The following is a 286152-nucleotide window of genomic DNA, read 5'->3' on the forward strand; positions in this document are numbered from 1 at the left end:
AATGAAAGAGTTAAAATCTTGCCCAGGCTTTTGTAGATGGTTCGGAGATCTCTGCCGAACAGGAGCTGGAGCCGTCTGTGATGAAAAGTTCCTCATGGCTGCTCTGGAGCGTGTAGTCGCTGTTCTAACTCGCTGCAAGTCCAGAGCCTTTCTCTTTCTTCACTGGACAGTTTTTAGTGAATTAGTTACAGCAAAACCTGCAGCCGAGCCAGAGATCGGCTCGGCCCAGCCCGGGCCCGAGGAAAACCTTCCCCAGGCCCCCCCATCTCCCGGCCGGGAGACGGGGAAATGCCCGGCCCCATCCCCGCCCGGCCGCATGGCCTGGGCAGGGACGGGAGGCCTGAAGCTCTGCCACTCTTCACAGCCAAAAAACAAAGAGAACCCAGAGAGCTCTGCTTTTACATTTTAAGGTAGGGTTCACAAGTTGATCTCACTTCTCAATGGCCTAAACTGCTGTCAATTCCCAGCAATGACCGATAATTAGTCAGGAGAAAAGACTCCAAACACTTCCCAGCAACTCCAACTCCCTTAAAGGTAAAGTAACTCTATGACAGTACCACAACTGAAGAAGGCCCATTAGAGCATGACTGTGTAGAAGTAATATAGGACACCTATTTGGCAAGAGAAGACCTGAAAGACATCCCACTGGAGCACCCAGAGTGAGAGCTATTCACAGATGGAAGCAGCTTGGTGGAGAACGGGACCAGATACGCTGGATATGCGGTAACAACAGTCAGTACAATAGTGGAGGCAAAAGCATTATCAGCAAATGCATCTGCCCAGAGGGCAGAACTGGTTGCCTTAAGCAGAGCACTAGAATTGAGTAAAGGGAAAAGGGGAAACATCTGGACTGGCTCAGAGTGTGCTTTGGAGTAGTGCATGTCCACAGAGTGCTGTGGAAAGAAAGAAGACTGCTGTCTGCTCAAGACACACACATTAAACATCAAGATGCAGTCCTGCAATTGATAAAAGCAATACAAAACCTGAACAAGTAGCAGTTATGCACTGCAAAGGACACCAATCAGGAAACTCCAAAATTTGTGAAGAAAATCGAAAAGCAGACTGGACAGCTCGACAGATTGCTTGAAAAGGGCAAAGAACAATGGCATTGATATCTTTAAAAGTTAATGTATCTCAATTTAATTTGCCTCCAAAACCAAAATATTCCATAGAAGATGAGAAATTGGGACATTTTCTAAATGCACAAAAGAATTCAGAAGAGAGGTATGTAACTGCACAAAGACAAATAGTGTTTACCCCCTTGATAATGAGAGAAATTCTATAAATGAAACATAACAAATGTCATTGGGGTGCAGAGGCATTGGTGAAATGGATGAAACAAAAATTAATCTCGGTACAGATGCTAACTATGGTAAAATCAGTAATGTCAAAATGTGAAACGTGCTTAAAAACAACTCAGTGGCTAGACACAGGCATAGCTAGGGAAGATTAGGATAGGAACAGAATCAGGATGACACTTGGCAAGAACCCTCTTGTAGAGTGAAATTTGGCTGGGCCCTAGAGTCTTTGCTCGGTCCTAGAGCAAACTATCAGAATAAAGAAATGTTTTACAACCCTACAGGTCAGGTAGAGAAATTGGCAAGAGTGAGCTGGGAAAGATTTAAAGAACTAAATGTACAATTACAATTTATTACTCCTGAAAGAGCATGGAGTGTGTGGGTTTTTTAAGGGATGGATTGATCATTGCTGTGTCCACATCCCAAATGTGACTGCAGATGTAGAACATGACGTCAATCAGTTGCAACAAATAGAGCACAAAGCACAGGAAGAGCAAAAGGATTTGACTACAAGTTGGTTAGGCAAAATCTTCAAAGGGTTAGGGTGGAATGTGAGTTCATGGATTAAATCTATCATTGAGAGTGTGATAATCTTACTAATTGTATTCTTAGCAATTTGGTTAATTTACAGCATCTTCAAGGGAGAAATACAGAAGAAAACATCCTGGAACCAGAAAATAATAAAGGCACTGACACGAGATCCACCCCCACCATCTTCTGGTTCTCCAGTTCCTGACAGCATCCAGGACAACGTTTATATCAATCAAGGATTCGAAGAACATCGAGTGTAAACTCAGAAACAAAGGACTGTGTCAAGTGAAAACATTTGCACTTATAGTGAAGTGAAAATGCTTTCAAAGGGGGGAATGATAGTAAAAGGTTCTAAAATCATAGAAAATTTGGGGACTCAGAAAGAAAATTAGGCTTGGAAAGCTCAAGATGAGTAGGCCCTGGGAAATGTTAGGCCTTGTGCTTGCTAAAGATCATGTGAAACTGCACCTGTGGAATCAATATATGATAAATGATAGAATTGTTAGATGTGATTAGATATAATTATTGTTTAAAGAACATGAGGAACAATGTTAGGGGGTTGAGAGGGGAACACGAGAAATCCATGCTTGGGTAAAAACAATGCATACAATAGATCAATGTAAGTTTAATAATTAATATGTAAGTTATATAACGATAGAGTATAAAACATGTTCAGCTCAAAAGCAAGATGGGTCAGATTTGGGTCTGTGTACCCCTGACACCCAGAGCTCTTCAATAAAGCACCTTCATATAATCATTCTGTGATGATGTGTGTTCCTGAACACTAATTTCATCAGATTTTACTGGAATTTTGTGGGATTTTGTGAAATTTTGTGGACATTTTTGGATATGTTGTGGATGTTGCTGGAATTTGGTAGAATTTTGAGAAGTTATAGGGAATGTTGTGGAATTTTTCTGGAATTTTTTGAGGCTTTTCCAGAATTTTGTGGGATATTGAGGAGATTTTGTGGGATGTTTCTGGAATTTTGTGGGATTTTTGTGGGATTTGGAGGAGACTTGAAGCATTTTGAGGGATTTTTCTTGGATTTAGTGGGAAATGGTGGAGATTTAGTAAGCTTTTGCAGGGAGTTATTTTTCTTAGTGACCCAATGACCCAACACCTGTGTGCTGCACTACGGTATTTTCTCTCCAATCACCTCCTACTACCCAAAAACCCCTAGGAGAAGAACATGAAGAAAAAAGAAGGAGGACAAGAGAAAAACCCTAAATCCTCCATCTTGTCTCTTGTTCTCTAAACTACTTTTTTGCCCAGTGATTTAGAAAACTTTCTAATCTACACACTCACACTTTTCCTATCTAACTTTAACATTTGTTTTCATGTATCACCATGAAAACATGCTCATGAATTTCGTATTATATGAAATTCAGTGTTTCTTTGAATCCTAGAACTAAGTATTAAAAACAAGGGGACACACTCAGACTCCAACATGTTATCTACCTTTGACTGATCCAAGGAGCTATTAATCATAATGCTGCCTTAATTAATAGGATTAGTCACCCATGTCTCAGGCTAGATAGTGAAGACACAGGCAAGCAGCTTAGCAGAAGGTTTTCTAGGAACATAAAGAAGGAATCCAGGACATTGTCCTGTATTTTCCTTTAAAACAGCTCTGAGAAATCCCCAGGATACTCATGTTAGGAGAAAAGTCCTACATGATTTACATGACCCTGCTGAGCTTCCGAGATCCGGCAGGATCGGGCGCTCTCAGGGCGCTCTGGCCGTAGGCGCTGCTTCCCCTCTCAGGAGCGCTCACCTTCCTGCCGTGCCCCGCAGCCTCACCAACACAGCCCAGACACGCAGAGCACACAGCCCGGCCACCAGGGCTGCCTATGGCCACAGCGGACTCGGAGCCACAGCCAGCAGCACACAGGCCACACAAAGCACAAAACCCACACCAGGCCAGGCACACAAGGCACACAAAGCACACCAGCCACCTGTGCCCACAAGCTCCTGCCCCTCGCCAAGGCTGCCCAAGGAAAACAAGGCACCTGCCGGGACCTGTGCTACTGTTCAAAGTTATTAGTCTCTGCCATATAACAGGAAGAGATGGTCCAAAATTAAATGGCCTCAATGTCACCAGGAGTTCTTCACACAGTGCAGGTGTGACATTTGAAAGCAGACAGACTACAGTCCTTTTTTTCTGTGTAACTTCTGGCTGCTAGTCTGTGGCCATAGGGAGATGCCACAATGTGTCATTTAAAAATCATCATTTTTAAAAGCCCAAACAACCAACCACAGCTTCATCTTTCTTGGAGGACTTCATCAGTTTATTCCATAACAGGAGCACAATCTAACCAAGAGAACACAGAACTGTCATTCCAAATACATGGGCTATGCCCCTTCCACTTGGGCTAAGGGGCTGGATTTCCATCAGTGACCACAAGCCAGGACTTTCAACAGTGTTTGCTGCCTTTTTCTCTAAGGCATCATTTGGGATATTTTATGGCCTTTAATTAAATGCAAAAAAATGCTACCTTTTCAAATACTTTGTAAGGAACTGAAAAGACAAACTTTCCACAGCCAAACAAAAATAGTGTGTATGTCTCTAGATGCATATATGGAGGTGGAAAAAGACAAGAGGATAGAAGGTAAGAAAAAATAGGATTTTTTCTTAATAGGATTTTTCTTAAAATAGGATTTTTTCGTCTGGGATTGCGGGGAGGAGAGGAGGGAGGGGCAGGAATGGGACAGTGCTCCAGGGTCTGTGGCAAACGGTAAAGAAAAATATGGAGAGGTGTCAGAGAAGTAGAGGTGTCAGAAAATTAAAGGTGTCTCCAATAACATAACTATTTGAATTTTAAGATGGAGTGTCTGTAGGCAGCTAAGTAGGGAGATGACAAGGATGGGAGTGTGAAAGTGTTAAGGATCAAAGGAATTGCTCGGGATGGATCTATCTGTGAATAGCACTAACACAAGTTTGCTGCCATTTTAAGCACCAAGTGCTCCACTCAGCCATACTTTGAGATCAAGTTCCTGTAAAAGTATATATTTAAGTTACGTATGAGGGCATTTCTTCACACAGGAACAATTTGAGCTATTCCTGCAAAGGCAGGCAGCTCAATATTTGAGATATAGAGTGGTTCTGCAAGGAGATCTGTTTTCTTAGACTGATGGACTTGGAATACAAATATGAGTCCGATGTTTCTTGTGACACCCATGTCTGGAAGTTTACAGTAACCCTGAGGTGATGGCCCTGCTTCAAATTCATGCATTATATCAATGAAGAACTGTGCACGGACTGGAAAAGCTGCTTAGCCGTATTTTCCCAGGAGACTGAGCTGTGTGAAATCATCTAAGATGAGTGTTTCATGGGGCTTTCCATTTCTGTTCCTGTTGGGAAGGCAGATTGCCTCAGTGAGCTGAGCAGTGAGTCATGAAGGTCACACAACAAAAAAAAGTGGAAAAAACTATTTCAGTTGGAAGAGTCCTACACCAGTCATAGAATGACAGAATCATAGAATGGCTTGGGTTGGAAGGGACTTTGAAGATCATCTAGTTCCAATCACGCTGCCACGGGCAGGGACACCTTCCTCTAGAGCAGGTTACTCCAAGCCTTGTCCAGCCTGCTCTTGAACACTTTCAGGCACGGAGCACCCACGGCTTCTCTGGGCAACCTGTTCCAGTGCCTCACCAGCCTCACCCTAAAGAATTTCTAACATTTCATCTAAATGTACTTTCTTTTGGTTTCAAGCCATTTCCCCTTATCCTATCACTACATGTCCTTTAAAAGTCTCTCCAGCTTTCTTGGAGCCCCCCTTTAAGGTGCTTTAAGGTTGCCCCAGAGCCTTCTGTTCTCCAGGCTGAACAAACCAAACTCTCTCAGCTTGTCATCGTAGGAGAGGTATTCCAGCCCTCTGATCCTATCCATGGTCTCCAGCAGTCCCATGGCCTCCTTCAGCTGCTTGAATCAATTCAGGGCTGAGCAAAATGTTAAGAATGTTATTCAGCTCATTGTCCAAGTACCTCTCAAACAGACAGGCTTGGAACCATCAATCATCTCTTTAGGAAGCCTGTTAGGAAGTGTTTGACCCATGTCTATTGATAAAAATGCTTGCTAAACCTCATCTAGCTCAGTTTGGAACCATTCCCATCTGTCTTATCACTGGATACCGGGGAGAAGAGATCAGCACCTTGCCTTCCTCAGGTGTTTGGAGAGAGCAAAGAGTTTGCTGCTCAGCCTCATTTCCCCCAGCTGCCAGCACTGCTGGGTAATTCCCCCTTTTGACCAATTAATGATGCTGTGTTTCATTTGCCCCAGCATGACGTTCCCTGGGGGCACACTGCTGACTCCTCTTTAGCCAACACCCCCAGATCCTTTTCTGTAGGGCTGCTCTCCCCCCACTTCTGTCCAAACCTATACTTGTGTCCAGCTTGACTTTTTTTCTTAGTGTTGACCTCTACAATTCTGCATCACCAGCAGACTCTGCTGATCATGTCCTCACATGCTTCTGCTAAATTTATTTGGCCTATCTCAGCTTTTATCCGTGTATCTACTTGTCCAAATTAGAGGATACATATGAAAATATTTCCCAGCCTTGTTTGTGCATTTCTCACGGTCAAGTACATCCATTGCTTTGAATTGAAGAAGTATTTCAATAGGTGAATGAAAACTATCAGCAATATACAAGGCAAGGTAGAAATGCAAATTAGAGGGAGAAGTTGGTTTTAAAGACACAAGCGATTAGGGCCAGTCACATCGGTTAGTTTTGATTGCAAGGCCACAACTTAGACCTAGTGCTTGGGATTTTCCACAGAAGCATTCAGTCTGGCTTTGATGACATTGAGTTATGAGGCATCTACTCTTTTCTTCATGTTTTGATTTACTGGCCATTCACTCCACATTAAAAAAAAAAAAAAAAAAAAAAAAAGTTTGATAAGTATTTTCTCCTGAATTTTTGTATCTTTTGTACCCATAGTATTGTTTGCTGCTAGATGAAACAGTTATTTCATATCCTGTACTTTTACCCTGAGAAGGCAGTTAGAAACTATGATCAAATAACCCCTCAGTCCTCTTTTTGGTAAGTACATTGATCTCTAAAAGATCTATTTAAAGAGTAAAACTGGGGGGGAGAGGGCAATGATCATTTTACTTGCATGCTCCTGTAATTACTGATGCCATGGGAAAGATATTTATTACAACAATATGTCTGGAACTGTACAACATACAGAGAAATGTGTGCTCTCCAAATTTACTTGGATTATCTCAAGGTTTTTCCTAAGACTGCATTTATCTTGCATTGCCTTGACTGTCAATGCATCATTGCTTTTATGTTCTTAGAGGAGCAAGAATGAAGACACTCTGAAATGGTATTAGAATTCCAACCAGGATTTCTTCCAGTGCTGTTCAGCATAAGTAATTGAAACCCAATATTGTATTTTTATATACTCTGGAGCATTTCTTCCAAGGAGCAAATTTCTACTCACTTACTGTTGTGTAGGTCATAAATGACATTGTGCATTTCTCCGGATCCATTCTTTTAGCCTGGGATTGAGATTTTCTGAGGTGGAACAAGCCCTTTGGAGTTGGGATTGAGCCCTTTTGGGGTCAAATGGAGCTGTTTTGCGTGGGATTGAGTTGTTTTGAGGTGACAGATGGATCCCTGCTGGCTTTTGGAGTGCAAAGAGATGGAGATGAGAAGCAAACTGTGGCCAAAGGAGAAGGATTAGCAGCCAGGTGTATTGCCAAGGTGGATCCCAGGAATGTGCCCAAGGTGGCTCCTCCAGTGGGGGATGGAGCTGCAGCAGCGCACGAAGCTCTTCCCGCACTCGGGGCACTCGCAGGGCTTCCCTTCCGTTGGTGTCGGGTCAAGTGAGAGCTCTGTGAGAAGCTCTTCCCACACTGGGAACACTCGTGGGGCCTCTCCCCGCTGTGGATGCGCCGCTGCTTGACCAGGTTGCTGTTGTGCTTGAAGCCCTTCCCGCAGTCGGGGCAGCGGAAAGGCCTCTCATCCCTGTGAATCCGATAGTGCCGGAAGAGAATGGATCTGTTGGGAAACCTCTTCCCACACTGAGAACACTCGGAGATCCCTGTTCTGCTCTGGGAGCGCTCCTGGTGTTGATCCCAGTCCCTGTGCTGGCCTCGCTCTCAGTCTCGGAGCAGTCCCGGGGCACTCCCGGAGCCGATTCCGGTCCCGGTGTCGATCTCAATGGCGCAGCGGTGCCGGTCCCGGTCTCAGTCCCGGTCCCGGAGCGGTGCCGCTCTCGGTGCCGGTGCCGGATTCAGTCCCAGTCTCAGGCCCGCTCTAGGCCTCAGTCTCGGTCTCGGTCTCCATCTGGGTCTCGCTCCCAGTCCCGGTGCCGCTCGAACCGAGCCCTTTTCGGGTGATTTCAGGTCCCTTTTGGGCGTTTCAGGCCACTTTGGCTGATGTTGGGGCCCTTTGGGTGATTTGAGGCAAAACCAGCGACTTTCAGGGTGGACCTTGCACCCATTTGGGAGATCCCAGGGTGATTTTAGGCCATTTGGAGTGGGTTTGACACCGCTTTGGGCATTTTTATGCCCTGGTGGTTGCACTTTGGACTCCTTGGGATGATTTTAACCCCATTTGGCTGATGTTAGGCCAAACTATGTGGATTTAGCGCGCAGTTTAGGTCCCTTTATATGATTTTGCTTTTCTCCTTTGTTTATTGAAATTTCAGCAGTTTTAACACTTTTTTCCCAGCTTTTTTATCAAAATCTTCATAAAAATTGCCCCAAATGTTCTCAAAATCCCACAAAATTCCAGAAAAACTCCACAAAATTCCACAAAAATCCCACAAAACCTCCTGAAATTCCCACAAAATTCCAGAAAAATTCCACCAAATTCACCACACAGACTCAAAATCCTGAAAATTCCAGAAATATCTCACAAAATTATAGAAATATCCCACAAAAATCACTAAAGCATTTAAATATCCCACAAAATTCTTTAAAAAATTTTCAAAATTCCACAAAACCCCCAGAAATTACAGAAAAATCTGATGCAATTACACAAAATTCCACTAAATTCCAAAAACATCCCAAAAATCTACTCTAATTCAAAAAAAGTCCAGAAATATTTCAGAAAAAAATCAAGTGAAACACCACAAAATTCTTCAGGTTTTCTCAACGTCCACAAAATTAAAGAAAAATCCCAGGAAATTTCAGAAAAATACCAAAAAATTCCCTGAAACTTCTCAAAACCCAACCAAATTCCAGAAACATTTGATAAAATCTCCACAAATTCCCACAAAATTTAAGAAAAATCCCACAGAATCCCCAAAATTTTTTCAAAACCCAACCAAATTCCTGCAACATCTCACAAAATATCCACACATTTCCACATTTCCAGGAAAAATCCCTCAGAATCATCCAACTCTCCTCCAAATCCCAGAAAAATCCCACAAGATTCCAGAAACATCCCACAAAATCTCCTCAATATCACTGAAAATTCTAGAGAAATTCCACAAAATTGCAGAAAAATGCCACAAAATTCCCCAAATCTTCTCCAAACATTACAAAATTCCAGAGACATCTCACAAAACCTCCACAAATTTCCAGAAAAATCTAAGAAAATTCCCTCAAAGTTCTTCAAGTCTCCTCCAAATCCCACAAAATTCTGGAAAAGCCCCACACAATTCCCTAAATCTTCTCAAATTTCTACCAAATTCCTGCAACATCTCACAATATCTCCACAAAAGTCCACAAAATTCAAGACAAAACCCACTAGAATCACTAAATTTCCTCAATATCCCACAAAATGCCTGAACCATCTCACAAAATCTCAACAAATTTCCACAAAATTCAAGAAAACTGCCACAAAATTCTTGAAAAGCTCCTCAAAATTCCAGAAAAATCCCACAAAATTCCTTAAATCTTATCAAAACCCAACCAAATTCCAGACACATCTCACAAAATCTCCAACAATTTCCACAAAATCTACTAAAAATCCCTCACAATCCTTCAACTCTCCTCGAAATCCCACAAAAATCCCACAAAATTCCAGGAAAATCTCACAAAATTCTTTAATTTTTCTCAAAACCCAACCAAATTCCTGCAATATCCCACAAAATCTCCACAAATGTCCACAAAATTCAAGAAAAATCCCACAAAATTCACTAAATTTCCTCAATATCCCACCAAATTCCAGAACCATCTCACAAAATCTCCACCAATTTCCACAAAATCTACGAAAATTCCCTCAAAATTCTTCAGGTCTCCTCCAAATCCCACAAAATTCTGGAAAAGCCCCACACAATTCCCTAAATCTTCTCAAAACCCAACCAAATTCCTGCAACATCTCACAAAAACTCCACCAATTTCCACAAAATCTAGGAAAAATCCCTCAAAATTCTTCAAGTCTCCTCCAAATCCCACAAAAATCCCAGAAAATTCCAGCAACAACCCACAAAATCTCCTCAATATCACAAAAAATCCTTGAAAAGCCCCACAAAATTCCAGGAAAATCCCACAAAATTCCCTAAATCTTTTCAAAACATTACAAAATTCCGGACACATCTCACAAAACCTCCACAAATTTCCACATTATCTAAGAAAAATCCCTCAAAATTCTTCAAGTCTCCTCCAAATTCCAAGAAATTCAAGAGAAATCCTCAAAATTTCAGGAAAATGTTACAAAATTCCTTCAATCTTCACAAAATCCTACCAAACTCCAGCAACATCCCAAAAAATGTCCACAAAATTCAAGACAAATCCCACAAAATTCATTAAATTTCCTCAATATCCCACAAAATTTTAGAACCATCTCACAAAATCTCCACCAATTTCCACAAAATTCAAGAAAACTCCCACAAAATTCTTGAAAAGCCCCTGAAAATTCAAGAAAAATGCCACAAAATTCCCTAAATCTTCTCAAAACATTTCAAAATTTCACAGACATCTCACAAAATCTCCACAAATGCCCACAAAAGACAAGAAAAATCCCTCAAAATTCTTCAAGTCTCCACCAAATCCCAAAAAATTCTAGAGAAATTCCACAAAATTGCAGAAAAATGCCACAAAATTCCCTAAATCTTCTCAAAACCCTACGAAAATCTGGAAACATCCCACAAAATGTCCAGAAATTTCCACAAAATACAAGAAAAATCCTTCAAAATTCTTCAAGTCTCCTCCAAATACCACAAAAATCCCATAAATTTCCAGCAACATCCCACAAAATCTCCTCAATATCAGAAAAAAATTCTGGAAAAGCCCCTCAAAATTCCAGGAAAATCCAACAAAATTCCCTAAATCTTCTCAAAACATTACAAAATTCCAGAGACATCTCAAAAAAACTCCACAAATTTCCACCAATTTTTACCAAACTTCAGCAACATCCCAAAAAAGGTCCACCAATTTCCACAAAATTCAAGAAAAATCCCTCAAAGTTCTTCAAGTCTCCTCCAAATTCTAAGAAATTCAAGAGAAATCCTCAAAATTTCAGAAAAATAGAACAAAATTCCCTAAATCTTCTCAAAACCCTACCAAACTCGAGCAACATCCCACAAAATCTCCAAAAATGGCCACAAAATTCAAGAAAAATCCCACAAAAATCACATAATTTCCTCAATATCCCACAAAATTCCAGAACCATCTCACAAAATCTCTACAAATTTCCACAGAATTCAAGAAAACGCCTACAAAATTCTTGAAAAGCCCCTCAAAATTCCAGAAAAATGCCAAAAAATTCCCTAAATCTCCTCAAAACATTACAAAATTCCACAGACATCTCACAAAATCTCCACAAATTTCCACAAAATTCAAGAAGAATCCCTCAAAATTCTTCAAGTCTCCTCGAAATTACAAGAAATTAAAGAGAAATCTTCAAAATTCCAGGAAAATGTTACAAAATTCCCTAAATTTTCTCAAAACCCTACCAAACTCCAGACACATCCCACAAAATGTCCAGAAATGTCCACAAAATACTAGAAAAATCCCATAAAATTCCCTAAATCTCCTCAATATCACACAGAATTCCAGAAACATCTGACAAAATCTCCATAAATTTCCACAAAATTTTAAAAAAATCCATCAAAATTCTTAAAAAGCCCCACAAAATTCCAGAAAAAATCTCACAAAATTCCCTAAATTTTCTCAAAACTCTACCAAATTCCAGAAACATCCCACAAATTCTGGACAAATGTCTACAAAATTCAAGAAAATCCCTCAAAATTATCCAAGTCTCTTCATAATCCCACAAAATTCCAGAAACATCCCACAAAATCTCCTCAAACATTTTTAAAGTATCCATCAAAATTTTTAAAAAGCCCCACAGAATTCCAGAAAAATCCAAGAAAATTCCCTAAATCTTCTCAAAAACCTACCAAATTCCTGCAACGTCTCACAAAATGTCCACAAATGTCCACAGAATTCCAGACAAATATCACAAAGTTCCCTCAATCTCCTCAATATCCCCAAAAATGCTACAAAAAATCCATATAATTCCACAAATATCCCACAAAAGTCCAGTAAAATCTGATGAAATTGTTAGCGTTCAGGAACACACATCATCACAGAATGATTATATGCAGGTGCTTTATTGAAGAGCTCTGGGTGTCAGGGGTACACAGACCCAAATCTGACCCATCTTGCTTTTGAGCTGAACATGTTTTATACTCTATTGTTATACAACTTACATATTAATTATTAAACTTACATTGTTCTATTGTATGCATTGTTTTTACCCAAACATGGATTTCTCGTGATCCCCCCTCAACCCCCTAACTTTGTTCCTCATGTTCTTTAAACAATAATTATATCTAATCACATCTAACAATTGTGTCATTTATCATATATTGATTCCACAGGTGCAGTTTCACATGATCTTTAGCAAGCACAAGGCCTAACATTTCCCAGGGCTTTCCAAACCCAACTTTCTTTCTAAGTCCCCAAATTTTCTATTATTTTAAAACCTTTTACTATCATTTCCCCCTTTGAAAGCATTTTCACTTCACTGTAAGTGCAAATGTTTTCACTTGATACAGTCCTTTGTTTCTGAGTTTACACTCGATGTTCTTCGAATCCTTGATTGATGTAAACGTTGTCCTGGATGCTGTCAGGAACTGGAGAACCAGAAGATGGTGGGGGTGGATCTCGTGTCAGTGCCTTTATTATTTTCTGGTTCCAGGATGTTTTCTTCTGTATTTCTCCCTTGAAGATGCTGTAAACTAACCAAATTGCTAAGAATACAATTAGTAAGATTATCACACTCTCAATGATAGATTTAATCCATGAACTCACATTCCACCCTAACCCTTGGAAGATTTTTTTGCCTAACCAACTTGTAGTCAAATCCTTTTGCTCTTCCTGTGCTTTGTGCTCTATTTGTTGCAACTGATTGACGTCATGTTCTACATCTGCAGTCACATTTGGGATGTGGACACAGCAATGATCAATCCATCCCTTAAAAAACCCACACACTCCATGCTCTTTCAGGAGTAATAAATTGTAATTGTACATTTAGTTCTTTAAATCTTTCCCAGCTCACTCTTGCCAATTTCTCTACCTGACCTGTAGGGTTGTAAAACATTTCTTTATTCTGATAGTTTGCTCTAGGACCGAGCAAAGACTCTAGGGCCCAGCCAAATTTCACTCTACAAGAGGGTTCTTGCCAAGTGTCATCCTGATTCTGTTCCTATCCTAATCTTCCCTAGCTATGCCTGTGTCTAGCCACTGAGTTGTTTTTAAGCACATTTCACATTTTGACATTACTGATTTCGCCACTGTTAGCATCTGTACAGAGATTAATTTTTGTTTCATCCTTTTTACCAATGCCTCTGCACCCCAATGACATTTGTTATGTTTCATTTATAGAACTTCTCTCATTATCAAGGGGGTAAACACTATTTGTCTTTGTGCAGTTACATACCACTCTTCTGAATTCTTTTGTGCATTTAGAAAATGTCCCAATTTCTCATCTCCTATTGAATATTTCGGTTTTTGAGGCAAATTAAATTGAGATACATTAATTTTAAAGATATCAATGCCATTGTTCTTTGCCCTTTTCAAGCAATCTGTCGAGCTGTCCAGTCTGCTTTTCCATTTTCTTCACAAATTTTGGAGTTTCCTGATTGGTGTCCTTTGCAGTGCATAATTGCTACTTGTTCAGGTTTTGTATTGCTTTTATCAATTGCAGGACTGCATCTTGATGTTTAATGTGTGTACCTTGAGAAGACAGCAGTCTTCTTTCTTTCCACAGCACTCATCCCACACATCCAGGGCTTTTGCAATTAGTCCATAGTCCATGATCCACAGGCAGCACCACCCTGTCATCCCAAGGAAGACTCGCAGCTCATGCACGTTCTGGGGTTCTGGAATAGCACAAATAGCTTGAATACAATTAGTACCCAGCTTACATTGCCCTGGTGAGATTTCACATCCCAGGGAAATCACACTCTGCCAGGCAATTTGTGCCTTTTCTTTAGACTCCTTATATCCTCCCATTCCCAGCTGATTTCAAATTTCAATTGGTACCTTTATGCAGGTTGTTCTCTCTTCTGTAGCTATCAGTATATCCTCAACATACTGTAACAGCAGGTATTGTTTTCTCAGTACTTGCCTGTTCTCAGTCCAAATCTCCAGCTCCTTCCCCAGCTGCCTTCCAAATAGGGGTGGACTGTTCTTGTATCCTTGTCAGAGTCATGTTCAGGTGAGCTGAGTTTTCCTTCCTATTTCTGGATTTTCCCATTCAAAGACAAACAGTTACCTACTTTTTTTGTCAAGGGGTATGCAGAAAAAGGCATCTTTTAAATCAAGTACAGTAAACCATTTCTATTTCTCTTTTATAGATGTTAACAATGTGCAAGGATTAGCTACCACTGGGTAAATATCTTTAGTTATTCCATTTATTACTCTCAAATCCTGCACTAGTCTTTATTGGTCAACACAGAAATTTGGGCTCCAGTGTTAACTACAAAAGTAAAAAGTGGATGTATAGGACCCACTATTATGGAGAAACAGCTCAGTCTATTCAGCCTAGTCTTCACAGAAGTATGGAGAACACCATTTATTTCTATCTTTAGCACACTTTTATAGGGTTTTACAGGGTCCCCGGGCTAAGCAAGTTACTCTTGGTTAATTCACACAGGTTTACATTTTTTCTCTTATACACAAGGATGTTGTTTTGCTTCATTCTCTCTGCTTCAGGAAACTTTCAAGGACATGAGCCTTCAATATCACAACTTATAGCAAAGGCTGGTTTGTGCAGACAGGCCTTTACTAAAATATCATGACCACCTTCTCTTCAAATATTCTCTACACACTATTGCTGTAATCAGTATGTGTCCAGTTTTGTTATCTCTAGTGAGCACTTGAAATAAAAGCAACCTCTGCCTCTCTGCTCACCCAGGAGAGGCAGAGTTCCCAGTTTCCCTGATTCTGAGGCTCTTTGGGCTCCACTCCCAGAAGCTGAGAAGGAGACGGCTTTGGCTCACAGCCCAGAGCCTGTGGAGCTGTGCTGGGTTATCCAATGGGGCATTCCATACAATGAACTTGGGACAGTGCCAATTAGAAACAACTTCACTCAACTTGGAAGTGAGAAGCCATCTATTACCTTGCTGGGGACCCCCTTCTTTATCTCCAGTGACCACCAATACTGGCAGTGAGAGATTTCTTTTCTCTTGTCTGGGTTTTCCTTAAGAGAACCAATGCATCTAACACCTTTGCTTTCTCTGATTTTTCTTCTGCCATTTTTACAGGTCCATCATTTCTACTGGAATGAATTAGCTCTTTTGGAGGGTAAATTTGATTCAGGACAGGGGTTTCCCCCTCTTCTGTTTCTTTTAGCGAGTCAGCATTTTTGAATTTTCATCATGGAGGGCTGCTCACAACAGATGGATCTTACTCTTTTCTTCATTGAATTGTTTTTGCAAAATTTCAACTAGGTTTTAGAAGGAGTCTATTCTAGTTCTTTCCTCACTTCTTTGCTTAAAGCCAGTTTTTGGAGCTGCTATAAAACAAGCTCCCAAAACTGAGCAGAGTATAGTTTGATTTTTGCCCAGTTTAAATTTTTTTTCATCTTGTAAAGAACACACTCTATCAATCACATTTTCCAAATTAAACCAGTAACTAAGCGCCCACTTTTCCCCTCTTGGAGAAGGTCTGGCATTGTGTTTTGCTAACAGAGCATAAAATGCAGCTTTAACTTCTGCACTGCCCTTTTCAGTCATTTTTACAAAGGGAAAACCACTACAGGGAGGTATAAACTTCAATTATACACACACACGCACACACACACCCATACCCACTGCTTTTTGCTTCCCTGTGTGGGTAAAAAGACCAAATCTGCTTGGGAGGCACTCTTTCAGTTTAAAATTCTGATTGTCTCTTTGCTACACCAAGCACTCAAAATTCATACACACAACAACAACAAAAACATTCCCACCCTTTTGCACTAAGAGATCTTTTGTGAAATTCTGCAGACAGAGCCCTCAAGTGAGTGTGGGGTGCTTTTCACCTCGGCGTGTGCAGTTTGTGGGAAATTCGAGTTGCCCCCCTTGCTTTCTAGACACCGCTCACTCTCTTGGGAGTGTCGGGCTGGGTGCGGCTGGAGCAAAACATCTTTCCCCTAATACAGACTGCACAACAAACCTGCAGCCCCTTCTGTCTGTCACAAATCCTGTCCGTGACTCCAGTTTAAATGTCACGATTCGCTAACGCCAGTGGGAGTCGCGAGAAGTTTCTTTGATCTCAGAGGGCACAAAGGACACAAGGGATTTCAGTTGAAATCACAACAGCAATAATGTACATTTATTTTAGTGATAACAAGGGTTATGTGATAGAGGAGAGGGAGTGAGAGAGAGGAGAAAGAAAACAAAGTAAAGAAAGAGAGAGGTTATAGCTACCAACAGATGAGACAGTGTCACAGGGGTCTTTTTCCGTGGGGAGATCTCACCAAAATTAATTTAGCCTTATGTAATTCTTCCCCAAAGTGACCTTGTTTCCAGTGTGCTAAGAAGCACCCCAAAGGAGAAGTACCTGCTATGAGAGCATTGCTGCCCAAAACCCCTTTAAGCTTCTCCATGTCACAACTATAATACACCACAAATGCCGAACCTGCGACGCTTTCGCAGTCGTCTGACGGACGGCGCCCAGGCAATCCCAACAGGAATTCCTTTAGCCCAACCAAGCGCAGCTTTTGCTGCGTCTTATTGGCAGGCACCCAAACCAAAGTGAAAGCACCTTACCTCTTCTCCTGGGGACGCTGTGAGCAGCGCAGACGGTCGCGGCCGATGGGCTCCCCGAGAATCCCTCGGTGCCGGCTGGAGCAGGATCGGGTCGCGAGCTCGCTCAGCAGCACTCACAAGGTCCCATCTGGGTCACCAAAATGTTAGAGTTCAGGAACACACATCATCACACAATGATTATATGCAGGTGCTTTATTGAAGAGCTCTGGGTGTCAGGGGTACACAGACCCAAATCTGACCCATCTTGCTTTTGAGCTGAACATATTTTATACTCTATCGTTATACAGCTTAGATATTAATTATTAAACTTACATTGTTCTATTGTATGCATTGTTTTTACCCAAGCATGGATTTCTCGTGATCCCACCCCAGCCCCCTAACATTGTTCCTCATGTTCTTTAAACAATAATTATATCTAATCACATCTAACAATTCTATCATTTATCATATATTGATTACACAGGTGCAGTTTCACATGATCTTTAGCAAGCACAAGGCCTAACATTTCCCCGGGCCTACTTTTCCCAGGGCTTGCCAAGCCTAACTTTCTTTCTGAGTTCCCGAATTTCCTAAGATTTTAAAATATTTTACGATCACCTCCAGACACAAGGAGTCCTGTCTGAACAGTCTCAGTGCTACATCTATTTTTAATTTTAACTTTTATAAATTTTTCCAGAGCCTGCTTGCTGTGTTCAAGGTTTTCTCCCTATTTCCTCCCTAGTGCACATTCTCCAGGAATGGTGCTTTTGCATCCTTTGGCATTGATTAAAGTTACCTGCAATGACGAGTCAATCCAAACCCTGGTCCTGATGATTCCTTTAGGCAGGAGCAGCAAAGGCAAGAATGAGCCAAACAAGCTGTTCCTGTGTTCTCATGTCCAGCACAGCAGTAACTGGGAATTCAAGAATGGATTCAGGAGACAGTGGGTGCACAGGGAGCCACCAAGACTTTGGGATGCTGAAATGGACCAGCCTGGTGCCTGTGCCCGGGCTGCACCGTGCTGAGCTCCAACTGGACAATCTAACAATGGTTGAATGGACACACCATGGGCCATTGGAGACTCCTACTCCTAGTTCTGTGAGCTACACTATTCACCTGTCATTCACCAGATGATTTTTTCATCTTTGCTTGAAATCCAGGAGAGGAAAAGGTCAACATGGAAAAGTGTTCTCCCAATTCTAGTGACACCTGTGCCTGCACACCACCTGTGCCCATGGCAGGGTGGTTGGAGAGTGGATGATGTTGATGATACTTTGCAACACCAAGTGCTCCGCGATTCTGGGATTGCCCAAGTGGAGAGCAAAACTGAGCTGTGTAAGTCCCTGGTTTTTTTCAGCACATGCTGCTTCTTCCTTTGTTCCAAGCAAGTCCAGGATTTGGTTTCATGTGTCTTTAAGGTGCCTGGACAGATGAGAGGGAGGGCAGCTGCCCCATCAGACTCTCTCTCTCTCTCTCTCTCTCTTTCTCAGGATGGTGCCAATGCCGCTGCCTTGGGACACCTGAGTGTGGAAGGCGAGCTCGCCCTCAAGCACGGCCATCCAAGTCAGTCACAGGCACAGGCTGCAGCTGAAGCTGGCAAGCGTTGCTGTGAGGCTGCAAGTGAAGAGAAAGCCATTGTGGCCAACTCTGCTGAAGCCTTTTGCCAAAGCAAAGGCAATTGTGCCCAAAGCCTCCCCCTGTTTGGCACCCGGCTGCTGCGGAGGCCTCAGTGCGCAGGTGCCGACGTTGGGGCTGCTGCTGTTCCTGGGCACACTCTGCTGCTGTTTCTGTGGGCTCCAGAGCCGCTTGGGCAGCAGCCACTGGGCAGCCCTGCCGGAGGAGACATCGCCACCCTCCTCATGGTGGCAGCAGCTCTGTGGGCCCCGAGCTCTGTGTCAGGGGGGCCTCGGTCACAGCAGCGTGGCCTGGGCAGCCGCGAGGGCCCGGGCTGGCCGCCAGCCCTGCCTCTGCCCACTGCCCCTTCCTGGAGGCACCCAGTGGCCGTGGCCTGGCAGCACCCCCTGCCCTCCATGTCCCCAGCCAGCCCAGCCTGGGCACCTCGGGCTGTCCCCACCCTCCCGCTGGGGTGGTGTCCCAGCCTCCAGGCCTTCTGCTGCAGGCCTGGGGGACATTTTGGGGCAGCACCGGAGCAGCCGGGTGTCAGGGACCAGGCGGCTGCCCGGGGGCTGCTTATGGCCTCTGACACCCAATTCCTCAGGGCTTCCCACCACCCCGGCTCCTCCAGGGCCTTCTGTCCCCTTGGAACCTCCTGCCACCCACTCCCTCACACATGCCCCTCGTGCCTTCCCACTGCCTTGTCCCGTCTGGGCCTCCACAGCCCCTCATCCCTTCACGGCCTCCCAGCACCCCGTGCCCTCAGGGGCTCCCCCAGCCTGGCCCGGCAGCAGCGTCACAGCCCCACAGGAGCTCCAGCAGCCCCTCAGCCATCACGGCAGCAACACACGGGCAGCAGGACACAGATGGCGCTTCCTGCCTGCCACAGGGCTTGTGGCTTCAGCACAACCACCAAAGGCCAAGGGGCTTCTGGCCATTTCCCCTGCACCACTGCATGCCCCGGCAGGTTGCTGAACACAAGAACCCTTTTCCCTCTCTTCCCCTATGCCCCGCACACCCTGGGCAGCAAAAGAAAGGTCTTGGGACTCTTGTGGTTTATAACATATCCTATATTATTTACATACTAGATGGAAACGAAACGAAGAAAAGAACAATCTCTATGAAAAAAAAAATAACAGATGGCCCATGTGGCCCCAGAAGATAGAGCCTCTCAGCCCTAACATATCCTATATTATTTACATAGTAAAAAGAAGAGAAAAAAGGAAAATAACAACCCTTATGAAATAAAAAATCCTGGCTGGCCCATGTGGACCCAGAAGACAGAGCCTCTCAGGTCAGCGCTGAGCACACCTCCAGCAGCGCAGCCAGCCCAGGCCCGACAGACGAGGCCGTGTCCTCCATGCCCTGAGGATTTGGTCTTGCATCCTCTGCAGGATGGAATATCGGGCACTCTGGATGGCCCGGAGGACATACAGCGTTTCAAGTGCCAGGTCTGACACGGCACTGCTTCTGTCCTCTGTCAGGCGTTCGAGGGCTGCAAGAGAGACGAACAGAGCCACGGTCAGATCCCAGAGCTGTGGGGGCCCAGCGAGAGCCCCCTGCCAGGGCCATGCCAGCCGGCTCTTGCCTTGGCCAGGAGGGAACAGGGACCAAGGGGGTCAGCCCGAAGCTGCTGGCCACAAATGCCCCACGTGGCCCTGAAATCTCACTGTGCTCTGCCCACGCCGCCCCTCATCGGCACAGGGAGCAGAGCCCTCCACAGCCTGGCCAGGGCTTGCAGCTGCCCCTGACAGCCACCACTGTCAGCCTGCTGCCGTGGCTCACCTCTGCACAAAACCTGGAGCTCTGCCTGCTGCCCCCTCAGCTGCTCCCCGGCCATCCCTGAGAACACAGAGCCCGTCAGGGTCCCAGCAGCACAGCTCCCTGCCAGCGGTGCTGCCAGCCCTGTGGCCACACGGCCTCCTGCCCCGGCAGGGCTCAGCCCGGGCCCTTGCCGCACCCTGACCCAGCCCAAGGGCACGGCTGCCAGAGGCCGGCAGCAGCAGCCCCGAGGACAGCCGGGGATCCAGGGCGCCGGGCCCGGGTGCCGCTGCCGGGGCAGCAGCCGGGGCTGGGGCCGAGCTGCGGCGGGGCGGGGAGGGAGCCCGGGCTCGGGACTCACCGATGACCCTGATGGCCGCCGCTCGCAGGGTCTCCTGTGGGTCCTGCAGGTACTGCAGGGCCCGGCGCAGGTGCTCGGCCAAGGGGATCCTGTGGTCGGCCAGCTGGAGAGAGCGGCAGGAGGGAAGGGTTGGCGCGGGCTCTGTCCCTCGGCCGGGCGCTGCAGCCTGCGGCCAGCCCCGGCCTCCCGTGCCCGGCCAGCCCTGAGGCCCGGCCAGCAGCCGCTGGCGCCGGGCTCTGGAGGGGGCAGAGGGCCGGCTGCTGCCCGGGGAGCCGCGGTGCCGGCCCGGCCCGCAGCCCCGCTGGGCCGGGGCTCCATCGGCACCCGGCTCGGGGCCACAAGGGGCTGGAGAAGAAGCCGTGCGGCCCCCGGGAGCAGCAGGGGACACGGGCACAGCTGCCAGCCCCACACACTGAGCACCGGGGCCAGGGGGCTTCTCTAGCCTGAGGCTGGGACTTCCAGCCGTCCTTACCACGAGCCTGGCAAACTTCCACAGCTTCTCCTTCCTGACAGCTTTTTCTAGGTCTGGCCTCTTCAGGAAGTCAGCCGCGCGAAGGAGCGTTGTCCGAGAGGCCTGGGGAGCAGCAGAGAGCTGCAAATGGCCCCACAAGGCAGGGCACAGGAGTGTCCCAGTGCCAAGGGCTGGAGGAGGCTGCAGCCTGCAAGCCTGCGTCAGGGCAGGAGGCAGCTGAGCCCCCTGCCAAGGCGCAGCAGCAGCCCAGGAGTCCTCACCTCTGCCACATGCCGATTCTCATCTTGGCAGTGGAAAAAGAGTGGGAGCAGGCTCTGGTACACTCGTTCCTTCAGGGGCTTTCTTCCTTCTTCTTCTGCCGAAGACATCACTCTTCGAAGGAGAGACATGGAGAGCAGCTGCACCTGGCTATGGGGCTGTATGAAAGGAAGGAAGGAAAACTGACCTCATCATTGGCTTCTTGTGGCCCACATTGGCGCAGGCCTGCAAATGCACAGGGCACAAAGTGTCCGGGCAGCAGGCAGTGGCCGTGGCCGGGGCACAGAGCCTTACATTGTCCAGGAGTTTCAGGAGCGGCTCAGCCAGCTGCAGGGCCCTGCGCCAGGATATTGGGGTGTCTTCATCCGTGAAAATATAGCTCAGGAGAGCAATGCTCATCCTGGCCACGTCACTGTCCAAGTCCCACAGGAGGTGCACTAGTCTTCCTGTCAGGCTCTGAATTCTTTCGGCCTGTGCAGAACACAAGGGTGTGAAAGCCCAGGCAGCTGCCGCAGGGCCCAGAGGCCAAAGGGCTGTCCCAAAGCACTCGGGCAGCTGAAGCAGGAGGCAGTAGAGCTGCGAGGAGCTGCCTCAGCGCCCAAGGCAAAGGCCAGCCAAGGCCAAGTGACAGCATTGCCCAGCCTCATGCTGCCCACACGGCTTCAGCTGCTGCCCCCTTCTCACCATGGAGGGATGGTCCTTTAGCAGGAGGAGAGCCCTGAGAACCTGGTGATGCATCTCTGTGGAATTGTACCACAGGTACTTATACAAGATATCCATTAGGCTGCCACCACAGTCACTCAAGTCCAGGCAATCTAGGAGCTGAAAGGCACAGGGCAGTGAGAGGGGAGCCGGCCGGCAGGAGCCTGGAAGTGCGCAGGGCTGGGCCCAGGCAGCAGCACAGGGTGCGAGTGCCGTCCCAGGCAGCTGTGGCTTTGCCAGGGGACAGGGCTGGCAGGGAGCTGAGCGAGGTAGTGCTGGCCATCAGGCTCACCTCCACAAGGAATGCCATGGCAGAGACATCCCAGTGTGGCAACGGTTTGCTGAGCACCTCAAGCAGGTAGCTTAAGATGCCTTTACACAAGTGGACGGATGCACGGCGCATTACCATGGAAGGCAGAAAATGGCAGAAAGAGTCTCAGCAAGGGTGTGAAAAACCTTTCCCAGAACTGATGGACACAGTTGTCATATTGCCCCAGCACCCTGTGAGGGGATGTGGGCCCGTGAGATGTGGCTGCTCCTGGGCACCCTCCTCTCACAGCCTTTTGCAGTCTCCTTGGCCATCCCTCGGTGACGAGGCCCTCAGGCCCATGGCCACGGGGACTGTGGGGGGCATCCCGGGCAGGGGGCACAAATGTCAGAGGCAGTGGGGAGAAGGGGGGCTCACCTGGCCAGCAGACCCACGGCATAGTGGTGGGTGTCAGCACAGAGCAGCGTGTCCCAGCCACGCTTGCGTTCCATTGCCACCACCACATGCTCCAAGTGGAGACTGGAGAGCAGGGCCTTCAGGGTCTGCACTGCAAACCTGTGTGCACAGCAAAGCCCAGGTGACGCTGGGAGCGCTGGCTCTGAGGCTGGGGAAGTGGCAGGGACAGGAGGAGTGGCATGGAGCACCTGTTGGGGCTGGTGGAGAGGCCGTGTTGCTCCTGGCATTCCTTCCAGAAGGTATGGACGTCCTCTGTCATATACAAAGTACTGAAGTACGTTTGGAAGAGCAGATGCACAAAGAGGCGGGGGAAATAGACTGTGAGGATCTGTGGGCAACAGGGCCCCTGGAGGATCTTCCACATCACCAGAGTTGCCTGCAGAGGACAAAGCAGCCCGAGACAGCGCTCAGTGCCGGGGCGTCCGTGTGGCAGGGCCTGAGCGTGGCAGGGAGAGGCCGGGGCAGACACAGGGGGAGCAGCGGGCCTGGTGGCCCTCAAGCTGCCCCTAGGCCAGGTTTGTGGCCAGTGCCTGAAGCAGGGAGATGCAGTGGGGGAAGGAGGCAACAGAGCTGCTGGAGAGGCGGCCGGCCTTGCGGTGAGCAAAGGCCAGCTCCAGAAACTCACAGTCAGGGAAAAGACAGCCGTCTTGTCCCCATCAGAGGTGCCCAGGTTTTTCTGCGGCCAGCTCCCCACCACATTGATGAGGAGCGGTGTCACTTCCTCTGAAATCCAGGGCGAGAGCAAGATGGTCGTCCACATGGCCATAGCAGCTCTGCGGGGTCAGACACAGCACCGTGGGCTGGGCAGCAGCGGGGAGCTGAGCTGGCCGCCAGCTCTGCCTGTGCCCACTGGCCCTTAGCGGCAGCAGCATCCAGGCAGCCCAGCCCTGTGGGGACAGGCCCCTGAGGGGCAGGCTGGCAGCACGGCAGCGGGCTCGGGGGCCGACTTTGTAGCAGGGCTGGCAAAGGGAGCAGCCAGAGGGCCCTGGAAGTCTGTGTTGCTCACAGCCCTGGGCCGGGCTGTACAGGGTGATGGGCTGGGGAGCCCTGAGGGCTCGGGGCAGCTGGGCCCCATACCTGTCACACGCTGGGGCCACCCGCAGGAGAGTGATGGCCACATCATCGGGCTCTGCCTCGGCCACTTGCATCAGGGCCCAGTCCATCCTGTGCTCAGCAGCCTCATTGGCCATGAGCCACTGGTGGATGTACCTCACCACGCCGGGCACCTGGAGAAGCCACAAAGAGACTTGGAATGCTAGCAGAGGGAGTCAGCAATGTGCCCAGCTTCTTCCCCAGACAAGTGCTTCTCTTCCAGCACGCTGCCATGGCCTCAAAAGCTTCAAGTGAGCAGCAGGCGTGGCTTGGGAAAGCCAAGCAATTGCTGGAGGATCAAAGGCTGGCCACAGGCTGCTTACTTGCTCTGGATTGAAAAGAGCCGTCTCTACAAGCAGATCCAGCTGGGCAGCGCTGCTCTGTTCTACCAAGACCTCTGAGGATGCCTTGACCTCAGTGTCCATAGGTCTGGTGTCTTCCTTGCCAATTCTCTTGATGTATTGGTAAAGAAACTGTAGGAGAAGGGCAGGAAGGCAGGGAAGTTGCATGGAGTGCTCCAAGTGCGGTGCTGGGCTGAGCAGTGCCAGCAGACCCAGCGCAGGTGGGGATGGCTGCAGGTACCTGCGCTGCTCTGCGGAAGCGGCCACGGGCGGTGTCCTGCTCTTGTGTGCCGTCCATGGCTGCATCTGGCAAAGAGCAGCCAGAGCTGAGGGGCTGCGGGAGAGGCCGGAGAGCACAGCCCAGCCCTGCGTTCCCCAGGCAGGGACAGTCCCGGGATGCCCCAGGGGATGCAGCACGGCCACTGCTGCGGGGGCAGCCCCAGCCCCTTTTTTGTGCTGTCCATGGGTGTGTCTCCACAGGACAGTGTGGGATGGGATGAGATGGGATGCAATGGGATGGGATGGGGCCAAGATGGCCACAGGCACCAGCCCTGTGGCCCAGCTCTGCCACTCACCCTCCTCCAGCGGCTGCAACTGCTGCACCTCTTCGGTCTCTGGTGCTGGGGCAGCTCCAGGGCCTTCTTCCTCTTCCTCCTCCTCCTCATCCACCCAGGTCAACTTGGGCACTCTTGGGGGTCACTGCTCCATATCTTCTTCCAGACTCTCCCATCCTTTCCATAGGAACAGCACCAGGGGATGGCATGACATGGAATGGGATGGGGCCAAGCTGGCAACAGGCACTAGCCCTAAGGCCGAGCTCTGCAACTCACTCTCCTGTGGTGCCTGGAACTCCTGCACCTCTCCAGACTCCTGTGCCAGGACAGCTCCACGGCCGCCTTCTTCCTCCTCTGCAAGCCAGGCCAACTTGGGCACTCTTGGGGGTCGCTGCTCCATGGCAGTGACTGGATTTATGGCTACTTTCAGGAGAGATGGCTCCGAAAAGCTCGGAGTCAGCAAGTCCTGCAGTCGTGCCTGGAAGGCACCTGCAAGACTCAAGTCCTGGCAAGACTGTAAGACAGCAAGTCCTGCACTTGGGTCTTGAGGGCTCCTTCCACAAGGACAGGAGGCTCCTGGTCACGGATTGTGATCTGGCCTCAGGGGCAGAGACTGCAGGGATTTTATATGCCTCAGACAGGAACCTCCGTGAATGAATGAAATGTTGCAGGTCCTGACACCGCTCCGGGCGCTCCAGCACCATCACGATGGCGTTGGGGAGCTCAAACCACTCCAGCAGCTGCACCACATTGGGGAAGCCTTTGGACACCTTGTCCAGCAGCACGATCTCCAGAGGTGTGCTGGTGCCGTCGGGCTGCGGGAGGAGCACGGTGCCGTCAGTGGGGCTGAGGCCGTGCCAGGGCTTGGGAAGCTCTCAGCCAGCCCGGGATGCTCTGCACCCTCCACTGGCCCCATTCCCGCTCTCCCTCCATGTGTCCTAGCGGCTCCCACCCTTCCAGGCCCCAGCTCATCCCCGCCTGGCACTCCCCAGCTTCTGCCGCTGGCCCCGCTCACTCACCAGCTCGCCCCAGTGCCGGACGCGGTTCCGTGGCACCTTTTTGATGGCCACCTGCAAGCCAAAAGGAACAGCGGATTCAGCTCGCCGCCCACCACATCCAGCTCCATCCTACTCCTCTGCTCCCTCCTCCTCGTCTGCCCTCTCCTCCTCCTCGGCCCACCACCGGCCCCACTGCTCACCGGGAGTTCGTCCGAGAGCCTCGTGGCCGTGAAAACTCTGCCGAAGCCACCGCGGCCCAGCAGCGAGTCGATCCTGTAGCGCTGCTGCAGGGCCAGCTGCGCCTTCCCTGGAGAAGAGACGCTGCCGTCAGCGCTCGGCCCGGGGCCAGGAACGGCCCCCGAGCGCTCCCCGACCTCCCCGGGCCGGGCATCCGCAGGCGTTCCCTCATTGGAACGCGACAGCGGCGGCTCGGGACCGGCGGCTGCACCGCTGAGCGGCGGAGCTCGGGCCAGGGAAGCCGCAGCGGAGGCGGCGACAGCGGCCGCGCCGTCTGTGTCCTCCGCGGGCCCCGGGAGGAGCCGGGGCTGGGGCCCGAACCAGAACCGGAACCGGAGCCTGCATCGGGGCTGGGGCCGAGGGCAGGGCAGGCGGAGCCAAAGGGTGGCAATGCCGCCTCAGCCCCAGGCACTGATGCCCGCCCAGCACAGCCAGAGCCAGGCAAAGAGGAGACCTCCGCGGGACGGGCGGGGATGGGGACGGGGACGGGGCAGCCCCACCTGGGGCCAGGGGCGGGCTGGGGGCATGGCCCAGCCGGGCACGGGGAGAGGGAGGCTTGGAGAGGAGGGGGCACCGGGAAAGGGAGACCGGGAGAGGATGCGGGACTGCGGGAGAGGGAGAGGAGAGACAGAAAATTGCTAAATTCTCTTCTTGCCGCTGCTGCCGCTGCTGCCGCTGCTGCCGCTGCTGCCGCTGCAACTGAAGCACCGGGGCCGTTTGTCCCCGTGTCCGTTTGTCCGTTGCCCGCTCGGCCCCGCACAGAGCCCCGCGCTCCCCGGGCAGCCCCTGAGCCTGGCCAAACACGGGAACTTTGCCCTGGTGAGCCAAGAGCCAGAGTCTGGACTCCTGCACAGGGACACAGCAATGCCCTTGGCTGCTGCTGTGCCTTGTCCCTGCTGAGCGTCAAACACTGTCTGAGCACATTCCCTGAATGCAGAATTTGTACCTGAGCCAAGCACTGCACTTGTGTCTCCAGCATTGCTTTCCAAGGAAAACAGGGCAAGGCAAACTGGGTATAGCTCATGGTATTTTACAGTGTCTAAAACTTGCCAAGTCTCAAATCTTAGAGGTGAGATCCATTTGGAATGAATGGGATGGAGAAACAGTGCAAGATGGAAAAGGGGAACATAAAAATAAATAGAGAAAAATAGAGAAAAACATATTGGTTGTTTCTTTTGATTTTATTTTCATTTCTTTAAAAAGCTGTTTCAATTTTCCCAGAATTTTCTCCACAGTCCTGTCTGTTCTTTCCAAAAACCTGTCCTGGAGAACGAGGCGCAGCTCCTGTCACAAGATGTGCCCCCTGCTGCAGCTTCTCTTGGCTCCCCACACTGTGAGTGCAGCACAACTCTTGCAGCAAAGCAGGACAAATGGTTGAAGAACCTGACAACTTGTTCTTTCTTTTCCTTGTGCACTGGGGAGTTGTGCCATTGCTAAGGTTTTCATCGTTACTCTTCTAGCCAAAGAAAACATGATGAGGTACCAGGAATTGTGAGGGAATACAGGCCTGGCTGAATGTGGAGAAAGAATCTCCAGAGCCTGCAGCCAGCAGTGGAGAGCTCATCATTCCAACAGCCCCATGGACATGTTGAAAGTGATCTGGAACATGAAAATGGGCTGACAGAGAGAGTTTGTTTCTGTGTTCAGTTGAGATGATTCTATATCTTTTGCACTGGTAGAAATCAAGAGCACAATCAGTGGATGATAAGCACCAGAACATGATAAGCTGGACCTCTCAGTGGATGACAGAAAGACTGTGAAAAGGAGAAATGCAGGGAATGACTTGGTGAACTTTGTGTGTAAGAGGGGTCATTTTTTCCTAATAATTCCCAATTCATTCCCTTTGCTTTTATCCTTTTAACAAGACCAATTGCATCTCCGATTCCCCAGGAAATGAGAACCCTGAGCTTGTGGAACTGCCTGAAAGGTGCCCTGTTCCTTTTTCTTCTGCTGCTCAGAAGAAACAATGAAGTGAATTGGGAAGTTCTGGTTTTTCTTTCTCCTGGTGGATTTTTTCATTTTATTTGCCACTGCAGAGGCAATTTCAGTGATGGCCTCTGTCAGTTGATTCTATTTCAGCAGCAGCAGCAGCAACAGGGCTGTGTTTGAGCACTGCAAATGTGACCTGTGTGGCTTTAATTCCCCTCGACTTAGTGCTCAGGGACTTGGGAGCATTTTAATGTCTGCTACTCATGATGCCTGAAACAAAAATCCTGAGTTCCCCATCACAAAAGCACAGTGGGTAGCATTGATTGGAAGAGGCAATTGCAGCTGTACTGCTAAAATTCAGGTGGCAAGCAGAAGAGGGGCAAGAGCAGCCAGGATCTAAAACTGCCAAGGCAAATGTAGGTTAAATAATTTTGTGGGACTTTTCTCAAATTTTGTGGGATTTTTCTGAAATTTTGTGGGATTTTGAGCAGATTTAAATAATTTTGTGGGATCTTTCTTTCTAAATATATTTTGTGGGAATTCTGAGGTATTTTTCTTGAATTTTGTGAGATTTTTGTGGAATTTAGTGGAAATTTGAGGAGATTTTGTGGGATGTTTCTGGAATTTGGTGGGGTTTTGAGAACTTTTAGGGAATTATGTGGGATTTTTTCATAATTTTGTGGGATATTAAGGAGACTTGAATTTTGAGGGATTTTTTTAGAATTTTTTTAGATTTTGAGGAGACAGGAAGAATTTTGAGGAATTTTTCTGGAATTTTGTGGAAATATGTGGAGATTTTGTGGGATGTTTCTAGAATTTAGTGGGGTTCTGAGAAGATTTCTGCAATTCTGTGGAATTATTCTTGAATTTTGTGGGATTTTTCTTGAATTTTTTTGGATATTCAAGTGATTTTGTGAGATGTTTCTGTAATTTTCTGGGATTTTGCGAAGACATGAAGAATTTTAAGGTATTTTCTTAGATTTTGTGGAAATTTATGGAGATTTGGTGGGATGTTTCTGGAATTTAGTACAGTTTGGGGAAATTTTAGGAATTTTTTTTAGTTTTTGCAATTTCGTTGAGATTTTTTTGAGTTTTATGGGATTTTGCAAAAGTTTAAATAATTTTATGCGATTTTTCTGGAATCTTGAGGGATTTTGAAGAGACTTGAAGAATTTTGTGGGATTTTTCTTAGATTTTGTGGAATTTTGTGGAGATCTGGTGGGATGTCTCTGGAATTGGAGGGGTTTTGAGAAGATTTAGGGAATTTTGTGGGATTTTTCTGTATTTTTGTGGAATTTCTCTTGAATTCTGTAGAATTTGGAGGAGATGTGAAGAATTTTGATGCATTTTCCTTGAATTTTCTGGAGATTTGTGGAGATTTTTTGGGATGCTTCTGGAATTTTGTAAGATATTGAAAAGATTTAGGGAATTTTGGGGGATTTTTCGTGAATTTTGTGGAAATATGTGGAGATTTTTGAGATGGTTCATGAATTTGGTAGGGCTTTTTCATGGAGTGACTTTACCTTTAAGATAGCTTTGGGAGCTGGGAGGAAGTTGAAGCTGCGAGAGGCTGATGGGAGTCTTTTCTTGTGACCAGTTATTGGTCATTTCTAAGAACTGACAGCAGTTTTGACCATTGAAAAGTGAGATCAACTTGTGAACACCACCTTGAGATGTAAAGCCAGGGCTCTCTTGTTCTCTTTGGTTTCTGGCTTCTGACGAGGTAACAGGCTCTGTCTCGGCCTCCTCCCCCCTCCAGGCCGGACAAGGCCGCAGAGGGCGGGGGGGGGAGAAACGGAGCCGGCCGGCCTGGCTTGGTTTGCAGTTTCTGCTGCTGGACTGAAACCTGACACCATCAACATCTGCAGCTCTCCAAGACTTTAACTCTTTTACTACCTGGATAAAACATACAGATTACTCCTTTTTCCCAGAGAGACAGAGAGAGACAGACAATCAACATGAAGAAGACATCATAAAACTACCAAAGACAGAGAGGAAAAGAGTTAAGTTTTAGATGGGGAAGAGAGAATAAGGAGATGCTTTATAAGCTGAAATATTTGTCTGTTAAAGCTATGGAGATGGACAATAGTGTCCTGAAAAAACTCCTTTAATTCATGACAGAGTATATTGGGAGGAATGGAGTGTTCAAAGTGTGGATTTTGAGCAAGAGGTGGAGTAATTGTGATACAGTGAGGTGCTGGAACAGAGTGGGGAGAAGTAATAGTTGAAGATTTGATGCATTTTGAGAGGCAAAGAGAAAACTTCTGTTTCCAGGGAAGCTCACAGAGACAGATGAAGAGAACTTTTGCCTTTGAATAACTCATCCTTAAAAATGACACCCCTAGACTCATTGACCCATACACACCTCAGAGTGATGTGAAATGGGAGGAGTGAACTGGTGACAGATTTCTGGGCAGCTGGCATCAGGAAAATAGAAAACTATAACAGAAATGGTTTTCGTGTGAAAAACTCCATAGATTAGCAGAAGACTTCTTTTACTATACAAAGTCTGATGAAAAGACTCTAACAGGAATTGGGACTTTTTAAACACCAAAGTTCCAAAGTTTTTTGTCTCTATGTTATCATGTGAACAAGAGAATGGTGGGTAGTGGGGGTTAAAAGTGTTTTCTGGAAGTTTTTTCTGGTGTTCTTATTCTTGTAGTTTTATTAATAAACTTTATTTATTCCTTTGAAGTTTTAAGCCTGTTTTGCTCTTGTTCTAATCCATATCTCATAGGAAGAAATAAGTGAGTTTTCTAGTAATTTTTTTTAGTTACTGCTTTAAAACCACGACACTTACTCTATTCCTTTTAAGTTTTAAGCATCTTTTGCCCTTCTCATAATCCACATCTCACAGCAAGAAATGAATAATTTTTCCAGTGATTTTTGAACTAATGCTTTAAAACCACGACAGGTGTAACAGGGAGGAGGAAATTGGGGCTGTCACTGCTGTGGTGTCAGAGAGAGTGGAACACTGGGGCTGTTACTGCTGTGGTGTTTGATATATTGACATTTAAAAAAAAAGAGAAACAGCTATGGAAGTTAAGGTTGCTGGAGGCTGATGGGAGTTTTTCCTCCTGGCCAGTAACTGGCCATTTCTGAGAACTGACGGTAGTCTTAACCATTGAAGAGTGACATCAACCTGTGAACACCACCCTTTAAACCTTAATCCCAGGAATTTCTCTTTCTCCTTGGTTTCTGGCTTTTGAAGAGGTCACAGGGCTCCGGTTCAGCCTCCTCCCCCCCAGGTCTGACAAGGGCACGGGGGGAGCAGGGCTGGCCGGAGTTCTGCGGTTCCCGGCGGGGGATGGAGACTGTGAAGTGACAGGAGCCCCTTCCCAGAGGGAAGTACTCCCATCTGTACTACTGGAGTGCCCTGACTGTCAATCTTTGACTTCTTCAAAGGGTCATTGCTAAACAAAACCTTGGTTTTGCCTGCTGACATTGCTGGTCAGGCAGTGTCCCGGGAGATGCTCTTGATGGTTTCCTCTTTTCCTGGTCATGGCACTGGAGGAGGTCCAGGCCCAGGTGATGCCACTGAAGGAAATGTGCCCTCATCCCAGGGACGCTCAACACGGACTCCCCCAGTCCCTCAGTGCCCCGCTGCTGGTCACAGCAGCCCCTGCCTGGCTCCTGCCACCCACACTCTGGTCAGCCCTGCCTGCTCCTGGACATGGGGCTCAGCCAGGGCTGGTGCTGTGTGGGCTTTGCTGGTGGTACCAGCTGGACACTGGGGTGAGAGCTCCATCTGTTTATTGGAACAGAAGAGCTGTGCTGGGCCCTGCCCTGGCAGGAGGGACCCACCTTCAGTCCAGGCCACAGAGCAGGGCGGGTCCCTTCAGGGACACAGGGCCTTGCTGTGGGTGGTGGCAGCATCTGCACAGCAGCAAGCTGGTAATGCAGCTGTGCCAGGGACATTGGGCATGGGCATGGAGATGTGAAATGTGTGGTGCAGGTGTCCCTGAGGGAGGTGTTTGGTCGTTCTTGTGAAGCTGCAGAGGGGCACCTATTGAGAGAGGAGATGGCTGAGGTCCCAGCTGCAGCTGGCACACAGGGACCCTCCTGCACAGCGGGGGATTCTCACTGTGCTCAAAGATTCCCTCTGAAGCCTAAGAGGGGAGCTTGTCAGAAGTCCCAAAAAATATCTGGGGAAAGGTCTTAGGTTAGTTGTTGAGACTAGGTACAAATCTCCAGCAGGAAAAGAGCCTCTCCAGTAGGCTGGGTGTTTTGGGGTGTCTTAGTTCTTCCTAGAATAAAGATCACCAATTGAATGCAATTTCAGTTTTTATTCTAGAAGTGTAAAATGTTCCAAGATTATCTGAATTCTAAAACTACCTTGAAAAATCCTGAACTACTATGGAAATAAGCAAAAAAATATTTGTAGATTTCTTTCTACAAAAAATATTTCTAAATATTTCTAAAAGTTTCAAATTTCTAAGAATGAAAAGCAGAGACAAAATGTGGTTGCCTTTTCAGAATTCTAAAACTAATTTGAAAAATACTAAACAACTATGGAAATTGGGAAGAAATATTTAGGGTTTACTTTCTATCAATAATAATTCTAAAGAGTTCTAAAAATTTCTAATCTCTACAAATGAAAAACATAGACAACATGGTGCCCCATGCCCGGCTGCTGCCTGCCCAGCCAAGGCTGTGGCCAGCCAAGCAGCTGTGCCAGTGCTGGTGGTACCAGCCAGAGCCCAGAGCAGAAGCCCAAAGGTGTTGCTCAAGCCCTTCCCTGGCAGGAGGGGCCCACATTCAGGCCTGGCCAGGCACCAGGGCCAGCACCTGCAGGGACAGAGGGTCCTGTTCTGGGTGGTGGCGGCACAGCAATAAGCTGAAAATGGAGCTGTGGCAGGGACAATGGACACTGGCTTGGAGATGGAGGATGACAGGTGCAGGTCTCCCAGACTAACGTGTTTGGCAGGACATCTGGAGGTGCAGAGGTGCTCCTGTGGAGAGAGGAGGTGGCTGAGGCCCCCAGCTGCCGCTGGCACGCAGGGACCCTCCTGCACAGCAGGGCCCAGAGCGGCCAAGGCTCCCCAGCACGGCTGGAGCTGCTGGCACAGCTTGGCCCAGCTGGACAGCTGCCCCTCAAGGCCCCGGCGAGCAGGGGATGGCTCTGGGCAGGGTCCCTGGCCAGGAGCGGGCCCCAGAGCGCCTCTGCCTTTCAAGGGCAATCTCGTCCCCGCTCTTTCTCCTGCCCACCTTGCTTTGCCTCTGCCCGCTGCTCCTGGGGCTGCTCTTGGCCAGGCAGCCTCAGTGGGAGCCAGCACTGGCTGCAGCCCCAGCGGGGCTCCCCAGGACAAGGCCCCGCAATTAAGAGACCAATTAAAAGCCTGGGCAGCAGCAGAACTCTTGGCAGAGTTATTTGGACAACCACTGACTATCTACAGGTCCACAGCAGACTCACTGGGAATGTTTCTATTCTACAATAGACTTTCAAAAGAAGCTGTTTGAGGGAAAGATGAACAAAACACTCACCGTTTTGTCTTCCAGCAATACCAGATTCCAACACCACATAAAACGAGTAAATGCACCAAACAAATCAGGCCTGCCATTAATTCTGGCCAACAGCGTGTTCCCTGACAGAAACCTCTTCCAATGTCCTTCTGGGAGTTGGGAACACGTGTTGTGGTGCTGGCTGCATCTGTGGGAGCAATGGGCAGTGAGAGCCCGTGCTGTGCTGCGCTGCTGAGCTGGCAGCATGGTGGGTATGTCCAGGATGTTCTCTGTTTCCCCCAGAGCTGGGACCTGCAGGCATCTTGTTGGCCCTTGGCACAGGCTGTGCCACCCAACAAAGCCCAGAAGGCCGGGAGCAGAGCCCGGGGGACAGCACAGCTGCTTGGGCAGTGGCTCCTTCCAGGGACACGGGCCAAACCCATTCCTGAGCAGCCACTGCCACCCCTGAGCCTCCCTTCTCCATGACATCTCTCCCAGCCCAAGGGGACAGAGCCAGGCCCTGTCAGGGTCCAGTGCAGCCCCTGCCCAGTTGGGAGCCAGGGCTGGCTGTGGCCCTGGGCTCGTGGCAGGGCTCCCGCTCGGGGCTGCTCCTGTGCCTTGGGCCTCTGGGCGCTCACGGCTACCTCTGGGAGCAGCTGCAGTGGGATAGATGTTGGTGCATGAGTCCCATTTCCCAGGAGCTGGAAACGAGCTCCAGAGGCCTGGAAGCCGAGGTGCCTCCAGCTTTGGCTGCTGCTGGGTCATGCAAGGGCCAGCCCTAGGGGAAGAGCTGCTGGCACACAGCCCCGCCAAGGGCTGAGCCCAGCACAGCAATTACCTCCTGTGTCTGGGCCTGTGCCTGGCATTGCCTTCTTTCCTGCCAATGAGCCACTGCTTCCTCTGGGAAACGTCTCCACCTGCATGGTCTTTTGGTCCATCCCTTGAGAAAGGAAGAGGCACAGCTGAACCAGATGGAGAAGTTCTTGATTTGGGTGCTGGCATTTTCAGGACCTCATGCTTGCCAAATATGGGGATAAGGTTCAAAAAATGCCTTGGCTTTTGGGCCAGGGCCAGGGCCCTCCCTCCTCCAAAAAGCTGCCAATTCTGAGCAGTAGTGAGGGGATCGTGCAGGACGAGGGCACACACGTGCACGGCTCTGTCCTGACACCTGCAGCGATGCTGCCCTGGCTGAGCTTTGGGCTCTGAGCTGGCAGCTCTCCCAGGAGGAAAGGCCTTCACCTACCCTCGCCATCTCCCAGAGCCTCAGTCCTGGACGTGGGTTGGGAAGCCAGATCACCTTCAGCAAGAGGCTTGGCTGCAAGGAAAGGCAGGACAGAAGAGCTCCCGTGGATCTGTAGGAGATCCTCAGGCTCCCTGGGGCTGGCAAAGGAGCTGCGCAAGGCACAGCCCTGGGCCCAGCCCCTTCCCTCTCTGCTCCTCTCCGTGGCTGCACAGAGCACATGGAAGGAGACACTGGCATTGCACATGGGAAGAAGATTGACAGCTAAATGCTCCTTCCTCCCACTGACAGCGATGCTGGGGGATCACTCAGGGCTCCAGAAGGGAGCAGGGCAAGGCTTCCAGAATCCTTCAGCCCTGAGATTATGTTAAGGGATATGGCACATGAGTGAGCTCTTGCCTCCTTGACATTATTCCATCAGGAAAAGCACATTGAGAACTTGCCTCCAGCATTCTCCAAGTCTTGCCAGCTGTCATCTAGCCGGGCTTCCAGATAATCCATGTCCTGATCCCAGTCTAGAAGCCAGTACAGATCAGAACCACGTCCATGGTGCGCTGGGATCCACTTCTGCCTTGGGGTAGTGGGCACTGCAAGGGGTTTGGGTTAGATCGTGAGTACCAGATGTCAGTGGACATGGCCAAAGCTGCAGAGGGGCCTGGGGAGCTCTGGGCTGGCTCTGGTCACTCTCCACCCTCTTTGCAGTCCCTGTGCAACATCCCTGGTGGGGAGTGACAGGGCCAGAGCAGAGGTCCTGGCTGCTGAGACAAAGGAGAAGGCAGAGGGACATGGACCCACCTTGTCCTCCCTGCAGCATTTCCTTCAGCATTTGTTTCATGGGTTTTGATGGCACATGGAGTTTCTGGTGTCCTGCAGCTTTGTTCTTTCCACTTGGAGGACCTTAAGAGAAAACAGTTCCCCTTTGCAGGAATGGATCCCAGAAAACCAGTGCTCAGCCTGTGGGGTCAGGAGGGACACACCACTCACCCCTGCGATGGGAGCCGGGCTTGCGTACAGTTACCAACCCAGGAGCTGGGAAAGTCCTGCCTGCAGACACACCTGTAACTCAACAGCCACAGAAGCTTCTGTCACCTCTGCTCATCTGCACAGGCAGCACTGAGCCACGGGAGAGGTGAGGGGAACGCGATGGGCGAGGGCACACACGTGTATGTCTCTGTTCTGACACCTGCAGTGGTGCCAGGACATTGAAACTGCTTATTCTGCCAGGAAAGGACCATTGAGAACTTACCTCCAGCATTTCTCAAGTGTTTCAAGCTGTCATCCAGCAGGGCCTCTGGATAATGTAAGTTGTGATTCCAATCTAGAAGGGAGCCCAGATCAGAACCCTGCCATGGTGTGCTGAGATCCCCTTCTACTTTTGACAACTGGGCACTGCAAGGGTGTCGGGTAAGACCCTGGGTGCCAAGTGTCAAAGGAAAATGGCCAAAGCTGCACAGGGGCCAGAGGACCTCTGGGTTGGTGTCTTGTCACTCTCCAAGCTCTTTGCAGTCCCTGTGCAACATCCCTGGTTGAGGTGGCTGGAGCAGCCCAAGGCCCATTGGGGCTCTCTCACGGCTACAGCTGAAAGTCTTGCTAAAGCAATGGGGAAAAACTGCAGCAGGCAGTTGCACAACTATCCCTCCCTCACTCCTGCCCTCTCTCCCTCCCTTCCTGCCTTCCTCTCTGTCTCCATCCCTCTTTTCCCTGGGACAGCTCTCCCAGCCCAAGGGGGCAGAGCCAGGCCCTCTCAGGACACACTGGAGCCTTGGCCTCCCCCTCTGCCCATTCCCCACCCTGGGCACCCCTTTGCAGTTGCTGCCAGGTTTTGGGATGTGTCTCCCATGGATGGACCCCAGCAGGACTGCTCAGTAGCCGAGTGCCCTGAGCCTGCTGGGGATAATTCCTCTGGGCTGTGCCGGTCTTGGCTGGGCTGTGCCTGCACTGCCAAGCAGCAGAGATGGCAGCTCAAGCCTCAGCAGGGCTCAGGCCCAGAGGCACAGCAATTACCTCCTGTGACTGTGCCTGGCATGGCCTCCCTTCCTGCAGCAGAGGCTGCCCATGGGCCACTGCTTCCTCCGGGAAACGCCGCCTTCAGCACAGCCGCTCTGTCCACTTCTGCAGAAAGGGGCAGCTGGATCAGATGGAACCATTCCCCACTGGGGAAACTTCAGGAGGCAATGCTTGTCAAAGGCATGGTTAAGGATCAAGAATCCCTGAAAATTTTTTGGCATTGGCCAGGGCCTAACCTCATCCAAATAGCTGCCCTTTCTGATCTACCTGGGGACCAAGAAATTGAAGGGGATCTCAGTGTGAGCATGACCCTTGCTGCACTTTGGGCTCCCTGCCTGCTGATGCCAAATGCCTTCCTGCAGAGGCTGGGGAGAAGCTGCAGCCAGGCCAGGCTGGGAAACAGCCTTGCAGGCCATGAAAGCAACAGTGGGGCAGCGAGGCTGCCATGGATCCGCTTCCTGCTGTGCAAAGAAAGCCCCTGGCTGCTGAGTCTCAGGAGAAGGCAGAGGGACATGGACCCACCTTGTCCTCCCTGCAGCATTTCCTTCAGCATTTGCGGAGTGATTTTGGATGGCACATGGAGTTTCTGGTGTCCTGCAGCTTTGTTCTTTCCACTTGGAGGACCTTAAGTGAAAATAGTTCCCCTTTGAAGGAATGGATCCCAGAAAACCAGTGCTCATCCTGTGGGGTCAAGAGGGACACACCACTCACCCCTGCGATGGGAGCCGGGCTTGCGTACAGTTACCAACCCAGGAGCTGGGAAAGTCCTGCCTGCAGACACACCTGTAACTCAACAGCCACAGAAGCTTCTGTCACCTCTGCTCATCTGCACAGGCAGCACTGAGCCATGGGAGAGGTGAGGGGATCGCACAGGACAGGGGCACAAACGTGCACGGCTCTGTCCTGACACCTGCAGTGATGCTGCCCTGGCTGAGCTTTGGGCTCTGAGCTGGCAGCTCTCCCAGGGGGAAAGGCCTTCACCCACCCTCGCCATCTCCCAGAGCCTCAGTCCTGGATGTGGGTTGGGAAGCCAGATCTCCTTCAGCAAGAGGCTTGGCTGCAAGGAAAGGTAGGACAGAAGAGCTCCCATGGCTGTAGGAGATCCTCAGGCTCCCTGGGGCTGGCAAAGGAGCCACGAAATGCAAAGCCCTGGGCCCAGCCCCTTCCCTCTCTGCTCCTCTCCATGGCTGCACAGAGCACATGGAAGGAGACACTGGCATTGCACACAGTTAGAAGATTGACAGCTAAATGCTCCTTCCTCCCACTGACAGCGATGCTGGGGGATCACTCAAGGCTCCAGAAGGGAGCAGAGAAAAATTTCCCAGAATCCTTTAACCCTCACGCGACCTTAACAGAAACAGCACATAAGTGAGCACTTTCCACCTTGACAGATTATTCTGTCAGTACAAGTAGCAATTCAGAACTTACCTCCAGCATTCTCCGAGATTTTCAAAGTCTCATTCACCACCGATCCCAAATAATTCAAGTCATGATCCCAATCTAGAAAGAAGCACAGATCAGAACCACGGCCATGGTGCGCTGGGATCCCCTTCTGCCTTAGAGAACTGGGCACTGCAAGGGGTTTGGGTAAGGCTGTGGGAGCCAGATGTCAATGGACATGGCCAGAGCTGCAGAGGGGCCTGGGGAGCTCTGGGCTGGCTCTGGTCACTCTCCACCCTCTTTGCAGGCCCTGTGCAACATCCCTGGGGAGGCAGCAGGACCAGCCCAGGGCCCCTGGGGACTCTCTCCCTCCCACAGAGGAAACCCTCCCTAAAGGCCTGTGGAAAACCATCCCCAACTCTTCCCAGGAGAAGGAAGTGCTGTCCCAGGAAAGGGAAGCCAGGCTGCGGGCTCACCTGCTCCCTGTGCTCGCTGTGGAGCAGCCTGGGCAGCCCTGTCAGGCAGGGCCACTGCCAGGAGGAGCAGGAGGAGGAGGCGCAGAGCAAAGGCCATGGTGCCTTGCCCTCTGCCAGTCCTGCAGCTCTTGCTGCCACCACTGTCCTGACACCGCTGTCCCAATGTCAGCACCGCTGCTGCCGCCGCCGCTGCTGCCGCAACAGTCGTGGTCAAGGACTGACTGCTCGGTCCTCGTGGTGCTGTGCAACCACGGGGCTCTGGGACCTCTGTGACCTCAGAGCCTGCTGTCACCTCAGCCTGCTGTCACCCCACAGGCTGCTGTGACCTCATGGCCAGCGTGGAATTGTGTGGGGAGTGGGATCTGCCTTCTTCACCAGGGAGCTCATCCTGCCCAGCAGCTCTGTCCAAGGGCTATGACAGGGTCCCAGCCCAGCTGATCTCACAGGCTGGGGGATGAAGGGATGGAGAGCAGCCCTGCTGAGAAGGACTTGTGGCTGCTGCAAGGAGAGAGGCTGGACATGAGCCAGCCATGTGCCTCCAAAGGAGGCTGCCCAGCAGCTTGAAGGAGGTGATTCCACCACCCCTCTGCTCTGGTGTGAGCCCACCTGGAGTACTGCATCCACCTCTGGGTGCCCAGCACAGAAAGGACATGGTCCTGTTGGAGCTAGTCCAGAGGAGGGACAGAATGCTCTGAGGGCTGGAGCCCCTCTGCTTTGGAGACAGGCTGGGATAGCTGGGGGTGTTCAGCCTGGAAGAGGGAAGGCTCCACGCAGACCTGATTGCTACCTTTCAGTACTTTAAGGGAGCTTTTAGAAAAGACAGGACAGAATTTTTAGTAGGGCCTGTTGTGACAAGACTGAGGGGGAATGTTTTCAATCTAAAAGACAGTAGATTCAGACTAGACCTAATGAAGATGTTTTTTACACTGTGGGTTTTGAAACCCTGGCACAGGTTGCCCAGAGAGGTGGGCATCCATCCCTGCTGACATTCAAGCTCATGGTCTAAGCAACCTGATCCAAAGGTGTCCCTGCTCACTGCAGGGCACTGCACTAGATGGCCTTTAAATGTCCCTTCCAAGCCAAGCCATTCTGTGCTGCTGTGCACCAGTAGAGCAGTGCTGGAATAATGCTGGGGTGATGATGCTGGCACCTGTGTTTTGGTAGTTGTGCCATTTAGCTGTTGGCCAAGAGAGGATTGATGGGCTGCACAGTGAAGTCTGCAGAGAACAGTGTGCTCAAGGAGAAACAGGAGAGGAACAGGGCTTCCAGCTCAGATAAATGCCAGCATTTTGCTGCCCATTTCTTGTTAAGAAATAAAGCAATGTTCTGAAGATCCCTTCAGTGTGGGCGCACTATTGGCTGTATCAGTGCTTGTGTTCTGTAAAACAGGTGAGCTGTTACAGCTTCTTGCCCCATTTACCACTGGATAAAACCCAAATACTGCATTGCTCCATGTCTCCTTTCTTCCAAGTAAAGGCAGATTTTCTTCATTCTTCAGTGGGACATATTCATCTGTTGACAAGCAAATTCTTCTTGCCACTCACACAATGTTGATTTGCTCTAATCCGATTATAATTAAGACCGTAATTTATCAGAGTATAATTAAGACCATATAATTAATTGTAATTAAGGCTGATGGATTGTGAGGCAAAGTGTTGCATCATTTTCCCTGGAGAGAGTTTTTCTCTAATTCAATGACATTTGAAGACAGCTGTAGCCTACCATACTTCTGGCATACTAGAAATGAAAAAACAGCCATGGAAACAGGCTGTTCTATCCTTTCCTCCTCCTCCCTGAAGTCTGAGCTCTTCAGCTGCCTCACAAACATTGTTTTATTTCACACAGGCATCCATCAGGACAGTGGCTGTGAAGCTTGGAACAATGTAGGTTTAGAGCAGCAAAAATAATAATCCATTTCCCAGGTTAAGCCAAGCATTTCCCAAATAACTCTAGCTATCGTCAGGGATGTTTCCAAAAGTATCATTGTAAATGTTGGGAGCGGGGAGAGAGAATGTGAACAAAATTAAAAATACAGCTTTCTGAGATCTTTTTATTCCTATAAAAACAGAGTCAAAATTGTTTATAGATAGAACATTAACCAAGAAGTGAATAAGAGATTGTCAAAATAATAGCTTAGGAAACAAAAATATCTAAATAAAAATAAGTTAACATGTGGATTTATAAGAAAACAATCATACTAAGGAAAAAAACCCCCTACCAAATCTAAAAACAATGTCTGCCTCATCTGTCTCAATATCAAAAAAAAAAATTAAAAAAAAAAAAAATTGAAAATAATCAGATCCTCATGACCATTACTATATACAGGACCCTCCAGGTAATGGGAATAAAGAAAGGAACTTTTGGACATTTTTTTTCTCCTTGGGCTGGGGGAGCTGTCACAGGGAAGGGAGGGTCAGGGGTGGCAGTGGCTGCTCAGAGATGGGTTTGGCCCGTGTCCCTGGAAGGAGCCACTGCCCAAGCAGCTCTGCTGTCCCCCGGGCTCTGCTCTCAGCTTTCTGGGCTCTGTTGGGGGGCACAGCCTGTGCCAAGGGGTGGCAAGGTGCCTGCAGGCCCCAGCTCTGGGGGAAACAGAGAACGTCCTGGCTGTATCCAGCCTGCTGCCAGCTCAGCAGTGGAGCACAGCACAGGCTCACGCTGCCCATTGCTCCCACAGATGCAGCCGGCACCACAAGACATGCTCAGAAGATCTGGGAGAGCATGAGAAGAGTTTTCTACCAGGGAACACATGGTTTGACTAAGTTAATGGCCATTGTGGCTGGTGGAGCACTTTTCCTGCTGATGTGCTGTGCTGGAATCTGGTATTGCTGGAAGAGAAAAGGGTGAGTGTTTTGCTGATCTCGGCCTCAAACAGCTTCTTGAAAGGCTGCTCATAGTCGGGAAACATTCCCAGTGAGGCTGCTGTGGAGCTGTAGATAGTCAGTGGTTGTCCAAATAACTCTGCCAGGAGTTCTGCTGCTGCCCAGGCCTTTAATTGGCCTCTTAAATGCTGGGCCTTGTCCTGGGGAGCCCGCTGGGGCTGCAGCCAGTGCTGGCTCCCACTGAGGCTGCCTGGCCAAGAGCAGCCCCAGGAGCAGCGGGCAGAGGCAAAGCAAGGTGGGCAGGAGAAAGAGCGGGGACGAGATTGCCCTTGAAAGGCAGAGGCGCTCTGGGGCCCGCTCCTGGCCAGGGACCCTGCCCAGAGCCATCCCCTGCTCACCGGGGCCTTGAGGGGCAGCTGTCCAGCTGGGCCAAGCTGTGCCAGCAGCTCCAGCCGTGCTGGGGAGCCTTGGCCGGTCTGGGCCCTGCTGTGCAGGAGGGTCCCTGCGTGCCAGCGGCAGCTGGGGGCCTCAGCCACCTCCTCTCTCCACAGGAGCACCTCTGCACCTTCAGAACAGCAGCCAAAGACTTTAATCACCGAGAAGCTGACCTGTCATCCCCGCTCTTCACCTCTGTCTCCCTCTGCTCTGCTGCGGCTCCATCCCCATCTTGAGTGCGTCCCAAGACCCACACGTGCAAAGTGAGACCCTCTGCCCCTGAGCCCCCTGGCCCTGGTACCTGCCCAGGACTGAAATTGGGCAGCCCCTGTCCACCAGAGCAGGGCTTGGCCTATGGGTTTTGTTCAAATAAAGAGATGGAGATTTCACCTCAGTGTCTGGATGGTACCACCAGCAAAGCCCTCATGGCACCAGCCCTGGCTGAGCTCCATGTCCAGGAGCAGCCGGGTGTGCCCACAGTGTGGGCAGGCAGGAGCCAGGCAGGGGCTGCCATGACCAGTGGTGGGGCCACGAGGGGCTGGGGGAGCCCATGCTGAGCGTCCCTGGGTTGTGAGAGCACATTTCCTTCAGTGGCATCACCTGGGCCTGCACCTCATGAGGCACCCAGGGCTAATTTGGGCTCTCTGCTAAGGTGTGCAGGGATCCCCCATGAGGTGTGCAGTGGGGTTAAATTGAGAGGGTTTTTTCCTCTTCTCAGCACAGCAAAGGGGACACTCTTGGCTGAGGTTTTGCAGAGCTGGGAGAAAGCCTCTTGCGAGCCCTTGGGCCTGGCCTGTGGGCACAGCGGGCAGGCAGAGCCCATCCCTTGAGGCCAGTCCGGGCTGCTCGGGCCAGGCCGGGCCGGGCCAGGTGAGGGCCCCGGCAGGGAAGGGCCGTGGCCGTGGGCTCTGATGAGGCTGCTGAGCTTCACCCTGGCCCTGTGCTGCAGCCAAACACACATTTACAGCCACAGCCATTCTCTGGGGCACAGGAGGCACCCGGGGCTGGAACTGAGGCCATGGCTTCTCACCCTGAAGGGAGGATGGCTCTCTTGGTTTGGAGGGCACAGCTTAGATCCCAGTTCCCTTTGTAAACCTGCTGGGGAAGTGTGGAGGGGCAGAGAGTTCCAACCCTTCTCATTGGGAAGTGTGGCTGATGCTGTGGGGTTTTTCAATTTTTTGCCCTCTGAATTTGTGTCCTGGCAGAGGGTTAAGTTTGCTTGCTCTCACAAAGGCCCTTTTCTTCTTGGTGCTCAGTGGGACTGCAATGCAGCCGGGGTTGAAGGAGGATCTGCAGCCGCTCGGGCCATGATTGTGGGACACCGTGTGGGACCTGCTACTTTCGGCTGTGCTTTGTGGTGCTGCTGGTTCAGGCCTTTTACAGTAACTGGCTTCAGTTCGTTCATCTTGTCACCATGGCTGGGAATAAATCTCTTGAACACCCCTGTAATATTAAGAGGCAGGCATTACTTTCTTGAAGTGCTGCATACACAGACCATGGGGATCACAGGGCCTTCTTGGTGGGGTCTTCAGGGAGCCTGGTGGTCATTGAGGGAGGAAGCTGATTCTACTGGAAAAAAGAGGGTTTTCCATGTGTGGAAAAGAATAACCTCTCACTTCTCCATCCCTTTCTGTACAAAGTTATACAGGCAAGTGCATTCAAATATCTCTATCTGCCATGTCAAACTATGTTTCTTTCTATAACTATCTATCTATCTATCTATCTATCTATCTATCTATCTACCTACCTACCTACCTACCTACCTTACTAATCTATTTCTATGCATGAGGTTTTGTTTATTTATAAATTATGACACTTCTATTGAGAGCTGGAAAATGATACCATCCATGCTTGATATAGCAAAGCTTAGATTTAGGAACACACATGAACTGTGATTTCTTTCTTGCTAGACATATGCTGGCTTGTTTAGATTGACTTTGAACTGATATCCTGCAAAGCTGGAAAATGCCTGGTGGCCATTGCTGTGATATCCTTAAAAATCCTTTCTTCATTTTTATTTTTTTCTTTTGTGCTGGTTGGTAAATACCTTTCTTCCTTAAGCTGTGTGCTGGCAATACTGGAGGTAGAAAATAACATAATACTGCATTTTTTGGATACTTGATAGCTGTCCTGTGAAATTTTATTGTAGTATCTTCTGTCTAATACCCACTCAGAATTAAATCAGCTGGTCAGCTACTGAGCACAACTTACTGCACAGCTGCAGCTCATGTTTCCACAGTGCAAGTGGCTTTTTCTTCTTTCGTACGTGTATCAAACACAACCAAGTGCAAGGCTGCTGACAGAGGAAAGAGCCTTGTTTAGTGGAGCCTGGACTTTGGGAAGGTGGTAGCTGTTAGATCAACACCCAGCAAAGTGCCTAAATTCCTTTTTGTGACTGCTGTCTGGTGACTTTGGCCTGGCTTCTTGAGGAGGTTCAATTTTCATTTAGAAATGGCACCAGAACACTCCATGTGCTCCCGTGGAGCCAGGGCTGTCCCAGGACACATGGAGCTGGGACAAACGGCACATTGATTCTCATCTCAAGAAGCCACCTGAGCTCCTCATGGCAGCAACCCCACGCACTGCTAATGGATCCATTACAATTAACTCAGCACACAGCTTGGAACTTGAAGCTTTGACATACGGAGCTTGTTCAGTTCTGCCATGGAGGAATGGAGTTTGGAAACAAAGAGGTTTAGCAAGGAGATCCACACACAGCTAAACTCTTTGTACTCTAGCGAAGGAAGTCTTAGGATGTAAACCCTCACCCATCCTCTGGTTTTACCCCTCCAATGAGCCAAATTCTTGGTCTTCATTCCTGTGTCAGTAGGAAAATATGACAGGGAAGTGGAGATCCTCCTTGGCTTCTTCAGCTGGCCAGCTTGTAACTTCATCCTCTGCCACAAACAGGAACAGACAAACTGGGATTTTGTTATGAAACCTACTTGGTGTTTGATTTTACCCAGAAGTAACTGAGATTCACTGAAATATTTACAAGCCATAAATGATGGATTTTTTGTGGTTGCTAGAATCTTTCAGATTTTACAACTTTTCTGCTGCACGAGAACCTGGCACTTGCAGAACTCTTGCCCCATGCACTTCTCTAGTGCTTCTTGCAGAGAAGTGCTTTGGGATTAATCAGGATGAGTGCCACGTTCACGTGTGGTTTATGGAGCCCACAGGACAGGGAATTGTCTTTGCTGAGGGCACTGGCTGTCATTCCAACACCTGCATCACTTTTTCTACAGTAATCCTTGTGAGAAAGGTTGTTCTTTGCCATAGAGATTTTTAGTCCACATTTTTTATCTCAAACAGCCAAAACTTTTCCATCTCACACGTTTCTGATGCTGATTTTTCCATTCCAGTCTGTTGTTGGCCTTGTCAGGAAAATTCATCTACAAACACCAGAGGTTTATGTCTAAAAAGGAGACAGAGGAGTCCTTTTACTTGATTTGAATAAAGGGAGAGGCCATGGGCCATTCTCCTGGGGTCTCTCAAATTTTTGGAGGACACAGCCTCCTTTTCATCCGAATTTCCCAGCCACGTCCCTGTCTCTTTCCCCATTAGCTGAGGTACTTGAGAGGTCCAGACTCCCTGGACTGCCTGATACCTAAGATTCCCCTCTAATGTATAACCCTCCTTCTTCATTTTTAATTCTTATGGAATTTATGGTTTTCCCCCATTGTTTCTTTCATCTTTCAATATCAAATTTCATTTATCAGCAAACTTACAGTTTGTTTGTAAAGGCAAATATCTTTTTTCCATTCATCAATCAGAGGAATCCTTCCCATTGTTTCTTTTATCTCTCAGTGCTAGTTTTATTTACCAGCAGACCCACAGCTTGTTTCTAAAGACAAATCTCTCATTCCTCTCAACCTCTCTTTTTTAAAAAAATTTCTTACTAATTGTCTTTACAAACTTTAGTTATCATTGACTTTATTTCCTTTTCCTCGATTTTTTTTTTTTTTGTTTTGCAATTATTTGCAGTGACATCAATTTCTGTCCTTTTGTAGCTATTCCTGGATTAGTAGCTATGGCTACTACCTGCATCCTCTTTATCAAATGTTGCAGAAATTGTATTAAGCAAGGGATCATGCATGCTAAAAGATAAGAGTTGCTACAGCACAAGAAAAGCATTTGTTAAACCCACAGTTTACTAGATAACCACGAAAACACGTCTTATTCTCATTCTTTCCATGTTTGGACTGATACATGAGTTAACTTTCCTATTGCTTTTGTAATTTGTTTCACCACCTTTTAGCTATCAGTTAATTTGCCACACTCTCCCTTCTTCTGCTGACAGCGTTTGCATTTCTAAGCTCTCACACGAGGCTTCTACCTGCAGTTCCATTTAAATCTGTTTTGTTGGATCTGGACCAGAACCTATTACAAAGGATTTGAGTTTTGTTTCAGTGTTGCTACTTCTACTGATCATCACGGACAACACGTGTCCTGCTTGTGGAATTGTTTTGGGGGCAGCTTAAAAATAAGGGCTCCAAAAAACCTTCTCTTTCCCCTCTGCTTTATAGCCTTCAAAATCTTTTTGGTAATTATGGAAGGAACACCTTGCTTAGCTGCTGGTAGTGAACTTAACAAACATTTGATTCTATTTGCCTTGATATCTGAAACAATTATAAGGAGGGAAGCTGGGGGTCTAACACTCTGAACCTAAAGTCTAGTCAGAAATGCTTTTTCCCACGTATGTGCTTCTTGTTCTATTTAGACAATAAATGCTTTTTTTCAGAAGAATGAAGCCACCATAGACTTCCTTCTTCATCTCAAAATCTTGTTTATTATGGACTTAACTCACTGGTTAGGTTTGACTGGGCTGGCCACCCACAGCCAGTCTTCAGATCTTCCTGGCCTTCCACAGACTTCACAATTTTTCAGGTAAAAGGATTTGCTACTTCTTCTCTTATGGTTAAAAATTACTTTTCTACTTTTGGCTTCAACTTCAACTGGCTGACAATATCAAGGTAAGATTATTAAGGCAGATATTTTAATGGTGTAATTTAATTTCCTAACTTAACTTTTACTTTCATGTTGTCTTTACACGACCTGTAAAGGTGAGTGAAGGCACAGAAAGAGCTTTAACATAAAGAAAACAATGACAGTGAGGATTGGCCTCTAATGACTGGAGATTTGAGAGAAGGGATGCCCACACAAACTATTTCAGCAGCCAGGCTGTGGGAGGCACACGGGGCTTCCCCTGATGTTGATGGCCTGGCTACTGCTCCAGTCCCCTCTTGTGGAGCATCAGTGGCAGCCTGCCGAGCTTCTCCTCTAGCTGAGATGTCTGAATTTCTGGGGCCTTAGAGACCTTGACTCGAGAGGGATGGCTCTACCCGTGTTCAGCTCTCCTGACGGCTGTTTCTGTGCTCAGCAACACTTGCACAGGTCTACACTACTTTACTGCTGCTGCTGCTGCTTCTCTCTACTCCTTCACTAGGACTCAATCTCCTGGCTGGATGTTGTGAACAGCAAAGTCTAAAGGCAGGCTCTGTGCTAGCTGAGCTTCTTGTCAAAGAGCTTTTACAAGAGACACTATCCAGGCTACATATTGTTTCCAATAGATATCCTTTATCCCTACCCCCAGGTAATTCTCAAGGCCGAGGATTACCAGGATAAGGAATTCTAAACAGCAGTTCAAAGGGAGATAATTGAGTATCCCCACTGGGTCTGGCCCTTCTTCTTGCCCAAGCCAGTGGCAAGAGCTGGCATCTTAGTTTCTATCACCAGCTTCAGAAGGTGTTTCTTTATTTCCCCATTCATCTTTTCATCTCAGACAGAACTCTGGGGGTGCCAGGGGCTATGGAGGTTCCATTGGATCCGTAAAGCAGTCAAAACTCTGAGACATAAACTTTGAAGAATTTAAGATTTTAGAGAAGCTGAGGCCTTCATTAGAAAGAAGCCTTGCTAAATCTAAATAAAATAAATAGATGGGCCTTGCTAAAATTAAAGGGAGCTAGAGAAGCTTTGCTAAAATTAGAGGTTAATCATTGGCTAATAACTAATTGTCTGTCAACTCTATGCTTGTTCAGCTGGGCTTATAATGAGAAGCAATGAATCTGGTAAGGAACTTGAAGAACAGAAGAGAATTGCAAATCAGAAACTCCTGGAAGACATGAAACTAGGAGCCCAGCCAAGGGTCCATTTGTCACTTTGCATTGAAAAGGTAGAAAGGTCAGAAGGAGGAAGAGCCATATCGCTTCCCTCCCTTCTCTCACCCCTCCTCATAAAAGGACCACCAACCCATTTCAAGGAACAAACTACGCATGCTTAATTGCTTTTTTCCTAATTAGCATAGGAAGCAGAGTGTGGGTGGCAACGGGGTTATGAATATGCATTTGTGTTCCATATTTCTGGAAATAAAAAGCCTGTATTCACCAGTATTCGGGGCCATGTGTATTAAGGGGTGATCTGACATCGGCCCAGCGCTGCTAATAATCATACACTTTTTAACCCTAAACCAGTTCAAGAGTCTTTGTCTGTCTCAGTTGGATAGTAATACTAGATCATATCCATATTTTAGTAAATCAGTCTTAGAATGCAGCCAAAAATTGCATGTGGAAAAAGGAAAAGAACTTGTGGGTTTGGGAAGATGAGGATGGATTTTGTTAACAGCACACTGGAAACAGCACCAAGAGAAGGAACAATTGTTTTTGGAATGCTCCCATGTGAAGGTACAGCAGGTTTTAGTCTTGAGCTCAGGTTTGTTGGTGCAAGTGAAACAACAAAAACAACAATGATGATGATGATGGTAATAATAATGATAATAAGAGTAATAATTATAAAAATGATAATAATAATCAATAATATATATTTATATCCAAAATTAAAAATTGATAATGTGAAATAATGTTGACAATACTAATTTGTGAGCTTTGGTTGCTCACTGTAACACTAAATACCCTACAAAAAAGGACTAGCAAAGGCCCAAATGTCAATGGTAAACTTTGTGAATTGTATACACAGAATAAAGGAGGAAGGGGTGAAGTTGGCTGTTTTTATATGGTTTGCTGATGCTGTGATGTGGAATGCTTTGTCTGTTCCTGGGAAAAATACAGAGATTAAAACTGCTGGGTTTTTCATGTACCACACTATCCACAAGCTGCAGGATTGGTTCCATGGCTGGAGAGGCTCTTAAAAGAGCAGTTGATAAAACGAGGAGATGGGAACCTGTCCCGGTGGAGAACCCATCTCCCAGATGGGCTCCATGCCCTTAACAATGGGCCCACTGGGAAATGGAAACCCCTGGGTGTGCAAGGCTGCACCCAATTTGCAAACACAGCCATGGACAGTGAGACTTGGACTGCCTGGGAAATTGTTCTGGCTGTGATGGCCCCTGCCAGGGCCACCCCAGAGGCTGCAGGGCTGGACCTTCATGCACTGGAATTCATTAGGAGAAATCAGAAGCAAATGACAATTTACAATACAGGAATAAGAATTCAGATTCCTCCAGGACACTTTGGTTTGATAACTTCTCACTGGAGCTTGGCCTTGCAAAGTGTTCATGTCATGGGAGGAGGAATTGATGCAGATTATCAAGGAGAAATTGAAGTAAGTCTGTTAAACAATAGTGAACAAGATTTGGTTTTCCACCACAATGCAGGGTAATACAGTTACCAATATTGCAGTTTTAAAAACAATTGTAAAAAAAGGACATCCACCTCAAATCACCTCCATTTGTGGAGATAAAAGGTATGGACCCAGCAGTCCTAATAAAGGAGCCAGAGTGTGGGTCCAGAGGCCAAATGGCCCTCCCAAGCCAGCTGAAGGAACAGCTCTGGGCAAAGACAACACTGTTGGAATCCTGAGACCTGGGCAGGAACAATGGGAATATGTCCCTGCAGCCAAGTGTTCTCTGCCAGAACAAGTCGATGGGATGGGATATTGTTTTACAGACCCTGCCAGACCAAATCTCCCTGTTTGCCCCAACGGACCCTTTGGAAAATGCTCAGATCCACGGGGCTCCATGTGAAGGCTGATGTGACCCTGAGGGACTTCCACACCAATTCCAGACAGGAGCCTGGCTGTCCCTCAGGGACTGGGACCCGGCACCTCTCCAGCCGAAGGGAAATGGACCCCAGCAAGCCTTGTTAGCCACAGACAGCGCGGTAAAGCTGAACAGCAAAGGACCTTGGGGACATTATTCTGGAATTCAAAAGGTGCCAGCTCCATGGACAACAGAATTATTGTTCCTAACGTGAATGAGAGTGAGGAAAAAGAATGAGTAAGCTTGTGATGGTAAAGCACAGAAATCCTTTCACATTGTGGCCTCCAACTAGAACATGGCTTGGTTTCTCTGGAAGGGAAATCTCAGTCAATCCTGTAAAACTGATAATTGCATTCCTGTGTTCCACAGCACAGTTTTCTGTCAGTGTCCCTGCACTGGATCCGTTACAAGTCAGAGCCCATTGACAGAGTTTTGGCCACCCCACAGGGTGAGCCCTCCGAGGGAACCCCATTCCTCCCAACCGGAGCTGAGAACATACCCAGCAATTAGTTACATTGAGTATTTTGGCTACTTTGATCTTTAAATTTTCAAAATAATTTTGATGACTAATGCCTTGATTAAACTTCAGAGGTGGTTCTGGCAAACAAAGATCCTGTCTGACTCTCAAGATACAACTTACAGGTGTTGGGGGTTAGGTGTCCTTTATTTTCTATTTAGTTCTGGCTTGCCTGTGGAATTTTTACTCATGACTTGCAGGGAAAACTTAACTGCGGGTACCTGGTGGCTGCTTGAGGAAAAACAAAGAGTTTGGCTGGGCCCAGGGAGGGAAGGGGGCAGGAAAAGGGGAGGGTGGGGACAGTTTGGTGGCTTCTTCAGCTTCGGAGAAGAACACTTTGGGTACAGAGCTGTTGTGGTGGGGAGAAGGGAATTTCGCCATCACCCAGATGGAGCTGCTGCTTCTTCTCCTTCTTCCCTCTTCATTGGTGGCCTCGCACCCCCTGTCCTGCCGGGACGTGTGGCAGTGCCAGCCACCGCCACGGAGCTGCTGATCCACCTCAGCCACTGGCCCGGGATCTCAGCTCATCCCTGCTGTTCCAGCTGAGTGTTCCTCAGAGCCCTGCAGGAGCACCAGCACTGACTGCCAACCTGAGGGGGTTTGTGAAACAAAGCCTCTCCTCCATCCTTTCCCGTCTCAGCCCAGAAAGCTGTCACGGGGTCCCTGGTTCTGTTTTCTTGCTAACGCTGTAGTTATTGTTGTTTGTTTGCCTGGTTATAAATACTAGTAAAGAACTGTTATTCCTATCCCAGATCTCTGCCTGAGAGCCCCTTGATTTCAGGATTATCATAATTCGGAGGGAGGGGGTCTACATTTTTCATTCCAAGGGAGGCTCCTGCCCTCCCTAGCAGACACCTGTCTCTCAACACTGAGACATTTCCATGAGTAAATTTTACAAAGTTTTCAATAAAATTCTTATTGATAAATTTGACTCCATTTCATTTCTAACAAGCTGTTCCTAAAGATCCCGTCAGGCTGTCTTAGACACTTTGGGCAAGGGATTCCTTCCAAGCTGGGCCACTTGGTGGGGGGATGGGGGCGGCCCCAGGGCGGAGGGCAGGGTGTGCAAGGGCCCTTTGTGACACGCTGCAGCACGGTCACCGTGGGATGGTGGCAACGGGAGCAGATGTCAAAGGGCCCTTTGTGACACGTGCTGACATAGGAGCTGGCGGTGACAGGGCCACGCCACAGTGCTCGGTGCACGCGACGGGTCAGGACGCGCCAGAGCGGTGCTGTGAGGAGCCCCCGCACAGCGCACTCCTTTGTGTCGGACCTGGAGCTTTTCTGAAGCACTATTACTGCAGGTGACCTCGAGGCCAGACCACAGGTCTTGCTGACTTGTGGCCTTCCCGAGGCTTCCTTCTTAAGGTTCTCTTGAGGGCAGACCGTGGGACTTGGTGACCCGGAGCTTTTCCGACGTGTCGCACATCCCTGCAGTCTCTGCCCTTGAGACCAGACCACAGTCCCTGTCGAGGAGCCTCCTGTCCTTGTGGCAGGAGCCCTCAAGACCCAAGTGCAGGACTCGCTGTCTTGCAATCTTGCCAGGACTTGAGTCTTGCAGGTGCCTTCCAGGCACGACTGCAGGACTTGCTGACTCTGAGCTTTTCCGAGCCATCTCTCCTGCAAGCAGCCATAAATCCAGTCACTGCCATGGAGCAGCGACCCCCAAGAGTGCCCAAGTTGGCCTGGCTTGAGGAGGAGGAAGAAGAAGGCTCTGGAGCTGTCCTGGCACAGGAGTCTGAAGAGGTGCAGGAGTTCCAGGCACCACAGGAGGGTGAGTTGCAGAGCTCGGCCTTAGGGCTAGTGCCTGTTGCCAGCTTGGCCCCATCCCATTGCATGCCATGCCATCCCCTGGTGCTGTTCCTATGGAAAGGATGGGAGAGTCCGAAAGAAGACAGGGAGCAGCGACCCCCAAGAGTGCCCAAACTGGCCTGGGTGGAGGAGGAGGAAGAGGAGGTCGAGGAAGAAGGTCCTGGAGCTGCCCCAGCACCAGAGACCGAAGAGGTGCAGCAGTTGCAGCCGCTGGAGGAGGGTGAGTGGCAGAGCTGGGCCACAGGGCTGGTGCCTGCGGCCATCTTGGCCCCATCCCATCCCATTGCATCCCATCTCATCCCATCCCACACTGTCCTGTGGACACACACCCATGGGCAGCACAAAAAAGGGGCTGGGGCTGCCCCCGCAGCAGTGGCCGTGCTGCATCCCCTGGGGCATCCCGGGACTGTCCCTGCCTGGGGAACGCAGGGCTGGGCTGTGCTCTCCGGCCTCTCCCGCAGCCCCTCAGCTCTGGCTGCTCTTTGCCAGATGCAGCCATGGACGGCACACAAGAGCAGGACACCGCCCGTGGCCGCTTCCGCAGAGCAGCGCAGGTACCTGCAGCCATCCCCACCTGGGCTGGGCCTGCTGGCACTGCTCAGCCCAGCACCGCACTTGGAGCACTCCATGCAACTTCCCTGCCTTCCTGCCCTTCTCCTACAGTTTCTTTACCAATACATCAAGAGAATTGGCAAGGAAGAGACCAGACCTATGGACACTGAGGTCAAAGCATCCTCAGAGGTCTTGGTAGAACAGAGCAGCGCTGCCCAGCTGGATCTGCTTGTAGAGACGGCTCTTTTCAATCCAGAGCAAGTAAGCAGCCTGTGGCCAGCCTTTGATCCTCCAGCAATTGCTTGGCTTTCCCAAGCCACGCCTGCTGCTCACTTGGAGCTTTTGAGGCCATGGCAGTGGGCTGGAAGAGAAGCACTTGTCTGGGGAAGAAGCTGGGCACATTGCTGACTCCCTCTGCTAGCATTCCAAGTCTCCCTGTGCCTTCTCCAGGTGCCCGCCGTGGTGAGGTACATCCACCAGTGGCTCATGGCCAATGAGGCTGCTGAGCACAGGATGGACTGGGCCCTGATGCAAGTGGCCGAGGCAGAGCCCGATGATGTGGCCATCACTCTCCTGCGGGTGGCCCCAACGTGTGACAGGTATGGGGCCCAGCTGCCCCGAGGCCTCAGGGCTCCCCAGCCCATCACCCTGTACAGCCCGGCCCAGGGCTGTGAGCAACACAGACTTGCAGGGCCCTCTGGCTGCTCCCTTTGCTACAAAGTCGGCCCCCGAGCCCACTGCCATGCTGCCAGCCTGCCCCTCAGGGGCCTGTCCCCACAGGGCTGGGCTGCCTGGCTGCTGCTGCTGCTCAGGGGCAGTGGGCACAGGCAGAGCTGGTGGCCAGCTCAGCTCCCCGCTGCTGCCCAGCCCACGGTGCTGTGTCTGACCCCGCAGAGCTGCTATGGCCATGTGGACGACCATCTTGCTCTCGCCCTGGATTTCAGAGGAAGTGACACCGCTCCTCGTCAATGTGGTGGGGAGCTGGCCGCAGAAAAACCTGGGCACCTCTGATGGGGACAAGACGGCTGTCTTTTCCCTGACTGTGAGTTTCTGGAGCTGGCCTTTGCTCACCGCAAGGCCGGCCGCCTCTCCAGCAGCTCTGTTGCCTCCTTCCCCCACTGCATCTCCCTGCTTCAGGCACTGGCCACAAACCTGGCCTAGGGGCAGCTTCAGGGCCACCAGGCCCGCTGCTCCCCCTGCGTCTGCCCCGGCCTCTCCCTGCCACGCTCAGGCCCTGCCACACGGACGCCCCGGCACTGAGCGCTGTCTCGGGCTGCTTTGTCCTCTGCAGGCAACTCTGGTGATGTGGAAGATCCTCCAGGGGCCCTGTTGCCCACAGATCCTCACAGTCTATTTCCCCCGCCTCTTTGTGCATCTCCTCTTCCAAACGTACTTCAGTACTTTGTATATGACAGAGGACGTCCATACCTTCTGGAAGGAATGCCAGGAGCAACACGGCCTCTCCACCAGCCCCAACAGGTGCTCCATGCCACTCCTCTTTCCCTGCCACTTCCCCAGCCTCAGAGCCAGCGCTCCCAGCGTCACCTGGGCTTTGCTGTGCACACAGGTTTGCAGTGCAGACCCTGAAGGCCCTGCTCTGCAGTCTCCACTTGGAGCATGTGGTGGTGGCAATGGAACGCAAGCGTGGCTGGGACACGCTGCTCTGTGCTGACACCCACCACTATGCCATGGGTCTGCTGGCCAGGTGAGCCCCCCTTCTCCCCACTGCCTCTGACATTTGTGCCCCCTGCCCGGGATGCCCCCCACAGTCCCCGTGGCCATGGGCCCGAGGGCCTCGTCACCGAGGGATGGCCAAGGAGACTGCAAAAGGCTGTGAGAGGAGGGTGCCCAGGAGCAGCCACATCTCACGGGCCCAAATACCCTCACAGGGTGCTGGGGCAATAGGACAACTGTGTCCATCAGTCCTGGGAGAGGTTTTTCGCACCCTTGCTGAGACTCTTTCTGCCATTTTCTGCCTTCCAGGGTAATGCGCCGTGCATCCGCCCACTTGTGCAAAAGCATCTTAAGCTACCTGCTTGAGGTGCTCAGCAAACCGTTGCCACACTGGGATGTCTCTGCCATGGCATTCCTTGTGGAGGTGAGCCTGATGGCCAGCACTACCTCGCTCAGCTCCCTGCCAGCCCTGTCCCCTGGCATAGCCACAGCTGCCTGGGATGGCACCTGCGCCCTGTGCTGCTGCCTGGGCCCAGCCCTGCGCACTTCCAGGCTCCTGCCGGCCAGCTCCCCTCTCACTGCCCTGTGCCTTTCAGCTCCTAGATTGCCTGGACTTGAGTGACTGTGGTGACAGCCTAATGGAGATCTTGTATAAGTACCTGTGGTACAACTCCACAGAGATGCATCACCAGGTTCTCAGGGCTCTCCTCCTGCTAAAGGACCGTCCCTCCATGGTGAGAAGGGGGCAGCAGCTGAAGCCGTGTGGGCAGCATGAGGCTGGGCAATGCTGTCACTTGGCCTTGGCTGGCCTTTGCCTTGGGCACTGAGGCAGCTCCTCGCAGCTCTCCTGCCTCCTGCTTCAGCTGCCCGAGTGCTTTGGGACAGCCCTTTGGCCTCTGGGCCCTGCGGCAGCTGCCCGGGCTTTCACACCCTTGTGTTCTGCACAGGCCGAAAGAATTCAGAGCCTGACAGGAAGACTAGTGCACCTCCTGTGGGACTTGGACAGTGACGTGGCCAGGATGAGCATTGCTCTCCTGAGCTATATTTTCATGGATGAAGACACCCCAATATCCTGGCGCAGGGCCCTGCAGCTGGCTGAGCCGCTCCTGAAACTCCTGGACAATGTAAGGCTCTGTGCCCCAGCCACGGCCACTGCCTGCTGCCCGGACACTTTGTGCCCTGTGCATTTGCAGGCCTGCGCCAATGTGGGCCACAAGAAGCCAATGATGAGGTCATTTTTCCTTCCTTTCATACAGCCCGATAGCCAGGTGCAGCTGCTCTCCATGTCTCTCCTTCGAAGAATGATGTCGTCGGCAGAAGAAGAAGGAAGAAAGCCCCTGAAGGAACGAGTGTACCAGAGCCTGCTCCCACTCTTTTTCCACTGCCAAGATGAGAATCGGCATGTGGCAGAGGTGAGGACTCCTGGGCTGCTGCTGCGCCTTGGCAGGGGGCTCAGCTGCCTCCTGCCCTGACGCAGGCTTGCAGGCTGCAGCCTCCTCCAGCCCTTGGCACTGGGACACTCCTGTGCCCTGCCTTGTGGGGCCATTTGCGGCTCTGCTGCTCCCCAGGCCTCTCGGACAACGCTCCTTCGCGCGGCTGGCTTTCTGAAGAGGACAGACCTGGAAAAAGCTGTCAGGAAGGAGAAACTGTGGAAGTTTGCCAGGCTCGTGGTAAGGGCAGCCTGGAAGTGCCAGCCTCAGGCTACAGAAGCCCCCTGGCCCCGGTGCTCAGTGTGTGGGGCTGGCAGCTGTGCCTCTGCCCACTGCTGCAGCCGGGGGCCGCACGGCTTCTTCTGCAGCCCCCTGTGGCCCCGAGCCGGGTGCCGATGGAGCCCCGGCCCAGCGGGGCTGCGGGCCGGGCCGGCACCGCGGCTCCCCGGGCAGCAGCCGGTCCTCTGCCCCCTCCAGAGCCCGGCGCCAGCGGCTGCTGGCCGGGCCTCAGGGCTGGCCGGGCACGGGAGGCCGGGGCTGGCCGCAGGCAGCAGCGCCCGGCCGAGCGGCAGAGCCCGCGCCAACCCTTCCCTCCTGCCGCTCTCTCCAGCTGGCCGACCACAGGATCCCCTTGGCCGAGCACCTGCGCCGGGCCCTGCAGTACCTGCAGGACCCACAGGAGACCCTGCGAGCGGCGGCCATCAGGGTCATCGGTGAGTCCCGAGCCCGGGCTCCCTCCCCGCCCCGCCGCAGCTCGGCCCCAGCCCCGGCTGCTGTCCCGGCAGCGGCACCCGGGCCCGGCGCCCTGGAGCCCCGGCTGCCCTCGGGGCTGCTGCTGCCGGCCTCTGGCAGCCGTGCCCTTGGGCTGGGTCAGGATGCGGCAAGGGCCCGGGCTGAGCCCTGCCGGGGCAGGAGGCCGTGTGGCCACAGGGCTGGTAGGGAGCTGTGCTGCTGGGAACCTGACAAGCTCTGTGTTCTCAGGGATGGCCGGGGAGCAGCTGAGGGGGCAGCAGGCAGAGCTCCAGGTGTTGTGCAGAGGTGAGCCACGGCAGCAGGCTGACAGTGGTGGCTGTCGGGGGCAGCTGCAGGCCCTGGCCAGGCTGTGGAGGGCTCTGCTCCCTGTGCCGATGAGGGACGGTGTGGGCAGAGCACAGTGAGATTTCAGGGCCACGTGGGGCATTTGTGGCCAGCAGCTTCGGGCTGACCCCCTTGGTCCCTGCTCCCTCCTGGCCAAGGCAAGAGCCGGCTGGCATGGCCCTGGCTGGGGGCTCTCGCTGGGCCCCCACAGCTCTGGGATCTGACCGTGGCTCTGTTTGTCTCGCTTGCAGCCCTCGAACGCCTGACAGAGGACAGAAGCAGTGCCGTGTCAGACCTGGCACTTGAAACGCTGTATGTCCTCCGGGCCATCCAGAGTGCCCGTTACTCCATTCTCCAGAGGATGCAAGACCAAATCCTCAGGGCATGGAGGACACGGCCTCGTCTGTCGGGCCTGGGCTGGCTGCACTGCTGGAGATGTACTCAGAGCTGACCTGAGAGGCTCTGTCTTCTGGGGCCACATGGGCCAGCCAGGATTTTTTATTTCATAAGGGTTGTTCTTTTCCATTTTTCTCTTCTTTTTACTATGTAAATAATATAGGATATGTTAGGGCTGAGAGGCTCTATCTTCTGGGGCCACATGGGCCATCTGTTATTTTTTTTTTCATAGAGATTGTTCTTTTCTTCGTTTCGTTTCCATCTAGTATGTAAATAATATAGGATATGTTATAAACCACAAGAGTCCCAAGACCTTTCTTTTGCTGCCCAGGGTGTGTGGGGCATAGGGGAAGAGAGGGAAAAGGGTTCTTGTGTTCAGCAACCTGCCGGGGCGTTCAGTGGTGCAGGGCAAATGGCCAGAAGCCCCTTGGCCTTTGGTGGTTGTGCTGAAGCCACAAGCCCTGTGGCAGGCAGGAAGCGCCGTCTGTGTCCTGCTGCCCGTGTGTTGCTGCCGTGATGGCTGAGGAGCTGCTGGAGCTCCTGTGGGGCTGCGGCGCTGCTGCCGGGCCAGGCTGGGGGAGCCCCTGAGGGCACGGGGTGCTGGGAGGCCGTGAAGGGATGAGGGGCTGTGGAGGCCCAGACGGGACAAGGCAGTGGGAAGGCACAAGGGGGATAATTGAGGGAGTGGGTGGCAGGAGGTTCCAAGGGGACAGAAGGCCCTGGAGGAGCCGGGGTGGTGGGAAGCCCTGAGGAATTGGGTGTCAGAGGCCATAAGCAGCCCCCGGGCAGCCGCCTGGTCCCTTACACCTGGCTGCTCCGGTGCTGCCCCAAAATATCCCCCAGGTCTGCAACAGAAGGCCTGGAGGCTGGGACACCACCCCAGCGGGAGGGTGGGGACAGCCCGAGGTGCCCAGGCTGGGCTGGCTGGGGACATGGAGGGCAGGGGGTGCTGCCAGGCCACGGCCACTGGGTGCTTCCAGGAAGGGGCAGTGGGTAGAGGCTGGGCTGGCGGCCAGCCCGGGCCCTCGCGGCTGCCCAGGCCACGCTGCTGTGACCGAGGCCCCCCTGACACAGATCTCGGGGCCCACAGAGCTGCTGCCACCATGGGGAGGGTGGCGATGTCTCCTCCGGCAGGGCTGCCCAGTGGCTGCTGCCCAAGCGGCTCTGGAGCCCACAGAAACAGCAGCAGAGTGTGCCCAGGAACAGCAGCAGCCCCAACGTCGGCACCTGCGCACTGAGGCGTCCGCAGCAGCCAGGTGCCAAACAGGGGGAGGCTGTGGGCACAATTGCCTTTGCTTTGGCAAAAGGCTTCAGCAGAGTTGGCCACAATGGCTTTCTCTTCACTTGCAGCCTTACAACAACGCTTGCCAGCTTCAACTGCAGCCTGTGCCCGTGACTGACTTGGATGGCTGTGCTTGAGGGCGAGCTCGCCTTCCACACTCAGGTGTCCCAAGGCAGCGGCACTGGCACCATCCTGAGTGAGAGAGAGAGAGAGAGAGAGAGAGAGAGAGAGAGAGAGTCTGATGGGGCAGCTGCCCTCCCTCTCATCTGTCCAGGCACCTTGAAGTCACATGAAACCAAATCCTGCACTTGCTTGGAACAAAGGAAGAAGCAGCATGTGCTGAAAAAAAGCAGGGACTTACACGGCTCAGTTTTGCTCTCCACTTGGGCAATCCCAGAATCCCTGAGCACTTGGTGTTGCAAAGTAGCATCAACATCATCCAGTCTCCAAGCACCCTGCCATGGGCACAGGTGGTGTGCAGGCACAGGTGTCACTAGAATTGGGAGAACACTTTTCCATGTTGACCTTTTCCTCTCCTGGATTTCAAGCAAAGATGAAAACATCATCTGGTGAATGACTGAATAATGTAGCTCACAGAACTAGGAGTAGGAGTCTCCAGTGGCCCATGCTGTGGTCATTCAACCATTGTTAGATTGTCCAGTTGGAGCTCAGCGCGGTGCAGCCCGGGCACAGACACCAGGCTGGTCCATTTCAGCATCCCAAAGTCTTGGTGGCTCCCTGTGCACCCATTGTCTCCTGAATCCATTCTTGAACTCCCAGTTACTGCTGTGCAGGACATGAGAACACAGGAACAGCTTGTTTGGCTCATTCTTGCCTTTGCTGCTCCTGCCTAAAGGACTCATCAGGACTATATGCTGATGGAATGGGATCGCCGAACAGCAGGGACTTTGTCTGTAGTGTCTGAAACTAAAACCTTGTCTGACTGTTCAGACACTCAAAAATCCAGGGTGAGAATGACAGCTTTGGTATGGAAGAATCCTAGAAATCTTGACTTGTGATTTTTCTAGTCAAGGATTTTAATGCCAATGTGGAAACTACCAAAATATTCAAACTTGTTTTCATTGGCAACCCCTTTGAAATGGCATCAGCAGACCTCCAGGCGACAGGGTATGACAGTGGGGACAGTACTTGGCAGCTCATGGCTTCAGATGTGGGAGGTAAATATTTTGCCTAGGTACACATTTAAGTTCAAGTTTTTCCAGGATTTGGATTGACTCGTCATTGCAGGTAACTTTAATCAATGCAAAAGGATTAAAAGCAGAGTTTCTGGAGAATGTGCACTAGGGAGGAAATAGGGAGAAAACCTTGAACACAGCCAGCAGGCTCTGGAAAAATTTATAAAAGTTAAAATTAAAAATAGATGTAGTCACTATTCATACTACTTTGTGACTGTTCAGACAGGACTCTTTGTGTCTGGAGGTGATCGTAAAACATTTTAAAATCTTAGGAAATTCGGGAACTCAGAAAGAAAGTTAGGCTTGGCAAGCCCTGGGAAAAGTAGGCCCGGGGAAATGTTAGGCCTTGTGCTCGCTAAAGATCATGTGAAACTGCACCTGTGTAATCAATATATGATAAATGATAGAATTGTTAGATGTGATTAGATATAATTATTGTTTAAAGAACATGAGGAACAATGTTAGGGGGCTGGGGTGGGATCACGAGAAATCCATGCTTGGGTAAAAACAATGCATACAATAGAACAATGTAAGTTAAATAATTAATATCTAAGTTGTATAACCATAGAGTATAAAACATGTTCAACTCAAAACCAAGATGGGTCAGATTTGGGTCTGTGTACCCCTGACACCCAGAGCTCTTCAATAAAGCACCTGCATATAATCATTGTGTGATGATGTGTGTTCCTGAACTCTAACATTTTGGTGCCCCAGATGGGACCTTGTGAGTGCTGCTGAGCGAGCTGGCGACCCGATCCTGCTCCAGCCGGCACCGAGGGATTCTCGGGGAGCCCATCGGCCGCGACCGTCTGCGCTGCTCACAGCGTCCCCAGGAGAAGTGGTAAGGTGCTTTCACTTTGGTTTGGGTGCCTGCCAATAAGACGCAGCAAAAGCTGCGCTTGGTTGGGCTAAAGGAATTCCTGTTGGGATTGCCCGGGCGCCGTCCGTCAGACGACTGCGAAAGCGTTGCAGGTTCGGCATTTGTGGTGTATTGTAGTTGTGACATGGAGAAGCTTAAAGGGGTTTTGGGCAGCAATGCTCTCATAGCAGGAACTTCTCCTTTGGGGTGCTTATTAGCACATTGGAAACAAGGTCACTTTGGGGAAGAATTACATAAGGCTGAATTGATTTTGGTGAGATCTCCCCATGGAAAAAGACCCCTGTGACACTGTCTCATCTGTTGGTAGCTATAACCTCTCTCTTTCTTTACTTTGTTTTCTTTCTCCTCTCTCTCTCTCTCACTCCCTCTCCTCTATCACATAACCCTTGTTATCACTAAAATAAATGTACATTATTGCTGTTGTGATTTCAACTGAAATCCCTTGTGTCCTTTGTGCCCTCTGAGATCAAAGAAACTTCTTGCGACTCCACTGGCGTTAGCGAATCGTGACATTTAAACTGGAGTCACGGACAGGATTTGTGACAGACAGAAGGGGCTGCAGGTTTGTTGTGCAGTCTGTATTAGGGGAAAGATGTTTTGCTCCAGCCGCACCCAGCCCGACACTCCCAAGAGAGTGAGCGGTGTCTAGAAAGCAAGGGGGGCAACTCGAATTTCCCACAAACTGCACACGCCGAGGTGAAAAGCACCCCACACTCACTTGAGGGCTCTGTCTGCAGAATTTCACAAAAGATCTCTTAGTGCAAAAGGGTGGGAATGTTTTTGTTGTTGTTGTGTGTGTGAATTTTGAGTGCTTGATGTAGCAAAGAGACAATCAGAATTTTAAACTGAAAGAGTGCCTCCCGAGCAGATTTGGTCTTTTTACCCACACAGGGAAGCAAAAAGCAGTGTGGGTGTGGGTGTGGGTGTGTGTGGGTGTATAATTGAAGTTTATACCTCCCTGTAGTGGTTTTCCCTTTGTAAAAATGACTGAAAAGGGCAGTGCAGAAGTTAAAGCTGCATTTTATGCTCTGTTAGCAAAACACAATGCCAGACCTTCTGTGGGAGGGGAAAAGCAGGCGCTTAGTTAGTGGTTTAATTTGGAAAATGTGATTGATAGAGTGTGTTCTTTACAAGATTAAAGAAAATTTAAACTGGTCAAAAATCAAACTCTACTCTGCTCAGTTTTGGGAGCTTGTTTTACAGCAGCTCTAGAAACTGGCTTTAAGCAAAGAAGTTAGGATAGAACTAGAATAGACTCCTTCTAAAACCTAGTTGAAATTTTGCAAAAACAATTGAATGAAGAAAAGAGTAAGATCAATCTGTTGCGAGCAGCCCTCCATGATGAAAATTCAAAAATGCTGACTCGCTAAAAGAAACAGAAGAGGGGGAAACCCCTCTCCTGAATCAAATTTACCCTCCAAAAGAGCTAATTCATTCCAGTAGAAATGATGGACCTGTAAAAATGGCAGAAGAAAAATCAGAGAAAGCAAAGGTGTTAGATGCATTGGTTCTCTTAAGGAAAACCCAGACAAGAGAAAAGAAATCTCTCACTGCCAGTATTGGTGGTCACTGGAGATAAAGAAGGGGGTCCCCAGCAAGGTAATAGATGGCTTCTCACTTCCAAGTTGAGTGAAGTTGTTTCTAATTGGCACTGTCCCAAGTTCATTGTATGGAATGCCCCATTGGATAACCCAGCACAGCTCCACAGGCTCTGGGCTGTGAGCCAAAGCCGTCTCCTTCTCAGCTTCTGGGAGTGGAGCCCAAAGAGCCTCAGAATCAGGGAAACTGGGAACTCTGCTTCTCCTGGGTGAGCAGAGAGGCAGAGGTTGCTTTTATTTCAAATGCTCACGAGAAATAACAAAACTGGAGACATATTGATTACAGCAATAGTGTGTAGAGAATATTTGAACAGAAGGTGGGCATGATATTTTAGTAAAGGCCTGTCTGCACAAACCAGCTTTTGGTATAAGTTGTGATATTAAAGGCTCATGTCCTTGAAACTTTCCTGAAGCAGAGAGAATGAAGCAAAACAATATCCTTGTGTATAAGAGAAAAAATGTAAACCTGTGTGGATTAACCAAGAGTAACTTGCTTAGCCCGGGGACCCTGTAAAACCCTATAAAAGTGTGCTAAAGATAGAAATAAACTATGTTCTCCATACTTCTGTGAAGACTAGGCTGAATAGTCTGAGCGGTTTCTCCATAATAGTGGGTCCTATACATCCACTTTTTACTTTTGTAGTTAACACTGGAGCCCAAGTTTCTGTGTTGACCAATAAAGACTAGTGTAGGATTTGAGAGCAATATATGGAATAACTAAAGATATTTACCCAGTGGTAGCTAATCCTTGCACATTGTTAACATCTATAAAAGAGAAATAGAAATGGTTTACTGTACTTGATTTAAAAGATGCCTTTTTCTGCATACCCCTTGAGAAAGAAAGCAGGAAACTGTTTGTCTTTGAGTGGGAAAATCCAGAAAATGGAAGGAAAACTCAGCTCACTTGGACACGACTTCCACAAGGATACAAGAACATTCCAACCCTATTTGGAAGGCAGCTGGGGAAGGAGCTGGAGATTTGGACCAAGAACAGGCAAGTAGTGAGAAAACAATACCTGCTGTTACGGTATGTTGATGATATACTGATAGCTACAGAAGAGAAAACAACCTGTATAAAGGTACCAATTGAAATTTGAAATCTGCTGGGAATGGGAGGATATAAGGAGTCTAAAGAAAAGGCACAAATTGCCTGGCAGACTGTGATTTCCCTGGGATGTGAAATCTCACCAGGGCAATGTAAGCTGGGTACTAATTGTATTCAAGCTATTTGTGCTATTCCAGAACCCCAGAACGTGCATGAGCTGCGAGTCTTCCTTGGGATGACAGGGTGGTGCTGCCTGTGGATCATGGACTATGGACTAATTGCAAAAGCCCTGGATGAGGCCCAGAAGACACAGCCGTTTACCTGGGGCAGAGCACAGAAGGAGGCCTTCCTCAAACTGAAGGAGGCATTGACAACTGCTCCGGCGTTTGGATTGCCAGACTTGTCCAAAGATTTCCAGCTGTTTGTGCATGAAAGGCTACACCTAGCACTGGGAGTGCTGAGCCAAGGTTTGGGAAGCTGGGAAAGGCCAGTCGGCTGCTTTTCCAAACAGCTTGACAAGGGGAGTGCTGGATGGCCTTCATGCCTGCGGGCAGTTGCAGCCAGCGTGATGCTGCCACAAGAAGCCAGGAAACTCACCATGGGTAGACACATAGATGTCTATGTGCCACACATGGTGAGCACTGTTTTAGAACAAAAGAGGGGCCATTGGCTATCTCCAAGCAGGATGATGAAATTCCAGGTAATCCTGACTGAGCAGGATGATGTCACACTAAAGACAACTGACCTCTTGAATGCAGCTCTGTTCCTGGGTACCACAACTGAAGAAGGCCCATTAGAGCATGACTGTGTAGAAGTAATAGAGGACACCTATTTGGCAAGAGAAGACCTGAAAGACATCCCACTGGAGCAAGCAGAGTGAGAGCTATTCACAGATGGAAGCAGCTTGGTGGAGAACGGGACCAGATACGCTGGATATGCGGTAACAACAGTCAGTGCAATAGTGGAGGCAAAAGCATTATCAGCAAATGCATCTGCCCAGAGGGCAGAACTGGTTGCCTTAAGCAGAGCACTAGAATTGAGTAAAGGGAAAAGGGGAAACATCTGGACTGGCTCAGAGTATGCTTTGGAGTAGTGCATGTCCACAGAGTGCTGTGGAAAGAAAGAAGACTGCTGTCTGCTCAAGGCACACACATTAAACATCAAGATGCAGTCCTGCAATTGATAAAAGCAATACAAAACCTGAACAAGTAGCAATTATGCACTGCAAAGGACACCAATCAGGAAACTCCAAAATTTGTGAAGAAAATGGAAAAGCAGACTGGACAGCTTGACAGATTGCTCGAAAAGGGCAAAGAACAATGGCATTGATATCTTTAAAAGTTAATGTATCTCAATTTAATTTGCTTCCAAAACAAATATATTCAATAGGAGATGAGAAATTGGTAAATTTTCTAAATGCACAAAAGAATTCAGAAGAGTGGTATGTAACTGCACAAAGACAAATAGTGTTAACCCTCTTGATAATGAGAGAAGTTCTATAAATGAAACATAACAAATGTCATTGGGGTGCAGAGGCATTGGTAAAATGGATGAAACAAAAATTAATCTGTGTACGGATGCTAACAGTGGCAAACTCAGTAATGTCAAAATGTGAAATGTGCTTAAAAACAACTCAGTGGCTAGACACAGGCATAGCAAGGGAAGATTAGGATAGGAACAGAATCAGGATGACACTTGGCAAGAACCCTCTTGTAGAGTGAAATTTGGCTGGGCCCTAGAGTCTTTGCTCGGTCCTAGAGCAAACTATCAGAATAAAGAAATGTTGTACAAACCTACAGGTCAGGTAGAGAAATTGGCAAGAGTGATCTGGGAAAGATTTAAAGAACTAAATGTACAATTACAATTTATTACTCCTGAAAGAGCATGGAATGTGTGGGTTTTTAAATGGATGGATTGATCATTGCTGTGTCCACATCCCAAATGTGACTGCAGATGTAGAATATGACATCAATCAGTTGCAACAAATAGAGCACAAAACACAGGAAGAGCAAAAGGATTTGACTACAAGTTGGTTAGGCAAAATCTTCCAAGGGTTAGGGTGGAATGTGAGTTCACGGATTAAGTCTATCATTAAGAGTGTGATAATCTTACTAATTGTATTCTTAGCAATTTGGTTAATTTACAGCATCTTCAAGGGAGAAATACAGAAGAAAACATCCTGGAACCAGAAAATAATAAAGGCACTGAGACGAGATCCACCCCCACCATCTTCTGGTTCTCCAGTTCCTGACAGCATCCAGGACAACGTTTACATCAATCAAGGATTCGAAGAACATCTAGTGTAAACTCAGAAACAAAGGACTGTATCAAGTGAAAACATTTGCACTTAGAGTGAAGTGAAAATGCTTTCAAAGGGAGGAATGATAGTAAAAGGTTCTAAAATCATAGAAAATTTGGGGACTTAGAAAGAAAGTTAGGCTTGGCAAGCCCTGGGAAAAGTAGGTCCTGGGAAATGTTAGGCCTTGTGCTTGCTAAAGATCATGTGAAACTGCACCTGTGGAATCAATATATGATAAATGACACAATTGTTAGATGTGATTAGATATAATTATTGTTTAAAGAACATGAGGAACAATGTTAGGGGTCTGAGGAGGGAACACGAGAAATCCATGCTTTGGTAAAAACAATGCATACAATAGAACAATGTAAGTTAAATAATTTATATCTAAGTTGTATAACCATAGAGTATAAAGCATGTTCAGCTCAAAACCAAGATGGGTCAGATTTGGGTCTGTGTACCCCTGACACCCAGAGCTCTTCAATAAAGCACCTTCATATAATCATTGTGTGATGATGTGTGTTCCTGAACTCTAACAATTTCATCAGATTTTACTGGAATTTTGTGGGATTTTGTGAAATTTTGTGGACATTTTTGGATATGTTGTGGATGTTGCTGGAATTTGGTAGAATTTTGAGAAGTTATAGGGAATGCTGTGGCATTTTTCTGGAATTTTTTGAGGCTTTTCCAGAATTTTGTGGGATATTGAGGAGATTTTGTGGAATGTTTCTGGAATTTTGTGGGATTTTTGTGGGATTTGGAGGAGACTTGAAGAATTTTGAGGGATTTTTCTTGGATTTAGTGGGAAATGGTGGAGATTTAGTAAGCTTTTGCAGGGAGTTATTTTTCTTAGTGACCCAATGACCCAACACCTGTGTGCTGCACTACGGTATTTTCTATCCAATCACCTCCTACTACCCCAAAACCCCTAGGAGAAGAACATGAAGAAGAAAGAAGAAGGACAAGAGAAAAACCCTAAATCCTCCATCTTGTCTCTTGTTCTCTAAACTACTTTTTTGCCCAGTGATTTAGAAAACTTTCTAATCTACACACTCACACTTTTCCTATCTAACTTTAACATTTGTTTTCATGTATCACCATGAAAACATGCTCATGAATTTCGTATTATATGAAATTCAGTGTTTCTTTGAATCCTAAAAGTAAGTATTAAAAACAAGGGGACACACTCAGACTCCAACATGTTATCTACCTTTGACTGATCCAAGGAGCTATTAATCATAATGCTGCCTTAATTAATAGGATTAGTCACCCAAGTCTCAGGCTAGATAGTGAAGACACAGGCAAGCAGCTTAGCAGAAGGTTTTCTAGGAACATAAAGAAGGAATCCAGGACATTGTCCTGTATTTTCCTTTAAAACAGCTCTGAGAAATCCCCAGGATACTCATGTTAGGAGAAAAGTCCTACATGATTTACATGACCCTGCTGAGCTTCCGAGATCAGGCGGGATCGGGCGCTCTCAGGGCGCTCTGGCCGTAGGCACTGCTTCCCCTCTCAGGAGCGCTCACCTTCCTGCCGTGCCCCGCAGCCTCACCAACACAGCCCAGACACGCAGAGCACACAGCCCGGCCACCAGGGCTGCCTATGGCCACAGCGGACTCGGAGCCACAGCCAGCAGCACACAGGCCACACAAAGCACAAAACCCACACCAGGCCAGGCACACAAGGCACACAGAGCACACCAGCCACCTGTGCCCACAAGCTCCTGCCCCTCGCCAGGGCTGCCCAAGGAAAACAAGGCACCTGCCGGGACCTGTGCTACTGTTCAAAGTTATTAGTCTCTGCCATATAACAGGAAGAGATGGTCCAAAATTAAATGGCCTCAATGTCACCAGGAGTTCTTCACACAGTGCAGGTGTGACATTTGAAAGCAGACAGACTACAGTCCTTTTTTTCTGTGTAACTTCTGGCTGCAAGTCTGTGGCCATAGGGAGATGCCACAATGTGTCATTTAAAAATCATCATTTTTAAAAGCCCAAACAACAAACCACAGCTTCATCTTTCTTGGAGGACTTCATCAGTTTATTCCATAACAGGAGCACAATCTAACCAAGAGAACACAGAACTGTCATTCCAAATACATGGGCTATGCCCCTTCCACTTGGGCTAAGGGGCTGGATTTCCATCAGTGACCACAAGCCAGGACTTTCAACAGTGTTTGCTGCCTTTTTCTCTAAGGCATCATTTGGGATATTTTATGGCCTTTAATTAAATGTAAAAAAATGCTACCTTTTCAAATACTTTGTAAGGAACTGAAAAGACAAACTTTCCACAGCCAAACAAAAATAGTGTGTATGTCTCTAGATGCATATATGGAGGTGGAAAAAGACAAGAGGATAGAAGGTAAGAAAAAATAGGATTTTTTCTTAATAGGATTTTTCTTAAAATAGGATTTTTCGTCTGGGATTGGGGGGAGGAGAGGATGGAGGGGCAGGAATGGGACAGTGCTCCAGGGTCTGTGGCAAACAGTAAAGAAAAATATTGAGAGGTGTCAGAGAAGTAGAGGTGTTAGAAAATTAAAGGTGTCTCCAATAACATAACTATTTGAATTTTAAGATGGAGTGTCTGTAGGCAGCTAAGTAGGGAGATGACAAGGATGGGAGTGTGAAAGAGTTAAGGATCAAAGGAATTGCTCGGGATGGATCTATCTGTGAATAGCACTAACACAAGTTTGCTGCCATTTTAAGCACCAAGTGCTCCACTCAGCCATACTTTGAGATCAAGTTCCTGTAAAAGTATATATTTAAGTTACGTATGAGGGCATTTCTTCCCACAGGAACAATTTGAGCTATTCCTGCAAAGGCAGGCAGCTCAATATTTGAGATATAGAGTGGTTCTGCAAGGAGATCTGTTTTCTTAGACTGATGGACTTGGAATACAAATATGAGTCTGATGTTTCTTGTGACACCCATGTCTGGAAGTTTACAGTAACCCTGAGGTGATGGCCCTGCTTCAAATTCATGCATTATGTCAATGAAGAACTGTGCATGGACTGGAAAAGCTGCTTAGCCGTATTTTCCCAGGAGACTGAGCTGTGTGAAATCATCTAAGATGAGTGTTTCATGGGGCTTTCCATTTCTGTTCCTGTTGGGAAGGCAGATTGCCTCAGTGAGCTGAGCAGTGAGTCATGAAGGTCACACAACAAAAAAAAGTGGAAAAAACTATTTCAGTTGGAAGAGTCCTACACCAGTCATAGAATGACAGAATCATAGAATGGCTTGGGTTGGAAGGGACTTTGAAGATCATCTAGTTCCAATCACGCTGCCACGGGCAGGGACACCTTCCTCTAGAGCAGGTTACTCCAAGCCTTGTCCAGCCTGCTCTTGAACACTTTCAGGCACGGAGCACCCACGGCTTCTCTGGGCAGCCTGTTCCAGTGCCTCACCAGCCTGACCCTAAAGAATTTCTAACATTTCATCTAAATGTACTTTCTTTTGGTTTCAAGCCATTTCCCCTTATCCTATCACTACATGTCCTTTAAAAGTCTCTCCAGCTTTCTTGGAGCCCCCCTTTAAGGTGCTTTAAGGTTGCCCCAGAGCCTTCTGTTCTCCAGGCTGAACAAACCAAACTCTCTCAGCTTGTCATCGTAGGAGAGGTATTCCAGCCCTCTGATCCTATCCATGGTCTCCAGCAGTCCCATGGCCTCCTTCAGCTGCTTGAATCAATTCAGGGCTGAGCAAAATGTTAAGAATGTTATTCAGCTCATTGTCCAAGTACCTCTCAAACAGACAGGCTTGGAACCATCAATCATCTCTTTAGGAAGCCTGTTAGGAAGTGTTTGACCCATGTCTATTGATAAAAATGCTTGCTAAACCTCATCTAGCTCAGTTTGGAACCATTCCCATCTGTCTTATCACTGGATACCGGGGAGAAGAGATCAGCACCTTGCCTTCCTCAGGTGTTTGGAGAGAGCAAAGAGTTTGCTGCTCAGCCTCATTTCCCCCAGCTGCCAGCACTGCTGGGTAATTCCCCCTTTTGACCAATTAATGATGCTGTGTTTCATTTGCCCCAGCATGACGTTCCCTGGGGGCACACTGCTGACTCCTCTTTAGCCAACACCCCCAGATCCTTTTCTGTAGGGCTGCTCTCCCCCCACTTCTGTCCAAACCTATACTTGTGTCCAGCTTGCCTTTTTTCTTAGTGTTGACCTTAACAATTCTGCATCACCAGCAGACTCTGCTGATTATGTCCTCACATGCTTCTGCTAAATTTATTTGGCCCATCTCAGCTTTTATCCGTGTATCTACTTGTCCAAATCAGAGGATACATATGAAAATATTTCCCAGCCTTGTTTGTGCATTTCTCACGGTCAAATACATACATTGCTTTGAATTGAAGAAGTATTTCAATAGGTGAATGAAAACTATCAGCATTATACAAGGCAAGGTAGAAATGCAAATTAGAGGGAGAAGTTGGTTTTAAAGACACAAGCGATTAGGGCCAGTCACATCGGTTAGTTTTGATTGCAAGGCCACAACTTAGACCTAGTGCTTGGGATTTTCCACAGAAGCATTCAGTCTGGCTTTGATGACATTGAGTTATGAGGCATCTACTCTTTTCTTCATGTTTTGATTTACTGGCCATTCACTCCACATTACAAAAAAAAAAAAAAAAAAAAAAAGTTTGATAAGTATTTTCTCCTGAATTTTTGTATCTTTTGTACCCATAGTATTGTTTGCTGCTAGATGAAAGAGTTATTTCATATCCTGTACTTTTACCCTGAGAAGGCAGTTAGAAACTATGATCAAATAACCCCTCAGTCCTCTTTTTGGTAAGTACATTGATCTCTAAAAGATCTATTTAAAGAGTAAAACTGGGGGGGGAGAGGGCAATGATCATTTTACTTGCATGCTCCTGTAATTACTGATGCCATGGGAAAGATATTTATTACAACAATATGTCTGGAACTGTACAACATACAGAGAAATGTGTGCTCTCCAAATTTACTTGGATTATCTCAAGGTTTTTCCTAAGACTGCATTTATCTTGCATTGCCTTGACTGTCAATGCATCATTGCTTTTATGTTCTTAGAGGAGCAAGAATGAAGACACTCTGAAATGGTATTAGAATTCCAACCTGGATTTCTTCCAGTGCTGTTCCGCATAAGTAATTGAAACCCAATATTGTATTTTTATATACTCTGGAGCATTTCTTCCAAGGGGCAAATTTCTACTCACTTACTGTTGTGTAGGTTATAAATGACATTGTGCATTTCTTCAGATCCATTATTTTAGCCTGGGATTAAGATTTTCTGAGGTGGAACAAGCCCTTTGGAGTTGGGATCGAGCCCTTTTGGGGTCAAATGGAGCTGTTTTGCGTGGGATTGAGTTGTTCTGAGGTGACAGATGGATCCCTCCTGGCTTTTGGAGTGCAAAGAGATGGAGATGAGAAGCAAACTGTGGCCAAAGGAGAAGGATAAGCAGCCAGGTGTATTGCCAAGGTGGATTCCAGGAATGTGCCCAAGGTGGCTCCTCCAGTGGGGGATGGAGCTGCAGCAGCGCACGAAGCTCTTCCCGCACTCCGGGCACTCGCAGGGCTTCCCTTCCGTTGGTGTCGGGTCAAGTGAGAGCTCTGTGAGAAGCTCTTCCCACACTGGGAACACTCGTGGGGCCTCTCCCCGCTGTGGATGCGCCGCTGTTTGACCAGGTTGCTGTTGTGCTTGAAGCCCTTCCCGCAGTCGGGGCAGCGGAAAGGCCTCTCATCCCTGTGAATCCGATAGTGCCGGAAGAGAATGGATCTGTTGGGAAACCTCTTCCCACACTGAGAACACTCGGAGATCCCTGTTCTGCTCTGGGAGCGCTCCTGGTGTTGATCCCAGTCCCTGTGCTGGCCTCGCTCTCAGTCTCGGAGCAGTCCCGGGGCACTCCCGGAGCCGATTCCGGTCCCGGTGTCGATCTCAATGGCGCAGCGGTGCCGGTCCCGGTCTCAGTCCCGGTCCCGGAGCGGTGCCGCTCTCGGTGCCGGTGCCGGATTCAGTCCCAGTCTCAGGCCCGCTCTAGGCCTCAGTCTCGGTCTCGGTCTCCATCTGGGTCTCGCTCCCAGTCCCGGTGCCGCTGGAACCGAGCCCTTTTCGGGTGATTTCAGGTCCCTTTTGGGCGTTTCAGGCCACTTTGGCTGATGTTGGGGCCCTTTGGGTGATTTGAGGCAAAACCAGCGACTTTCAGGGTGGACCTTGCACCCATTTGGGAGATCCCAGGGTGATTTTAGGCCATTTGGAGTGGGTTTGACACTGCTTTGGGCATTTTTATGCCCTGGTGGTTGCCGTTTGGACTCCTTGGGATGATTTTAACCCCATTTGGCTGATGTTAGGCCAAACTATGCGGATTTAGCGCGCAGTTTAGGTCCCTTGGGATGATTTTGCTTTTCTCCTTTGTTTATTGAAATTTCAGCAGTTTTAACACGTTTTTTTCCCAGCTTTTTAACAAAATCTTCATAAAAATTGCCCCAATTGTTCTCAAAATCCTCCAAGATTCCAGAAAAACTCCACAAAATTCCACAAAAATCCCCCAAAACTTCCTGAAATTCCCACAAAATTCCAGAAAAATACCACCAAATTCACCAAACAGATTCAAAATCCTGAAAATTCCAGAAATATCTCACAAAATTATAGAAATATCCCACAAAAATCCCTAAAGCTTTTAAATATCCCACAAAATTCTTTAAAAAATTCACAAAAATCCACAAAAACCCCAGAAATTACAGAAAAATCTGATGCAATTACACAAAATTCCACTAAATTCCAAAAATATCCCAAAAATCAAATTTGAAAAAACTCCAGAAATATTCCAGAAAAAAATCCAGTGAAACACCACAAAATTCTTCACGTTTTCTCAACATCCACAAAATTCAGGAAAAATCCCAGGAAATTGCACAAAAATACAAAAAATTCCCTGAAACTCCTCAAACCCCAACCAAATTCCAGAAACATTTGATAAAATCTCCACAAATTCCCAAAAAATTTAAGAAAAAGCCCACAAAATCCCCTAAATTTTTTCAAACCCCAACCAAATTCCTGCAACATCTCTCAAAATCTCCACCAATTTCCACAAAATCCAGGGAAAAGTCCCTCACAGTTTTCCTACTCTCCTCCAAATCCCGGAAAAATCCCACAAAATTGCAGAAACATCCCACAAAATCTCCTCAATATCACAGAAAATTCTAGAGAAAGTCCACAAAATTGCAGAAAAATGCCACAAAATTCCCTAAACCTTCTGCAAACATTACAAAATTCCAGAGACGCCTCACAAAATCTCCACCAATTTCCTCAAAATCTAAGAAAAATCCCTCAAAATTCGTCAAGTCTCCTCCAAATCCCAAAAAATTCAAGAGAAATCGTCAAAATTCCAGGAATTGCCACAAAATTCCCTAAATCATCTCAAAACACAACCAAATTCCTGCTTCATCCTACAAAATCTCCACAAATGTCCACAAAATTCAAGACAAATCCCACAAAAATCACTAAATTTCCTCAATATCCCACAAAATTCCACGGACATCTCACAAAATATCCACAAATGTCCCACAAAATCTAAGAAAATTCCCTCAAAGTTCTTCAAGTCTCCTCCAAATCTCACAGAATTCGAGAGAAATCCTCAAAATTCCAGGAAAATGCTACAAAATTCCTTGAATCTTCTCAAAACCTGACCAAACTCCAGCCACATCCCACAAAATGTCCACAAATTGCCACAAAATTCAAGAAAAATACCACAAAATTCTTCAAGTCTCCTCAAAATCCCACAAACATCTCACAAAATCTCCTCAATATCCGACAAAATTCTAGAGAAATTCCACAAAATTCCAGGAAAAATCCCACAAAATTCCCTCAATCTTCTCAAAACACAACCAAATTCCTGCACCATCTCACAAAATCTCCAACAATTTCCAGAAAAATCTAAGAAAAATCCCTCAAAATTCTTCAAGTCTCCTCCAAATCGCACAAAATTCTGGAAAAGCCCCACACAATTCTCTAAATCTTCTCAAATTTCTACCAAATTCCTGCAACATCTCACAAAATCTCCACGAATGTCCACAAAATTCAAGAAAAATCCCACTAAAATCACTAAATTTCCTCAATATCCCACAAAATTCCAGAACCATCTCACAAAAATCTCAACAAATTGCCACAAAATTCAAGAAAACTCTCACAAAATTCTTGAAAGCCTCTCAAAATTCCAGAAAAATCCCACACAATTCCCACAATCTTCTCAAAACATTACAAAATACCAGACATCTCAAAAAATCTCCACACATTTCCACAAAATCTATGAAAATTCCCTCAAAATTCTTCAGGTCTCCACCAATTTCCACAAAATTCAAGAAAACTGCCGCAAAATTCTTGAAAAGCTCCTCAAAATTCTAAAAAAATCCCACAAATTTCCCTAAACCTTCTCCAAACATTACAAAATTCCACAGACATCTCACAAAATGTCGACAAATTTCCACCAAATCTAAGAAAATTCCCACAAAATTCTTCAAGTCTCCTCGAAATCCCACAAAATTCAAGAGAAATCCTCAAATTTCCAGGAAAATGTTACAAAATTCCTTCAATCTTCTCAAAACCCTACCAAACTCCAGCCACATCCCACAAAATGTCCACAAATGTCCACAAAATTCAAGAAAAATCCCTCAAAATTCTTCAAGTCTCCTCAAAATCCCACAAACATCCCACAAAATCCCACAAAATTGCAGAAAAATCTCAAAAATTCCCCAAATTTACTCAAAACACAACCATATTCCTGCAATATCCCACAAAATCTCCACAAATGTCTAGAAAATCTAAAAAAAATCCCCCATAATTCTTCAAGTCTCCTCAAAATCACACAAACATCCCACAAAATCCCACAAAATCTCCTCAATATCCCACAAAATTCTAGAGAAATTCCACAAAATTCCAGCAACATCCCACAAAATTCTCTAAATCTTCTCAAAACCCAACCAAATTCCTGCAACATCTCACAAAATCTCCACCAATTTCCACAAAATCTAGGAAAAATCCTGCAAAATTCTTCAAGTCTCCTCCAAATCCCACAAAAATCCCACAAAATTCCAGAAACATCCCACAAAATCTCCTCAATATCACAGAAAATTCTAGAGAAATTCCACAAAATTGCAGAAAAATGCCACAAAACTCCCTAAATCTTATCCAAACATTTCAAAATTCCACAGATGTCTCACAAAATCTCCACCAATTTTCACATTATCAAAGAAAAATCCCACAAAATTCTGGAAAAGCCCCACACAATTCCCTCAATCTTCTGAAAACCTTACCAAATTCCTGTAACATCCCACAAAATGTCCACGAATGTCCACATAATTCAAGAAAAATCCCACAAAATTAACTAAATTTCCTCAATATCCCACAAAATTCCAGAACCATCTCACAAAATCTCAACAAATTTCCACAAAATTCAAGAAAACTCCCACAAAATTCTTGAAAGCCCCTCAAAATTCTGGAAAATCCTCACAAAATTCCCACAATCTTCTCAAAACATTACAAAATTCCAAAGACATCCCACAAAATCCCCACAAATTTCCACCAAATCTAAGAAAATTCCCTCAAAATTCTTCAAGTCTGCTCCAGATTCCAAGAAATTCAAGAGAAATCCTCAAAATTCCAGGAAAATGTTACAGAATTCCTTCAATCTTCTCAAAATCCTACCAAATTCCAGCAACATCCCACAAAATCTCCAACAATTTCCACAAAATCTAGGAAAAATCCCACACAATTCTTCAAGTCTCCTCAAAACTCCACAAACATCCCACAAACATCCCACAAAATCTCCTCAATATCCCACAAAATTCTAGAGAATTTCCACAAAATTCCAGAAAAATCCCACAAAATTCCCTGAATCTTCTCAAAACACAACCAAATTCCTGCATCATCCTACAAAATCTCCACAAATGTCCACAAAATTCAAGAAAAATACCACAAAAATCACTAAATTTCCTCAATATCCCACAAAATTCCACAGACATCTCACAAAATCTCCACAAATGTCCCACAAAATTCAAGAAAATTCCCTCAAAATTCTTCAAGTCTCCTCCAAATCTCACAGAATTCGAGAGAAATCCTCAAAATTCCAGGAACATGTTACAAAATTCCTTCAATCTTCTCAAAATCCTACCAAACTCCAGCAACATCCCACAAAATCTCCAACAATTTACACAAAATCTAAGAAAAATCCCACAAAATTCTTCAAGTCTCCTCAAAATTCCACAAACATCCCACAAACATCCCAGAAAATCTCCTCAATATCCCACAAAATTCTAGAGAAATTCCACAAAATTGCAGAAAAATGCCACAAAATTCCCTGAAACTTCTCCAAACATTACAAAATTCCAGAGACGTCTCACAAAATCTCCACCAATTTTCACATTATCAAAGAAAAATCCCACAAAATTCTGGAAAAGCCCCACACAATTCCCTCAATCTTCTGAAAACCTTACCAAATTCCTGTAACATCCCACAAAATGTCCACGAATGTCCACATAATTCAAGAAAACTCCCACAAAATTATTGAAAGCCCCTCAAAATTCTGGAAAATCCTCACAAAATTCCCACAATCTTCTCAAAACATTACAAAATTCCAAAGACATCTCACAAAATCCCCACAAATTTCCACAAAATCTAAGAAAATTCCCTCAAAATTCTTCAAGTCTCCTCCAGATTCCAAGAAATTCAAGAGAAATCCTCAAAATTCCAGGAAAATGTTACCAAATTCCTTCAATCTTCTCAAAATCCTACCAAACTCCAGCAACATCCCACAAAATCTCCAACAATTTCCACAAAATTATGAAAAATCCCTCAAAATTCTTCAAGTCTCCTCAAAACTCCACAAACATCCAACAAACATCCCACAAAATCTCCTCAATATCCCACAAAATTCTAGAGAATTTCCACAAAATTCCAGAAAAATCCCACAAAATTCCCTGAATCTTCTCAAAACACAACCAAATTCCTGCATCATCCTACAAAATCTCCACAAATGTCCACAAAATTCAAGAAAAATCCCACAAAAATCACTAAATTTCCTCAATATCCCACAAAATTCCACGGACATCTCACAAAATCTCCACAAATGTCCCACAAAATCTAAGAAAATTCCCTCAAAGTTCTTCAAGTCTCCTCCAAATCTCACAGAATTCGAGAGAAATCCTCAAAATTCCAGGAAAATGCTACAAAATTCCTTGAATCTTCTCAAAACCTGACCAAACTCCAGCCACATCCCACAAAATGTCCACAAATTGCCACAAAATTCAAGAAAAATACCACAAAATTCTTCAAGTCTCCTCAAAATCCCACAAACATCTCACAAAATCTCCTCAATATCCCACAAAATTCTAGAGAAATTCCACAAAATTCCAGGAAAAATCCCACAAAATTCCCTCAATCTTCTCAAAATACAACCAAATTCCTGCACCATCTCACAAAATCTCCAACAATTTCCAGAAAAATCTAAGAAAAATCCCTCAAAATTCTTCAAGTCTCCTCAAAATCCCACAAAATTCTGGAAAAGCCCCACACAATTCTCTAAATCTTCTCAAATTTCTACCAAATTCCTGCAACATCTCACAAAATCTCCACGAATGTCCACAAAATTCAAGAAAAATCCCACTAAAATCACTAAATTTCCTCAATATCCCACAAAATTCCAGAACCATCTCACAAAAATCTCAACAAATTGCCACAAAATTCAAGAAAACTCTCACAAAATTCTTGAAAGCCTCTCAAAATTCCAGAAAAATCCCACACAATTCCCACAATCTTCTCAAAACATTACAAAATACCAGACATCTCAAAAAATCTCCACACATTTCCACAAAATCTATGAAAATTCCCTCAAAATTCTTCAGGTCTCCACCAATTTCCACAAAATTCAAGAAAACTGCCACAAAATTCTTGAAAAGCTCCTCAAAATTCTAAAAAAATCCCACAAAATTCCCTAAACATTCTCCAAACATTACAAAATTCCACAGACATCTCACAAAATGTCGACAAATTTCCACCAAATCTAAGAAAATTCCCACAAAATTCTTCAAGTCTCCTCGAAATCCCACAAAATTCAAGAGAAATCCTCAAATTTCCAGGAAAATGTTACAAAATTCCTTCAATCTTCTCAAAACCCTACCAAACTCCAGCCACATCCCACAAAATGTCCACAAATGTCCACAAAATTCAAGAAAAATCCCTCAAAATTCTTCAAGTCTCCTCAAAATCCCACAAACATCCCACAAAATCCCACAAAATTGCAGAAAAATCTCAAAAATTCCCCAAATTTACTCAAAACACAACCATATTCCTGCAATATCCCACAAAATCTCCACAAATGTCTAGAAAATCTAAAAAAAATCCCCCATAATTCTTCAAGTCTCCTCAAAATCACACAAACATCCCACAAAATCCCACAAAATCTCCTCAATATCCCACAAAATTCTAGAGAAATTCCACAAAATTCCAGCAACATCCCACAAAATTCTCTAAATCTTCTCAAAACCCAACCAAATTCCTGCAACATCTCACAAAATCTCCACCAATTTCCACAAAATCTAGGAAAAATCCTGCAAAATTCTTCAAGTCTCCTCCAAATCCCACAAAAATCCCACAAAATTCCAGAAACATCCCACAAAATCTCCTCAATATCACAGAAAATTCTAGAGAAATTCCACAAAATTGCAGAAAAATGCCACAAAACTCCCTAAATCTTATCCAAACATTTCAAAATTCCACAGATGTCTCACAAAATCTCCACCAATTTTCACATTATCAAAGAAAAATCCCACAAAATTCTGGAAAAGCCCCACACAATTCCCTCAATCTTCTGAAAACCTTACCAAATTCCTGTAACATCCCACAAAATGTCCACGAATGTCCACATAATTCAAGAAAAATCCCACAAAATTAACTAAATTTCCTCAATATCCCACAAAATTCCAGAACCATCTCACAAAATCTCAACAAATTTCCACAAAATTCAAGAAAACTCCCACAAAATTCTTGAAAGCCCCTCAAAATTCTGGAAAATCCTCACAAAATTCCCACAATCTTCTCAAAACATTACAAAATTCCAAAGACATCCCACAAAATCCCCACAAATTTCCACCAAATCTAAGAAAATTCCCTCAAAATTCTTCAAGTCTGCTCGAGATTCCAAGAAATTCAAGAGAAATCCTCAAAATTCCAGGAAAATGTTACAGAATTCCTTCAATCTTCTCAAAATCCTACCAAATTCCAGCAACATCCCACAAAATCTCCAACAATTTCCACAAAATCTAGGAAAAATCCCACACAATTCTTCAAGTCTCCTCAAAACTCCACAAACATCCCACAAACATCCCACAAAATCTCCTCAATATCCCACAAAATTCTAGAGAATTTCCACAAAATTCCAGAAAAATCCCACAAAATTCCCTGAATCTTCTCAAAACACAACCAAATTCCTGCATCATCCTACAAAATCTCCACAAATGTCCACAAAATTCAAGAAAAATACCACAAAAATCACTAAATTTCCTCAATATCCCACAAAATTCCACAGACATCTCACAAAATCTCCACAAATGTCCCACAAAATTCAAGAAAATTCCCTCAAAATTCTTCAAGTCTCCTCCAAATCTCACAGAATTCGAGAGAAATCCTCAAAATTCCAGGAACATGTTACAAAATTCCTTCAATCTTCTCAAAATCCTACCAAACTCCAGCAACATCCCACAAAATCTCCAACAATTTACACAAAATCTAAGAAAAATCCCACAAAATTCTTCAAGTCTCCTCAAAATTCCACAAACATCCCACAAACATCCCAGAAAATCTCCTCAATATCCCACAAAATTCTAGAGAAATTCCACAAAATTGCAGAAAAATGCCACAAAATTCCCTGAAACTTCTCCAAACATTACAAAATTCCAGAGACGTCTCACAAAATCTCCACCAATTTTCACATTATCAAAGAAAAATCCCACAAAATTCTGGAAAAGCCCCACACAATTCCCTCAATCTTCTGAAAACCTTACCAAATTCCTGTAACATCCCACAAAATGTCCACGAATGTCCACATAATTCAAGAAAACTCCCACAAAATTATTGAAAGCCCCTCAAAATTCTGGAAAATCCTCACAAAATTCCCACAATCTTCTCAAAACATTACAAAATTCCAAAGACATCTCACAAAATCCCCACAAATTTCCACAAAATCTAAGAAAATTCCCTCAAAATTCTTCAAGTCTCCTCCAGATTCCAAGAAATTCAAGAGAAATCCTCAAAATTCCAGGAAAATGTTACCAAATTCCTTCAATCTTCTCAAAATCCTACCAAACTCCAGCAACATCCCACAAAATCTCCAACAATTTCCACAAAATTATGAAAAATCCCTCAAAATTCTTCAAGTCTCCTCAAAACTCCACAAACATCCAACAAACATCCCACAAAATCTCCTCAATATCCCACAAAATTCTAGAGAATTTCCACAAAATTCCAGAAAAATCCCACAAAATTCCCTGAATCTTCTCAAAACACAACCAAATTCCTGCATCATCCTACAAAATCTCCACAAATGTCCACAAAATTCAAGAAAAATCCCACAAAAATCACTAAATTTCCTCAATATCCCACAAAATTCCACGGACATCTCACAAAATCTCCACAAATGTCCCACAAAATCTAAGAAAATTCCCTCAAAGTTCTTCAAGTCTCCTCCAAATCTCACAGAATTCGAGAGAAATCCTCAAAATTCCAGGAAAATGCTACAAAATTCCTTGAATCTTCTCAAAACCTGACCAAACTCCAGCCACATCCCACAAAATGTCCACAAATTGCCACAAAATTCAAGAAAAATACCACAAAATTCTTCAAGTCTCCTCAAAATCCCACAAACATCTCACAAAATCTCCTCAATATCCCACAAAATTCTAGAGAAATTCCACAAAATTCCAGGAAAAATCCCACAAAATTCCCTCAATCTTCTCAAAATACAACCAAATTCCTGCACAATCTCACAAAATCTCCAACAATTTCCAGAAAAATCTAAGAAAAATCCCTCAAAATTCTTCAAGTCTCCTCAAAATCCCACAAAATTCTGGAAAAGCCCCACACAATTCTCTAAATCTTCTCAAATTTCTACCAAATTCCTGCAACATCTCACAAAATCTCCACGAATGTCCACAAAATTCAAGAAAAATCCCACTAAAATCACTAAATTTCCTCAATATCCCACAAAATTCCAGAACCATCTCACAAAAATCTCAACAAATTGCCACAAAATTCAAGAAAACTCTCACAAAATTCTTGAAAGCCTCTCAAAATTCCAGAAAAATCCCACACAATTCCCACAATCTTCTCAAAACATTACAAAATACCAGACATCTCAAAAAATCTCCACACATTTCCACAAAATCTATGAAAATTCCCTCAAAATTCTTCAGGTCTCCACCAATTTCCACAAAATTCAAGAAAACTGCCACAAAATTCTTGAAAAGCTCCTCAAAATTCTAAAAAAATCCCACAAAATTCCCTAAACATTCTCCAAACATTACAAAATTCCACAGACATCTCACAAAATGTCGACAAATTTCCACCAAATCTAAGAAAATTCCCACAAAATTCTTCAAGTCTCCTCGAAATCCCACAAAATTCAAGAGAAATCCTCAAATTTCCAGGAAAATGTTACAAAATTCCTTCAATCTTCTCAAAACCCTACCAAACTCCAGCCACATCCCACAAAATGTCCACAAATGTCCACAAAATTCAAGAAAAATCCCACAAAATTCTTCAAGTCTCCTCAAAATCCCACAAACATCCCACAAAATCCCACAAAATTGCAGAAAAATCTCAAAAATTCCCCAAATTTACTCAAAACACAACCATATTCCTGCAATATCCCACAAAATCTCCACAAATGTCTAGAAAATCTAAAAAAAATCCCCCATAATTCTTCAAGTCTCCTCAAAATCACACAAACATCCCACAAAATCCCACAAAATCTCCTCAATATCCCACAAAATTCTAGAGAAATTCCACAAAATTCCAGCAACATCCCACAAAATTCTCTAAATCTTCTCAAAACCCAACCAAATTCCTGCAACATCTCACAAAATCTCCACCAATTTCCACAAAATCTAGGAAAAATCCTGCAAAATTCTTCAAGTCTCCTCCAAATCCCACAAAAATCCCACAAAATTCCAGAAACATCCCACAAAATCTCCTCAATATCACAGAAAATTCTAGAGAAATTCCACAAAATTGCAGAAAAATGCCACAAAACTCCCTAAATCTTATCCAAACATTTCAAAATTCCACAGATGTCTCACAAAATCTCCACCAATTTTCACATTATCAAAGAAAAATCCCACAAAATTCTGGAAAAGCCCCACACAATTCCCTCAATCTTCTGAAAACCTTACCAAATTCCTGTAACATCCCACAAAATGTCCACGAATGTCCACATAATTCAAGAAAAATCCCACAAAATTAACTAAATTTCCTCAATATCCCACAAAATTCCAGAACCATCTCACAAAATCTCAACAAATTTCCACAAAATTCAAGAAAACTCCCACAAAATTCTTGAAAGCCCCTCAAAATTCTGGAAAATCCTCACAAAATTCCCACAATCTTCTCAAAACATTACAAAATTCCAAAGACATCCCACAAAATCCCCACAAATTTCCACCAAATCTAAGAAAATTCCCTCAAAATTCTTCAAGTCTGCTCGAGATTCCAAGAAATTCAAGAGAAATCCTCAAAATTCCAGGAAAATGTTACAGAATTCCTTCAATCTTCTCAAAATCCTACCAAATTCCAGCAACATCCCACAAAATCTCCAACAATTTCCACAAAATCTAGGAAAAATCCCACACAATTCTTCAAGTCTCCTCAAAACTCCACAAACATCCCACAAACATCCCACAAAATCTCCTCAATATCCCACAAAATTCTAGAGAATTTCCACAAAATTCCAGAAAAATCCCACAAAATTCCCTGAATCTTCTCAAAACACAACCAAATTCCTGCATCATCCTACAAAATCTCCACAAATGTCCACAAAATTCAAGAAAAATACCACAAAAATCACTAAATTTCCTCAATATCCCACAAAATTCCACAGACATCTCACAAAATCTCCACAAATGTCCCACAAAATTCAAGAAAATTCCCTCAAAATTCTTCAAGTCTCCTCCAAATCTCACAGAATTCGAGAGAAATCCTCAAAATTCCAGGAACATGTTACAAAATTCCTTCAATCTTCTCAAAATCCTACCAAACTCCAGCAACATCCCACAAAATCTCCAACAATTTACACAAAATCTAAGAAAAATCCCACAAAATTCTTCAAGTCTCCTCAAAATTCCACAAACATCCCACAAACATCCCAGAAAATCTCCTCAATATCCCACAAAATTCTAGAGAAATTCCACAAAATTGCAGAAAAATGCCACAAAATTCCCTGAAACTTCTCCAAACATTACAAAATTCCAGAGATGTCTCACAAAATCTCCACCAATTTTCACATTATCAAAGAAAAATCCCACAAAATTCTGGAAAAGCCCCACACAATTCCCTCAATCTTCTGAAAACCTTACCAAATTCCTGTAACATCCCACAAAATGTCCACGAATGTCCACATAATTCAAGAAAACTCCCACAAAATTATTGAAAGCCCCTCAAAATTCTGGAAAATCCTCACAAAATTCCCACAATCTTCTCAAAACATTACAAAATTCCAAAGACATCTCACAAAATCCCCACAAATTTCCACAAAATCTAAGAAAATTCCCTCAAAATTCTTCAAGTCTCCTCCAGATTCCAAGAAATTCAAGAGAAATCCTCAAAATTCCAGGAAAATGTTACCAAATTCCTTCAATCTTCTCAAAATCCTACCAAACTCCAGCAACATCCCACAAAATCTCCAACAATTTCCACAAAATTATGAAAAATCCCTCAAAATTCTTCAAGTCTCCTCAAAACTCCACAAACATCCAACAAACATCCCACAAAATCTCCTCAATATCCCACAAAATTCTAGAGAATTTCCACAAAATTCCAGAAAAATCCCACAAAATTCCCTGAATCTTCTCAAAACACAACCAAATTCCTGCATCATCCTACAAAATCTCCACAAATGTCCACAAAATTCAAGAAAAATCCCACAAAAATCACTAAATTTCCTCAATATCCCACAAAATTCCACGGACATCTCACAAAATCTCCACAAATGTCCCACAAAATCTAAGAAAATTCCCTCAAAGTTCTTCAAGTCTCCTCCAAATCTCACAGAATTCGAGAGAAATCCTCAAAATTCCAGGAAAATGCTACAAAATTCCTTGAATCTTCTCAAAACCTGACCAAACTCCAGCCACATCCCACAAAATGTCCACAAATTGCCACAAAATTCAAGAAAAATACCACAAAATTCTTCAAGTCTCCTCAAAATCCCACAAACATCTCACAAAATCTCCTCAATATCCCACAAAATTCTAGAGAAATTCCACAAAATTCCAGGAAAAATCCCACAAAATTCCCTCAATCTTCTCAAAATACAACCAAATTCCTGCACAATCTCACAAAATCTCCAACAATTTCCAGAAAAATCTAAGAAAAATCCCTCAAAATTCTTCAAGTCTCCTCAAAATCCCACAAAATTCTGGAAAAGCCCCACACAATTCTCTAAATCTTCTCAAATTTCTACCAAATTCCTGCAACATCTCACAAAATCTCCACGAATGTCCACAAAATTCAAGAAAAATCCCACTAAAATCACTAAATTTCCTCAATATCCCACAAAATTCCAGAACCATCTCACAAAAATCTCAACAAATTGCCACAAAATTCAAGAAAACTCTCACAAAATTCTTGAAAGCCTCTCAAAATTCCAGAAAAATCCCACACAATTCCCACAATCTTCTCAAAACATTACAAAATACCAGACATCTCAAAAAATCTCCACACATTTCCACAAAATCTATGAAAATTCCCTCAAAATTCTTCAGGTCTCCACCAATTTCCACAAAATTCAAGAAAACTGCCACAAAATTCTTGAAAAGCTCCTCAAAATTCTAAAAAAATCCCACAAAATTCCCTAAACATTCTCCAAACATTACAAAATTCCACAGACATCTCACAAAATGTCGACAAATTTCCACCAAATCTAAGAAAATTCCCACAAAATTCTTCAAGTCTCCTCGAAATCCCACAAAATTCAAGAGAAATCCTCAAATTTCCAGGAAAATGTTACAAAATTCCTTCAATCTTCTCAAAACCCTACCAAACTCCAGCCACATCCCACAAAATGTCCACAAATGTCCACAAAATTCAAGAAAAATCCCTCAAAATTCTTCAAGTCTCCTCAAAATCCCACAAACATCCCACAAAATCCCACAAAATTGCAGAAAAATCTCAAAAATTCCCCAAATTTACTCAAAACACAACCATATTCCTGCAATATCCCACAAAATCTCCACAAATGTCTAGAAAATCTAAAAAAAATCCCCCATAATTCTTCAAGTCTCCTCAAAATCACACAAACATCCCACAAAATCCCACAAAATCTCCTCAATATCCCACAAAATTCTAGAGAAATTCCACAAAATTCCAGCAACATCCCACAAAATTCTCTAAATCTTCTCAAAACCCAACCAAATTCCTGCAACATCTCACAAAATCTCCACCAATTTCCACAAAATCTAGGAAAAATCCTGCAAAATTCTTCAAGTCTCCTCCAAATCCCACAAAAATCCCACAAAATTCCAGAAACATCCCACAAAATCTCCTCAATATCACAGAAAATTCTAGAGAAATTCCACAAAATTGCAGAAAAATGCCACAAAACTCCCTAAATCTTATCCAAACATTTCAAAATTCCACAGATGTCTCACAAAATCTCCACCAATTTTCACATTATCAAAGAAAAATCCCACAAAATTCTGGAAAAGCCCCACACAATTCCCTCAATCTTCTGAAAACCTTACCAAATTCCTGTAACATCCCAACAAAATGTCCACAAATGTCCACAAAATTCAAGAAAAATCCCACAAAATTAACTAAATTTCCTCAATATCCCACAAAATTCCAGAACCATCTCACAAAAATCTCAACAAATTTCCACAAAATTCAAGAAAACTCCCACCAAATTCTTGAAAGCCCCTCAAAATTCTGGAAAATCCTCACAAAATTCCCTAAATCTTCTCAAAACATTACAAAATTCCAAAGACATCTCACAAAATCCCCACAAATTTCCACCAAATCTAGGAAAAATCCCTCAAAATTCTTCAAGTCTGCTCCAGATTCCAAGAAATTCAAGAGAAATCCTCAAAATTCCAGGAAAATGTTACAAAATTCCTTCAATCTTCTCAAAATCCTACCAAACTCCAGCAACATCCCACAAAATCTCCAACAATTTCCACAAAATCTAGGAAAAATCCCTCAAAATTCTTCAAGTCTCCTCAAAATTCCACAAACATCCCACAAACATCCCAGAAAATCTCCTCAATATCCCACAAAATTCTAGAGAAATTCCACAAAATTCCAGGAAAAATCCCACAAAATTCCCTGAATCTTCTCAAAACACAACCAAATTCCTGCATCATCCTACAAAATCTCCACAAATGTCCACAAAATTCAAGAAAAATCCCACTAAAATCACTAAATTTCCTCAATATCCCACAAAATTCCACAGGCATCTCACAAAATCTCCACAAATGTCCCACAAAATCTAAGAAAATTCCCTCAAAATTCTTCAAGTCTCCTCCAAATCTCACAGAATTCGAGAGAAATCCTCAAAATTCCAGGAAAATGCTACAAAATTCCTTGAATCTTCTCAAAACCTGACCAAACTCCAGCCACATCCCACAAAATGTCCACAAATTGCCACAAAATTCCAGAAAAATCCCACAAAATTCTTCAAGTCTTCTCAAAATCCCAGAAACATCTCACAAAATCTCCTCAATATCCCACAAAATTCTAGAGAAATTCCACAAAATTCCAGGAAAAATCCCACAAAATTCCCTCAATCTTCTCAAAACACAACCAAATTCCTGCACCATCTCACAAAATCTCCAACAATTTCCAGAAAAATCTAAGAAAAATCCCTCAAAATTCTTCAAGTCCCCTCCAAATCGCACAAAATTCTGGAAAAGCCCCACACAATTCTCTAAATCTTCTCAAATTTCTACCAAATTCCTGCAACATCTCACAAAATCTCCACGAATGTCCACAAAATTCAAGAAAAATCCCACTAAAATCACTAAATTTCCTCAATATCCCACAAAATTCCAGAACCATCTCACAAAAATCTCAACAAATTGCCACAAAATTCAAGAAAACTCCCACAAAATTCTTGAAAGCCTCTCAAAATTCCAGAAAAATCCCACACAATTCCCACAATCTTCCCAAAACATTACAAAATACCAGACATCTCAAAAAATCTCCACACATTTCCACAAAATCTACGAAAATTCCCTCAAAATTCTTCAGGTCTCCACCAATTTCCACAAAATTCAAGAAAACTGCCACAAAATTCTTGAAAAGCTCCTCAAAATTCTAAAAAAATCCCACAAATTTCCCTAAACCTTCTCCAAACATTACAAAATTCCACAGACATCTCACAAAATCCCCACAAATTTCCACCAAATCTAAGAAAATTCCCTCAAAATTCTTCAAGTCTCCTCGAAATCCCACAAAATTCAAGAGAAATCCTCAAAATTCCAGGAAAATGTTACAAAATTCCTTCAATCTTCTCAAAACCCTACCAAACTCCAGCCACATCCCGCAAAATGTCCACAAATGTCCACAAAATTCAAGAAAAATCCCACAAAATTAACTAAATTTCCTCAATATCCCACAAAATTCCAGAACCATCTCACAAAAATCTCCACCAATTTCCACAAAATTCAAGAAAACTCCCACAAAATTCTTGAAAGCCCCTCAAAATTCTGGAAAATCCTCACAAAATTCCCTAAATCTTCTCAAAACATTACAAAATTCCAAAGACATCTCACAAAATCCCCACAAATTTCCACCAAATCTAAGAAAATTCCCTCAAAATTCTTCAAGTCTCCTCCAGATTCCAAGAAATTCAAGAGAAATCCTCAAAATTCCCGGAAAATGTTACAAAATTCCTTCAATCTTCTCAAAATCCTACCAAACTCCAGCAACATCCCACAAAATCTCCAACAATTTCCACAAAATCTAGGAAAAATCCCTCAAAATTCTTCAAGTCTCCTCAAAATTCCACAAACATCCCACAAACATCCCACAAAATCTCCTCAATATCCCACAAAATTCTAGAGAAATTCCACAAAATTCCAGGAAAAATCCCACAAAATTCCCTGAATCTTCTCAAAACACAACCAAATTCCTGCATCATCCTACAAAATCTCCACAAATGTCCACAAAATTCAAGAAAAATCCCACAAAAATCACTAAATTTCCTCAATGTCCCACAAAATTCCACAGGCATCTCAGAAAATCTCCACAAATGTCCCACAAAATCTGAGAAAATTCCCTCAAAATTCTTCAAGTCTCCTCCAAATCTCACAGAATTCGAGAGAAATCCTCAAAATTCCAGGAAAATGCTACAAAATTCCTTCAATCTTCTCAAAACCTGACCAAACTCCAGCCACATCCCACAAAATGTCCACAAATTGCCACAAAATTCAAGAAAAATCCCACAAAATTCTTCAAGTCTCCTCAAAATCCCACAAACATCCCACAAAATCCCACAAAATTGCAGAAAAATCTCAAAAATTCCCCAAATTTACTCAAAACCCAACCATATTCCTGCAATATCCCACAAAATCTCCACAAATGTCTAGAAAATCTAAAAAAATTCCCCCATAATTCTTCAAGTCTCCTCAAAATCCCACAAACATCCCACAAAATCCCACAAAATCTCCTCAATATCCCACAAAATTCTAGAGAAATTCCACAAAATTCCAGGAAAAATCCCACAAAATTCCCTGAATCTTCTCAAAACACAACCAAATTCCTCCAACGTCTCACAAAATCTCCACCACTTTCCACAAAATCTAGGAAAATTCCCACAAAATTCTTCAAGTCTCCTCCAAACCCTAGAAAAATCACACAAAATTCCAGAAACATCCCACAAAATCTCCTCAATATCACAGAAAATTCTAGAGAAATTCCACAAAATTGCAGAAAAATCCCACAAAATTCCCTAAATCTTCTCCAAACATTACAAAATTCCAGAGACGTCTCACAAAACCTCCACCAATTTTCACATTATCAAAGAAAAATCCCACAAAATTCTGGAAAAGCCCCTCACAATTCCCTAGATCTCCTGAAAACCTTACCAAATTCCTGTAACATCCCACAAAATGTCCACAAATGTCCACATCATTCAAGAAAAATCCCACAAAATTAACTAAATTTCCTCAATATCCCACAAAATTCCAGAACCATCTCACAAAAATCTCAACAAATTTCCACAAAATTCAAGAAAACTCCCACCAAATTCTTGAAAGCCCCTCAAAATTCTGGAAAATCTTCACAAAATTCCCTAAATCTTCTCAAAACATTACAAAATTCCAAAGACATCTCACAAAATCCCCACAAATTTCCACCAAATCTAAGAAAATTCCCTCAAAATTCTTCAAGTCTGCTCCAGATTCCAAGAAATTCAAGAGAAATCCTCAAAATTCCAGGAAAATGTTACAAAATTCCTTCAATCTTCTCAAAATCCTACCAACATCCCAAAAAATCTCCAACAATTTCCACAAAATCTAGGAAAAATCCCTCAAAATTCTTCAAGTCTCCTCAAAATTCCACAAACATCCCACAAACATCCCACAAAATCTCCTCAATATCCCACAAAATTCTAGAGAATTTCCACAAAATTCCAGGAAAAATCCCACAAAATTCCCTCAATCTTCTCAAAACACAACCAAATTCCTGCACCATCTCACAAAATCTCCAACAATTTCCAGAAAAATCTAAGAAAAATCCCTCAAAATTCTTCAAGTCTCCTCCAAATCGCACAAAATTCTGGAAAAGCCCCACACAATTCTCTAAATCTTCTCAAATTTCTACCAAATTCCTGCAACATCTCACAAAATCTCCACGAATGTCCACAAAATTCAAGAAAAATCCCACTAAAATCACTAAATTTCCTCAATATCCCACAAAATTCCAGAACCATCTCACAAAAATCTCAACAAATTGCCACAAAATTCAAGAAAACTCCCACAAAATTCTTGAAAGCCTCTCAAAATTCCAGAAAAATCCCACACAATTCCCACAAACTTCTCAAAACATTACAAAATACCAGACATCTCAAAAAATCTCCACACATTTCCACAAAATCTACGAAAATTCCCTCAAAATTCTTCAGGTCTCCACCAATTTCCACAAAATTCAAGAAAACTGCCACAAAATTCTTGAAAAGCTCCTCAAAATTCTAAAAAAATCCCACAAATTTCCCTAAACCTTCTCCAAACATTACAAAATTCCACAGACATCTCACAAAATCCCCACAAATTTCCACCAAATCTAAGAAAATTCCCTCAAAATTCTTCAAGTCTCCTCCAAATCTCAGAGAATTCGAGAGAAATCCTCAAAATTCCAGGAAAATGCTACAAAATTCCTTGAATCTTCTCAAAACCTGACCAAACTCCAGCCACATCCCACAAAATGTCCACAAATTGCCACAAAATTCAAGAAAAATACCACAAAATTCTTCAAGTCTCCTCAAAATCCCACAAACATCCCACAAAATCCCACAAAATTGCAGAAAAATCTCAAAAATTCCCCAAATTTACTCAAAACACAACCATATTCCTGCAATATCCCACAAAATCTCCACAAATGTCTAGAAAATCTAAAAAAATTCCCCCATAATTCTTCAAGTCTCCTCAAAATCCCACAAACATCCCACAAAATCCCACAAAATCTCCTCAATATCCCACAAAATTCTAGAGAAATTCCACAAAATTCCAGCAACATCCCACAAAATTCCCTGAATCTTCTCAAAACCCAACCAAATTCCTGCACCATCTCACAAAATCTCCACCAATTTTCACAAAATCTAGGAAAAATCCCACAAAATTCTTCAAGTCTCCTCCAAACCCTAGAAAAATCCCACAAAATTCCAGAAACATCCCACAAAATCTCCTCAATATCACAGAAAATTCTAGAGAAAGTCCACAAAATTGCAGAAAAATGCCACAAAATTCCCTAAATCTTCTCCAAACATTACAAAATTCCAGAGACGTCTCACAAAACCTCCACCAATTTTCACATTATCAAAGAAAAATCCCACAAAATTCTGGAAAAGCCCCACACAATTCCCTCAATCTTCTGAAAACCTTACCAAATTCCTGTAACATCCCACAAAATGTCCACGAATGTCCAAATCATTCAAGAAAAATCCCACAAAATTAACTAAATGTCCCCAATATCCCACCAAATTCCAGAACCATCTCACAAAAATCTCCACCAATTTCCACAAAATTCAAGAAAACTCCCACAAAATTCTTGAAAGCCCCTCAAAATTCTGGAAAATCCTCACAAAATTCCCTAAATCTTCTCAAAACATTACAAAATTCCAAAGACATCTCACAAAATCCCCACAAATTTCCACCAAATCTAAGAAAATTCCCTCAAAATTCTTCAAGTCTCCTCCAGATTCCAAGAAATTCAAGAGAAATCCTCAAAATTCCCGGAAAATGTTACAAAATTCCTTCAATCTTCTCAAAATCCTACCAAACTCCAGCAACATCCCACAAAATCTCCAACAATTTCCACAAAATCTAGGAAAAATCCCACACAATTCTTCAAGTCTCCTCAAAATTCCACAAACATCCCACAAACATCCCACAAAATCTCCTCAATATCCCACAATATTCTAGAGAAATTCCACAAAATTCCAGGAAAAATCCCACAAAATTCCCTGAATCTTCTCAAAACACAACCAAATTCCTGCATCATCCTACAAAATCTCCACAAATGTCCACAAAATTCAAGAAAAATCCCACTAAAATCACTAAATTTCCTCAATATCCCACAAAATTCCACAGGCATCTCACAAAATCTCCACAAATGTCCCACAAAATCTAAGAAAATTCCCTCAAAATTCTTCAAGTCTCCTCCAAATCTCACAGAATTCGAGAGAAATCCTCAAAATTCCAGGAAAATGCTACAAAATTCCTTGAATCTTCTCAAAACCTGACCAAACTCCAGCCACATCCCACAAAATGTCCACAAATTGCCACAAAATTCCAGAAAAATCCCACAAAATTCTTCAAGTCTTCTCAAAATCCCAGAAACATCTCACAAAATCTCCTCAATATCCCACAAAATTCTAGAGAAATTCCACAAAATTCCAGGAAAAATCCCACAAAATTCCCTCAATCTTCTCAAAACACAACCAAATTCCTGCACCATCTCACAAAATCTCCAACAATTTCCAGAAAAATCTAAGAAAAATCCCTCAAAATTCTTCAAGTCCCCTCCAAATCGCACAAAATTCTGGAAAAGCCCCACACAATTCTCTAAATCTTCTCAAATTTCTACCAAATTCCTGCAACATCTCACAAAATCTCCACGAATGTCCACAAAATTCAAGAAAAATCCCACTAAAATCACTAAATTTCCTCAATATCCCACAAAAATCCAGAACCATCTCACAAAAATCTCAACAAATTGCCACAAAATTCAAGAAAACTCCCACAAAATTCTTGAAAGCCTCTCAAAATTCCAGAAAAATCCCACACAATTCCCACAATCTTCCCAAAACATTACAAAATACCAGACATCTCAAAAAATCTCCACACATTTCCACAAAATCTACGAAAATTCCCTCAAAATTCTTCAGGTCTCCACCAATTTCCACAAAATTCAAGAAAACTGCCACAAAATTCTTGAAAAGCTCCTCAAAATTCTAAAAAAATCCCACAAATTTCCCTAAACCTTCTCCAAACATTACAAAATTCCACAGACATCTCACAAAATCCCCACAAATTTCCACCAAATCTAAGAAAATTCCCTCAAAATTCTTCAAGTCTCCTCGAAATCCCACAAAATTCAAGAGAAATCCTCAAAATTCCAGGAAAATGTTACAAAATTCCTTCAAACTTCTCAAAACCCTACCAAACTCCAGCCACATCCCGCAAAATGTCCACAAATGTCCACAAAATTCAAGAAAAATCCCACAAAATTAACTAAATTTCCTCAATATCCCACAAAATTCCAGAACCATCTCACAAACTCTAAACAAATTTCCACAAAATTCAAGAAAACTCCCACAAAATTCTTGAAAGCCCCTCAAAATTCTGGAAAATCCTCACAAAATTCCCTAAATCTTCTCAAAACATTACAAAATTCCAAAGACATCTCACAAAATCCCCACAAATTTCCACCAAATCTAAGAAAATTCCCTCAAAATTCTTCAAGTCTCCTCCAGATTCCAAGAAATTCAAGAGAAATCCTCAAAATTCCCGGAAAATGTTACAAAATTCCTTCAATCTTCTCAAAATCCTACCAAACTCCAGCAACATCCCACAAAATCTCCAACAATTTCCACAAAATCTAGGAAAAATCCCACACAATTCTTCAAGTCTCCTCAAAATTCCACAAACATCCCACAAACATCCCACAAAATCTCCTCAATATCCCACAAAATTCTAGAGAAATTCCACAAAATTCCAGGAAAAATCCCACAAAATTCCCTGAATCTTCTCAAAACACAACCAAATTCCTGCATCATCCTACAAAATCTCCACAAATGTCCACAAAATTCAAGAAAAATCCCACTAAAATCACTAAATTTCCTCAATATCCCACAAAATTCCACAGGCATCTCACAAAATCTCCACAAATGTCCCACAAAATCTAAGAAAATTCCCTCAAAATTCTTCAAGTCTCCTCCAAATCTCACAGAATTCGAGAGAAATCCTCAAAATTCCAGGAAAATGCTACAAAATTCCTTGAATCTTCTCAAAACCTGACCAAACTCCAGCCACATCCCACAAAATGTCCACAAATTGCCACAAAATTCCAGAAAAATCCCACAAAATTCTTCAAGTCTTCTCAAAATCCCAGAAACATCTCACAAAATCTCCTCAATATCCCACAAAATTCTAGAGAAATTCCACAAAATTCCAGGAAAAATCCCACAAAATTCCCTCAATCTTCTCAAAACACAACCAAATTCCTGCACCATCTCACAAAATCTCCAACAATTTCCAGAAAAATCTAAGAAAAATCCCTCAAAATTCTTCAAGTCCCCTCCAAATCGCACAAAATTCTGGAAAAGCCCCACACAATTCTCTAAATCTTCTCAAATTTCTACCAAATTCCTGCAACATCTCACAAAATCTCCACGAATGTCCACAAAATTCAAGAAAAATCCCACTAAAATCACTAAATTTCCTCAATATCCCACAAAAATCCAGAACCATCTCACAAAAATCTCAACAAATTGCCACAAAATTCAAGAAAACTCCCACAAAATTCTTGAAAGCCTCTCAAAATTCCAGAAAAATCCCACACAATTCCCACAATCTTCCCAAAACATTACAAAATACCAGACATCTCAAAAAATCTCCACACATTTCCACAAAATCTACGAAAATTCCCTCAAAATTCTTCAGGTCTCCACCAATTTCCACAAAATTCAAGAAAACTGCCACAAAATTCTTGAAAAGCTCCTCAAAATTCTAAAAAAATCCCACAAATTTCCCTAAACCTTCTCCAAACATTACAAAATTCCACAGACATCTCACAAAATCCCCACAAATTTCCACCAAATCTAAGAAAATTCCCTCAAAATTCTTCAAGTCTCCTCGAAATCCCACAAAATTCAAGAGAAATCCTCAAAATTCCAGGAAGATGTTACAAAATTCCTTCAATCTTCTCAAAACCCTACCAAACTCCAGCCACATCCCGCAAAATGTCCACAAATGTCCACAAAATTCAAGAAAAATCCCACAAAATTAACTAAATTTCCTCAATATCCCACAAAATTCCAGAACCATCTCACAAAATCTAAACAAATTTCCACAAAATTCAAGAAAACTCCCACAAAATTCTTGAAAGCCCCTCAAAATTCTGGAAAATCCTCACAAAATTCCCTAAATCTTCTCAAAACATTACAAAATTCCAAAGACATCTCACAAAATCCCCACAAATTTCCACCAAATCTAAGAAAATTCCCTCAAAATTCTTCAAGTCTCCTCCAGATTCCAAGAAATTCAAGAGAAATCCTCAAAATTCCCGGAAAATGTTACAAAATTCCTTCAATCTTCTCAAAATCCTACCAAACTCCAGCAACATCCCACAAAATCTCCAACAATTTCCACAAAATCTAGGAAAAATCCCACACAATTCTTCAAGTCTCCTCAAAATTCCACAAACATCCCACAAACATCCCACAAAATCTCCTCAATATCCCACAAAATTCTAGAGAAATTCCACAAAATTCCAGGAAAAATCCCACAAAATTCCCTGAATCTTCTCAAAACACAACCAAATTCCTGCATCATCCTACAAAATCTCCACAAATGTCCACAAAATTCAAGAAAAATCCCACAAAAATCACTAAATTTCCTCAATGTCCCACAAAATTCCACAGGCATCTCAGAAAATCTCCACAAATGTCCCACAAAATCTGAGAAAATTCCCTCAAAATTCTTCAAGTCTCCTCCAAATCTCACAGAATTCGAGAGAAATCCTCAAAATTCCAGGAAAATGCTACAAAATTCCTTCAATCTTCTCAAAACCTGACCAAACTCCAGCCACATCCCACAAAATGTCCACAAATTGCCACAAAATTCAAGAAAAATCCCACAAAATTCTTCAAGTCTCCTCAAAATCCCACAAACATCTCACAAAATCTCCTCAATATCCCACAAAATTCTAGAGAAATTCCACAAAATTCCAGGAAAAATCCCACAAAATTCCCTCAATCTTCTCAAAACACAACCAAATTCCTGCACCATCTCACAAAATCTCCAACAATTTCCAGAAAAATCTAAGAAAAATCCCTCAAAATTCTTCAAGTCCCCTCCAAATCGCACAAAATTCTGGAAAAGCCCCACACAATTCTCTAAATCTTCTCAAATTTCTACCAAATTCCTGCAACATCTCACAAAATCTCCACGAATGTCCACAAAATTCAAGAAAAATCCCACTAAAATCACTAAATTTCCTCAATATCCCACAAAATTCCAGAACCATCTCACAAAAATCTCAACAAATTGCCACAAAATTCAAGAAAACTCCCACAAAATTCTTGAAAGCCTCTCAAAATTCCAGAAAAATCCCACACAATTCCCACAATCTTCCCAAAACATTACAAAATACCAGACATCTCAAAAAATCTCCACACATTTCCACAAAATCTACGAAAATTCCCTCAAAATTCTTCAGGTCTCCACCAATTTCCACAAAATTCAAGAAAACTGCCACAAAATTCTTGAAAAGCTCCTCAAAATTCTAAAAAAATCCCACAAATTTCCCTAAACCTTCTCCAAACATTACAAAATTCCACAGACATCTCACAAAATCCCCACAAATTTCCACCAAATCTAAGAAAATTCCCTCAAAATTCTTCAAGTCTCCTCGAAATCCCACAAAATTCAAGAGAAATCCTCAAAATTCCAGGAAAATGTTACAAAATTCCTTCAATCTTCTCAAAACCCTACCAAACTCCAGCCACATCCCGCAAAATGTCCACAAATGTCCACAAAATTCAAGAAAAATCCCACAAAATTAACTAAATTTCCTCAATATCCCACAAAATTCCAGAACCATCTCACAAACTCTAAACAAATTTCCACAAAATTCAAGAAAACTCCCACAAAATTCTTGAAAGCCCCTCAAAATTCTGGAAAATCCTCACAAAATTCCCTAAATCTTCTCAAAACATTACAAAATTCCAAAGACATCTCACAAAATCCCCACAAATTTCCACCAAATCTAAGAAAATTCCCTCAAAATTCTTCAAGTCTCCTCCAGATTCCAAGAAATTCAAGAGAAATCCTCAAAATTCCCGGAAAATGTTACAAAATTCCTTCAATCTTCTCAAAATCCTACCAAACTCCAGCAACATCCCACAAAATCTCCAACAATTTCCACAAAATCTAGGAAAAATCCCACACAATTCTTCAAGTCTCCTCAAAATTCCACAAACATCCCACAAACATCCCACAAAATCTCCTCAATATCCCACAAAATTCTAGAGAAATTCCACAAAATTCCAGGAAAAATCCCACAAAATTCCCTGAATCTTCTCAAAACACAACCAAATTCCTGCATCATCCTACAAAATCTCCACAAATGTCCACAAAATTCAAGAAAAATCCCACTAAAATCACTAAATTTCCTCAATATCCCACAAAATTCCACAGGCATCTCACAAAATCTCCACAAATGTCCCACAAAATCTAAGAAAATTCCCTCAAAATTCTTCAAGTCTCCTCCAAATCTCACAGAATTCGAGAGAAATCCTCAAAATTCCAGGAAAATGCTACAAAATTCCTTGAATCTTCTCAAAACCTGACCAAACTCCAGCCACATCCCACAAAATGTCCACAAATTGCCACAAAATTCCAGAAAAATCCCACAAAATTCTTCAAGTCTTCTCAAAATCCCAGAAACATCTCACAAAATCTCCTCAATATCCCACAAAATTCTAGAGAAATTCCACAAAATTCCAGGAAAAATCCCACAAAATTCCCTCAATCTTCTCAAAACACAACCAAATTCCTGCACCATCTCACAAAATCTCCAACAATTTCCAGAAAAATCTAAGAAAAATCCCTCAAAATTCTTCAAGTCCCCTCCAAATCGCACAAAATTCTGGAAAAGCCCCACACAATTCTCTAAATCTTCTCAAATTTCTACCAAATTCCTGCAACATCTCACAAAATCTCCACGAATGTCCACAAAATTCAAGAAAAATCCCACTAAAATCACTAAATTTCCTCAATATCCCACAAAAATCCAGAACCATCTCACAAAAATCTCAACAAATTGCCACAAAATTCAAGAAAACTCCCACAAAATTCTTGAAAGCCTCTCAAAATTCCAGAAAAATCCCACACAATTCCCACAATCTTCCCAAAACATTACAAAATACCAGACATCTCAAAAAATCTCCACACATTTCCACAAAATCTACGAAAATTCCCTCAAAATTCTTCAGGTCTCCACCAATTTCCACAAAATTCAAGAAAACTCCCACAAAATTCTTGAAAAGCTCCTCAAAATTCTAAAAAAATCCCACAAATTTCCCTAAACCTTCTCCAAACATTACAAAATTCCACAGACATCTCACAAAATCCCCACAAATTTCCACCAAATCTAAGAAAATTCCCTCAAAATTCTTCAAGTCTCCTCGAAATCCCACAAAATTCAAGAGAAATCCTCAAAATTCCAGGAAGATGTTACAAAATTCCTTCAATCTTCTCAAAACCCTACCAAACTCCAGCCACATCCCGCAAAATGTCCACAAATGTCCACAAAATTCAAGAAAAATCCCACAAAATTAACTAAATTTCCTCAATATCCCACAAAATTCCAGAACCATCTCACAAACTCTAAACAAATTTCCACAAAATTCAAGAAAACTCCCACAAAATTCTTGAAAGCCCCTCAAAATTCTGGAAAATCCTCACAAAATTCCCTAAATCTTCTCAAAACATTACAAAATTCCAAAGACATCTCACAAAATCCCCACAAATTTCCACCAAATCTAAGAAAATTCCCTCAAAATTCTTCAAGTCTCCTCCAGATTCCAAGAAATTCAAGAGAAATCCTCAAAATTCCCGGAAAATGTTACAAAATTCCTTCAATCTTCTCAAAATCCTACCAAACTCCAGCAACATCCCACAAAATCTCCAACAATTTCCACAAAATCTAGGAAAAATCCCACACAATTCTTCAAGTCTCCTCAAAATTCCACAAACATCCCACAAACATCCCACAAAATCTCCTCAATATCCCACAAAATTCTAGAGAAATTCCACAAAATTCCAGGAAAAATCCCACAAAATTCCCTGAATCTTCTCAAAACACAACCAAATTCCTGCATCATCCTACAAAATCTCCACAAATGTCCACAAAATTCAAGAAAAATCCCACAAAAATCACTAAATTTCCTCAATGTCCCACAAAATTCCACAGGCATCTCAGAAAATCTCCACAAATGTCCCACAAAATCTGAGAAAATTCCCTCAAAATTCTTCAAGTCTCCTCCAAATCTCACAGAATTCGAGAGAAATCCTCAAAATTCCAGGAAAATGCTACAAAATTCCTTCAATCTTCTCAAAACCTGACCAAACTCCAGCCACATCCCACAAAATGTCCACAAATTGCCACAAAATTCAAGAAAAATCCCACAAAATTCTTCAAGTCTCCTCAAAATCCCACAAACATCTCACAAAATCTCCTCAATATCCCACAAAATTCTAGAGAAATTCCACAAAATTCCAGGAAAAATCCCACAAAATTCCCTCAATCTTCTCAAAACACAACCAAATTCCTGCACCATCTCACAAAATCTCCAACAATTTCCAGAAAAATCTAAGAAAAATCCCTCAAAATTCTTCAAGTCCCCTCCAAATCGCACAAAATTCTGGAAAAGCCCCACACAATTCTCTAAATCTTCTCAAATTTCTACCAAATTCCTGCAACATCTCACAAAATCTCCACGAATGTCCACAAAATTCAAGAAAAATCCCACTAAAATCACTAAATTTCCTCAATATCCCACAAAATTCCAGAACCATCTCACAAAAATCTCAACAAATTGCCACAAAATTCAAGAAAACTCCCACAAAATTCTTGAAAGCCTCTCAAAATTCCAGAAAAATCCCACACAATTCCCACAATCTTCCCAAAACATTACAAAATACCAGACATCTCAAAAAATCTCCACACATTTCCACAAAATCTACGAAAATTCCCTCAAAATTCTTCAGGTCTCCACCAATTTCCACAAAATTCAAGAAAACTCCCACAAAATTCTTGAAAAGCTCCTCAAAATTCTAAAAAAATCCCACAAATTTCCCTAAACCTTCTCCAAACATTACAAAATTCCACAGACATCTCACAAAATCCCCACAAATTTCCACCAAATCTAAGAAAATTCCCTCAAAATTCTTCAAGTCTCCTCGAAATCCCACAAAATTCAAGAGAAATCCTCAAAATTCCAGGAAGATGTTACAAAATTCCTTCAATCTTCTCAAAACCCTACCAAACTCCAGCCACATCCCGCAAAATGTCCACAAATGTCCACAAAATTCAAGAAAAATCCCACAAAATTAACTAAATTTCCTCAATATCCCACAAAATTCCAGAACCATCTCACAAAATCTAAACAAATTTCCACAAAATTCAAGAAAACTCCCACAAAATTCTTGAAAGCCCCTCAAAATTCTGGAAAATCCTCACAAAATTCCCTAAATCTTCTCAAAACATTACAAAATTCCAAAGACATCTCACAAAATCCCCACAAATTTCCACCAAATCTAAGAAAATTCCCTCAAAATTCTTCAAGTCTCCTCCAGATTCCAAGAAATTCAAGAGAAATCCTCAAAATTCCCGGAAAATGTTACAAAATTCCTTCAATCTTCTCAAAATCCTACCAAACTCCAGCAACATCCCACAAAATCTCCAACAATTTCCACAAAATCTAGGAAAAATCCCACACAATTCTTCAAGTCTCCTCAAAATCCCACAAACATCTCACAAAATCTCCTCAATATCCCACAAAATTCTAGAGAAATTCCACAAAATTCCAGGAAAAATCCCACAAAATTCCCTCAATCTTCTCAAAACACAACCAAATTCCTGCACCATCTCACAAAATCTCCAACAATTTCCAGAAAAATCTAAGAAAAATCCCTCAAAATTCTTCAAGTCCCCTCCAAATCGCACAAAATTCTGGAAAAGCCCCACACAATTCTCTAAATCTTCTCAAATTTCTACCAAATTCCTGCAACATCTCACAAAATCTCCACGAATGTCCACAAAATTCAAGAAAAATCCCACTAAAATCACTAAATTTCCTCAATATCCCACAAAATTCCAGAACCATCTCACAAAAATCTCAACAAATTGCCACAAAATTCAAGAAAACTCCCACAAAATTCTTGAAAGCCTCTCAAAATTCCAGAAAAATCCCACACAATTCCCACAATCTTCCCAAAACATTACAAAATACCAGACATCTCAAAAAATCTCCACACATTTCCACAAAATCTACGAAAATTCCCTCAAAATTCTTCAGGTCTCCACCAATTTCCACAAAATTCAAGAAAACTGCCACAAAATTCTTGAAAAGCTCCTCAAAATTCTAAAAAAATCCCACAAATTTCCCTAAACCTTCTCCAAACATTACAAAATTCCACAGACATCTCACAAAATCCCCACAAATTTCCACCAAATCTAAGAAAATTCCCTCAAAATTCTTCAAGTCTCCTCGAAATCCCACAAAATTCAAGAGAAATCCTCAAAATTCCAGGAAAATGTTACAAAATTCCTTCAATCTTCTCAAAACCCTACCAAACTCCAGCCACATCCCGCAAAATGTCCACAAATGTCCACAAAATTCAAGAAAAATCCCACAAAATTCTTCAAGTCTCCTCAAAATCCCACAAACATCCCACAAAATCCCACAAAATTGCAGAAAAATCTCAAAAATTCCCCAAATTTACTCAAAACCCAACCATATTCCTGCAATATCCCACAAAATCTCCACAAATGTCTAGAAAATCTAAAAAAATTCCCCCATAATTCTTCAAGTCTCCTCAAAATCCCACAAACATCCCACAAAATCCCACAAAATCTCCTCAATATCCCACAAAATTCTAGAGAAATTCCACAAAATTCCAGCAACATCCCACAAAATTCCCTGAATCTTCTCAAAACCCAACCAAATTCCTGCAACATCTCACAAAATCTCCACCAATTTCCACAAAATCTAGGAAAAATCCCACAAAATTCTTCAAGTCTCCTCCAAACCCTAGAAAAATCCTCAAAATTCCAGAAACATCCCACAAAATCTCCTCAATATCACAGAAAATTCTAGAGAAATTCCACAAAATTGCAGAAAAATCCCACAAAATTCCCTAAATCTTCTCAAAACCCAACCAAATTCCTGCACCATCTCACAAAATATCCACCAATTTTCACAAAATCTAGGAAAAATCCCACAAAATTCTTCAAGTCTCCTCCAAACCCTAGAAAAATCCTCAAAATTCCAGAAACATCCCACAAAATCTCCTCAATATCACAGAAAATTCTAGAGAAATTCCACAAAATTGCAGAAAAATGCCACAAAATTCCCTAAATCTTCTCCAAACATTACAAAATTCCAGAGACGTCTCACAAAACCTCCACCAATTTTCACATTATCAAAGAAAAATCCCACAAAATTCTGGAAAAGCCCCACACAATTCCCTAAATCTTCTGAAAACCTTACCAAATTCCTGTAACATCCCAACAAAATGTCCACGAATGTCCACATCATTCAAGAAAAATCCCACAAAATTAACTAAATTTCCTCAATATCCCACAAAATTCCAGAACCATCTCACAAAAATCTCAACAAATTTCCACAAAATTCAAGAAAACTCCCACAAAATTCTTGAAAGCCCCTCAAAATTCTGGAAAATCCTCACAAAATTCCCTAAATCTTCTCAAAAGATTACAAAATTCCAAAGACATCTCACAAAATCCCCACAAATTTCCACCAAATCTAAGAAAATTCCCTCAAAATTCTTCAAGTCTGCTCCAGATTCCAAGAAATTCAAGAGAAATCCTCAAAATTCCCGGAAAATGTTACAAAATTCCTTCAATCTTCTCAAAATCCTACCAAACTCCAGCAACATCCCACAAAATCTCCAACAATTTCCACAAAATCTAGGAAAAATCCCACACAATTCTTCAAGTCTCCTCAAAATTCCACAAACATCCCACAAACATCCCACAAAATCTCCTAAATATCCCACAAAATTCTAGAGAAATTCCACAAAATTCCAGGAAAAATCCCACAAAATTCCCTGAATCTTCTCAAAACACAACCAAATTCCTGCATCATCCTACAAAATCTCCACAAATGTCCACAAAATTCAAGAAAAATCCCACTAAAATCACTAAATTTCCTCAATATCCCACAAAATTCCACAGGCATCTCACAAAATCTCCAAAAATGTCCCACAAAATCTAAGAAAATTCCCTCAAAATTCTTCAAGTCTCCTCCAAATCTCACAGAATTCAAGAGAAATCCTCAAAATTCCAGGAAAATGCTACAAAATTCCTTGAATCTTCTCAAAACCTGACCAAACTCCAGCCACATCCCACAAAATGTCCACAAATTGCCACAAAATTCCAGAAAAATCCCACAAAATTCTTCAAGTCTTCTCAAAATCCCAGAAACATCTCACAAAATCTCCTCAATATCCCACAAAATTCTAGAGAAATTCCACAAAATTCCAGGAAAAATCCCACAAAATTCCCTCAATCTTCTCAAAACACAACCAAATTCCTGCACCATCTCACAAAATCTCCAACAATTTCCAGAAAAATCTAAGAAAAATCCCTCAAAATTCTTCAAGTCCCCTCCAAATCGCACAAAATTCTGGAAAAGCCCCACACAATTCTCTAAATCTTCTCAAATTTCTACCAAATTCCTGCAACATCTCACAAAATCTCCACGAATGTCCACAAAATTCAAGAAAAATCCCACTAAAATCACTAAATTTCCTCAATATCCCACAAAATTCCAGAACCATCTCACAAAAATCTCAACAAATTGCCACAAAATTCAAGAAAACTCCCACAAAATTCTTGAAAGCCTCTCAAAATTCCAGAAAAATCCCACACAATTCCCACAATCTTCCCAAAACATTACAAAATACCAGACATCTCAAAAAATCTCCACACATTTCCACAAAATCTACAAAAATTCCCTCAAAATTCTTCAGGTCTCCACCAATTTCCACAAAATTCAAGAAAACTGCCACAAAATTCTTGAAAAGCTCCTCAAAATTCTAAAAAAATCCCACAAATTTCCCTAAACCTTCTCCAAACATTACAAAATTCCACAGACATCTCACAAAATCCCCACAAATTTCCACCAAATCTAAGAAAATTCCCTCAAAATTCTTCAAGTCTCCTCGAAATCCCACAAAATTCAAGAGAAATCCTCAAAATTCCAGGAAAATGTTACAAAATTCCTTCAATCTTCTCAAAACCCTACCAAACTCCAGCCACATCCCGCAAAATGTCCACAAATGTCCACAAAATTCAAGAAAAATCCCACAAAATTCTTCAAGTCTCCTCAAAATCCCACAAACATCCCACAAAATCCCACAAAATTGCAGAAAAATCTCAAAAATTCCCCAAATTTACTCAAAACCCAACCATATTCCTGCAATATCCCACAAAATCTCCACAAATGTCTAGAAAATCTAAAAAAATTCCCCCATAATTCTTCAAGTCTCCTCAAAATCCCACAAACATCCCACAAAATCCCACAAAATCTCCTCAATATCCCACAAAATTCTAGAGAAATTCCACAAAATTCCAGCAACATCCCACAAAATTCCCTGAATCTTCTCAAAACCCAACCAAATTCCTGCAACATCTCACAAAAGCTCCACCAATTTCCACAAAATCTAGGAAAAATCCCACAAAATTCTTCAAGTCTCCTCCAAACCCTAGAAAAATCACACAAAATTCCAGAAACATCCCACAAAATCTCCTCAATATCACAGAAAATTCTAGAGAAATTCCACAAAATTGCAGAAAAATCCCACAAAATTCCCTAAATCTTCTCCAAACATTACAAAATTCCAGAGACGTCTCACAAAACCTCCACCAATTTTCACATTATCAAAGAAAAATCCCACAAAATTCTGGAAAAGCCCCACACAGTTCCCTAAATCTTCTGAAAACCTTACCAAATTCCTGTAACATCCCACAAAATGTCCACGAATGTCCAAATCATTCAAGAAAAATCCCACAAAATTAACTAAATTTCCTCAATATCCCACAAAATTCCAGAACCATCTCACAAAAATCTCAACAAATTTCCACAAAATTCAAGAAAACTCCCACAAAATTCTTGAAAGCCCCTCAAAATTCTGGAAAATCCTCACAAAATTCCCTAAATCTTCTCAAAACATTACAAAATTCCAAAGACATCTCACAAAATCCCCACAAATTTCCACCAAATCTAAGAAAATTCCCTCAAAATTCTTCAAGTCTCCTCCAGATTCCAAGAAATTCAAGAGAAATCCTCAAAATTCCCGGAAAATGTTACAAAATTCCTTCAATCTTCTCAAAATCCTACCAAACTCCAGCAACATCCCACAAAATCTCCAACAATTTCCACAAAATCTAGGAAAAATCCCACACAATTCTTCAAGTCTCCTCAAAATTCCACAAACATCCCACAAACATCCCACAAAATCTCCTCAATATCCCACAAAATTCTAGAGAAATTCCACAAAATTCCAGGAAAAATCCCACAAAATTCCCTGAATCTTCTCAAAACACAACCAAATTCCTGCATCTTCCTACAAAATCTCCACAAATGTCCACAAAATTCAAGAAAAATCCCACAAAAATCACTAAATTTCCTCAATATCCCACAAAATTCCACAGGCATCTCAGAAAATCTCCACAAATGTCCCACAAAATCTGAGAAAATTCCCTCAAAATTCTTCAAGTCTCCTCCAAATCTCACAGAATTCGAGAGAAATCCTCAAAATTCCAGGAAAATGCTACAAAATTCCTTGAATCTTCTCAAAACCTGACCAAACTCCAGCCACATCCCACAAAATGTCCACAAATTGCCACAAAATTCAAGAAAAATACGACAAAATTCTTCAAGTCTCCTCATAATCCCACAAACATCCCACAAAATCCCACAAAATTGCAGAAAAATCTCAAAAATTCCCCAAATTTACTCAAAACCCAACCATATTCCTGCAATATCCCACAAAATCTCCACAAATGTCTAGAAAATCTAAAAAAATTCCCCCATAATTCTTCAAGTCTCCTCAAAATCCCACAAACATCCCACAAAATCCCACAAAATCTCCTCAATATCCCACAAAATTCTAGAGAAATTCCACAAAATTCCAGCAACATCCCACAAAATTCCCTGAATCTTCTCAAAACACAACCAAATTCCTCCAACGTCTCACAAAATCTCCACCACTTTCCACAAAATCTAGGAAAATTCCCACAAAATTCTTCAAGTCTCCTCCAAACCCTAGAAAAATCACACAAAATTCCAGAAACATCCCACAAAATCTCCTCAATATCACAGAAAATTCTAGAGAAATTCCACAAAATTGCAGAAAAATCCCACAAAATTCCCTAAATCTTCTCCAAACATTACAAAATTCCAGAGACGTCTCACAAAACCTCCACCAATTTTCACATTATCAAAGAAAAATCCCACAAAATTCTGGAAAAGCCCCTCACAATTCCCTAGATCTCCTGAAAACCTTACCAAATTCCTGTAACATCCCACAAAATGTCCACAAACGTCCACATCATTCAAGAAAAATCCCACAAAATTAACTAAATTTCCTCAATATCCCACAAAATTCCAGAACCATCTCACAAAAATCTCAACAAATTTCCACAAAATTCAAGAAAACTCCCACAAAATTCTTGAAAGCCCCTCAAAATTCTGGAAAATCCTCACAAAATTCCCTAAATCTTCTCAAAACATTACAAAATTCCAAAGACATCTCACAAAATCCCCACAAATTTCCACCAAATCTAAGAAAATTCCCTCAAAATTCTTCAAGTCTCCTCCAGATTCCAAGAAATTCAAGAGAAATCCTCAAAATTCCCGGAAAATGTTACAAAATTCCTTCAATCTTCTCAAAATCCTACCAAACTCCAGCAACATCCCACAAAATCTCCAACAATTTCCACAAAATCTAGGAAAAATCCCTCAAAATTCTTCAAGTCTCCTTAAAATTCCACAAACATCCCACAAACATCCCACAAAATCTCCTCAATATCCCACAAAATTCTAGAGAAATTCCACAAAATTCCAGGAAAAACCCCACAAAATTCCCTGAATCTTCTCAAAACACAACCAAATTCCTGCATCATCCTACAAAATCTCCACAAATGTCCACAAAATTCAAGAAAAATCCCACAAAAATCACTAAATTTCCTAAATATCCCACAAAATTCCACAGGCATCTCACAAAATCTCCACAAATGTCCCACAAAATCTGAGAAAATTCCCTCAAAATTCTTCCAGTCTCCTCCAAATCTCACAGAATTCGAGAGAAATCCTCAAAATTCCAGGAAAATGCTACAAAATTCCTTGAATCTTCTCAAAACCTGACCAAACTCCAGCCACATCCCACAAAATGTCCACAAATTGCCACAAAATTCAAGAAAAATACCACAAAATTCTTCAAGTCTCCTCAAAATCCCACAAACATCCCACAAAATCCCACAAAATTGCAGAAAAATCTCAAAAATTCCCCAAATTTACTCAAAACCCAGCCATATTCCTGCAATATCCCACAAAATCTCCACAAATGTCTAGAAAATCTAAAAAAATTCCCCCATAATTCTTCAAGTCTCCTCAAAATCCCACAAACATCCCACAAAATCCCACAAAATCTCCTCAATATCCCACAAAATTCTAGAGAAATTCCACAAAATTCCAGCAACATCCCACAAAATTCCCTGAATCTTCTCAAAACCCAACCAAATTCCTGCAACATCTCACAAAATCTCCACCAATTTCCACAAAATCTAGGAAAAATCCCACAAAATTCTTCAAGTCTCCTCCAAACCCTAGAAAAATCACACAAAATTCCAGAAACATCCCACAAAATCTCCTCAATATCACAGAAAATTCTAGAGAAATTCCACAAAATTGCAGAAAAATCCCACAAAATTCCCTAAATCTTCTCCAAACATTACAAAATTCCAGAGACGTCTCACAAAATCTCCACCAATTTTCACATTATCAAAGAAAAATCCCACAAAATTCTGGAAAAGCCCCTCACAATTCCCTAGATCTTCTGAAAACCTTACCAAATTCCTGTAACATCCCACAAAATGTCCACAAATGTCCACATCATGCAAGAAAAATCCCACAAAATCAACTAAATTTCCTCAATATCCCACAAAATTCCAGAACCATCTCACAAAAATCTCAACAAATTTCCACAAAATTCAAGAAAACTCCCACAAAAGTCTTGAAAGCCCCTCAAAATTCTGGAAAATCCTCACAAAATTCCCTAAATCTTCTCAAAACATTACAAAATTCCAAAGACATCTCACAAAATCCCCACAAATTTCCACCAAATCTAAGAAAATTCCCTCAAAATTCTTCAAGTCTCCTCCAGATTCCAAGAAATTCAAGAGAAATCCTCAAAATTCCAGGAAAATGTTACAAAATTCCTTCAATCTTCTCAAAATCCTACCAAACTCCAGCAACATCCCACAAAATCTCCAACAATTTCCACAAAATCTAGGAAAAATCCCACACAATTCTTCAAGTCTCCTCAAAATTCCACAAACATCCCACAAACATCCCACAAAATCTCCTAAATATCCCACAAAATTCTAGAGAAATTCCACAAAATTCCAGGAAAAATCCCACAAAATTCCCTGAATCTTCTCAAAACACAACCAAATTCCTGCATCATCCTACAAAATCTCCACAAATGTCCACAAAATTCAAGAAAAATCCCACAAAAATCACTAAATTTCCTCAATATCCCACAAAATTCCACAGGCATCTCACAAAATCTCCACAAATGTCCCACAAAATCTGAGAAAATTCCCTCAAAATTCTTCCAGTCTCCTCCAAATCTCACAGAATTCAAGAGAAATCCTCAAAATTCCAGGAAAATGCTACAAAATTCCTTGAATCTTCTCAAAACCTGACCAAACTCCAGCCACATCCCACAAAATGTCCACAAATTGCCACAAAATTCAAGAAAAATACCACAAAATTCTTCAAGTCTCCTCAAAATCCCACAAACATCCCACAAAATCCCACAAAATTGCAGAAAAATCTCAAAAATTCCCCAAATTTACTCAAAACCCAACCATATTCCTGCAATATCCCACAAAATCTCCACAAATGTCTAGAAAATCTAAAAAAATTCCCCCATAATTCTTCAAGTCTCCTCAAAATCCCACAAACATCCCACAAAATCCCACAAAATCTCCTCAATATCCCACAAAATTCTAGAGAAATTCCACAAAATTCCAGCAACATCCCACAAAATTCCCTGAATCTTCTCAAAACACAACCAAATTCCTCCAACGTCTCACAAAATCTCCACCACTTTCCACAAAATCTAGGAAAATTCCCACAAAATTCTTCAAGTCTCCTCCAAACCCTAGAAAAATCACACAAAATTCCAGAAACATCCCACAAAATCTCCTCAATATCACAGAAAATTCTAGAGAAATTCCACAAAATTGCAGAAAAATCCCACAAAATTCCCTAAATCTTCTCCAAACATTACAAAATTCCAGAGACGTCTCACAAAACCTCCACCAATTTTCACATTATCAAAGAAAAATCCCACAAAATTCTGGAAAAGCCCCTCACAATTCCCTAGATCTCCTGAAAACCTTACCAAATTCCTGTAACATCCCACAAAATGTCCACAAACGTCCACATCATTCAAGAAAAATCCCACAAAATTAACTAAATTTCCTCAATATCCCACAAAATTCCAGAACCATCTCACAAAAATCTCAACAAATTTCCACAAAATTCAAGAAAACTCCCACAAAATTCTTGAAAGCCCCTCAAAATTCTGGAAAATCCTCACAAAATTCCCTAAATCTTCTCAAAACATTACAAAATTCCAAAGACATCTCACAAAATCCCCACAAATTTCCACCAAATCTAAGAAAATTCCCTCAAAATTCTTCAAGTCTCCTCCAGATTCCAAGAAATTCAAGAGAAATCCTCAAAATTCCAGGAAAATGTTACAAAATTCCTTCAATCTTCTCAAAATCCTACCAAACTCCAGCAACATCCCACAAAATCTCCAACAATTTCCACAAAATCTAGGAAAAATCCCACACAATTCTTCAAGTCTCCTCAAAATTCCACAAACATCCCACAAACATCCCACAAAATCTCCTAAATATCCCACAAAATTCTAGAGAAATTCCACAAAATTCCAGGAAAAATCCCACAAAATTCCCTGAATCTTCTCAAAACACAACCAAATTCCTGCATCATCCTACAAAATCTCCACAAATGTCCACAAAATTCAAGAAAAATCCCACAAAAATCACTAAATTTCCTCAATATCCCACAAAATTCCACAGGCATCTCACAAAATCTCCACAAATGTCCCACAAAATCTGAGAAAATTCCCTCAAAATTCTTCCAGTCTCCTCCAAATCTCACAGAATTCAAGAGAAATCCTCAAAATTCCAGGAAAATGCTACAAAATTCCTTGAATCTTCTCAAAACCTGACCAAACTCCAGCCACATCCCACAAAATGTCCACAAATTGCCACAAAATTCAAGAAAAATACCACAAAATTCTTCAAGTCTCCTCAAAATCCCACAAACATCCCACAAAATCCCACAAAATTGCAGAAAAATCTCAAAAATTCCCCAAATTTACTCAAAACCCAACCATATTCCTGCAATATCCCACAAAATCTCCACAAATGTCTAGAAAATCTAAAAAAATTCCCCCATAATTCTTCAAGTCTCCTCAAAATCCCACAAACATCCCACAAAATCCCACAAAATCTCCTCAATATCCCACAAAATTCTAGAGAAATTCCACAAAATTCCAGCAACATCCCACAAAATTCCCTGAATCTTCTCAAAACACAACCAAATTCCTCCAACGTCTCACAAAATCTCCACCACTTTCCACAAAATCTAGGAAAATTCCCACAAAATTCTTCAAGTCTCCTCCAAACCCTAGAAAAATCACACAAAATTCCAGAAACATCCCACAAAATCTCCTCAATATCACAGAAAATTCTAGAGAAATTCCACAAAATTGCAGAAAAATCCCACAAAATTCCCTAAATCTTCTCCAAACATTACAAAATTCCAGAGACGTCTCACAAAACCTCCACCAATTTTCACATTATCAAAGAAAAATCCCACAAAATTCTGGAAAAGCCCCTCACAATTCCCTAGATCTCCTGAAAACCTTACCAAATTCCTGTAACATCCCACAAAATGTCCACAAACGTCCACATCATTCAAGAAAAATCCCACAAAATTAACTAAATTTCCTCAATATCCCACAAAATTCCAGAACCATCTCACAAAAATCTCAACAAATTTCCACAAAATTCAAGAAAACTCCCACAAAATTCTTGAAAGCCCCTCAAAATTCTGGAAAATCCTCACAAAATTCCCTAAATCTTCTCAAAACATTACAAAATTCCAAAGACATCTCACAAAATCCCCACAAATTTCCACCAAATCTAAGAAAATTCCCTCAAAATTCTTCAAGTCTCCTCCAGATTCCAAGAAATTCAAGAGAAATCCTCAAAATTCCCGGAAAATGTTACAAAATTCCTTCAATCTTCTCAAAATCCTACCAAACTCCAGCAACATCCCACAAAATCTCCAACAATTTCCACAAAATCTAGGAAAAATCCCTCAAAATTCTTCAAGTCTCCTTAAAATTCCACAAACATCCCACAAACATCCCACAAAATCTCCTCAATATCCCTCAAAATTCTAGAGAAATTCCACAAAATTCCAGGAAAAACCCCACAAAATTCCCTGAATCTTCTCAAAACACAACCAAATTCCTGCATCATCCTACAAAATCTCCACAAATGTCCACAAAATTCAAGAAAAATCCCACAAAAATCACTAAATTTCCTCAATATCCCACAAAATTCCACAGGCATCTCACAAAATCTCCACAAATGTCCCACAAAATCTGAGAAAATTCCCTCAAAATTCTTCCAGTCTCCTCCAAATCTCACAGAATTCGAGAGAAATCCTCAAAATTCCAGGAAAATGCTACAAAATTCCTTGAATCTTCTCAAAACCTGACCAAACTCCAGCCACATCCCACAAAATGTCCACAAATTGCCACAAAATTCAAGAAAAATACCACAAAATTCTTCAAGTCTCCTCAAAATCCCACAAACATCCCACAAAATCCCACAAAATTGCAGAAAAATCTCAAAAATTCCCCAAATTTACTCAAAACCCAGCCATATTCCTGCAATATCCCACAAAATCTCCACAAATGTCTAGAAAATCTAAAAAAATTCACCCATAATTCTTCAAGTCTCCTCAAAATCCCACAAACATCCCACAAAATCCCACAAAATCTCCTCAATATCCCACAAAATTCTAGAGAAATTCCACAAAATTCCAGCAACATCCCACAAAATTCCCTGAATCTTCTCAAAACACAACCAAATTCCTCCAACGTCTCACAAAATCTCCACCAATTTCCACAAAATCTAGGAAAAATCCCACAAAATTCTTCAAGTCTCCTCCAAACCCTAGAAAAATCACACAAAATTCCAGAAACATCCCACAAAATCTCCTCAATATCACAGAAAATTCTAGAGAAATTCCACAAAATTGCAGAAAAATCCCACAAAATTCCCTAAATCTTCTCCAAACATTACAAAATTCCAGAGACGTCTCACAAAATCTCCACCAATTTTCACATTATCAAAGAAAAATCCCACAAAATTCTGGAAAAGCCCCTCACAATTCCCTAGATCTCCTGAAAACCTTACCAAATTCCTGTAACATCCCACAAAATGTCCACAAATGTCCACATCATGCAAGAAAAATCCCACAAAATCAACTAAATTTCCTCAATATCCCACAAAATTCCAGAACCATCTCACAAAAATCTCAACAAATTTCCACAAAATTCAAGAAAACTCCCACAAAAGTCTTGAAAGCCCCTCAAAATTCTGGAAAATCCTCACAAAATTCCCTAAATCTTCTCAAAACATTACAAAATTCCAAAGACATCTCACAAAATCCCCACAAATTTCCACCAAATCTAAGAAAATTCCCTCAAAATTCTTCAAGTCTCCTCCAGATTCCAAGAAATTCAAGAGAAATCCTCAAAATTCCAGGAAAATGTTACAAAATTCCTTCAATCTTCTCAAAATCCTACCAAACTCCAGCAACATCCCACAAAATCTCCAACAATTTCCACAAAATCTAGGAAAAATCCCACACAATTCTTCAAGTCTCCTCAAAATTCCACAAACATCCCACAAACATCCCACAAAATCTCCTAAATATCCCACAAAATTCTAGAGAAATTCCACAAAATTCCAGGAAAAATCCCACAAAATTCCCTGAATCTTCTCAAAACACAACCAAATTCCTGCATCATCCTACAAAATCTCCACAAATGTCCACAAAATTCAAGAAAAATCCCACAAAAATCACTAAATTTCCTCAATATCCCACAAAATTCCACAGGCATCTCACAAAATCTCCACAAATGTCCCACAAAATCTGAGAAAATTCCCTCAAAATTCTTCCAGTCTCCTCCAAATCTCACAGAATTCAAGAGAAATCCTCAAAATTCCAGGAAAATGCTACAAAATTCCTTGAATCTTCTCAAAACCTGACCAAACTCCAGCCACATCCCACAAAATGTCCACAAATTGCCACAAAATTCAAGAAAAATACCACAAAATTCTTCAAGTCTCCTCAAAATCCCACAAACATCCCACAAAATCTCCTCAATATCCCACAAAATTCTAGAGAAATTCCACAAAATTCCAGGAAAAATCCCACAAAATTCCCTGAATCTTCTCAAAACACAACCAAATTCCTCCAACGTCTCACAAAATCTCCACCACTTTCCACAAAATCTAGGAAAAATCCCACAAAATTCTTCAAGTCTCCTCCAAACCCTAGAAAAATCACACAAAATTCCAGAAACATCCCACAAAATCTCCTCAATATCACAGAAAATTCTAGAGAAATTCCACAAAATTGCAGAAAAATCCCACAAAATTCCCTAAATCTTCTCCAAACATTACAAAATTCCAGAGACGTCTCACAAAACCTCCACCAATTTTCACATTATCAAAGAAAAATCCCACAAAATTCTGGAAAAGCCCCTCACAATTCCCTAGATCTCCTGAAAACCTTACCAAATTCCTGTAACATCCCACAAAATGTCCACAAATGTCCACGTAATTCAAGAAAAATCCCACAAAATTAACTAAATTTCCTCAATATCCCACAAAATTCCAGAACCATCTCACAAAAATCTCAACAAATTTCCACAAAATTCAAGAAAACTACCACAAAATTCTTGAAAGCCCCTCAAAATTCTGGAAAATCCTCACAAAATTCCCTAAATCTTCTCAAAACATTACAAAATTCCAAAGACATCTCACAAAATCCCCACAAATTTCCACAAAATCTAAGAAAATTCCCTCAAAATTCTTCAAGTCTCCTCCAGATTCCAAGAAATTCAAGAGAAATCCTCAAAATTCCCGGAAAATGTTACAAAATTCCTTCAATCTTCTCAAAATTCTACCAAACTCCAGCAACATCCCACAAAATCTCCAACAATTTCCACAAAATCTAGGAAAAATCCCTCAAAATTCTTCAAGTCTCCTCAAAATTCCACAAACATCTCACAAAATCTCCTCAATATCCCACAAAATTCTAGAGAATTTCCACAAAATTCCAGAAAAATCCCACAAAATTCCCACAATCTTCTCAAAACACAACCAAATTCCTGCATCATCCTACAAAATCTCCACAAATGTCCACAAAATTCAAGAAAAATCCCACAAAAATCACTAAATTTCCTCAATATCCCACAAAATTCCACAGACATCTCACAAAATCTCCACAAATGTCCCACAAAATCTAAGAAAATTCCCTCAAAGTTCTTCAAGTCTCCTCCAAATCTCACAGAATTCGAGAGAAATCCTCAAAATTCCAGGAAAATGTTACAAAATTCCTTCAATCTTCTCAAAACCTGACCAAACTCCAGAAACATCCCAGAAAATGTCCACAAATGTCCGCAAAATTCAAGAAAAATCCCTCAAAAATTCTTCAAGTCTCCTCAAAATCCCACAAACATCTCACAAAATCTCCTCAATATCCCACCAAATTCTAGAGAAATTCCACAAAATTCCAGGAAAATCCCACAAAATTCCCTCAATCTTCTCAAAACACAACCAAATTCCTGCAACATCTCACAAAATCTCCAACAATTTCAAAAAAAATCTAAGAAAAATCCCCCAAGATTATTCATGTCTCGTACAAATCCCACAAAAATCCCACAAAATTCCAGAAACATCCCACAAAATCTCCTCAATATCGCAAAAAATTCTGGGAGAGCCCCACAAAATTGCATAAAATGCAACAAACTTCCCTAAATCTTCTCAAAACATTACAAAATTCCAAAGACGTCGCAAAAAAATCTCCACAAACTTCCACATTATCTAGCAAAAATCCCTCAAAATTCTTCAAGTCTCCTCCAAATCGCACAAAATTCTGGAAAAGCCCCACACAATTCCCTAAATCTTCTCCAATTTCTACCAAATTCCTGCAACATCCCACAAAATCTACACGAATGTCCACAAAATTCAAGAAAAATCCCACTAAAATCACTAAATTTCCTCAATATCCCACAAAATTCCAGGACCATTTCACAAAATCTCCACAAATGTCCACACAATTTGAGAAAAATCCCACAAAATTTATAAGCCCCACAAATTTCCAGAGAAATCTCACAAATCCCCTAAATCTTCTCAAAACCCAACCAAATTCCTGAAACATCCCACAAAATCTCCATCAATTCACAGAAAATCTAAGAAAAATCCCTCAAAATTCTTCAAGTTACCTCAAAATCCCAGAAAATCTCACAAAAATCACTAACTTTTTTCAAAACCCTACCAAATTCCAGCAACATCCTACAAAATGTCCTCAAATATAAAAAAAATTCATGAAAAATCCCACAAAATTCCCTAAATCTCCTCAAAACCTTAACAAATTCCAGAAACATCCAACAAAATCTACACAAAGGTCCACAAAATTCCAGAAAAATCACACGAAATTCCCTAAATCTCCTCAATTTCCCACAAAATTCCATGAAAATCCCACGAAATTCCCTAAATTGTTTCAAAACTCAAAACATTTAGCAAATGCCCCAATTTCTCATCTCCTATTGAATATTTCGGTTTTGGAGGCAAATTAAATTGAGATACATTAACTTTTAAAGATATCAATGCCATTGTTCTTTGCCCTTTTCGAGCAATCTGTCGAGCTGTCCAGTCTGCTTTTCGATTTTCTTCACAAATTTTGGAGTTTCCTGATTGGTGTCCTTTGCAGTGCATAATTGCTACTTGTTCAGGTTTTGTATTGCTTTTATCAATTGCAGGACTGCATCTTGATGTTTAATGTGTGTGCCTTGAGCAGACAGCAGTCTTCTTTCTTTCCACAGCACTCTGTGGACATGCACTACTCCAAAGCACACTCTGAGCCAGTCCAGATGTTTCCCCTTTTCCCTTTACTCAATTCTAGTGCTCTGCTTAAGGCAACCAGTTCTGCCCTCTGGGCAGATGCATTTGCTGATAATGCTTTTGCCTCCACTATTGCACTGACTGTTGTTACCGCATATCCAGCGTATCTGGTCCCGTTCTCCACCAAGCTGCTTCCATCTGTGAATAGCTCTCACTCTGCTTGCTCCAGTGGGATGTCTTTCAGGTCTTCTCTTGCCAAATAGGTGTCCTCTATTACTTCTACACAGTCATGCTCTAATGGGCCTTCTTCAGTTGTGGTACCCAGGAACAGAGCTGCATTCAAGAGGTCAGTTGTCTTTAGTGTGACATCATCCTGCTCAGTCAGGATTACCTGGAATTTCATCATCCTGCTTGGAGATAGCCAATGGCCCCTCTTTTGTTCTAAAACAGTGCTCACCATGTGTGGCACACAGACATCTATGTGTCTACCCATGGTGAGTTTCCTGGCTTCTTGTGGCAGCATCACGTTGGCTGCAACTGCCCGCAGGCATGAAGGCCATCCAGCACTCCCCTTGTCAAGCTGTTTGGAAAAGCAGCCGACTGGCCTTTCCCAGCTTCCCAAACCTTGGCTCAGCACTCCCAGTGCTAGGTGTAGCCTTTCATGCACAAAGAGCTGGAAATCTTTGGACAAATCTGGCAATCCGAACGCCGGAGCAGTTGTCAATGCCTCCTTCAGTTTGAGGAAGGCCTCCTTCTGTGCTCTGCCCCAGGTAAACGGCTGCGTCTTCTAGGCCTCATCCAGGGCTTTTGCAATTAGTCCATAGTCCATGATCCACAGGCAGCACCACCCTGTCATCCCAAGGAAGACTCGCAGCTCATGCACATTCTGGGGTTCTGGAATAGCACAAATAGCTTGAATACAATTAGTACCCAGCTTACATTGCCCTGGTGAGATTTCACATCCCAGGGAAATCACACTCTGCCAGGCAATTTGTGCCTTTTCTTTAGACTCCTTATATCCTCCCATTCCCAGCTGATTTCAAATTTCAATTGGTACCTTTATGCAGGTTGTTTTCTCTTCTGTAGCTATCAGTATATCCTCAACATACTGTAACAGCAGGTATTGTTTTCTCACTACTTGCCCGTTCTCGGTCCAAATCTCCAGCTCCTTCCCCAGCTGGCTTCCAAATAGGGTTGGACTGTTCTTGTGTCCTTGTGGGAGTCGTGTCCAAGTGAGCTGAGTTTTCCTTCTATTTTCTGGATTTTCCCACTCAAAGACAAACAGTTTCCTGCTTTTTTTTGTCAAGGGGTGTGCAGAAAAAGGCATCTTTTAAATCAAGTACAGTAAACCATTTATATTTCATTTTTATAGATGTTAACAATGTGCAAGGATTAGCTACCACTGGGTAAATATCTTTAGTTATTCCATATATTGCTCTCAAATCCTGCACTAGTCTTTATTGGTCAACACAGAAATTTGGGCTCCAGTGTTAACTGCAAAAGTAAAAAGTGGATGTATAGGACCCACTATTATTGAGAAACAGCTCAGACTATTCAGCCTAGTCTTCACAGAAGTATGGAGAACACCATTTATTTCTATTTTTAGCACACTTTTATAGGGTTTTACAGGGTCCCCGGGCTAAGCAAGTTACTCTTGGTTAATCCACACAGGTGTACATTTTTTTCTCTTATACACAAGGATATTGTTTTGCTTCATTCTCTCTGCTTCAGAAAAGTTTCAAGGACATGAGCCTTTAATATCACAACTTATACCAAAAGCTGGTTTATGCAGACAGGCCTTTACTAAAATATCATGCTTACCTTCTGTTCAAATATTCTCTACACACTATTGCTGTAATCAGTATGTGTCCAGTTTTGTTATCTCTAGTGAGCACTTGAAATAAAAGCAACCTCTGCCTCTCTGCTCACCCATGAGAGGCAGAGTTCCCAGTTTCCCTGATTCTGAGGCTCTTTGGGCTCCACTCCCAGAAGCTGAGAAGGAGACGGCTTTGGCTCACAGCCCAGAGCCTGTGGAGCTGTGCTGGGTTATCCAATGGGGCATTCCATACAATGAACTTGGGACAGTGCCAATTAGAAACAACTTCACTCAACTTGGAAGTGAGAAGCCCTCTATTACCTTGTTGGGGACCCCCTTCTTTATCTCCAGTGACCACCAATACTGGCAGTGAGAGATTTCTTTTCTCTTGTCTGGGTTTTCCTTAAGAGAACCAATGCATCTAACACCTTTGCTTTCTCTGATTTTTCTTCTGCCATTTTTACAGGTCCATCATTTCTACTGGAATGAATTAGCTCTTTTGGAGGGTAAATTTGATTCAGGAGAGGGGTTTCCCCCTCTTCTGTTTCTTTTAGCGAGTCAGCATTTTTGAATTTTCATCATGGAGGGCTGCTCGCAACAGATTGATCTTACTCTTTTCTTCATTTAATTGTTTTTGCAAAATTTCAACTAAGTTTTAGAAGGAGTCTATTCTAGTTCTTTCCTCACTTCTTTGCTTAAAGCCAGTTTTTAGAGCTGCTGTAAAACAAGCTCCCAAAACTGAGCAGAGTAGAGTTTGATTTTTGACCAATTTAAATTTTCTTTCATCTTGTAAAGAACACACTCTATCAATCACATTTTCCAAATTAAACCAGTAACTTTTCCTGCTTTTCCCCTCCCGGAGAAGGTCTGGCATTGTGTTTTGCTAACAGAGCATAAAATGCAGCTTTAACTTCTGCACTGCCCTTTTCAGTCATTTTTACAAAGGGAAAACCACTACAGGGAGGTATAAACTTCAATTATACACACACCCACACCCACACCCACAGACACACACACACTGCTTTTTGCTTCCCTGTGTGGGTAAAAAGACCAAATCTGCTCGGGAGGCACTCTTTCAGTTTAAAATTCTGATTGTCTCTTTGCTACACCAAGCACTCAAAATTCATACACACAACAACAACAAAAACATTCCCACCCTTTCGCACTAAGAGATCTTTTGTGAAATTCTGCAGACAGAGCCCTCAAGTGAGTGTGGGGTGCTTTTCACCTCGGCGTGTGCAGTTTGTGGGAAATTCGAGTTGCCCCCCTTGCTTTCTAGACACCGCTCACTCTCTTGGGAGTGTCGGGCTGGGTGCGGCTGGAGCAAAACATCTTTCCCCTAATACAGACTGCACAACAAACCTGCAGTCCCTTCTGTCTGTCAGAAATCCTGCCCGTGACTCCAGTTTAAATGTCACGATTCGCTAACGCCAGTGGGAGTCGCGAGAAGTTTCTTTGATCTCAGAGGGCACAAAGGACACAAGGGATTTCAGTTGAAATCACAACAACAATAATGTACATTTATTTTAGTGATAACAAGGGTTATGTGATAGAGGAGAGGGAGTGAGAGAGAGAGAGAGAGGAGAAAGAAAACAAAGTAAAGAAAGAGAGAGGTTATAGCTACCAACAGATGAGACAGTGTCACAGGGGTCTTTTTCCATGGGGAGATCTCACCAAAATCAATTCAGCCTTATGTAATTCTTCCCCAAAGTGACCTTGTTTCCAATGTGCTAAGAAGCACCCCAAAGGAGAAGTACCTGCTATGAGAGCATTGCTGCCCAAAACCCCTTTAAGCTTCTCCATGTCACAACTACAATACACCACAAATGCCGATCCTGCAACGCTTTCGCAGTCGTCTGACGGACGGCGCCCAGGCAATCCCAACAGGAATTCCTTTAGCCCAACCAAGTGCAGCTTTTGCTGCGTCTTATTGGCAGGCACCCAAACCAAAGTGAAAGCACCTTACCTCTTCTCCTGGGGACGCTGTGAGCAGCGCAGACGGTCGCGGCCGATGGGCTCCCCGAGAATCCCTCGGTGCCGGCTGGAGCAGGATCGGGTCGCGAGCTCGCTCAGCAGCACTCACAAGGTCCTATCTGGGTCACCAAAATGTTAGAGTTCAGGAACATACATCATCACACAATGATTATATGCAGGTGCTTTATTGAAGAGCTCTGGGTGTCAGGGGTACACAGACCCAAATCTGACCCATCTTGCTTTTGAGCTGAACATGTTTTATACTCTATCGTTATACAACTTACATATTAATTATTAAACTTACATTGTTCTATTGTATGCATTGTTTTTACCCAAGCATGGATTTCTCGTGATCCCACCCCAGCCCCCTAACATTGTTCCTCATGTTCTTTAAACAATAATTATATCTAATCACATCTAACAATTCTATCATTTATCATATATTGATTACACAGGTGCAGTTTCACATGATCTTTAGCAAGCACAAGGCCTAACATTTCCAGGGCCTACTTTTCCCAGGGCTTGCCAAGCCTAACTTTCTTTCTGAGTTCCCAAATTTCCTAAGATTTTAAAATGTTTTACGATCACCTCCAGACACAAAGAGTCCTGTCTGAACAGTCACAAAGCTACACCTATTTTTAATTTTAACTTTTATAAATTTTTCCAGAGCCTGCTGGCTGTGTTCAAGGTTTTCTCCCTATTTCCTCCCTAGTGCACATTCTCCAGAAACTCTGCTTTTACATCCTTTTGCATTGATTAAAGTTACCTGCAATGACCAGTCAATCCAAACCCTGGGAAAACTTGAACTTAAATGTGTACCTAGGCAAAATATTTACCTCCCACATCTGAAGCCATGAGCTGCCAAGTACTGTCCCCACTGTCATACCCTGTCCCCTGGAGGTGTGCTGATGCCATTTCAAAGGGGTTGCCAATGAAAACAAGTTTGAATATTTTTGTAGGTTCCACATTGGCATTAAAATCCTTGACTAGAAAAATCACAAGTCAAGATTTCTAGGATTCTTCCATACCAAAGCTGTCATTCTCACCCTGGATTTTAGAGTGTCTGAACAGTCAGACAAGGTTTTAGTTTTAGACTCTACAGACAAAGTCCCTGCTGTTCGTCGATCCCATTCCATCAGCATATAGTCCTGATGATTCCTTTAGGCAGGAGCAGCAAAGGCAAGAATGAGCCAAACAAGCTGTCCCTGTGTTCTCATGTCCGGCACAGCAGTAACTGGGAGTTCAAGAATGGATTCAGGAGACAATGGCTGCACAGGGAGCCACCAAGACTTTGGGATGCTGAAATGGACCAGCCTGGTGCCTGTGCCTGGGCTGCACCGCGCTGAGCTCCAACTGGACAATCTAACAATGGTTGAATGGACACACCATGGGCCACTGGAGACTCCTACTCCTAGTTCTGTGAGCCACACTATTCACCTGTCATTCACCAGATGATGTTTTCATCTTTGCTTGAAATCCAGGAGAGGAAAAGGTCAACATGGAAAAGTGTTCTCCCAATTCTAGTGACACCTGTGCCTGCACACCACCTGTGCCCATGGCAGGGTGCTTGGAGACTGGATGATGTTGATGCTACTTTGCAACACCAAGTGCTCAGGGATTCTGGGATTGCCCAAGTGGAGAGCAAAACTGAGCCGTGTAAGTCCCTGCTTTTTTTCAGTGCATGCTGCTTCTTCCTTTGTTCCAAGCAAGTGCAGGATTTGGTTTCATGTGACTTCAAGGTGCCTGGACAGATGAGAGGGAGAGCAGCTGCCCCACCAGACTCTCTCTCTCTCTCTCTCCCTCTCTCTCTCTCTCTCTCTCTCTCTCTCACTCAGGATGGTGCCAATGCCGCTGCCTTGGGACACCTGAGTGTGGAAGGCGAGCTCACCCTCAAGCACGGCCACCCAAGTCAGTCACGGGCACAGGCTGCAGCTGAAGCTGGGAAGCGTTGCTGTGAGGCTGCAAGTGAAGAGAAAGCCATTGTGGCCAACTCTGCTGAAGCCTTTTGCCAAAGCAAAGGCAATTGTGCCCACAGCCTCCCCCTGTTTGGCACCTGGCTGCTGCGGACGCCTCAGTGCGCAGGTGCCGACGTTGGGGCTGCTGCTGTTCCTGGGCACACTCTGCTGCTGTTTCTGTGGGCTCCAGAGCCGCTTGGGCAGCAGCCACTGGGCAGCCCTGCCGGAGGAGACATCGCCACCCTCCCCATGGTGGCAGCAGCTCTGTGGGCCCCGAGCTCTGTGTCAGGGGGGCCTCGCTCACAGCAGCGTGGCCTGGGCAGCCGCGAGGGCCCGGGCTGGCCGCCAGCCCTGCCTCTGCCCACTGCCCCTTCCTGGAAGCACCCAGTGGCCGTGGCCTGGCAGCACCCCCTGCCCTCCATGTCCCCAGCCAGCCCAGCCTGGGCACCTCGGGCTGTCCCCACCCTCCCGCTGGGGTGGTGTCTCAGCCTCCAGGCCTTCTGCTGCAGGCCTGGGGGATATTTTGGGGCAGCACCGGAGCAGCCAGGTGTAAGGGACCAGGCGGCTGCCCGGGGGCTGCTTATGGCCTCTGACACCCAATTCCTCAGGGCTTCCCACCACCCCGGCTCCTCCAGGGCCTTCTGTCCCCTTGGAACCTCCTGCCACCCACTCCCTCACACATCCCCCTCGTGCCTTCCCACTGCCTTGTCCTGTCTGGGCCTCCGCAGCCCCTCATCCCTTCACGGCCTCCCAGCACCCCGTGCCCTCAGGGGCTCCCCCAGCCTGGCCCGGCAGCAGCGCCGCAGCCCTACAGGAGCTCCAGCAGCTCCTCAGCCATCACGGCACCAACACACGGGCAGCAGGACACAGATGGCGCTTCCTGCCTGCCACAGGGCTTGTGGCTTCAGCACAACCACCAAAGGCCAAGGGGCTTCTGGCCATTTGCCCTGCACCACTGAACGCCCCGGCAGGTTGCTGAACACAAGAACCCTTTTCCCTCTCTTCCCCTATGCCCCGCACACCCTGGGCAGCAAAAGAAAGGTCTTGGGACTCTTGTGGTTTATAACATATCCTATATTATTTACATACTAGATGGAAACGAAACAAAGAAAAGAACAATCTCTATGAAAAAAAAAATAACAGATGGCCCATGTGGCCCCAGAAGATAGAGCCTCTCAGCCCTAACATATCCTATATTATTTACATAGTAAAAAGAAGAGAAAAATGGAAAAGAACAACCCTTATGAAATAAAAAATCCTGGCTGGCCCATGTGGCCCCAGAAGACAGAGCCTCTCAGGTCAGCTCTGAGTACATCTCCGGCAGTGCAGCCAGCCCAGGCCCGACAGACGAGGCCGTGTCCTCCATGCCCTGAGGATTTGGTCTTGCATCCTCTGGAGAATGGAGTATCGGGCACTCTGGATGGCCCGGAGGACATACAGCGTTTCAAGTGCCAGGTCTGACACGGCACTGCTTCTGTCCTCTGTCAGGCATTCGAGGGCTGCAAGAGAGACAAACAGAGCCACGGTCAGATCCCAGAGCTGTGGGGCCCAGCGAGAGCCCCCAGCCAGGGCCATGCCAGCCGGCTCTTGCCTTGGCCAGGAGGGAGCAGGGACCAAGGGGGTCAGCCCGAAGCTGCTGGCCACAAATGCCCCACGTGGCCCTGAAATCTCACTGTGCTCTGCCCACGCCGTCCCTCATCGGCACAGGGAGCAGAGCCCTCCACAGCCTGGCCAGGGCCTGCAGCTGCCCCCGACAGCCACCACTGTCAGCCTGCTGCCGTGGCTCACCTCTGCACAAGACCTGGAGCTCTGCCTGCTGCCCCCTCAGCTGCTCCCCGGCCATCCCTGAGAACACAGAGCTTGTCAGGGTCCCAGCAGCACAGCTCCCTGACAGCGGCGCTGCCAGCCCTGTGGCCACACGGCCTCCTGCCCCGGCAGGGCTCAGCCCGGGCCCTTGCCGCATCCTGACCCAGCCCAAGGGCACGGCTGCCAGAGGCCGGCAGCAGCAGCCCCGAGGGCAGCCGGGGCTCCAGGGCGCCGGGCCCGGGTGCCGCTGCCGGGGCAGCAGCCGGGGCTGGGGCCGAGCTGCGGCGGGGCGGGGAGGGAGCCCGGGCTCGGGACTCACCGATGACCCTGATGGCCGCCGCTCGCAGGGTCTCCTGTGGGTCCTGCAGGTACTGCAGGGCCCGGCGCAGGTGCTCGGCCAAGGGGATCCTGTGGTCGGCCAGCTGGAGAGAGCGGCAGGAGGGAAGGGTTGGCGCAGGCTCTGCCCCTCGGCCGGGCGCTGCTGCCTGCGGCCAGCCCCGGCCTCCCGTGCCCGGCCAGCCCTGAGGCCCGGCCAGCAGCCGCTGGCGCCGGGCTCTGGAGGGGGCAGAGGGCCGGCTGCTGCCCGGGGAGCCGCGGTGCCGGCCCGGCCCGCAGCCCCGCTGGGCCGGGGCTCCATCGGCACCCGACTCGGGGCCACAGGGGGCTGCAGAAGAAGCCGTGCGGCCCCTGGCTGCAGCAGTGGGCAGGGGCACAGCTGCCAGCCCCACACACTGAGCACCGGGGCCAGGGGGCTTCTGTAGCCTGAGGCTGGCACTTCCAGGCTGCCCTTACCACGAGCCTGGCAAACTTCCACAGTTTCTCCTTCCTGACAGCTTTTTCCAGGTCTGTCCTCTTCAGAAAGCCAGCCGCGCGAAGGAGCGTTGTCCGAGAGGCCTGGGGAGCAGCAGAGAGCCGCAAATGGCCCCACAAGGCAGGGCACAGGAGTGTCCCAGTGCCAAGGGCTGGAGGAGGCTGCAGCCTGCAAGCCTGCGTCAGGGCAGGAGGCAGCTGAGCCCCCTGCCAAGGCGCAGCAGCAGCCCAGGAGTCCTCACCTCTGCCACATGCCGATTCTCATCTTGGCAGTGGAAAAAGAGTGGGAGCAGGCTCTGGTACACTCGTTCCTTCAGGGGCTTTCTTCCTTCTTCTTCTGCTGACGACATCATTCTTCGAAGGAGAGACATGGAGAGCAGCTGCACCTGGCTATCGGGCTGTATGAAAGGAAGGAAAAATGACCTCATCATTGGCTTCTTGTGGCCCACATTGGCGCAGGCCTGCAAATGCACAGGGCACAAAGTGTCCGGGCAGCAGGCAGTGGCCGTGGCTGGAGCACAGAGCCTTACATTGTCCAGGAGTTTCAGGAGCGGCTCAGCCAGCTGCAGGGCCCTGCGCCAGGATATTGGGGTGTCTTCTTTCAGGAAAATATAGCTCAGGAGAGCAATGCTCATCCTGGCCACGTCACTGTCCAAGTCCCACAGGAGGTGCACTAGTCTTCCTGTCAGGCTCTGAATTCTTTCGGCCTGTGCAGAACACAAGGGTGTGAAAGCCCGGGCAGCTGCCGCAGGGCCCAGAGGCCAAAGGGCTGTCCCAAAGCACTCGGGCAGCTGAAGCAGGAGGCAGGAGAGCTGCGAGGAGCTGCCTCAGCGCCCAAGGCAAAGGCCAGCCAAGGCCAAGTGACAGCATTGCCCAGCCTCATGCTGCCCACACAGCTTCAGCTGCTGCCCCCTTCTCACCATGGAGGGACGGTCCTTTAGCAGGAGGAGAGCCCTGAGAACCTGGTGATGCATCTCTGTGGAGTTGTACCACAGGTACTTATACAAGATCTCCATTAGGCTGTCACCACAGTCACTCAAGTCCAGGCAATCTAGGAGCTGAAAGGCACAGGGCAGTGAGAGGGGAGCCGGCCGGCAGGAGCCTGGAAGTGCGCAGGGCTGGGCCCAGGCAGTAGCACAGGGCGCAGGTGCCATCCCAGGCAGCTGTGGCTATGCCAGGGGACAGGGCTGGCAGGGAGCTGAGCGAGGTAGTGCTGGCCATCAGGCTCACCTCCACAAGGAATGCCATGGCAGAGACATCCCAGTGTGGCAACGGTTTGCTGAGCACCTCAAGCAGGTAGCTTAAGATGCTTTTGCACAAGTGGGCGGATGCACGGCGCATTACCCTGGAAGGCAGAAAATGGCAGAAAGAGTCTAAGCAAGGGTGCGAAAAACCTCTCCCAGGACTGATGGACACAGTTGTCCTATTGCCCCAGCACCCTGTGAGGGTATTTGGGCCCGTGAGATGTGGCTGCTCCTGGGCACCCTCCTCTCACAGCCTTTTGCAGTCTCCTTGGCCATCCCTCGGTGACGAGGCCCTCAGGCCCATGGCCACGGGGACTGTGGGGGGCATCCCGGGCAGGGGGCACAAATGTCAGAGGCAGTGGGGAGAAGGGGGGCTCACCTGGCCAGCAGACCCACGGCATAGTGGTGGGTGTCAGCACAGAGCAGCGTGTCCCAGCCACGCTTGCGTTCCATTGCCACCACCACATGCTCCAAGTGGAGACTGCAGAGCAGGGCCTTCAGGGTCTGCACTGCAAACCTGTGTGCACAGCAAAGCCCAGGTGACGCTGGGAGTGCTGGCTCTGAGGCTGGGGAAGTGGCAGGGACAGGAGGAGTGGCATGGAGCACCTGTTGGGGCTGGTGGAGAGGCCGTGTTGCTCCTGGCATTCCTTCCAGAAGGTATGGACGTCCTCTGTCATATACAAAGTACTGAAGTACGTTTGGAAGAGGAGATGCACAAAGAGGCGGGGGAAATAGACTGTGAGGATCTGTGGGCAACAGGGCCCCTGGAGGATCTTCCACATCACCAGAGTTGCCTGCAGAGGACAAAGCAGCCCGAGACAGCGCTCAGTGCCGGGGCGTCCGTGTGGCAGGGCCTGAGCGTGGCAGGGAGAGGCCGGGGCAGACGCAGGGGGAGCAGCGGGCCTGGTGGCCCTGAAGCTGCCCCTAGGCCAGGTTTGTGGCCAGTGCCTGAAGCAGGGAGATGCAGTGGGGGAAGGAGGCAACAGAGCTGCTGGAGAGGCGGCCGGCCTTGCGGTGAGCAAAGGCCAGCTCCAGAAACTCACAGTCAGGGAAAAGACAGCCGTCTTGTCCCCATCAGAGGTGCCCAGGTTTTTCTGCGGCCAGCTCCCCACCACATTGATGAGGAGCGGTGTCACTTCCTCTGAAATCCAGGGCGAGAGCAAGATGGTCGTCCACATGGCCATAGCAGCTCTGCGGGGTCAGACACAGCACCGTGGGCTGGGCAGCAGCGGGGAGCTGAGCTGGCCGCCAGCTCTGCCTGTGCCCACTGGCCCTGAGCGGCAGCAGCAGCCAGGCAGCCCAGCCCTGTGGGGACAGGCCCCTGAGGGGCAGGGTGGCAGCACGGCAGCGGGCTCAGGGGCCGACTTTGTAGCAGGGCTGGCAAAGGGAGCAGCCAGAGGGCCCTGCAAGTCTGTGTTGCTCACAGCCCTGGGCCGGGCTGTACAGGGTGATGGGCTGGGGAGCCCTGAGGCCTCGGGGCAGCTGGGCCCCATACCTGTCACACGTTGGGGCCACCCGCAGGAGAGTGATGGCCACATCATCGGGCTCTGCCTCGGCCACTTGCATCAGGGCCCAGTCCATCCTGTGCTCAGCAGCCTCATTGGCCATGAGCCACTGGTGGATGTACCTCACCACGCCGGGCACCTGGAGAAGGCACAGGGAGACTTGGAATGCTAGCAGAGGGAGTCAGCAATGTGCCCAGCTTCTTCCCCAGACAAGTGCTTCTCTTCCAGCCCACTGCCATGGCCTCAAAAGCTTCAAGTGAGCAGCAGGCGTGGCTTGGGAAAGCCAAGCAATTGCTGGAGGATCAAAGGCTGGCCACAGGCTGCTTACTTGCTCTGGATTGAAAAGAGCCGTCTCTACAAGCAGATCCAGCTGGGCAGCGCTGCTCTGTTCTACCAAGACCTCTGAGGATGCTTTGACCTCAGTGTCCATAGGTCTGGACTCTTCCTTGCCAATTCTCGTGATGTATTGGTAAAGAAACTGTAGGAGAAGGGCAGGAAGGCAGGGAAGTTGCATGGAGTGCTCCAAGTGCAGTGCTGGGCTGAGCAGTGCCAGCAGGCCCAGCGCAGGTGGGGATGGCTGCAGGTACCTGCGCTGCTCTGCGGAAGCGGCCACGGGCGGTGTCCTGCTCTTGTGTGCCGTCCATGGCTGCATCTGGCAAAGAGCAGCCAGAGCTGAGGGGCTGCGGGAGAGGCCGGAGAGCACAGCCCAGCCCTGCGTTCCCCAGGCAGGGACAGTCCCGGGATGCCCCAGGGGATGCAGCACGGCCACTGCTGCGGGGGCAGCCCCAGCCCCTTTTTTGTGCTGTCCATGGGTGTGTGTCCACAGGACAGTGTGGGATGGGATGAGATGGGATGCAATGGGATGGGATGGGGCCAAGATGGCCGCAGGCACCAGCCCTGGGGCCCAGCTCTGCCACTCACCCTCCTCCAGCGGCTGCAACTGCTGCACCTCTTCGGTCTCTGGTGCTGGGGCAGCTCCAGGGCCTTCTTCCTCGACCTCCTCCTCCTCCTCCTCCACCCAGGCCAGCTTGGGCACTCTTGGGGGTCGCTGCTCCCTGTCTTCTTTCGGACTCTCCCATCCTTTCCATAGGAACAGCACCAGGGGATGGCATGGCATGCAATGGGATGGGGCCAAGCTGGCAACAGGCACTAGCCCTAAGGCCGAGCTCTGCAACTCACCCTCCTGTGGTGCCTGGAACTCCTGCACCTCTTCAGACTCCTGTGCCAGGACAGCTCCAGAGCCTTCTTCTTCCTGCTCCTCAAGCCAGGCCAACTTGGGCACTCTTGGGGGTCGCTGCTCCATGGCAGTGACTGGATTTATGGCTGCTTGCAGGAGAGATGGCTCGGAAAAGCTCAGAGTCAGCAAGTCCTGCAGTCGTGCCTGGAAGGCACCTGCAAGACTCAAGTCCTGGCAAGATTGCAAGAGAGCGAGTCCTGCACTTGGGTCTTGAGGGCTCCTTCCACAAGGACAGGAGGCTCCTCGACAGGGACTGTGGTCTGGTCTCAAGGGCAGAGACTGCAGGGATGGGCGACACGTCGGAAAAGCTCCGGGTCACCAAGTCCCACGGTCTGCCCTCAAGAGAACCTTAAGAAGGAAGCCTCGGGAAGGCCACAAGTCAGCAAGACCTGTGGTCTGGCCTCGAGGTCACCTGTAGGAATAGTGCTTCAGAAAAGCTCCAGGTCCGACACAAAGGAGTGCACTGTGCGGGGGCTCCTCACAGCACCGCTCTGGCGCGTCCTGACCCGTCGCGTGCACCGAGCACTGTGGCGTGGCCCTGTCACCGCCAGCTCCTATGGCAGCACGTGTCACAAAGGGCCCTTTGACATCTGCTCCCGTTGCCACCATCCCACGGTGACCGTGCTGCAGCGTGTCACAAAGGGCCCTTGCACACCCTGCCCTCCGCCCTGGGGCCGCCCCCATCCCCCCCCAAGTGGCCCAGCTTGGAAGGAATCCCTTGCCCAAAGTGTCTAAGACAGCCTGACGGGATCTTTAGGAACAGCTTGTTAGAAATGAAATGGAGTCAAATTTATCAATAAGAATTTTATTGAAAACTTTGTAAAATTTACTCATGGAAATGTCTCAGTGTTGAGAGACAGGTGTCTGCTAGGGAGGGCAGGAGCCTCCCTTGGAATGAAAAATGTAGACCCCCTCCCTCCAAATTATGATAATCCTGAAATCAAGGGGCTCTCAGGCAGAGATCTGGGATAGGAATAACAGTTCTTTACTAGTATTTATAACCAGGCAAACAAACAACAATAACTACAGCGTTAGCAAGAAAACAGAACCAGGGACCCCGTGACAGCTTTCTGGGCTGAGACGGGAAAGGATGGAGGAGAGGCTTTGTTTCACAAACCCCCTCGGGTTGGCAGTCAGTGCTGGTGCTCCTGCAGGGCTCTGAGGAACACTCAGCTGGAACAGCAGGGATGAGCTGAGATCCCGGGCCAGTGGCTGAGGTGGATCAGCAGCTCCGTGGCGGTGGCTGGCACTGCCACACGTCCCGGCAGGACAGGGGGTGCGAGGCCACCAACGAAGAGGGAAGAAGGAGAAGAAGCAGCAGCTCCATCTGGGTGATGGCGAAATTCCCTTCTCCCCACCACAACAGCTCTGCACCAAAAGTGTTCTTCTCCGAAGCTGAAGAAGCCACCAAACTGTCCCCACCCTCCCCTTTTCCTGCCCCCTTCCCTCCCTGGGCCCAGCCAAACTCTTTGTTTTTCCTCAAGCAGCCACCAAGTACCCGCAGTTAAGTTTTCCCTGCAAGTCATGAGTAAAAATTCCACAGGCAAGCCAGAACTAAATCGAAAATAAAGGACACCTAACCCCCAACACCTGTAAGTTGTATCTTGAGAGTCAGCCAGGATCTTTGTTTGCCAGAACCACCTCTGAAGTTTAATCAAGGCATTAGTCATCAAAATTATTTTGAAAATTTAAAGATCAAAGTAGCCAAAATACTCAATGTAACTAATTGCTGGGTATGTTCTCAGCTCAGGTTGGGAGGAATGGGGTTCCCTCGGAGGGCTCACCCTGTGGGGTGGCCAAAACTCTGTCAATGGGCTCTGACTTGTAACGGATCCAGTGCAGGGACACTGACAGAAAACTGTGCTGTGGAACACAGGAATGCAATTGTCAGTTTTACAGGATTGACTGAGATTTCCCTTCAGGAGAAACCAAGCCATGTTCTAGTTGGAGGCCACAATGTGAAAGGATTTCTGTGCTTTACCATCACAAGCTTACTCATTCTTTTTCCTCACTCTCATTCACGTTAGGAACAATAATTCTGTTGTCCATGGAGCTGGCACCTTTTGAATTCCAGAATAATGTCCCCAAGGCCCTTTGCTGTTCAGCTTTACCGCGCTGTCTGTGGCTAACAAGGCTTGCTGGGGTCCTTTTCCCTTCGGCTGGAGAGGTGCCGGGTCCCAGTCCCTGAGGGACAGCCAGGCTCCTGGCTGGAATTGGTGTGGAAGTCCCTCAGGGTCACATCAGCCTTCACATGGAGCCCCGTGGATCTGAGCATTTTCCAAAGGGTCCGTTGGGGCAAACAGGGAGATTTGGTCTGGCAGGGTCTGTAAAACAATATCCCATCCCATCGACTTGTTCTGGCAGAGAACACTTGGCTGCAGGGACATATTCCCATTGTTCCTGCCCAGGTCTCAGGATTCCAACAGTGTTGTCTTTGCCCAGAGCTGTTCCTTCAGCTGGCTCGGGAGGGCCATTTGGCCTCTGGACCCACACTCTGGCTCCTTTATTAGGACTGCTGGGTCCATACCTTTTATCTCCACAAATGGAGGTGATTTGAGGTGGATGTCCTTTTTTTACAATTGTTTTTAAAACTGCAATATTGATAACTGTATTACCCTGCATTGTGGTGGAAAACCAAATCTTGTTCACTATTGTTTAACAGACTTACTTCAATTTCTCCTTGATAATCTGCATCAATTCCTCCTCCCATGACATGAACACTTTGCAAGGCCAAGCTCCAGTGAGCAGTTATCAAACCAAAGTGTCCTGGAGGAATCTGAATTCTTATTCCTATATTGTAAATTGTCATTTGCTTCTGATTTCTCCTAATGAATTCCAGTGCATGAAGGTCCAGCCCTGCAGCCTGTGGGCTGGCCCTGGCAGGGGCCATCACAGCCAGAACAATTTCCCAGGCAGTCCAAGTCTCACTGTCCATGGCTGTGTTTGCAAATTGGGTGCAGCCGTGCACACCCAGGGGTTTCCATTTCCCAGTGGGCCCATTGTTAAGGGCATGGAGCCCATCTGGGAGATGGGTTCTCCACCGGGACAGGTTCCCATCTCCTCGTTTTATCAACTGCTCTTTTAAGAGCCTCTCCAGCCATGGAACCAATCCTGCAGCTTGTGGATAGTGTGGTACATGAAAAACCCAGCAGTTTTAATCTCTGTATTTTTCCCAGGAACAGACAAAGCATTCCACATCACAGCATCAGCAAACCATATAAAAACAGCCAACTTCACCCCTTCCTCCTTTATTCTGTGTATACAATTCACAAAGTTTACCATTGACATTTGGGTCTTTGCTAGTCCTTTTTTGTAGGGTATTTAGTGTTACAGTGAGCAACCAAAGCTCACAAATTAGTATTGTCAACATTATTTCACATTATCAATTTTTAATTTTGGATATAAATATATATTATTGATTATTATTATCATTTTTATAATTATTACTCTTATTATCATTATTATTACCATCATCATCATCATTGTTGTTTTTGTTGTTTCACTTGCACAAACAAACCTGAGCTCAAGACTAAAACCTGCTGTACCTTCACATGGGAGCATTCCAAAAACAATTGTTCCTTCTCTTGGTGCTGTTTCCAGTGTGCTGTTAACAAAATCCATCCTCATCTTCCCAAACCCACAAGTTCTTTTCCTTTTTCCACATGCAATTTTTGGCTGCATTCTAAGACTGATTTACTAAAATATGGATATGATCTAGTATTACTATCCAACTGAGACAGACAAAGACTCTTGAACTGGTTTAGGGTTAAAAAGTGTATGATTATTAGCAGCGCTGGGCCGATGTCAGATCACCCCTTAATACACATGGCCCCGAATACTGGTGAATACAGGCTTTTTATTTCCAGAAATATGGAACACAAATGCATATTCATAACCCCGTTGCCACCCACACTCTGCTTCCTATGCTAATTAGGAAAAAAGCAATTAAGCATGCGTAGTTTGTTCCTTGAAATGAGTTGGTGGTCCTTTTATGAGGAGGGGTGAGAGAAGGGAGGGAAGCGATATGGCTCTTCCTCCTTCTGACCTTTCTACCTTTTCAATGCAAAGTGACAAATGGACCCTTGGCTGGGCTCCTAGTTTCATGTCTTCCAGGAGTTTCTGATTTGCAATTCTCTTCTGTTCTTCAAGTTCCTTACCAGATTCATTGCTTCTCATTATAAGCCCAGCTGAACAAGCATAGAGTTGACAGACAATTAGTTATTAGCCAATGATTAACCTCTAATTTTAGCAAAGCTTCTCTAGCTCCCTTTAATTTTAGCAAGGCCCATCTATTTATTTTATTTAGATTTAGCAAGGCTTCTTTCTAATGAAGGCCTCAGCTTCTCTAAAATCTTAAATTCTTCAAAGTTTATGTCTCAGAGTTTTGACTGCTTTACGGATCCAATGGAACCTCCATAGCCCCTGGCACCCCCAGAGTTCTGTCTGAGATGAAAAGATGAATGGGGAAATAAAGAAACACCTTCTGAAGCTGGTGATAGAAACTAAGATGCTGGCTCTTGCCACTGGCTTGGGCAAGAAGAAGGGCCAGACCCAGTGGGGATACTCAATTATCTCCCTTTGAACTGCTGTTTAGAATTCCTTATCCTGGTAATCCTCAGCCTTGAGAATTACCTGGGGGTAGGGATAAAGGATATCTATTGGAAACAATATGTAGCCTGGATAGTGTCTCTTGTAAAAGCTCTTTGACAAGAAGCTCAGCTAGCACAGAGCCTGCCTTTAGACTTTGCTGTTCACAACATCCAGCCAGGAGATTGAGTCCTAGTGAAGGAGTAGAGAGAAGCAGCAGCAGCAGCAGCAAAGTAGTGTAGACCTGTGCAAGTGTTGCTGAGCACAGAAACAGCCGTCAGGAGAGCTGAACACGGGTAGAGCCATCCCTCTCGAGTCAAGGTCTCTAAGGCCCCAGAAATTCAGACATCTCAGCTAGAGGAGAAGCTCGGCAGGCTGCCACTGATGCTCCACAAGAGGGGACTGGAGCAGTAGCCAGGCCATCAACATCAGGGGAAGCCCCGTGTGCCTCCCACAGCCTGGCTGCTGAAATAGTTTGTGTGGGCATCCCTTCTCTCAAATCTCCAGTCATTAGAGGCCAATCCTCACTGTCATTGTTTTCTTTATGTTAAAGCTCTTTCTGTGCCTTCACTCACCTTTACAGGTCGTGTAAAGACAACATGAAAGTAAAAGTTAAGTTAGGAAATTAAATTACACCATTAAAATGTCTGCCTTAATAATCTTACCTTGATATTGTCAGCCAGTTGAAGTTGAAGCCAAAAGTAGAAAAGTAATTTTTAACCATAAGAGAAGAAGTAGCAAATCCTTTTACCTGAAAAATTGTGAAGTCTGTGGAAGGCCAGGAAGATCTGAAGACTGGCTGTGGGTGGCCAGCCCAGTCAAACCTAACCAGTGAGTTAAGTCAATAATAAACAAGTTTTTGAGATGAAGAAGGAAGTCTATGGTGGCTTCATTCTTCTGAAAAAAAGCATTTGTTGTCTAAATAGAACAAGAAGCACATACGTGGGAAAAAGCATTTCTGACTAGACTTTAGGTTCAGAGTGTTAGACCCCCAGCTTCCCTCCTTATAATTGTTTCAGATATCAAGGCAAATAGAATCAAATGTATGTTAAGGTCACTACCAGCAGCTAAGCAAGGTGTTCCTTCCATAATTAACAAAAAGATTTTGAAGGCTATAAAGCAGAGGGGAAAGAGAAGGTTTTTTTGAGCCCTTATTTTTAAGCTGCCCCCAAAACAATTCCACAAGCAGGACACGTGTTGTCCGTGATGATCAGTAGAAGTAGCAACACTGAAACAAAACTCAAATCCTTTGTAATAGGTTCTGGTCCAGATCCAACAAAACAGATTTAAATGGAACTGCAGGTAGAAGCCTTGTGTGAGAGCTTAGAAATGCAAACACTGTCAGCAGAAGAAGGGAGAGTGTGGCAAATTAAATGATAGCTAAAAGGTGGTGAAAGAAATTACAAAAGCAATAGGAAAGTTAACTCATGTATCAGTCCAAACATAGAAAGAATTGAGAATAAGACATGTTTTTGTGGTTATTTAGTAAACTGTGGGTTTAACAAATGCTTTTCTTGTGCTGTAGCAACTCTTATCTTTTAGCATGCATGATCCCTTGCTTAATACAATTTCTTCAACATATGATAAAGAGGATGCAGGTAGTAGCCATAGCTACTAATCCAGGAATAGCTACAAAAGGACAGAAATTGATGTCACTGCAAATAATTGCAAAACAAAAAAAAAATCGAGGAATAGGAAATAAAGTCAATGATAACTAAAGTTTGTAAAGACAATTAGTAAGAAATTTTTTTTAAAAAGAGAGGTTGAGAGGAATGAGAGATTTGTCTTTAGAAACAAGTTGTGGGTCTGCTGGTAAATTAAACTAGCACTGAGAGATAAAAGAAACAATGGGAAGGATTCCTCTGATTGATGAATGGAAAAAAGATATTTGCCTTTACAAACAAACTGTAAGTTTGCTGATAAATGAAATTTGATACTGAAAGATGAAAGAAACAATGGGGGAAAACCATAAATTCCATAAGAATTAAAAATGAAGAAGGAGGGTTATACATTAGAGGGGAATCTTAGGTATCAGGCAGTCCAGGGAGTCTGGACCTCTCAAGTACCTCAGCCAATGGGGAAAGAGACAGGGACGTGGCTGGGAAATTCGGATAAAAAGGAGGCTGTGTCCTCCAAAAATTTGAGAGACCCCAGGAGAATGGCCCATGGCCTCTCCCTTTATTCAAATCAAGTAAAAGGACTCCTCTGTCTCCTTTTTAGACATAAACCTCTGGTGTTTGTAGATGAATTTTCCTGACAAGGCCAACAACAGACTGGAATGGAAAAATCAGCATCAGAAACGTGTGAGATGGAAAACTTTTGGCTGTTTGAGATAAAAAATATGGACTAAAAATCTCTATGGCAAAGAACAACCTTTCTCACAAGGATTACTGTAGAAAAAGTGATGCAGGTGTTGGAATGACAGCCAGTGCCCTCAGCAAAGACAATTCCCTGTCCTGTGGGCTCTATAAACCACACGTGAACGTGGCACTCATCCTGATTAATCCCAAAGCACTTCTCTGCAAGAAGCACTAGAGAAGTGCATGGGGCAAGAGTTCTGCAAGTGCCAGGTTCTCGTGCAGCAGAAAAGTTGTAAAATCTGAAAGATTCTAGCAACCACAAAAAATCCATCATTTATGGCTTGTAAATATTTCAGTGAATCTCAGTTACTTCTGGGTAAAATCAAACACCAAGTAGGTTTCATAACAAAATCCCAGTTTGTCTGTTCCTGTTTGTGGCAGAGGATGAGGTTACAAGCCGGCCAGCTGAAGAAGCCAAGGAGGATTTCCACTTCCCTGTCATATTTTCCTACTGGCACAGGAATGAAGACCAAGAATTTGGCTCATTGGAGGGGTAAAACCAGAGGATGGATGAGGGTTTACATCCTAAGACTTCCTTTGCTAGAGTACAAAGAGTTTAGCTGTGCGTGGATCTCCTTGCTAAACCGCTCTGTTTCCAAACTCCATTCCTCCGTGGCAGAACTGAACAAGCTCCGTATGTCAGAGCTTCAAGTTCCAAGCTGTGTGCTGAGTTAATTGTAATGGATCCATTAGCAGTGCGTGGGGTTGCTGCCATGAGGAGCTCAGGTGGCTTCTTGAGATGAAAATCAATGTGCCGTTTGTCCCAGCTCCATGTGTCCTGGGACAGCCCTGGCTCCACGGGAGCACACGGAGTGTTCTCATGCCATTTCTAAATGAAAATTGAACCTCCTCAAGAAGCCAGGCCAAAGTCACCAGACAGCAGTCACAAAAAGGAATTTAGGCAGTTTGCTGGGTGTTGATCTAACAGCTACCACCTTCCCAAAGTCCTGGCTGCACTAAACAAGGCTCTTTCCTCTGTCAGCAGCCTTGCACTTGGTTGTGTTTGATACACATGCAGAGGAAGAAAAAGCCACTTGCACTGTGGAAACATGAGCTGCAGCTGTGCAGTAAGTTGTGCTCAGTAGCTGACCAGCTGATTTAATTCTGAGTGGGTATTAGACAGAACATACTACAATAAAATTTCACAGGACAGCTATCAAGTATCCAAAAAATGCAGTATTCTGTTACTTTCTACCTCCAATATTGCCAGCACACAGCTCAAGGAAGAAAGGTATTTACCAACCAGCACAAAAGAAAAAAATAAAAATGAAAAAAGGATTTTTAAGGATATCACAGCAATGGCCACCAGGCATTTTCCAGCTTTGCAGGATATCAGTTCAAAGTCAATCTAAACAAGCCAGCATATGTCTAGCAAGAAAGAAATCACATGTGTGCTCCTAAACCCAAGCTTTGCTATATCAAACATGGATGGTATCATTTTCCAGCTCTCAATAGAAGTGTCATAATTTATAAAGTAACAAAACCTCATGCATAGAAATAGATTAGTAAGGTAGGTAGGTAGGTGGAAAGATAGATAGATAGATAGATAGATAGATAGATAGATAGATAGATAGATAGATAGATAGATAGAGAAAGAAAGAAAGAAAAATAGATTGACAAGGCAGATAGAGATATTTGAATGCACTTGCCTGTATAACTTTGTATAGGAAGGGATGGGGAAGTGAGAGGTTCTTCTTTTCCACACATGGAAAACCCTCTTTTTTCCAGTAGAATCAGCTTCCTCCCTCAATGACCACCAGGCTCCCTGAAGACCCCACCAAGAAGGCCCTGTGATCCCCATGGCCTGTGCATGCAGCACTTCAAGAAAGCAATGCCTGCCTCTTAATACTACAGGGGTGTTCAAGAGATTTATTCCCAGCCATGGTGACAAGATGAAGAAACTGAAGTCAGTTACTGTAAAAGGCCTTCACAAGCACCACCACAAAGCACAGCCAAAAGCAGCAGGTCCCACACGGTGTCCCACAATCATGGCCCGAGCGGCTGCAGATCCTCCTTCAACCCCGGCTGCATTGCAGTCCCACTGAGCACCAAGAAGAAAAGGGCCTTTGTGAGAGCAAGCAAACTTAACCCTCTGCCAGGACACAAATTTAGAGGGCAAAAAATTGAAAAACCCCACAGCATCAGCCACACTTCCCAATGAGAAGGGTTGGAACTCTCTGCCCCTCCACACTTCCCCAGCAGGTTTACAAAGGGAACTGAGATCTAAGCTGTGCCCTCCAAACCAAGAGAGCCAGCCTCCCTTCAGGGTGAGAAGCCATGGCCTCAGTTCCAGCCCCGGGTGCCTCCTGTGCCCCAGAGAATGGCTGTGGCTGTAAATGTGTGTTTGGCTGCAGCACAGGGCCAGGGTGAAGCTCGGCAGCCTCATCAGAGCCCACGGCCACGGCCCTTCCCTGCCGAGGCCCTCACCTGGCCCAGCCCAGCCCGGCCCGAGCAGCCCGGACTGGCCTCAAGGGATGGGCTCTGCCTGCCCGCTGTGCCCACAGGCCGGGCCCAAGGGCTCGCAAGAGGCTTCCTCCCAGCTCTGCAAAACCTCAGCCAAGAGTGTCCCCTTTGCTGTGCTGAGAAGAGGAAAAAACCCTCTCAATTTAACCCCGCTGCACACCTCATGGGGGATCCCTGCACACCTTAGCAGAGAGCCCAAATTAGCCCTGGGTGCCTCATGAGGTGCAGGCCCAGGTGATGCCACTGAAGGAAATGTGCCCTCACAGCCCAGGGACGCTCAGCATGGGCTCCCCCAGCCCCTCGTGGCCCCACCACTGGTCATGGCAGCCCCTGCCTGGCTCCTGCCTGCCCACACTGTGGGCACACCCGCCTGCTCCTGGACATGGAGCTCAGCAGGGGCTGGTGCCATGAGGGCTTTGCTGGTGGTACCAGCCAGACACTGAGGTAAAATCTCCATCTCTTTATTTGAACAAAAACCATAGGCCAAGCCCTGCTCTGGTGGACAGGGGCTGCCCAATTTCAGTCCTGGCCAGGGACCAGGGCCAGGGGGCTCAGGGGCAGAGGGTCTCACTTTGCAGGTGTGGGTCTTGGGACGCACTCAAGACGGGGATGGAGCCGTAGCAGAGCAGAGGGAGACAGAGGTGAAGAGCGGGGATGACAGGTCAGCTTCTCGGTGATTAAAGTCTTTGGCTGCTCTTCTGAAGGTGCAGAGGTGCTCCTGTGGAGAGAGGAGGTGGCTGAGGCCCCCAGCTGCCGCTGGCACGCAGGGACCCTCCTGCACAGCAGGGCCCAGAGCGGCCAAGGCTCCCCAGCACGGCTGGAGCTGCTGGCACAGCTTGGCCCAGCTGGACAGCTGCCCCTCAAGGCCCTGGCGAGCAGGGGATGGCTCTGGGCAGGGTCCCTGGCCAGGAGCGGGCCCCAGAGCGCCTCTGCCTTTCAAGGGCAATCTCGTCCCCGCTCTTTCTCCTGCCCACCTTGCTTTGCCTCTGCCCGCTGCTCCTGGGGCTGCTCTTGGCCAGGCAGCCTCAGTGGCAGCCAGCACTGGCTGCAGCCCCAGCGGGCTCCCCAGGACAAGTCCCAGCAATTAAGAGGCCAATTAAAGGCCTGGGCAGCAGCAGAACTCTCGGCAGAGTTATTTGGACAACCAATGACTATCTACAGGTCCACAGCAGACTCACTGGGAATGTTTCCCGACTATGAGCAGCCTTTCAAGAAGCTGTTTGAGGCCGAGATCAGCAAAACACTCACCCTTTTCTCTTCCAGCAATACCAGATTCCAGCATAGCACATCAGCAGGAAAAGTGCTCCACCAGCCACAGTGGCCATTAACTTAATCAAACCATGTGTTCCCTGGTAGAAAACTCTTCTCATGCTCTCCCAGATCTTCTGAGCATGTCTTGTGGTGCCGGCTGCATCTGTGGAGCAATGGGCAGCGTGAGCCTGTGCTGTGCTCCACTGCTGAGCTGGCAGCACGCTGGATACGGCCAGGACGTTCTCTGTTTCCCCCAGAGCTGGGGCCTGCAGGCACCTTGGCACCCCTTGGCAGAGGCTGTGCCCCCCAACAGAGCCCAGAAAGCTGAGAGCAGAGTCCGGGGGACAGCAGAGCTGCTTGGGCAGTGGCTCCTTCCAGGGACACGGGCCAAACCCATCCCTGAGCAGCCACTGCCACTCCTGACCCTCCCTTCCCTGTGACAGCTCCCCCAGCCCAAGGAGAAAAAAAAACTGTCCAAAAATTCCTTTGTTTATTCCCATTACCTGGAAGGTCCTGTATGTAGTAATGGTCTTGAGGATCTGATTCTTTTCAATGGTGTTTTGTTGGTTTTTTTTGTTATTGAGACAGATGAGGCAGACTTGTTGTTTTTAGATTTGGTAGGTATGGTTTTTTTCTTAGTATGATTGTTTTCTTATAAATCCACATGTTAAGTTATTTTTATTTAGATATTTTTGATTCCTAAGCAATTATCTTGAAAATCTGTTGTTCACTTCTTAGTTAATGTTCTATCTATAAACAATTTTGACTCTGTTTTTATAGGAATAAAAAGATCTCAGAAAGCTGTATTTTTAATTTTGTTCACATTCTCTCCCCACTCCCAACATTTACTGTGATACTTTTGGAAACATCCCTGAGGATAGCTAGAGTTATTTGGGAAGTGCTTGGCTTAACCTGGGAAATGGATTATTATTTTTGCTGCTCTAAACCTACATTGTTCCAAGCTTCACAGCCACTGTCCTGATGGATACCTGTGTGAATTAAAACAATGTTTGTGAGGCAGCTGAAGAGCTCAGACTTCAGGGATTAAAATACCTTGGAGAAGGAGGAGGAGGAAAGGGTAAAACAGCCTGTTTCCATGGCTGTTTTTTCATTTCTAGTATGCCAGAAGTATGGTAGGCTACACCTGTCTTCAAATGTCATTGAATTAGAGAAAAACTCTCTCCAGGGAAAATGATGCAACACTTTGCCTCACAATCCATCAGCCTTAATTACAGTGAGAGGTAGGTCTTAATTATAATGTGATTAGAGCAAATCAACATTGTGTGAATGGCAAGAATTTGCTTGTCAACAGACGAATATGTCCCACTGAAGAATGAACAAAATCTGCCTTTACTTGGAAGAAAGGAGACATGGAGCAATGCAGTATTTGGGTTTTATCAGTGGTAAATGGGGCAAGAAGCTGTAACAGCTCACCTGTTTTACAGAACACAAGCACTGATACAGCCAATAGTGCACCCACACTGAAGGGATCTTCAGAACATTGCTTTATTTCTTAACAAGAAATGGGCAGCAAAATGCTGGCATTTATCTGAGCTGGAAGCCCTGTTCCTCTCCTGTTTCTCCTTGAGCACACTGTTCTTTGCAGACTTCACTGTGCAGCCCATCAATCCTCTCTTGGCCAACAGCTAAATGGCACAACTACCGAAACACAGGTGCCAGCATCATCACCCCAGCATTATTCCAGCACTGCTCTACTGGTGCACAGCAGCACAGAATGGCTTGGCTTGGAAGGGACATTTAAAGGCCATCTAGTGCAGTGCCCTGCAGAGAGCAGGGACACCTTTGGATCAGGTTGCTCAGAGCATGAGCTTGAATGTCAGCAGGGATGGATGCCCACCTCTCTGGGCAACCTGTACCAGGGTTTCAAAACCCACAGTGTAAAAAACATCTTCATTAGGTCTAGTCTGAATTTACTGTCTTTTAGATTGAAAACATTCCCCCTCAGTCTTGTCACAACAGGCCCTACTAAAAATTCTGTCCTGTGTTTTCTAAAAGCTCCCTTAAAGTACTGAAAGGTAGCAATCAGGTCTGCGTGGAGCCTTCCCTCTTCCAGGCTGAACACCCCCAGCTATCCCAGCCTGTCTCCAAAGCAGAGGGGCTCCAGCCCTCAGAGCATTCTGTCCCTCCTCTGGACTAGCTCCAACAGGACCATGTCCTTTCTGTGCTGGGCACCCAGAGGTGGATGCAGTACTCCAGGTGGGCTCACACCAGAGCAGAGGGGTGGTGGAATCACCTCCTTCAAGCTGCTGGGCAGCCTCCTTTGGAGGCACATGGCTGGCTCATGTCCAGCCTCTCTCCTTGCAGCAGCCACAAGTCCTTCTCAGCAGGGCTGCTCTCCATCCCTTCATCCCCCAGCCTGTGGGATCAGCTGGGCTGGGACCCTGTCATAGCCCTTGGACAGAGCTGCTGGGCAGGTTGAGCTCCCTGGTGAAGAAGGCAGATCCCACTCCCCACACAATTCCACGCTGGCCATGAGGTCACAGCAGCCTGTGGGGTGACAGCAGGCTGAGGTGACAGCAGGCTCTGAGGTCACAGAGGTCCCAGAGCCCTGTGGTTGCAGAGCACCACGAGGACTGAGCAGTCAGTCCTTGACCACGACTGTTGCGGCAGCAGCGGCGGCGGCAGCAGCGGTGCTGACATTGGGACAGCGGTGTCAGGACAGTGGTGGCAGCAAGAGCTGCAGGACTGGCAGAGGGCAAGGCACCATGGCCTTTGCTCTGCGCCTCCTCCTCCTGCTCCTCCTGGCAGTGGCCCTGCCTGACAGGGCTGCCCAGGCTGCTCCGCAGCGAGCACAGGGAGCAGGTGAGCCCGCGGCCTGGCTTCCCTTTCCTGGGACAGCACTTCCTTCTCCTGGGAAGAGTTGGGGATGGTTTTCCACAGGCCTTTAGGGAGGCTTTCCTCTGTGGGAGGGAGAGAGTCCCCAGGGGCCCTGGGCTGGTCCTGCTGCCTCTGCAGGGATGTTGCACAGGGCCTGCAAAGAGGCTGGAGAGTGACCAGAGCCAGCCCAGAGCTCCCCAGGCCCCTCTGCAGCTTTGGCCATGTTATTTGACATTTGGCACCCAGGGTCTTACCCAACACCCTTGCAGTGCCCAGTTGTCAAAAGTAGAAGGGGATCTCAGCACACCATGGCAGGGTTCTGATCTGGGCTCCCTTCTAGATTGGAATCACAACTTGCATTATCCAGAGGCCCTGCTGGATGACAGCTTGAAACACTTGAGAAATGCTGGAGGTAAGTTCTCAATGGTCCTTTCCTGGCAGAATAAGCAGTTTAAATATCCTTGCACCACTGCAGGTGTCAGAACAGAGACATACACGTGTGTGCCCTTGCCCTTTGCCATCCCCTCACCTCTCCCGTGGCTCAGTGCTGCCTGTGCAGATGAGCAGAGGTGACAGAAGCTTCTGTGGCTGTTGAGTTACAGGTGTGTCTGCAGGCAGGACTTTCCCAGGTCCTGGGTTGGTAACTGTACGCAAGCCCGGCTCCCATCACAGGGGTGAGTGGTGTGTCCCTCCTGACCCCACAGGCTGAGCACTGGTTTTCTGGGCTCCATTCCTGCAAAGGGGAACTGTTTTCTCTTAAGGTCCTCCAAGTGGAAAGAACAAAGCTACAGGACACCAGAAACTCCATGTGCCATCCAAAATCACTCCGCAAATGCTGAAGGAAATGCTGCAGGGAGGACAAGGTGGGTCCATGTCCCTCAGCCTTCTCCTGAGACTCAGCAGCCAGGACCCCTGCTCTGGCCCTGTCACCCCCCACCAGGGATGTTGCACAGGGACTGCAAAGAGGCTGGAGAGTGACCAGAGCCAGCCCAGAGCTCCCCAGGCCCCTCTGCAGCTTTGGCCATGTCCACTGACATCTGGTACTCATGATCTAACCCAAACCCCTTGCAGTGCCCACTACCCCAAGGCAGAAGTGGATCCCAGCGCACCATGGACGTGGCTCTGATCTGTACTGGCTTCTAGACTGGGATCAGGACATGGATTATCTGGAAGCCCAGCTAGATGACAGCTGGCAAGCCTTGGAGAATGTTCGAGGCAAGTTCTCAATGTGCTTTTCCTGATGGAATAATGTCAAGGTGGCAAGAGCTCACTCATGTGCCATATCCCTTAACATAATCTCAGGGCTGAAGGATTCTGGAAGCCTTGCCCTGCTCCCTTCTGGAGCCCTGAGTGATCCCACAGCATCGCTGTCAGTGGGAGGAAGGAGCATTTAGCTGTCAATCTTCTTCCCATGTGCAATGCCAGTGTCTCCTTCCATGTGCTCTGTGCAGCCACGAAGAGGAGCAGAGAGGGAAGGGGCTGTGCCCCTGGGCTGTGCCTTGTGTGACTCCTTTGCCAGCCCCAGGGAGCCTGAGGATCTCCTACAGATGCACAGGAGCTCTTCTGTCCTGCCTTTCCTTGCAGCCAAGCCTCTTGGTGAAGGTGATCTGGCTTCCCAACCCACGTCCAGGACTGAGGCTCTGGGAGATGGCGAGGGTAGGTGAAGGCCTTTCCCCCTGGGAGAGCTGCCAGCTCAGAGCCCAAAGCTCAGCCAGGGCAGCATCGCTGCAGGTGTCAGGACAGAGCCGTGCACGTGTGTGCCCTCACCCTGCACGATCCCCTCACTACTGCTCAGAATTGGCAGCTTTTTGGAGGAGGGAGGGCCCTGGCCCTGGCCCAAAAGCCAAGGCATTTTTTGAACCTTATCCCCATATTTGACAAGCATGAGGTCCTGAAAATGCCAGCACCCAAATCAAGAACTTCTCCATCTGGTTCAGCTGTGCCTCTTCCTTTCTCAAGGGATGGACCAAAAGACCATGCAGGTGGAGACGTTTCCCAGAGGAAGCAGTGGCTCATTGGCAGGAAAGAAGGCGATGCCAGGCACAGGCCCAGACACAGGAGGTAATTGCTGTGCTGGGCTCAGTCCTTGGCGGGGCTGTGTGCCAGCAGCTCTTCCCCTAGGGCTGGCCCTTGCATGACCCAGCAGCAGCCAAAGCTGGAGGCACCTCGGCTTCCAGGCCTCTGGAGCTCGTTTCCAGCTCCTGGGAAATGGGACTCATGCACCAACATCTATCCCAGTGCAGCTGCTCCCAGAGGTAGCCGTGAGCGCCCAGAGGCCCGAGGCACAGGAGCAGCCCTGAGCGGGAGCCCTGCCACGAGCCCAGGGCCACAGCCAGCCCTGGCTCCCAACTGGGCAGGGGCTGCACTGGCCCCTGACAGGCCCTGGCTCTGTCCCCTTGGGCTGGGGGAGATGTCATGGAGAAGGGAGGCTCAGGGGTGGCAGTGGCTGCTCAGGGATGGGTTTGGCCCGTGTCCCTGGAAGGAGCCACTGCCCAAGCAGCTGTGCTGTCCCCCGGGCTCTGCTCCCGGCCTTCTGGGCTTTGTTGGGTGGCACAGCCTGTGCCAAGGGCCAACAAGGTGCCTGCAGGTCCCAGCTCTGGGGGAAACAGAGAACATCCTGGACATTCCCACCATGCTGCCAGCTCAGCAGCGCAGCACAGCACGGGCTCTCACTGCCCATTGCTCCCACAGAGGCAGCCAGCACCACAACACGTGTTCCCAATTCCCAGAAGGACATCAGAAGAGGTTTCTGTCAGGGAACACGCTGTTGGCCAGAAGTAATGGCAGGCCTGATTTTTTTGGTGCATTTCTTCATTTTATGTGGTGTTGGAATCTGGTATTGCTGGAAGACAAAACGGTGAGTGTTTTGTTCATCTTTCCCTCAAACAGCTTCTTTTGAAAGTCTATTGTAGAATAGAAACATTCCCAGTGAGGCTGCTGTGGACCTGTAGATAGTCAGTGGTTGTCCAAATAACTCTGCCAAGAGTTCTGCTGCTGCCCAGGCCTTTAATTGGCCTCTTAATTGCTGGGCCTTGTCCTGGGGAGCCCGCTGGGGCTGCAGCCAGTGCTGGCTGCCACTGAGGCTGCCTGGCCAAGAGCAGCCCCAGGAGCAGCGGGCAGAGGCAAAGCAAGGTGGGCAGGAGAAAGAGCGGGGACGAGATTGCCCTTGAAAGGCAGAGGCGCTCTGGGGCCCGCTCCTGGCCAGGGACCCTGCCCAGAGCCATCTCCTGCTCGCCAGGGCCTTGAGGGGCAGCTGTCCAGCTGGGCCAAGCTGTGCCAGCAGCTCCAGCCGTGCTGGGGAGCCTTGGCCGCTCTGGGCCCTGCTGTGCAGGAGGGTCCCTGCGTGCCAGCTGCAGCTGGGGGCCTCAGCCACCTCCTCTCTCCACAGGAGCACCTCTGCACCTTCAGATGTCCTGCCAAACACGTTAGTCTGGGAGACCTGCACCTGTCATCCTCCATCTGCAAGCCAGTGTCCGTTGTCCCTGCCACAGCTGCATTATCAGCTTATTGCTGTGCCGCCACCACCCAGAACAGGACCCTCTGTCCCTGCAGGTGCTGGCCCTGGTGCCTGGCCAGGCCTGAATGTGGGCCCCTCCTGCCAGGGAAGGGCTTGAGCAACACCTTTGGGCTTCTGTTCTGGGCTCTGGCTGGTACCACCAGCACTGGCACAGCTGCTTGGCTGGCCACAGCCTTGGCTGGGCAGGCAGCAGCCGGGCATGGGGCACCATGTTGACTTTGTTTTTCATTTGTAGAAATTAGAAATTTTTAGAACCCTTTAGAGATATTGTTGGTAGCAAGTAATCCCCAAATGTTTCTTCCCAATATTCACAGTTGTTTAGGATTTTTCAAATTAGTTTTAGAATTCTGAAAAGGCGACCTCATTTTGCCTTTGCTTTTCATTTTTAGAAATTTGAAATTTTTAGAAATATTTAGAAATATTTTTTGTAGAAAGAAATCTACAATTATAGATTATTATTTCCATAGTAGTTCTGTATTTTTCAAGGTAGTTTTAGAATTCAGAAAATCTCGGAACATTTTTACACAGCTAGAATAAAAACTGAAATTGCAGTCAATTGGTAATCTTTATTCTAGGAAGAACTAAGACACCCCAAAACACCCAGCCTACTGGAGAGGCTCTTTTTCCGCTGGAGATTTTTACCTCGTCTCAACAACTAACCTAAGACCTTTCCCCAGATATTTTTCGGGACTTCTGACAAGCTCCCCTCTTAGGCTTCAGAGGGAATCTTTGAGCACAGTGAGAATCTCCCGCTGTGCAGGAGGGTCCCTGTGTGCCAGCTGCAGCTGGGACCTCAGCCATCTCCTCTCTCAATAGGTGCCCCTCTGCAGCTTCACAAGAAAGGCCAAACACCTCCCTCAGGGACACCTGCACCACACATTTCACATCTCCATGCCCATGCCCAATGTCCCTGGCACAGCTGCATTACCAGCTTGCTGCTGTGCAGATGCTGCCAGCACCCACAGCAAGGCCCTGTGTCCCTGAAGGGACCCGCCCTGCTCTGTGGCCTGGACTGAAGGTGGGTCCCTCCTGCCAGGGCAGGGCCCAGCACAGCTCTTCTGTTCCAATAAAGAGATGGAGCTCTCACCCCAGTGTCCAGCTGGTACCACCAGCAAAGCCCACACAGCACCAGCCCTGGCTGAGCTCCATGTCCAGGAGCAGGCAGGGCTGACCAGAGTGTGGGTGGCAGGAGCCAGGCAGGGGCTGCTGTGACCAGCAGCGGGGCACTGAGGGGCTGGGGGAGTCCGTGTTGAGCGTCCCTGGGATGAGGGCACATTTCCTTCAGTGGCATCACCTGGGCCTGGACCTCCTCCAGTGCCATGACCAGGAAAAGAGGAAACCATCAAGAGCATCTCCTGGGACATCACCTGACCAGCAATGTCAGCAGGCAAAACCAAGGTTTTGTTTAGCAATGACCCTTTGAAGAAGTCAAAGATTGACAGTCAGGGCAGTCCAGTAGTACAGATGGGAGTACTTCCCTCTGGGAAGGGGCTCCTGTCACTTCACAGTCTCCATCCCCCGCCGGGAACCGCAGAACTCTGGCCAGCCCTGCTCCCCCCGTGCCCTTGTCAGACCTGGGGGGGAGGAGGCTGAACCGGAGCCCTGTGACCTCTTCAAAAGCCAGAAACCAAAGAGAAAGAGAAATTCCTGGGATTAAGGTTTAAAGGGTGGTGTTCACAGGTTGATGTCACTCTTCAATGGTTAAAACTACCGTCAGTTCTCAGAAATGGCCATGTACTGGCCAGGAGGAAAAACTCCCATCAGCCTCCAGCAACCTTAACTTCCATAGCTGTTTCTCTTTTTTTTTAAATGTCAATATATCAAACACCACAGCAGTAACAGCCCCAGTGTTCCACTCTCTCTGACACCACAGCAGTGACAGCCCCAATTTCCTCCTCCCCGTTACACCTGTCGTGGTTTTAAAGCATTAGTTCAAAAATCACTGGAAAACTTATTCATTTCTTGCTGTGAGATGTGGATTATGAGAAGGGCAAAAGATGCTTAAAACTTAAAAGGAATAGAGTAAGTGTCGTGGTTTTAAAGCAGTAACTAAAAAAAATTACTAGAAAACTCACTTATTTCTTCCTATGAGATATGGATTAGAACAAGAGCAAAACAGGCTCAAAACGTCAAAGAAATAAATAAAGTTTATTAATAAAACTACAAGAATAAGAACACCAGAAAAAACTTCCAGAAAACACTTTTAACCCCCACTACCCACCATTCTCTTGTTCACATGATAACATAGAGACAAAAAACTTTGGAACTTTGGTGTTTAAAACAGTCCCAATTCCTGTTAGAGTCTTTTCATCAGACTTTGTATAGTAAAAGAAGTCTTCTGCTAATCTATGGAGTTTTTCACAAGAAAACCATTTCTGTTATAGTTTTCTATTTTCCTGATGCCAGCTGCCCAGAAATCTGTCACCAGTTCACTCCTCCCATTTCACATCACTCTGAGGTGTGTATGGGTCAATGAATCTAGGGATGGCATTTTTAAGGATGAGTTATTCAAAGGCAAAAGTTCTCTTCATCTGTCTCTGTGAGCTTCCCTGCAAACAGAAGTTTTCTCTTTGCCTCTCAAAATGCATCAAATCTTCAACTATTACTTCTCCCTGCTCTGTTCCAGCACCTCACTGTATCACAATTACTCCACCTCTTGCTCAAAATCCACACTTTGAACACTCCATTCCTCCCAATATACTCTGTCATGAATTAAAGGAGTTTTTTCAGGACACTATTGTTCATCTCCATAGCTTTAACAGACAAATATTTCAGCTTATAAAGCATCTCCTTATTCTCTCTTCCCCATCTAAAACTTAACTCTTTTCCTCACTGTCTTTGGTAGTTTTATGATGTCTTCTTCATGTTGATTGTCTCTCTCTCTCTCTCTGTCTCTCTGGGAAAAAGGAGTAATCTGTATGTTTTATCCAGGTAGTAAAAGAGTTAAAGTCTTGGAAAGCTGCAGATGTTGATGGTGTCAGGTTTCAGTCCAGCAGCAGAAACTGCAAACCAAGCCAGGCCGGCCGGCTCCGTTTCTCCCCCGCCGCCCTCTGCGGCCTTGTCCGGCCTGGAGGGGGGAGGAGGCCGAGACAGAGCCTGTTACCTCGTCAGAAGCCAGAAACCAAAGAGAACAAGAGAGCCCTGGCTTTACATCTCAAGGTGGTGTTCACAAGTTGATCTCACTTTTCAATGGTCAAAACTTCTGTCAATTCTTAGAAATGACCAATAATTGGTCACAAGAAAAGACTCCCATCAGCCTCTCGCAGCTCCAACTTCCTCCCAGCTCCCAAAGCTATCTTAAAAGTCAAGTCACTCCATGAAAATGCCCTACCAAATTCATGAACCATCTCAAAAATCTCCACATATTTCCACAAAATTCAAGAAAAATCCCCCAAAATTCCCTAAATCTTTTCAATATCCCACAAAATTCCAGAACCATCCCAAAAAATCTCCACAAATCTCCACAAAATTCAAGGAAAATGCATCAAAATTCTTCACGTCTCCTCCAAATCCTACAGAATTCAAGAGAAATTCCACAAAAATACAGAAAAATCCCACAAAATTCCCTAAATCTTCTCAAAACCCCTCCAATTCCAGAGACATCCCACCAAATCTCCACAAAATTCCACAAAATCTAAGAAAAATCCCACAAAATTCTTCAAGTCTCTTCACAATCCCTCAAGATTCCAGAAAAATCCCATAAAATTATTTAAACTTTTGCAAAATCCCATAAAACTCAAGAAAATCTCAACGAAATTGCAAAAACTAAAAAAAATTCCTAAAATTTCCCCAAACTGTACTAAATTCCAGAAACATCCCACCAAATCTCCATAAATTTCCACAAAATCTAAGAAAATACCTTAAAATTCTTCATGTCTTCTCAAAATCCCAGAAAATTACAGAAACATCTCACAAAATCTCTTGAATATCCAAAAAAATTCAAGAAAATTCCCACAAAATTCAAGAATAATTCCACAGAATTGCAGAAATCTTCTCAGAACCCCACAAAATTCCAGAAACATCCCACAAAATCTCCACATATTTCCCCAAAATTCCAGAAAAATTCCTCAAAATTCTTCCTGTCTCCTCAAAATCTCAAAAAATTCTAAAAAAATCCCTCAAAATTCAAGTCTCCTTAATATCCCACAAAATTATGAAAAAATCCCACATAATTCCCTAAAAGTTCTCAAAACTCCACCAAATTCCAGAAACATCCCACAAAATCTCCTCAAATTTCCACTAAATTCCACAAAAATCTCACAAAATTCAAGAAAAATACCTCAGAATTCCCACAAAATATATTTAGAAAGAAAGAGCCCACAAAATTATTTAAATCTTCTCAATATCTCACAAAAGTTCAGAAAAATCCCACAAAATTTGAGAAAAGTCCCACAAAATTATTTAACCTACATTTGCCGTGGCAGTTTTAGATCCCGGCTGCTCTTGCCCCTCTTCTGCTTGCCACCTGAATTTTAGCAGTACAGCTGCAATTGCCTCTTCCAATCAGTGCTACCCACTATGCTTTTGTGATGGGGAACTCAGGATTTTTGTTTCAGGCATCATGAGTAGCAGACATTAAAATGCTCCCAAGTCCCTGAGCACTAAGTCAAGGGGAATTAAAGCCACACAGGTCACATTTGCAGTGCTCAAACACAGCCCTGTTGCTGCTGCTGCTGCTGAAATAGAATCAACTGACAGAGGCCATCACAGAAATTGCCTCTGCAGTGGCAAATAAAATGAAAAAATCCACCAGGAGAAAGAAAAACCAGAACTTCCCAATTCACTTCATTGTTTCTTCTGAGCAGCAGAAGAAAAAGGAACAGGGCACCTTTCAGGCAGTTCCACAAGCTCAGGGTTCTCATTTCCTGGGGAATCGGAGATGCAATTGGTCTTGTTAAAAGGATAAAAGCAAAGGGAATGAATTGGGAATTATTAGGAAAAAATGACCCTTCTTACACACAAAGTTCACCAAGTCATTCCCTGCATTTCTCCTTTTCACAGTCTTTCTGTCATCCACTGAGAGGTCCAGCTTATCATGTTCTGGTGCTTATCATCCACTGATTGTGCTCTTGATTTCTACCAGTGCAAAAGATATAGAATCATCTCAACTGAACACAGAAACAAACTCTCTCTGTCAGCCCATTTTCATGTTCCAGATCACTTTCAACATGTCCATGGGGCTGTTGGAATGATGAGCTCTCCACTGCTGGCTGCAGGCTCTGGAGATTCTTTCTCCACATTCAGCCAGGCTTGTATTCCCTCACAATTCCTGGTACCTCATCATGTTTTCTTTGGCTAGAAGAGTAACGATGAAAACCTTAGCAATGGCACAACTCCCCAGTGCACAAGGAAAAGAAAGAACAAGTTGTCAGGTTCTTCAACCATTTGTCCTGCTTTGCTGCAAGAGTTGTGCTGCACTCACAGTGTGGGGAGCCAAGAGAAGCTGCAGCTGGGGGCACATCTTGTGACAGGAGCTGCACCTCGTTCTCCAGGACAGGTTTTTGGAAAGAACAGACGGGACTGTGGAGAAAATTCTGGGAAAATTGAAACAGCTTTTTAAAGAAATGAAAATAAAATCAAAAGAGACAACCAATATGTTTTTCTCTATTTTTCTCTATTTATTTTTATGTTCCCCTTTTCCATCTTGCACTGTTTCTCCATCCCATTCATTCCAAATGGATCTCACCTCTAAGATTTGAGACTTGGCAAGTTTTAGACACTGTAAAATACCATGAGCTATAGCCAGTTTGCCTTGCCCTGTTTTCCTTGGAAAGCAATGCTGGAGACACAAGTGCAGTTCTTGGGTCAGGTACAAATTCTGCATTCAGGGAATGTGCTCAGACAGTGTTTGACGCTCAGCAGGGACAAGGCACAGCAGCAGCCAAGGGCATTGCTGTGTCCCTGTGCAGGAGTCCAGACTCTGGCTCTCGGCTCACCAGGGCAAAGTTCCCGTGTTTGGCCAGGCTCAGGGGCTGCCCGGGGAGCGCGGGGCTCGGCGCGGGGCCGAGCGGGCAACGGACAAACGGACACGGGGACAAACGGCCCCGGTGCTTCAGTCACCGCGGCAGCAGCGGCAGCAGCGGCAGCAGCGGCAGCAGCGGCAGCAGCGGCAGCAGCGGCAGCCGCGGCAAGAAGAGAATTTAGCAATTTTCTGTCTCTCCTCTCCCTCTCCCGCAGTCCCGCATCCTCTCCTGGTCTCCCTTTCCCAGTGCTCCCTCCTCTCCAAGCCTCCCTCTCCATGCCCCCAGCCCGCCCCTGACCCCAGGTGGGGCTGTCCCGTCCCCGTCCCCGTCCCTGTCCCCATCCCTGCCCGTCCCGTGGAGGTCTCCTCTTTGCCTGGCTCTGGCTGTGCTGGGTGGGCATCAGTGCCTGGGGCTGGGGCGGCATTGCCACCCTTTGGCTCCGCCTGCCCCGCCCTCGGCCCCATGCAGGCTCCGGTTCCGGTTCTGGTTCGGGCCCCGGCCCCGGCTCCTCCCAGGACCCGCGGAGGACACAGACGGCGCGGCCGCTGTCGCCGCCTCCGCTGCGGCTTCCCCGGTTCGAGCTCCGCCGCTCAGCGGTGCAGCCGCCGGTCCCGAGCCGCCGCTGTCGCGTTCCAATGAGGGAACGCCTGCCGATGCCCGGCCCGGGGAGGTCGGGGAGCGCTCGGGGGCCATTCCTGGCCCCGGGCCGAGCGCTGACGGCAGCGTCTCTTCCCCAGGGAAGGCGCAGCAGGCCCTGCAGCAGCGCTACAAGATCGACTCGCTGCTGGGCCGCGGTGGCTTCAGCAGAGTTTTCACGGCCACGAGGCTCTCGGACGGACTCCCGATGAGCGGTGGGGCCGGTGGCGGGCCGAGGAGGAGGAGAGGGCAGAAGAGGAGGAGGGAGCAGAGGAGTAGGATGGGGCTGGATGTGGTGGGCGGCGAGCTGAATCCGCTGTTCCTTTTGGCTTGCAGGTGGCCATCAAAAAGGTGCCACGGAACCGCGTCCGGCACTGGGGCGAGCTGGTGAGTGAGCGGGGCAAGCGGCAGAAGCCGGGGAGTGCCAGGCGGGGATGAGCTGGGGCCTGGAAGGGTGGGAGCCGCTAGGACACCTGGAGGGAGAGCGGGAATGGGGCCAGCGGAGGGCGCAGAGCATCCCGGGCTGGCTGAGAGCTTCCCGAGCCCTGGCACGGCCTCAGCCCCACTGACGGCACCGTGCTCCTCCCGCAGCCCGACGGCACCAGCACACCTCTGGAGATCGTGCTGCTGGACAAGGTGTCCACAGGCTTCCCCGGTGTGGTGCTGCTGCTGGAGTGGTTTGAGCTCCCCAACGCCATCGTGATGGTGCTGGAGCGCCCGGAGCGGTGTCAGGACCTGCAACATTTCATTCATGCACGGAGGTTGCTGTCTGAGGCATCTAAAATCCCTGCAGTCTCTGCCCCTGAGGCCACACCACAATCTGTGACCAGGAGCCTCCTGTCGTTGTGGCAGGAGCCCTCAAGACCCAAGTGCAGGACTCGCTGTCTTGCAATCTTGCCAGGACTTGAGTCTTGCAGGTGCCTTCCAGGCACGACTGCAGGACTTGCTGACTCCGAGCTTTTCCGAGCCATCTCTCCTGCAAGTAGCCATAAATCCAGTCACTGCCATGGAGCAGCGACCCCCAAGAGTGCCCAAGTTGGCCTGGCTTGAGGAGGAGGAAGAAGGCTCTGGAGCTGTCCCGGCACAGGAGTCTGAAGAGGTGCAGGAGTTCCAGGCACGACAGGAGGGTGAGTTGCAGAGCTCGGCCTTAGGGCTAGTGCCTGTTGCCAGCTTGGCCCCATCCCATTCCATGCCATGCCATCCCCTGGTGCTGTTCCTATGGAAAGGATGGGAGAGTCTGGAAGAAGATACGGAGCAGCGACCACCAAGAGTGCCCAAACTGGCCTGGGTGGAGAAGGAAGAGGAGGAAGAGGAAGAAGGCCCTGGAGCTGCCCCAGCACCAGAGACCGAAGAGGTGCAGCAGTTGCAGCCGCTGGAGGAGGGTGAGTGGCAGAGCTGGGCCACAGGGCTGGTGCCTGCGGCCATCTTGGCCCCATCCCATCCCATTGCATCCCATCTCATCCCATCCCACACTGTCCTGTGGAGACACACCCATGGACAGCACAAAAAAGGGGCTGGGGCTCCCCCGCAGCAGTGGCCGTGCTGCATCCCCTGGGGCATCCCGGGACTGTCCCTGCCTGCGGAACGCAGGGCTGGGCTGTGCTCTCCGGCCTCTCCCGCAGCCCCTCAGCTCTGGCTGCTCTTTGCCAGATGCAGCCATGGACGGCACACAAGAGCAGGACACCGCCCGTGGCCGCTTCCGCAGAGCAGCGCAGGTACCTGCAGCCATCCCCACCTGCGCTGGGCCTGCTGGCACTGCTCAGCCCAGCACCGCACTTGGAGCACTCCATGCAACTTCCCTGCCTTCCTGCCCTTCTCCTACAGTTTCTTTACCAATTCATCACCAGAATTGGCAAGGAAGACACCAGACCTATGGACACTGAGGTCAAAGCATCCTCAGAGGTCTTGGTAGAACAGAGCAGCGCTGCCCAGCTGGATCTGCTTGTAGAGACGGCTCTTTTCAATCCAGAGCAAGTAAGCAGCCTGTGGCCAGCCTTTGATCCTCCAGCAATTGCTTGGCTTTCCCAAGCCACGCCTGCTGCTCACTTGAAGCTTTTGAAGCCATGGCAGCGTGCTGGAAGAGAAGCACTTGTCTGGGGAAGAAGCTGGGCACGTTGCTGACTCCCTCTGCTAGCATTCCAAGTCTCCCTGTGCCTTCTCCAGGTGCCTGGCGTGGTGAGGTACATCCACCAGTGGCTCATGGACAATGAGGCTGCTGAGCACAGGATGGACTGGGCCCTGATGCAAGTGGCCGAGGCAGAGCCCGATGATGTGGCCATCACTCTCCTGCGGGTGGCCCCAACGTGTGACAGGTATGGGGCCCAGCTGCCCCGAGGCCTCAGGGCTCCCCAGCCCATCACCCTGTACAGCCCGGCCCAGGGCTGTGAGCAACACAGACTTGCAGGGCCCTCTGGCTGCTCCCTTTGCCAGCCCTGCTACAAAGTCGGCCCCCGAGCCTGCTGCCGTGCTGCCACCCTGCCCCTCAGGGGCCTGTCCCCACAGGGCTGGGCTGCCTGGCTGCTGCTGCCGCTCAGGGCCAGTGGGCACAGGCAGAGCTGGTGGCCAGCTCAGCTCCCCGCTGCTGCCCAGCCCACGGTGCTGTGTCTGACCCCGCAGAGCTGCTATGGCCATGTGGACGACCATCTTGCTCTCGCCCTGGATTTCAGAGGAAGTGACACCGCTCCTCATCAATGTGGTGGGGAGCTGGCCGCAGAAAAACCCTGGGCAACTCTGATGGGGACAAGACGGCTGTCTTTTCCCTGACTGTGAGTTTCTGGAGCTGGCCTTTGCTCACCGCAAGGCCGGCCGCCTCTCCAGCAGCTCTGTTGCCTCCTTCCCCCACTGCATCTCCCTGCTTCAGGCACTGGCCACAAACCTGGCCTAGGGGCAGCTTCAGGGCCACCAGGCCCGCTGCTCCCCCTGCGTCTGCCCCGGCCTCTCCCTGCCACGCTCAGGCCCTGCCACACGGACGCCCCGGCACTGAGCGCTGTCTCGGGCTGCTTTGTCCTCTGCAGGCAACTCTGGTGATGTGGAAGATCCTCCAGGGGCCCTGTTGCCCACAGATCCTCACAGTCTATTTCCCCCGCCTCTTTGTGCATCTGCTCTTCCAAACGTACTTCAGTACTTTGTATATGACAGAGGACGTCCATACCTTCTGGAAGGAATGCCTGGAGCAACACGGCCTCTCCACCAGCCCCAACAGGTGCTCCATGCCACTCCTCCTGTCCCTGCCACTTCCCCAACCTCAAAGCCAGCGCTCCCAGCATCACCTGGGCTTTGCTGTGCACACAGGTTTGCAGTGCAGACCCTGAAGGCCCTGCTCTGCAGTCTCCACTTGGAGCATGTGGTGGTGGCAATGGAACGCAAGCGTGGCTGGGACACGCTGATCTGTGCTGATACCCACCACTATGCCGTGGGTCTGCTGGCCAGGTGAGCCCCCCTTCTCCCCACTGCCTCTGACATTTGTGCCCCATGCCCAGGGTGCCTCCCCACAGTCCCCGTGGCCATGGGCCTGAGGGCCTCATCAGCAAGGGATAGCCAAGGAGACTGCAAAAGGCTGCGAGAGGAGGGTGCCCAGGAGCAGCCACATCTCAAGGGCCCAAATCGCCTCACAGGGTGCTGGGGCAATAGGACAACTGTGTCCATCAGTCCTGGGAGAGGTTTTTCGCACCCTTGCTGAGACTCTTTCTGCCATTTTCCGCCTTCCAGGGTAATGCGCCATGCATCCGTCCACTTGTGCAAAAGCATCTTAAGCTACCTGCTTGAGGTGCTCAGCAAACCGTTGCCACACTGGGATGTCTCTGCCATGGCATTCCTTGTGGAGGTGAGCCTGATGGCCAGCACTACCTCGCTCAGCTCCCTGCCAGCCCTGTCCCCTGGCATGGCCACAACTGCCTGGGATGGCACCCGCCGCCCTGTGCTGCTGCCTGGGCCCAGCCCTGCGCACTTCCAGGCTCCTGCCGGCCGGCTCCCCTCTCACTGCCCTGTGCCTTTCAGCTCCTAGATTGCCTGGACTTGAGTGACTGTGGTGACAGCCTAATGGAGATCTTGTATAAGTACCTGTGGTACAATTCCACAGAGATGCATCACCAGGTGCTCAGGGCTCTCCTCCTGCTAAGGGACTGTCCCTCCATGGTGAGAAGGGGGCAGCAGCTGAAGCCGTGTGGGCAGCATGAGGCTGGGCAATGCTGTCACTTGGCCTTGGCTGGCCTTTGCCTTGGGCGCTGAGGCAGCTCCTCGCAGCTCTCCTGCCTCCTGCTTCAGCTGCCCGAGTGCTTTGGGACAGCCCTTTGGCCTCTGGGCCCTGCGGCAGCTGCCCGGGCTTTCACACACTTGTGTTCTGCACAGGCCGAAAGAATTCAGAGCCTAACAGGAAGACTAGTGCACCTCCTGTGGGACTTGGACAGTGACGTGGCCAGGATGAGCATTGCTCTCCTGAGCCATATTTTCACGGATGAAGACACCCCAATATCCTGGCGCAGGGCCCTGCAGCTGGCTGAGCCGCTCCTGAAACTCCTGGACAATGTAAGGCTCTGTGCCCCAGCCACGGCCACTGGCTGCTGCCCAGACACTTTGTGCCCTGTGCATTTGCAGGCCTGCGCCAATGTGGGCCACAAGAAGCCAATGATGAGGTCATTTTTCCTTCCTTCCTTTCATACAGCCCCATAGCCAGGTGCAGCTGCTCTCCATGTCTCTCCTTCGAAGAGTGATGTCTTCGGCAGAAGAAGAAGGAAGAAAGCCCCTGAAGGAACGAGTGTACCAGAGCCTGCTCCCACTCTTTTTCCACTGCCAAGATGAGAATCGGCATGTGGCAGAGGTGAGGACTCCTGGGCTGCTGCTGCGCCTTGGCAGGGGGCTCAGCTGCCTCCTGCCCTGACGCAGGCTTGCAGGCTGCAGCCTCCTCCAGCCCTTGGCACTGGGACACTCCTGTGCCCTGCCTTGTGGGGCCATTTGCGGCTCTGCTGCTCCCCAGGCCTCTCGGACAACGCTCCTTCGCGCGGCTGACTTCCTGAAGAGGCCAGACCTGGAAAAAGCTGTCAGGAAGGAGAAACTGTGGAAGTTTGCCAGGCTCGTGGTAAGGACAGCCTGGAAGTGCCAGCCTCAGGCTACAGAAGCCCCCTGGCCCCGGTGCTCAGTGTGTGGGGCTGGCAGCTGTGCCCCTGCCCACTGCTGCAGCCGGGGGCCGCACGGCTTCTTCTCCAGCCCCCTGTGGCCCCGAGCCGGGTGCCGATGGAGCCCCGGCCCAGCGGGGCTGCGGGCCGGGCCGGCACCGCGGCTCCCCGGGCAGCAGCCGGCCCTCTGCCCCCTCCAGAGCCCGGCGCCAGCGGCTGCTGGCCGGGCCTCAGGGCTGGCCGGGCACGGGAGGCCGGGGCTGGCCGCAGGCAGCAGCGCCCGGCCGAGGGGCAGAGCCCGCGCCAACCCTTCCCTCCTGCCGCTCTCTCCAGCTGGCAGACAACACGATCCCCTTGGCCGAGCACCTGCGCCGGGCCCTGCAGTACCTGCAGGACCCACAGGAGACCCTGCGAGCGGCGGCCATCAGGGTCATCGGTGAGTCCCGAGCCCGGGCTCCCCGCCCCGCCCCGCCGCAGCTCGGCCCCAGCCCCGGCTACTGCCCCGGCAGCGGCACCCGGGCCCGGCGCCCTGGAGCCCCGGCTGCCCTCGGGGCTGCTGCTGCCGGCCTCTGGCAGCCGTGCCCTTGGGCTGGGTCAGGATGCGGCAAGGGCCCGGGCTGATCCCTGCCGGGGCAGGAGGCCGTGTGGCCACACGGCTGGCAGCGCCGCTGGCAGGGACCTGTGCTGCTGGGACCCTGACAGGCTCTGTGTTCTCAGGGATGGCCGGGGAGCAGCTGAGGGGGCAGCAGGCAGAGCTCCAGGTCTTGTGCAGAGGTGAGCCACGGCAGCGGGCTGACAGTGGTGGCTGTCGGGGGCAGCTGCAAGCCCTGGCCTGGCTGTGGAGGGCTCTGCTCCCTGTGCCGATGAGGGACGCCATGGGCAGAGCACAGTGAGATTTCAGGGCCACGTGGGGCATTTGTGGCCAGCAGCTTCGGGCTGACCCCCTTGGTCCCTGCTCCCTCCTGGCCAAGGCAAGAGCCGGCTGGCATGGCCCTGGCAGGGGGCTCTCGCTGGGCCCCCACAGCTCTGGGGTGTGACCGTGGCTCTGTTTGTCTCTCTTGCAGCCCTCGAACGCCTGACAGAGGACAGAAGCGGTGCCGTGTCAGACCTGGCACTTGAGACGCTGTATGTCCTCCGGGCTATCCAGAGTGCCCGTTACTCCATTCTCCAGAGGATGCAAGACCAAATCCTCAGGGCATGGAGGACACGGCCTCGTCTGTCGGGCCTGGGCTGGCTGCACTGCTGGAGGTGTACTCAGAGCTGACCTGAGAGGCTCTGTCTTCTGGGGCCACATGGGCCAGCCAGGATTTTTTATTTCATAAGGGTTGTTCTTTTCCTTTTTTCTCTTCTTTTTGGAATGTAAATAATATAGGATATGTTAGGGCTGAGAGGCTCTGTCTTCTGGGGCCACATGGGCCATCTGTTATTTTTTTTTTCATAGAGATTGTTTTTTTCTTCGTTTCGTTTCCATCTAGTATGTAAATAATACAGGATATGTTATAAACCACAAGAGTCCCAAGACCTTTCTTTTGCTGCCCAGGGTGTGCGGGGCATAGGGGAAGAGAGGGAAAAGGGTTCTTGTGTTCAGCAACCTGCCAGGGCATGCAGTGGCGCAGGGGAAATGGCCAGAAGCCCCTTGGCCTTTGGTGGTTGTGCTGAAGCCACAAGCCCTGTGGCAGGCAGGAAGCGCCATCTGTGTCCTGCTGCCCGTGTGTTGGTGCCGTGATGGCTGAGGAGCTGCTGGAGCTCCTGTGGGGCTGCGGCGCTGCTGCCGGGCCAGGCTGGGGGTGCCCCTGAGGGCACGGGGTGCTGGGAGGCCGTGAAGGGATGAGGGGCTGCGGAGGCCCAGACGGGACAAGGCAGTGGGAAGGCACGAGGGGGATGTGTGAGGGAGTGGGTGGCAGGAGGTTCCAAGGGGACAGAAGGCCCTGGAGGAGCCGGGGTGGTGGGAAGCCCTGAGGAATCGGGTGTCAGAGGCCATAAGCAGCCCCCGGGCAGGCGCCTGGTCCCTCCTGACACGAGGCTGCTCCGGCGCTGCCCCAAAATGTCCCCCAGGCCTGCAGCAGAAGGCCTGGAGGCTGGGACACCACCCCAGCGGGAGGGTGGGGACAGCCTGAGGTGCCCAGGCTGGGCTGGCTGGAGACATGGAGGGCAGGGGGTGCTGCCAGGCCACGGCCACTGGGTGCCTCCAGGAAGGGGCAGTGGGCAGAGGCAGGGCTGGCGGCCAGCCCGGGCCCTCGCGGCTGCCCAGGCCACGCTGCTGTGACCGAGGCCCCCCTGACACAGAGCTCGGGGCCCACAGAGCTGCTGCCACCATGGGGAGGGTGGCGATGTCTCCTCCGGCAGGGCTGCCCAGTGGCTGCTGCCCAAGTGGCTCTGGAGCCCACAGAAACAGCAGCAGAGTGTGTCCAGGAACAGCAGCAGCCCCAACGTCGGCACCTGCGCACTGAGGCGTCCGCAGCAGCCGGGTGCCAAACAGGGGGAGGCTGTGGGCACAATTGCCTCTGCTTTGGCAAAAGGCTTCAGCAGAGTTGGCCACAATGGCTTTCTCTTCATTTGCAGCCTCACAGCAACGCTTGCCAGCTTCAGCTGCAGCCTGTGCCCGTGACTGACTTGGATGGCCGTGCTTGAGGGCGAGCTCGCCTTCCACACTCAGGTGTCCCAAGGCAGAGGCACTGGCACCATCCTGAGAAAGAGAGAGAGAGAGAGAGAGTCTGATGGGGCAGGAGCCCTATGCTGCAGCTGCCCTCCCTCTCTTCTGTCCAGGCACCTTAAAGACACATGAAACCAAATCCTGGACTTGCTTGGAACAAAGGAAGAAGCAGCATGCGCTGAAAAAAAGCAGGGACTTACACGGCTCAGTTTTGCTCTCCACTTGGGCAATCCCAGAATCCCTGAGCACTTGGTGTTGCAAAGTATCATCAACATCATCCAGTCTCCAAGCACCCTGCCATGGGCACAGGTGGTATGTAGGCACAAGGTGTCACTAGAACTGGGAGAACACTTTTCCATGTTGACCTTTTCCTCTCCTGGATTTCAAGCAGAGATGAAAACATCATCTGGTGAATGACAGGTGAATAGTGTAGCTCACAGAACTAGGAGTAGGAGTCTCCAGTGGCCCATGGTGTGTCCATTCAACCATTGTTAGATTGTCCAGTTGGAGCTCAGCACGATGCAGCCCGGGCACAGGCACCAGGCTGGTCCATTTCAGCATCCCAAAGTCTTGGTGGCTCCCTGTGCACCCATTGTCTCCTGAATCCATTCTTGAATTCCCAGTTACTGCTGTGCAGGACATGAGAACACAGGAGCAGCTTGTTTGGCTCATTCTTGCCTTTGCTGCTCCTGCCTAAAGGAATCATCAGGACTATATGCTGATGGAATGGGATCGCTGAACAGCAGGGAATTTGTCTGTAGAGTCTAAAACTAAAACCTTGTCTGACTGTTCAGACACTCTAAAATCCAGGGTGAGAATGACAGCTTTGGTATGGAAGAATCCTAGAAATCTTGACTTGTGATTTTTCTAGTCAAGGATTTGAATGCCAATGTGGAAACTACCAAAATATTCAAACTTGTTTTCATTGGCAACCCCTTTGAAATGGCATCAGCACACCTCCAGGGGACAGGGTATGACAGTGGGAACAGTACTTGGCAGCTCATGGCTTCAGATGTGGGAGGTAAATATTTTGCCTAGGTACACATTTAAGTTCAAGTTTTCCCAGGGTTTGGATTGACTCGTCATTGCAGGTAACTTTAATCAATGCAAAAGGATGTAAAAGCAGAGTTTCTGGAGAATGTGCACTAGGGAGGAAATAGGGAGAAAACCTTGAACACAGCCAGCAGGCTCTGGAAAAATTTATAAAAGTTAAAATTAAAAATAGATGTAGCACTGTGACTGTTCAGACAGGACTCTTTGTGTCTGGAGGTGATCGTAAAACATTTTAAAATCTTAGGAAATTCGGGATCTCAGAAAGAAAGTTAGGCTTGACAAGCCCTGGGAAAAGTAGGCCCAGGGAAATGTTAGGCCTTGTACTTGCTAAAGATCATGTGAAACTGCACCTGTGGAATCAATATATGATAAATGATAGAATTGTTAGATGTGATTAGATATAATTATTGTTTAAAGAACATGAGGAACAATGTTAGGGGGCTGGGGTGGGATCACGAGAAATCCATGCTTGGGTAAAAACAATGCATACAATAGAACAATGTAAGTTTAATAATTAATATCTAAGTTGTATAACGATAGAGTATAAAACATGTTCAACTCAAAAACAAATCGGGTCAGATTTGGGTCTGTGTACCCCTGACACCCAGAGCTCTTCAATAAAGCACCTTCATATAATCATTGTGTGATGATGTGTGTTCCTGAACTCTAACATTTTGGTGACCCAGATGGGACCTTGTGGGTGCTGCTGAGCGAGCTCGCGACCCGATCCTGCTCCAGCCGGCACCGAGGGATTCTCGGGGAGCCCATCGGCCGCGACCGTCTGCGCTGCTCACAGTGTCCCCAGGAGAAGAGGTAAGGTGCTTTCACTTTGGTTTGGGTGCCTGCCAATAAGACGCAGCAAAAGCTGCGCTTGGTTGGGCTAAAGGAATTCCTGTTGGGATTGCCTGGGCGCCGTCCGTCAGACGACTGCGAAAGCGTTGCAGGATCGGCATTTGTGGTGTATTGTAGTTGTGACATGGAGAAGCTTAAAGGGGTTTTGGGCAGCAATGCTCTCATAGCAGGTACTTCTCCTTTGGGGTACTTATTAGCACACTAGAAACAAGGTCACTTTGGGGAAGAATTACATAAGGCTGAATTGATTTTGGTGAGATCTCCCCATGGAAAAAGACCCCTGTGACACTGTCTCATCTGTTGGTAGCTATAACCTCTCTCTTTCTTTACTTTGTTTTCTTTCTCCTCTCTCTCTCTCTCTCCCCCTCTCCTCTATCACATAACCCTTGTTATCACTAAAATAAAGGCACATTATTGCTGTTGTGATTTCAACTGAAATCCCTTGTGTCCTTTTTGCCCTCTGAGATCAAAGAAACTTCTCGCGACTCCCACTGGCGTTAGTGAATCGTGACATTTAAACTGGAGTCACGGACAGGATTTCTGACAGACAGAAGGGGCTGCAGGTTTGTTGTGCAGTCTGTATTAGGGGAAAGATGTTTTACTCCAGCCGCACCCAGCCCGACACTCCCAAGAGAGTGAGCGGTGTCTAGAAAGCAAGGGGGGCAACTCGAATTTCCCACAAACTGCACACGCCGAGGTGAAAAGCACCCCACACTCACTTGAGGGCTCTGTCTGCAGAATTTCACAAAAGATGTCTTAGTGCAAAAGGGTGGGAATGTTTTTGTTGTTGTTGTGTGTGTGAATTTTGAGTGCTTGGTGTAGCAAAGAGACAATCAGAATTTTAAACTGAAAGAGTGCCTCCCAAGCAGATTTGGTCTTTTTACCCACACAGGGAAGTAAAAAGCAGTGTGTGTGTGTGTGTGTGTGTGTGTGTGTGTGTGTATAATTGAAGTTTATACCTCCCTGTAGTGGTTTTCCCTTTGTAAAAATGACTGAAAAGGGCAGTGCAGAAGTTAAAGCTGCATTTTATGCTCTGTTAGCAAAACACAATGCCAGACCTTCTCCAAGAGGGGAGAAGTGGGCGCTTAGTTACTGGTTTAATTTGGAAAATGTGATTGATAGAGTATGTTCTTTACAAGATGAAAGAAAATTTAAATTGGGGAAAAATCAAACTCTACTCTGCTCAGTTTTAGGAGCTTGTTTTACAGCAGCTCTAAAAACTGGCTTTAAGCAAAGAAGTGAGGAAAGAAGAGGGGGAAACCTCTCTCCTGAATCAAATTTACCCTCCAAAAGAGCTAATTCATTCCAGTAGAAATGATGGACCTGTAAAAATGGCAGAAGAAAAATCAGAGAAAGCAAAGGTGTTAGATGCATTGGTTCTCTTAAGGAAAACCCAGACAAGAGAAAAGAAATCTCTCACTGCCAGTATTGGTGGTCACTGGAGATAAAGAAGGGGGTCCCCAGCAAGGTAATAGATGGCTTCTCACTTCAAAGTTGAGTGAAGTTGTTTCTAATTGGCACTGTCCCAAGTTCATTGTATGGAATGCCCCATTGGATAACCCAGCACAGCTCCACAGGCTCTGGGCTGTGAGCCAAAGCCGTCTCCTTCTCAGCTTCTGGGAGTGGAGCCCAAAGAGCCTCAGAATCAGGGAAACTGGGAACTCTGCCTCTCCTGGGTGAGCAGAGAGGCAGAGGTTGCTTTTATTTCAAATGCTCACTAGAAATAACAAAACTGGACACATACTGATTACAGCAATAGTGTGTAGAGAATATTTGAACAGAAGGTGGTCATGATATTTTAGTAAAGGCCTGTCTGCACAAACCAGCCTTTGGTATAAGTTGTGATATTAAAGGCTCATGTCCTTGAAAGTTTCCTGAAGCAGAGAGAATGAAGCAAAACAACATCCTTGTGTATAAGAGAAAAAATGTAAACCTATGTGGATTAACCAAGAGTAACTTGCTTAGCCCGGGGACCCTGTAAAACCCTATAAAAGTGTGCTAAAGATAGAAATAAACTATGTTCTCCATACTTCTGTGAAGACTAGGCTGAATAGTCTGAGCTCTTTCTCCATAATAGTGGGTCCTATACATCCACTTTTTACTTTTGTAGTTAACACTGGAGCCCAAATTTCTGTGTTGACCAATAAAGACTAGTGCAGGATTTGAGAGTAATAAATGGAATAACTAAAAATATTTACCCAGTGGTAGCTAATCCTTGCACATTGTTAGCATCTATAAAAGAGAAATAGAAATGGTTTACTGTACTTGATTTAAAAGATGCCTTTTTCTGCACACCCCTTGACAAAAAAAGTAGGTAACTGTTTGTCTTTGAGTGGGAAAATCCAGAAATAGGAAGGAAAACTCAGCTCACCTGAACATGACTCTGACAAGGATACAAGAACAGTCCACCCCTATTTGGAAGCCAGCTGGGGAAGGAGCTGGAGATTTGGACCGAGAACGGGCAGGTAGTGAGAAAACAATAACTGCTGTTACAGTATGTTGATGATATACTGATAGCTACAGAAGAGAGAACAACCTGCATAAAGGTACCAATTGAAATTTGAAATCAGCTGGGAATGGGAGGATATAAGGAGTCTAAAGAAAAGGCACAAATTGCCTGGCAGAGTGTGATTTCCCTGGGATGTGAAATCTCACCAGGGCAATGTAAGCTGGGTACTAATTGTATTCAAGCTATTTGTGCTATTCCAGAACCCCAGAACGTGCATGAGCTGCGAGTCTTCCTTGGGATGACAGGGTGGTGCTGCCTGTGGATCATGGACTATGGACTAATTGCAAAAGCCCTGGATGAGGCCTAGAAGACGCAGCCGTTTACCTGGGGCAGAGCACAGAAGGAGGCCTTCCTCAAACTGAAGGAGGCATTGACAACTGCTCCGGCGTTCGGATTGCCAGGTTTGTCCAAAGATTTCCAGCTCTTTGTGCATGAAAGACTACACCTAGCACTGGGAGTGCTGAGCCAAGGTTTGGGAAGCTGGGAAAGGCCGGTAGGCTGCTTTTCCAAACAGCTTGACAAGGGGAGTGCTGGATGGCCTTCATGCCTGCGGGCAGTTGCAGCCAGCGTGATGCTGCCACAAGAAGCCAGGAAACTCACCATGGGTAGACACATAGATGTCTCTGTGCCACACATGGTGAGCACTGTTTTAGAACAAAAGAGGGGCCATTGGCTATCTCCAAGCAGGATGATGAAATTCCAGGTAATCCTGACTGAGCAGGATGATGTCACACTAAAGACAACTGACCTCTTGAATGCAGCTCTGTTCCTGGGTACCACAACTGAAGAAGGCCCATTAGAGCATGACTGTGTAGAAGTAATAGAGGACACCTATTTGGCAAGAGAAGACCTGAAAGACATCCCACTGGAGCACCCAGAGTGAGAGCTATTCACAGATGGAAGCAGCTTGGTGGAGAACGGGACCAGATACGCTGGATATGCGGTAACAACAGTCAGTGCAATAGTGGAGGCAAAAGCATTATCAGCAAATGCATCTGCCCAGAGGGCAGAACTGGTTGCCTTAAGCAGAGCACTAGAATTGAGTAAAGGGAAAAGGGGAAACATCTGGACTGGCTCAGAGTATGCTTTGGAGTAGTGCATGTCCACAGAGTGCTGTGGAAAGAAAGAAGACTGCTGTCTGCTCAAGGCACACACATTAAACATCAAGATGCAGTCCTGCAATTGATAAAAGCAATACAAAACCTGAACAAGTAGCAATTGTGCACTGCAAAGGACACCAATCAGGAAACTCCAAAATTTGTGAAGGGAATTGAAAGGCAGACTGGACAGCTCGACAGATTGCTCAAAAAGGGCAAAGAACAATGGCATTGATATCTTTAAAAGTTTATGCATCTCACTTTAATTTGCCTCCAAAACAAAAATATTCAATAGGAGATGAGAAATTGGGGCATTTGCTAAATGTTTTGAGTTTTGAGACAATTTAGGAAATTTCGTGTAATTTTTCTGGAATTTTGTGAACCTTTGTGTAGATTTTGTAGGATGTTTCTGGAATTTGTTAAGGTTTTGAGGAGATTTAGGGAATTTTGTGGGATTTTTCATGAATTTTTTTTATATCTGAGGACATTTTGTAGGATGTTGGTGGAATTTGATAAGGATTTGAAAAAAGTTAGGGATTTTTGTGAGATTTCCTGGGATTTTGAGGTAACTTGAAGAATTTTGAGGGATTTTTCTTAGATTTTCTGTGAATTGATGGAGATTATGTGGGATGTTTCAGGAATTTGGTTGGGTTTTGAGAAGATTTAGGGGATTTGTGGGATTTCTCTGGAAATTTATGGGGCTTATCATAAATTTTGTGGGTGTTTTCTTAAATTGTGTGGACATTTGTTGAGATTTTGTGAGATGGTTCTGGAATTTTGTGAGATATTGAGGAAATTTAATGATTTTTGAGGGATTTTTCTTTAATTTTGTGGACATTCGTGTAGACTTTCTGGGATGTTGCAGGAATTTGGTAGAAATTTGAGAAGATTGAGGGAATTGTGTGGAGCTTTTCCAGAATTTTGTGGGATTTGGAGGAGACTTGAGGAATTTTGAGGGATTTTTCCTAGATAATGTGGAAATTTGTAGAGATTTTTTCGCGACGTCTCTGGAATTTTGTAATGTTTTGAGAAGATTTAGGGAAGTTTGTGGCATTTTTCTGCAATTTTGTGGTGCTTTTCCAGAATTTTCTTTGATATTGAGGAGATTTTGTGGGACATTTCTGGAATTTTGTGGGATTTTTGTGGGATTTGTACGAGACATGAAGAATTTTTGGGAATTTTTCTTTGATTTTTTTGGAAATTGTTGGAGATTTTGTGAGATGTTGCAGGAATTTGGTTGTGTTTTGAGAAAATTTAGGGAATTTTGTGGGATTTTTCTGGAATTTTGTGGAATTTCTCTAGAATTTTGTGGGATATTGAGGAGATTTTGTGAGATGTTTGTGGGATTTTGAAATGACTTGAAGAATTTTGTGGGATTTTTCTTGAATTTTGTGGCCATTTGTGGAGATTTTGTGGGATGTTGCTGGAGTTTGGTAGGGTTTTGAGCAGATTGAAGGAATTTTGTAAGATTTTCCTGGAATTTTGAGGATTTTTCTTGAATTTTGTGGGATTTGGAGGAGACTTGAAGACTTTGGAGGGATTTTTCTTAGATTTTGTGGACATTTGTTGAGATTTTATGAGATGCTTCTGGAATTTTGTGGGATATGGAAGAAATTTAGTGATTTTTGAGGGATTTTTCTTGATTTTTTTTGGGACATTTGTGGAGATTTTGTAGGATGTTGCAGGAATTTGGTTGTGTTTTGAGAAGATTTATGGAATTATGTGGGATTTTTCTGGAATTTTGTGGAAATTCTGATGAATTTTCTGTGATATTGAGAAGAATTTGTGGGATGTGTCTGGAATTTTGTGGGATTTTTGAGGGATTTGGGGAAGATTTGAAGAATTTACAGGATTTTTCCTAGATTTTGTGGAAATTGGTGGAGATTTTGTGAGATGTAGTAGGAATCTGGTTGGGTTTTCAGAAGATTGAGGGAATTTTGTGGGATTTTTCTGGAATTGTGTGGGAAGTTTGTGGGATTTTGAGGAGACTTGAAGAATTTTGGGGGATTTTTCTTAGTTGTTTTTGGAAATTGTTGGAGATTTTGTGAGATGTTGCAGGAATTTGGTTGGGTTTTGAGAAAATTTAGGGAATTGTGTGGGGCTTTTCCAGAATAGTTTGGGATTTGGTGGAGACCTGAAGAATTCTGAGGGAATTTTCGTAGATTTTGTGGAAATTTTTTGAGATTTTTTGAGATGTCTTTGGAATTTTGTAATGTTTTGAGAAGATTGTGGGAATTGTGTGGGTTTTTTTTCTGGAATTTTGAGGGGCTTTCAAGAATTTTGTGGGAGTTTTCTTGAATTCTGTGGAAATTTGTTGAGATTTTGTGAGATGGTTCTGGAATTTTGTGGGATATTGAGGAAATTCAGTGAATTTTGAGGGATTTTTCCTAGATCTTGTGGAAATTGTTGGAGATTTTGTGAGATGTTGCAGGAATTTGGTTGGATTTTGAGAAGATTGAGGGAATTTTGTGGGATGTTGCTGGAATTTTGTGGAATTTCTCTAGAATTTTGTGGGATATTGAGGAGATTTTGTGGGACTTTGTGGGATGTTTGTGGGATTTTGAGGAGACTTGACGAATTATGGGGGAATTTTTTTAGATTTTCTGGACATTTGTGGAGATTTTGTGGGATATTGCAGGAATATGGTTGGGTTTTGAGTAAATTTGGGGAATTTTGTGAGATTTTTCTGCAATTTTGTGGGACTTTGTGGGATGTTTGTAAAAATTTTGAGGAGACATGAAGTATTTTGTGGGATTTTTCTTGAATTTTGTGGACATTTGTGGACATTTTGTGGGATGTGGCTGGAGTTTGGTAGGGTTTTGAGAAGATTGAAGGAATTTTGTAACATTTTCCTGGAATTTTGAGGGTTTTCTCTTGAATTTCTTGGAATTTGGAGGAGACTTGAAGAATTTTGAGGCAATTTTCTTAGATTTTGTGGAAATCTGTGGACATTTTGTGAGATGTCTGTGGAATTTTGTAATGTTTTGAGAAGGTTTAGGGAATTTTGTGGGATTTTTTTAGAATTTTGAGGAGCTTTTCAAGAATTTTGTGGCAGTTTTCTTGAATTTTGTGGAAATTGGTGGAGACCTGAAGAATTTTGAGGGAATTTTCGTAGATTTTGTGGAAATGTGTGGAGATTTTTTGAGATGTCTGGAATTTTGTAATGTTTCGAGAAGATTGTGGGAATTGTGTGGGATTTTTCTGGAATTTTGAGAGGCTTTCAAGAATTTTGTGGGTGTTTTCTTGAATTTTGTGGAAATTTGTTGAGATTTTGTGAGACGGTTATGGAATTTTGTGGGATATTGCGGAAATTTAATGATTTTTGAGGGATTTTTCTTGAATTTTGTGGACATTTGTGGAGATTTTGTGAGATGTTGCAGGAATTTGGTAGAAATTTGAGAAGATTGAGGGAATTGTGAGGGGCTTTTCCAGAATTTTGTGGGATTTGGAGGAGACTTGAAGAATTTTGAGGGATTTTTCTTAGATAATATGGAAATTGGTGGAGAGTTTGTGGGACGTCTCTGGAATTTTGTAATGTTTTGAGAAGATTTAGGGAAGTTTGTGGCATTTTTCTGTAATTCTGTGGGGCTTTTCCATAATTTTCTGTGATATTGAGGAGATTTTGTGGGATGTTTCTGGAATTTTGTGGGATTTTTGTGGGATTTGGTGGAGAGTTGAAGAATTTATGGGATTTTTCCTAGATTTTTTTGGAAATTGGTGGATATTTTGTGAGATGTTGCAGGAATCTGGTTGGGTTTTGAGAAGATGGATGGAATTTTGTGGGATTTTCGTGGAATTTTGTGGAATTTCTGTAGAATTTTGTGGGATATTGAGGAGATTTTGTGGGATTTTGTGGGATGTTTGTGGGATTTGGAGGAGACTTGAAGAATTTTGTGAGAGTTTTCTTGAATTTTGTGGGAATTTGTTGAGATTTTGTGAGATGGTTCTGGAAATTTGTGGGATATTGAAGAAATTTGGGGATTTTTTGGGCATTTCTGTGGACATTCGTGTAGATTTTGTGGGATGTTGCAGGAATTTGGTTGGGTTTTGAGAAGATTTAGGGAATTGTGTGGGGCTTTTCCAGAATTTTGTGGGATTTGGAGGAGACTTGAAGAATTTTGAGGGATTTTTCCTAGATTTTGAGGAAATTGGTGGAGATTTTGTGAGACGTCTCTGGAATTTTGTAATGTTTGGAGAAGATTTAGGGAATTTTGTGGCATTTTTCTGCAATTTTGTGGACTTTCTCTAGAATTTTCTGTGATATTGAGGAGATTTTGTGGGATGTTTCTGGAATTTTGTGGGATTTTTGTGGGATTTGGAGGAGACTTGAGGAATTTTGAGGGATTTTTCCTAGATTTTGTGGAAATTGGTGGAGATTTTGTGACATCTTGCAGGAATTTGGTAGGGTTTTGAGAAAATTTAGAGAATTTTGTGGGATTTTTCTGGAATTGTGTGGGAAGTTTGTGGGATTTGTAGGAGACTTGAAGAATTTTGGGGGATTTTTCTTAGTTTTTTTTGGAAATTGTTGGAGATTTTGTGAGATGTTGCAGGAATTTGGTTGGGTTTTGAGAAAATTTAGGGAATTGTGTGGGGCTTTTCCAGAATAGTTTGGGATTTGGTGGAGACCTGAAGAATTCTGAGGGAATTTTCGTAGATTTTGTGGAAATTTGTTGAGATTTTTTGAGATGTCTGTGGAATTTTGTAATGTTTTGAGAAGATTGTGGGAATTGTGTGGGATTTTTCTGGAATTTTGAGGGGCTTTCAAGAATTTTGTGGGAGTTTTCTTGAATTCTGTGGAAATTTGTTGAGATTTTGTGAGATGGTTCTGGAATTTTGTGGGATATTGAGGAAATTCAGTGAATTTTGAGGTATTTTTCCTAGATCTTGTGGAAATTGTTGGAGATTTTGTGAGATGTTGCAGGAATTTGGTTGGATTTTGAGAAGATTGAGGGAATTTTGTGGGATGTTGCTGGAATTTTGTGGAATTCCTCTAGAATTTTGTGGGATATTGAGGAGATTTTGTGGGACTTTGTGGGATGTTTGTGGGATTTTGAGGAGACTTGACGAATTATGGGGGAATTTTTTTAGATTTTCTGGACATTTGTGGAGATTTTGTGGGATATTGCAGGAATATGGTTGGGTTTTGAGTAAATTTGTGGAATTTTGTGAGATTTTTCTGCAATTTTGTGGGATGTTGTGGGATGTTTGTGGAATTTTGAGGAGACATGAAGTATTTTGTGGGATTTTTCTTGAATTTTGTGGACATTTGTGGACATTTTGTGGGATGTGGCTGGAGTTTGGTAGGGTTTTGAGAAGATTGAAGGAATTTTGTAACATTTTCCTGGAATTTTGAGGATTTCTCTTGAATTTCTTGGAATTTGGAGGAGACTTGAAGAATTTTGAGGCAATTTTCTTAGATTTTGTGGAAATCTGTGGACATTTTGTGAGATGTCTGTGGAATTTTGTAATGTTTTGAGAAGGTTTAGGGAATTTTGTGGGATTTTTTTAGAATTTTGAGGAGCTTTTCAAGAATTTTGTGGCAGTTTTCTTGAATTTTGTGGAAATTGGTGGAGACCTGAAGAATTTTGAGGGAATTTTCGTAGATTTTGTGGAAATGTGTGGAGATTTTTTGAGATGTCTGGAATTTTGTAATGTTTCGAGAAGATTGTGGGAATTGTGTGGGATTTTTCTGGAATTTTGAGAGTCTTTCAAGAATTTTGTGGGTGTTTTCTTGAATTTTGTGGAAATTTGTTGAGATTTTGTGAGACGGTTATGGAATTTTGTGGGATATTGTGGAAATTTAATGATTTTTGAGGGATTTTTCTTGCATTTTGTGGACATTTGTGGAGATTTTGTGAGATGTTGCAGGAATTTGGTAGAAATTTGAGAAGATTGAGGGAATTGTGAGGGGCTTTTCCAGAATTTTGTGGGATTTGGAGGAGACTTGAAGAATTTTGAGGGATTTTTCTTAGATAATATGGAAATTGGTGGAGAGTTTGTGGGACGTCTCTGGAATTTTGTAATGTTTTGAGAAGATTTAGGGAAGTTTGTGGCATTTTTCTGTAATTCTGTGGGGCTTTTCCATAATTTTCTGTGATATTGAGGAGATTTTGTGGGATGTTTCTGGAATTTTGTGGGATTTTTGTGGGATTTGGTGGAGAGTTGAAGAATTTATGGGATTTTTCCTAGATTTTTTTGGAAATTGGTGGATATTTTGTGAGATGTTGCAGGAATCTGGTTGGGTTTTGAGAAGATGGATGGAATTTTGTGGGATTTTCGTGGAATTTTGTGGAATTTCTGTAGAATTTTGTGGGATATTGAGGAGATTTTGTGGGATTTTGTGGGATGTTTGTGGGATTTGGAGGAGACTTGAAGAATTTTGTGAGAGTTTTCTTGAATTTTGTGGGAATTTGTTGAGATTTTGTGAGATGGTTCTGGAAATTTGTGGGATATTGAAGAAATTTGGGGATTTTTTGGGCATTTCTGTGGACATTCGTGTAGATTTTGTGGGATGTTGCAGGAATTTGGTTGGGTTTTGAGAAGATTTAGGGAATTGTGTGGGGCTTTTCCAGAATTTTGTGGGATTTGGAGGAGACTTGAAGAATTTTGAGGGATTTTTCCTAGATTTTGAGGAAATTGGTGGAGATTTTGTGAGACGTCTCTGGAATTTTGTAATGTTTGGAGAAGATTTAGGGAATTTTGTGGCATTTTTCTGCAATTTTGTGGACTTTCTCTAGAATTTTCTGTGATATTGAGGAGATTTTGTGGGATGTTTCTGGAATTTTGTGGGATTTTTGTGGGATTTGGAGGAGACTTGAGGAATTTTGAGGGATTTTTCCTAGATTTTGTGGAAATTGGTGGAGATTTTGTGACATCTTGCAGGAATTTGGTAGGGTTTTGAGAAAATTTATAGAATTTTGTGGGATTTTTCTGGAATTGTGTGGGAAGTTTGTGGGATTTGGAGGAGACTTGAAGAATTTTGGGGGATTTTTCTTAGTTTTTTTTGGAAATTGTTGGAGATTTTGTGAGATGTTGCAGGAATTTGGTTGGGTTTTGAGAAAATTTAGGGAATTGTGTGGGGCTTTTCCAGAATAGTTTGGGATTTGGTGGAGACCTGAAGAATTCTGAGGGAATTTTCGTAGATTTTGTGGAAATTTGTTGAGATTTTTTGAGATGTCTGTGGAATTTTGTAATGTTTTGAGAAGATTGTGGGAATTGTGTGGGATTTTTCTGGAATTTTGAGGGGCTTTCAAGAATTTTGTGGGAGTTTTCTTGAATTCTGTGGAAATTTGTTGAGATTTTGTGAGATGGTTCTGGAATTTTGTGGGATATTGAGGAAATTCAGTGAATTTTGAGGGATTTTTCCTAGATCTTGTGGAAATTGTTGGAGATTTTGTGAGATGTTGCAGGAATTTGGTTGGATTTTGAGAAGATTGAGGGAATTTTGTGGGATGTTGCTGGAATTTTGTGGAATTCCTCTAGAATTTTGTGGGATATTGAGGAGATTTTGTGGGACTTTGTGGGATGTTTGTGGGATTTTGAGGAGACTTGAAGAATTATGGGGGAATTTTTTTAGATTTTCTGGACATTTGTGGAGATTTTGTGGGATATTGATATGGTTGGGTTTTGAGTAAATTTGTGGAATTTTGTGAGATTTATCTGCAATTTTGTGGGATGTTGTGGGATGTTTGTGGAAATTTTGAGGAGACATGAAGAATTTTGTGGGATTTTTCTTGAATTTTGTGGACATTTGTGGACATTTTGTGGGATGTGGCTGGAGTTTGGTAGGGTTTTGAGAAGATTGAAGGAATTTTGTAACATTTTCCTGGAATTTTGAGGATTTCTCTTGAATTTCTTGGAATTTGGAGGAGACTTGAAGAATTTTGAGGCAATTTTCTTAGATTTTGTGGAAATCTGTGGACATTTTGTGAGATGTCTGTGGAATTTTGTAATGTTTTGAGAAGGTTTAGGGAATTTTGTGGGATTTTTTTAGAATTTTGAGGAGCTTTTGAAGAATTTTGTGGCAGTTTTCTTGAATTTTGTGGAAATTGGTGGAGACCTGAAGAATTTTGAGGGAATTTCCGTAGATTTTGTGGAAATGTGTGGAGATTTTTTGAGATGTCTGTGGAATTTTGTAATGTTTTGAGAAGACTCAGGGAATTGTGTGGGTTTTTTTTCTGGAATTTTGAGGGGCTTTCAAGAATTTTGTGGGAGTTTTCTTGAATTCTGTGGAAATTTGTTGAGATTTTGTGAGATGGTTCTGGAATTTTGTGGGATGTTGCTGGAATTTTGTGGAATTCCTCTAGAATTTTGTGGGATATTGAGGAGATTTTGTGGGACTTTGTGGGATGTTTGTGGGATTTTGAGGAGACTTGACGAATTATGGGGGAATTTTTTTAGATTTTCTGGACATTTGTGGAGATTTTGTGGGATATTGCAGGAATATGGTTGGGTTTTGAGTAAATTTGTGGAATTTTGTGAGATTTTTCTGCAATTTTGTGGGATGTTGTGGGATGTTTGTGGAAATTTTGAGGAGACATGAAGAATTTTGTGGGATTTTTCTTGAATTTTGTGGACATTTGTGGACATTTTGTGGGATGTGGCTGGAGTTTGGTAGGGTTTTGAGAAGATTGAAGGAATTTTGTAACATTTTCCTGGAATTTTGAGGATTTCTCTTGAATTTCTTGGAATTTGGAGGAGACTTGAAGAATTTTGAGGCAATTTTCTTAGATTTTGTGGAAATCTGTGGACATTTTGTGAGATGTCTGTGGAATTTTGTAATGTTTTGAGAAGGTTTAGGGAATTTTGTGGGATTTTTTTAGAATTTTGAGGAGCTTTTCAAGAATTTTGTGGCAGTTTTCTTGAATTTTGTGGAAATTGGTGGAGACCTGAAGAATTTTGAGGGAATTTTCGTAGATTTTGTGGAAATGTGTGGAGATTTTTTGAGATGTCTGGAATTTTGTAATGTTTCGAGAAGATTGTGGGAATTGTGTGGGATTTTTCTGGAATTTTGAGAGGCTTTCAAGAATTTTGTGGGTGTTTTCTTGAATTTTGTGGAAATTTGTTGAGATTTTGTGAGACGGTTATGGAATTTTGTGGGATATTGTGGAAATTTAATGATTTTTGAGGGATTTTTCTTGCATTTTGTGGACATTTGTGGAGATTTTGTGAGATGTTGCAGGAATTTGGTAGAAATTTGAGAAGATTGAGGGAATTGTGTGGGGCTTTTCCAGAATTTTGTGGGATTTGGAGGAGACTTGAAGAATTTTGAGGGATTTTTCTTAGATAATATGGAAATTGGTGGAGAGTTTGTGGGACGTCTCTGGAATTTTGTAATGTTTTGAGAAGATTTAGGGAAGTTTGTGGCATTTTTCTGTAATTCTGTGGGGCTTTTCCATAATTTTCTTTGATATTGAGGAGATTTTGTGGGATGTTTCTGGAATTTTGTGGGATTTTTGTGGGATTTGGTGGAGAGTTGAAGAATTTATGGGATTTTTCCTAGATTTTGAGGAAATTGGTGGAGATTTTGTGAGACGACTCTGGAATTTTATAATGTTTGGAGAAGATTTAGGGAATTTTGTGGCATTTTTCTGCAATTTTGTGGACTTTCTCTAGAATTTTCTGTGATATTGAGGAGATTTTGTGGGATGTTTCTGGAATTTTGTGGGATTTTTGTGGGATTTGGAGGAGACTTGAAGAATTTTGGGGCATTTTTCTTAGGTTTTTTTTGGAAATTGTTGGAGATTTTGTGAGATGCTGCAGGAATTTGGTTGGGTTTTGAGAAAATTTAGGGAATTGTGTGGGGCTTTTCTAGAATATTTTGGGATTTGGTGGAGACCTGAAGAATTTTGATGGAATTTTCGTAACTTTTGTGGAAATGTTTGGAGAGTTTTTGAGATGTCTGTGGAATTTTGTAATGCTTTGAGAAGATCTGGGGAATTTTGTGGGATTTTTTTCTGGAATTTTGAGGGGCTTTCAAGAATTTTGTGGGAGTTTTCTTGAATTTTGTGGAAATTGGTGGAGATTTTGTGAGATGGTTCTGGATTTTTGTGGGTTATTGAGGAAATGTAGTGTTTTTTGTGGGATTTTTTTGAATTTTTGGACATTCGTGGAGATTTTGTGGGATGTTGCAGGAATTTGGTAGGTTTTTGAGAAGATTTAAGGAATTGTGTGGGGTTTTTCCAGATTTTTTTGAGATTTAGAGGAGACTTGAAGATTTTTGCCAGATTTTTCCTAGATTTTGTTTAAATTGGTGGAGAGTTTTTGAGATGTTGCAGGCATGTAGTTGGGTTTTGAGAAGATTGAAGGAATTTGGTAACATTTTCCTGGGATTTTGAGGATTTCTCTTGAATTTCTTGGAATTTGGAGGAGACTTGAAGAATTTTGAGGGATTTTTCTTGAATTTTGTGGACATTTGTGTAGATTTTGTGAGATGTCTGTTTAATTTTGTAATGCTTTGAGAAGATTTGGGGAATTTTGTGGGAATTTTTTTCTGGAATTTTGAGGGGCTTTCAAGAATTTTGTGGCAGTTTTCTTGAATTTTGTGGAAATTTGTTGAGATTTTGTGGGATGCTGCAGGAATTTGGTTGGGTTTTGAGAAGATTGAGGGAATTGTGTGGGGCTTTTCCTGAATTTTGTGGGATGTTGCAGGAGACTTGAAGAATTTTGAGGGAATTTTCTTAGATTTTGTGGAATTTTGTGGGGATTTTGTGAGATGTTGCAGGAATTTTGTAATGTTTTGAGAAGATTTAGGGAATTTTGTGGGATTTTTCTGGAATTTTGTGGAATTTCCCTAGTATTTTTTGGGATATTGAGTAGATTTTGAGGGATTTTGTGGGATGTTTGTGGCGTATTTGTGGGATTTTGAGGGGACTTGAAGAATTCTGAGGGATTTTTCTTGAATTTTGGGGACATTCGTGGAGATTTTGTGGGATGTTGCAGGAATTTGGCCGGGTTTTGAGAAGATTGAGGGAATTGTGTGAGCTTTTCCAGAATTTTGTGGGATTTGGAGGAGACTAGAAGAATTTTGAGGATATTTTCTTAGATTTTGCGTAATTTGGTGGGGATTTTGTGTGATGTCTGTGGAATTTTGTAATGTTTTGAGAAAATTTAGGGAATTTTGTGGGATTTTTCTGGAATTTTGATGGGCTTTCAAGAATTTTGCGGGAGTTTTCTTGAATTTTGTGGAAATTGGTGGAGATTTTCTGAGATGGTTCTGGATTTTTGTGGGATATTGAGGAAATCTAGTGATTTTTGTGGGATTTTTCTTGAATTTTGGGGACAGTCATGGAGATTTTGTGGGATGTTGCTGGAATTTGGTAGGGTTTTGAGAAGATTGAGGGAATTGTGTGGGGCATTTCCAGAATTATGTGGGATTTTGAGGAGACTTGAAGAATTCTCAGGGAATTTTCCTAGGTAATGTGGAAATTTGCAGTGATTTTGTGAGATGTTGCAGCAATGTAGTTGGGTTTTGAGAAGACTGAAAGAATTTGGTAACATTTTCCTGAGATTTTGAGGATTTCTCTTGAATTTTGTGTGATTTCGAGGAGAGTTGAAGAATTTTGAGGGAATTTTCTTAGATAATGTTGAATTTTGTGGGGATTTTGTGAGATGTATGTGGAATTTTGTAATGTTTTGAGAAGATTTAGAGAATTTTGTGGGATTTTTGTGGAAATTTGCGGAATTTCCCTAGTATTTTGTGGGATATTGAGGAGATTTTTTGGGATTTTGTGGGCTGTTTGTGGCATATTTGTGGGATTTTGAGGAGAGTTGAAGAATTCTGCGGGATTTTTCTTGAATTTTGGGAACATTTGTGGAGATTTTGTGGGATGTTGCTGGAATTTGGTAGGGTTTTGAGAAGATTGAGGGAATTGTGTGGGGCTTTTCCAGAATTTTGTGGGATTTGGACGAGACTTGAAGAATTTTGAGGGAATTTTCTTAGATAATATGGAATTTTGTGGGGATTTTGTGAGATGTCTCTGGAATTTTCTAATGTTTTGAGAAGATTTGGGGAATTTTGTGGGAATTTTTTTCTGGAATTTTGAGGGGCTTTCAAGAATTTTGTGAGAGTTTTCTTGAATTTTGTGGAAATTTGTTGAGATTTTTGTGAGATGGTTCTGGATTTTTGTGGGATATTGAGGAAATCTAGTGAGTTTTGTGGGATTTTTCTTGAATTTTGGGGACTTTGGTGGAGATTTTGTGGGATGTTGCAGGAATCTGGTAGGGTTTTGAGAAGATTGAGGGAATTCTGTGGGGCTTTTCCAGAATTTTGTGGGATTTGGAGGAGACTTGAAGAATTTTGCAAGATTTTTCCTAGATTTTGTGGAAATTGGTGGAGATTTTGTGGGATGTTGCAGGAATTTGGTTGTGTTTTGAGAAGATTTAGGGAATTTTGTGGGATTTTTCTGGAATTTTGTGGAATTTCCCTCGAATTCTGTGGTATATTGAGGAGATTTTGTGTGATGTTGGTGGCATTTTGAGGTGCTTTCAAGAATTTTGTGGGAGTTTTCTTGAGTTTTGTGGAAATTTGTTGAGATTTTGTGAGATGGTTCTGGATTTTTGTGGGATATTGAGGAAATCTAGTGATTTTTGTAGGATTTTTCTTGAATTTTTTGACATTCGTGGAGATTTTGTGGCATGTTGCGGGAATTTGGTAGGGTTTTGCGAAGATTGAGGGAATTGTGTGGAGCTTTTCCAGAATTTTTTGGGATTTTGAGCAGACTAGAAGAATTCTGAGGGAATTTTCTTAGATAATGTGGAAATTTGCGGGGATTTTGTGAGATGTTGCAGGAATGTAGTTGGGTTTTGAGAAGATTGAAAGAATTTTGTAACATTTTCCTGGGATTTTGAGGTTTTCTCTTGAATTTCTTGGAATTTGGAGGAGACTTGAAGAATTTTGAGAGATTTTTATTGAATTTTGTGGACATTTGTGGAGATTTTGTGAGATGTCTGTGGAATTTTATAATGCTTTGAGAAGATTTGGGGAATTTTGTGGGGTTTTTCCGGAAATTTGAGGGGCTTTCAAGAATTTTGTGGGAGTTTTCTTGAATTTTGTGGAAATTGGTGGAGATTTATCTACTGATTTTTGTGGGATTTTTCTTGAATTTTGGGGAGATTCGTGGAGATTTTGTGGGATGTTGCAGGAATTTGGTAGGGTTTTGAGAAGATTTAGGGAATTGTGTGGGGCTTTTCCAGAATTTTCTGGGATTTGGAGGAGACTTGAAGAATTTTGAGGGATTTTTCCTAGATTTTGTGGAAATTGGTGGAGCTTTTGTGAGATGTTGCAGGAATTTGGTTGGGTTTTGAGAAGATTCAGGGAATTTTGTGGGATGTTGCTGGAATTTTGTGGAATTTCTCTAGAATTTTGTGGGATATTGAGGAGATTTTGTGGGATGTTTGTGGGATGTTTGTTGCATTTTGAGGGGAATTGAAGAATTTTATGGGATTTTTCTTGAATTTTGTGAACATTCATGGAGATTTTGTGGGATGTGGCTGGAGTTTGGTACGGTTTTGAGAAGATTGAAGCAATTTCGTAACATTTTCCTGGGATTTTGAGGATTTCTCTTGAATTTCTTGGAATTTAGAGGAGACTTGAAAAATTTTGAGGGATTTTTCTTGAATTCTGTGGAAATTTGTTGAGATTTTGTGAGATGGTTCTGGATTTTTGTGGGATATTGAGGAAATCTAGTGATTTTTGCGGGATTTTTTTTAATTTTTGGACATTCGTGGAGATTTTGTGGGATGTTGCCGGAATTTGGTAGGGTTTTGAGAAGATTGAGGGAATTGTGTGGGGCTTTTCCAGAATTTTGTGGGATTTGGAGGAGACCTGAAGAATTTTGTGGGAATTTGCTTAGATCATGTGAAAATTTGTGGGGATTTTGTGAGATGTCTGTGCAATTTTGTGGAAATGCTTTGAGAAGATTTGGAAAATTGTGTGGGATGTTTTTCTGGAATTTTGGTGGTCTTTCAAGAATTTTGAGGGAGTTTTCTTGAATTTTGTGGAAATTTGTGGAGATTTTGTGAAATGGTTATGGAATTTTGTGGGATATTGCGGAAATTTAGTGATTTTTGTGGGATTTTTCTTGAATTTTGGGGACATTCGTGAAGATTTTGTGGGATGTTGCAGGAATTTGGTAGGGTTTAGAGAAGATTTAGGGAATTGTGTGGGGCTTTTCCTGAATTTTGTGGGATTTGGAGGAGACTTGAAGAATTTTGAGGGAATTTTCTTATATTTTGTGGAAATTTGTGGAGATTTTGTGAGATGTTGCAGGAATTTTGTAATGTTTTGAGAAGATTTAGGGAATTTTGTGGGATTTTTCTGGAATTTTGTGGAATTTCCCTAGTATTTTTTGGGATATTGAGTAGATTTTGAGGGATTTTGTGGGATGTTTGTGGCGTATTTGTGGGATTTTGAGGGGACTTGAAGAATTCTGAGGGATTTTTCTTGAATTTTGGGGACATTCGTGGAGATTTTGTGGGATGTTGCAGGAATTTGGTCGGGTTTTGAGAAGATTGAGGGAATTGTGTGGGACTTTTCCAGAATTTTCTGGGATTTGGAGTAGACTTGAAGAATTTTGAGGATATTTTCTTAGATTTTGTGGAATTTTGTGGGGATTTTGTGAGATGTCTGTGGAATTTTGTAATGTTTTGAGAAAATTTAGGGAATTTTGTGGGATTTTTCTGGAATTTTGATGGGCTTTCAAGAATTTTGCGGGAGTTTTCTTGAATTTTGTGGAAATTGGTGGAGATTTTCTGAGATGGTTCTGGATTTTTGTGGGATATTGAGGAAATCTAGTGATTTTTGTGGGATTTTTCTTGAATTTTGGGGACAGTCATGGAGATTTTGTGGGATGTTGCTGGAATTTGGTAGGGTTTTGAGAAGATTGAGGGAATTGTGTGGGGCATTTCCAGAATTATGTGGGATTTTGAGGAGACTTGAAGAATTCTCAGGGAATTTTCCTAGGTAATGTGGAAATTTGCAGTGATTTTGTGAGATGTTGCAGCAATGTAGTTGGGTTTTGAGAAGACTGAAAGAATTTGGTAACATTTTCCTGAGATTTTGAGGATTTCTCTTGAATTTTGTGTGATTTCGAGGAGAGTTGAAGAATTTTGAGGGAATTTTCTTAGATAATGTTGAATTTTGTGGAGATTTTGTGAGATGTATGTGGAATTTTGTAATGTTTTGAGAAGATTTAGAGAATTTTGTGGGATTTTTGTGGAAATTTGCGGAATTTCCCTAGTATTTTGTGGGATATTGAGGAGATTTTTTGGGATTTTGTGGGCTGTTTGTGGCATATTTGTGGGATTTTGAGGAGAGTTGAAGAATTCTGCGGGATTTTTCTTGAATTTTGGGAACATTTGTGGAGATTTTGTGGGATGTTGCTGGAATTTGGTAGGGTTTTGAGAAGATTGAGGGAATTGTGTGGGGCTTTTCCAGAATTTTGTGGGATTTGGACGAGACTTGAAGAATTTTGAGGGAATTTTCTTAGATAATATGGAATTTTGTGGGGATTTTGTGAGATGTCTCTGGAATTTTCTAATGTTTTGAGAAGATTTGGGGAATTTTGTGGGAATTTTTTTCTGGAATTTTGAGGGGCTTTCAAGAATTTTGTGAGAGTTTTCTTGAATTTTGTGGAAATTTGTTGAGATTTTTGTGAGATGGTTCTGGATTTTTGTGGGATATTGAGGAAATCTAGTGAGTTTTGTGGGATTTTTCTTGAATTTTGGGGACTTTGGTGGAGATTTTGTGGGATGTTGCAGGAATCTGGTAGGGTTTTGAGAAGATTGAGGGAATTCTGTGGGGCTTTTCCAGAATTTTGTGGGATTTGGAGGAGACTTGAAGAATTTTGCAAGATTTTTCCTAGATTTTGTGGAAATTGGTGGAGATTTTGTGGGATGTTGCAGGAATTTGGTTGTGTTTTGAGAAGATTTAGGGAATTTTGTGGGATTTTTCTGGAAATTTGTGGAATTTTTCTAGAATTTTTTCTGATATTGCGGAGATTTTGTGGGATGTTTGTGGGATGTTTTTGGGATTTGGGGGAGACGAAGAATTTTGAGGGAATTTTCTTAGATTTTGTGGAAATTTGTGGAGATTTTGTGAGATGGTTCTGGAATTTTATGAGATATTGAGGAACTTTAGTGATTTTTGTGGGATTTTTCTTGCATTTAGGGGACATTCGTGGAGATTTTGTGCGATGTTGCAGGAATTTGGTTGGGTTTTGAGAAGATTTAAGGAATTTTGTGGCAATTCCGGAATTTTGAGGATTTCTCTCAAATTTAGTGGGATTTGGAGGAGACTTGACGAATTTTGAGGGTATTTTCTTGAATTTTGTGAGATGTCTGTGGAATTTTGTAGTGCTTTGAGAAGATTTAGGGAATTTTGTCTCATTTTCCTGCGATTTTGTGGGGCTTTTCCAGAATTTTTTGTGATATTGAGGAGATTTTGTGGGATGTTTCTGGAATTTTGTGGGATTTTTGTGGGATTTGGAGGAGACTTGAAGAATTTTGCGGGATTTTTACTAGATTTTGTGGAAATTGGTGGAGATTTTTTGAGATGTTGCAGGAATTTGGTTGGGTTTTGAGAAAATTTAGGGAATTTTGTGGGATTTTTCTGGAATTTTGTGGAATTTCTCTAGAATTTTGTGGGATATTGTAGAGGAATGGCTAGAGAGCAAAGGTCATGTTCCCATGCAGCAGTTAGCTGGGAAAGAATGAGACAATAGAGTACAGTTGGTGTGAGATGTTGCAAGGTCAGGAAGGCCTTAGTGATAACTGTTAACTGAGAACAGGACGCTGTGATCAGAAGAATGTGAATTCAGCATAGAAGAACGATCACAGGAATGTGGAATTAGGTGGAGTTGACCTTAAATGAAATATCCAAGAATGAGCTTGCTTTTGCACTATGTATGAGCCTAATTATTGATGCTATATAAGTGGTTTTAGAGTTACCAATAAATGAGACTTGCTGATCATTCATATTGAGTGCTGCATTTCTCCCGCCGAACTCATCAAATGGCTCCCGAACAACAGGGACCTTTGGGACCTTTGGGACCTTTGGGACCTCTGGGACCTTTGGGACCTTTGGGACCTTTAGGACCTTTGGAACCTTTGGGACCTCTGGGACCTTTGGAACCTTTGGAACCTTTGGGACCTTTGGAACCTTTGGGACATTTGGGACCTTTGGGACCTTTGGGACCTTTGGAACCTTTGGGACCTTTGGGACCTTTGGGACCTTTGGGACCTTTGGAACCTTTGGGACCTTTGGGACCTTTGGAACCTTTGGGACCTTAAAAAGGAGTTGGAGTCGGCCAAGGGAGTTGGTGTCAGGGGACGGGTCCTCTGCAGCAACAGCTGTGATCACACAGCAACGGTGCCGCGCCACAGGCGACCTCAGAGGAGAGTCCTGCCGTAACGTGCTGCCGAAACCTTGTAGGGGCTGCAACAGCGCTGACGGTAAGATGGAAAGGCAAGCAGCATATGATTTATTTACCTGCTTTTTAGAAAAGCGACAGGTTAAAGACTTTGATTTGCGCAAGGAGCTCCCTTGACTTCTTGCTTATGGGTATGCTCAGGGTTGTTTTCTGAATCCCCATACAGTCCATGAATTAAATGAGTGGCAAAAATTTGGAGATAAATTGTGGGAAGCTACTTTAGATGATGATAAAACTGCTAAAAAATTGAGAAAACTGTGGCAGACAGTTCATAATGTTCTTTTGCAGTATCAGGCTGAACAGGCAGCTGCTACAAAGGCATCTGCAGCATGTCAAAAAATAGATTATTAGAGGGAATTAATGAGTGTCCATTGCCACCCGCCACGAACACAGTAATCTTGACCCCCCCCACGCAGTCACTGACCCCTGCTGCAGCTGCTAATCCTTTTGTGCCATCTCCAATTCCTTCACCCACTAACCTTGATTCTGGAACGGAGCCTTCGGCACCGTTACCATCCTCCCCTATGGGAAATAAATCTGTCCCTGGGGTAGGGCATGACTTAGGTGAGGCTATTGCACGGGAAAGAAGGGAGACATGGGCTGCATTAGCACGGAATATTTTGCAAGAAGGAGATCAGGAAATAGCAGATGCTGTATTGGAAGTAGCATGTCCTGTAACCTTTGCACCGATGCAAGGGGGAGGAATACAAGCTCAAATTACAGCTTTAGATTGGAAATGGTTATCACAGTTGTGATCTACAGTCAGTCAGTTTGGAGTGACCAGTGAACCGGTTAGACAGATGATTGATTATTTGTGGGGTACACAGATTTTGTTGCCTGCAGATTGTAGGAGTATTATGAAATTGATTCTTAGTCAGCATCAGCAGTTGTTGTTTCATGCACACTGGCAAGCTTATTGCCAAGAAAGTGTAAATGTGCAAAGACAGGCAGGTGATCCACTGCATGGGCTAACTTTGGAAGAACTTAGGGGATTAGGAGCATATAGTCAAGTGGAAGCACAAGCTATTTTGGGACCAGATAAGTTGAGAGAAGGAATGCGGTTAGTGCGAGCTGCATTTGATCGGATTAAGGAGCCAGGAGGTATTCCATCTTATATGGGTATTAAACAAGGGCGAGATGAGCCATTTGGAGCATTTATTGATAAAGCGGCTGCAGCTATAGAACGGGCAGGTGTTCCTGAATATATGAGGGGAGCATTATTAAAACAATGTGCATTACAGAATTGTAATCCAGCAACCAGGTCAGTTTTAAATTCCCTAAATGCTAATTGGACTATTGAGGAGGCATTAGAGAGGATGTCTAATATACCGGTGGGCTCACAGGCAATGTTAACCCAGGCAATTAAAGAACTGGCATCGAATCAGAGTCAGGTTTTAGCAGCTCTTGCACCCCTACAAGCAGCTACAACCAACAATGGCAGGATTCCAGCCTCCCGACTCAAATGTTTTTGCTGTGGCAACCTTGGACATATTCGGAAGGAATGTACTGTACCATCTGTTTGGTGCAATCAGTGTCGCTCCAATACCCACACTGATAGTGTTTGCCGCCGGAGATCGGGAAACGGGAAGGTCAGCGCGAGAAGCCGCCGCGCCAGGACACAAATAGCAGCTGCCAGAACATCAGTGCAACTTCCCTCCAGCCTGCCACAGCAGGGAGCCTCGACCTGGACCTGGCAGCCTCAGTGACTGTGGATTTATTGACATCTCAGCCCTACAAGATTCCCACGGGAATTATGGGACCAGTGATAATAAATGGAAAAGCTGTGGGTGCAATAGTGTTGGGACGTTCATCTGCTAGTCTAATGGGATTGTTTATTTTACCTGGAGTAATTGATGTGGACTGTTCTGGTGAAATATATATCATGGCATATACACTGGCACCACCAGCCAGAATTGATAAGGGACAGCAAATTGCACAACTGGTGCCAGTACCACAATATACCCATCAATTGACACCATTGAAAAATCAGTCACGGGGTACGGGTGGATTTGGTTCTACATGTAAGTGGAGGACTTACATTGCTTACCCTGGGCTTAAAGACTCAACCCAAGCAAAAAGTTGTTCTCAATTACAACGGAGAATCCCACCAATTAGAAGGACTATTGGATACTGGGGCAGACTCAAGTATTGTTGCTCCACAGTATTGGCCCCAGGAATGGCCTTTGTTGCCTAGTATGGTTACTGTTACAGGGGTGGGAGGCTTAACTTTGGCAAAAAGGTCTCCACAAATCCAGATTCAATTAGATGGGAAGGTCATTAATTCTGTTTTGTCAATTGTTCCATTACCAGACAAGGTTCAATGTCTAATAGGGCGAGATATTTTGTCACAACTTGGTGTTATTTTGACCAATGAGCACCCTTTAGAGTAGAGGCCATTGTTTGGACTTTCCCAATCCCACTTAAATGGATAATTCAGGAACCAGTATGGGTTGAACAGTGGCCTTTAAAAAGGGAAAGTCTGCAGCAAGCTCATCAATTAGTGCTGGAACAATATCAACAAGGACATTTAAAGTTGTCAACAAGTCCTTGGAATGCCCCTATTTTTGTTATTAAAAAGAAATCTGGAAAATATCGATTGCTGCACGACTTACGTGCAGTAAATGAACAAATGGAGCCAATGGGGGCACTGCAATCTGCTTTGCCCAATCCTGCAATGTTGCCAAGAGATTGGCCCTTGTTAATAATTGATTTAGAGGACTGTTTTTTCACTATCTCACTGCATGAACAGGATACTTGCAGATTTGCTTTTACCTTGCCCTCATTAAATCGAGCAGAACCAGACAAGAGATTTGAATGGACAGTTTTACCACAGGGTATGCGTAATTCTCCTACCTTGTGCCAGCTTTATGTTGATAATGCTTTGCAGCCACTACGTGTTCAGTGGCCTACAACCATTATTTATCACTATATGGATGATATTCTTTTTGCTCAGTCACAACCTTTTGCCGATAAACAAGTTAAGGACATTCAAACACAACTGCTTCAGAATGGACTGGTTGTTGCACCTGAGAAAATACAGCAGTCATCCCCATGGAAATATCTCGGGGGGACTTTAACTGAGCAGTATGTTGCCCCTCAGAAACTGTCATTGAACATGTCACTTCATACTGTTCATGATGCTCAGCAATTGCTGGGGGATTTGCAATGCCTTAAACCTGTTGTGGGTATTCCTAATGAACTTTTACAACCCTTATGACCTTTGTTGAAAGGTACTGATCCTACAGCACCTATACAGGTCACCAGTGAACAACAAGAAGCTCTCAATAAAATAATGGACGGTATCCAGACAGGTGTTATTCGTAGGCCAGATCCAGACTTGGACATTAACCTTACTGTATGGTTTGGACCTCAACATCTCATCGGTGCTTTAACACAGCAACAAAAGAAAACAGGGGAGATATGGGTATTAGAGTGGTTGTTGCCACCACTACAACAGAGACATACCTTAATTCAAAAAACTGAAATTTTAGCAGATTTAATAAAACAAAGGTAGAAGCGATTGTGACAAATTATGGGTGCAGATCCAGCTGTCATTCAGATACCAATAAAAAAGGACACTTTAGACTGGTATTTAATTCACAGTTCCACACTGCAAGAAGCATTGCTTGACAACAGCAGTGTGGTCAGTACTGGGGAGGTGCCTCGAATACCACTACGATGGATAGGCCAGCAGAATTGGATTGAAAAGCCCAAACGATCATTTGTGCCGTTACCAGGGGCATCAACGGTGTTCACTGATGCTGGAAAGAAATCTCGCACAGCTGCTGCTACATGGCAAAATTCACAAGGACAATAGAATCATCACATTATTCCAGCTCAAAAGGAGGACACATTACAAACTCTGGAATTAGTCCCTGTTGTTTGGGTTTTGGTGCAGTTTAAGGGTCCTGTTAATGTGGTAACTGATTCTTTATATGTTGCAGGAGTGAGTGAACGTATTGAAAAAGCAGACATAAAGGAAGTAAAAAATCCTCGTTTATATGAACTGTTTTTGCAGCTTCAAAGAGCAGTAAAGTTGAGGACTGCTGCCTTTGCTATTATCCATATTTGTAGTCACAAATGGGATGTGGGTTTAGGAGAAAGAAATGCTAGGGCAGACCAATTGGTCTATAAAGATCCAAAAACAGGACTGTGGGGAGGTCCCAGCAAGGTACTGTATTGGGGACGTGGTTATCTTTGTGTGTCTACCCCCACAGGGCCTGTCTGGGTGCCGAGCCGATGGACTAAACCTGCTGATCCCAGGGATTTACCTTCAGCTGATCCAGAAAATTCTGCAGATACTTCTCGCTCTCTGCCAGCAACATAGAGACGGGATCTGATGGACTCTCACCTGAAAATCTTGTATACAGTACCAGAGTGTGAATGTTATCCTTTTGTATGTTACATTTGTAAAGTGTGTAAATAAAAGTGCTGGACACATTCTAAGTGGGGTCGATCCCCAAGAGGGATTTGTACAGAGTGTTACAACTTTGAAAGAAATTTGACTGAGGTTGCATTACAGGAAGGTATACAAACAGGACAATTTGAAAAAGGATCTGATAGATGGTGGGAGATTTTTGCTTTTGGGATTAATCCAGAAAATTATTGTTATCATCCGAATACCCCTTTGCCGTATATTATTGAAATAACCACAATACGCTCTCATAAAACACTGACACAGGTCAGGTGTGATATTCCAGGGGTAAAAAATAAAAATTGGGAGCAATTCTTAAAATGGCAGTCTCAAGAGAAAGGGTCTTTCCCTGAAAGTTATCCCTGCTGCTGAGAAGATGGAACAGCCCGTGGTTCGAAGCAACAGAATCGACCCGCGAGGCAGAGGGGTAAAAGAAAAGGGAAGCAAGATCTCCCATGGGATCCAGCCAAGATGCTGGCTGAACTGCCACAATCTTTTTAAAGTTCTTAAAGGACTATCTCTGATCCGGTTGTTATGGTGGTTTACCATGATAAAGGGAAATGAAGGGCTCTTGATTGACATTGATGAGAGACAAAATATGTGGATAATGTGGGCCAATCAAACTGGACAAGATAATTTTTGCCTTTCAATGGCCACCCCTTCAGATCCTTTTCGAACTTGTTTAGTGGGTGCACCTTTAGAGGATTCACTCAATGCCACAATGTTTAAAAAATGGACAAAGAATTGGAAAACACCCAAGGAAGCAAACAAAACATTATGTGAAATCCCATCAGGTAAATTCACGATCAATATTTGTGACACAGGTTTAATCCCAGCAAATCCCATTGGTGCTCAAAATTAGTACATTGCTGCAGGTTTAAATGTTACCGGGTCAGAATCACAAGAGTTAAGACTGTTAGGCTCAGCCCCTAGCAATTATTGTTTAACTTTTGTCAATTGGGCTAGGAACAATCATGCAAAAAGGTCTCATGGGCCAAATGGTACAAATGTTTCTCCACAAAATTTGCTGTATTTGCAGAATAACGATGCATACTGTGGCAATTGGTCTCACAAGGTAAATTCTAGCAGTTCACCTCTACAATTACCACCTGGTATTTTTCTAATCTGTGGAGATCGTGCATGGCAAGGACTGCCAGCAAACATTTATGGAGGGCCTTGTTATTTTGGGAAATTGACATTGTTTGCACCCACTATACAGCAACTATGAGGAGCCAATAGAACCAGGTTACGAACAAAGAGAAGTGTGTTCCAATTGGGGCCAGAATGCAAGGATCAGGTTGAACTTTGGGAACGTCCTACAGTGATTGTGTCATCTGTTTTTACACCTGGAGTATCTAGTGATCAAGCCTTAACACAGTTACGACGACTGGCATGTTGGACAGGAAAACAGTTTAATATTACATCAAAGGTTTTGTCTGATTTGCTTTTGGAAATGAACAGTGTTAGGCATGCTGTATTGCAGAATAGAGCTGCTATTGATTTTTTGCTATTAGCACAGGGCCACGGCTGTGAAGACTTTGATGGGATGTGTTGCATGAATATTTCTGACCATTCAGTGTCTATTCATGCTCATCTCCGACAACTACAGGACAATATGAAAATATTAACCATGGAAACAAATCCATTAGAGGAATGGTTTCAATCCCTAGGTCTCACAGGATGGTTAAAATATTTGGCACAAATGGCAATTGTTGTTATATTGATCATTGTGATTGTGCTACTGTTTATTCCTTGCATACTGCAATGCTTGCAAAACATGATGAAAAGGGCTACTTCTACAGTTTTGTTAGTACAAAAAGAAAACAGGGGAATTACAGAGGAATGGCTAGAGAGCAAAGGTCATGTTCCCATGCAGCAGTTAGCTGGGAAAGAATGAGACAATAGAGTACCGTTGGTGTGAGATGTTGCAAGGTCAGGAAGGCCTTAGTGATAACTGTTAACTGAGAACAGGACGCTGTGATCAGAAGAATGTGAATTCAGCATAGATGAGCGATCACAGGAATGTTGAATTAGGTGGAGTTGACCTTAAATAAAAATATCCAATAATGAGCTTGCTTTTGCACTATGTATGAGCCTAATTATTGATGCTATATAAGTGGTTTTAGAGTTACCAATAAATGAGACTTGCTGATCATTCATGTTGAGTGCTGCATTTCTCCCGCCAAACTCATCATTTAGGTCCAAGTTTCAAACTGCAAAATTTTTACACTCAAGACACAGTCATGAAGAACATGTATTTCAATTTCCTATTCCTTTAACTGCAGTGTAAAATATCTTAATATTGGAAAACATCCATAAAATCTCTCAAGGAAGGCAGCTAATGGATCCTTTTCACTAGCACATGAACAAACTAAGGAACTAAAATCAAAGCTGAGTTCTCTTTTTCAAAAGATCAGTTACCTCTTTCTTACTCCAGTGTTACAGAAGATTCTTCACTACACTTTTGGGGGTAATTTTTATCTTTCATATTTTTTTCGGGGTTTTTTTGTTTGCTTTTGTTGTTTTTGTTGTTTTTTTTTACAGAAAACATGTCCTAGAAAAGGCATGTCCTTTGCTCCTGGTTCCCGTGTGGAGCAGCTCCCTTCCCGCTGGCTGAGCTGCTCAGGCAGAGCCCGGCAGCTCCTGGCCCTGCAGGGCTGAGGCTTTTCCCCGTTGCTGGGCACAGACTGATGGAGCAGCAGTGCTGAACACGGGGACACGCAGAGGGAGCAGAGCAGCTGCCTTTGCCCACCTGAAGCTCCAAGGCCAAACTCTGAGCAGGCACGGCTGCAAGAGACTCGCAGGCTCCCTGTTGGCTCTGCTGCCCCACTTGTGCCCGGCCCAGCTCTGTGGGAGGCAGAGGGAGAACAAGGGGCAGCTCCCTCCCAGCCCCAGCCCAGGGACCCCTCCAGCCCCGGGCCTTGGGGCACTGTCAGCACCCGCTGCTCCAGCCACGGCTTCTGCTGGCACTGACAGCAACAACCAAACTGGGGCTGGTCCCGAGGGAGCAGCAGCAGTGCCTGCATCTGATCCCTCAGTCTGGGGCAGCCCCCTGGGGGAACAGAGGGCACAGCAAGAGGGACAAAACCAGTCAAGGTCAGAGACTGGGAAGAGCCAGAGCTGGGAGCAGGAACAGCTGCTTCATTGAATCCTGGAGAAAGCTCTTGGCTGGGTCAAAGCACTGAAAGTGTGAAGAGCAGAGAGGAGGCCACACCAAACAATGCTCCTGTTTTCACATTTCCCCTCTCCGTGTCCCAGAAGGAATTGAATGAACTTATTCTTCTCTCCCAGTGGTCTCCTTCAGCTTGAGCAGCTCAGCACCAGGAGCTGAAGGAGCTGAAGCCTCAGGCCACAAGAGCTGAGCAAGAGGGGGCTTTTGGACTAAAGTAATGCTGCTAAGTAATGGACCTAGCTGAATGCAGCAGATAGAATCCTGGTATTATAGAATCCATTCTGCTGGAAAAGACCTCTGAGCTCATCCAGTCCAGCCAGTCACCCAGCAGTGTCAAGCCCCCCACTAACCCTCGTTCCTGAAGTGCCAAGGTCTGCACAACAGGCCCTGAGTGAGGCCTGAACAACAGGCCCTGAGCCAAAGGTGATCTCTGGATGAACCTTCCAGCCAAAGGTTATCTGTCCATCTGCTCATTACTGAAATATTCATGGTCATGAACACTGTGATAGTTGTATCCACTCATCAATGAAACATAGATTGACCTTTCTGTGTTTAGAAGCCAGACAAGGCCATGAAATCCCACATCTGGCCTTGTTTGGGGTGTATGGTCAGGGTTGACTCCCTTGGTTCCTCCTTGAGCCCTGGCCAGGCTTTGGTAGGGACCCAAGAGGAGGATGAAACCAGATATTCCCACACCAGAAGTGCTGTCAGTTTGTTTATTCAGCACTATCAAAGCTGGGCCCTCTCTCACAGCGGGGTTGGAGCCTCACCTGTGGCTGGAGGCACCTGCAGGAATTCCCAGTGTCTGGAGTGGCTCTCCAGCCCTTGGCTGTGACAGCTTCCCCAGCTGATGGGTGGATCTGGGGATGGCAAAGTCTGAGGGGAACTGGTGCTGGATCTTTGTTAATCCCTGCAGGCAATCTTTGGCACTGATGATTGGATTCATTGTTGAGCTGCTCCTTTTGTCATCTTTTGCTGCTTGGAGCTGCAGTAAGTGACACTGATTCCTTCAGGTGGTGTTTGTGCCTTTGGTGCTGACTCTGCCTGCTGCTGAAACAAAACTGGCAAAGTCTAGCCAGATCACAACAAAATGTCACTTTTAAAATGTAAATGTAAGGAATCAGTCCCATCTGTAATTCCCAGAAGGGAAGCCCTCCCCAGAGTTCGCTGGCTCTGGAGTGGGGCTGAGGTCGGAGCACCGTGCGAGCAGTGGGGCAGTCGGTTAAAAGAGGCTGAACCGCTGGATGTCTTAAAATGCATCCAAACATTGCATATGGAAAAAGGAAAAGAACTCATGGGTTTGGGAAGACAAGGAGGGATTTTGTTAACAGCACCAACAGAAGGAACAATCGTTTTCGGAATGCTCCCACGTGGAGTGACAGAAGAAGTCACTTAGTCTTTAGCTCAGGTTTGTTTGTCCAAGTAAAATAATAATAACAATAATAATAACAACATAATAATATATATTTATATATATAACTAAAAATCGATAATGTGAAATAATGCTGACAATTCCAATTTGTCGTGGTTTTAAACCAGTAACTAAAAACTACTTATTTCTTGTCGTGAGATATGGATTAGAACAAGAGCAAAACAGGCTTAAGACTTAAAGGGAATAAAGACAGTTTATTAACAAACTACAAGAATAAGAATACCAGAATAAACTTTCAGAAAACCTCCTTATCTTCCACATCTTCACTATTTCTCTGTACACATGACAACATAGAGACAAATAACTTTAGGACTCTAGTGGTGAAAAACAGTCTTAATTCTTGCTACAGTCTTTCATCAGTCTTTGTAGAGAACCAGAAGTCTCTTTCTGTTAGCTTACAGAGTTTCTCACAAGAAAACTATTTTTCATCATAGTTTTCTATTTCTCTAATGCCAGCTGCCCGGAAATCTGTCATTAAATCTTCTCCTCCCATTTCACATCTCCGAGGTGTGTATGGGTCACAGAGTTTAGGAATCTTATTTTTAAGGATAAGTTATTCAAAGGCAGAAGTCTTCTTTATTTGTCTCTGTGAGCCTTCCTGGAAAACAGTTTTCTCTTTGCCTCTCAAAGCTTCAAAATCTTCACTCAACTCAATTCCAGCAACTCACAGTATCACAAGTACTCTCTCTTTCTTCTGCTCAAAAGTTACACTTTGAATATCTCATTCCTCCTAATACTCTTATCATGAATTAAAGGAGTCTTTTTATACTATTATTGTCTATCTCCATAGCTTTAACAGAAAGATATTTCAGCTGTAAAGCATCATCTTATTCTCTCTTTCTTATTTAAACTTAACTCTTTTCTTCACTGTTTTTGGTGGTTCTATGATGTCTCCTCTATGTTGATTGTCTCTCTCTCTGTCTTTCTGACAAAAGGAGTAATCTGTATGTTTATCCAGGTAGCAAAAAAATTAAAAGCTTTAAGAAAACTGCAAGAGTTCATGGTGTTAAGTTTCAGTCTACCAACAAAAACTGAAAACCAAGCTCGGCTGACGAGCGCTGCTTCTCTTCCCCCTCCCCTCCTCCACCCCGCGGCCTTGTCGGCCTGGAGAGGGGGGAGGAGGCCGAGACAGAGCCCGCTACCTCCTCAGAAGCCGGAAAACAAAGAGAGCAAGAGAATTCTGTCTGTACTTCTGTCACGATCCGCAAGGTGGGATTCGTGATGTGGTTCTTTTAGCCGGTCTTAGAGTACAAAAGATTATCAGCAAACCAAGGACTTAAACAAGAAAACACAGTTTATTGAGTGCTCATCAGCACTAATATGCGATAGAGGGAAAGAAAAGAGAAAGCAAAGCATAAGGAAAAGAGAGTAAGGGGATTATAGCTACCAACGTTGAAGTCCACTCAGCCGTCCAACGACGCAGAGTCTTCTGTCCGTTGGGGAGATCTCAAAGGAAGGTGAGTTTGGGGTATAATTTTATAGTCTTTTGCAAAGCGAGGGGCGCAGGGCCAAAACCAGATGAGATTGATGATCATTGTAATGAAATTCCATTGCGCAGGGAGCAGGTGTAGGGTACAGAGCGATCCATGTCTTGCAAGTCTTTGCTCACCAGCAGGAACAAGGACAAGGTGTTGTGGAAAACCCATTGCACAGGGTACCAGGCACAAGCCTCTGCTCACCAGCAGGAATGAGAGCCATGAGTCGTGGAAAACCCGTTGCGCAGGTTACCAAGCCTCTGCTCACCAGCAGGAACGAGAGCAGTGTACCGTGCAACCTCCTGCAAACAATCACTGAGCAAACATCCATCTCAGCTAGGCCCAAACCCCCAAACCAAGTCCCTTGTGATATTCAGGGTCTCAGTCTCTGTCCTTGAGACGGTTGTGAGACAGATGAGGGAATCTTTGGACCGTCTCTTACACCACCCCGTGGCTCACAATCGTCGAGGTCTTTCTGCACGATGTTGTAGTGCTGCTGCAGAATTCTTCTCTGAAGTCTTCAGGACTCATTACAGTTGGTAGTATATCCCAGAAAAAACAGAGACAGGTAGTAGGGAAAAGATAAGGGACAGAAAAAGGAAAAAGAGAAAACAAAAACAATAAGTAAATCAATATGCTGATTTCAAAGAAAAACTATTCCATATATATAATTTCGACTAAGACTTACATATTGGTTTCTTATCTTAAAACAAACAATAAATTATATTCTAAAATACACCATGATAAAATGATTAACCTCATAGTCACAATGTCAAATTATTTATTGTAGTGCCTGCATAATTCATCGAGTATCGATAACCTTAGGGGTATCAGCAACATGTAAAGTACCAATCATGTTGTGTGCATCCATTATGGAAGTCAATTGTGTCAACCTCTTCATCATTCTCCAATTCAGGATGTACAAGATTGTTGATAGAACAAAACCAAGTAAAACTAAAACCAAGAGGACGATGATGGGATGACACAATTTGTTCAAAACACCTGTAGCAGTTGGTGACCACCCAAAAAGAGTGTCCCACCACTTGTGTTCAGCACCTTTCCTTACTCTTTCCAGAACACGATGTATTCCTTTCACATTGTGGTGAACCGTAACTAAGGTCTTTTGTCCATCCTTTTTGATCTTTTCCAAAATTTCGATTAAATCCTGGTGAAGCAACAATTGCCTTACCAGAGTAAAGTTCATTCCAATTGGAGCAGGCACTAAACGATGAATCAAAGTGTAATTATACTGCAAAAGATAATATGAAGTAACTGGAGCTAAATAAGAAAAGTCACAACCTATAATCTCAGTAAAATTGCATACACAAAAATTTGAATGATTCTTAGTATCCACTACTATGTTTTCTACAAGCATACTATCACAAGCAGTTCTCAAGCATACACATCCATTGCCTACATACACAAGCACTGTTTCAGAAGTGTCATTAGGATGGATTTCAAAATGACAGATATTCTGTTCTGTGTCTAAACAAATGTCTTGAGCTTTGATTGCATTACTTTCACAGATAAACCCTTGTTGTTCCTGGACAATATAATTTTCTAAACCAACAGTTTGCCATTTCCCACCAATCTGACGGGCCCATTGCCTATGTTCTAAAGGATAGAGAACAGCTCCGTCATGATTCAGCCCCAGTGCAATGATAGGAAAGATTGAATGTACTGAAGCATTACGTATTGTCAACACAAAAGCTGTGGCTGTGTTTGTGGTGGGATCGTAGGTAAAATTTACCAAATTCCACCAAGATTGAAATTCCTTTTCAAAATCATTGGCATTGTCCCAGACTATTTTCCGAATCTCAGTGGGAAAGGTGCCTTCTTCACCCTCTCTGATAATTGATGCAGCAACTGACTGCATCCACAACTGGGCTTGAATACAGCTAAGAGCCAGAGAAACATTGTTTTGGGTAGCACTGAGTGCATCAATTATTAATTTGTGATCATCTACATCTACCCTTTCCCAATTTGGTAATATGTTTAATAGCAACCACTGTTGGGTTCCCAAAGCAGTTAAAGATGACCTCAGTGGTTGTTGTATTTTGGTCAAATCTTTAGTTGCAACAGCCAATTTATTCATCAATACTTCTGAATCAATACTATTCAAAATTCCTAGTCCTGATCCCACGACACCGGTTATATCTCTTGTCATCCGTTTGTGAAAAGAATTTCACTTTCGCAACCAGGTTGTCCACCCCTCAAAGGAATTTTGCAAAAAAGGTGAACAAGCTGGCTGAATCTCTGAGACATTGTTTTGCATTAGTAATTTAACTTGTTTGATAGACCATGCTGGATTAAATAGCATTTGTTGTTGGCCAGTTTTCCTGATTACATAGGGTCCAATTTCAGAAATTTTTGGAGTCAGTCTAATTGGTGGTTGTGTGATAGGTAATTGTACAGCCGTTAAATTCAGCCAACAATCTTGATTCCGAGTGTCACAAGATATAACCTGGCCATGAGATCCGGCAACTTGACTGTGTACAGGCTCAGTGTGGGATCCGGTACTCAGTCTGCAGCGTATTGAAACATCATCACCTTGAGTTAACAGAAAAGAAGGGAAAACGTTAGTTTTACCATTCAGCACAAAAGGGGTATTTACACCATGGTATGTGATTATCACACTTAATATAGGCTTTGTTACAGCATTTATTTTAAATCTATAAGTTCATGGTTTATCTGATCTTCATGTCCCTCGGTGTTCTTCTGTAGAAAATAAACAAAACAGAGTCTGCCACATAGGGGCAGGAGATTAAAATGATGGAATTATCCAGTGGGTGTTTATCCAATGCTCTATCCCCAGGGCATCGGAGGTTACCCATGAATATTCTCCTGTAGTTCTTTTAAAAGTTTCAGTTTGGACTAACCAAGATATAATCCCCACTCTTACCAGCAGAAAGCGTAGAATTTCTTGCCACTTTTCCTTCTGCCATACTGAAATTCTGTTTACTTCCCAGTCCTTTTGTTGCCAAAAAGGAAGCCACTCAGTATATCCCTTGAACATAGCAGAGGAGTTAGTGTAAATACAGACAAGGGAGGTATTCTGTACCTCATGTTGGAAAACACTCCAAACAGCTATCAGCTCTGCAGCCTGAGTGCTGCTTTCTTCCTCAGTAGCGATTTGTTCAGCAGAGGAAAGGTGGAGGGCTACTGCCCCACACCTCCACACCTCTCCCTCTCGTTTGGCAGAGGTATCAGTGAACCAAGAGTTTGCTGATTGTTTTTGCTCACTGTCCAGAACCTGTGAGTGGTGTTGCTTTGGCCCACTGCCCAGAATCAGTTGAGGGTGAGGTGGAGCGCTTGGTACAATGGGGATGGAATCCTGCCACTGAGAGACCAATTTACTTAATTTTTTAAGCGGCAGGTTAACCATTAAACCCTTCGGTACCCCTTTCTTCACCCCCAAGTTCCACCAATACTGTAGGCTAGAAATCAGCCTACCTTTTTCTGTTTTTATGTTGGGAGGGGTTTCTTTAATTATCAAGTCAGGTTTGTCATGGCTGCTACTTAAGCTCTCAGTTTTTTGTATCACTTGATTTTTTACAGCTCCTTCTGTTATTGAGAAGATGTTAGAGTCATGTTCAATCTGGGCATACCACTTCCTCACTGTGGCCCTCTGGGCCACCCCGTCAGGGTGGAGAGTCCCAGCAGTGGCTGTCTTAGTAATTTCAAAAGGGCCTTTTAATGCAATTGGTTGTTGTTGTGTAATTTTTTCTACTTCTATGAGAGCTGGATTAACTACCAACAATCCCTTTTCCCAGGTAGTGCACCTCTTTTCAGCATCTTTATTTTTTATTACTTCTTTTTCATCTCCTCCCACAAGGATATCATCTATGGTTGTTTGGAGGAGAATTGCTGTAGGTTTCAGTGATTCTGAAAGACCACAAATTAAAGGGGTCATAATTTCAGCTTTCACAGGTAACAAAATTGGTGATTCATAACCAACAATTAATTTTCTTTCATAAATCAGTTGTAGACAAGCTGCCTTATGCATGTTTTTGAGAATTTGGTCTGGGGAGCCGGTTAGAGCTACAGGATCTCCCCTTTCCAGGGGGTTAAATCCCCCTGCCCAATATGCAGCTCGCTGTGTTAGGGACCATGGGTTGTGGTTATCTCTTGTTGTTAAGAAAACACCATGTCCCCAGTAACCACTTGCTTCTTGTTCAGATAATCGAATTTGATCTCCCCCTGTGAGAGACACTCGAAATACATATTCTGTCTCTGACTCGTGAGGGAGACGCCCATACTCCTTTTTTAACTTAGCCAATTCAGTAGCAGTGTACGGGATTTCTTTAGTGGTTATATGTGGATCAAGATCTTCATCATTGATATAGTTATATTCTGTTTTAATCAAAGGTCTTATTTGGGAGCAACAGTTTTCACCACAGTTTTTTACCAAATGTAATTCTGCTTGAGAATATTTGTGATTTATCTGAGGAGTTTCTTTTTCCAGCGACTCCTTAAAGGAATCAGCACACTGTGAATTTTTGGCACACTCCTCACTCAGAGCAGTTCGTAACAAATTATTTTCATTTTGCAAACTTTCAACTAAATTTTGTAGGGATTCAATAATTGCATTTTCTTCCTGCCTTCGTCTCGTGCGAGCCTCTACAGCTGACGTAAGGCAAGCTCCCAATACAGAACAAATTATGGTTTTATTACGGCCAAATTTGAATTTTGCCTCATGTTGCAGGGAGCAAATTCTATCAGTTACATTTTCCAGGTTAAACCAATTATTTTGAGCCCATTCTTCCCCAGCTGGGGAGGGCTTAGCATTGTGTTTTGCTAACAAAGCAATGAATGCAGCTTTATCTTTTATACTAGAGTTTTCAGAGTGTTCACTCATGTTTGTGTGTGTGAAGGGTTCAGTACCACTACAGGGAGGTAAGACTTAAGTTACGCACAGACGCAGCCTTTGCCACGTCACCCTTCGCGTCCCTGTATGGATGAAGAGACAAAATCTGCTTGGGAGGCACCCCTTTATGTTAAAATTCAAGTTGTCTCTTTACTACACCAAGCAGTCAAAATTCATCAAAAACACATAACAGTACACAGAACCACTACAGGGAGGTAAAACTCACACTACATCAGACGCAGCCAACGCTGCGTTCCCCCCTGCCGTGGGTGGAGAGACCAAATCTGCTTGGGAGGCACACCTTTATGTTAAAATTCAGACTCTCCGCTACACCAAGCAGTCAAAATTCATCAAAAACACGTAACAGTACACAGAACCACTACAGGGAGGTAAAACTCCGTTACACTACATCAGACGCAGCCAACGCTGCGTTCCCCCCTGTCGTGGGTGGAGAGACCAAATCTGCTTGGGAGGCACACCTTTATGTTAAAATTCAGACTCTCCGCTACACCAAGCAGTCAAAATTCATCAAAAACACGTAACAGTACACAGAACCACTACAGGGAGGTAAAACTCAGTTACACTACATCAGACGCAGCCAACGCTGCGTTCCCCCCTGTCGTGGGTGGAGAGACCAAATCTGCTTGGGAGGCACACCTTTATGTTAAAATTCAGACTCTCCGCTACACCAAGCAGTCAAAATATAAAAAACCAGTAAGTCCCACCTTTTGTACTCAAAGATCCCGTGTAAAATTCTGAAGACAGAGCCTTCAAATGAGTGTAGGGGTGCTTTTCACCTGGGCGTGTGCAGTTTGTGAGAAATTCGAGTCGCCTCCCTTGCTTTCTAGACACTGCTCACCAGCGTGGCAGGCTAGGTGCGGCTGAAGCGAAACGTCCTTCCCCTGATACAGACTGCACAACAACCTGCAACCCCTTCTGTCTCTCAGAATCCTGTCCGTGACGCCAATTTATGTCACGATCCGCAAGGTGGGATTCGTGATGTGGTTCTTTTAGCCGGTCTTAGAGTACAAAAGATTATCAGCAAACCAAGGACTTAAACAAGAAAACACAGTTTATTGAGTGCTCATCAGCACTAATATGCGATAGAGGGAAAGAAAAGAGAAAGCAAAGCATAAGGAAAAGAGAGTAAGGGGATTATAGCTACCAACGTTGAAGTCCACTCAGCCGTCCAACGACGCAGAGTCTTCTGTCCGTTGGGGAGATCTCAAAGGAAGGTGAGTTTGGGGTATAATTTTATAGTCTTTTGCAAAGCGAGGGGCGCAGGGCCAAAACCAGATGAGACTGATGATCATTGTAATGAAATTCCATTGCGCAGGGAGCAGGTGTAGGGTACAGAGCGATCCATGTCTTGCAAGTCTTTGCTCACCAGCAGGAACAAGGACAAGGTGTTGTGGAAAACCCATTGCACAGGGTACCAGGCACAAGCCTCTGCTCACCAGCAGGAATGAGAGCCATGAGTCGTGGAAAACCCGTTGCGCAGGTTACCAAGCCTCTGCTCACCAGCAGGAACGAGAGCAGTGTACCGTGCAACCTCCTGCAAACAATCACTGAGCAAACATCCATCTCAGCTAGGCCCAAACCCCCAAACCAAGTCCCTTGTGATATTCAGGGTCTCAGTCTCTGTCCTTGAGACGGTTGTGAGACAGATGAGGGAATCTTCGGACCGTCTCTTACAACTTCTTAAGGGGGTGTTTACAAGTGGAATTCACTTTTTAATAGTCAGATCTGCTGTCAATTCTTGGAAATGACTGATAATTGATCGGGAGGAAAAACTCCCATCAGCCACCAGCAGCTTCAACTTTCTCTCCCTCTAAGCTGTCTTAAAGGTAAAGCTACCCCATGACATTACCTTTGGCTGCTCACTGTAACACTAAAATACCCTACAAAAAAGGACTAGCAAAGACCCAAATGTCAATGGTAAACTTTGTGAACTGTATACAAGGAATAAAGGAGGAAGGGATAAAACTGGCAATTTTTATAGGGTTTGGCAATGCTGTGATGTGGAATGCTTTGTCTGTTCCTGGGAAAAACACAGTCATTAAGACTGCTGGGTTTTTCACGTACCACACGATCTACAAGCTACAGGATTGGTTGAACAATTGTTAAAAGAGCAGCTGATAAAATGAGGAGATGGGAACCTGTCCCAGTGGAGAACCCATCTCCCAGATGGGCTCCATGCCCTTAACAATGGGCCCACTGGGAAATGGAAACCCCTGGGTGTGCACGGCTGCACCCAATTTGCAAACACAGCCATGGACAGTGAGACTTGGACTGCCTGGGAAATTGTTCTGGCTGTGATGGCCCCTGCCAGGGCCACCCCAGAGGCTGCAGGGCTGGACCTTCATGCACTGGAATTCATTAGGAGAAATCAGAAGCAAATGACAGTTTACAATACAGGAATAAGAATTAAGATTCCTCCAGGACACTTTGGTTTGATAACTGCTCACTGGAGCTTGGCCTTGCAAAGGGTTCATGTCACGGGAGGAGGAATTGATGCAGATTATCAAGGAGAAATTGAAGTAAGTCTGTTAAACAATAGTGAACAAGATTTGATTGTTCAACCCCATGACAAGGTAGAAGAAATATTGATATCGCAATTGAAAAAATAATTGTGAAGAAAGAATATCCACTTCAAATTGCCTCCATTTGTGGATAAAAAGAGTTTGGACCCAGCAGTCCTAATAAAGGAGCCAGAGTGTGGGTCCAGAGGCCAAATGGCCCTCCCAAGCCAGCTGAAGGAACAGCTCTGGGCAAAGACAACACTGTTTGAATCCTGAGACCTGGGCAGGAACAATGGGAATATGTCCCTGCAGCCAAGTGTTCTCTGCCAGAACAAGTCGATGGGATGGGATATTGTTTTACAGACCCTGCCAGACCAAATCTCCCTGTTTGCCCCAACGGCCCCTTTGGAAAATGCTCAGATCCACGGGGCTCCATGTGAAGGCTGATGTGACCCTGAGGGACTTCCACACCAATTCCAGCCAGGAGCCTGGCTGTCCCGCAGGGACTGGGACCCGGCACCTCTCCAGCCGAAGGGAAAAGGACCCCAGCAAGCCTTGTTAGCCACAGACAGCGCGGTAAAGCTGAACAGCAAAGGACCTTGGGGACATTATTCTGGAATTCAAAAGGTGCCAGCTCCATGGACAACAGAATTATTGTTCCTAACATGAATGAGAGTGAGGAAAAAGAAGGAGTAAGCTTGTGATGGTAAAGCACAGAAATCCTTTCACATTGTGGCCTCCAGCTAGAACAGGGCTTGGTTTCTCCGGAAGGGAAATCTCAGTCAATCCTGTAAAACTGATAATTGCATTCCTGTGTTCCACAGCACAGTTTTCTGTCAGTGTCCCTGCACTGGATCCGTTACAAGTCAGAGCCCATTGACAGAGTTTTGGCCACCCCACAGGGTGAGCCCTCCGAGGGAACCCCATTCCTCCCAACCTGAGCTGAGAACATACCCAGCAATTAGTTACATTGAGTATTTTGGCTACTTTGATCTTTAAATTTTCAAAATAATTTTGATGACTAATGCCTTGATTAAACTTCAGAGGTGTTTCTGGCAAACAAAGATCCTGGCTGACTCTCAAGATACAACTTACAGGTGTTGGGGGTTAGGTGTCCTTTATTTTCTATTTAGTTCTGGCTTGCCTGTGGAATTTTTACTCATGACTTGCAGGGAAAACTTAACTGCGGGTACCTGGTGTGTGCTTGAGGAAAGATAAAGAGTTTGGCTGGGCCCAGGGGGGGAAGGGGGCAGGAAAAGGGGAGGGTGGGGACAGTTTGGTGTCTTCTTCAGCTTCGGAGAAGAACACTTTGGGTACAGAGCTGTTGTGGTGGGGAGATGGGAATTTCGCCATCACCCAGATGGAGCTGCTGCTTCTTCTCCTTCTTCCCTCTTCGTTGGTGGCCTCGCACCCCCTGTCCTGCCGGGACGTGTGGCAGTGCCAGCCACCACCACGGAGCTGCTGATCCACCTCAGCCACTGGCCCGGGATCTCAGCTCATCCCTGCTGTTCCAGCTGAGTGTTCCTCAGAGCCCTGCAGGAGCACCAGCACTGACTGCCAACCTGAGGGGGTTTGTGAAACAAAGCCTCTCCTCCATCCTTTCCCGTCTCAGCCCAGAAAGCTGTCACAGGGTCCCTGGTTCTGTTTTCTTGCTAACGCTGTAGTTATTGTTGTTTGTTTGCCTGGTTATAAATATTAGTAAAGAACTGTCATTCCTATCCCCAGATCGCTGCCTGAGAGCCCCTTGATTTCAGGATTATCATAATTTGGAGGGAGGGGGGTCTACATTTTTCATTCCAAGGGAGGCTCCTGCCCTCCCTAGCAGACACCTGTCTCTCAACACCGAGACATTTCCATGAGTAAATTTTACAAAGTTTTCAATAAAATTCCTATTGATAAATTTGCCTCCATTTCATTTCTAACAAGCTGTTCCTAAAGATCCCATCAGGCTGTCTTAGACACTTTGGGCAAGGGATTCCTTCCAAGCTGGGCCACTTGGGGGGGGGATGGGGGCGGCCCCAGGGCAGAGGGCAGGGTGTGCAAGGGCCCTTTGTGACACGCTGCAGCACGGTCACCGTGGGATGGTGGCAACGGGAGCAGATGTCAAAGGGCCCTTTGTGACACGTGCTGACATAGGAGCTGGCGGTGACAGGGCCACGCCACAGTGCTCGGTGCACGCGACGGGTCAGGACGCGCCAGAGCGGTGCTGTGAGGAGCCCCCGCACAGCGCACTCCTTTGTGTCGGACCTGGAGCTTTTCTGAAGCACTGTTCCTACAGGTGACCTCGAGGCCAGACCACAGGTCTTGCTGACCTGTGGCCTTGCTGAGCCTTCCTTCTTAAGGTTCTCTTGAGGGCAGACCGTGGGACTTGGTGACCCGGAGCTTTTCCGAGGTGTCGCCCATCCCTGCAGTCTCTGCCCTTGAGACCAGACCACAATCCCTGTCGAGGAGCCTCCTGTCCTTGTGGCAGGAGCCCTCAAGACCCAAGTGCAGGACTCGCTGTCTTGCAATCTTGCCAGGACTTGAGTCTTGCAGGTGCCTTCCAGGCACGACTGCAGGACTTGCTGACTCCGAGCTTTTCCGAGCCATCTCTCCTGCAAGTAGCCATAAATCCAGTCACTGCCATGGAGCAGCGACCCCCAAGAGTGCCCAAGTTGGCCTGGCTTGAGGAGGAGGAAGAAGAAGGCTCTGGAGCTGTCCTGGCACAGGAGTCTGAAGAGGTGCAGGACTTCCAGGCACCACAGGAGGGTGAGTTGCAGAGCTCGGCCTTAGGGCTAGTGCCTGTTGCCAGCTTGGCCCCATCCCATTACATGCCATGCCATCCCCTGGTGCTGTTCCTATGGAAAGGATTGGAGAGTCCGAAAGAAGATAGGGAGCAGCGACCCCCAAGAGTCCCCAAGCTGGCCTGGGTGGAGGAGGAGGAGGAGGAGGTCGAGGAAGAAGGCCCTGGAGCTGCCCCAGCACCAGAGACCGAAGAGGTGCAGCAGTTGCAGCCGCTGGAGGAGGGTGAGTGGCAGAGCTGGGCCACAGGGCTGGTGCCTGCGGCCATCTTGGCCCCATCCCATCCCATTGCATCCCATCTCATCCCATCCCACACTGTCCTGTGGACACACACCCATGGACAGCACAAAAAAGGGGCTGGGGCTGCCCCCGCAGCAGTGGCCGTGCTGCATTCCCTGGGGCATCCCGGGACTGTCCCTGCCTGGGGAACGCAGGGCTGGGCTGTGCTCTCCGGCCTCTCCTGCAGCCCCTCAGCTCTGGCTGCTCTTTGCCAGATGCAGCCATGGACGGCACACAAGAGCAGGACACCGCCCGTGGCCGCTTCCGCAGAGCAGCGCAGGTACCTGCAGCCATCCCCACCTGCGCTGGGCCTGCTGGCACTGCTCAGCCCAGCACCGCACTTGGAGCACTCCATGCAACTTCCCTGCCTTCCTGCCCTTCTCCTACAGTTTCTTTACCAATACATCAAGAGAATTGGCAAGGAAGACACCAGACCTATGGACACTGAGGTCAAAGCATCCTCAGAGGTCTTGGTAGAACAGAGGAGCGCTGCCCAGCTGGATCTGCTTGTAGAGACGGCTCTTTTCAATCCAGAGCAAGTAAGCAGCCTGTGGCCAGCCTTTGATCCTCCAGCAATTGCTTGGCTTTCCCAAGCCACGCCTGCTGCTCACTTGAAGCTTTTGAGGCCATGGCAGTGGGCTGGAAGAGAAGCACTTGTCTGGGGAAGAAGCTGGGCACATTGCTGACTCCCTCTGCTAGCATTCCAAGTTTCCCTGTGCCTTCTCCAGGTGCCCGGCGTGGTGAGGTACATCCACCAGTGGCTCATGGCCAATGAGGCTGCTGAGCACAGGATGGACTGGGCCCTGATGCAAGTGGCCGAGGCAGAGCCCGATGATGTGGCCATCACTCTCCTGCGGGTGGCCCCAACGTGTGACAGGTATGGGGCCCAGCTGCCCCGAGGCCTCAGGGCTCCCCAGCCCATCACCCTGTAGAGCCCGGCCCAGGGCTGTGAGCAACACAGACTTGCAGGGCCCTCTGGCTGCTCCCTTTGCCAGCCCTGCTACAAAGTTGGCCCCCGAGCCCGCTGCCGTGCTGCCATCCTGCCCCTCAGGGGCCTGTCCCCACAGGGCTGGGCTGCCTGGCTGCTGCTGCCGCTCAGGGCCAGTGGGCACAGGCAGAGCTGGCGGCCAGCTCAGCTCCCCACTGCTGCCCAGCCCACGGTGCTGTGTCTGACCCCGCAGAGCTGCTATGGCCATGTGGACGACCATCTTGCTCTCGCCCTGGATTTCAGAGGAAGTGACACCGCTCCTCATCAATGTGGTGGGGAGCTGGCCGCAGAAAAACCTGGGCACCTCTGATGGGGACAAGACGGCTGTCTTTTCCCTGACTGTGAGTTTCTGGAGCTGGCCTTTGCTCACCGCAAGGCCGGCCGCCTCTCCAGCAGCTCTGTTGCCTCCTTCCCCCACTGCATCTCCCTGCTTCAGGCACTGGCCACAAACCTGGCCTAGGGGCAGCTTCAGGGCCACCAGGCCCGCTGCTCCCCCTGCGTCTCCCCCGGCCTCTCCCTGCCACGCTCAGGCCCTGCCACACGGACGCCCCGGCACTGAGCGCTGTCTCGGGCTGCTTTGTCCTCTGCAGGCAACTCTGGTGATGTGGAAGATCCTCCAGGGGCCCTGTTGCCCACAGATCCTCACAGTCTATTTCCCCCGCCTCTTCGTGCATCTCCTCTTCCAAACGTACTTCAGTACTTTGTATATGACAGAGGACGTCCATACCTTCTGGAAGGAATGCCAGGAGCAACACGGCCTCTCCACCAGCCCCAACAGGTGCTCCATGCCAGTCCTCTTGTCCCTGCCACTTCCCCAGCCTCGGAGCCAGCACTCCCAGCGTCACCTGGGCTTTGCTGTGCACACAGGTTTGCAGTGCAGACCCTGAAGGCCCTGCTCTGCAGTCTCCACTTGGAGCATGTGGTGGTGGCAATGGAACGCAAGCGTGGCTGGGACACGCTGCTCTGTGCTGACACCCACCACTATGCTGTGGGTCTGCTGGCCAGGTGAGCCCCCCTTCTCCCCACTGCCTCTGGCATTTGTGCCCCCTGCCCGGGATGCCCCCCCACAGTCCCCATGGCCATGGGCCTGAGGGCCTCGTCACCGAGGGATGGCCAAGGAGACTGCAAAAGGCTGCGAGAGGAACCTGTCCAGGAGCAGCCACATCTCAAGGGCCCAAATCGCCTCACAGGGTGCTGGGGCAATAGGACAACTGTGTCAGTCAGTCCTGGGAGAGGCTTTTCGCACCCTTGCTGAGACTCTTTCTGCCATTTTCCGCCTTCCAGGGTAATGCGCCGTGCATCTGCCCACTTGTGCAAAAGCATCTTAAGCTACCTGCTTGAGGTGCTCAGCAAACCGTTGCCACTCTGGGATGTCTCTGCCATGGCATTCCTTGTGGAGGTGAGCCTGATGGCCAGCACTACCTCGCTCAGCTCCCTGCCAGCCCTGTCCCCTGGCACAGCCACAGCTGCCTGGGATGGCACCCGCGCCCTGTGCTGCTGCCTGGGCCCAGCCCTGCGCACTTCCAGGCTCCTGCCGGCCAGCTCCCCTCTCACTGCCCTGTGCCTTTCAGCTCCTAGATTGCCTGGACTTGAGTGACTGTGGTGACAGCCTAATGGAGATCTTGTATAAGTACCTGTGGTACAATTCCACAGAGATGCATCACCAGGTTCTCAGGGCTCTCCTCCTGCTAAAGGACCGTCCCTCCATGGTGAGAAGGGGGCAGCAGCTGAGGCCGTGTGGGCAGCATGAGGCTGGGCAATGCTGTCACTTGGCCTTGGCTGGCCTTTGCCTTGGGCGCTGAGGCAGCTCCTCCCAGCTCTCCTGCCTCCTGCTTCAGCTGCCCGAGTGCTTTGGGACAGCCCTTTGGCCTCTGGGCCCTGCGGCAGCTGCCCGGGCTTTCACACACTTGTGTTCTGCACAGGCCGAAAGAATTCAGAGCCTGACAGGAAGACTAGTGCACCTCCTGTGGGACTTGGACAGTGACGTGGCCAGGATGAGCACTGCTCTTCTGAGCCATATTTTCCTGAAAGAAGACATCCCAATATCCTGGCGCAGGGCCCTGCAGCTGGCTGAGCCGCTCCTGAAACTCCTGGACAATGTAAGGCTCTGTGCCCCAGCCACAGCCACTGCCTGCTGCCCGGACACTTTGTGCCCTGTGCATTTGCAGACCTGTGCCGATGTGGGCCATAAGAAGCCAATGATAAGGTCATTTTTCCTTCCTTCCTTTCATACAGCCTGATAGCCAGGTGCAGCTGCTCTCCATGTATCTCCTTCGAAGAGTGATGTCTTCAGCAGAAGAAGAAGGAAGAAAGCCCCTGAAGGAACGAGTGTACCAGAGCCTGCTCCCACTCTTTTTCCACTGCCAAGATGAGAATCGGCATGTGGCAGAGGTGAGGACTCCTGGGCTGCTGCTGCGCCTTGGCAGGGGGCTCAGCTGCCTCCTGCCCTGACGCAGGCTTGCAGGCTGCAGCCTCCTCCAGCCCTTGGCACTGGGACACTCCTGTGCCCTGCCTTGTGGGGCCATTTGCGGCTCTCTGCTGCTCCCCAGGCCTCTCGGACAACGCTCCTTCGCGCGGCTGACTTCCTGAAGAGGCCAGACCTGGAGAAAGCTGTGAGGAAGGAGAAGCTGTGGAAGTTTGCCAAGCTCGTGGTAAGGACAGCCTGGAAGTCCCAGCCTCAAGCTACAGAAGCCCGCTGGCCCCGGTGCTCAGTGTGTGGGGCTGGCAGCTGTGCCCCTGCCCACTGCTGCACCCGGGGTCCGCACGGCTTCTTCTCCAGCCCCCTGTGGCCCCGAGCCGGGTGCCGATGGAGCCCCGGCCCAGCGGGGCTGCGGGCCGGGCCGGCACCGCGGCTCCCCGGGCAGCAGCCGGCCCTCTGCCCCCTCCAGAGCCCGGCGCCAGCGGCTGCTGGCCGGGCCTCAGGGCTGGCCGGGCACGGGAGGCCGGGGCTAGCCGCAGGCAGCAGCGCCCCGCCGAGGGGCAGAGCCCGCGCCAACCCTTCCCTCCTGCCGCTCTCTCCAGCTGGCAGACCACAGGATCCCCTTGGCCGAGCACCTGCGCCGGGCCCTGCAGTACCTGCAGGACCCACAGGAGACCCTGCGAGCGGTGGCCATCAGGGTCATCGGTGAGTCCCGAGCCCGGGCTCCCTCCCCGCCCCGCCGCAGCTCGGCCCCAGCCCCGGCTGCTGCCCCGGCAGCGGCACCCGGGCCCGGCGCCCTGGAGCCCCGGCTGCCCTCGGGGCTGCTGCTGCCGGCCTCTGGCAGCCGTGCCCTTGGGCTGAGTCAGGGTGCGGCAAGGGCCCGGGCTGAGCCCTGCCGGGGCAGGAGGCCGTGTGGCCACAGGGCTGGCAGCGCCGCTGGCAGGGAGCTGTGCTGCTGGGACCCTGACAGGCTCTGTGTTCTCAGGGATGGCCGGGGAGCAGCTGAGGGGGCAGCAGGCAGAGCTCCAGGTGTTGTGCAGAGGTGAGCCACGGCAGCAGGCTGACAGTGTTGGCTGTCGGGGGCAGCTGCAGCCCTGGCCAGGCTGTGGAGGGCTCTGCTCCCTGTCCCGATGAGGGGCGGCGTGGGCAGAGCACAGTGAGATTTCAGGGCCACGTGGGGCATTTGTGGCCAGCAGCTTCGGGCTGACCCCCTTGGTCCCTGCTCCCTCCTGGCCAAGGCAAGAGCCGGCTGGCATGGCCCTGGCAGGGGGCTCTCGCTGGGCCCCCACAGCTCTGGGGTCTGACCGTAGCTCTGTTCGTCTCTCTTGCAGCCCTCGAACGCCTGACGGAGGACAGAAGCTGTGCCGTGTCAGACCTGGCACTTGAAACGCTGTATGTCCTCCGGGCCATCCAGAGTGCCCGATATTCCATCCTGCAGAGGATGCAAGACCAAATCCTCAGGGCATGGAGGACACGGCCTCGTCTGTCGGGCTTGGGCTGGCTGCGCTGCTGGAGATGTGGTCAGCGCTGACCTGAGAGGCTCTGTCTTCTGGGGCCACATGGGCCAGCCAGGATTGTTTATTTCATAAGGGTTGTTATTTTCCTATTTTCTCTTCTTTTTAGTATGTAAATAATATAGGATATGTTAGGGCTGAGAGGCTCTATCTTCTGGGGCCACATGGGCCATCTGTTATTTTTTTTTTCATAGAGATTATTCTTTTCTTCGTTTCGTTTCCATCTAGTATGTAAATAATATAGGATATGTTATAAACCACAAGAGTCCCAAGACCTTTCTTTTGCTGCCCAGGTTGTGTGGGGCATAGGGGAAGAGAGAGAAAAGGGTTCTTGTGTTCAGCAACCTGCCGGGGCGTGCAGTGTGCAGGGGAAATGGCCAGAAGCCCCTTGGCCTTTGGTGGTTGTGCTGAAGCCACAAGCCCTGTGGCAGGCAGGAAGCGCCATCTGTGTCCTGCTGCCCGTGTGTTGCTGCCGTGATGGCTGAGGAGCTGCTGGAGCTCCTGTGGGGCTGCGGCGCTGCTGCCGGGCCAGGCTGGGGGAGCCCCTGAGGGCACGGGGTGCTGGGAGGCCGTGAAGGGATGAGGGGCTGCGGAGTCCCAGACGGGACAAGGCAGTGGGAAGGCACGAGGGGCATGTGTGAGGGAGTGGGTGGCAGGAGGTTCCAAGGGGACAGAAGGCCCTGGAGGAGCCAGGGTGGTGGGAAGCACTGAGGAATTGGGTGTCAGAGGCCATAAGCAGCCCCCGGGCAGCCGCCTGGTCCCTGACACCCGGCTGCTCCGGTGCTGCCCCAAAATGTCCCCCAGGCCTGCAGCAGAAGGCCTGGAGGCTGGGACACCACCCCAGCAGGAGGGTGGGGACAGCCCGAGGTGCCCAGGCTGGGCTGGCTGGGGACATGGAGGGCAGGGGGTGCTGCCAGGCCACGGCCACTGGGTGCCTCCAGGAAGGGGCAGTGGGCAGAGGCAGGGCTGGCGGCCAACCCGGGCCCTCGCGGCTGCCCAGGCCACGCTGCTGTGACCGAGGCCCCCCTGACACAGAGCTCGGGGCCCACAGAGCTGCTGCCACCATGGGGAGGGTGGCGATGTCTCCTCCGGCAGGGCTGCCCAGTGGCTGCTGCCCAAGCGGCTCTGGAGCCCACAGAAACAGCAGCAGAGTGTGCCCAGGAACAGCAGCAGCCCCAACGTCGGCACCTGCGCACTGAGGCGTCCGCAGCAGCCGCGTGCCAAACAGGGGGAGGCTGTGGGCACAATTGCCTTTGCTTTGGCAAAAGGCTTCAGCAGAGTTGGCCACAATGGCTTTCTCTTCACTTGCAGCCTTACAACAACGCTTGCCAGCTTCAGCTGCAGCCTGTGCCCGTGACTGACTTGGATGGCCGTGCTTGAGGCCGAGCTCGCCTTCCACACTCAGGTGTCCCAAGGCAGCGGCATTGGCGCCATCCTGAGAAAGAGAGAGAGAGAGAGAGAGAGATAGAGAGAGAGAGTCTGATGGGGCAGGAGGCCTGTGCTGCAGCTGCCCTCCCTCTCTTCTGTCCAGGCACCTTAAAGATACATGAAACCAAATCCTGGACTTGCTTGGAACAAAGGAAGAAGCAGCATGCGCTGAAAAAAAGCAGGGACTTACACAGCTCAGTTTTGCTCTCCACTTGGGCAATCCCAGAATCCCTGAGCACTTGGTGTTGCAAAGTAGCATCAACATCATCCAGTCTCCAAGCACACTTCCATGGGCACAGGTGGTGTGCAGGCACAGCTGTCACTAGAACTGGGAGAACACTTTTCCATGTTGACCTTTTCCTCTCCTGGATTTCAAGCAAAGATGAAAAAATCATCTGGTGAATGACAGGTGAATAGTGTAGCTCACAGAACTAGGAGTAGGAGTCTCCAGTGGCCCATGGTGTGTCCATTCAACCATTGTTAGATTGTCCAGTTGGAGCTCAGCGCGGTGCAGCCCGGGCACAGGCACCAGGCTGGTCCATTTCAGCATCCCAAAGTCTTGGTGGCTCCCTGTGCACCCACTGTCTCCCGAATCCATTCTTGAATTCCCAGTTACTGCTGTGCAGGACATGAGAACACAGGAGCAGCTTGTTTGGCTCATTCTTGCCTTTGCTGCTCCTGCCTAAAGGAATCATCAGGACTATATGCTGATGGAATGGGATCGCTGAACAGCAGGGACTTTGTCTGTAGGGTCTAAAACTAAAACCTTGTCTGACTGCTCAGACACTCTAAAATCCAGGGTGAGAATGACAGCTTTGGCATGGAAGAATCCTAGAAATCTTGACTTATGATTTATCTAGTCAAGGATTTGAATGCCAATGTGGAAACTACCAAAATATTCAAACTTGTTTTCATTGGCAACCCCTTTGAAATGGCATCAGCAGAGCCCCAGGGGACAGGGTATGACAGTGGGGACAGTACTTGGCAGCTCATGGCTTCAGATGTGGGAGGTAAATATTTTGCCTAGGTACACATTTAAGTTCGAGTTTTCCCAGGGTTTGGATTGACTCGTCATTGCAGGTAACTTTAATGAATGCAAAAGGATGTAAAAGCAGAGTTTCTGGAGAATGTGCACTAGGGAGGAAATAGGGAGAAAACCTTGAACACAGCCAGCAGGCTCTGGAAAAATTTATAAAAGTTACAGTTAAAAATAGATGTAGCTCTCTGACTGTTCAGGCAAGACTCTTTGTGTCTGGAGGTGATCGTAAGATGCTTTAAAATCTTAGGAAATTCAGGAACTCAGAAAGAATTTAGGCTTGGCAAGCCCTGGGAAAAGTAGGCCCAGGGAAATGTTAGGCCTTGTGCTTGCTAAAGATCATGTGAAACTGCACCTGTGTAATCAATATATGATAAATGATAGAATTGTTAGATGTGATTAGATATAATTATTGTTTAAAGAACATGAGGAACAATGTTAGGGGGCTGGGGTGGGATCACGAGAAATCCATGCTAGGGTAAAAACAATGCATACAATAGAACAATGTAAGTTTAATAATTAATATCTAAGTTGTATAACGATAGAGTATAAAACATGTTCAACTCAAAAACAAATCGGGTCAGATTTGGGTCTGTGTACCCCTGACACCCAGAGCTCTTCAATAAAGCACCTTCATATAATCATTGTGTGATGATGTGTGTTCCTGAACTCTAACATTTTGGTGACCCAGATGGGACCTTGTGAGTGCTGCTGAGCGAGCTCACGACCCGATCCTGCTCCAGCCGGCACCGAGGGATTCTCGGGGAGCCCATCGGCCGCGACCGTCTGTGCTGCTCACAGCGTCCCCAGGAGAAGAGGTAAGGTGCTTTCACTTTGGTTTGGGTGCCTGCCAATAAGACGCAGCAAAAGCTGCGCTTGGTTGGGCTAAAGGAATTCCTGTTGGGATTGCCTGGGCGCCGTCCGTCAGACGACTGCGAAAGCGTTGCAGGTTCGGCATTTGTGGTGTATTGTAGTTGTGACATGGAGAAGCTTAAAGGGGTTTTGGGCAGCAATGCTCTCATAGCAGGTACTTCTCCTTTGGGGTGCTTCTTAGCACATTGGAAACAAGGTCACTTTGGGGAAGAATTACATAAGGCTAAGTTGATTGATTATTGTAATACATGGTGGCCAGGATATGCCCTGGATAGTGGAGAAAAGCGGCCGAAGAATGGATCTTTGCAATATAATACTGTTTTATAGTTGATGTTGTTTTGTAAGCGAGAGGGAAAATGGGATGAACGTTCCGTATGTTGACTTGTTTTTCTATCTGTGAGATAAGCCAGAATGGCGGGCTGAGTGTGAATTGATGGTGGTTAAAGCATTTGCGAATGATAAGTGTGAGGTTTGTGTAAAATAGAAATGTTTAAAACACCTGGCACTAAAGAAAGTTTGTGTTGGGGCAACGAACGATATGGATGTTGATTTACAGGTGGCTTTAAGAGAACCAAAAGAACCTGACTCTGTTTTGTCTGCCCCCACTTCACCCAATCTTATTCCACCTAACCCTATTACACCTAATTCTAGTCCACTTAATCCTCCTTCACCCTTCCCTCTTTACCCTCCTCTCCCGCCTACACCAGATCCTTCTTCCCCAGGAGATGATCAAAATTTAACTTTAATACAAGGAAATGTGAAAAATGCTGGGGGGAAAATAGCAGTAGTGGGTGTAATGATAATAAATCATTATTATATAGTAACACTGGTATCTCACCGGACACGGTCCAAGCTTGCCCCAGTCCTGTATAAAATGGAAAAAGGCTTGGACAGGCAAAAGCAGACTGTGATTGCCCCCTTGAGACAAGGAGTAGGAGCAGAGGGGCCGGTGTTTGTAAAGGTACCTTTCTCTCCTGCGGATTTGGTAATTTGGAAACAATCAGCTGGAACTTATAGAGAGAATCCTGACCAAGTGGCAAGGGTGGTAAAAATGGTTATGAAAACTCAGAATCTGGGTTGGGATGATATACAAGTAATATTAGATACTTTAATGGATTCTGTTGAAAAAGAGATGGTGCTTAGAGGAGCCAAGGAGAGAGCGAGAGAAGATCTCAGGACTGGGGTGGTGACGGGGACTTTAGATGAGAACTTTCCGACCGAGGATCCAGGGTGGGACCCTAATGTATTTAGGGATATTCGGAGGCTGAAGAGATATCAAGAATGGGTTCAGATAAGGGTTCAGAATGCTGTGCCTAAGACTGTGAATTGGTCTAAATTGTGTGAGATAAGGCAGGAAAAGAAAGAATCCCCCACTGTGTTTTTGGAAAGGCTCAGAGAAGCCGTGAGAAAATGTACAGATCTGCAAACAGAAACAGAACCAGCAAAAGTTCAGCTTGCTCTTATTTTCCTTGGGCAGTGGCAAGATGGTATCAGGAGAAAATGACGGAAGTTAGAAGGAGAGGAATTAAGGAATTTGGATAAATTACTTGAGGTGGCGTGGAAGGTATACAATAGCAGGGAAAGGGAAGCTAGTAAGAAGCAGCAGCAAAATCTCTTGGCAGTGATACAAGGAAGAGAGAATCCAGGACGCGGCAGGGGTGGTCGTGGATTGGGGAGGGACGGACTCGGCAGAGGACGAGGGGGATCGGTTTTGCCAAGATCAGGGTTAAACCAATGTGCATATTGCAAGCAGGAGGGACATTGGAAAAAAGAATGCCCAAACAACGCGAAGAACCGGTTTAACCAGGGCAATCAGTTCCCGCAGGGCGATGTTGCCAAGGCTCTGGTACTGGGAGAGTACAGGAGCTGACTAGAATCGGAACAAAAGTCAGTACAGGAACCTTTAGTAACTCTACAATTGGGAGATAAAGAAGTAAAATTCCTGGTGGATACGGGAGCTCCATATTCTGTATTAAATTACCTGAAAGGGCAAATTTGGGACCAAACAACAACAAGAGTTGGGGCCACAGGGAAGGAAGAGAATCGGCCATTCCTGCAACCCCTGGATTTGTGTTTTGGAAACAAAGTTTTGACACATGAATTTTGATATATGCCTGAGTGTCCAATTCCACTTTTAAGACAAGATTTATTAGTAAAACTTGATGCAGTGATAACTTTTGAGACCGGAGAACTTTTAATGAAAATACGCAAATCAAAGACAGGACAATTTTTAATGATAAAAGAAAAACCAGTCCCTGCTATCCCTTGGAAAGTAGAGGATGCAGTGATTCCCTCAGTATGGGAAACAGACATACCAGGAAAATCTAAATTGGCACAACCAGTACATGTGGAATTAAAAGAAGGAGCAAAAAAAATCCTTCCAGGTTAAACAGTATCCTATAAAGGCAGAAGCACGGCAAGGAATAGTAAAGATTATTGAAAAGTTTTTGAAGTAGCAAATTTTAGAAGAATGTGAATCCGAATTTAATGCACCAATATCTCCAGTGAAGAAACCAAATGGTGAGTACAGACTAGTACAGGATTTGAGAGCGATAAATGGAAGAACTAAAGATATTTACCCAGTGGTAGCTAATCCTTACACATTTTTAACATCCGTGAAAGAGAAATATAAATAGTTTACTGTACTTGATTTAAAAGATGCCTTTTTCTGCACACCCCTTGACAAAAAAAGTAGGAAACTGTTTGCCTTTGAATGGGAAAATCCAGAAAATGGAAGGAAAACTCAGCTCACCTGAACATGACTCCCACAAGGACACAAGAACAGTCCAACCCTATTTGGAAGGCAGCTGGGGAAGGAGCTGGAGATTTGGACCGAGAACGGGCAAGTACTGAGAAAACAATACCTGCTGTTACAGTATATTGATGGTGTACTGATAGCTACAGAAGAGAAAACAACCTGCATAAAGGTACCAATTGAAATTTGAAATCAGCTGGGAATGGGAGGATATAAGGAGTCTAAAGAAAAGGCACAAATTGCCTGGCAGAGTGTGATTTCCCTGGGATGTGAAATCTCACACGGGCAATGTAAGCTGGGTACTAATTGTATTCAAGCTATTTGTGCTATTCCAGAACCCCAGAACGTTCATGAGCTGTGAATCTTCCTTGGGATGACAGGGTGGTGCTGCCTGTGGATCATGGACTATGGACTAATTGCAAAAGCCCTGGATGAGGCCCAGAAGACGCAGCCATTTACCTGGGGCAGAGCACAGAAGGAGGCCTTCCTCAAACTGAAGGAGGCATTGACAACTGCTCCGGCGTTCGGATTGCCAGACTTGTCCAAAGATTTCCAGCTCTTTGTGCATGAAAGACTACACCTAGCACTAGGAGTGCTGAGCCAAGGTTTGGGAAGCTGGGAAAGGCCAGTAGGCTGCTTTTCCAAACAGCTTGACAAGGGGAGTGCTGGATGGCCTTCATGCCTGCGGGCAGTTGCAGCCAGCGTGATGCTGCCACAAGAAGCCAGGAAACTCACCATGGGTAGACACATAGATGTCTCTGTGCCACACATGGTGAGCACTGTTTTAGAACAAAAGAGGGGCCATTGTCTATCTCCAAGCAGGATGATGAAATTCCAGGTAATCCTGACTGAGCAGGATGATGTCACACTAAAGACAACTGACCTCTTGAATGCAGCTCTGTTCCTGGGTACCACAACTGAAGAAGGCCCATTAGAGCATGACTGTGTAGAAGTAATAGAGGACACCTATTTGGCAAGAGAAGACCTGAAAGACATCCCACTGGAGCACCCAGAGTGAGAGCTATTCACAGATGGAAGCAGCTTGGTGGAGAACGGGACCAGATACGCTGGATATGCGGTAACAACAGTCAGTGCAATAGTGGAGGCAAAAGCATTATCAGCAAATGCATCTGCCCAGAGGGCAGAACTGGTTGCCTTAAGCAGACACTAGAACTGAGTAAAGGGAAAAGGGGAAACATCTGGACTGGCTCAGAGTGTGCTTTGGAGTAGTGCATGTCCACAGAGTGCTGTGGAAAGAAAGAAGACTGCTGTCTTCTCAAGGTACACACATTAAACATCAAGATGCAGTCCTGCAATTGATAAAAGCAATACAAAAACCTGAACAAGTAGCAATTATGCACTGCAAAGGACACCAATCAGGAAACTCCAAAATTTGTGAAGGGAATTGAAAGGCAGACTGGACAGCTCGACAGATTGCTCAAAAAGGGCAAAGAACAATGGCATTGATATCTTTAAAAGTTTATGCATCTCACTTTAATTTGCCTCCAAAACAAAAATATTCAATAGGAGATGAGAAATTGGGGCATTTGCTAAATGTTTTGAGTTTTGAGACAATTTAGGGAATTTTGTGGGATTTTAATGAAATTTTGTGGGAAATAGAGGAGATTTAGGGAATTTTGTGTGATTTTTCTGGAATTTTGTGGACCTTTGTGTAGATTTTGTTGGATGTTTCTGGAATTTGTTAAGGTTTTGAGGAGATTTAGGGAATTTTGTGGGATTTTTCATGAATTTTTTTTTATATTTGAGGACATTTTGTAGGATGTTGGTGGAATTTGGTAGGGTTTTGAAAAAAGTTAGGGATTTTTGTGAGATTTTCTGGGATTTTGAGGTAACTTGAAGAATTTTGAGGGATTTTTCTTAGATTTTCTGTGAATTGATGGAGATTTTGTGGGCTGTTTCAGGAATTTGGTTGGGTTTTGAGAAGATTTAGGGGATTTGTGGAATTTCTCTGGAAATTTGTGGTGCTTATCATAAATTTTGTGGGATTTTTCTTAAATTTTGTGGACATTTGTGGAGATTTTGTGAGATGGTCCTGGAATTTTGTGAGATAATGAGGAAATTTAGGTTTTTTTGAGGGATTTTTCTTGAATTTTGTGGACATTCGTGTAGATTTTGTGGGATGTTGCAGGAATTTGGTTGTATTTTGAGAAGATTTAGGGAATTGTGTGGGGCTTTTCCAGAATTTTGTGGGATTTGGAGGAGACTTGAAGAATTTTGAGGGATTTTTCCTAGATAATGTGGAAGTTCGTGGAGATTTTTTTGCGACGTCTCTGGAATTTTGTAATGTTTCCAGAAGATTTAGGGAAGTTTGTTGCATTTTATGCAATTTTGTGGGGCTTTCCCAGAATTTTTTGCGATATTGAGGAGATTTTGTGGGATGTTTCTGGAATTTTGTGGGATTTTTGTGGGATTTGTACGAGACATGAAGAATTTTGAGGGATTTTTCTTAGATTTTTCTGGAAATTGTTGGAGATTTTGTGAGATGGTGCAGGAATTTGGTTGTGTTTTGAGAAGATTGAGGGAATTTTGTGGGATTTTTCCTGGAATTTTGTGGAATTTCTCTAGAATTTTGTGGGATATTGAGGAGATTTTGTGAGATGTTTGTGGGATTTTGAGGAGACTTGAAGAATTTTGTGGGATTTTTCTTGAATTTTGTGGCAATTTGTAGACATTTTCTGGGATGTGGCTGCAGTTTGATCGAGTTTTGAGAAGATTCAAGGAATTTTGTAGCATTTTCTTGGAATTTTGAGGATTTCTCTTGAATTTTGTGAGATTTGGAGGAGACTTGAAGAATTTTGAGGGAATTTTCTTAGATTTTGTGGGACATTTGTGGAGATTTTGTGAGATGGTTCTGGAATTTTGTGGGATATTGAGGAAATTTAGTGACTTTTGAGGGATTTTTCTTGAATTTTGTGGACATTTGTGAAGATTTTGTGGGATGGTTCTGGAATTTGGTTGTGTTTTGAGAAGATTTATGGAATTTTGTGGGATTTTCCTGGAATTTTGTGAAAATTCTCTAGAATATTTTGTGATATTGAGGAGATTTTGTGGGATGTTTGTGGGATGTTTGTGGGATGTTTGTGGAATTTTGAGGAGACTTGAAGAATTTTGAGGGATTTTTCCTAAATTTTGTGGAAATTGTTGGACATTTTGTGGGATGTGGCTGGAGTTTTGTAGGGTTTTGAGAAGATTGAAGGAATTTTGTAACATTTTCCTGGAATTTTGAGGATTTCTCTTGAATTTCTTGGAATTTGGAGGAGACTTGAAGAATTTTGAGGGAATTTTCCTAGAGTTTGTGGAAATTTTTGGGGGTTTTGTGAGATGCCTTTGGAATTTTGCAATGTTTTGAGAAGATTTAGGGAATTTTGTGAGGATTTTCCAGAATTTTGAGGGGCTTTCAAGAATTTTGTGGGAGTTTTCTTGAATTTTGTGGAAATTTGTTGAGATTTTGTGAGATGGTTATAGAATTTTGTGGGATATTGAGGAAATGTAATGAATTTTGTGGGATTTTTCTTGAATTTTGTGGACATTCGTGGACATTTTGTGGGATGTTACAGGAATTTGGTAAGGTTTTCAGAAGATTTAGGGAATTTGTATGGGGCTTTTCCAGAATTTTGTGGGATTTTTCTTTGATAATGTGAAAATTGGTGGAGGTTTTGTGAGACGTCTCTGGAATTTTGTAATGTTTGGAGAAGATTGAGGGAATTTTGTGGTATTTTTCTGCAATTTTGTGGAATTTCTCTAGAATTTTCTGTGATATTGAGGAGATTTTGTGGGATGTTTCTGGAATTTTGTGGGATTTTTCTAGGGTTTGGAGGAGACTTGAAGAATTTTGTGGGATTTTTCCTAGATTTTGTGGAAATTGGTGGAGATTTTGTGAGATGTTGCAGGAATTTGGTTGGGTTTTGAGAAGATTCAGGGAATTTTGTGGGATGTTGCTGGAATTTTGTGGAATTTCTCTAGAATTTTGTGGGATATTGAGGAGATTTTGTGGCATTTTGTGGGATGTTTGTGGGATTTTGAGGAGACTTGAAAAATTATGGGGGAATTTTTTTAGATTTTCTAGACATTTGTGGAGATTTTGTGGGATATTGCAGGAATATGGTTGGGTTTTGAGTAAATTTGGGGAATTTTTGAGATTTTTCTGCAATTTTGTGGGATTTTGTGGGATGTTTGTGGGATTTTGAGGAGACTTGAAGAATTTTTGAGGGATTTTTCTTGAATTTTGTGGCAATTTGTGGACATTTTGTGGGATGTGGCTGGAGTTTGGTAGGGTTTTGAGAAGATTGAAGGAATTTTGTAACATTTTCCTGGAATTTTGAGGATTTCTCTTGAATTTTGTGGGATTTGGAGGAGACTTGAAGAATTTTGAGGGAATTTTCTTAGATTTGGTGGAAATTTGTGGGGATTTTGTGAGATGTCTGTGGAATTTTGTAATGTTTGGAGAAGGTTTAGGGAAATTTGTGGGATTTTTTTAGAATTTTGAGGAGCTTTTCAAGAATTTTGTGGCAGTTTTCTTGAATTTTGTGGAAATTGGTGGAGACCTGAAGAATTTTGAGGGAATTTCCGTAGATTTTGTGGAAATGTGTGGAGATTTTTTGAGATGTCTGGTATTTTGTAATGTTTTGGGAAGATTGTGGGAATTGTGTGGGATTTTTCTGGAATTTTGAGAGGCTTTCAAGAATTTTGTGGGAGTTCTCTTGAATTTTGTGGAAATTTGTTGAGATTTTTGTGAGATGGTTTTAGGAATTTTGTGGGATATTGAGGAAATTTAGTGATTTTAGTGGGATTTTTCTTGAATTTTGTGGACATTCGTGGAGATTTTGTGAGATGTTGCAGGAATTTGGTAGAAATTTGAGAAGATTTAGAGAATTGTGTGGGGCTTTTCCAGAATTTTGTGCGATTTGGAGGAGACTTGAATTTTGAGGGATTTTTCTTAGATTTTTCTGGAAATTGTTGGAGATTTTGTGAGATTGTGCAGGAATTTGGTTGTATTTTGAGAAGATTGAGGGAATTTTGTGGGATTTTTCCTGGAATTTTGTGGAATTTCTCTAGAATTTTGTGGGATATTGAGGAGATTTTGTGAGATGTTTGTGGGATTTTGAGGAGACTTGAAGAATTTTGTGGTATTTTTCTTGAATTTTGTGGCAATTTGTGGACATTTTGTGGGATGTGGCTGGAGTTTGGTCAGGTTTTGAGAAGATTCAAGGAATTTTGTAGCATTTTCCTGGAATTTTGAGGATTTCTCTTGAATTTCTTGGAATTTGGAGGAGACTTGAAGAATTTTGAGGTAATTTTCTTAGATTTTGTGGGACATTTGTGGAGATTTTGTGAGATGTCTGTGGAATTTTGTGGGATATTGAGGAAAGTTAGTGATTTTTGTGGGATTTTTCTTGAATTTTGTGGACATTTGTGGAGATTTTGTAGGATGATGCAGGAATTTGGTTGTGTTTTGAGAAGATTCAGGGAATTTTGTGGGATTTTTCCTGGAATTTTGTGGAATTTCTCTAGAATTTTGTGGGATATTGAGGAGATTTTGTGGGATGTTTGTGGGATGTTTGTGGAATTTTGAGGAGACTTGAAGAATTTTGAGAGATTTTTCCTAGATTTTGTGGAAATTGTTGGAGATTTTGTGGGATGTTGCTGGAGTTTGGTAGGATTTTGAGAAGATTGAAGGAATTTTGTAACATTTTCCTGGAATTTTGAGGATTTCTCTAGAATTTCTTGGAATCTGGAGCAGACTTGAAGAATTTTGAGGGAATTTTCTTAGATTTGGTGGAAATTTGTGGGGATTTTGTGAGATGTCTTTGGAATTTTGTAATGTTTTGAGAAGATTTAGGGAATTTTGTGAGGATTTTCCAGAATTTTGAGGGGCTTTCAAGAATTTGGTGGGAGTTTTCTTGAATTTTGTGGAAATTCGTTTAGATTTTGTGAGATAGTTCTGGAATTTTGTGGGATATTGAGGAAATTTAGTTAATTTTGTGGGATTTTTCTTGAATGATATGGACATTCGTGGACATTTTGTGGGATGTTACAGGAATTTGGTAAGGTTTTCAGAAGATTTAGGGAATTGTGTGGGGCTTTTCCAGAATTTTGTGGGATTTTTCTTTGATAATGTGAAAATTGGTGGAGATTTTGTGAGACGTCTCTGGAATTTTGTAATGTTTGGAGAAGATTTAGGGAATTTTGTGGCATTTTTCTGCAATTTTGTGGAATTTCTCTAGAATTTTCTGTGATATTGAGGAGATTTTGTGGGATGTTTCTGGAATTTTGTGGGATTTTTCTAGGGTTTAGAGGAGACTTGAAGAATTTTGTGGGATTTTTCCTAGATTTTGTGGAAATTGGTGGAGATTTTGTGAGATGTTGCAGGAATTTGGTTGGGTTTTGAGAAGATTCAGGGAATTTTGTGGGATGTTGCTGGAATTTTGTGGAATTTCTCTAGAATTTTGTGGGATATTGAGGAGATTTTGTGGCATTTTGTGGGATGTTTGTGGGATTTTGAGGAGACTTGAAGAATTATGGGGGAATTTTTTTAGATTTTCTAGACATTTGTGGAGATTTTGTGGGATATTGCAGGAATATGGTTGGGTTTTGAGTATATTTGGGGAATTTTTGAGATTTTTCTGCAATTTTGTGGGATTTTGTGGGATGTTTGTGGGATTTTGAGGAGACTTGAAGAATTTTGTGGTATTTTTCTTGAATTTTGTGGCAATTTGTGGACATTTTGTGGGATGTGGCTGGAGTTTGGTAGGGTTTTGAGAAGATTGAAGGAATTTTGTAACATTTTCCTGGAATTTTGAGGATTTCTCTTGAATTTTGTGGGATTTCGAGGAGACTTGAAGAATTTTGAGGGAATTTTCTTAGATTTGGTGGAAATTTGTAGACATTTTGTGAGATGTCTGTGGAATTTTGTAATGTTTGGAGAAGGTTTAGGGAATTTTGTGGGATTTTTTTAGAATTTTGAGGAGCTTTTCAAGAATTTTGTGGCAGTTTTCTTGAATTTTGTGGAAATTGGTGGAGACCTGAAGAATTTTGAGGGAATTTTCATAGATTTTGTGGAAATGTGTGGAGATTTTTTGAGATGTCTGGTATTTTGTAATGTTTTGGGAAGATTGTGGGAATTGTGTGGGATTTTTCTGGAATTTTGAGAGGCTTTCAAGAATTTTGTGGGAGTTCTCTTGAATTTTGTGGAAATTTGTTGAGATTTTTGTGAGATGGTTCTGGAATTTTGTGGGATATTGAGGAAATTTAGTGATTTTAGTGGGATTTTTCTTGAATTTTGTGGACATTCATGGAGATTTTGTGAGATGTTGCAGGAATTTGGTAGAAATTTGAGAAGATTTAGAGAATTGTGTGGGGCTTTTCCAGAATTTTGTGCGATTTGGAGGAGACTTGAAGAATTTTGAGGGATTTTTCTTAGATTTTTCTGGAAATTGTTGGAGATTTTGTGAGATGGTGCAGGAATTTGGTTGGGTTTGGAGAAGATTGAGGGAATTTTGTGGGATTTTTCCTGGGATTTTTTGGAATTTCTCTAGAATTTTGTGGGATATTGAGGAGATTTTGTGAGATGTTTGTGGGATTTTGAGGAGACTTGAAGAATTTTGTGGTATTTTTCTGGAATTTTGTGGCAATTTGTGGACATTTTGTGGGATGTGGCTGGAGTTTGGTCAGGTTTTGAGAAGATTCAAGGAATTTTGTAGCATTTTCCTGGAATTTTGAGGATTTCTCTCGAATTTCTTGGAATTTGGAGGAGACTTGAAGAATTTTGAGGGAATTTTCTTAGATTTTGTGGGACATTTGTGGAGATTTTGTGAGATGTCTGTGGAATTTTGTGGGATATTGAGGATATTTAGTGATTTTTGTGGGATTTTTCTTGAATTTTGTGGACATTTGTGGAGATTTTGTAGGATGATGCAGGAATTTGGTTGTGTTTTGAGAAGATTCAGGGAATTTTGTGGGATTTTTCCTGGAATTTTGTGGAATTTCTCTAGAATTTTGTGGGATATTGAGGAGATTTTGTGGGATGTTTGTGGGATGTTTGTGGAATTTTGAGGAGACTTGAAGAATTTTGAGAGATTTTTCCTAGATTTTGTGGAAATTGTTGGAGATTTTGTGGGATGTTGCTGGAGTTTGGTAGGATTTTGAGAAGATTGAAGGAATTTTGTAACATTTTCCTGGAATTTTGAGGATTTCTCTAGAATTTCTTGGAATCTGGAGCAGACTTGAAGAATTTTGAGGGAATTTTCTTAGATTTGGTGGAAATTTGTGGGGATTTTGTGAGATGTCTTTGGAATTTTGTAATGTTTTGAGAAGATTTAGGGAATTTTGTGAGGATTTTCCAGAATTTTGAGGGGCTTTCAAGAATTTGGTGGGAGTTTTCTTGAATTTTGTGGAAATTCGTTTAGATTTTGTGAGATAGTTCTGGAATTTTGTGGGATATTGAGGAAATTTAGTTAATTTTGTGGGATTTTTCTTGAATGATATGGACATTCGTGGACATTTTGTGGGATGTTACAGGAATTTGGTAAGGTTTTCAGAAGATTTAGGGAATTGTGTGGGGCTTTTCCAGAATTTTGTGGGATTTTTCTTTGATAATGTGAAAATTGGTGGAGATTTTGTGAGACGTCTCTGGAATTTTGTAATGTTTGGAGAAGATTTAGGGAATTTTGTGGCATTTTTCTGCAATTTTGTGGAATTTCTCTAGAATTTTCTGTGATATTGAGGAGATTTTGTGGGATGTTTCTGGAATTTTGTGGGATTTTTCTAGGGTTTAGAGGAGACTTGAAGAATTTTGTGGGATTTTTCCTAGATTTTGTGGAAATTGGTGGAGATTTTGTGAGATGTTGCAGGAATTTGGTTGGGTTTTGAGAAGATTCAGGGAATTTTGTGGGATGTTGCTGGAATTTTGTGGAATTTCTCTAGAATTTTGTGGGATATTGAGGAGATTTTGTGGCATTTTGTGGGATGTTTGTGGGATTTTGAGGAGACTTGAAGAATTATGGGGGAATTTTTTTAGATTTTCTAGACATTTGTGGAGATTTTGTGGGATATTGCAGGAATATGGTTGGGTTTTGAGTATATTTGGGGAATTTTTGAGATTTTTCTGCAATTTTGTGGGATTTTGTGGGATGTTTGTGGGATTTTGAGGAGACTTGAAGAATTTTGTGGGATTTTTCTTGAATTTTGTGGACATTTGTGGACATTTTGTGGGATGTGGCTGGAGTTTGGTAGGGTTTTGAGAAGATTGAAGGAATTTTGTAACATTTTCCTGGAATTTTGAGGATTTCTCTTGAATTTTGTGGGATTTGGAGGAGACTTGAAGAATTTTGAGGGAATTTTCTTAGATTTGGTGGAAATTTGTAGACATTTTGTGAGATGTCTGTGGAATTTTGTAATGTTTGGAGAAGGTTTAGGGAATTTTGTGGGATTTTTTTAGAATTTTGAGGAGCTTTTCAAGAATTTTGTGGCAGTTTTCTTGAATTTTGTGGAAATTGGTGGAGACCTGAAGAATTTTGAGGGAATTTTCATAGATTTTGTGGAAATGTGTGGAGATTTTTTGAGATGTCTGGTATTTTGTAATGTTTTGGGAAGATTGTGGGAATTGTGTGGGATTTTTCTGGAATTTTGAGAGGCTTTCAAGAATTTTGTGGGAGTTCTCTTGAATTTTGTGGAAATTTGTTGAGATTTTTGTGAGATGGTTCTGGAATTTTGTGGGATATTGAGGAAATTTAGTCATTTTAGTGGGATTTTTCTTGAATTTTGTGGACATTCGCGGGGATTTTGTGAGATGTTGCAGGAATTTGGTAGAAATTTGAGAAGATTGAGGTAATTGTGTGGGGCTTTTCCAGAATTTTGTGCGATTTGGAGGAGACTTGAAGAATTTTGAGGGATTTTTCTTAGATTTTTCTGGAAATTGTTGGAGATTTTGTGAGATGTTGCAGGAATTTGGTTTTGTTTTGAGAAGATTGAGGGAATTTTGTGGGATTTTTCCTGGAATTTTGTGGAATTTCTCTAGAATTTTGTGGGATATTGAGGAGATTTTGTGAGATGTTTGTGGGATTTTGAGGAGACTTGAAGAATTTTGTGAGATTTTTCTTGAATTTTGTGGCAATTTGTGGACATTTTGTGGGATGTGGCTGGAGTTTGGTAGGGTTTTGAGAAGATTGAAGGAATTTTGTAGCATTTTCCTGGAATTTTGAGGATTTCTCTTGAATTTCTTGGAATTTGGAGGAGACTTGAAGAATTTTGAGGGATTTTTTTCCTAGATTTGGTGGAAATTGGTGGAGATTTTGGGAGATGTCTGTGGAATATTGTAATGTTTTGAGAAAATTTAGGGAATTTTTTGGAAATTTCTGGAATTTTGAGGGGCTTTTAAAGAATTTTTTGGAGAGTTTTCTTGAATTTTGTGGAAATGTGTGGATATTTTGTGAGCTGGTTCACGAATTTTGTGGGATATTGTGGAAATTTAATAAATTTTTGAGGGATTTTTCTTGAACGTTGTGGACATTTGTGGAGATTTTGTGGTATGTTGCAGGAATTTGGTAGAAATTTGAGAAGATTTAGGGAATTGTGTGGGGCTTTTCCAGAATTTTGTGGGATTTGCAGGAGACTTGAAGAATTTTGTGGGAATTTTCTTAGATTTTGTGGAAATGTGTGGAGATTTTTTGAGATGTCTGTGGAATTTTGTAATGTTTTGAGAAGATTGTGGGAATTGTGTTGGATATTTCTGGAATTTTGAGGGGCTTTTCAAGAATTATTTGGAGAGTTTTCTTGAATTTTGTGGAAATGTGTGGAGATTTTGTGAGATGGTTCTGGTATTTTGTGGGATATTGAGGAAATTTCATGAATATTGTAGGATTTTTCTTGAATTTTGTGTACATTAGTGGAGATTTTGTGGGATGTCTGTGTAATTTGGTAGAAATTTGAGAAGGTTTAGGGAATTGTGTGGGGCTTTTCCAGAATTTTGTAGGATTCGGAGGAGACTTGAACAATTTTGAGGGATTTTTCCTAGATTTTGTGGAAATGGGTGGAGATTTTGTGAGATGTTGCAGGAATTTGGTTGGGATTTGAGAAGATTGAGGGAATTTTGTGGCATTTTTCTGCAATTTTGTGGGGTATTCCAGAATTTTGTGGGATATTGAGGAGATTTTGTGAGATGTTTGTGGGATTTTGAGGAGACTTGAAGAATTTTGTGGTATTTTTCTTGAATTTTGTGGACCTTTGTGGACATTTTGTGGGATGTTGCTGGAGTTTGTTAGGGTTTTGAGAAGATCCAAGGAATTTTGTAACATTTTCCTGGAGATTTTGAGGATTTCCCTCGAATTTCTTGGAATTTGGAGGAGACTTGAAGAATTTTGAGGCAATGTTCTTAGATTTTGTGGAAATTGGTGGTGATTTTGGGAGATGTCTGTGGAATGTTGTAATGTTTTGAGAAGATTGTGGGAATTTTGTGGCATTTTTCTGGAATTTTGAGGGGCTTTTGAAGAATTTTGTGGGAGTTTTCTTGAATTTTGTGGAAATGTGTAGTGATTTTGTGAGATGGTTCTGGAATTTTGTGGGATAATGAAGAAATTTAATGAATTTTTGTGGGATTTTTCTTGAATTTTCTGGAAATTGGAGGAGATTTTTTGAGATGTTTCAGGAATTTGGTACGGTTTTGAGAAAATTGAGGGAATGTTGAGGAATTTTTCTGCAATTCTGTGGGGTTTTCCAGAATTTTTTTTGATATAGAGGAGATTTTGTGGGATGTTTCTGTAATTTTGTGGGATTTGGAAGATACTTGAAGGATTGTGAGGGATTTTTCCTAGATTTTGTGGAAATTGGTGGAGATTTTGGGAGATGTTGCAGGAATTTGGTTGGGATTTAAGAAGATTGAGAGAATTTTGTGGCATTTTTCTGCAATTTTGTGGGGTATTCCAGAATTTTGTGGGATATTGAGGAGATTTTGTGAGATTTTGTGGGATTTTGTTAGATGTTTGTAGGATTTTGAGGAGACTTGAAGAATTTTTGAAGGATTTTTCTTGAATTTTCTGGAAATTGGAGGAGATTTTGTGGGATATTGCAGGAATTTGGTAGAAATTTGAGAAGATTTAGGGAACTGTGTGGGGCTTTTCAAGAATTTTGTGGGATTTGGAGGAGACTTGAAGAATTTTGAGGGATTTTTCCTGGATTTCATGGAAATTGGTGGAGATTTTGGGAGATGTCTGTGGAATTTTGTAATGTTTTGAGAAGATTGTGGGAATTTTGTTGGATATTTTAGGAATTTTGAGGGGCTTTTCAAGAATATTTTGGGAGTTTTCTTTAGTTTGTGGAAATGTGTGGAGATTTTGTGAGATGGTTCTGGAATTTTGTGGGATATTGAGGAAATTTAATGAATTTTTTCGGATTTTTTCTTGAATTTTGTGGGCATTTGTGGAGATTTTGTGGGATGTTGCAGGAATTTGGCAGAAATTTGAGAAGATTGAGGGAATTGTGTGGGGCTTTTCTAGAATTTTGTGGCATATGGAGGAGACTTGAAGAATTTTGAGGGATTTTTCCTAGATTTTGTGGAAATTGGTGGAGATTTTGTGAGATGTTGCAGAAATTTGGTTGGGTTTTGAGAAGATTGAGTGAATTTTGTGGCATGTTTCTGCAATTTTGTGGGGTTTTCCTAGATTTTGTGGAAATTTGTTGAGATTTTGTGAGATGTTTGTGGAATTTTGTAATGCTTTGAGAAGATTGTGGGAATTTTGTGGCATTTTTCTGGAATTTTGAGGGGCTTTTCAAGAATTTTGTGGGAGTTTTCTTGAATTTTGTGGAAATGTGTAGAGATTTTGTGAGATGGTTCTGGAATTTTGTAGGATATTGAGGAAATTTAATGAATTTTTGTGGGATTTTTCCTGAATTTTCTGGAAATTGGAGGAGATTTTGTGAGATGTTGCAGGAATTTGGCTGGGTTTTGAGAAGACTGAGGGAGTTCTGTGGCATTTTTCTGCAATTTTGTGGGGTTTTCCAGAATTTTGTGGGATATTGAGGAGATTTTGTGAGATTTTGTGAGATGTTTGTGGGATTTTGAGGAGACTTGAAGAATTTTTGAGGGATTTTTCTTGAATTTTGTGGACGTTTGTGGACATTTTGTGGGATGTGGTTGGAGTTTGGTAGGGTTTTGAGAAGATCCAAGGAATTTTGTAACATTTTCCTGGAATTTTGAGGATTTCTCTTGAATTTCATGGAATTTGAAGAATTTTGAGGCAATTTTCTTTGATTTGGTGGAAATTGGTGGACATTTTGTGGGATGTTGCAGGAATTTTGTTGGCTTTTGAGAAAATTTTTGGAATTTTGTGAGATTTTTCTGGGATTTGGAGGAGACTTGAAGAATTTTGGGGAATTTTTCTTAGATTTTTTTGGAAATTTGTGGAGATTTTTTGAGATCTTGCAGGAATTAGGTTTAGTTTTGAAAAGACTTAGGGAATTTCGTGGGATTTTTAGGAATTTTGTGGAATTTCTCTAGAAATTTGTGGGATATTGTCGAGGAATGGCTAGCTAGCAAATGTCATATTCCTATGCAGCAATTAGTTGAGAAAGAATTAGACAGTAGAGTACCGTTGGTGTGAGATGTTGCAAAGTCAGAAAGACCTTAGTGATAACTGTTAACTGAGAACAGGACGCTGTGATCAGAAGAATGTGAATTCAGCATAGATGAGCGATCACAGGAATGTGGGACTAGGTGGAATTGAACTTAAATAAAAATATCCAAGAATGAGCTTGCTTTTGCACTATGTATGAGCCTAATTATTGATGCTATATAAGTGGTTTTAGAGTTACCAATAAATGAGACTTGCTGATCATTCATGTTGAGTGCTGCATTTCTCCCGCCAAACTCATCAAATGGCTCCCGAACAACAGGGACCTTTGGGACCTTTGGGACCTTTGGGACCTTTGGGACCTCTGGGACCTTTGGGACCTTTGGGACCTTTAGGACCTTTGGAACCTTTGGGACCTCTGGGACCTTTGGAACCTTTGGAACCTTTGGGACCTTTGGAACCTTTGGGACATTTGGGACCTTTGGGACCTTTGGGACCTTTGGAACCTTTGGGACCTTTGGGACCTTTGGGACCTTTGGGACCTTTGGAACCTTTGGGACCTTTGGGACCTTTGGAACCTTTGGGACCTTAAAAAGGAGTTGGAGTCGGCCAAGGGAGTTGGTGTCAGGGGACGGGTCCTCTGCAGCAACAGCTGTGATCACACAGCAACGGTGCCGCGCCCAGGCAACCTCAGAGGAGAGTCCTGCCGTAACGTGCTGCCGAAACCTTGTAGGGGCTGCAACAGCGCTGACGGTAAGATGGAAAGGCAAGCAGCATATGATTTATTTACCTGCTTTTTAGAAAAGCGACAGGTTAAAGACTTTGATTTGCGCAAGGAGCTCCCTTGACTTCTTGCTTATGGGTATGCTCAGGGTTGTTTTCAGAATCCCCATACAGTCCATGAATTAAATGAGTGGCAAAAATTTGGAGATAAATTGTGGGAAGCTACTTTAGATGATGATAAAACTGCTAAAAAATTGAGAAAACTGTGGCAGACAGTTCATAATGTTCTTTTGCAGTATCAGGCTGAACAGGCAGCTGCTACAAAGGCATCTGCAGCATGTCAAAAAATAGATTATTAGAGGGAATTAATGAGTGTCCATTGCCACCCGCCACGAACACAGTAATCTTGACCCCCCCCACGCAGTCACTGACCCCTGCTGCAGCTGCTAATCCTTTTGTGCCATCTCCAATTCCTTCACCCACTAACCTTGATTCTGGAACGGAGCCTTCGGCACCGTTACCATCCTCCCCTATGGGAAATAAATCTGTCCCTGGGGTAGGGCATGACTTAGGTGAGGCTATTGCACGGGAAAGAAGGGAGACATGGGCTACGTTGGCACGGAATATTTTGCAAGAAGGAGATCAGGAAATAGCAGATGCTGTATTGGAAGTAGCATGTCCTGTAACCTTTGCACCGATGCAAGGGGGAGGAATACAAGCTCAAATTACAGCTTTAGATTGGAAATGGTTATCACAGTTGCGATCTACAGTCAGTCAGTTTGGAGTGACCAGTGAACCGGTTAGACAGATGATTGATTATTTGTGGGGTACACAGATTTTGTTGCCTGCAGATTGTAGGAGTATTATGAAATTGATTCTTAGTCAGCATCAGCAGTTGTTGTTTCATGCACACTGGCAAGCTTATTGCCAAGAAAGTGTAAATGTGCAAAGACAGGCAGGTGATCCACTGCATGGGCTAACTTTGGAAGAACTTACGGGATTAGGAGCATAGAGTCAAGTGGAAGCACAAGCTATTTTGGGGCCAGATAAGTTGAGAGAAGGAATGCGGTTGGCACGAGCTGCATTTGATCGGATTAAGGAGCCAGGAGGTATTCCATCTTATATGGGTATTAAACAAGGGCGAGATGAGCCATTTGGAGAATTAATTGATAAAGCGGCTGCAGCTATAGAGAGGGCAGGTGTTCCTGAATATATGAGGGGAGCATTATTAAAACAATGTGCATTACAGAATTGTAATCTAGCAACCAGGTCAGTTTTGAATTCCCTAAATGCTAATTGGACTATTGAGGAGGCATTAGAGAGGATGTCTAATATACCGGTGGGCTCACAGGCAATGTTAGCCCAGGCAATTAAAGAACTAGCATCAAATCAGAGTCAGGTTTTAGCAGCTCTTGCACCCCTACAAGCAGCTACAACCAACAATGACAGGATTCCAGCCTCCCGATTCAAATGTTTTTGCTGTGGCAACCTTGGACATATTCGGAAGGAATGTACTGTACCATCTGTTTGGTGCAATCAGTGTCGCTCCAACACCCACAACTGATAGTGTTTGCCGCCGGAGATCGGGAAACGGGAAGGTCAGCGCGAGAAGCCGCCGCGCCAGGACACAAATAGCAGCTGCCGGAACATCAGTGCAACTTCCCTCCAGCCTGCCACAGCAGGGAGCCTCGGCCTGGACCTGGCAGCCTCAGTGACTGTGGATTTATTGACATCTCAGCCCTACAAGATTCCCACAGGAATTATGGGACCAGTGATAATAAATGGAAAAGCTGTGGGTGCAATAGTGTTGGGACGTTCATCTGCTAGTCTAATGGGATTGTTTATTTTACCTGGAGTAATTGATGTGGACTGTTCTGGTGAAATATATATCATGGCATATACACTGGCACCACCAGCCAGAATTGATAAGGGACAGTAAATTGCACAACTGGTGCCACTACCACAATATACCCATCAATTGACACCATTGAAAAATCAATTACAGGGTACAGGTGGATTTGGTTCTACAGGAGGACTTACATTGCTTACCCTGGGCTTAAACACTCGACCCAAGCGAAAAGTTGTTCCCAATTATAACGGAGAATCCCACCAATTAGAAGGACTATTGGATACTGGGACAGACTCAAGTATTGTTGCTCCACAGTATTGGCCCCAGGAATGGCCTTTGTTGTCCAGTATGGTTACTGTTACAGGGGTGGGAGGCTTAACTTTGGCAAAAAGGTCTCCTCAAATCCAGACTCAATTAGATGGGAAGGTCATCAATTCTGTTTTGTCAATTGTTCCATTACCAGACAAGGTCCAATGTCTAATAGGGCGAGATATTTTGTCACAACTTGGTGTTATTTTGACCAATGAGCACCGTTTAGAGTAGAGGCCATTGTTTGGACTTTCCCACTCCCACTTAAATGGATAATTCAGGAACCAGTATGGGTTGAACAGTGGCCTTTAAAAAGGGAAAGTCTGCAGCAAGCTCATCAATTAGTGCTGGAACAATATCAACAAGGACATTTAAAGTTGCCAACAAGTCCTTGGAATGCCCCTATTTTTGTTATAAAAAAGAAATCTGGAAAATATCGATTGCTGCACGACTTACGTGCAGTAAATGAACAAATGGAGCCAATGGGGGCGCTGCAATCTGTTTTGCCCAATCCTGCAATGTTGCCAAGAGATTGGCCCTTGTTAATAATTGATTTAGAGGACTGTTTTTTCAAAATCTCACTGCATGAACAGAATACTTGCAGATTTGCTTTTACCTTGCCTTCATTAAATCGAGCAGAACCAGACAAGAGATTTGAATGGACAGTTTTACCACAGGGTATGCGTAATTCTCCTACCTTGTGCCAGCTTTATGTTGATAATGCTTTGCAGCCACTACGTGTTCGATGGCCTACAACCATTATTTATCACTATATGGATGATATTCTTTTTGCTCAGTCACAACCTTTTGCAGATAAACAAGTTAAAGACATTCAAACACAACTACTTCAGAATGGACTGGTTGTTGCACCTGAGAAAATACAGCAGTCATCCCCATGGAAATATCTCGGGGGGACTTTAACTGAGCAGTATGTTGCCCCTCAGAAACTGTCATTGAACATGTCACTTCATACTGTTCATGATGCTCAGCGATTGCTGGGGGATTTACAATGGCTTAAACCTGTTGTGGGTATTCCTAATGAACTTTCACAACCCTTATGACCTTTGTTAAAAGGTACCGATCCTACAGCACCTATACAGGTCACCAGTGAACAACAAGAAGCTCTCAATAAAATAATGGACGGTTTCCAGACAGGTGTTGTTTGTAGGCGAGATCCAGACTTGGACATCAACCTTACTGTATGGTTTGGACCTCAACATCTCATCGGTGCTTTAACACAGCAACAAAAGCAAACAGGGGAGATATGGGTATTAGAGTGGTTGTTACCACCACTACAACAGAGACATACCTTAATTCAAAAAATTGAAATTTTAGCAGATTTAATAAAACAAAGGTAGAAGCGATTGTGACAAATTATGGGTGCAGATCCAGCTGTAATTCAGATACCAATAAAAAAGGGCACTTTAGACTGGTATTTAATTCACAGCTCCACACTGCAAGAAGCATTGCTTGACAACAGCAGTGTGGTCAGTACTGAGGAGGTGCCTCGAATACCACTATGATGGATAGGCCAGCAGAATTGGATTGAAAAGCCCAAACGATCATTTGTGCCGTTACCAGGGGCATCAACGGTGTTCACTGATGCTGGAAAGAAATCTCGCACAGCTGCTGCTACATGGCAAGATTCGGAAGGACAATGGAATCATCATATTATTCCAGCTCAAAAGGAGGATACATTACAAACTCTGGAATTAGTCGCTGTTGTTTGGGTTTTGGTGCAGTTTAAGGGTCCTGTTAATGTGGTAACTGATTCTTTATATATTGCAGGAGTGAGTGAACGTATTGAAAAAGCAGACATAAAGGAAGTAAAAAATCCTCATTTATATGAACTGTTTTTGCAGCTTCAAAGAGCAGTAAAGTTGAGGACTGCTGCCTTTGCTATTATCCATATTCGTAGTCACAAATGGGATGTGGGTTTAGGAGAAAGAAATGCTAGGGCAAACCGATTGGTCTATAAAGATCCAAAACCAGGACTGTGGGGAGGTCCCAGCAAGGTACTCTATTGGGGACGTGGTTATCTTTGTGTGTCTACCCCCACAGGGCCTGTCTGGGTGCCGAGCCGATGGACTAAACCTGCTGATCCCAGGGATTTACCTTCAGCTGATCCAGAAAATTCTGCAGATACTTCTCGCTCTCTACCATCAATATAGAGACGGGATCTGATGAACTCTCACATGCAAATCTTGTGTACAGTACCAGAGTGTGAATGTTATCCTTTTGTATGTTACATTTGTAAGGTGTGTAAAGAAAAGTGGTGTACACATTCTAAGTGGGGTCGATCCCCAAGAGGGATTTGTACAGAGTGTTACAACTTTGAAAGAAATTTCACTGAGGTTGCATTACAGGAAGGTATACAAACAGGACAATTTGAAAAAGGATCTGATAGATGGTGGGAGATTTATGCTTTTGGGATAAACCCAGAAAATTATTGTTATCATCCTAATACCCCTTTGCCGTATATTATTGAAATAACCACAATACACTGTCATAAAACACTGACACAGGTCAGGTGTGATATTCCAGGGGTAAAAAATAAAAATTGGGAGCAATTCTTAGAACGGCAGTCTCAAGAGAAAGGGTCTTTCCCTGAAAGTTATCCCTGCTGCCGAGAAGATGGAACACCCCGTGGTTCGAAGCAACCGAATCGACGGGCGAGGCAGAGGGGTAAAAGAAAAGGGAAGCAAGATCTCCCATGGGATCCAGCCAAGATGCTGGCTGAACTGCCACAATCCTTTTAAGGTTCTTAAAGGACTACCTCTGATCAGGTTGTTATGGTGGTTTACCATGATAAAAGGAAATGAAGGGTTTTTGATTGACATGGATGAGAGACAAAATATGTGGATAATGTGGGCTAATCAAACTGGACAGGATAATTTTTGCCTTTCAATGGCCACCCCTTCAGATCCTTTTCGAACTTGTTTAGTGGGTACACCTTTAGGCGATTCACTCAATGCCACAATGTTTAAAAACTGGACAAAGAATTGGAAAACGCCCGAAGAAGCAAACAAAACATTATGCGAAATTCCATCAGGTAAATTCAGGATCAATATCTGTGACACAGGTTTAATCCCAGCAAATCCCATTGGTGCTCAAATTTGGTACATTGCTACAGGTTTAAATGTTACCGGGTCAGAGCCACGAGAGTTAAGACTGTTAGGCTCAACCCCTAGCAATTATTGTTTAACTTTTGTCAATTGGGCTAGGAACAATCATGCAAAAAGGTCTCATGGGCCAAATGGTACAAATGTTTCTCCACAAAATTTGCTATATTTGCAAAATAATGATGCATACTGTGGCAATTGGTCTCACAAGGTAAATTCTAGCAGTTCACCTCTACAATTACCACCTGGTATTTTTCTAATCTGTGGAGATCGTGCATGGCAAGGACTGCCAGCAAACATTTATGGAGGGCCTTGTTATTTTGGGAAATTGACATTGTTTGCACCCACTATACAGCAACTATTAGGAGCCAATAGAACCAGGTTACGAACAAAGAGAAGTGTGTTCCAATTGGGGCCAGAATGCAAGGATCAGGTTGAACTTTGGGAACGTCCTACAGTGATTGTGTCATCTATTTTTACACCTGGAGTATCTAGTGCTCAAGCCTTAACACAGTTACGACGACTAGCATGTTGGACAGGAAAACAGTTTAATATTACATCAAAGGTTTTCTCTGATTTGCTTTTGGATATGAAGAGTGTTAGGCATGCTGTATTGCAGAATAGAGCTGCTATTGATTTTTTGCTATTGGCACAGGGCCATGGCTGTGAAGACTTTGATGGGATGTGTTGCATGAATCTTTCTGACCATTCAGTGTCTATTCATGCTCGTCTCCGACAACTACAGAACAATATGAAAATATTAACCATGGAAACAAATCCATTAGAGGAATGGTTTCAATCCCTAGGTCTCACAGGATGGTTAAAATATTTGGCACAAATGGCAATTGTTGTTATATTGATCATTGTGATTGTGCTACTGTTTATTCCTTGCATACTGCAATGCTTGCAAAACATGGTAAAGAAGGCTACTTCTACAGTTTTGTTAGTACAAAAAGAAAACAGGGGAATTGTAGAGGAATGGCTAGAGAGCAAAGGTCATGTTCCCATGCAGCAGTTAGCTGGGAAAGAATGAGACAATAGAGTACAGTTGGTGTGAGATGTTGCAAGGTCAGGAAGGCCTTAGTGATAACTGTTAACTGAGAACAGGATGCTGTGATCAGAAGAATGTGAATTCAGCACAGATGAGCGATCACAGGAATGTTGAATTAGGTGGAGTTGACCTTAAATAAAAATATCCAATAATGAGCTTGCTTTTGCACTATGTATGAGCCTAATTATTGATGCTATATAAGTGGTTGCAGAGCTACCAATAAATGAGACTTGCTGATCATTCATATTGAGTGCTGCATTTCTCCCGCCGAACTCATCATTTAGGTCCAAGTTTCAAACTGCAAAATTTTTACACTCAAGACACAGTCATGAAGAACATGTATTTCAATTTCCTATTCCTTTAACTGCAGTGTAAAACATCTTAATATTGGAAAACATCCATAAAATCTCTCAAGGAAGGCAGCTAATGGATCCTTTTCACTAGCATGGGTACAAACTAAGAACTAAAATCAAAGCTGAGTTCTCTTTTTCAAAAGATCAGTTACCTCTTTCTTACTCCAGTGTTATAGAAGATTCTTCACTACACATTTGGGGGTAATTTTTATCTTTCATATTTTTTTCGGGGTTTTTTTGTTTGCTTTTGTTGTTTTTGTTGGTTTTTTTTACAGAAAACATGTCCTAGAAAAGGCATGTCCTTTGCTCCTGGTTCCCGTGTGGAGCAGCTCCCTTCCCGCTGGCTGAGCTGCTCAGGCAGAGCCCGGCAGCTCCTGGCCCTGCAGGGCTGAGGCTTTTCCCCGTTGCTGGGCACAGACTGATGGAGCAGCAGTGCTGAACACGGGCACACGCAGAGGGAGCAGAGCAGCTGCCTTTGCCCACCTGAAGCTCCAAGGCCAAACTCTGAGCAGGCACGGCTGCAAGAGACTCGCAGGCTCCCTGTTGGCTCTGCTGCCCCACTTGTGCCCGGCCCAGCTCTGTGGGAGGCAGAGGGAGAACAAGGGGCAGCTCCCTCCCAGCCCCAGCCCAGGGACCCCTCCAGCCCCGGGCCTTGGGCCACTGTCAGCACCCGCTGCTCCAGCCACGGCTTCTGCTGACACTGACAGCAACAACCAAACTGGGGCTGGTCCCGAGGGAGCAGCAGCAGTGCCTGGATCTGATCCCTCAGTCTGGGGCAGCCCCCTGGCGGAACACAGGGCACAGCAAGAGGGACAAAACCAGTCAAGGTCAGAGACTGGGAAGAACCAGAGCTGGGAGCAGGAACAGCTGCTTCATTGAATCCTGGAGAAAGCTCTTGGCTGGGTCAAAGCACTGAAAGGTGTGAAGGGCAGAGAGGAGGCCACACCAAACAATGCTCCTGTTTTCACATTTCCCCTCCCCGTGTCCCAGAAGGAATTGAATGAACTTATTCTTCTCTCCCAGTTGTCTCCTTCAGCTTGAGCAGCTCAGCACCAGGAGCTGAAGGAGCTGAAGCCTCAGGCCACAAGAGCTGAGCAAGAGGGGGCTTTTGGACTAAAGTAATGCTGCTAAGTAATGGACCTAGCTGAATGCAGCAGATAGAATCCTGGTATTATAGAATGCATTCTGCTGGAAAAGACCTCTGAGCTCATCCAGTCCAGCCAGTCACCCAGCAGTGTCAAGCCCCCCACTAAACCTCGTTTCTGAAGTGCCAAGGTCTGCACAACAGGCCCTGAGTGAGGCCTGAACAACAGGCCCTGAGCCAAAGGTGATCTCTGAATGAACCTTCCAGCCAAAGGTTATCTGTCCATCTGCTCATTACTGAAATATGCATGGTCATGAACACTGATAGATGTATCCACTCATCAATGAAACATGGATTGACCTTTCTGTGTTTAGAAGCCAGACAAGGCCATGAAATCCGACATCTGGCTTTGTTTGGGGTGTATGGTCAGGGTTGACTCCCTTGGTTCCTCCTTGAGGCCTGGCCAAGCTTTGGTAGGGAACAAAGAGGAGGATGAAACCAGATGTTCCCACACCAGAAGTGCTGTCAGTTTGTTTATTCAGCACTATCAAAGCTGGGCCCTCTCTCACAGCGGGGTTGGAGCCTCACCTGTGGCTGGAGGCACCTGCAGGAATTCCCAGTGTCTGGAGTGGCTCTCCAGCCCTTGGCTGTGACAGCTTCCCCAGCTGATAGGTGGATCTGGGGATGGCAAAGTCTGAGGGGAACTGGTACTGGATCTTTGTTAATCCCTGCAGGCAATCTTTGGCAGTGATGATTGGATTCATTGCTGAGCTGCTCCTTTTGTCATCCTTTGCTGCTTGGAGCTGCAGTTAGTGACACTGATTCCTTCAGGTGGTGTTTGTGCCTTTGGTGCTGACTCTGCCCGCTGCTGAAACAAAACTGGCAAAGTCTAGCCAGATCACAACAAAATGTCACTTTTAAAATGTAAATGTAAGGAATCAGTCCCATCTGTAATTCTCAGAAGGGAAGCTCTCCCCAGAGTTCGCTGGCTCTGGAGTGGGGCTGAGGTCGGAGCACCGTGCGAGCAGTGGGGCAGTCGGTTAAAAGAGGCTGAACCGCTGGATGTCTTAAAATGCATCCAAACATTGCACAAGGAAAAAGGAAAAGAACTCATGGGTTTGGGAAGATGAGGATGGATTTTGTTAACAGCACCAACAGAAGGAACAATTGTTTTCGGAATGCTCCCACGTGGAGTGACAGAAGAAGGTTTTAGTCTTTAGCTCAGGTTTGTTTGTCCAAGTAAAATAATAATAACAATAACAATAATAATAGTAATAACAACATAATAATACATATTTATATATATAACTAAAAATCGATAATGTGAAATAATGCTGACAATTCCAATTTGTTACCTTTGGCTGCTCACTGTAACACTAAAATACCCTACAAAAAAGGACTAGCAAAGACCCAAATGTCAATGGCAAACTTTGTGAATTGTATACAAGGAATAAAGGAGGAAGGGATAAAACTGGCAATTTTTATAGGGTTTGGTGATGCTGTGATGTGGAATGCTTTGTCTGTTCCTGTGAAAAACACAGTGATTAAGACTGCTGCGTTTTTCACGTACCACACGATCTACAAGCTACAGGATTGGTTGAACAATTGTTAAAAGAGCAGTTGATAAAATGGGGAGATGGGAACCTGTCCCGGTGGAGAACCCATCTCCCAGATGGGCTCCATGCCCTTAACAGTGGGCCCACTGGGAAATGGAAACCCCTGGGTGTGCACGGCTGCACCCAATTTGCAAACACAGCCATGGACAGTGAGACTTGGACTGCCTGGGAAATTGTTCTGGCTGTGATGGCCCCTGCCAGGGCCACCCCAGAGGCTGCAGGGCTGGACCTTCATGCACTGGAATTCATTAGGAGAAATCAGAAGCAAATGACAGTTTACAATATAGGAATAAGAATTCAGATTCCTCCAGGACACTTTGGTTTGATAACTGCTCACTGGAGCTTGGCCTTGCAAAGGGCTCATGTCACGGGAGGAGGAATTGATGCAGATTATCAAGGAGAAATTGAAGTAAGTCTGTTAAACAATAATGAACAAGATTTGATTGTTCAACCCCATGACAAGGTAGAAGAAATATTGATATCGCAATTGAAAAAATAATTGTGAAGAAAGAATATCCACTTCAAATTGCCTCCATTTGTGGATAAAAAGAGTTTGGACCCAGCAGTCCTAATAAAGGAGCCAGAGTGTGGGTCCAGAGGCCAAATGGCCCTCCCGAGCCAGCTGAAGGAACACCTCTGGGCAAAGACAACACTGTTGGAATCCTGAGACCTGGGCAGGAACAATGGGAATATGTCCCTGCAGCCAAGTGTTCTCTGCCAGAACAAGTCGATGGGATGGGATATTGTTTTACAGACCCTGCCAGACCAAATCTCCCTGTTTGCCCCAACGGCCCCTTTGGAAAATGCTCAGATCCACGGGGCTCCATGTGAAGGCTGATGTGACCCTGAGGGACTTCCACACCAATTCCAGCCAGGAGCCTGGCTGTCCCTCAGGGACTGGGACCCGGCACCTCTCCAGCCAAAGGGAAAAGGACCCCAGCAAGCCTTGTTAGCCACAGACAGCGCGGTAAAGCTGAACAGCAAAGGACCTTGGGGACATTATTCTGGAATTCAAAAGGTGCCAGCTCCATGGACAACAGAATTATTGTTCCTAACGTGAATGAGAGTGAGGAAAAAGAATGAGTAAGCTTGTGATGGTAAAGCACAGAAATCCTTTCACATTGTGGCCTCCAGCTAGAACAGAGCTTGGTTTCTCCTGAAGGGAAATCTCAGACAATCCTGTAAAACTGATAATTGCATTCCTGTGTTCCACAGCACAGTTTTCTGTCAGTGTCCCTGCACTGGATCCGTTACAAGTCAGAGCCCATTGACAGAGTTTTGGCCACAGGGTGAGCCCTCCGAGGGAACCCCATTCCTCCCAACCTGAGCTGAGAACATACCCAGCAATTAGTTACATTGAGTATTTTGGCTACTTTGATCTTTAAATTTTCAAAATAATTTTGATGACTAATGCCTTGATTGAACTTCAGAAGTGTTTCTGGCAAACAAAGATCCTGTCTGACTCTCAAGATACAACTTACAGGTGTTGGGGGTTAGGTGTCCTTTATTTTCTATTTAGTTCTGGCTTGCCTGTGGAATTTTTACTCATGACTTGCAGGAAAACTTAACTGCGGGTACTTGGTGGGTGCTTGAGGAAAGAAAAAGAGTTTGGCTGGGCCCAGGGCGGGAAGGGGGCAGGAAAAGGGGAGGGTGGGGACAGTTTGGTGGCTTCTTCAGCTTCGGAGAAGAACACTTTGGGTGCAGAGCTGTTGTGGTGGGGAGAAGGGAATTTCGCCATCACCCAGATGGAGCTGCTGCTTCTTCTCCTTCTTCCCTCTTCATTGGTGGCCTCACACCCCCTGTCCTGCCGGGACGTGTGGCAGTGCCAGCCACCACCACGGAGCTGCTGATCCACCTCAGCCACTGGCCCGGGATCTCAGCTCATCCCTGCTGTTCCAGCTGAGTGTTCCTCAGAGCCCTGCAGGAGCACCAGCACTGACTGCCAACCCGAGGGGGTTTGTGAAACAAAGCCTCTCCTCCATCCTTTCCTGTCTCAGCCCAGAAAGCTGTCACGGGGTCCCTGGTTCTGTTTTCTTGCTAACGCTGTAGTTATTGTTGTTTGTTTGCCTGGTTATAAATATTAGTAAAGAACTGTTATTCCTATCCCCAGATCTCTGCCTGAGAGCCCCTTGATTTCAGGATTATCATAATTCGGAGGGGGGGGTCTACATTTTTCATTCCAAGGGAGGCTCCTGCCCTCCCTAGCAGACACCTGTCTCTCAACACCGAGACATTTCCATGAGAAAATTTTACAAAGTTTTCAATAAAATTCCTATTGATAAATTTGACTCCATTTCATTGCTAACAAGCTGTTCCTAAAGATCCCGTCAGGCTGTCTTAGACACTTTGGGCAAGGGATTCCTTCCAAGCTGGGCCACTTGGGGGGGGATGGGGGCGGCCCCAGGGCGGAGGGCAGGGTGTGCAAGGCCCCTTTGTGACACGCTGCAGCACGGTCACCGTGGGATGGTGGCAACGGGAGCAGATGTCAAAGGGCCCTTTGTGACACGTGCTGACATAGGAGCTGGCGGTGACAGGGCCACGCCACAGTGCTCGGTGCACGCGACGGGTCAGGACGCGCCAGAGCGGTGCTGTGAGGAGCCCCCGCACAGCGCACTCCTTTGTGTCGGACCTGGAGCTTTTCTGAAGCACTATTCCTACAGGTGACCTCGAGGCCAGACCACAGGTCTTGCTGACTTGTGGCCTTCCCGAGGCTTCCTTCTTAAGGTTCTCTTGAGGGCAGACCGTGGGACTTGGTGACCCGGAGCTTTTCCGACGTGTCGCCCATCCCTGCAGTCTCTGCCCTTGAGACCAGACCACAATCCCTGTCGAGGAGCCTCCTGTCCTTCTGGCAGGAGCCCTCAAGACCCAAGTGCAGGACTCGCTGTCTTGCAATCTTGCCAGGACTTGAGTCTTGCAGGTGCCTTCCAGGCACGACTGCAGGACTTGCTGACTCTGAGCTTTTCTGAGCCATCTCTCCTGCAAGCAGCCATAAATCCAGTCACTGCCATGGAGCAGCGACCCCCAAGAGTGCCCAAGTTGGCCTGGCTTGAGGAGGAGGAAGAAGAAGGCTCTGGAGCTGTCCTGGCACAGGAGTCTGAAGAGGTGCAGGAGTTCCAGGCACCACAGGAGGGTGAGTTGCAGAGCTCGGCCTTAGGGCTAGTGCCTGTTGCCAGCTTGGCCCCATCCCATTCCATGCCATGCCATCCCCTGGTGCTGTTCCTATGGAAAGGATTGGAGAGTCCGAAAGAAGATACGGAGCAGCGACCCCCAAGAGTGCCCAAGCTGGCCTGGGTGGAGGAGGAAGAGGAAGAAGAGGAAGAAGGCCCTGGAGCTTCCCCAGCACCAGAGACCGAAGAGGTGCAGCAGTTGCAGCCACTGGAGGAGGGTGAGTGGCAGAGCTGGGCCACAGGGCTGGTGCCTGCGGCCATCTTGGCCCCATCCCATCCCATTGCATCCCATCTCATCCCATCCCACACTGTCCTGTGGAGACACACCCATGGACAGCACAAAAAAGGGGCTGCGGCTGCCCCCGCAGCAGTGGCCGTGCTGCATCCCCTGGGGCATCCCGGGACTGTCCCTGCCTGGGGAACGCAGGGCTGGGCTGTGCTCTCCGGCCTCTCCTGCAGCCCCTCAGCTCTGGCTGCTCTTTGCCAGATGCAGCCATGGACGGCACACAAGAGCAGGACACCGCCCGTGGCCGCTTCCGCAGAGCAGCGCAGGTACCTGCAGCCATCCCCACCTGTGCTGGGCCTGCTGGCACTGCTCAGCCCAGCAGCGCACTTGGAGCACTCCATGCAACTTCCCTGCCTTCCTGCCCTTCTCCTACAGTTTCTTTACCAATACATCAAGAGAATTGGCAAGGAAGACACCAGACCCATGGACACTGAGGTCAAAGCATCCTCAGAGGTCTTGGTAGAACAGAGCAGCGCTGCCCAGCTGGATTTGCTTGTAGAGACGGCTCTTTTCAATCCAGAGCAAGTAAGCAGCCTGTGGCCAGCCTTTGATCCTCCAGCAATTGCTTGGCTTTCCCAAGCCACGCCTGTTGCTCACTTGGAGCTTTTGAGCCCATGGCAGCGTGCTGGAAGAGAAGCACTTGTCTGGGGAAGAAGCTGGGCACGTTGCTGACTCCCTCTGCTAGCATTCCAAGTCTCCCTGTGCCTTCTCCAGGTGCCCGGCGTGGTGAGGTACATCCACCAGTGGCTCATGGCCAATGAGGCTGCTGAGCACAGGATGGACTGGGCCCTGATGCAAGTGGCCGAGGCAGAGCCCGATGATGTGGCCATCACTCTCCTGCGGGTGGCCCCAACGTGTGACAGGTATGGGGCCCAGCTGCCCCGAGGCCTCAGGGCTCCCCAGCCCATCACCCTGTACAGCCCGGCCCAGGGCTGTGAGCAACACAGACTTCCAGGGCCCTCTGGCTGCTCCCTTTGGCAGCCCTGCTACAAAGTCGGCCCCCGAGCCCGCTGCCGTGCTGCCAGCCTGCCCCTCAGGGGCCTGTCCCCACAGGGCTGGGCTGCCTGGCTGCTGCTGCCGCTCAGGGCCAGTGGGCACAGGCAGAGCTGGCGGCCAGCTCAGCTCCCCGCTGCTGCCCAGCCCACGGTGCTGTGTCTGACCCCGCAGAGCTGCTATGGCCATGTGGACGACCATCTTGCTCTCGCCCTGGATTTCAGAGGAAGTGACACCGCTCCTCATCAATGTGGTGGGGAGCTGGCCGCAGAAAAACCTGGGCACCTCTGATGGGGACAAGACGGCTGTCTTTTCCCTGACTGTGAGTTTCGGGAGCTGGCCTTTGCTCACCGCAAGGCCGGCCGCCTCTCCAGCAGCTCTGTTGCCTCCTTCCCCCACTGCATCTCCCTGCTTCAGGCACTGGCCACAAACCTGGCCTAGGGGCAGCTTCAGGGCCACCAGGCCCGCTGCTCCCCCTGCGTCTGCCCCGGCCTCTCCCTGCCACGCTCAGGCCCTGCCACACGGACGCCCCGGCACTGAGCGCTGTCTCAGGCTACTTTGTCCTCTGCAGGCAACTCTGGTGATGTGGAAGATCCTCCAGGGGCCCTGTTGCCCACAGATCCTCACAGTCTATTTCCCCCGCCTCTTTGTGAATCTCCTCTTCCAAACATACTTCAGTACTTTGTATATGACAGAGGACGTCCATACCTTCTGGAAGGAATGCCAGGAGCAACACGGCCTCTCCACCAGCCCCAACAGGTGCTCCATGCCACTCCTCCTGTCCCTGCCACTTCCCCAGCCTCGGAGCCAGCGCTCCCAGCGTCACCTGGGCTTTGCTGTGCACACAGGTTTGCAGTGCAGACCCTGAAGGCCCTGCTCTGCAGTCTCCACTTGGAGCATGTGGTGGTGGCAATGGAACGCAAGCGTGGCTGGGACACGCTGCTCTGTGCTGACACCCACCACTATGCTGTGGGTCTGCTGGCCAGGTGAGCCCCCCTTCTCCCCACTGCCTCTGGCATTTGTGCCCCCTGCCCGGGATGCCCCCCACAGTCCCCGTGGCCATGGGCCTGAGGGCCTCGTCAGCGAGGGATGGCCAAGGAGACTGCAAAAGGCTGTGAGAGGAGCGTGTCCAGGAGCAGCCACATCTCAAGGGCCCAAATCGCCTCACAGGGTGCTGGGGCAATAGGACAACTGTGTCCATCAGTCCTGGGAGAGGTTTCTCGCACCCTTGCTGAGACTCTTTCTGCCATTTTCCGCCTTCCAGGGTAATGCACCGTGCATCCATCCACTTGTGCAAAAGCATCTTAAGCTACCTGCTTGAGGTGCTCAGCAAACCGTTGCCACTCTGGGATGTCTCTGCCATGGCATTCCTTGTGGAGGTGAGCCTGATGGCCAGCACTACCTCGCTCAGCTCCCTGCCAGCCCTGTCCCCTGGCATAGCCACAGCTGCCTGGGATGGCACCCGCGCCCTGTGCTGCTGCCTGAACCCAGCCCTGCGCACTTCCAGGCTCCTGCCGGCCGGCTCCCCTCTCACTGCCCTGTGCCTTTCAGCTCCTAGATTGCCTGGACTTGAGTGACTGTGGTGACAGCCTAATGGAGATCTTGTATAAGTACCTGTGGTACAACTCCAGAGAGATGCATCACCAGGTTCTCAGGGCTCTCCTCCTGCTAAAGGACCATCCCTCCATGGTGAGAAGGGGGCAGCAGATGAAGCCGTGTGGGCAGCATGAGGCTGGGCAATGCTGTCACTTGGCCTTGGCTGGCCTTTGCCTTGGGCGCTGAGGCAGCTCCTCGCAGCTCTCCTGCCTCCTGCTTCAGGCTGCCCGAGTGCTTTGGGACAGCCCTTTGGCCTCTGGGCCCTGCGGCAGCTGCCCGGGTTTTCACACACTTGTGTTCTGCACAGGCCGAAAGAATGCAGAGCCTGACAGGAAGACTAGTGCACCTCCTGTGGGACTTGGACAGTGACGTGGCCAGGATGAGCACTGCTCTTCTGAGCCATATTTTCCTGAAAGAAGACACCCCAATATCCTGGCGCAGGGCCCTGCAGCTGGCTGAGCCGCTCCTGAAACTCCTGGACAATGTAAGGCTCTGTGCCCCAGCCACAGCCACTGCCTGCTGCCCGGACACTTTGTGCCCTGTGCATTTGCAGACCTGTGCCGATGTGGGCCATAAGAAGCCAATGATAAGGTCATTTTTCCTTCCTTCCTTTCATACAGCCTGATAGCCACGTGCAGCTGCTCTCCATGTCTCTCCTTCAAAGAGTGATGTCTTCGGCAGAAGAAGAAGGAAGAAAGCCCCTGAAGGAACGAGTGTACCAGAGCCTGCTCCCACTCTTTTTCCACTGCCAAGATGAGAATCGGCATGTGGCAGAGGTGAGGACTCCTGGGCTGCTGCTGCGCCTTGGCAGGGGGCTCAGCTGCCTCCTGCCCTGACGCAGGCTTGCAGGCTGCAGCCTCCTCCAGCCCTTGGCACTGGGACACTCCTGTGCCCTGCCTTGTGGGGCCATTTGCTGCTCTCTGCTGCTCCCCAGGCCTCTCGGACAACGCTCCTTCGCGCGGCTGACTTCCTGAAGAGGCCAGACCTGGAGAAAGCTGTGAGGAAGGAGAAGCTGTGGAAGTTTGCCAAGCTCGTGGTAAGGGCGGCCTGGAAGTCCCAGCCTCAAGCTACAGAAGCCCCCTGGCCCCGGTGGTCGGTGTGTGGGGCTGGCAGCTGTGCCCCTGCCCACTGCTGCAGCCGGGGGCCGCACGGCTTCTTCTCCAGCCGCCTGTGGCCTCGAACCGGGTGCCGATGGAGCCCCAGCCCAGCGGGGCTGCGGGCCGGGCCGGCACCGCGGCTCCCCGGGCAGCAGCCGGCCCTCTGCCCCCTCCAGAGCCCGGCGCCAGCAGCTGCTGGCCGGGCCTCAGGGCTGGCCGGGCACGGGAGGCCGGGACTGGCCGCAGGCAGCAGCGCCCGGCCGAGGGGCAGAGCCCGCGCCAACCCTTCCCTCCTGCCGCTCTCTCCAGCTGGCAGACCACAGGATCCCCTTGGCCGAGCACCTGCGCCGGGCCCTGCAGTACCTGCAGGACCCACAGGAGACCCTGCGAGCGGCGGCCATCAGGGTCATCGGTGAGTCTCGAGCCCGGGCTCCCTCCCCGCCCCGCCGCAGCTCGGCCCCAGCCCCGGCTGCTGCCCCGGCAGCGGCACCCGGGCCCGGCGCCCTGGAGCCCCGGCTGCCCTCGGGGCTGCTGCTGCCGGCCTCTGGCAGCCGTGCCCTTGGGCTGGGTCAGGGTGCGGCAAGGGCCCGGGCTGAGCCCTGCCGGGGCAGGAGGCCGTGTGGCCACAGGGCTGGCAGCGCCGCTGGCAGGGAGCTGTGCTGCTGGGACCCTGACAGGCTCTGTGTTCTCAGGGATGGCCGGGGAGCAGCTGAGGGGGCAGCACGCAGAGCTCCAGGTGTTGTGCAGAGGTGAGCCAGGGCAGCGGGCTGACAGCAGTGCTGTCGGGGGCAGCTGCAAGCCCTGGCCAGGCTGTGGAGGGCTCTGCTCCCTGTGCCGATGAGGGGCGGCGTGGGCATAGCACAGTGAGATTTCAGGGCCACGTGGGGCATTTGTGGCCAGCAGCTTCGGGCTGACCCCCTTGGTCCCTGCTCCCTCCTGGCCAAGGCAAGAGCTGGCTGGCATGGCCCTGGCAGGGGGCTCTCGCTGGGCCCCCGCAGCTCTGGGGTCTGAGCGTGGCTCTGTTCGTCTCTCTTGCAGCCCTCGAACGCCTGACGGAGGACAGAAGCGGTGCCGTGTCAGACCTGGCACTTGAGACGCTGTATGTCCTCCGGGCCATCCAGAGTGCCCGATATTCCATCCTCCAGAGGGTGCACGATCAATTCCTCAGGGCATGGAGGACACGGCCTCGTCTGTCGGGCCTGGGCTGGCTGCGCTGCTGGAGATGTGCTCAGCGCTGATCTGGGACGTTCTGTTTGCTGGGGCCACCTGGGCCAGCCGGGAGTTTTTATTTCATAAGGATTGTTTTCTTCTATTTTTTTCTTTTTACTATGTAAATAATATAGGATATGTTAGGGCTGAGAGGCTCTATCTTCTGGGGCCACATGGGCCATCTGTTATTTTTTTTTTCATAGAGATTATTCTTTTCTTCGTTTCGTTTCCATCTAGTATGTAAATAATATAGGATATGTTATAAACCACAAGAGTCCCAAGACCTTTCTTTTGCTGCCCAGGTTGTGTGGGGCATAGGGGAAGAGAGGGAAAAGGGTTCTTGTGCTCAGCAACCTGCCGGGGCGTGCAGTGGTGCAGGGGAAATGGCCAGAAGCCCCTTGGCCTTTGGTGGTTGTGCTGAAGCCACAAGCCCTGTGGCAGGCAGGAAGCGCCATCTGTGTCCTGCTGCCCGTGTGTTGGTGCCGTGATGGCTGAGGAGCTGCTGGAGCTCCTGTGGGGCTGCGGCGCTGCTGCCGGGCCAGGCTGGGGGAGCTCCTGAGGGCACGGGGTGCTGGGAGGCTGTGAAGGGATGAGGGGCTGCGGAGGCCCAGACGGGACAAGGCAGTGGGAAGGCACGAGGGGGATGTGTGAGGGAGTGGGTGGCAGGAGGTTCCAAGGGGACAGAAGGCCCTGGAGGAGCCGGGGTGGTGGGAAGCACTGAGGAATTGGGTGTCAGAGGCCATAAGCAGCCCCTGGGCAGCCGCGTGGTCCCTGACACCCGGCTGCTCCGGTGCTTCCCCAAAATGTCCCCCAGGCCTGCAGCAGAATGCCTGGAGGCTGGGACATCACCCTAGCGGGAGGGTGGGGACAGCCCGAGGTGCCCAGGCTGGGCTGGCTGGGGACATGGAGGGCAGGGGGTGCTGCCAGGCCACGGCCACTGGGTGCCTCCAGGAAGGGGCAGTGGGCAGAGGCAGGGCTGGCGGCCAGCCCGGGCCCTCGCGGCTGCCCAGGCCACGCTGCTGTGACCGAGGCCCCCCTGACACAGAGCTCGGGGTCCGCAGAGCTGCTGCCACCATGGGGAGGGTGGCGATGTCTCCTCCAGCAGGGCTGCCCAGTGGCTGCTGCCCAAGCGGCTCTGGAGCCCACAGAAACAGCAGCAGAGTGTGCCCAGGAACAGCAGCAGCCCCAACGTCGGCACCTGCGCACTGAGGCGTCCGCAGCAGCCGCGTGCCAAACAGGGGGAGGCTGTGGGCACAATTGCCTTTGCTTTGGCAAAAGGCTTCAGCAGAGTTGGCCACAATGGCTTTCTCTTCACTTGCAGCCTTACAACAACGCTTGCCAGCTTCAGCTGCAGCCTGTGCCCGTGACTGACTTGGATGGCCGTGCTTGAGGGCTGAGCTCGCCTTCCACACTCAGGTGTCCCAAGGCAGCGGCATTGGCGCCATCCTGAGAAAGAGAGAGAGAGAGAGAGAGTCTGATGGGGCAGGAGCCCTGTGCTGCAGCTGCCCTCCCTCTCTTCTGTCCAGACACCTTAAAGACACATGAAACCAAATCCTGGACTTGCTTGGAACAAAGGAAGAAGCAGCATGCGCTGAAAAAAAGCAGGGACTTACACGGCTCAGTTTTGCTCTCCACTTGGGCAATCCCAGAATCCCTGAGCACTTGGTGTTGCAAAGTATCATCAACATCATCCAGTCTCCAGCCACCCTGCCATGGGCACAGGTGGTATGCAGGCACAAGGTGTCACTAGAACTGGGAGAACACTTTTCCATGTTGACCTTTTCCTCTCCTGGATTTCAAGCAAAGATGAAAAAATCATCTGGTGAATGACAGGTGAATAGTGTAGCTCACAGAACTAGGAGTAGGAGTCTCCAGTGGCCCATGGTGTGTCCATTCAACCATTGTTAGATTGTCCAGTTGGAGCTCAGCACGGTGCAGCCCGGGCACAGGCACCAGGCTGGTCCATTTCAGCATCCCAAAGTCTTGGTGGCTCCCTGTGCACCCACTGTCTCCTGAATCCATTCTTGAACTCCCAGTTACTGCTGTGCAGGACATGAGAACACAGTGTCAGGAAAATTAATTCACGAACACCAGAGGTTTATGTCCAAAAAGGAGACAGAGGAGTCCTTTTTCTTTATTCGAATAAAGGGAGAGGCCATGGGGCATTCCCCTGGGGTCTCTCAAATTTTTGGAGGGCGCAGCCTCCTTTTTATCCTAATTCCCGGCCGCTTGTCCCTTCTCCCTTTCCCCATAGGCTGAGGTACTTGAGAGGTACAGGCTTCCCGGAACGCCTGATACCTGGGGTACCTTCCCCCCCCCACTCCCAATGCATAATCCTTTCTTAACTTTTTGGAATTCATAGTGTTCTTTCAGTGCCTCTTTGATCTTCTACTGGAATCCATCCCATTGTTTCTGTCGTCTCTCACTGATAGCTACATCTTATCAACTGACCCACAGCTTGTTTGTAAAGACAAACTCATCATTCCTCTCAACAGGAACAGCTTGTTTGGCTCATTCTTGCCTTTGCTGCTCCTGCCTAAAGGAATCATCAGGACTATATGCTGATGGAATGGGATCGCCAAACAGCAGGGACTTTGTAGTCTCTAAAACTAAAACCTTGTCCGACTGTTCAGGCACTCTAAAATCACGGGGGAGAATGACAGCTTTGGTATGGAAGAATCCTAGAAATCTTGACTTGTGATTTTTCTAGTCAAGGATTTGAATGCCAATGTGGAAACTACCAAAATATTCAAACTTGTTTTCATTGGCAACCCCTTTGAAATGGCATCAGCAGACCTCCAGGGGACAGGGTATGACAGTGGGGACAGTACTTGGCAGATCATGGCTTCAGATGTGGGAGGCAGATATTTTGCCTGGGTAGAGATCGAAGTTCAAGTTTTCCCATGGTTTGGCTTGACTGGTCATTGCAGGTAACTTTAATCAAAGCAAAAGGATGTAAAAGCAGAGTTTCTGGAGAATGTGCACTAGGGAGGAAATAGGGAGAAAACCTTGAACACAGCCAGCAGGCTCTGGAAAAATTCTAAAAGTTAAAATTAAAAATAGATGTAGCTCTCTGACTGTTCAGGCAGGCCTCTTTGTGTCACTCTGGAGGTGATAGTAAAACATTTTAAAATCTTAAGAAATTCGGGAACTCAGAAAGAAAGTTAGGCTTGGCAAGCCCAGGAAAAGTAGGCCCTGGGAAATGTTAGGCCTTGTGCTTGCTAAAGATCATGTGAAACTGCACCTGTGTGTTATAAATGCAACGGCAAATTAAAGATTAACAAAGATTAATTTATTATAAATTAATAAAGCAACAAACAGTGAGGAAAAAAAACCACAATAAATGGACAGCGCAGCGCTGGGTGGACAGGGTCTATACGCAAGGTATAGGTGTTCCCAAATCCACGTCTGAGGGTCCTCTGGCCTGGGTTTTTATAGGGATTTTATGTCCCCAGGCTAGAATTCCAACCAGTTTCCATTCACCAAATGTCCCTGATTGTCGGGTGAATGGATTTCCTGGCCTAGAACATTGAGTCAGTAAGTATCCGGGCAGAGTCTCCTCAAATGTAAAGTGAGTCTGTATGTATTTTAACATATTTCATCACAGCGGGATTGAGAGATCCGGGCTGGTGCCGATGGATATCTCAGAGGAGTAGTCTCTTCTTTGTCTTTCTTGATTGAGTTTCTGTAGTATGGGTTTGGCAGGTGTGGTGTTCGATTCTGGCAACGACCATCTTCCTGGGGCTCGTCCCTTTTGTCTTGCTTGATGGTCTCCGGCCGAAATCGGCCGGGCGTTGCCTTTCTCTGGAGGTAGACTTTTAGGCTGGTTCTTTTGTTCCTGTGATGGCCTGTGTCCTGTCTTTTCCTCCGAGTTGATGAGTCTGCTGAAACCTGTTATCTGGGGGGGTTCTTTTGCAATTCGTGGTTTTTGGAAAAGGAATTCTATCTCGACCGGGAGGAGAATTCCTTATTCCATACTTACATTTAGTTATAATTATACATACTTTATTTAAACTTCTTATTCCGAATTTTTATTTACCCAATTCTTTATTACAGTCCCCCACCTAATAATTTGAACACATTAAAAATTCGTGTTTTCATACTTTTTCAGAGGAATATCAGGTTAAATAATGTCGTTTTCCTCTTGGTCTAATTCTTCTATATTTTCTGTGGACAACATATGTTTATTTTCAAATTCCCTCAATGCCTTAACCGCATTTCTATTCTCTTTTTCTTCCTCTAACTTCATGATTTTTGAAAGAAGGGTAGTGTTTCTCTGTGCCTTTTCTGGGTCTATTGGGAGAGAGGCAATCTGCATTCCTTGAACGACAGAATGTATCAGTCTGATCAGACAAGGAATCAGGCAGGGTAGGAAGATGACTCCGGCAATAGAACATCCTATAAAGAATACTAGCTTTTTCCACCATGCCCCTTGCCCAAAAATTTGATCCCACCAAGAGGCTTGGAGAATCGAATTCCACTTCTGGACGGGTACATGGGCTACTTTCTTTATTTCAGCGGCTAGACCCTTTATAGTTTCTCCGAAGTCATCTATCTCCATGCAACACTCTGACTCGTTATATCTGCCACACACTCCTCCCTCCTCAGCTAGCAAATAGTCGAGAGCGAGTCTGTTTTGGTAGACAAAGGCTCTCATCTGAGAATGTTGTTTTGCTAGGAGTTCCAGGGCTTCTGAAGTGTGATTTGAAACAACTTCTACCACAGCCTGTAACCGAATGAGCCGATTAAGGAGGTAGATTGGGGTCCTGTATCCCCAGCTGCCATCATTTGCCCATGTTGCCGGTCCATAATATTGTATGATTCTTTCGGCGGGCCATTCCTCCCCCTTCCACTGGTGGTTACCTCCGGCTATTGGTAGTTCTCGTTTCAATTCCCTCTTTTGTCGGGCTAGGGTTTCAAAGAGGGGAGCACCTAAAGACCTGCTTTCATCTTTAGGTAGTGTAAAGAAGAAAGGCCGAATTATTCCGAGTGTGCATGACCCTTTCCAATTTCTGGGCAATTCACTGTATGCTTTTTTCCCGCATATCCAGTAAATCCCATCCGGTGCCTTCCAATCTCTGTTAAGTTTTGCCGGGTCCTCCCAATATTCCCTTAGGCCAAGAAAGGCATGGAAGGGATTTGCCCCGTCCTGTTTGTTCCAACATAGACCAATTAGATCTATCCATTCGCAATTATTTTCCCGAGATTGGCTCCAATAGCCCTCGGGTGATTCCGGCTGCCAAATTTTTGTTTTTTTATCTGAATTTACCGAGAGAGTTTTTACACATGGGGTGTAACCAACTAGCTCGGTGAATTCCCTTCCTTCCCGACTGACACAAAAAGTTCCAATGATCCTCTTGTCAATTACCCACCCCTCTGGTCGCCGGGTTGTTTTGGATAATTTTAATCCTGTCCACTTAAGTAATTGTTCTGGGGTTAATCCTTCTCCCTTCCATGGCCATCTTTCGGCTGATTTCAGGCCACCACATATCCAACAGTTAGTCAATCCCAATTCGGTAGCTATTTCCTGCATCAGATCTATGAATAGATTCTGATTAGGGCTAGGTAGCTTCCAATTATCGTATTGTTTTTCTAGTTGTTCGTATTGTTCACTGAGAGAGTTTAACCTCTCCTGTTCGAGTCTTTTTTTCTTATTTTCCATTTCCTGCCTTTTTAGTTCAAGAGTTAATTGTTTTATTTTATTTTCGGGGTCTGAACCATCCTCGTCTTTTGCGAAACAGATCACCTGATCAAACTGCAGACACACTCTATCATCGTCATTTTTCAGTAAATCTAAAACTATCGGTTCATTACTGAATGACACTTTTGTTTCATGTTTCAGGTTCTTCCCTTCCCAGTACAATTTCCCCCCCATGGCACAATATTTTAAGTTTGCTTTATTGTAACACAAGGGGTTGACTCTGTGGTACGCAATGAACGTTGACTGTTTCTTTCCTCCAATCCAGACAGTTTTATTACACTGCCCGCAGACCGAGATTGGGGAAACCCCTCCTATATTTCTCTTATTTCGTAGGTGGGTCGCTTGGACCTCTTTTTCCCCTGTGTTATGGGGTTGCCTTTTTCCAGTACCTATCCCCGGGGTGGAGCACCAAATTTTTCCTTCCAGCTTACACAGGTCCATTTGGGTACCGTTTGCCCAACATTCTCCTGCGTGCAACTCCGGAGGGCAGGCAATCCATGGCTCGGTTCGCGAGACAGTTGGGCACTGCTCACACTTCCCCAGGGAGGTCGTCCCCGGAGACGCCTCGGGGCCCGTTCTCTCGGTCCAGCACATGGCTAGGTTCAGGATCGTCAGGATTCCCCACAATCGCATCCCTCTGCCATTCCCTCCGCCCGTATAGGAACATACGGCGGGGATAACCATCTTCTCGGCAGCAAGGACTGTCTTCAGGGGCCCTTGACGTTCTGATGGCAAACCTCCTTTTAAAGGTTGCCCACCGAGATGCCTTGATCGTGCCGCTCCTGCACGGTACCTTTACGTTCCGGCGGCACTCTATTATTAAAGGTTCCGCCTTACAGTTCAAATGGCCTCGTAATCCTTTTTGAAAAAATCGGAACCACTCAGGAGAGTCGAGTTCCAAGATACCCACCCGGGTAGCAAGTGCTAGAAAAAGGTTGGTCTGTTCTAATTCCTCTTTGTAACACGCGGCACACAACCCTTTCGGTTTTTGCCCTCCCAAACAATGAGTCACCCACGTTTGTTTACAATATGCACACTTAAAATGTACAAAAGGAAAGCAATAACATTCAAAATTGGTGCAACTTATCCTGTCTTCGTTGCTCATTTGTTGTTCCGCTGAAGCCTGATTTTCAAATCTCCCGGAGGGGTTACAATTTTCCACTCGGGGGAGTCGCGAACCGAAACTTTCTTCACTCGGGAAGAGTGTGTCCAGCCCTTTTCAGCTGTGCGAACCGCGGTGTCTGTAGTCAGGAGGACGAGGAATGGTCCTTCCCAGTGGGGACTGAGGGGTTGCTCTTTCCACACTTTGATCAGTACCTTGTCCCCTGGTTGAATTTGGTGGATCGGAAATCCCAACGTGCTGCTTTGAGGAATCAATCCTCTTCTCCTTAACTCCTGTAAGTTTTTATTTATAGAAATGAGATAAGGTTGGAGTTGAACATCCTCTGTTTGAGGATGTTCAACCGGCATACCATGCTTGTACGGCATTCCATACAACATTTCAAAGGGGGATAGTCCTGTTTCTGAGTTCGGCATGGTTCTTATATTCAACAATGCCAAGGGGAGACATTTGACCCAGGACATTTTTGTTTCAATTGTCAATTTGGATATTTGTGACTTCAATGTCTGATTCATTCTTTCCACTTGCCCCGAGCTCTGAGGGTGCCAAGGAGTATGATATTGCCATCTGATCCCTAACGCATCGGACAACTGTTTGATAATTTTCGAGGTGAAATGTGTACCCTGATCCGAATCAATATGGTCTACAATACCATACCTAGGAATTATTTCCTCCAGTAGAATTTTAGACACTGTTTGAGCCGTGGCCTTAGCTCTGGGAAAGGCCTCTACCCAATGTGTCAATTTATCTACTATAACCAATAAATATTTATTTCTGCCAATTTTCGGTAATTCCGTGAAATCCACTTGGATTCTTTCGAATGGTCGATATGAGATTGGCCGACCTCCCCAATTGGTTTGCCGAAAATTCGCTCTGTTTACCTTTTGGCATATCACACATCCTTGTACCTCTTGTTTTGCAAGCTCGAAGATTCCCTTACACCCGAAGAATTTTAAAAATTGTTCAGCCAATGCCCTGGTTCCCTAATGGGTTTGTGCATGTAGTCTTTTGAGTATCCCTTTTGCTATTCCCTTCGGGACCAACTCCCTCCCGTCAGGTAACCACCATTTACCCTCTTTGAAATGTCCCCCTACCTTTTTGAAGTCTTCCTGCTCCTTTTCTGAAGGAAGCACTGAAACCTCTGGGGGTTCCCTTGGGACTAGCTCAGAAATACTTACGGTTAACAATGCCGCTCTTTTCGCCTCTTTATCCGCTAAATTGTTTCCCCTTGTATGGAATTGTCGTCCGGTCTGGTGTCCTTTTACATGAACTACAGATATCTCCAGTGGCTCCCTGACTGCTTCTAAAATTTGTTTAATTATTTCCTCATGTACCAATCCTTTTCCTTTAGTGTTGATCAGACCCCTTTCTTCTCAAATTTTCCCGAAGGTATGTACTATCCCAAATGCATATCTTGAATTGGTATAGATGGTTCCCCTTTTTCCCTTCAAGCCTTTGAGGGCTTTTAGGAGAGCAAAAAGTTCACAAGCCTGTGCTGACCAATTTGCTTTTAGGGGACCCGATTCTACAGTCTGTCCTGTTATACCATTTATGATGGCATAACCCGATTTACGTTTTCCCTCCATCATTCTCGAGGAACCATCGATAAACCATTTTTCTCCTCCTTCCAATTCCTGATCCTCTAGATCGGGTCTTACTTTAGTTTGTAATTCCACTGTTTCAATACAATTATGTAGTAGCTTTCCCGTTGGTTCCCCGTACAAAAATTGCGCAGGGTTTTGTGCAGAGGTTGTCCTTAATTCCAATCCTGGCGAACTGATTAACATGGCTTCATATTTCAGAAGCCTTGAATCGGTCAACCATTTCTCCGCTTTTTGTTGTAAGATATTTCTTACATCATGTGGAGTATAAACTATCAGGGGAGCTCCAAACGTTACCTTTTTGGCTTCCCCAACCAACAGTGCTACTGCCACAATTGCTTGCAGACACGTGGGCCAGCCCCGACTGACTGGATCTAGGATTTTGGACAAAAACCCTATAGGTTTCTTCTTTTCTGCCCATTCCTGGGTTAAAACTCCTTGTGCTGTTTGTCCACTTATGTCGACAAACAGTTGAAACTCTTTTCTGATGTCTGGTAATGTTAAAACTGGAGCAGTGACAAGGGCATTCTTTAGTTCTTGAAATTTAATTTCGTCTTGCCCTGTCCATTTTAATCGATCTGTATTTAGCTTTTCATACAGAAATTTCACCTTTTCACTGTATCCCTCAATCCACTGTCTGCAATATCCCATGAGCCCTAAAACTTGCCTAATTTGTCTCTTGGTTTGTGGGGCAGGAAGTTCAAGGATTCCCATCACCCTTTCGGGATCTAATTTCTTTTTCCCTTGTGATATCCAATGTCCAAGATATTTTACTTCGGGCTCAGTGAATTGCAGCTTGGATTTAGACACTTTCAACCCCTTTTGTCCCAGAAAATTCAGCAGGGAAATGGTACATTTCTTCACCTGCTCTTCCGTGATCCCGGCGATTAGCAAATCGTCTACATATTGTAACAGTTTTGTCCCTTCCTCTGGAGTGAATTGGGTGAGTAGCTGCTCTAAGGCTTGTCTGAACAAGTTCGGAGATTCAACGAATCCTTGTGGAAGGACCGTCCACCGCAATTGCTGATTTCGATTGGTATCTGGGTCCTCCCACTGGAAAGCGAAAAAATCCCTACTCCCTTCATCTAGAGGACATGTCCAGAAAGCATCTTTTAAATCAATTACACTATACCATACATCCTCTGGTGAGAGTCTGTTTAGTAAAGTGTAAGGATTTGCTACTACCGGAAACCTGGTTCGGGTTCTAGCATTTACAGCTCTCAAGTCCTGAACCAATCGGAAGTTCCCATCGGCTTTCTTTACTGCCAGGATGGGGGTGTTATGTGGGGACATGCAGGGCTCGAGCGTGCCTCCTTTAAGCAGCTCGTCAATTATTAATTTCAAACCCTTCCTCCCTTCGGCGGGGATGGGGTATTGTCGGATCCTTATCGGATTCTCTGGATTCTCAATTTCAATTTTGATGGGAGCAATATCTAATTTTCCCACTTCCCCCTTTGAGTGCCATACTCGGGGGTCAATTTCCTTTTCATCTTTTGAAGTTAAATGCAACACCTTCACTACTAATTCTGAATTTTTCACAATGATATTTATTCCTAAAGCTATAATCATATCTCTTCCCAATAGGTTGTAGTCGGCTTCTTCTACAAGCAACAAATTTCCTAAACATATCTTATTTTCTGACTCGATTTCCACCTCCTTGATTACCGAGACTTTGAATGGATCTCCTTTTGCGCCAATTACAATTACTTTTTCTTTACTCGTTTCACACCCTATAGGCAATTTCTGCAGGGTGCTTCTCTCAGCCCCGGTATCAACCAGGAAACTCATTTCCTGGCGGTGGGGACCTACCTTCAATTTTATCAAGGGCTCCTTTGCTGTTACTGTCCCCATTTGGAAGAGCCCAAGACCCCCTTAATCTTCTTTAAATATTTGTTCATCTTTTATTCGTTTCCTGCAATCCTTTTTTATGTGTCCTACTTTCTTACAGTAGAAGCACTCAGGAGGATCCTTTCGAGGAGGAGTTTCCTCCTTTTGGGATCCTTTTTGTTTTTTAGGTATCGGCTTTCCCTGTTTCTGTTCGTGTTTTTGAACTTCTTTTACTGCAGCCACTAATATTTTGGCTTGAAGTTTCTGTTTTTCGTCTTCTCTCCTCATATAAACCTTCTGAGCTTCCCTTAGAAGCTCTTGGAGACTCTTCTCCTGCCATCCATCAATTTTCTCCAATTTCTTCCTAATGTCCTCCCATGATTTAGCCACAAACTGCGTTTTCAGCAGGACCTCCCCCACCGGAGAACTGGGATCAGTCCCGGAATAAATTTGCAGACTTCTCCGCAGCTTTTCTACCCATTCGGTAGGGGATTCCTCTTTTCCCTGACATTCCCCAAATACTTTGCTAATGTTCTGTCCTCTGGGGACCGCCTCTCTTATTCCTTGCACGATGATATTCCTCAAATCCATCATGCTTCTTCTCCTTTCTTCGGTCTGGGCGCTCCAACTCGGGCTTACGCTCGGCCACTTTTGGTCACCGGGTGTTCCCTGCGGGTGCCGCCTTTCCCAATCCCTGATGCCCGCCTGTTTAATCATCTCTCTCTCTTCCTGGCTAAACAGGGATCTCAGGATGGCCATGAGATCTTCATAGGTGTAAATACTACTCTCTAGAAAATCGTCTAATCTTTCGGCCACTCCAAATGGGTCATCTAGCAGTCGCCCCATTTCTTTTTTGAATGCTCGTACATCCCCTGAGTTAAGGGGCACGTTTACAAATCCAATTACTCCGGGGGCGGTTGGCACTTCCCTGAGAGGGAACATTCGGTGCCCACTTTCTGTCTCTCCCCATTCTCCATTCCCTATTTTTGATTTCCACCGAGTCCTGCTTGCAGGAGGGGAACTGGAGTTTGCGGGAGGGTTTCCCCTTATTGCTGGCGGGATGTCTGCCGCAGCTAAATGACTCAGAGGGTTCCCTTCGGATACTTTCGGTGGTCCCAGCTGTGGTGGCCGGACCGGGATTTGTGGAGGGGGTAAGCCCCATCCTTGCGTCAACACCGACTCCAAAGAGGGTGCGGTGGCTGGGTTTTCTGCAGGTGGGGGGGTAGTGAGGGTTTCTGGCACTACTCCCGGTGGTTGAGGGGAGCGTGCCTCTGCTAGTTGCCCCATGGAACCCTCGGGTGCTGATGGTACTACTTGGTCCATCACCGGAGGCTCTACTGGCCCGCGGTACGGAGGGGGTAAGTGATCCAGGGGTTCCCAGGTCTCTGTCTTATGTTCGTTTTTCTGTTTCACTGGAAACAGCCGCACTCTGGTATTTAACCAGAGTTTGGCATACTCTTTCTCCTCGCCGTCTGGCGAGACCTTTTTCTCTACGTGTGCGAGTAATTCCCTGCACGTCCATTTATCAAATGTTCCCAATACTGGCCAAGTGAGACATTTTCTCAATTCTTGTCCTCCCCAGATCTCGGCACAGTAGTAAATCATTTTTGCCTTTGATTTTTCTCGTCTCTCGGGACAAATTTCCCAATTTCTCAACATCTACCCTAAAGGACTCTCTGGTGGGATGTCTAGCATTTGCTTTGATTCTTCTGATGGACTTTTCTCGTTATCTAGTTTCTGCGTTTTACTTTTTCTCTGTCCCATTTTCTTACGATTCTTACCTGCTCTGCGTTGTGTTCGTCTTTTTCTTCGTCTGAAAGTCCTAGATCGCACCAATACTTACCTCTCGGTTAGCTGTACCGGGGTTTTCTCGATGTTCCGACTTTCTAAATCTTTTGGCTGAGAGAGTTTACCAGTTCCAGAGCTCGACTGGACGTCCCTTCCTCTCTCAGCCCCCTTTGATCGGTCCCCTGAGACTCCCTTTAGCCTCAGGCTTTACGAGTAAGGAAAGAGAGACACTTTCACACAGAATCGCTTCCTTCGCGGCCGGCCAATTCCCTCGCGGGAGGATGGAAACGCGGCCTTGAAGTCCACACTCGCTTCGTGACCAGGTCACGTCTCTCACAAACTCGCCCGATCACCCGCTCAACCTCACAGTACTTACAGCAATTTTCCTGCGAGGGCGTCTTCGTGCACGTATGACTTTTTATGAGCTACCAAGCCGCGGCTTTCCCGAAGGCTCCTGCCTTCCCGAGCTCTCTGGATCCGTTCCTCTTTATTATGGTTTTTCCTCAGCCTAAATTTGGTTCGGCAATCGGAGCGAACTGCGGAGGGTCTCTGCTCCCCAGGCCGCTGAAATCAGCGGGGGTACCCCCCTGGACAGCGAGATTCTCCCACAGTTTCTTCCGATCCGAGTCACGGCACCAATCTGTTATAAATGCAACGGCAAATTAAAGATTAACAAAGATTAATTTATTATAAATTAATAAAGCAACAAACAGTGAGGAAAAAACCACAATAAATGGACAGCGCAGCGCTGGGTGGACAGGGTCTATACGCAAGGTATAGGTGTTCCCAAATCCACGTCTGAGGGTCCCCTGGCCTGGGTTTTTATAGGGATTTTATGTCCCCAGGCTAGAATTCCAACCAGTTTCCATTCACCAAATGTCTCTGATTGTCGGGTGAATGGATTTCCTGGCCTAGAACATTGAGTCAGTAAGTATCCGGGCAGAGTCTCCTCAAATGTAAAGTGAGTCTGTATGTATTTTAACATATTTCATCACAGCGGGATTGAGAGATCCGGGCTGGTGCCGATGGATATCTCAGAGGAGTAGTCTCTTCTTTGTCTTTCTTGATTGAGTTTCTGTAGTATGGGTTTGGCAGGTGTGGTGTTCGTCCCTTTTGTCTTGCTTGATGGTCTCCGGCCAAAATCGGCCGGGCGTTGCCTTTCTCTGGAGGTAGACTTTTAGGCTGGTTCTTTTGTTTCTGTGATGGCCTGTGTCCTGTCTTTTCCTCCGAGTTGATGAGTCTGCTGAAACCTGTTATCTGGGGGGGTTCTTTTGCAATTCGTGGTTTTTGGAAAAGGAATTCTATCTCGACCGGGAGGAGAATTCCTTATTCCATACTTACATTTAGTTATAATTATACATACTTTATTTAAACTTCTTATTCCGAATTTTTATTTACCCAATTCTTTATTACACAGGTGTTGTGCAGAGGTGAGCCATGGCAGCGGGCTGACAGTGTTGGCTGTTGGGGGCTGCTGCAAGCCCTGGCCTGGCTGTGGAGGGCTCTGCTCCCTGTGCCGATGAGGGGCGGCGTGGGCAGAGCACAGCGAGATTTCAGGGCCACGTGGGGCATTTGTGGCCAGCAGCTTTGGGCTGACCCCCTTGGTCCCTGCTCCCTCCTGGCCAAGGCAAGAGCCGGCTGGCATGGCCCTGTCAGGGGGCTCTCGCTGAGCCCCCACAGCTCTGGGGTCTGACCGTAGCTCTGTTCGTCTCTCTTGCAGCCCTCGAACGCCTGACGGAGGACAGAAGCTGTGCCGTGTCAGACCTGGCACTTGAAACACTGTATGTCCTCCGGGCCATCCAGAGTGCCCGATATTCCATCCTGCAGAGGATGCAAGACCAAATCCTCAGGGCATGGAGGACACGGCCTCGTCTGTCGGGCATGGGCTGGCTGCGCTGCTGGAGATGTGGTCAGCGCTGACCTGAGAGGCTCTGTCTTCTGGGGCCACATGGGCCAGCCAGGATTTTTTATTTCATAAGGGTTGTTCTTTTCCTTTTTTCTCTTCTTTTTACTATGTAAATAATATAGGATATGTTAGGGCTGAGAGGCTCTATCTTCTGGGGCCACATGGGCCATCTGTTATTTTTTTTTTCATAGAGATTGTTCTTTTCTTCGTTTCGTTTCCATCTAGTATGTAAATAATATAGGATATGTTATAAACCACAAGAGTCCCAAGACCTTTCTTTTGCTGCCCAGGGTGTGCGGGGCATAGGGGAAGAGAGGGAAAAGGGTTCTTGTGTTCAGCAACCTGCCGGGTCGTGCAGTGGTGCAGGGGAAATGGCCAGAAGCCCCTTGGCCTTTGGTGGTTGTGCTGAAGCCACAAGCCCTGTGGCAGGCAGGAAGCGCCATCTGTGTCCTGCTGCCCGTGTGTTGGTGCCGTGATGGCTGAGGAGCTGCTGGAGCTCCTGTGGGGCTGTGGCGCTGCTGCCGGGCCAGGCTGGGGGAGCCCCTGAGGGCACGGGGTGCTGGGAGGCCGTGAAGGGATGAGGGGCTGCGGAGGCCCAGACGGGACAAGGCAGTGGGAAGGCACGAGGGGCATGTGTGAGGGAGTGGGTGGCAGGAGGTTCCAAGGGGACAGAAGGCCCTGGAGGAGCCGGGGTGGTGGGAAGCCCTGAGGAATCGGGTGTCAGAGGCCATAAGCAGCCCCCGGGCAGCCGCCTGGTCCCTTACACCTGGCTGCTCCGGTGCTGCCCCAAAATGTCCCCCAGGCCTGCAGCAGAAGGCCTGGAGGCTGGGACATCACCCCAGCGGGAGGGTGGGGACAGCCCGAGGTGCCCAGGCTGGGCTGGCTGGGGACATGGAGGGCAGGGAGTGCTGCCAGGCCATGGCCACTGGGTGCCTCCAGGAAGGGGCAGTGGGCAGAGGCAGGGCTGGCGGCCAGCCCGGGCCCTCGCGGCTGCCCAGGCCATGCTGCTGTGACTGAGGCCCCCCTGACACAGAGCTCGGGGCCCACAGAGCTGCTGCCACCATGGGGAGGGTGGCGATGTCTCCTCCGGCAGGGCTGCCCAGTGGCTGCTGCCCAAGTGGCTCTGGAGCCCGCAGAAACAGCAGCAGAGTGTGCCCAGGAACAGCAGCAGCCCCAACGTCGGCACCTGCGTGCTGAGGCGTCCGCAGCAGCCAGGTGCCAAACAGGGGGAGGCTGTGGGCACAATTGCCTTTGCTTTGGCAAAAGGCTTCAGCAGAGTTGGCCACAATGGCATTCTCTTCACTTGCAGCCTCACAGCAACGCTTGCCAGCTTCAGCTGCAGCCCGTGCCTGTGACTGACTTGGATGGCCGTGCTTGAGGCTGAGCTCGCCTTCCACACTCAGGTGTCCCAAGGCAGCGGCACTGGCACCATCCTGAGAAAGAGAGAGAGAGAGAGAGAGAGAGAGTCTGATGGGGCAGGAGCCCTGTGCTGCAGCTGCCCTCCCTCTCTTCTGTCCAGGCACCTTAAAGACACATGAAACCAAATCCTGGACTTGCTTGGAACAAAGGAAGAAGCAGCATGTGCTGAAAAAAAGCAGGGACTTACACGGCTCAGTTTTGCTCTCCACTTGGGCAATCCCAGAATCCCTGAGCACTTGGTGTTGCAAAGTAGCATCAACATCATCCAGTCTCCAGCCACCCTGCCATGGGCACAGGTGGTGTGCAGGCACAGGTGTCACTAGAATTGGGAGAACACTTTTCCATGTTGACCTTTTCCTCTCCTGGATTTCAAGCAGAGATGAAAACATCATCTGGTGAATGACAGGTGAATAGTGTAGCTCACAGAACTAGGAGTAGGAGTCTCCAGTGGCCCATGGTGTGTCCATTCAACCATTGTTAGATTGTCCAGTTGGAGCTCAGCGCGGTGCAGCCCGGGCACAGGCACCAGGCTGGTCCATTTCAGCATCCCAAAGTCTTGGTGGCTCCCTGTGCACCCATTGTCTCCTGAATCCATTCTTGAACTCCCAGTTACTGCTGTGCTGGACATGAGAACACAGGAACAGCTTGTTTGGCTCATTCTTGCCTTTGCTGCTCCTGCCTAAAGGAATCATCAGGACTATATGCTGATGGAATGGGATCGCCGAACAGCAGGGACTTTGTAGAGTCTGAAACTAAAACCTTGTCTGACTGTTCAGACACTCTAAAATCACGGGTGAGAATGACAGCTTTGGTATGGAAGAATCCTAGAAATCTTGACTTGTGATTTTTCTTGTCAAGGCTTTTAATGCCAATGTGGAAACTACCAAAATATTCAAACTTGTTTTCATTGGCAACCCCTTTGAAATGGCATCAGCACACCTCCAGGGGACAGGGTATGACAGTGGGGACAGTACTTGGCAGCTCATGGCTTCAGATGTGGGAGGCAGATATTTTTCCTAGGTACACATTTAAGTTCGAGTTTTCTCATGGTTTGGATTGACTGGTCATTGCAGGTAACTTTAATCAATGCAAAAGGATGTAAAAGCAGAGTTTCTGGAGAATGTGCACTAGGGAGGAAATAGGGAGAAAACCTTGAACACAGCCAGCAGGCTCTGGAAAAATTTATAAAAGTTAAAATTAAAAATAGATGTAGCTTTGTGACTGTTCAGACAGGACTCTTTGTGTCTGGAGGTGATCGTAAAACATTTTAAAATCTTAGGAAATTCGGGAACTCAGAAAGAAAGTTAGGCTTGGCAAGCCCTGGGAAAAGTAGGCCCGGAGAAATGTTAGGCCTTGTGCTTGCTAAAGATCATGTGAAACTGCACCTGTGTAATCAATATATGATAAATGATAGAATTGTTAGATGTGATTAGATATAATTATTGTTTAAAGAACATGAGGAACAATGTTAGGGGGCTGGGGTGGGATAATGAGAAATTCATGCTTGGGTAAAAACAATGCATACAATAGAACAATGTAAGTTTAATAATTAATATCTAAGTTGTATAACGATAGAGTATAAAACATGTTCAACTCAAAAACAAATCGGGTCAGATTTGGGTCTGTGATCCTGCTCCAGCCGGCACCGAGGGATTCTTGGGGAGCCCATCGGCCGCGACCGCCTGCGCTGCTCACAGCGTCCCCAGGAGAAGAGGTAAGGTGCTTTCACTTTGGTTTGGGTGCCTGCCAATAAGACGCAGCAAAAGCTGCGCTTGGTTGGGCTAAAGGAATTCCTGTTGGGATTGCCTGGGCGCCGTCCGTCAGACGACTGCGAAAGCGTTGCAGGTTCGGCATTTGTGGTGTATTGTAGTTGTGACATGGAGAAGCTTAAAGGGGTTTTGGGCAGCAATGCTCTCATAGCAGGTACTTCTCCTTTGGGGTGCTTATTAGCACATTGGAAACAAGGTCACTTTGGGGAAGAATTACATAAGGCTGAAGTGATTTTGGTGAGATCTCCCCATGGAAAAAGACCTTTGTGACAGTGTCTCATCTGTTGGTAGCTATAACCTCTCTCTTTCTTTACTTTGTTTTCTTTCTCCTCTCTCTCTCTCTCACTACCTCTCCTCTATCATATAGTCTTTGTTATCACTAAAATAAATGTACATTATTGCTGTTGTGATTTAAACTGAAATCCCTTGTGTCCTTTTTGCACTCTGAGATCAAGGAAACGTCTCGCGACTCCCACTGGCGTAAGCGAATCGTGACATTTAAACTGGAGTCACGGACAGGATTTCTGACAGACAGAAGGGGCTGCAGGTTTGTTGTGCAGTCTGTATTAGGGGAAAGATGTTTTGCTCCAGCCGCACCCAGCCCGACACTCCCAAGAGAGTGAGCGGTGTCTAGAAAGCAAGGGGGGCAACTCGAATTTACCGCAAACTGCACACGCCGAGGTGAAAAGCACCCCACACTCACTTGAGGGCTCTGTCTGCAGAATTTCACAAAAGATCTCTTAGTGCAAAAGGGTGGGAATGTTTTTGTTGTTGTTGTGTGTGTGAATTTTGAGTGCTCGGTGTAGCAAAGAGACAATCAGAATTTTAAACTGAAAGAGTGCCTCCCAAGCAGATTTGGTCTTTTTACCCACACAGGGAAGCAAAAAGCAGTGTGTGTGTGTGGGTGTGTGTGTGTGTGTGTGTGTATAATTGAAGTTTATACCTCCCTGTAGTGGTTTTCCCTTTGTAAAAATGACTGAAAAGGGCAGTGCAGAAGTTAAAGCTGCATTTTATGCTCTGTTAGCAAAACACAATGCCAGACCTTCTCCAAGAGGGGAAAAGTGGGCGCTTAGTTCCTGGTTTAATTTGGAAAATGTGATTGATAGAGTATGTTCTTTACAAGGTGAAAGAAAATTTAAACTGGGCAAAAATAAAATACTCTGCTCAGTTTTGGGAGCTTGTTTTACAGCAGCTCTAGAAACTGGCTTTAGGCAAAGAAGTGAGGAAAGAACTAGAATAGACTCCCTCCAGAACCTAGTTGAAATTTTGCAAAAACAATTCAATGAAGAAAAGAGTAAGATCCATCTGTTGTGAGCAGCCCTCCAGGATGAAAATTCAAAAATGCTGACTCGCTAAAAGAAACAGAAGAGGGGGAAACCCCTCTCCTGAATCAAATTTACCCTCCAAAAGAGCTAATTCATTCCAGTAGAAATGATGGACCTGTAAAAATGGCAGAAGAAAAATCAGAGAAAGCAAAGGTGTTAGATGCATTGGTTCTCTTAAGGAAAACCCAGACAAGAGAAAAGAAATCTCTCACTGCCAGTATTGGTGGTCACTGGAGATAAAGAAGGGGGTCCCCAGCAAGGTAATAGATGGCTTCTCACTTCAAAGTTGAGTGAAGTTGTTTCTAATTGGCACTGTCCCAAGTTCATTGTATGGAATGCCCCATTGGATAACCCAGCACAGCTCCACAGGCTCTGGGCTGTGAGCCAAAGCCGTCTCCTTCTCAGCTTCTGGGAGTGGAGCCCAAAGAGCCTCAGAATCAGGGAAACTGGGAACTCTGCCTCTCCTGGGTGAGCAGAGAGGCAGAGGTTGCTTTTATTTCAAATGCTCACTAGAGATAACAAAACTGGACACATACTGATTACAGCAATAGTGTGTAGAGAATATTTGAACAGAAGGTGGGCATGATATTTTAGTAAAGGCCTGTCTTCACAAACCAGCCTTTGGTATAAGTTTTGATATTGAAGGCTCATGTCCTTGAAACTTTCCTGAAGCAGAGAGAATGAAGCAAAACAATATCCTTGTGTATAAGAGAAAAAATGTAAACCTGTGTGGATTAACCAAGAGTAACTTGCTTAGCCCGGGGACCCTGTAAAACCCTATAAAAGTGTGCTAAAGATAGAAATAAACTATGTTCTCCATACTTCTGTGAAGACTAGGCTGAATAGTCTGAGCTGTTTCTCCATAATAGTGGGTCCTATACATCCACTTTTTACTTTTGTAGTTAACACTGGAGCCCAAATTTCTGTGTTGACCAATAAGGACTGGTGCAGGATTTGAGAACAATAAATGGAACAACTAAAGATATTTACCCAGTGGTAGCTAATCCTTGCACATTGTTAACATCTATAAAAGAGAAATAGAAATGGTTTACTGTACTTGATTTAAAAGATTCCTTTTTCTGCATACCCCTTGAGAAAGAAAGCAGGAAACTGTTTGTCTTTGAATGGGAAAATCCAGAAAATAGAAGGAAAACTCAGCTCACTTGGACACGACTTCCACAAGGATACAAGAACAGTCCAACCCTATTTGGAAGCCAGCTGGGGAAGGAGCTGGAGATTTGGACCGAGAACGGGCAAGTACTGAGAAAACAATACCTGCTGTTACAGTATGTTGATGATATACTGATAGCTACAGAAGAGAAAACAACCTGCATAAAGGTACCAATTGAAATTTGAAATCTGCTGGGAATGGGAGGATATAAGGAGTCTAAAGAAAAGGCACAAATTGCCTGGCAGACTGTGATTTCCCTGGGATGTGAAATCTCACCAGGGCAATGTAAGCTGGGTACTAATTGTATTCAAGCTATTTGTGCTATTCCAGAACCCCAGAACGTGCATGAGCTGCGAGTCTTCCTTGGGATGACAGGGTGGTGCTGCCTGTGGATCATGGACTATGGACTAATTGCAAAAGCCCTGGATGAGGGGGATGAGTGCTGTGGAAAGTAAGAAGACTGCTGTCTGCTCAAGGTACACACATTAAACATCAAGATGCAGTCCTGCAATTGATAAAAGCAATACAAAACCTGAACAAGTAGCAATTATGCACTGCAAAGGACACCAATCAGGAAACTCCAAAATTTGTGAAGAAAATGGAAAAGCAGACTGGACAGCTCGACAGATTGCTTGAAAAGGGCAAAGAACAATGGCATTGATACCTTTAAAAGTTAATGTATCTCAATTTAATTTGCCTCCAAAACGAAAATATTCAATAGAAGATGAGAAATTGGGGCATTTGCTAAAAGTTTTGAGTTTTGAGACAATTTAGGGAATTTTGTGGGATTTTAATGGAATTTTGAGGGAAATTGAGGAGATTCAGGGAATTTCGTGTGATTTTTCTGGAATTTTGTCGACATTTGTGTAGATTTTGTTGGATGTTTCTGGAATTTGTTAAGGTTTTGAGGAGATTTAGGGAATTTTGTGGGATTTTTCATGAATTTTTTTTATATTTGAGGACATTTTGTAGGATGTTGCTGGAATTTGGTAGGGTTTTGAAAAAAGTTAGTGATTTTTGTGAGATTTTCTGGGATTTTGAGCTAACTTGAAGAATTTTGAGGGATTTTTCTTAGATTTTCTGTGAATTGATGGAGATTTTGTGGGATGTTTCAGGAATTTGGTTGGGTTTTGAGAAGATTTAGGGGATTTGTGAGATTTCTCTGGAAATTTGTGGGGCTTATAAATTTTGTGGGATTTTTCTCAAATTGTGTGGACATTTGTGGAGATTTTGTGAGATGGTCCTGGAATTTTGTGGGATATTGAGGAAATTTAGTGATTTTTGAGAAATTCTTCTTGAATTTTGTGGACATTTGTGTAGATTTTGTGGGATGTTGCAGGAATTTGGTAGAAATTGGAGAAGATTTAGGGAATTGTGTGGGGCTTTTCCAGAATTTTGTGGGATTTGGAGGAGACTTGAAGTATTTTGAGGGATTTTTCCTAGATAATGTGGAAGTTTGTGGAGATATTTTTGCGATGTCTCTGGAATTTTGTAATGTTTTGAGAAGATTTAGGGAAGTTTGTTGCATTTTATGCAATTTTGTGGGGCTCTCCCAGAATTTTTTGCGATATTGAGGAGATTTTGTGGGATGTTTCTGGAATTTTGTGGGATTTTTGTGGGATTTGTACGAGACATGAATAATCTTGGGGGATTTTTCTTGAATTTTTTGAGAAATTGTTGGAGATTTTGTGAGATGTTGCAGGAATTTGGTTGTGTTTTGAGAAGATTGAGGGAATTTTGTGGGATTTTCCTGGAATTTTGTGGAATTTCTCTAGAATTTTGTGGGATATTGAGGAGATTTTGTGAGATGTTTGTGGGATTTTGAGGAGACTTGAAGAATTTTTGAGGGATTTTTCTTGAATTTTGTGGACATTTGTGGACATTTTGTGGGATGTTTCTGGAGTTTGGTCAGGTTTTGAGAAGATTGAAGAAATTTTGTAACATTTTCCTGGAATTTTGAGGATTTCTCTCGAATTCTGTGAGATTTGGAGGAGACTTGAAGAACGTTGAGGGAATTTTCTTAGATTTTGTGGGACATTTGTGGAGATTTTGTGAGATGTCTGTGGAATTTTGTGGGATATTGAGGAAATTTAGTGATTTTTGAGGGATTTTTCTTGAATTTTGTGGACATTTGTGGACATTTTGTAGGATGATGCAGGAATTTGGTTGTGTTTTGAGAAGATTGTGGGAATTTTGTGGGATTTTTCTGGAATTTTGTGGATATTCTCTAGAATTTTGTGGGATATTGAGGAGATTTTGTGGGATGTTTGTGGGATGTTTGTGGAATTTGGAGGAGACTTGAAGAATTTTGAGGGATTTTTCCTAGATTTTGTGGAAATTGTTGGAGATTTTGTGGGATGTTGTTGGAGTTTGGTAGAATTTTGAGAAGATGGAAGGAATTATGTAACATTTTCCGGGAATTTTGAGGATTTCTCTTGAATTTCTTGGAATCTGGAGGAGACTTGAAGAATTTTGAGGGAATTTTCTTAGATTTGGTGGAAATTTGTGGGGATTTTGTGAGATGTCTTTGGAATTTTGTAATGTTTTGAGAAGATTTAGGGAATTTTGTGAGGATTTTCCAGAATTTTGAGGGGCTTGTCAATAATTTTGTGGCAGTTTTCTTGAATTTTGTGGAAATTTGTTGAGATTTTGTGAGATGGTTCTGGAATTTTGTGGGATATTGAGGAAATTTAGTTAATTTTGTGGGATTTTTCTTGAATTACGTGGACATTCGTGGAGATTTTGCGGGATGTTACAGGAATTTGGTAAGGTTTTCAGAAGATTTAGGGAATTGTGTGGGGCTTTTCCAGAATTTTGTGGGATTTTTCTTTGATAATGTGAAAATTGGTGGAGATTTTGTGAGACGTCTCTGGAATTTTGTAATGTTTGGAGAAGATTTAGGGAATTTTGTGGCATTTTTCTGCAATTTTGTGGAATTTCTCTAGAATTTTCTGTGATATTGAGGAGATTTTGTGGGATGCTTCTGGAATTTTGTGGGATTTTTCTAGGGTTTGGAGGAGACTTGAAGAATTTTGTGGGATTTTTGTGGAGATTTTGTGGAAATTGGTGGAGATTTTGTGAGATGTTGCAGGAATTTGGTTGGGTTTTGAGAAGATTCAGGGAATTTTGTGGGATGTTGCTGGAATTTTGTGGAATTTCTCTAGAATTTTGTGGGATATTGAGGAGATTTTGTGGGATTTTGTGGGATGTTTGTGGGATTTTGAGGAGACTTGAAGAATTATGGGGAATTTTTTTAGATTTTCTAGACATTTGTGGAGATTTTGTGGGATATTGCAGGAATATGGTTGGGTTTTGAGTAAATTTGGGGAATTTTTGAGATTTTTCTGCAATTTTGTGGGATTTTGTGGGATGTTTGTGGGATTTTGAGGAGACTTGAAGAATTTTGTGGGATTTTTCTTGAATTTTGTGGACATTTGTGGACATTTTGTGAGATGTCTGTGGAATTTTGTAATGTTTTGAGAAGATTCAGGGAATTTTGTGGGATTTTTCCTGGAATTTTGTGGAATTTCTCTAGAATTTTGTGGGATATTGAGGAGATTTTGTGGGATGTTTGTGGGATGTTTGTGGAATTTTGAGGAGACTTGAAGAATTTTGAGGGATTTTTCCTAGATTTTGTGGAAATTGTTGGAGATTTTGTGGGATGTGGCTGGAGTTTGGTCAGGTTTTGAGAAGATTGAAGGACTTTTGTAGCATTTTCCTGGAATTTTGAGGATTTCTCTTGAATTTCTTGGAATCTGGAGGAGACTTGAAGAATTTTGAGGGAATTTTCTTAGATTTTGTGGAAATTTGTAGACATTTTGTGAGATGTCTGTGGAATTTTGTAATGTTTTGAGAAGATTCAGGGAATTTTGTGGGATTTTTCCTGGAATTTTGTGGAATTTCTCTAGAATTTTGTGGGATATTGAGGAGATTTTGTGGGATGTTTGTGGGATGTTTGTGGAATTTTGAGGAGACTTGAAGAATTTTGAGGGATTTTTCTTGAATTTTGTGGACATTTGTGGACATTTTGTGGGATGTGGCTGGAGTTTGGTAGGGTTTTGAGAAGATTGAAGGAATTTTGTAACATTTTCCTGGAATTTTGAGGATTTCTCTTGAATTTTGTGGGATTTGGAGGAGACTTGAAGAATTTTGAGGGAATTTTCTTAGATTTGGTGGAAATTTGTAGACATTTTGTGAGATGTCTGTGGAGTTTTGTAATGTTTGGAGAAGGTTTAGGGAATTTTGTGGGATTTTTTTAGAATTTTGAGGAGCTTTTCAAGAATTTTGTGACAGTTTTCTTGAATTTTGTGGAAATTGGTGGAGACCTGAAGAATTTTGAGGGAATTTTCGTAGATTTTGTGGAAATGCGTGGAGATTTTTTGAGATGTCTGGTATTTTGTAATGTTTTGGGAAGATTGTGGGAATTGTGTGGGATTTTTCTGGAATTTTGAGAGGCTTTCAAGAATTTTGTGGGAGTTTTCTTGAATTTTGTGGAAATTTGTTGAGATTTTTGTGAGATGGTTCTGGAATTTTGTGGGATATTGAGGAAATTTAGTTAATTTTGTGGGATTTTTCTTGAATTACGTGGACATTCGTGGAGATTTTGTGGGATGTTACAGGAATTTGGTAAGGTTTTCAGAAGATTTAGGGAATTGTGTGGGGCTTTTCCAGAATTTTGTGGGATTTTTCTTTGATAATGTGAAAATTGGTGGAGATTTTGTGAGACGTCTCTGGAATTTTCTAATGTTTGGATAAGATTTAGGGAATTTTGTGGCATTTTTCTGCAATTTTGTGGAATTTCTCTAGAATTTTCTGTGATATTGAGGAGATTTTGTGGGATGTTTCTGGAATTTTGTGGGATTTTTCTAGGGTTGGAAGAGACTTGAAGAATTTTGTGGGATTTTTGTGGAGATTTTGTGGAAATTGGTGGAGATTTTGTAGGATGTTGCAGGAATTTGGTTGGGTTTTGAGAAGATTCAGGGAATTTTGTGGGATGTTGCTGGAATTTTGTGGAATTTCTCTAGAATTTTGTGGGATATTGAGGAGATTTTGTGGGATGTTTGTGGGATTTTGAGGAGACTTGAAGAATTATGGGGAATTTTTTTAGATTTTCTAGACATTTGTGGAGATTTTGTGGGATATTGCAGGAATATGGTTGGGTTTTGAGTAAATTTGGGGAATTTTTGAGATTTTTCTGCAATTTTGTGGGATTTTATGGGATGTTTGTGGGATTTTGAGGAGACTTGAAGAATTTTGTGGGATTTTTCTTGAATTTTGTGGACATTTGTGGACATTTTGTGAGATGTCTGTGGAATTTTGTAATGTTTTGAGAAGATTCAGGGAATTTTGTGGGATTTTTCCTGGAATTTTGTGGAATTTCTCTAGAATTTTGTGGGATATTGAGGAGATTTTGTGGGATGTTTGTGGGATGTTTGTGGAATTTTGAGGAGACTTGAAGAATTTTGAGGGATTTTTCCTAGATTTTGTGGAAATTGTTGGAGATTTTGTGGGATGTGGCTGGAGTTTGGTCAGGTTTTGAGAAGATTGAAGGAATTTTGTAGCATTTTCCTGGAATTTTGAGGATTTCTCTTGAATTTCTTGGAATCTGGAGGAGACTTGAAGAATTTTGAGGGAATTTTCTTAGATTTTGTGGAAATTTGTAGACATTTTGTGAGATGTCTGTGGAATTTTGTAATGTTTTGAGAAGATTCAGGGAATTTTGTGGGATTTTTCCTGTAATTTTTTGGAATTTCTCTAGAATTTTGTGGGATATTGAGGAGATTTTGTGGGATGTTTGTGGGATGTTTGTGGAATTTTGAGGAGACTTGAAGAATTTTGAGGGATTTTTCTTGAATTTTGTGGACATTTGTGGACATTTTGTGGGATGTGGCTGGACTTTGGTAGGGTGTTGAGAAGATTGAAGGAATTTTGTAACATTTTCCTGGAATTTTGAGGATTTCTCTTGAATTTTGTGGGATTTGGAGGAGACTTGAAGAATTTTGAGGGAATTTTCTTAGATTTGGTGGAAATTTGTAGACATTTTGTGAGATGTCTGTGGAGTTTTGTAATGTTTGGAGAAGGTTTAGGGAATTTTGTGGGATTTTTTTAGAATTTTGAGGAGCTTTTCAAGAATTTTGTGGCAGTTTTCTTGAATTTTGTGGAAATTGGTGGAGACCTGAAGAATTTTGAGGGAATTTTCGTAGATTTTGTGGAAATGCGTGGAGATTTTTTGAGATGTCTGGTATTTTGTAATGTTTTGGATAGATTGTGATAATTGTGTGGGATTTTTCTGGAATTTTGAGAGGCTTTCAAGAATTTTGTGGGAGTTTTCTTGAATTTTGTGGAAATTGGTGGAGATTTTTGTGAGATGGTTCTGGAATTTTGTGGGATATTGAGGAAATTTAGTGATTTTAGTGGGATTTTTCTTGAATTTTGTGGATATCCGTGGAGATTTTGTGAGATGTTGCAGGAATTTGGTAAGGTTTTCAGAAGATTTAGGGAATTGTGTGGGGCTTTTCCAGAATTTTGTGGGATTTTTCTTTGATAATGTGAAAATTGGTGGAGGTTTTGTGAGACGTCTCTGGAATTTTGAAATGTTTGGAGAAGATTTAGGGAATTTTGTGGCATTTTTCTGCAATTTTGTGGAATTTCTCTAGAATTTTCTGTGATATTGAGGAGATTTTGTGGGATGCTTCTGGAATTTTGTGGGATTTTTCTAGGGTTTGGAGGAGACTTGAAGAATTTTGTGGGATTTTTCCTAGATTTTGTGGAAATTGGTGGAGATTTTGTGAGATGTTGCAGGAATTTGGTTGGGTTTTGAGAAGATTCAGGGAATTTTGTGGGATGTTGCTGGAATTTTGTGGAATTTCTCTAGAATTTTGTGGGATATTGAGGAGATTTTGTGGGATTTTGTGGGATGTTTGTGGGATTTTGAGGAGACTTGAAGAATTATGGGGGAATTTTTTTAGATTTTCTAGACATTTGTGGAGATTTTGTGGGATATTGCAGGAATATGGTTGGGTTTTGAGTAAATTTGGGGAATTTTTGAGATTTTTCTGCAATTTTGTGGGATTTTGTGGGATGTTTGTGGGATTGTGAGGAGACTTGAAGAATTTTGAGGGATTTTTCTTGAATTTTGTGGGCATTTGTGGACATTTTGCGGGATGTGGCTGGAGTTTGGTAGGGTTTTGAGAAGATTGAAGGAATTTTGTAACATTTTCCTGGAATTTTGAGGATTTCTCTTGAATTTTGTGGGATTTGGAGGAGACTTGAAGAATTTTGAGGGAATTTTCTTAGATTTGGTGGAAATTTGTAGACATTTTGTGAGATGTCTGTGGAGTTTTGTAATGTTTGGAGAAGGTTTAGGGAATTTTGTGGGATTTTTTTAGAATTTTGAGGAGCTTTTCAAGAATTTTGTGGCAGTTTTCTTGAATTTTGTGGAAATTGGTGGAGACCTGAAGAATTTTGAGGGAATTTTCGTAGATTTTGTGGAAATGTGTGGAGATTTTTTGAGAAGTCTGGTATTTTGTAATGTTTTGAGAAGATTGTGGGAATTGTGTGGGATTTTTCTGGAATTTTGAGAGGCTTTCAAGAATTTTGTGGGAGTTTTCTTGAATTTTGTGGAAATTTGTTGAGATTTTTGTGAGATGGTTCTGGAATTTTGTGGGATATTGAGGAAATTTAGTTAATTTTGTGGGATTTTTCTTGAATTACGTGGACATTCGTGGAGATTTTGTGGGATGTTACAGGAATTTGGTAAGGTTTTCAGAAGATTTAGGGAATTGTGTGGGGCTTTTCCAGAATTTTGTGGGATTTTTCTTTGATAATGTGAAAATTGGTGGAGATTTTGTGAGACGTCTCTGGAATTTTCTAATGTTTGGATAAGATTTAGGGAATTTTGTGGCATTTTTCTGCAATTTTGTGGAATTTCTCTAGAATTTTCTGTGATATTGAGGAGATTTTGTGGGATGTTTCTGGAATTTTGTGGGATTTTTCTAGGGTTGGAAGAGACTTGAAGAATTTTGTGGGATTTTTCCTAGATTTTGTGGAAATTGGTGGAGATTTTGTAGGATGTTGCAGGAATTTGGTTGGGTTTTGAGAAGATTCAGGGAATTTTGTGGGATGTTGCTGGAATTTTGTGGAATTTCTCTAGAATTTTGTGGGATATTGAGGAGATTTTGTGGGATGTTTGTGGGATTTTGAGGAGACTTGAAGAATTATGGGGAATTTTTTTAGATTTTCTAGACATTTGTGGAGATTTTGTGGGATATTGCAGGAATATGGTTGGGTTTTGAGTAAATTTGGGGAATTTTTGAGATTTTTCTGCAATTTTGTGGGATTTTATGGGATGTTTGTGGGATTTTGAGGAGACTTGAAGAATTTTGTGGGATTTTTCTTGAATTTTGTGGACATTTGTGGACATTTTGTGAGATGTCTGTGGAATTTTGTAATGTTTTGAGAAGATTCAGGGAATTTTGTGGGATTTTTCCTGGAATTTTGTGGAATTTCTCTAGAATTTTGTGGGATATTGAGGAGATTTTGTGGGATGTTTGTGGGATGTTTGTGGAATTTTGAGGAGACTTGAAGAATTTTGAGGGATTTTTCCTAGATTTTGTGGAAATTGTTGGAGATTTTGTGGGATGTGGCTGGAGTTTGGTCAGGTTTTGAGAAGATTGAAGGAATTTTGTAGCATTTTCCTGGAATTTTGAGGATTTCTCTTGAATTTCTTGGAATCTGGAGGAGACTTGAAGAATTTTGAGGGAATTTTCTTAGATTTTGTGAAAATTTGTAGACATTTTGTGAGATGTCTGTGGAATTTTGTAATGTTTTGAGAAGATTCAGGGAATTTTGTGGGATTTTTCCTGGAATTTTGTGGAATTTCTCTAGAATTTTGTGGGATATTGAGGAGATTTTGTGGGATGTTTGTGGGATGTTTGTGGAATTTTGAGGAGACTTGAAGAATTTTGAGGGATTTTTCTTGAATTTTGTGGACATTTGTGGACATTTTGTGGGATGTGGCTGGAGTTTGGTAGGGTTTTGAGAAGATTGAAGGAATTTTGTAACATTTTCCTGGAATTTTGAGGATTTCTCTTGAATTTTGTGGGATTTGGAGGAGACTTGAAGAATTTTGAGGGAATTTTCTTAGATTTGGTGGAAATTTGTAGACATTTTGTGAGATGTCTGTGGAGTTTTGTAATGTTTGGAGAAGGTTTAGGGAATTTTGTGGGATTTTTTTAGAATTTTGAGGAGCTTTTCAAGAATTTTGTGGCAGTTTTCTTGAATTTTGTGGAAATTGGTGGAGACCTGAAGAATTTTGAGGGAATTTTCGTAGATTTTGTGGAAATGTGTGGAGATTTTTTGAGAAGTCTGGTATTTTGTAATGTTTTGAGAAGATTGTGGGAATTGTGTGGGATTTTTCTGGAATTTTGAGAGGCTTTCAAGAATTTTGTGGGAGTTTTCTTGAATTTTGTGGAAATTTGTTGAGATTTTTGTGAGATGGTTCTGGAATTTTGTGGGATATTGAGGAAATTTAGTTAATTTTGTGGGATTTTTCTTGAATTACGTGGACATTCGTGGAGATTTTGTGGGATGTTACAGGAATTTGGTAAGGTTTTCAGAAGATTTAGGGAATTGTGTGGGGCTTTTCCAGAATTTTGTGGGATTTTTCTTTGATAATGTGAAAATTGGTGGAGATTTTGTGAGACGTCTCTGGAATTTTCTAATGTGTGGATAAGATTTAGGGAATTTTGTGGCATTTTTCTGCAATTTTGTGGAATTTCTCTAGAATTTTCTGTGATATTGAGGAGATTTTGTGGGATGTTTCTGGAATTTTGTGGGATTTTTCTAGGGTTGGAAGAGACTTGAAGAATTTTGTGGGATTTTTCCTAGATTTTGTGGAAATTGGTGGAGATTTTGTAGGATGTTGCAGGAATTTGGTTGGGTTTTGAGAAGATTCAGGGAATTTTGTGGGATGTTGCTGGAATTTTGTGGAATTTCTCTAGAATTTTGTGGGATATTGAGGAGATTTTGTGGGATTTTGTGGGATGTTTGTGGGATTTTGAGGAGACTTGAAGAATTATGGGGGAATTTTTTTAGATTTTCTAGACATTTGTGGAGATTTTGTGGGATATTGCAGGAATATGGTTGGGTTTTGAGTAAATTTGGGGAATTTTTGAGATTTTTCTGCAATTTTGTGGGATTTTGTGGGATGTTTGTGGGATTTTGAGGAGACTTGAAGAATTTTGTGGGATTTTTCTTGAATTTTGTGGGCATTTGTGGACATTTTGTGGGATGTGGCTGGAGTTTGGTAGGGTGTTGAGAAGATTGAAGGAATTTTGTAACATTTTCCTGGAATTTTGAGGATTTCTCTTGAATTTTGTGGGATTTGGAGGAGACTTGAAGAATTTTGAGGGAATTTTCTTAGATTTGGTGGAAATTTGTAGACATTTTGTGAGATGTCTGTGGAATTTTGTAATGTTTGGAGAAGGTTTAGGGAATTTTGTGGGATTTTTTTAGAATTTTGAGGAGCTTTTCAAGAATTTTGTGGCAGTTTTCTTGAATTTTGTGGAAATTGGTGGAGACCTGAAGAATTTTGAGGGAATTTTCGTAGATTTTGTGGAAATGTGTGGAGATTTTTTGAGAAGTCTGGTATTTTGTAATGTTTTGAGAAGATTGTGGGAATTGTGTGGGATTTTTCTGGAATTTTGAGAGGCTTTCAAGAATTTTGTGGGAGTTTTCTTGAATTTTGTGGAAATTTGTTGAGATTTTTGTGAGATGGTTCTGGAATTTTGTAGGATATTGAGGAAATTTAGTGATTTTAGTGGGATTTTTCTTGAATTTTGTGGACATTCGTGGAGATTTTGTGAGATGTTGCAGGAATTTGGTAAGGTTTTCAGAAGATCTAGGGAATTGTGTGGGGCTTTTCCAGAATTTTGTGGGATTTTTCTTTGATAATGTGAAAATTGGTGGAGATTTTGTGAGACGTCTCTGGAATTTTGTAATGTTTGGAGAAGATTTAGGGAATTTTGTGGCATTTTTCTGCAATTTTGTGGAATTTCTCTAGAATTTTCTGTGATATTGAGGAGATTTTGTGGGATGCTTCTGGAATTTTGTGGGATTTTTCTAGGGTTTGGAGGAGACTTGAAGAATTTTGTGGGATTTTTGTGGAGATTTTGTGGAAATTGGTGGAGATTTTGTGAGATGTTGCAGGAATTTGGTTGGGTTTTGAGAAGATTCAGGGAATTTTGTGGGATGTTGCTGGAATTTTGTGGAATTTCTCTAGAATTTTGTGGGATATTGAGGAGATTTTGTGGGATTTTGTGGGATGTTTGTGGGATTTTGAGGAGACTTGAAGAATTATGGGTGAATTTTTTTAGATTTTCTAGACATTTGTGGAGATTTTGTGGGATATTGCAGGAATATGGTTGGGTTTTGAGTAAATTTGGGGAATTTTTGAGATTTTTCTGCAATTTTGTGGGATTTTGTGGGATGTTTGTGGGATTTTGAGGAGACTTGAAGAATTTTGAGGGATTTTTCTTGAATTTTGTGGGCATTTGTGGACATTTTCCGGTATGTGGCTGGAGTTTGGTAGGGTTTTGAGAAGATTGAAGGAATTTTGTAACATTTTCCTGGAATTTTGAGGATTTCTCTTGAATTTTGTGGGATTTGGAGGAGACTTGAAGAATTTTGAGGGAATTTTCTTAGATTTGGTGGAAATTTGTAGACATTTTGTGAGATGTCTGTGGAATTTTGTAATGTTTGGAGAAGGTTTAGGGAAATTTGTGGGATTTTTTTAGAATTTTGAGGAGCTTTTCAAGAATTTTGTGGCAGTTTTCTTGAATTTTGTGGAAATTGGTGGAGACCTGAAGAATTTTGAGGGAATTTTCGTAGATTTTGTGGAAATGTGTGGAGATTTTTTGAGAAGTCTGGTATTTTGTAATGTTTTGAGAAGATTGTGGGAATTGTGTGGGATTTTTCTGGAATTTTGAGAGGCTTTCAAGAATTTTGTGGGAGTTTTCTTGAATTTTGTGGAAATTTGTTGAGATTTTTGTGAGATGGTTCTGGAATTTTGTGGGATATTGAGGAAATTTAGTTAATTTTGTGGGATTTTTCTTGAATTACGTGGACATTCGTGGAGATTTTGTGGGATGTTACAGGAATTTGGTAAGGTTTTCAGAAGATTTAGGGAATTGTGTGGGGCTTTTCCAGAATTTTGTGGGATTTTTCTTTGATAATGTGAAAATTGGTGGAGATTATGTGAGACGTCTCTGGAATTTTCTAATGTTTGGATAAGATTTAGGGAATTTTGTGGCATTTTTCTGCAATTTTGTGGAATTTCTCTAGAATTTTCTGTGATATTGAGGAGATTTTGTGGGATGCTTCTGGAATTTTGTGGGATTTTTCTAGGGTTTGGAGGAGACTTGAAGAATTTTGTGGGATTTTTCCTAGATTTTGTGGAAATTGGTGGAGATTTTGTGAGATGTTGCAGGAATTTGGTTGGGTTTTGAGAAGATTCAGGGAATTTTGTGGGATGTTGCTGGAATTTTGTGGAATTTCTCTAGAATTTTGTGGGATATTGAGGAGATTTTGTGGGATTTTGTGGGATGTTTGTGGGATTTTGAGGAGACTTGAAGAATTATGGGGGAATTTTTTTAGATTTTCTAGACATTTGTGGAGATTTTGTGGGATATTGCAGGAATATGGTTGGGTTTTGAGTAAATTTGGGGAATTTTTGAGATTTTTCTGCAATTTTGTGGGATTTTGTGGGATGTTTGTGGGATTGTGAGGAGACTTGAAGAATTTTGAGGGATTTTTCTTGAATTTTGTGGGCATTTGTGGACATTTTCCGGTATGTGGCTGGAGTTTGGTAGGGTTTTGAGAAGATTGAAGGAATTTTGTAACATTTTCCTGGAATTTTGAGGATTTCTCTTGAATTTTGTGGGATTTGGAGGAGACTTGAAGAATTTTGAGGGAATTTTCTTAGATTTGGTGGAAATTTGTAGACATTTTGTGAGATGTCTGTGGAATTTTGTAATGTTTGGAGAAGGTTTAGGGAAATTTGTGGGATTTTTTTAGAATTTTGAGGAGCTTTTCAAGAATTTTGTGGCAGTTTTCTTGAATTTTGTGGAAATTGGTGGAGACCTGAAGAATTTTGAGGGAATTTTCGTAGATTTTGTGGAAATGTGTGGAGATTTTTTGAGAAGTCTGGTATTTTGTAATGTTTTGAGAAGATTGTGGGAATTATGTGGGATTTTTCTGGAATTTTGAGAGGCTTTCAAGAATTTTGTGGGAGTTTTCTTGAATTTTGTGGAAATTTGTTGAGATTTTTGTGAGATGGTTCTGGAATTTTGTGGGATATTGAGGAAATTTAGTTAATTTTGTGGGATTTTTCTTGAATTACGTGGACATTCGTGGAGATTTTGTGGGATGTTACAGGAATTTGGTAAGGTTTTCAGAAGATTTAGGGAATTGTGTGGGGCTTTTCCAGAATTTTGTGGGATTTTTCTTTGATAATGTGAAAATTGGTGGAGATTTTGTGAGACGTCTCTGGAATTTTCTAATGTTTGGATAAGATTTAGGGAATTTTGTGGCATTTTTCTGCAATTTTGTGGAATTTCTCTAGAATTTTCTGTGATATTGAGGAGATTTTGTGGGATGTTTCTGGAATTTTGTGGGATTTTTCTAGGGTTGGAAGAGACTTGAAGAATTTTGTGGGATTTTTGTGGAGATTTTGTGGAAATTGGTGGAGATTTTGTAGGATGTTGCAGGAATTTGGTTGGGTTTTGAGAAGATTCAGGGAATTTTGTGGGATGTTGCTGGAATTTTGTGGAATTTCTCTAGAATTTTGTGGGATATTGAGGAGATTTTGTGGGATGTTTGTGGGATTTTGAGGAGACTTGAAGAATTATGGGGAATTTTTTTAGATTTTCTAGACATTTGTGGAGATTTTGTGGGATATTGCAGGAATATGGTTGGGTTTTGAGTAAATTTGGGGAATTTTTGAGATTTTTCTGCAATTTTGTGGGATTTTGTGGGATGTTTGTGGGATTTTGAGGAGACTTGAAGAATTTTGTGGGATTTTTCTTGAATTTTGTGGACATTTGTGGACATTTTGTGAGATGTCTGTGGAATTTTGTAATGTTTTGAGAAGATTCAGGGAATTTTGTGGGATTTTTCCTGGAATTTTGTGGAATTTCTCTAGAATTTTGTGGGATATTGAAGAGATTTTGTGGGATGTTTGTGGGATGTTTGTGGAATTTTGAGGAGACTTGAAGAATTTTGAGGGATTTTTCCTAGATTTTGTGGAAATTGTTGCAGATTTTGTGGGATGTGGCTGGAGTTTGGTCAGGTTTTGAGAAGATTGAAGGAATTTTGTAGCATTTTCCTGGAATTTTGAGGATTTCTCTTGAATTTCTTGGAATCTGGAGGAGACTTGAAGAATTTTGAGGGAATTTTCTTAGATTTTGTGGAAATTTGTAGACATTTTGTGAGATGTCTGTGGAATTTTGTAATGTTTTGAGAAGATTCAGGGAATTTTGTGGGATTTTTCCTGTAATTTTTTGGAATTTCTCTAGAATTTTGTGGGATATTGAGGAGATTTTGTGGGATGTTTGTGGGATGTTTGTGGAATTTTGAGGAGACTTGAAGAATTTTGAGGGATTTTTCTTGAATTTTGTGGACATTTGTGGACATTTTGTGGGATGTGGCTGGAGTTTGGTAGGGTTTTGAGAAGATTGAAGGAATTTTGTAACATTTTCCTGGAATTTTGAGGATTTCTCTTGAATTTTGTGGGATTTGGAGGAGACTTGAAGAATTTTGAGGGAATTTTCTTAGATTTGGTGGAAATTTGTAGACATTTTGTGAGATGTCTGTGGAGTTTTGTAATGTTTGGAGAAGGTTTAGGGAATTTTGTGGGATTTTTTTAGAATTTTGAGGAGCTTTTCAAGAATTTTGTGGCAGTTTTCTTGAATTTTGTGGAAATTGGTGGAGACCTGAAGAATTTTGAGGGAATTTTCGTAGATTTTGTGGAAATGTGTGGAGATTTTTTGAGAAGTCTGGTATTTTGTAATGTTTTGAGAAGATTGTGGGAATTATGTGGGATTTTTCTGGAATTTTGAGAGGCTTTCAAGAATTTTGTGGGAGTTTTCTTGAATTTTGTGGAAATTTGTTGAGATTTTTGTGAGATGGTTCTGGAATTTTGTGGGATATTGAGGAAATTTAGTTAATTTTGTGGGATTTTTCTTGAATTACGTGGACATTCGTGGAGATTTTGTGGGATGTTACAGGAATTTGGTAAGGTTTTCAGAAGATTTAGGGAATTGTGTGGGGCTTTTCCAGAATTTTGTGGGATTTTTCTTTGATAATGTGAAAATTGGTGGAGATTTTGTGAGACGTCTCTGGAATTTTCTAATGTTTGGATAAGATTTAGGGAATTTTGTGGCATTTTTCTGCAATTTTGTGGAATTTCTCTAGAATTTTCTGTGATATTGAGGAGATTTTGTGGGATGTTTCTGGAATTTTGTGGGATTTTTCTAGGGTTGGAAGAGACTTGAAGAATTTTGTGGGATTTTTGTGGAGATTTTGTGGAAATTGGTGGAGATTTTGTAGGATGTTGCAGGAATTTGGTTGGGTTTTGAGAAGATTCAGGGAATTTTGTGGGATGTTGCTGGAATTTTGTGGAATTTCTCTAGAATTTTGTGGGATATTGAGGAGATTTTGTGGGATGTTTGTGGGATTTTGAGGAGACTTGAAGAATTATGGGGAATTTTTTTAGATTTTCTAGACATTTGTGGAGATTTTGTGGGATATTGCAGGAATATGGTTGGGTTTTGAGTAAATTTGGGGAATTTTTGAGATTTTTCTGCAATTTTGTGGGATTTTGTGGGATGTTTGTGGGATTTTGAGGAGACTTGAAGAATTTTGTGGGATTTTTCTTGAATTTTGTGGACATTTGTGGACATTTTGTGAGATGTCTGTGGAATTTTGTAATGTTTTGAGAAGATTCAGGGAATTTTGTGGGATTTTTCCTGGAATTTTGTGGAATTTCTCTAGAATTTTGTGGGATATTGAGGAGATTTTGTGGGATGTTTGTGGGATGTTTGTGGAATTTTGAGGAGACTTGAAGAATTTTGAGGGATTTTTCCTAGATTTTGTGGAAATTGTTGGAGATTTTGTGGGATGTGGCTGGAGTTTGGTCAGGTTTTGAGAAGATTGAAGGAATTTTGTAGCATTTTCCTGGAATTTTGAGGATTTCTCTTGAATTTCTTGGAATCTGGAGGAGACTTGAAGAATTTTGAGGGAATTTTCTTAGATTTTGTGGAAATTTGTAGACATTTTGTGAGATGTCTGTGGAATTTTGTAATGTTTTGAGAAGATTCAGGGAATTTTGTGGGATTTTTCCTGTAATTTTTTGGAATTTCTCTAGAATTTTGTGGGATATTGAGGAGATTTTGTGGGATGTTTGTGGGATGTTTGTGGAATTTTGAGGAGACTTGAAGAATTTTGAGGGATTTTTCTTGAATTTTGTGGACATTTGTGGACATTTTGTGGGATGTGGCTGGAGTTTGGTAGGGTTTTGAGAAGATTGAAGGAATTTTGTAACATTTTCCTGGAATTTTGAGGATTTCTCTTGAATTTTGTGGGATTTGGAGGAGACTTGAAGAATTTTGAGGGAATTTTCTTAGATTTGGTGGAAATTTGTAGACATTTTGTGAGATGTCTGTGGAGTTTTGTAATGTTTGGAGAAGGTTTAGGGAATTTTGTGGGATTTTTTTAGAATTTTGAGGAGCTTTTCAAGAATTTTGTGGCAGTTTTCTTGAATTTTGTGGAAATTGGTGGAGACCTGAAGAATTTTGAGGGAATTTTCGTAGATTTTGTGGAAATGCGTGGAGATTTTTTGAGATGTCTGGTATTTTGTAATGTTTTGGGAAGATTGTGGGAATTGTGTGGGATTTTTCTGGAATTTTGAGAGGCTTTCAAGAATTTTGTGGGAGTTTTCTTGAATTTTGTGGAAATTTGTTGAGATTTTTGTGAGATGGTTCTGGAATTTTGTGGGATATTGAGGAAATTTAGTGATTTTAGTGGGATTTTTCTTGAATTTTGTGGACATTCGTGGAGATTTTGTGAGATGTTGCAGGAATTTGGTAAGGTTTTCAGAAGATTTAGGGAATTGTGTGGGGCTTTTCCAGAATTTTGTGGGATTTTTCTTTGATAATGTGAAAATTGGTGGAGGTTTTGTGAGACGTCTCTGGAATTTTGTAATGTTTGGAGAAGATTTAGGGAATTTTGTGGCATTTTTCTGCAATTTTGTGGAATTTCTCTAGAATTTTCTGTGATATTGAGGAGATTTTGTGGGATGCTTCTGGAATTTTGTGGGATTTTTCTAGGGTTTGGAGGAGACTTGAAGAATTTTGTGGGATTTTTCCTAGATTTTGTGGAAATTGGTGGAGACTTTGTAGGATGTTGCAGGAATTTGGTTGGGTTTTGAGAAGATTCAGGGAATTTTGTGGGATGTTGCTGGAATTTTGTGGAATTTCTCTAGAATTTTGTGGGATATTGAGGAGATTTTGTGGGATTTTGTGGGATGTTTGTGGGATTTTGAGGAGACTTGAAGAATTATGGGGGAATTTTTTTAGATTTTCTAGACATTTGTGGAGATTTTGTGGGATATTGCAGGAATATGGTTGGGTTTTGAGTAAATTTGGGGAATTTTTGAGATTTTTCTGCAATTTTGTGGGATTTTGTGGGATGTTTGTGGGATTTTGAGGAGACTTGAAGAATTTTGTGGGATTTTTCTTGAATTTTGTGGACATTTGTGGACATTTTGTGGGATGTGGCTGGAGTTTGGTATGGTGTTGAGAAGATTGAAGGAATTTTGTAACATTTTCCTGGAATTTTGAGGATTTCTCTTGAATTTTGTGGGATTTCGAGGAGACTTGAAGAATTTTGAGGGAATTTTCTTAGATTTGGTGGAAATTTGTAGACATTTTGTGAGATGTCTGTGGAGTTTTGTAATGTTTGGAGAAGGTTTAGGGAATTTTGTGGGATTTTTTTAGAATTTTGAGGAGCTTTTCAAGAATTTTGTGGCAGTTTTCTTGAATTTTGTGGAAATTGGTGGAGACCTGAAGAATTTTGAGGGAATTTTCGTAGATTTTGTGGAAATGTGTGGAGATTTTTTGAGAAGTCTGGTATTTTGTAATGTTTTGAGAAGATTGTGGGAATTGTGTGGGATTTTTCTGGAATTTTGAGAGGCTTTCAAGAATTTTGTGGGAGTTTTCTTGAATTTTGTGGAAATTTGTTGAGATTTTTGTGAGATGGTTCTGGAATTTTGTGGGATATTGAGGAAATTTAGTTAATTTTGTGGGATTTTTCTTGAATTACGTGGACATTCGTGGAGATTTTGTGGGATGTTACAGGAATTTGGTAAGGTTTTCAGAAGATTTAGGGAATTGTGTGGGGCTTTTCCAGAATTTTGTGGGATTTTTCTTTGATAATGTGAAAATTGGTGGAGATTTTGTGAGACGTCTCTGGAATTTTCTAATGTTTGGATAAGATTTAGGGAATTTTGTGGCATTTTTCTGCAATTTTGTGGAATTTCTCTAGAATTTTCTGTGATATTGAGGAGATTTTGTGGGATGTTTCTGGAATTTTGTGGGATTTTTCTAGGGTTGGAAGAGACTTGAAGAATTTTGTGGGATTTTTGTGGAGATTTTGTGGAAATTGGTGGAGATTTTGTAGGATGTTGCAGGAATTTGGTTGGGTTTTGAGAAGATTCAGGGAATTTTGTGGGATGTTGCTGGAATTTTGTGGAATTTCTCTAGAATTTTGTGGGATATTGAGGAGATTTTGTGGGATGTTTGTGGGATTTTGAGGAGACTTGAAGAATTATGGGGAATTTTTTTAGATTTTCTAGACATTTGTGGAGATTTTGTGGGATATTGCAGGAATATGGTTGGGTTTTGAGTAAATTTGGGGAATTTTTGAGATTTTTCTGCAATTTTGTGGGATTTTGTGGGATGTTTGTGGGATTTTGAGGAGACTTGAAGAATTTTGTGGGATTTTTCTTGAATTTTGTGGACATTTGTGGACATTTTGTGAGATGTCTGTGGAATTTTGTAATGTTTTGAGAAGATTCAGGGAATTTTGTGGGATTTTTCCTGGAATTTTGTGGAATTTCTCTAGAATTTTGTGGGATATTGAAGAGATTTTGTGGGATGTTTGTGGGATGTTTGTGGAATTTTGAGGAGACTTGAAGAATTTTGAGGGATTTTTCCTAGATTTTGTGGAAATTGTTGCAGATTTTGTGGGATGTGGCTGGAGTTTGGTCAGGTTTTGAGAAGATTGAAGGAATTTTGTAGCATTTTCCTGGAATTTTGAGGATTTCTCTTGAATTTCTTGGAATCTGGAGGAGACTTGAAGAATTTTGAGGGAATTTTCTTAGATTTTGTGGAAATTTGTAGACATTTTGTGAGATGTCTGTGGAATTTTGTAATGTTTTGAGAAGATTCAGGGAATTTTGTGGGATTTTTCCTGTAATTTTTTGGAATTTCTCTAGAATTTTGTGGGATATTGAGGAGATTTTGTGGGATGTTTGTGGGATGTTTGTGGAATTTTGAGGAGACTTGAAGAATTTTGAGGGATTTTTCTTGAATTTTGTGGACATTTGTGGACATTTTGTGGGATGTGGCTGGAGTTTGGTAGGGTTTTGAGAAGATTGAAGGAATTTTGTAACATTTTCCTGGAATTTTGAGGATTTCTCTTGAATTTTGTGGGATTTGGAGGAGACTTGAAGAATTTTGAGGGAATTTTCTTAGATTTGGTGGAAATTTGTAGACATTTTGTG

The 286152-nt window shown here is 45.2% G+C and overlaps 4 protein-coding genes and 3 long non-coding RNA genes across 10 annotated transcripts; 4 read left to right on the forward strand and 3 right to left on the reverse strand.

Moving 5' to 3' along the window:
- Nucleotides 1-19634: 19634 nt before the first annotated feature.
- On the reverse strand, nt 19635-128903 carry LOC147646041 (maestro heat-like repeat-containing protein family member 7). Of its 2 annotated transcripts, none has more exons than XM_086873991.1 (16): nt 128316-128903; nt 128058-128216; nt 127724-127788; nt 127465-127614; nt 127127-127275; nt 126675-126822; nt 126238-126425; nt 126011-126148; nt 125618-125732; nt 125308-125445; nt 124918-125094; nt 124630-124785; nt 21177-21278; nt 20705-20807; nt 20368-20424; nt 19635-20077 (listed from the first exon to the last, which is right to left on the reverse strand). In XM_086873991.1, the coding sequence occupies exons 1-16, from the start codon at nt 128437-128439 to the stop codon at nt 19878-19880; spliced, it is 2169 nt and encodes a 722-aa protein (XP_086730117.1). In that variant the 5' UTR covers nt 128440-128903; the 3' UTR covers nt 19635-19877. The 2 variants fall into 2 exon arrangements, with proteins under 2 accessions (XP_086730117.1, XP_086730118.1); XM_086873992.1 differs by lacking the exons at nt 19635-20077; nt 20368-20424; nt 20705-20807; nt 21177-21278 and adding exons at nt 122828-123270; nt 123560-123616; nt 123897-123999; nt 124370-124471.
- LOC147646042 (uncharacterized) lies at nt 32530-35280 on the reverse strand. The gene is made up of 3 exons (XR_015282001.1): nt 34697-35280; nt 34292-34393; nt 32530-33661 (listed from the first exon to the last, which is right to left on the reverse strand). It is a non-coding gene; the product is annotated as an uncharacterized LOC147646042 (long non-coding RNA).
- LOC147646043 (maestro heat-like repeat-containing protein family member 7) lies at nt 51469-57562 on the forward strand. Its single transcript, XM_086873990.1, has 16 exons — nt 51469-52097; nt 52197-52355; nt 52625-52689; nt 52799-52948; nt 53138-53286; nt 53582-53729; nt 53979-54166; nt 54255-54392; nt 54671-54785; nt 54958-55095; nt 55309-55485; nt 55618-55773; nt 55930-56031; nt 56402-56504; nt 56773-56829; nt 57120-57562. The coding sequence occupies exons 1-16, from the start codon at nt 51974-51976 to the stop codon at nt 57317-57319; spliced, it is 2169 nt and encodes a 722-aa protein (XP_086730116.1). The 5' UTR covers nt 51469-51973; the 3' UTR covers nt 57320-57562.
- Nucleotides 128904-143457: 14554 nt separating the features above from the next.
- LOC147646044 (uncharacterized) lies at nt 143458-144827 on the forward strand. The gene is made up of 3 exons (XR_015281997.1): nt 143458-143528; nt 143832-143933; nt 144564-144827. It is a non-coding gene; the product is annotated as an uncharacterized LOC147646044 (long non-coding RNA).
- A 47057-nt stretch (nt 144828-191884) lies between these two features.
- On the reverse strand, nt 191885-205584 carry LOC147646045 (uncharacterized). Its single transcript, XR_015282003.1, has 2 exons — nt 199748-205584; nt 191885-192899 (listed from the first exon to the last, which is right to left on the reverse strand). It is a non-coding gene; the product is annotated as an uncharacterized LOC147646045 (long non-coding RNA).
- On the forward strand, nt 202680-208815 carry LOC147646046 (maestro heat-like repeat-containing protein family member 7). 2 transcript variants are annotated; one of them, XM_086873993.1, is made up of 16 exons: nt 202680-203322; nt 203422-203580; nt 203850-203914; nt 204024-204173; nt 204363-204511; nt 204816-204963; nt 205213-205400; nt 205490-205627; nt 205907-206021; nt 206194-206331; nt 206545-206721; nt 206858-207013; nt 207172-207273; nt 207644-207746; nt 208027-208083; nt 208373-208815. In XM_086873993.1, the coding sequence occupies exons 1-16, from the start codon at nt 203199-203201 to the stop codon at nt 208570-208572; spliced, it is 2169 nt and encodes a 722-aa protein (XP_086730119.1). In that variant the 5' UTR covers nt 202680-203198; the 3' UTR covers nt 208573-208815. The 2 variants fall into 2 exon arrangements, with proteins under 2 accessions (XP_086730119.1, XP_086730120.1); XM_086873994.1 differs by having other exon boundaries at nt 202692-203322; nt 204816-204894.
- Nucleotides 208816-240785: 31970 nt separating this feature from the next.
- LOC147646047 (maestro heat-like repeat-containing protein family member 7) lies at nt 240786-260885 on the forward strand. 2 transcript variants are annotated; one of them, XM_086873995.1, is made up of 17 exons: nt 240786-241467; nt 241567-241722; nt 241992-242056; nt 242166-242315; nt 242505-242653; nt 242958-243105; nt 243355-243542; nt 243632-243769; nt 244048-244162; nt 244335-244472; nt 244687-244863; nt 245000-245155; nt 245314-245415; nt 245786-245888; nt 246169-246225; nt 246515-246598; nt 260526-260885. In XM_086873995.1, the coding sequence occupies exons 1-17, from the start codon at nt 241344-241346 to the stop codon at nt 260645-260647; spliced, it is 2172 nt and encodes a 723-aa protein (XP_086730121.1). In that variant the 5' UTR covers nt 240786-241343; the 3' UTR covers nt 260648-260885. The 2 variants fall into 2 exon arrangements, with proteins under 2 accessions (XP_086730121.1, XP_086730122.1); XM_086873996.1 differs by lacking the exon at nt 246515-246598 and having other exon boundaries at nt 240836-241467; nt 260443-260885.
- Nucleotides 260886-286152: the final 25267 nt, after the last annotated feature.

This window comes from Cyanistes caeruleus, unplaced genomic scaffold (genome assembly GCF_971803275.1).
Source record: "Cyanistes caeruleus unplaced genomic scaffold, bCyaCae1.hap1.1 HAP1_SCAFFOLD_130, whole genome shotgun sequence".
Lineage (NCBI taxonomy): Eukaryota > Metazoa > Chordata > Aves > Passeriformes > Paridae > Cyanistes > Cyanistes caeruleus.

Coding starts and splice junctions, on each gene's coding strand:
- LOC147646043 (XM_086873990.1), top strand. CDS start 51,974: ATGGAGCAGCGACCCCCAAGAGTGCCCAAGTTGGCCTGGCTTGAGGAG. Junction 52,356..52,624: donor GTTGCAGCCGCTGGAGGAGG/GTGAGTGGCAGA, acceptor GCTCTTTGCCAG/ATGCAGCCATGGACGGCACA. Junction 54,393..54,670: donor GCCATGGGTCTGCTGGCCAG/GTGAGCCCCCCT, acceptor TCTGCCTTCCAG/GGTAATGCGCCGTGCATCCG.
- LOC147646041 (XM_086873991.1), bottom strand. CDS start 128,439: ATGGAGCAGCGACCCCCAAGAGTGCCCAAGTTGGCCTGGCTTGAGGAG. Junction 126,149..126,237: donor CTCTCCACCAGCCCCAACAG/GTGCTCCATGCC, acceptor CTGTGCACACAG/GTTTGCAGTGCAGACCCTGA. Junction 125,095..125,307: donor TAAAGGACCGTCCCTCCATG/GTGAGAAGGGGG, acceptor TGTTCTGCACAG/GCCGAAAGAATTCAGAGCCT.
- LOC147646046 (XM_086873993.1), top strand. CDS start 203,199: ATGGAGCAGCGACCCCCAAGAGTGCCCAAGTTGGCCTGGCTTGAGGAG. Junction 206,722..206,857: donor TCCTGAAACTCCTGGACAAT/GTAAGGCTCTGT, acceptor CCTTTCATACAG/CCTGATAGCCAGGTGCAGCT. Junction 207,014..207,171: donor AGAATCGGCATGTGGCAGAG/GTGAGGACTCCT, acceptor GCTGCTCCCCAG/GCCTCTCGGACAACGCTCCT.
- LOC147646047 (XM_086873995.1), top strand. CDS start 241,344: ATGGAGCAGCGACCCCCAAGAGTGCCCAAGTTGGCCTGGCTTGAGGAG. Junction 243,543..243,631: donor CTCTCCACCAGCCCCAACAG/GTGCTCCATGCC, acceptor CTGTGCACACAG/GTTTGCAGTGCAGACCCTGA. Junction 245,416..245,785: donor GGAAGTTTGCCAAGCTCGTG/GTAAGGGCGGCC, acceptor CGCTCTCTCCAG/CTGGCAGACCACAGGATCCC.